Raw genomic sequence first — 243465 nt, forward strand, 5'->3', positions numbered from 1 at the left:
CTCCATGTGATCTACATTTTTCATATGGTTGAAACATGTAAATCTAGAATTAAAATTACATTTTAAAGTATGTATCTATTTTGAAAAACACCCATGGAAACCTGCTTTCTCTTTTTCTCTTGTATACCTTTTCACACATCTTTTTCCTGTGTTGATCTTTCAGGGTCTGAATCTGCATGGCTGAAGTCAGCTGAACTTCTGTTGTTGGCTCCACTGGAGCAGGTTAAGACTCTAAATTCTAGCTGTCTGCAATTGTCCTGACACCTGTACCTCTTCCTTTTGCCAACGATCTGAGCAGAAATAACACCTACACATGAAAGGTGCTTTACTCAGACAGTAAATCTGGGAGAACCACCATCAGCCCTGGGATGAAACAATCCTTTATTCTGACTTTGCTGTTACGCAAATGATTTAACAGATTTCTAACCTTTACAGATAGAATATGTAAACTGCACCTCCTTACAAGCAGGGTTATGTCACCTTCATTCCCTCAATTAAGTTAGAAATGTACACAGTAAGAAATGTAGGGATGTCAGTTTGTTTGTGTATATTTTGGTATCCTCTTTGCAGTACATGCAGCTTGGGTTAACCAGGCAGGTGTTCTCTTCATTAGAGTTTAAATACTTACTTTTTATATCTATAATGCAATGCAAACACAAAGGAAGGCTTTTAATAGCCATTCATCTACCCAGGCCAAAAATGAAGGCTAAGTTAAAGCTGAAAGGCTTTTGCAGGTGCAGAGACTCTGGTATATAGCATGGTAAGAAGTTAGTGCACATGCACTAACAAGCAAATGAATGCTTTTGCCACTACAGTTCATTCTCAGAGTCTCTTGTTTCTGCTGCCACAGATCAAACATATTCAAGTACCTAAGCACAGTTCTGTGGGTGGAACTCCATCAACTCTCAGCAATTTTAACAGCCCGGCTATTCCGGTCACGCACCATGATTCATCACATTCCTCCTGGCAAAAGACCCTACCTCCTGCTAGAGAAATGCTGCCAAGAGTTTATGTTTGACTTGTGACCAAGAGAAAATAAGCCACACAAAAGTCAAAGTAAATTCTCCAGGAAATATTAAAATGAAGGTGAAAAACTCTGAAAGTAGGATGAAATACCCCACCCCTCAATGTACAAAACTGCTGAGCTTCATTACATAGTTCCTGGGGATGCAAGTAAGTTATGCCTTGGTTTGCTCTTGCTCAAAATTCAGCACATCAACGTGATTGAGTTACAGCCAGCATTATCTAAATGTTGAGGTCATTCAAACAATCTCTCCAGGATTTTGTAGGAATTCCTCACCCTTATATCAGCACCAGTTAAACATCAAATCCTATTTATTCCCCAGTCTCTTACTTCAACACAGAAGGATGTAATTCATACTCTATGTGTCTTTGAAAGACCTAGGTATTTCTGCAATCTTAAGGCAGTGAAAATATAATAAACTGAGTTTTACTTGAGTGAAACTGATCAAAAGAGAGGTGATCTTCAAATCATAATAACAAACCTTAACTACATGGAGCCTTGTACCCTCCTACCATTAGACTGTATATACTTCAGGCACTGAAGATAAAAGATTTTACCTTACATATACAAAGGGCAAGGTAAACTACACGTTATCAACTATTAGGTCTTTTAAATAGCAGGGATGAGAGTTCCCAAAGGCACTGCTGACCACATCATGCAAGTCATCTAGTAATCATGATCCAGCTTACAAGACTCACAAAGAAAACTTTTGTGTATGAAACATCATTTCAAAATCTCACAAGACCAGAAAGCTCTCAGTGTTTCAAAAAGAGATTAAATGTTAACTCTGTTGGTCTCTTTTGTCTGAAATTCACTTTCTATGAAATTCAACACCACACAAAAAGCCAGAATCAGGATTAAGGATCTCATAAACCCCATTTAATTCCTTAAAAAGGCTTCTGTGCAGAAATGAATTCCAGTCTCTGAGAAAAGTTGTACTATTCATAAAAGCGGGAGGGACGGGGGTGCTTTAGAATTACTATGAAAACTGTGCTCCAGGAAACTTTTAAAACTTTTTTTGGAAACATACTTCTTCTAAATGGAGATGTATGTTCTTTAAAATAGTATGTTCTTGAAAATTGAATCTTAAAATGTTTTCACTTAAAAAAATGTAATAATTGAAGTCAATTTATCTGTTGCTACTGACTACAGAGTGATAACAAAAAATGACAAGAATCAGGTCAAAGTCAGCCAGCATCTAAAAGGGCTTTTGGGGAGGCCTACCATTTGCAGGGATTCTCCCTAAAATTAGGGAGATGGTCTTCCATTGACAAGAAATAGGAGGCAGAGAAATGCAAGATAGAGAGTCCCCTATAATATGCTCTTCATGTACTCTGCAGGAGGTTGAGTTCAAGGAAGACAGAGAGAAAGAATAAAAGAATTTAAAAAATGAAAAGAAGACAACCTTACATTCAATTTCTACACTTCAGGCATAGTCTTACTTGGAGACCTCCCAATGAGTGCTAGCAGCTCTTTCTGGTGATGAAACTGTTACTGTGTGGTTAATTTATGTCTCTATTTAATGCATTACATAAATGGATTGAACAGTGCATTTGGTGAAGGGACAGGGAGTCCCTGGTGATGTAAGCTGTTGACCAGTAAAAAATCCCTTCTAAGGAACTGCAATGCTGAAAATTTATTTCAAAAGCATTAAAGCTCAGTGTCCTGGGTGCCACTGCCTAAACGTCTTGTCAAACTCAGAGGTGGTTTGCCACTTCTGCTTCAGCACGCTGTTGAGCTATTGCAATCTGTCAGAGAGCAAGAGCAACTTTGGTGCCTGTGCCAGTCCCAGCCAGACTGAACCTCTTCATAAGCTTAAAAGTCAAAAAGAGCTTTTTAAGATGTTTTATTTGTTTTGGTTTTTTTCTTTTTTCCAGTTGGGCATGAGCCAGCCTAATGCTCAGTATGCCTGGGAGTCATGGGGTGTTTGCAAATGCTGCACTGCTGCAGGAAACAGTCCCTGGGAACTGCGGGCTCTGAGCTTCCCATTGCTTACCTTAGGGAAAGGAGAATACCCCAAGCAGGAAGGGTCTGTTCTGTGGGAGGAATGTTCATATAACCCTGGACATCACTGAACTCCAGAAGAGCTAAAGCTCCACAGAAACTGCAGTGTGAACACAGCAACAGCCAGACAACTAACAGACCAGCTGGGAAGCAGCAAAGCAAATACTCAGTGGCTAAAGCAGCCAACAACAGAAGGGGTTACTGGGGGCTGCGACTTAAAATAAAGGTTTCAATATAATAATTTTGCTATTATCTAAAATCATAGGGGACTGGAATACCCTGGTAAAATATAAAACTCTGTACTGGGGAGATGCTGCTGCCATCACATGGCATAGTAACTGCACAAAGTCAGGAAAAATACTATGGTACACAAGAAAATCAACTGCATTTATTTTCTATGAGACAAATGAGTTTGCTTAATGTGTACAGAACATATTAAGATACTTAGAGAGGAGTTTTGATAAAAATTTGTCTGTATGGAAAACTTCTGTCTTTTGACTGAATTCTGCTACTAAAATCTAAGGTCGCACATGACCCCATGCTGTCAACTCCCCTGGGACTGGGACTCACCTAAAAAATCATCAGGATATAAGTATTGTGAATAGTAAAAACTTCTTGCTGTCCTTCAGACGTCCGTATTCATAAGTGAAACTCTTCATGTCACTGAAGTAGGAAAAAACCCCATATTTACTAGATATTTTCTTTAGTTCCATACAATATTTTCATTGGAATTACGTTATTTCTGTCCACTGTACTACAGGAGTAAAACCACCAGGATTCCTTTATGCCTTTTGTCACAAGGTGGCGACGTTGGAAGCAAGAAATATGATGGAGACCAGGGACAGAGCAGCGCCCTAAAATGCTGACTTTCACCACACTTTAGAGAAAATAATAAATCATGGGTAAACTCTGATCCATATATTTATGTGAAAATCCACATACTGGCTTTACATGTAAAGCAATTAAAAGAAATGTCAGCGCAGGCTATAAATCCCCTAATGCAATATAATCCTTGAATTATAACCATTATAATCCTTTCAATATAAACATTTTGGTGGGAATTCAACACACCTGTACACACTTTTCACCATATCAAATTCATTATGTAAATAAGATGAGAAATAACTGTCTTTCCTTTCTAGGATTTTCTCTCCTTATGGTTTTGTTAGCAGCTATTTTTAAATAAATATGTGGAAGCAATTACAAGACCTTGTTAAAAGAGTACCAAAGTATATCAGCAGAATGAGTTCCAAGGTATAAGCAGTTTTCTGCCACAGACCAAGCAAAGCAGAGAAAATTTAAGACATGAATCTTGTTATTAAAATGCATCTCTAAGCTTATTAGCTCTGAACAGCATCCAGCATCCTATTCAAAGATGCTTTATGCAGAAAACCAGCAGAAGCTCATTATTCACAGAGCCATAGAATCGTTAAGGCTGGAAAAGACCTTTAGAATAATCAAGCCTGACCACCAGCCTAGCACTACCACCATGTTCACCATTAAAACCTGTCCTCAAGTGCTGTACCTACACGCCTTTTGAACAGTTCCAGGGATGGCAACTTCACCACTTCCCCGGGCAGCCTGCTCCTTTCAGAGAAGAATTTTTGCTCAATGTACAACCTAAACCTCCCCTGGCCAACTTGAGGCCATTTCCTCTTGTCCCATCCTTGCTACGCCCTCCTTTCAGGCAGTGGTAGAGAACGATAAGACCATCCCGAGCCCACTTTTCTCCAGGTGTGAGATGCAAAGCTGCGTTCCGTGTCAGGTACAAACAGGCGAAGTGTGTACTTGCAAATGCGAAATGTGTGGACATCGATAATGGGATAGTTGTGAATTCTAATAATAACTGCTGAAAATAAAGCATGGAAAAAGGCCTTTGAACCTATCTTTTGTTTGCAATTAACACTGGTTGATTTAAGAGCATTGGAATTAAGGTGTTAAGGATGTTGCTTTTTGCTTGCATTTAATCCATAAAAAAGCTCTGCAATAATAACCTTTGGTAGTATAATTTTAGAATATTACTTGTATCCTTGAAACTATAGCTTTGGAATACATATATATAGGAAATATGCTTATCTCACACTTTATTGAAGCAGAGAAAAACAGTTTGAGAAAGGAAGATGAACATCACCTCAAGGATTTATGGTTTCGACCAAAGGGAAGCTGGACATCACTGTTATGAGATTTATAGTCTCTGCAATTAAAAGGTGGACCCACATCTGGGGAGCTGGACTCCACCAGATGGGATTCGTCTTTCCTCTTTCGGAAACTGGACCATCACCATCTGGGGATACTCCTTTGAAAATACATCCTGAGAAATTAAAATCACAATAGTGTATAGAATTGTGAAGTAATAATTTGGAATAAAAATTGCTGATGAGTAAAAATTGGAAATAGAAACTGTTGAAAAAAACTGATGAGTACCCTATAAATACCTGCAACCATCAATTATCGGTGTGCAGTTGGAGGGAAAACTTCCCCCACTCTACCCAGCGCTGTATTGCTCATACTTTACCATATTAAATAATAAATTGATTGCTGCTTGAATATTGGCCTAGTCAAGCTTCTTATTCATAACACAGGTCAAACACACCCAGCTCCCTCAGGCACCCCTCACAAACCCACCGAGTTTGCTCCCACGGCTGCTGAGGGAAGCTCCTGTGGTGGAGAGGAGGCCTCAGACCAGGCCGGCCCCTGCCAGCCCCGCTGCGGAGCTGCCGTACCCCACAAGCCCACGCAGACTTTTCTCGGGGATGCCCCGAGGACGGGCACAAACAATTAAAGCACCACACGACAGCAATGCCTGAGGCCTCCGGGTGAGGCACAGGGAGGGCGCCGAGGCAGGACTCGAACTCGCTACCTCTACGTCACCAGCCACTGCGCGCGAAAGCAAGCAAACAAACCCGCCTCCCGACCCCCTCCGCGGTGTGACCGCACTTCCGTAAACATCGCGGCCGGATGAGTGACAGGCGCGGCGGCCAATCGCGGTGCGTGAAGCAGTGGAGGGGGCGGGAGCCCGCGCTGGGCGGCTGAGGCGGCGCGCGGCGGGAAACGGCGGCGCGCGAGCCGGGGTGTCCCGAGGCTCGGGAGCGGCTCCGAACGGTCCCGGAGCGGGAGCCGGCCCCGGGAGCGGGAGCGGCTCCCCAGACCCAAATCCTTTCTCCCTGCAGCCACGCCGGCCGCGGGCGCTTCTGCGCATCCTGAGCGAGGTGTAGCCTCTGGAGAAGTTGCTGTGCGCGCTGAGTGCTGTTCGGTGCCGGTTTCCCGGTGAGTCTCATGATGGTGCTGCTAAGTTATGAGCATGCGAAGCAAAATGTAGTCCCTTTTGTATTTCCCTCCCTTTGAATAGCACAGTGTAACAAGTGCTTTGTTCTGCCGGTTTATATTTAGGTGTGTTGCTACAGCTTTCCGATGGGGGTAAAAACAGCTGTCAAAAGGTACGAAACAAGAAATAAGACACAACTGGCATCACCCAGATCCCGAGTCGATTGGAGACGCACTAGAAGGGCGCTCATACTGCTGGACAGCAATGACGAGTCCTCAGCCACCTCTGAGGAGGAGGAGGAGTCTGCCACATCCGAAAGTGAAATAGATGAGAACGGTCCGGCCGCTGTGGAGCGCAGTCCTTCGGATCCGGAGGGGAAAGACCGCTGTGGGGAAGTAGCAGAAGATGGTGACGATGAGTGCGTCGTGCCTGGGAAGCGCAAGAGGTTGAGCACCTCTGTCATGTACGACAGCGATGAAAGCGAGGGCAGTGACATACTTGTTAGAAAGGTTTCTGCCAAACGCCGCTGTATAATGGATGACGATGAGAGTTGTGAAGAACAGCAGCCTGATAAAACATGCCCTACAGAAAATGTTTCTACTAGCAGGAAACAGAATGTCCTTACAAAATTGAAGGAACTTGTAAGAAAAAGCACAGCGCGGAGATCCTGCAGCAGTGCAAATTGTGAGGTCAGGGTTTTATCTTTGAAATTTAATTGGAGGAAATCCCCCCCCCCCCAGAAAAAAAATCTCAGGAAAGGTTAAAGAGGTACAAATCAGTTGGATTTTTTGCGTTTGAATGCATGACAAATTAGTAGTTCTGTAATATTTTAACAGTCACATTAACTGGATAACTATTAACTGCTGATAATCTATCACGTTATTTTTATCAGGAAGCAGAATACTTGCTGAAGTATTAGAGTCTTAGAGTCAGTCTTATAGATCTGTTAGCTTAATTCCTAGAAGTGGACTGAAGGGAGATACATGGAAATGGCTAATTTAAAGCTGAAAGTAATTGTTGTCTAGTACAATGGTGTCTTATGTATTTTTTTGGAAATGTGTGCTTTCTTGTTAATTGAACAAATGGTGTTTTTAGATGGTCAAACATCTTAGCTGGTGTATGTAGCATTTTGTCTGTGCAAATACTGAAAATTCTTGTGTTTGAAGTACTTTTTAAAATTTAATTAGGATTCTAATGGTGAAGCAGCAATAGAAGAGGAACCATTCTGTCAGTTGCCCCTCACACCATCAGAAGGCAGTGAAACTGATAGTGACAGCATGAAAGATTTTATAATAGAGGAAGAGGAAAACGAAGATGGTGATGACTTTGACAACACAGAGCATGTGAAGAATGAAAATCAGCCACATCAAAAGCAACCAAATCCATCAAGCAGCAAGCTGCTGGCACACTACATCCCACAGTGTAAGATCAAAATTAGTGATAATTTTTCATGTATAACTAGCTCATAGTACTGTAATAAAAATTAATGTGCTAAATACAAATGCTAAGGAATAGGATATGACATTTTAAAGCAGATACCTGAAAGCTTTCAATTTATTATGAAAGGATTCTGATTTCCACAGTAAACTTTTGCAGTCTTTAAATATTTAATTAAAGAGAGGGTATAAGTTGGAAGGAAGAAAGTGATACCTTATTGCACAATTTTTTTTTTTCAGTTGGTCTGATTTAGGATGAAGTAGACTGCCTATGATGCATTAATTCCTGTGGAGACCTGAAGGCATCATCCTTCATCCTACAATCTTGTGGTTTATGCTAACAGCAGCTATGTTAATCTGTCCAAATTCTGTTCTTGCTTTGGGTTTGAGGCTTTGGATTTTTTTTTTGTTTTTGTTTCATTGTTTTTCTGTTTTGTTTTGGGGTTTTTAATGTATTTTTATTCTGTGGTGGTAAGACTTGGGACCAGAGCTCTAGAGGGGTTTCTGACTTCACTGGCCAATCTCTGCTGAATTATACAGTGTCGTGAACGGTGGAGGAAATGCAGCACACAATATGCGTGAACAACAAATTTCGAAGTTTATTGATAACTCACACATATTTATATTGGTGTTAATGAAGCTTACACATATTGCAAAAGCTGAGCTCATTATTGGTTAAAACACACTTAAATCAACCACACCTACTTCTATGCTCTAATGATTATTTTGTTTCTATGTTTACATTCTTGTAGCTATTCTACCTAGGCTATCTTCATTTTTCCGGCAAAAGATTTTCTCCCCCATCTTCATGTTGCAGCAAAGGTCACCATGACCCTTTTCAGTGATTGGACACTGATTACTTAATCCCCAGCTTGTTTCCCCTATCCTTATCCAACGGTATCACATCAAAGTGGCCTTTCTCAGCTAGCCAATTATCCAAAAAGCTCTCCACAATACAGAGCAAGAAAACTCTGCAAGTTGTTCTTTTAGGAAAACCAGTTTCTGGATGGAGCAGAGAGATTTGAAGCAAAACCTTATTCAAGTTATTTTCTTCCATATTTTGTTGTTCAGAAGTACGTATGTAGTGACTGGACAGTCAGTGATAGTTGTAGGTAGTCACAAGCATTTGTGGTATTCCTTCCCCAGAGAAGACCTCAGCAGAATTGTATTTGAAAGAAAAAAAATAACACAACAAGCAAAGCGCAAGCAAAAAACCCATGACCACAACATAAGCTTGGTCTTCTCTGACTTATATTATTTTCTGTGATTTGTAGAACAAATTCTTCACTTCTCTTAGTGTTTCTAGGTCTTACTGTGGACTCTTCTTGCTGGAAGAACATGTGACTTTAGAATGCTAAAATTCTGTAGGAACATTGGGATAAGAAACACAATTTTAAGGCAAAATCCTGTGGGTGTGTATGTTGTGCATTGAAATTATTTCTAAATCTATAGTTAAATAATTTTAAAACTATAAACTTACAATACTGGAGAAGAATTCTTCTTACAGGACTTCTAACGTGACCTTTTTTTCCCTTCTTTTGGTAAATTTTGGTTGTATTGCTTTCTTCCCAGTATCTCGCTGTGATCATTATGTACATTTCAAAAGAATAGTAAAGGCTTTCCTCATAAATGCAATTGATGACACTTTTCTGAGCTCATTATATGGTAAGTAAATTTCTTTAAATAATATATTAGTGCATTTGAAGTTATACAAAGCCATTTGTTCTAGGGAAGGGTGTTTTTCCTGATTATAGAACTGAGGGTCCTGAAATCTGTGATTTTCCTGCTATATAACTTTGGTAGGGGAGAGCAGAGGGTCTCTATCTGAAAATGATAAAGTAATCTTGGAAAAATGTGTAGACTTAATTGTTGAGCACAGAAGGCTTGAAATACCTTCTTGAGATGTAGGAATGTGTTTCTGTGTTCCTAATCAGTAGTAGCCTGTCCAGCGTGAAAAGCAAATTAGTTTCAAAGCAGATACCTCAATGAAAACATTGCAAGGACAGCTGGTTTGTCAACATCTCTTGTACTTCACAGCTTTTTTTCTTAGGAATTTGATAGATAATAAAGGCTTTTAGTTATGGAGATGACTCTATATAATTTTTCTCCCTTTTTTTTTTAACACATCAGATAAATAAGCTTCAGCTGCAGTCAGTACTTGTCTTACTCTTTCTGAGGAAGTGCTTCTTGGCATTTGGCCTAGTGGGGCTGAATAACAGCCTCATACATAGTTTCATAAGCCCTACAAAGATGGGATTAAGGAGAGGACTCTCAGTGTCAGATTATGGAAGGAATTAGTAAAATGCCAAGAGTGGAGGTTTTGGTGTCATCAAGAATTTAGAGGGAATGCAGAAACTGAAGTACACCACAGACCTCAGAAGGCTGTATACTCTTGGAGCTAAAAAATGTCTTTCATCTACCACTGCTAGTTCTTTCAGGTGTTTGGTTTGTTTTGTTTCAACGAGTAAAAACAAGCCTTTGAAAAGTAATAAGTAAACACTGCCAGATTAATGTTGTAATAGCTTCCTTCTAATTCAAATGATATCTGCTCAATAAAATGTAACAATTTACTGCCAAGTTGCTGGAAGTAAATGAGCTCTGTGGGTGAGCTGGAGGTTGTACATGAACATTGTATGAACATAGCCTAGCATTACAAAAATATATTTTTGTAATGTAGAATGGATTGTTCTGAGTTAATGGAAGTGAATCTCTTCATTAGTTTTCTCAAGAACAGGTACTATAGTATTGGAGTTCACACTTTTTATTTGGAGCGATTTTGTCTAGCACAGCCTCTTCAAGGTCATACTGCAAATATGTGTGTAAAGTGAATATGGAAAAGCAGTTAATTGCAATTATGGTGGCTATAATGATAATTAACTATGTTTATATAGAAAGCTGGATAGCCAGTGGTCCTTCTCAGGTCTGCCTTTTTTTGGATAACAGTTTTGCTAGAAGGTATGGGAGGGTAGCTGAACTAAGTTTTATGTCTGTACACACTGAGGTTCCAGGGCAGTGTGCATTGGCCTCTATCTAGGGAAGTCCTGTTTAATTCCTGGAGTCCAGCATGTATTTGGGAAACAGTAATAGTGGTAGTTTTACTCACCCTCATGCTTTTTTATTTATTTTGCTTGAATATTTGGAAGTACCTATGCTAACTCAAGGCATCTGACTGTGCTAGTGAAGTGTAAAGGTCAGTTTCTCTGTGATCTTTCTAAGTGACAAAGACAGTTGTCAAAATTTCTGCTCTGAAGTAGCTCAGAGCAGTTTGTTATCATGGATTCCAACCACTTTAATTATACATTTCAAACAACTTAAACAGGTTGGTTGAAAAGCATGACATTCCCCCACATGCTCCCTCCTTTTCTGTTGTTTTAAATAGGACTGAGTGAATGGATCTCCATTTGGGATGAGAGCTTTTGGCTTGATTGTAGAGTTTATTCTTTTACCCCTTTTAAATAATTAAATATTTAGCAAGATGCATGGATTGCATGGATCACTTTTATGGGTAACAGTAGCAAATGTATTCAATGACAGTTTAGTAAAATCATTCATAATTCTTAGTATGCAGAAGCATAATGTCCTTGAAAATTTTATCTAAAGAGCTTGTACAACGTAGGGTGGTCAACATATTAGTGATGATTCTCACTGAACAGATGGAACAAGACAAAAGAAGTATGCACAGGAGATGCTGCTCTCACTTCATTATTTGGATGACCGCTTCATTCAGCCTCGTCTTGAGAACCTAATCTGTAGAAGTCGCTGGAAGGATCGATACAAGGTATGTAGATTCTACTTTGAATGCTGAAATTCTCTGTAAAGGTGCAACAATCACTATATTTCCTTTTTAATGGCAGCTATTGTTCTTTAACTTAAATAATTTGTTTTGGTGCTTATATAAATATCAGAAATATTTTACATGTTGATAACCAGACAAACATTCAGGTAGCAGAACAGAATCTGTTCTCAGCTACCTGAATGTGTCTCTTGCTAACTTCAGCAGCTGTCATTTGAGGATTTTTTTGTCACTTGCTAGATGTTCTAATAAGATTTTTTTCCTCCTCCCACAAAAAGGTAAACAGTATGTTCATCAAGAACTTTCTACTACTACAAAAAATATGTCAGTATAGAGCAATTAGTTGTTGTATGTATATTATCTGAAGAGAATTAGTGTCATGGGTGTGATGATTTAATGATCACTGTAATAATGAAATTTTGTTTCATTTCTCTTGGACTGATTTTGTGTGAGTACAGAGTACTCAGCAGCCTCTTAGAGGCATCGTTCAGTTTACAGAGGTTCTTTAATGTTATTTAGAATCTTTTTTTCAGGAGCGTGTGGATTGTTACCCAGATGTTCGCATAAGCTTGCAAAGTGCAAAAAATATGTCTTGTCAGGCCTGTGAGCTGAAGCGGTGGTGTAAGTTCAATGTGTTGCTCTCTGGAAGGCTTTATAATAGTAAAACTTTGGAAGTGGATGACTTCATGTCAGGTGATAAACAGGTAATTTCAGCACTATATTTTTCAGTTTTATTTTTAAGTTTTTCTTTTATCAGCAAAATAAATCAGATGTTTTTCTATGACCTTTGGTTTTGCCTGCATCACAATGACCCTTGTGCTGTTTCCTCCCCACATCTACCCCTTAATGAAAAAGCCCTTCCTTTACTTTTGTGTGTGCCTGTAATGCCCCTAAGACTTTCCCAGCAGGAATCTTGCATTGATTGGTGGTCAGAAATGCTGTAAAAGTAGCTTTCCGTATGAGAGACAATCATTGCCATTGTATGATTGATTGTGTTTTCTATTTTGGTGCAGGTAAGGTTTGTTCAGCATTGGGTTGCTGGGTTTACTAATTCTGTGCCTGCTCTGCCTCTAGCACTTGGAGGGTCCACGTGCACGCCAGCAGTTCTTGTTTGCTCTAGGTTCAAACACTGAGTGAAACAGTGCAATGGTCATTCTAGCAGTCCAAGTGTGACCTTGTCAAAATTTATTGCTTCATTCTTCAGATGTTTTTCCCACATCTGCTATTTCCCATGTAGCTATTCAGTCAGGACAAATTATCTTGGCATCTCAGATGCATTTACATTTGCTGATCTGCTTTCAAGAAAACTTGTTCCTAGCTACATCAATACATTTTATTAGAGCCTTTTCCCCATTACTGCATTATCAGAATTACTTGCCCAAACTAGAGAACACTTCCATTTAGGTAGTCTTCCATCTATTTTTCCCTCAGTTGTCATTTCTAGAACATATTGGATTAGATTTTTTTTAACTAAAAGGCATCTTTCATGTTGTTACATAATGTTCCATTAGGCAGTCATTTTAGGTGATTTAATAAGTCACCTAAAATAATTTAATAATAGCCTAATACAGTTTTTTTCACAGTTGAGGCTTTTGAAAACTTTGACTCTCAAGAACCTGGGTATTTCTAATATTTAGAGATCTTCCCTTCAAAATTACAGCTACACATAATTGTTATGATTTTTAGGTATGCATATGACCTTCAGTAATGCAATTCATGACCTCTTATGATAAATTCAAAGCATTTGATTTGTCAAGAATAAAATATCACTACAGTTGTTTTACCAAGCTGATATCCAAGTTCTGCCTTTCTTCCCTTTCAGGAGACACAGATGGTATTTTAATTGTGAGTGTAAAAGAATTTTTGAACACAGCTGAAGTTCCTCACAGTATTTGTTGAAAATAAAAAAGTTTCAGAAGCAGGGGTTTTTTAAGTATATTTGGTAATGAGGTATAATAGGATTTCTTAAGTAAAAATAAAGTGAAGCCCCTGCCAAACAGGAAGTATAACTTACTGAAGCTCAAACCTGTATTGTTTGGGTGTTTGCAAATTCTTCAATTTACAGATTGAGAGCTGTCACCATGATTATCATTTTGTCATCATACAGGCTCTACATGTAATGCAGGAGCTTGTAAATATTTGACAGAGTTTTTCTTATATTACAGACCCTTCTGAGCAGCAGTTGCTAGTATTCTGTTTTGAAAAGTATGTATGTGCATGATAGTCAAGAAAGCTAGGCTTTTCTAGCAATGCTTTTCCCCTTTTTAATCCTGTTTATTGGAGGAAAACAGTAAGTCCTTTGCAATCATCTCAGCACTGATACTGCAGTCTGTCATAGGCATTCTTCCTTACATACAGATCACTAATTTAAAAATACTCAGTTTTCATGGGAAGTGTGTGCCTTACCTAACCTAACAGAAATAATTCGTGAACTAGCACAAGAATTTAATCTTTACCTAACTTTCAGCTTAACTGTGGAAATAACAGTAGCAGTTCCCTCACTGCTGACCAAATGTTGTCCTGCATAAAGTGTTGGCTATTTTTCACTTTGGAAAAAACTTGAAATATCCTATGGAATACTGAACTAAATTGCTAGTTCATTTTTGTCCTCTTCGGCTTAGCAGTACAAAATGAGAGCTTTTTACCCTGTGTACACCAGCATCTGCAGACGTCTGCTATGTGCCTGCTCAGTATAGCTCAGTGGCTGTTAAGGAGGCTCAGGAGAGATAGTAATTGAGCACTTTCCAGTCATTTTTTATAGTGTCTTGTAATGCAACATTTGTGTTCTTATGGTGACCTGCAGTTTAGACTGCTAAAAGTACTTTTCTCAAGTTGTCTTTAAAGCTCTGCTGGCAATTCATTGAGCAACTTGTCCTGCCAATTTAGAAAAAAATATAAAAGAAAAAGAGGCTCATGGAGCTGCATAAAACTGCCATTTCACAAGCCTAATTGACTGATAGAGAAGGCAGTTCAGCAGTGACAGATCAGATTGAACAGAAACATGTAGTTGGACTATTTTCTATAGATTTGTTTGAAAATACCTGAGAAAAGTGGATGTGAAGAGAACAAAAACAGACCTCCAACCTCTTTCTTCTGCATAAAACTTTCCTTTTCTCTCATCTCTGAAGTATTCTGCTTTGCCAGTAGACAGAGAAGAGAAACAGCTGTTCCAATTTTGCTTAGGCTTGCAGTGATTGTTCACTGTTTAGGTGCCAATTCTCATTTCCCCCTGATCAGGGAGAGTCACAAGGTTTAGAGATATAAGTGTCCCCCACACTTCCTTGCTCCTTATGTCACCTGGATTATAAACTGTTTTCTACTCTCAGTCTTGGTGTTCTGTTTATAAACAGGCTTTAGAGGACATGGATTCAGTCACTACATGTTGTGCTATTGTCCAGCCATGCTCCTACATTCCATACAAAGTGATTTAACACAACTTTGGCTGATAGGGCCAGCTTGAGTAGATAAGTTAAGCATTAACACAGAGGGACTGAGAACTGTGAGGGGAAAAAATTAGAGTACAGTACTGAGATTCTTTCCAAAGCTGCATTCTGAAATAGCATTGTATTTTTAGACTATCTTTCTTGCTTAAAAACACAATACATAGTTGCATTTATACGATATTTAGCTATTTGCCTTTGGCATTTCTCCAAGTCTCACATAAATAAGCTATGAAACTCACTGCCACAGGATATTTTGGAAGGGAAAAATACTATTGGGTCCCAAAACAATTTAGACAGGTTCTTGGGGAAGGTTCTTTCACACTATGGGACATGGTATTTGGGATGATACAGACGATCTTAACTCTTGACTGCCAGAAAATGTACAGCAGTCTTACGATCATTCTAATGTTTGTGCTGGATCTTGTACTAACTTCCTACATATCTCCTGCTAGCTGTTGTCACAAGGGAGAAAACTGGGCCACCAGTTTGATGTAAGATGGTATCTCCTATTTTATATCACATAATGTTCCAAATGCCACACCTCATTGCTTGGGATACTTGAAAAGTTGTGTAATGCTCTACGAAGCACTGCAGCTCAGTTCTTCATTGCTGCAGTATTTGAAATGGTGCTTCTGGAAATTTGAATTAATCAAGGCTCAGCATTAGTTGGTAGGTCTTGCACTTAAGAAGCACCTGCAGCACCAAACACAAGCCTTAGTTTTTCAGTTTTGGGGATATTAGAAAATGGAGCTCTATATAGGTACAACATTTACGTGATCCGTAGAGACTTAAAATATAGTAATAGGCATTTTTATCTCAAAATGTTTAAAATTTCAGTTAATAACAATTTAGTGTAGGTCAGATCAAATGTGCTTTTAAGTGAGTGTGTCTCTTTTGACTTAACTGATACTATGCCTGATGATATCCACTGAGCTGCTGATTAATATGTTTAAGAAATTAAGATATAATCATATAGTTCGGAGAATCTATAACAAACACATATAAATTCCATTTACATAATCTTTAAAAATGCACTTTTCTGTCACTTTCATTGTTGGCAGATAGAGCTAGTGCTAGGTTGCACAGGTAGGTCAGGTGGTCTGGGGAACTCAGATGCTCACAGATGCAAACATTTGGTCATGCATTCAGAAAAGCTCCCTGAAAATGTGAATTGTAAATATTAAATAAAGCTTAACCTGCTTGTAATTTGAGAGTGTTTGGATTATTAGCAATAAAAGGTGTCGCTTTTGTGACTCAGAAGAAATAGTCTTGCTTAAAATTTAGTTGATTCTTATATATCTATATATATATCTATATATATCTGCATGTGATGTAAAACAACGATGCAATTGTAGGTAGCTTGCATTACTAATGCAGAGAACTTTAACCATTTACATACTTGTTATGGGAAGGTGTCACAAGACATCGGCTCAAAGCAGGCACATTTTACCATTTGGTTACCTATAAATACTGCTGTAAAAAAACTGTGAAATAAGTCAGTTCCATCTTTTCTGCATGAAAATCATAGAGGTAAAACTGGTAATAACTGGGAGATGCAGAGATTTTATTTTCTGCACCATCATAGCTTAGCTATTTCTCCCAGACAGTTGCAGATTAATGTTTGTATTGTATAAAGCTTCAAGTTCAGATTTCATTTTTTTGAAGTTCAGCCTCTCCATTTATTAAGTGCTGTGAGGTGTATGCCTATATATGTTTATATGTATTTCTTGAAGAAATGTTGAATATTATTCAGTCTACAAAACGTTAAAACTGGTATTTCTTCTCCCTAGGAAGTACTTACATATTAAGCAAAAGTAAGCAAATAATTCCTCAGTAAGCAAATAATTCCTCTTCCTCTGCTTTCACAATATGATGGTTGTCTAAAGTGTTGGTGATTTTGTAACAAAGTTCCACCAGGAGATAGGAAAGATACAACCAATTACAAACATGATTGTGTTTGCAAGAAGACAGCACTGATAAGCTGCCATTGCTTGGATTTGCTGGCTGCCTGCTTGCTCAAAAATCTTTCTGCTGTGGCTGTGAAAACTACATGGGTTTGTGCTAATTTTATGCATGTAGTGTCATTCTGTTTATTTCATTATTCCAAACAATTTCCTGGGCTGACTGGTTAAATCTTACTAGATTAGCCCACCAATTCTGAATATTGTAAAGATAAATATGGTTCTATCCAAGGGAATGTTTTGTTTGCTCTGGCCTAGGTTTTGAAGGTTGGTACGGTGTGTGCAAATCGTACAAGAGTTTATCACAACTTGAAACACTTCAAGTACAAGTTATACATGGATTGCAGCTCCGTTGTTGAATTGGATGGTGTTGAGGATGAACCAGTCAAAGACACTGTAGAGCGGCTTTTCAGCCACTTGGAAGAGACTGAGTGGATTCAGAAGGTATGATTGTTATTCCCTGTATTCTTTTCCAAGCAGATGAAAGTAAGTTCAGATAAAATGTCTGATTTAATGGATCAGTTCTGAGTTACTTTTCATCAATAATACAACTCAGTTCAACCATTCCCCCATTTCTCCTGACCCAGTGTTTAAAGCAGTGGTCTGCTGCTGTGCTCACACAGAGTTTGTATCAGCTTTTGACATGAAGCTTTTTGACAGCTGTGTGATCTCTGGGCTGTGGTGGGCTGGCCCCTGTTTCATTTAAGAGCAGCAACGTAACAAACTTGAGCTGTAACTTGGAAAGATGGGAAAGATGTACATGAGGCACAGCAAGAGTATTTTAGAATTCTGTTTACACTGAAGAACTTTTAACTGTTCAGAACCACTTCATGAACTATTTTAAGAAAATTTGTGGTACAAGTGCATTTAGTATGCTTTTAGATATAGCCTCTAAATTGTTATTGGCATGCTTGGTCATGTGTTGAACAAGAAAAGCAGTGTCTACATAATACAGTTATTAAATATGGATAAATTGTACAAATTTTATTTCATTCACAGAGATACAATAATCTTGAAGATTACCTGGAAGATGCAGACAATTTCCAAGAAGAGAAAATTGATTAAGAGGTCACATAGCTCTTTGAAAGACATCTTTAAAAATGTGAATGGCCTACTTCATCTGCATGCACTTTATCTCTGCCTGGACTTCAAGATTTCTATGTAGGCTGTTACACGTAAATTCATATGCCTTTAAATTACTGTTTGATAATGTGCTGTATCTTTTTTTCTCAGCTGTGTCAATACAAATCCAAAGTTTTACCAAATCAGTCCTTCCAGTCTTACTGCATTAATCGCTTTAAGTTTCCTACTGTTAGAAATATCAGTTCAATGTCTATTTACTTGTGGAATAAAACTTCCACCTAGTCAGATTGAGCTGCATTGTAGAGAACACAGGAAATGCTGAGATCTTTTGAAGTGGGTATATTTGGAGAGGTAAGGCTTTGTTGTACCAGAACTTAGGACTTGCATCTTACCTTCCTTATTGCTCATTATGTACAAGTCCAGTCAGTTAGAATGATAGTTACAACAAACAGGACCCAAATGCCAAGATCTATTTCTCCTCTGACGAATCAGTATAGACAGTTGCAAGGCAACAGAGGAAATATTCTGCAGTCCTGACTGCATTTGCAGCACAGTAGTCATTCCTCTCTTGAGAAAGTAGGTGATGAGTCACAGTATGGGCGTCATACAGACTGAGTCTGGCTTAGCCATTTAAATGAGCACATGGGCCCACATTGCTGTCTCTGATAAGTAGCTGGGGCAATTTACTGAGATTTTAAACATCGGGTTACATTGTGCAAACATAATGGCAGCACTTGGAGTAACTGCAGTCCTAAGAGAATGGGTTAATATGCCCAAGGAAGATAAGCAAGAATTCTTCCAGTCTAACTTAAGAGAAAGTAGAAGTTAGTCAGAAACAGGATGCATGGCTTACCAGAATTGCATGATACCCAAATCAGAGTAGATTTTCAAGGATTTTGGAAGGGTTTAAGTATGGTACTGCCCATTCTGAAAAATTGGACAAGAACTGTAAATGTGTACTTACAGCCCAGAAAGCCCACTGGGTCCTGGGTTGCATCCAAAACAGCATGGCCAGCAGGCTGAGGGAGGTGATTCTGCCTCTCTGCTCTTATGAAACCCTACCTGGAATGCTGCATCCAGTTCTAGGGTCCTGGCACAGGAAAGACAGGACATCCTCCTTGCTGGAGCAAGTCCAGAGGAGAGTCACTAAATTGATCAGGGGGCTGGCTGTAGATTGGCTGAGAGAGTTGGAGTTGTTCAGTCTGGAGAAGGGAAGGCTCTGGGGGACCATATTGCAACCTTTAAGTATTTTAGGGGGGGCCTACAAGGAAGATGAAGAAAGACTATTTACCAAGGCCTGTAGTGATAGGACAACAGGTTTTGAACTCAAATAAGGTAGGTTTAGATACATAGGGGAAGAAGTTTTTTACTGTGAAGTTGGTGAGATGTCGCAGACATCTTTTCATGAAAAATCCTTTCCTTAGGATTTTTCCTCCTGAGAAGCTGGGAGGCCTCAGGAGCAAAATGTAAACAGTGGTTATCTGCTGCTGTGGAATGCAACAGGTGGATCTCTGATTGGCTCATGTTGGTTGTTTGTAATTAATGGCCAATCACAGTCAGCTGGCTCGGACTCTCTGTCCGAGACAGAAGCTTTATTATCATTCTTTCCTATTCTATTCTTAGCTGGCCTTCTGATGAGATCCTTTTCTTCTGTTCTTTTAGTATAGTTTTAATGTAATATATATAATGAAATAATAAATCAAACCTTCTGAAACATGGAGTCAGATCCTAGTCTCTTACCTCATCCAAGAACCCCTGTGAACACCGTCACAGTGAGGCACTGGCACAGGTTGCCCAGAGAAGGTGTGGATGCCCCACCCCTGGAAGGCTGTTAAGGTTAGGTCAGGATGGGGCTTTGAGAAACCTGGTATATTGGAAGATATTCCTGGCTATTATGATCCTTAAAGGTCCCTTCCAACCCAAACTATTTAGTGTTTCTGTCTCTGTATTTTGGGCTGTATATAAAAAGAATCAGATGTCGCCTAAGAAAATTAAGGGCACAGTGTTTTGAAACCTACATCTTGCTGTATGCACATAGTCTATTAGTCTTTTGTGGCTGAACAACTTAGTGAAAGATACTGTTAATACTCTGAATCGTTTTAATGTGTTACTCTCTCAGCAGCAAAACTAGTGGAACCTGATTTCTCATAGATTTGTCCATAAGAAGTCACCACATTTATTTTGCCACTTTACTGGGAACAGATATCCAGATTGGGTAGGCAACTGCTGCCAGATGTATTGCTTAACAATGAACATCTGCTGCCTTTTTACATAGAGATTCTACCTTAGATTTATCATTCACTACTCTTTTTCTGGCATTCGTTGTGAGAAATTAACTGCTTTTACTTTTTTAAAGACATGAAATTCAGCAATATTTTAAATGCTATTAGGCTAAGGTGGTAGCATCAGTACTCCTTTGTACCACATACAGATACAAGATATAAAAAACCAAGATGAAAATTCCCAGTAAACAGATTGAGACTTGCCATCAAGTAAACTTATGTTGAAGATATTATTTCCATACCTTATCTGTAAGTTAGACACGTTAAATTCTGAGGTTTGGTATGTCTTATAACTATCTCCCTGGTTACCAAAGCTGAAGGTTTCCTTCTCTATTCCTTCTCCTCCCTCATCTCTATTCTTCTGGGAATATTGGTGGGAACACACCCATCAACTTAAAAGTACTTGGGAATCCATCTTGAATATATCAGTTTTAGTTATTGAAACCTCACTTCTTTCTGTTAACAAAATCTCTGTGAAGTCTGGTTCACTTCTTTAGAACATTACATACATTTGGTGTACCTTAATTTTTGCAACGGAAAACCATTATGAAATGAGTTCTGTACCATGTAATGGAATATATCCTCTTAGAGCCTTCCTGACTGGTCCTAATTTTTGCTACTGTATGAATTTTCTGAAAACTCTCAAGACTATGAATTTGCTTTAAAATTTTGTTGTCTAAATGAATGGTTGATCTCTCATTTTGCTACATTTAAACAATTCACTACTGAAATAAAGAATAAGTTTGTGAAACTCTGGCTTGCTGATTACAGGTAATATTTCAAGAATACATACAGTTTGATTGGAAATTGAATTGGTCCGTTCTGCTTGTTTCTTGATATTCCAGACTTTTTTCTCACCTCCTCTTCATTCCCCTAAAAAGCATGTGCTATCTACAGCATTTTTTTCCAGATCATTGTTTTTTCTGTTGCTAGCAGGTATACAGAAGTATTCTGATGGAACTTCTAGGTAGAAAGTGCTTCCATAGGTTTACTAGTCTTGGCTGTGGTATCACCAGTGGGACTAAAACAATGCTGTAAATTGAAAGCACTCATTTCTGTTTCAGTAAGAAACAGATATTTGATTTGGCAGGAGCTGATGTTTTTGTGTGTTTTGTGTCTCTTAAACTCTGATATTCGCCTCACTGAGATGGGAGGAAGTGATAATACGTTTGTGGCTGTTGTTCTATCTGAAGTGTTTCTAAAAGACAGCAAACATGAAGTGTCATTACATCACTTTTACATTTGTCTTCACCACAGGAAGTTAAAAAATTCTTTAGTAGAGTAAATATGTAAAAATTTAGATCAAATTTTCCAGGTCTCTCTGCAAATGCTAGTACAGCATGAAGCACAAAGACTCTTACCCTTGAGACTTTCTATATATAGAATCAATCAGTAAGAATATTTCTAGCAGAAAAAAAATTGTGTGTATTAGCAAATACCTAATGGTGGGAGAAGTTAGAAATCTGACCAGTCTTTCATGCTTTTTTTTTCCACATCAGAGAAGCTGAATGGAGTTAGGAGGTGAGAGAATAAAATGTTTGTTCCAGTAGGACATTTTAAATTGTTTTTAGTGTTAATTTTTGAAGCAGTAGCTCTAATTAAGATAAAGTACCTGTCTTAATGGAACAATGAAGAGAGCTCAGTATGCAATTAGACTTTGCACGGGTGATTAATGATCATACTTGGAAATTACTTTAGATCCTGTAATGTTTTGATAATCTGCTCCAGTTTAAGTTCTGTAACTAGAGATGGTGATAACGATGAAGTTCACACAAGGTATTTATGCACAGGATCAGGCTGACTAACATGATGTACTTCTGGGACAGGAGGTTCTTTTTGGTCTATATTTTGTCCAGTTCTTGCAGTGAAGTATGAAAAGAAACGATTTTTCTCCCTCTCTGTCCTTCAGTTTTTGGAAAGAAAGTCGTTTGCTAATAGTAGATAGCTGTTACTGCCACTTTTTCGACAGTGAAGGCTTCTCCTGTTTCCAAAAAGCAGCTATTTTTAGCACTTCAGTAGGCAATTACAGGCGATTCCCATGCTTAACTCCTCTAGTTTACATTTATTTGGATAAATAAAGGCTTCTAGTTTTATCCTTTTTTAAGTCTGTCTGGATAAACAGAGTGTGCTAGTGTGCATGTGTGCTACACAAACACTTGTAAATACAATACCATTCCAAGAGAAATATCCAGCACACACAAAGTAGTCTTTAAAAAGTTGCCTTTCTGATTCTGCTTTGAGAAGAAAAATACCAATTTCTAATCTGAATTCAGAGATTAGACAAAAGAATGTAAAAAAGTATGATCTACCAGCCAAAGAGTAATATGAGAAATATGTGAAATTGTATTAAAAGAACCTGATAATAACCCCATCAGTGGCTCCACTTTCCTGAATAGTTGATGTGAATTTTGGTAATTGTCTAGGTAGTAAGTGGTTTCTTCCCCTATTTTTTATTAAATAAGACATAAACACAGTTTCCTTGGATTAATTATTATTAGTTTAAAAAAACCAAAAAACAACTAACAAAAACCCAACAAACAAACATAAATGCTCTGTTCAAGATTTCTTACTTCACAGTTTAAATAAAGCAGCAATTGCAAGCAGCTTGTGCCCAAAATTTAAAGACGAGAAAACTGACTCAGGTGCAGAGTCAGAGTCTGCTTCAAAGTTAAACAATTTGCCAGGTGAGCAGCATCATACATGAGCCTAGCAGGGAATACCCCAGGAAATCAAAATGGCAAAGGGCAAAGAACTCTCACTGAAAAGTAAATAATGGAAACGGCTGAAAATTCAAAGCTCCAAGTTCAGAAAGTCCTCTGCAGGATTGATATTAAGTATATGCCATTCCAGTGGAGTTAATGTAACTGAAGCAATTTGATATGTGACTTCTAAGCACAGACGAACGAGGCATGTGCTGAGACTGAAGCATGCACTCAAGATTTTAGGTGACACGGGTTCAGCAAAATCTTTTTGTTCCATTTTGGAAAGTTATTAGCACGATGGGATGTCTAGGATGAGAATTCCTGGCTGTGAACTCAGCAGAAATAAGTGCTTTTCTCATCTGGACGGGGCTGCTGCTTTGGGAAACTCAGAGCTTCAACAGCAGTAGGGAATTCAAACAGAAAAAAATGCTCAAGCATGACAGTTCAGGTGAGATTACAATGTCAGGTAAAAAGGTCACAAATTACTGTCAACAGAAGGAATAAAGTAATTAATTGTTCAAGGACCTCTTAGGTTGTTTTATCCTGAGTGTGCTTATGAGAATGCCACTAATCGCAATGGATGTTGCAATGTGTTAAGAACCGTTTGCTTTTAAGAAAATTGACAACCGACCAGTCCAAAACTGATGGCAGTATCCAGGGGTAGGTGACATTCGCCAGGGTCTTCTGAACAAAACTTGGAAAGCCGAGGGATGGCTGTGGGGTATTTCCTGCTCGGAACCACCAGGGGCAGCATTTGCTGCGGATTGAGCGAGCGGGGCTCGCAGCGCAGCCCCGCAGCCGCTGCCTCTCGCCTCGGAAGGGAGAGATCACACGCAAACCGAACTCTCGAGATGCTGCTTGGCAAAAAGCGCATCTTGAAAGTCTCAAGTTAAAATTAAAAAAAAAAAAAAATCTTTGCTTGGAAAGATCATTCTCTGAGTTCTACGAAGTCTTGTAAGAGTGAGAGAGAGAATTCTTCCAGCTGTCTTGGTAGCTTCTGGAGCAGCACCATGGATTTCATATTCCCACAGCCACTTTGAAAAACGGCTAAGACATCATTTTAAACACTCCCACTTACTCTCCATGAGATTCATGTGTTACTGTTGCACGTGTGTTCTGTGACTGACCCCCTTAAGCACAGTAATGACATCTGAGCACTACAGAACGAATAAAAGCCCAAGCAAGGCCTGAAGCAAAGGTAACATGTCTACTCTCTTAGAAACATTATCATTTCATTTAATTTTCCAGCTGTGCCAACCCACTGTTCTCAACAGATTCAAGCTACTGTTACATATCAAATAGTAACCCACTCTTCCTCAGTTGTTCAAGGTTAAACAACAACAAAAACCTCTTTTCCTGTTAGCAATAATGCCTCCCTCTGAAGGCAGCACGGCCCCAAACCCTGTCTCACAGACCTTATCCCTCAGCAAAGTCTCAAAGCATTTGCTGAGACAAACATGGGGCTGGAGGTTCTGGCTGGTGCTCACCAAGCCAGAACCTGGAAACTCACATCTTGCAATAAACCCTCGTGTTTGTTGCCGCATGAAGGAGATGGGGGTCATGAAAGTGGGGGGTTTTATATTTCCTGTATGTCTAATGCTGCATATCTTTTATATTCTGGGGGATTTTCCAGGAATGTGTCACTTTATCACTGGCATTCGAAGTATCTATTTGCATGACCTTGGAAGGGGATAAAAACACCTGAGAGGGTCATTGTCAGCTCCTCCTCATCCTCAGCTTAATGGTCTCAGTATGCTGAGATGAAATTTGTGTATTTTTCTGACTGGACCCGTTGCAGAACTGAAAGAGATAATGCACCCATCTACTAAAGACTGTACAGTCCCAACAGACCTTGGAGGTTTTCCATCAGGGATGTGTCTCTGCGTGCTTGGGGGCCATTTTTATTCCCAGAGGTATTTGGGAATTTGGCTAATGCAGCCACGGTAGTATAACAGCATATTGCTTTAATAAAGCCGGCCAGCTCCCAGCTATTTCTGCATCCTCCTTTACAGCTCACCTACACCAACACGCAGAACCTGACGGCTGCCAGTTGCAGCAAGGCCAGTTCCAGAGGCCACATCTCGCAGTCTAAAATTGCCCTGCTCTAAATAGAGGAGCCGAGCGAGAGAAGCACTAAGCCTGCGGCTTTCCCGGGGAGGAACCACAGTGTAGGCGCTACGTGACTTGCCCCGGACACCCAAGAAGCTCCTGTCAGCGCGCGGAGCTCCCACATCCCGAGCCTGACCTCGTGTCGTGCACTCGTCCCGTGCATGCGAGCGCCCTAGAACGCACTGCTTGTTTTTATACCGTCTGTTCCAGAGAAATCCAGCTGGTAGAGGAGCGCAGCGCCGTGATTTATTTGAGAACTCCCTCGTACTCGCCTGAAGGTCTCGCCGCCGGGGGAGGAAGGAGAGCGCGGGAGGCTGCGCTCCTCGGCAGCTGCTCCGCGCCCGGCCCGGCACCCAGGTAGAAGGCGAGGGGAGCGGGGATTTCCTTGGCTTCTTCCCATGCACATACCTCCCGGGGAGCGGCAGCGGCAGCCCGACTCCCCTCGGCGGCCGCTGGGAGGCTCCGCTCCCCTCCCGGGCGCCGCGTCCCCGGCCGCGCTCCGTGTCGGTGACACCCGCCTCCCGCCCCCGCTCCGCGCTGCTCCGCGCCGCGCCGCACGGAGGGGCCGCGGGCAGCTCCGGCACCGGCAGCGCCGACAGCCCACCGGCAAACACCCGCCCGCCGGCGCGGGCATGGAATATACAAAAACACAAAGGAAAAGTGGCTGCTGGACTGTTCTGGGGGCAAAATGCTGGAAGTTTGTAAGTGCAACTCTCCGTTTGTAATTACTGTCTGAAGAGGGGCTGGGTTGCTTGTTTGGGGTTTTTCCCCCCTCTTCCCCTTCTCCCCCCTCCTCCGTGCTTTTCTTGAAACTGTACTTGAAACTGTTCGATATCTGGGAGTAAAAGGGAAAGTACGCGAGAGGAGTTCTTTGCCTGTGTCCGTAGCTTGCTGCTTAATACTAAGCGGGGAGATGAGCACTGAAAGCAATACGGATTTATCCAGTGGCTGAATTAAGTGAAGGCGAATCGTGGTTTGGAAGTCCACTGACTGACATTGTTCCGGACCGGGGGATCTGTCTCTCTGATTTTTAGAGGAACTACAGTTTAGTGGCAGCCAGCCGGACACAGTCACCACGCCGCAGAGTGGCCAGCAACGAGCGGGCGAGAGAAGCGAGAAAGCACAAAGACTGAACTAACCCGACCCTCCTCCTCTTTCTCCTCCTTCCCCGGCTCTTTATTTGCACATTTACTAAAGACTTAAAAGAAAAAAAAAAAAAAAAAAAGAGAGAGAGAGAGAGAGAGACACCCCAACAAACCCACTCCAGCTAACCTACGAGATTTTCGGTCCGCCGGGGGTTTCTCCGCGCCGCCGACCACGGCAATGCCTTAAATTTTCACTTCAAGGAATAACACCCCCCGCTCCCCCGAAATAAAATAAACCCAATAAACCTGCCAAGTCTCACTCATTCCCGACGGAGAGCTCTTTCGTCCAGGGATTCATTTTGAAGGCAGCGGCTCGCTTTATTTGGCTTTTTTTTTTTTTCCCCCGTTCTCCTCCCCCGGCGGAGCCCCGCCGTCCCCCCCTCACCGGGCGCCCCTCGGCCGGGGCTGCCCGGCCCCGACCCCCCCCCCCTCCCGCCGGCCGATGCTGGCGCAGCCCTAGCGACCCCCTCCCGCCCCCCGATCTGTCAACCCCCCGCGGGGCCGTCACCGCCCGGGGGCCGGGCGGGGGTGGGCTGGGGGCGCGGGGCTGACCGCCCTCCGCCCCGCCGCCAGCCCCCGGGCTCGGGCTCCCGCCGCTGCCCCCGCCTCCCCCCCCATCCCCCCCGCCCTCCTCCATGCGGCAGTGAGGACCGACCCATCCGGAGGGCCAGGACCGGCAGCCAACGATGGGCGACACGGCTCCCCCCCAGGCCGCGGGGCTGGGGGCCGGGCTGCTGGGGGGGGGCCCGGCGGCGCCCCGGGTGCACAGCGCCATCGTGGAGCGGCTGCGGGCCCGCATCGCCGTCTGCCGCCAGCACCACCTCAGCTGCGAGGGGCGCTACGAGCGGGGCCGCGCCGAGAGCTCCGACCGCGAGCGGGAGAGCACCTTGCAGCTCCTCCACCTCGTGCAGCAGGGGCAGGGCGCCCGCAAGGCCGGCAAGCACCCCAAGGCGGCCGCCGCCCCCGCCGCCGCCGCTGCCGCCGGCGCGGCGCCCCCGGACTACCACCAGCACCTCCTCGGCAACGGCGGCATCAACGGGGAGCAGCCGGCGGGGGAGCAGCGCGCCTCGGCGCTCCTGGCGGTGAGTCACAGCGCCCGCTGCCGGCGGGGAGGCGCCGCGCCGAGCCCCCGCTCGCCCCGCGGGGCGCCCGCCCTGTCCGCGCCGTCCCGCGGGCCCGGCGGTGTCCGTGGGCTCGGCCCGCTGCGCCGCGGGGCGGGCCCTGCCAGGCGCCGGGCCCCCGACGGCGTCGAGTGTGTGAGGGGCGGTGGGCGGGCGCCGAGCTCGGGGGGCTGAGGGCGTGTGTGTGTGTGCTCTTCGAAGGGATTTTTTTGGGACTGCTTGGGGTGTTGCTTTGGGATGTTTTTACATCATGCTGTGCACCTACAAACGCGTCGCGCGCCTCTGCCGTCGCGCCTTGCCGGGGCGGTGACATCGGCATCCCTGAGGAGGGCACCGGCAGCCGACGTTGTCAGCGCGTCCCCGAGCAAGGGTCAAAAGTAGCGCTCGAGTATCACCCGCCTTCAGGATTGCTCCCCGTGCCCCGTTCCATCCCGTTCACCAGGGCTCCAGGCACCTATTTTAGGTCGTTTCTCAGCCGTGCCCCTGGAACTGGGGCAGTGCCTAAGCCCGGGGCAGCGGGCATTGTCCGGGCACTGCCTGCGCCCGAGGGGCAGCTCCGAGCGCCGGCCTCGGCAGCGATGCCCAGGTTGTTTTTGTCACCCAGAGGGTTTCGCGGAGCAGAGTTACGAGAGTTTTCCAGGCACTGCCGCTCTGTAAATGATACGCTGACCTTTTTCAACTGGAAATTGCTCTGAACATGTCAAGGAGGCGAAGCCTTGTCTCCTGTTACTTTATTACGAGCAGTCAGTGCACCACGCTTTTGAAGGCGTTTGCTCCGCTGTGCTGCCTCCCAACTCTTAATTCTCGGCACACATGCGAAACACTGAGAGGAGTGACTGCATCCTGATAGGCCCGCGGCTGCTATTCGAACAGCTGAAAATAGATCGCTCCCTCTGCTCCAGACATCAAACTTATCTTTCTTAGTGCCTGACGTATGCTAAAACGGGACCTTTGTGGTCGGTTCTCCCTTCTTACCCGTGCGGTGCGTGGATCGACGTTTGGGGCTGCGTTACTCAGCATCATTCGTGAGGGTGATGATGTAAGCGTTAAATGCGATAACATTGTGTCCGAGGGGAGTTTAGGCGCTTCCACCTGACTCAGTGTTCAGATTAAATCTCCCCACATTCCTCGTCACAATCAAGAAAGCCATTATCTTATTTTTCCAGTGTGTATTAATGTAATGCTTTGCACTTGCCTTATGGGAAAAAAAAAAAAAGGGCTTTTACCTAATAGTGTATGTCCCAGAAAAATTCACTTTCAGAAATCAGGCAACAGGCCTATGTGGGGTTTTTTGTTTTGTTTTGCTTGTTTGTTTTGAATTTTTTTTTTTTTTTTGCTAGTTGTTACTATTATTATGAAATAGCTGGAGACAGCTGCTTGGAAATGCTAAATGAAACAACTCCCAAGAAAATACTGAAAGATTTTCATCTTTTAAGTGCAGAGAGGTTGTTCTTGTTTCTGAGATATCACTAATGGCTATTAGCCTGCTGCTTGCTGGGGATTCTATGCACAGCCCTCGCTCTATGTTGCATGTTGCATTACCTCCCAGAAAACTCCACACACACGTGACCTTGAGAAGCAAAAGGTCTGACAAAGTTCCCATCATTTTTGCACACCAGCCTTCGGTAATCATGCTGACAAGGTGTGTGACTTCAGTGAGCATGACGTTTGGGGCCCTGAACCATGTTTTGACACCAAGTAAATGCTGGCTCATGAAACAGCATTGTTGTAAGGTGTCACTGCACATCCTCCCACTCTATGCTTGACACTGACATTCCTCATTTGCTGCTCTGATTAGGAAACAGAGAAAGGCATTGGTTCAAAGTCACACCTCTGCATTGTGGAGGTACACCTTCTCCTTACCAAGAGCTCCTTACAACAGTGTTGCAAATATTAACAAGGAATAGCTAAACACACAGTGTCTGAGCTGTGTGAATTCAAGTGGCTGAGGGTCATGGGGCTTTGAGGTAGTACAGCTTTGTGTTCCTGTTCTTGAAAATTCAGAGGGCAGGGCTGGACCGGGAAAGAACAGAGTCTTGCTTTTCCTTCAGCCATAGCTGGAAGAGAAGTTATCCCTGCCAGTTATTCCAAGGGTACTAGAAGAGAAAGGACGAGGTAGACTAAGCCTGTTGTCCTGTGCATTATAAATGGATGGGAAGAGAACAATCCCTAAGCAGAATTCATCCTCTCTGGAGTGATTCTCAAGAGGAAATCCAGTGCAAGCCTTATATGTGCTATTCCTCTAATTCCAGATTTATTCCTTGCAGCAGACAGGGTGCACAGGGTCCTGGAACAAGGGGCAGCTCTGAGTTTCAGTTGTGGCAGGTACAGCTCTAGCACAGGGAAGTACAAGACAGGAGCACAGCTTCGAGTCTCACTCTGAGCATGTGAGACTGGACACACAGCCGACTCCAAGGGGAATGGAAAGCTCCATATGCCTTGCTGTAGGTCCACCAGTTTAAAAAAACACCCCACAGCTCCACACAGATAAGTGCAAAGGCAGTCATAACTCTCGCTGGGGAGCTCTGGCTACCAGGACACTCTTTTTTCTGAAAAACCCAGCTGGGTTATTTCCTCTGCTTTGCAGGTCCCACTGCTCTTGTTACACATGTGCCTGCAGTGTTTAGTGGCACTGGATGGGTCATTTACACAGTTGGACTCAAAAGTAAATATTTGACACTTGGTAACATTTGAAACAATGTTTCCTTGAATGTATCAAAGAGCTTGAAGTGATTATCTGACATTGTTGGTACTATTATTTGATAATTATCTTTTCCCAGTGGGCAGTTTAAAACTGGCAGAAGAGAGAGTTTTTAGAGGAGTTTGGTTTGGCCTCAATTTAACATTGTTACTTTGATTTTTGAGAAAGTATCTTTAGCAACAGCATTTTCTAATTGCTGAGTGGAGATCAGATTTTTTTTTAGCTGGACCAATGAATGTGGGCGTGTGTGAATGAGAGATTTATTCTTCGGGACGCAGCTAGGGAAGCTTTTGTACTTTCTGCCTTCGTGCATTTCCCAAGAGCTGACATTTGTTTATTTATATGGTGTTGTTACTTTCCGTGGTGCAGAGTGGAACAGATAAAAAAATATTCTGTCTTGCTTTTATACATACATCTATATGTATGTATATGCCCTTCAGCACTTAGCTGTTTATACTATTTATGTTATATGTAAACAGTTAGCTCTGGAGGGCATTCCTCAGTGCCTTAAGCACTGAACTGGTAATACTAAACTTCTTGCATTGCAGTTTCAAGTCTCTGGCAGCCAATTCATTCCATCATCCTTCTGACACAGGCTGAGCACTGCTCATTTTGCTCTATGACAGCTGGGAACTCTGTCTCATAGGCATTAGTGGATTATTCTGGCCAGGTTCTTTCATTGCAGCCATCACCCCGGTGGCTCTGAGTGTGTTAAGCAATGTTTGTCATCAGTCACAGGTGACTTGTTCTACTTTCACCCATCTCATGGTTGTGCTGAATTTATCATTAGAAGAATTCATTTAAAATAGCAATTAAATATATTAATATTTTCTGTACTTGAAAAGTGACTGTAAAAGTGGCCTGCTCCCCAGATATAGTCTGGAAGCAGGTGAAAAAAGAAAAGGGAAAACCATCCCATAAAACTGATATATTCAAGGAAGAGGGGAATGTGTTAATTCCTCGTGCTTCCTAAATTTTCATCAACAGCTGTACAAATCTAGAAGAGTCAGTGCATTTGTCCCAGTTCCCAGAGGACCTCAGTGAAAACCAGGGTTGCCTGACTGGTACCAAGAGCCAAGACCGACTTGTAAAACCTCAATTTAGGCACTTATTTTATGTGGAGATCCTGAATTAATTTCCTTAGTATTTTTTTTTTTTTTTTTAATGATCCACACTGTGTTTGCTGAGGTTTGGCCTCCTCTGTGCTAGTGTTAAAGATCCTTGAGTATTGTAAAAAGGACGATTGTGGTCTGGTATCTTTGCCCAAGCTGACACTTATCCCCATCTCCCAAGTTCTTTGTTTTGTTTGCTGCTTGGCTGCCAGGACACCCTGCAGAAATACCTGCATTTTTTGTGAATGCACATAACATTTGGAAGTGCTCTGAAGCAAGCAGGATAAGGTGACCAGCTGTGGGGTGAAGTGACATTATGGTGTGGTGAAGACAGGTGGATTAAAGCACAAACTATTCTGCAAAGCTAGAGTGCAGTCTTTTCACTGACACAAAGTTTGGTGCCAAAGCAATGGAAATGTTCTGTCTGTGGTATAAAGGACTGCTTTCTGCTCCTTGGGCTTCTGCAGGAGCAAAGCTGTGTTCTGACAATCACAATTTATGTAGCTGAGTCAGGTAAAAGGAGTAAGTCACATTGCTTGTGTGGGTGGAAAACATTGATCTGCTGTAATGGGCCCTCTGGCCTGCTGAGAGCCATTTGCTTTGGATGGACATGGGTGCCATTTTAAAATCTTTTTTCCCCTTAACTGTGAAAATATTTTCCAGACCAAGCTGCATAGAAGCTGTTTTTAATGAGGATTTCAACAAATGAATTTGTTAAATTTATGCTAATTTGTAGGATCCTTTTCAGGCCTACCTCTCCCATCAAATCACTTGCACCCTTTAAAGCTTTTTCAGCTTTGAATACATTTAATGAAAGTCTCCTCCATTCTGAAACTGTTTAAGAGACTGTTTCCACCACCAAAGTTTCTGTAGGCAGTGAGCAGAGGAACAATGTCTCTGCCTGGACTTGATGTGCTCTCCAAGGCCAATCTGTGGGCTTATTAACATCTGTGGCTGTTATGGCTTGTCCTCTGACAGAGTTCTTGCATCCCCTGCAGTACTCAGTTTGAGTCCCTTTTCTGTAGCACCACAACAAAGGAAAGTGATATTCAGCTTCTGTTTGTTCTACTTTGAAAAGTGGGACTCCAGCAAAAATGTGAGCTGTTCTGTGGGGAAATCTGAACGTTAGACAGGTATGTCTGAGTCAGAGAAGCTGTTTTGCTGTAACTTTGACTCACATCACTATTGGTACTTCTCCCCTCGCAAAGAGCACTTCCTGCAGAAGGAGTATGTGGGGTTCAGTTAGGTTGCAGTGACCAAAAAAAAGCCCCAGCAGTTTAGGTTAGTCAGCAGGTTAAGAAAGGCCACAGTGCCTCTCTTCCTCCTCCTAACTGCTGTCAGCAGTCCCTTCTACCAAGATATTGTCTTCTGAGGCCATTTGTGGTCTGCTTTTCTTATTAAGTCTGCTGCCTTATAAAACTGAAACTTCACCACTGTCTCATTAATGGAAAAGAATTTAGGTCCTTTTGACAACTATGGGAAGGGTGGTATCTCCACTGCTTTGTTTATATTGCACTCCCTGTGTGGTGTAGGAGGAGCTGGAAGCTGGCAAGCTGCTCCAGCTAACAAAGCACTGGCATAGAGGTGCCAGCTCTGTCAGAAAGTGTCTCTGTGGTCTTGCAAATGTTTCCTGCTGTGCCACTATTTCCCTTCTATGCTTTAGCTTTTCTGGTGGTGCGGTCTCACCAGCACACGGGACCTTGGGTTTTGCTGAAGGCTCAACTCTACATGTCAATGACCTGACATGAATATATCCTGGAATTCAAGGAGGTGATTAAAGCAACCACTTATGTAACACCTTAGAGGGCATGAAATCAGCTGCATGGTGCCTAGAAGAGCTTTGGCCACCTGGCTGCTCTGAAGAGAAGAAGAATCAGGTCTTTGCTCTTTGACTTCTCTCTGGTGTCTGCATGTCAGTATTCCCCTATATGAATTCCCAGTGGTGGTACTCCCAGCAGGAGTAAGATGAGGCTGATGGGATTCTTGACAGGTCTGTATTTTCCACAAATCTTAATCACAGTCTGTAAACCTGAAAAAAGTCTTACCTATGTCATGCTGCTTCAGTTTATAACAACTTTGAGCAGTGAAAGAGGCAGTAGTCTTGGCTGCAGTAAAGAAGGAGCTGGTGCTGAGTGAGATTTGGATCCAAGTTTCAACTTAGCAGTACTAAGATACAGATTTTTTCTGTGCTTTTTTTTCTTTTAAATAAAGACATAAACTATTTATGCCCTAGGTTACCATTAGAAAGCTTCCTATAGCCACTATAGAGCCAACTTGTAAATTTTGCTACACCTTGTCCGGTTCTTCCAAAGTATTTTTAGATGCAGGTAATCAGTCCATATTTGTACTGTAGTGCCAACACTAATACCTAAACCATAATACCTGCAACTCTCAAGCAACTGCTTTTAGGTGAGCATGCTGTAAACTGAAATCTAAGTGTTTCCACTTTGACTCTAGGATCTATTCAACAGATTACTCCTGTTATTTCACTTCCATAAACCACAGTTTCTTCTATGAAAGATACTATTTATCACTTCTGTAAAGTGAATTGAGATGTGATGGTGAGTTTTATTGCTCAGAAGCCAAATTCATTATGGATGGAGCCTAAAACAGGAATTTTGAATGTTTGCTTTGACAAAGCCTTGGAGAAGCTTCAAATCACCTTTTCAGCCTTTGACCCACAGAACTGAGTATTGGAAATACAAACCTTAATGGGTCTTTTACATAATCACATGACTCCAGACCTAGGTTTTCATGGCACCATGTTGCCAATATTCACAATAAAAGCGCAAGATGTGGCAGTGACCTTTGTTTTTAGCAGAGAAAAGCATCTTTTTACCTTCTTTTCATAATCATGAATGTGTATGCTTTATATTTTCTTGATTTACTTGTTCCTGATTCTGCATCAGTATGTGCTCAAATTAATCTCCAATTAAGTCTTCCATGTCCAAGTTTCATGTACTTGATGCTTCAGCTAACTGGGAGCAGAGTGGGACTGGAACTGAGAGTATATAAGTCATCAGGTCTCTCTGAGCCTGCAGCTGCTCCCCAGTGAAAGCAGGTGAGAGCCACCTTGCCCTGCATGTGTTCTCCCATCTGGTAGTAATGGAGGATGGTTCACATTTAGGGCTCAGGGTGAGAAAAACACTAAGAAATACTGCTTAATTGAATAATTTATGCAAAATTCCAATGCACTTACATAAAAATTATAATTTATTTTAGTTTTAAATCGAAAACACCCTCATGCCTGTGGTTTCACCTACAGGTGTTGGCATTTCCCTAAAGAAATTCCTTGTATTCAGAAATGCCTCCTGTAGCTATTTTTATCTATGTCACTCAGTTATAATTCTGATGTGCTTGCAAACCCAGCTGAATCAAGGTGGAGAGAAATTAGTACCAATTAGGAATCAATGTGAAAGTGCTTCTGAAAAGTGAGGATGTAGATCTTGCAAACCCATTTACCTGCTGCTTGAGCCTGAAGCTGGCTAAAAGACTTGGTAAGATCCTGGACTAGCAGATGAAACCCCAAGAGCATTCATCATGGCCATTCTGTTTTGAAACAAAGCATGCTATTGTGTAAGAGTCATCCTGGTGGTACCCTGGCTTTGTTGTAGATCTCTGCAGCCACCTCCCTAGAGTAGGTGTTATACAAACACCCAGTGAGAACTGTGCCCTTCCCTGCCTAGCTCAGTGCCTCAAGAGACAAGATAGACAAAGAATGGAAGGAGGAACAGAAGCACAGAAAGGTCAAGTGTCTTGCCCAAGGCCAAACAGCAGGTCAGTGGCAGAGCTGGGAACAGAGCCCAGATTTCCTGACTCCTAGTCCAGCGCTCTATTAATCATCTCTTTGCTTTGTGTTCCTGGCCTGTTACTGATCATAGGAAATGTGAGGATGACTTTCCAACAGCTTCAGAATTGCTTCTTACTTTTGGAAACTATTGATCATCACCATGTTATTGAGATAAAGAGGTCGTGTACTGGACTCTTGTACATGTATATGCTCTAGAGGATTCAGAACTGAGTGTTCTGGGTATTGATTTCAATCCAGGACACTGAAAAGCTATATTTCCTAATCCCAAATGTTTCTTCTAAGTCAAAATTTTAAAGTCTTTTTTTTTCCCCTTACATTATGTACAAAGTGGTTTGTTTTTATAGCATTACCCATCACAGTTGAACTCCTATATTGGTGCTTGCCCTATAAATCAGTTGTAACAGTCATTTAATTAGCAGGGCTTTTCTTCTCAATGGAACTTACCCATGAAACAGTCAGAAAACCAGTAAGTCAACAGTCCTGAGACACTGGTGATCCTTACTTATTTTCATTCCTCACTGTAGGATGTATTCAGTTTCCAAAGCCTTTCAATGGTTTATCTTGATCACAAAGTTAATTATACCTGTGAGATTATTTTTTCCTTCTGAAAAATTTTCACTTGAGGCAAAACTCTGGCTACTGTGGTAATGACTTACTGAGAGTCTCTTGTAAACAATAGTATAATCACTTTCTTATAGTCATGGCAACAGTGTTTAAGCAATGAGCTTACTGAACATAATGTGCACTGTCTCCACTGAATAGTATTATTGCAGCACTGAAGTGTATGCTGCTCATTTTCAGAAGACTCAGAGACATAAATTATTCAGCAAAATAACACTGCTTCAGAAAGCATCTCTGAAATCATTGCATTCTGTACTAGCCAAAGAAGGGCGTTCATTGGTGCTGACAGGGCTGTGTTTAGTTACTGCACAACAGTGGAGTCTTTGGTACAGCCTTGCTCCCACGGAGTTTAAGGGTGTCTGTCTCAAACCACTTGAGGACTGTGCTACCTGTTGGCAGGGTTGTGCTTCTCCTGGTAATGTTTGCTGCTGTGGAGGGCAGAATGGATCAGGAGGATGCATCCTGCACATATCCATGGTGTGAGAGGTGGCGACTAGGTGCAGAAGGAAGAATTTGGTTTAACAAACAGGAGGTTTACTCAATCCCTTCCCTGGCTCAGAGGATCACCTGGATGCCTACTCAGTAGAGTAGGGAGGCACTTTGGAGAGTGGGTGACTTCATGGGCAGCTTCAGAGGTGAACCCCAAGACAAGATATCCCTGATTTTTCTGTTTATTTTGTTTTTGTATCTCCCTTATTCAAATATCTAGACTTGAAGGAAAGACCTTGTTGGCAACAGTTGTTGTTCTGGGATGAGTCATTCCACCAGATTTTAGAAATACCGCCTCAGTGACAGTTGGCAAAAATGCTGCATGGGCTGTTCAGTTTATGTTTTTCACTTTGGAAAATCAGACCATTTATTTAGGGTTCTGTTGCTTTAGAAACCGTCTTCAGGTGCCTTGCCTTGCCTTGCCTTGCCTTGCCGTCCCTTCCCTTCCCTTCCCTTCCCTTCCCTTCCCTTCCCTTCCCTTCCCTTCCCTTCCCTTCCCTTCCCTTCCCTTCCCTTCCCTTCCCTTCCCTTCCCTTCCCTTCCCGCTTTTTTCCTTTTTTTCCCTTTTCCTCATTGTTATGGCATCTCAACATCTGCATTTTCAGTCCTGATTATGATCTGATTTGCCCTTCCTGAAACTGCCTATGAGAAATACTGCGGACATGGCACTGTGGAATACCAGCCTAATGTAGGATCAGGCCTTTTATTTCTGATCATTATGCTAGTTTATAGACAATTATTTTGTTTTCCAAAGAAATGCATTCTCTCTGCTTCTCTGAAAGCTTTTGGTTCGCCATCCTTCCAAGCTAGATAGACTTGGTGTTCAACAGGCAGCCGCTTACCTCCATGGCCCGGTTCCCGGAAACACTTATGCGTGTGCTTAATTGTGCACACATGGGAAATCGCACTGAAATCAAGATGTGTCGAATTAAGCAAGTCAAGAAATATTTGCAGGGTTTGGTCTTTGTTCAACAAACAGGCCTCAGCCTGGCTGAAGTCCACGACATGCTACAAAAAGAATCCAAATTCACAAGTAAGTAGTGTATTAATTATCGATTGACTTATTTTCTTAAACCAGTTAATTCTGTACTTTAAAAAACTACTTGCCATTTTTCCTGCAAATCCAACTGCCCTTCCTTTCACACTCATTTTTCCTCCTCACTGCTCAACTCCCAACGGACCTGAGCTGCCAGCCACATGATCCTCTTTTATAACTATTTGAGTTCTGACGTTTCTTTTTTCCTACCAACTTTGTGTATTACCATAATGGTTCCTAGGACATATTTTGGCCAGCTTTTAGGGAGAGAGAGAGTGTCACAGTGTTTCAGGCCTTCATTTCTAAGTGCAATATTAAATATAATCCTTATAATTATAGCACTGCCACTTGGACTACTGTAGTTCAGGCTATGTCAATATGTCGTCAAAAGGTCTCTTTTTCAGGAGCTGGAACTCAGTCATGTTGATTGAATTGAAATTTGATGGCCAGCAGCTGCAAACACACTCTGCCTCCATTCCCCCTCCTCCCCCCACTCCCCAGCTTCCTGCTTTTTTCCCCCTTTACTACAAAATCTTCTTGCTTTCCGTCAAAGTCATAGTTTAGAAAACAGAGCTAATGGCTAATTCCAGGCTCAGTTAATTCTGTCCCTTTGGGTAAGTCAAGACTGTCTTTGAGGGGTGCCCTGAGGCAACCTGAAGGCATAATCTACAGTCTGTGTGTGGATGGTGAATCTGAGAGCACAGCTCAGGTGCAGTGTGAAGGCTATCCTCAAACTAGGCATGAACATCCTTCGTGTAGGAGCTCCTAGAATGACATCAGTGCCACTCTCAGCAGCTAAGGAAGCTATAGATGTGCCTGGGCTGATGTCTGTGAGGCTCCTGTGTAAGCAGGCCTGGGAGCACCACAGCCCTCTCCCCTCTCGTCCCCTTGGTCAATCCCATACAGACCTTGCTATTCATCCAAGCAAGGGCATTGGGATGAGGGCAATTGCCAGCAGCAGTCTATACTGCAAGTTTAACACACAACCTTTTCAGCCCTAGGGGACTGGTGGGAAAAAAAAAGCTTTGAACTGGGGGAAAAAATAACTGTATCCAGTAGTTGTATAGCATGATCCTGTCATTTTTGGTACTTAGAAACCAAAACAAACCCCCAGCATTCATAACACAAGATATCCAGGTTTTAAAAGGTGCCACTTGGAAATACACAGTAACTACTTTTCATAAGGCCCTTTAGTCCATGTGTTTACAGGTGGACCAGAATAGCTCTGCAGAAGTTAATCCAGTCCCTTGAGTAAACAGTATGTACTTCTAAAACTTTCTGTATAAACCAACCATATGTAAGGCCTTTGGCATACATTTGTACCACACACAACAATACATCTGAGGGACCCTGCTAGAGCCAGGATGGCTAGTGAGGTTGACAACCCCCTTGCCAGTGTACTGAATGTGTGTTCATTCTGTCATGCCTCTGAAGGATAACAGCCTTTGGATGACAGCTGTACCAAAAGGGCTATTTACTGCAACACTTTATTATGTGGTTCTTGCAGCCCTCTCCCAGGACGTACTGTCTGTGCTTGGGTCTCCCAGGCTGCCATCAAAGCACAGGCTCTTTGACACGGGTCAGAAGGACTCCTCACCCCAGCCTTGCATTGCCACTTTTGGTCACTGAAGTCACACTCACCCCCTTCCCCTGGTAAAGTTCTTCTCTGCTGTCCCCCTCCTCCACTTCCTTAAGCTATAAGCCATGTCTCCTCCTCCACATACACCCCCTCTCACCTGGGTTATTGCCCTCCCATCTCTCCTTTCATGCTTCTGACACTGCTGCTTCATAATGTTGTTTTTCTAGTTTGGAAAGGCCAGAGGGCCAGGCTGAGAGGGACATGCTGAACACATGTTTTCCACATGTTCTCCTCATCTTCGCTCATACTGCTTCTCTAGCTGTCTTTAGCTTTTTTGCTACAATGGACATCTAATGACCTTGAGTGTATTCTCTTCTCTTACTAGTTTTATAAAGGATGAGCTCAAAGTTCCTGTGTCGCTGTCATATGAAACTTAGAGCAAAAGCTTCTGTGAGTTGACAAGGCACTTGTAGGTTCTTTGACCCTTCACCACAGGCCATGAGCACTCACAGACTGGGCATACAGTTGTGAATGCTTATGCTCCAGTTCAGAAAAATACTAAAAAAGTATGTGTGACAATAAACATATGATTAAATACTTTTCTGTTTGAGTGCTGCTTCATTGTGGAAGTGGACCCCTTTCTGGAGGAGGCATCTTTATTGGTCTGATTCAGAAAATGCTTAAGAGTATACCAAAGTTTTAAGAATAGTAGTTCATCCACTATCTTGTATTTTAGTGACTCTTAAATAGGGCTGTGTGGTGCAGGTAAAGCAGAAAATGTGGAGGATCTCCTGGTCACCTTTTATGTTTTCACTCACTCTGGAATCTGAGTGTCTCTGAACTGTAAACACATTTTGGAAGTGCTACCACCTATTTGCTGTTTGAATGTTCAATAACGTAACTGTGGTGCATACCTAGGTGCAGTACATTTAAAGCAACTGCCATTAAATGAAGGGCAATTATATCTTAGAAAGGTAACTTCATACAGAGTTAGCATTATTTCCATGACTGTGTTTGACAGGGAATTGGACCCTTGGACTCTTGGATTCCTCTCCTGCATCCCAATGACCAGTCTGGTAACACTCAGGAGTCCAAATCTTTTTGACTTAAAACATGTAGGCATCAAATCTTCTCTGTACTGAACTGAAACCAAGGAGAACTGGACATCTAATTGTATTTTTGAATCTTAGCCTAAAATCTCTGGAGACTTTTGGAACATTTATCCCTAGGAGATTTTGCTGGAGTCAAGAATACAGGTTGGAGCCATGGCTGAAAAAAAAACCCAAACCGACATGTGACATCAGTGCATCAGTCAATGAGTCATCCATCAGTGCCAGAGGACAAAGTATTCTTTGTATTTACCTAAGTAGTTACCTATTTACTTTCTGAAATAGTAGTACTAACTTGACATTTTGGTTTGCTGTACAGTGAAAACACTATTTTAAATGCCTTGTATAAAGACAGGCTTTCTTGTTTCTTGAACAGTTAGAAATACTAGAGAACAAATGTAAAAGGCCCATTTCCTTCCTTGCTTGTAAGTGTGGTCTAGGAAAAATCCTGAATTTTGCTAGTAGGAGACAGTCCAGTCTCTTTTCTTGCCAGTGTTGTGAGTGTTGGGCCTTTAGAGAAGGCTGAGTTATTATAATTTCCTTCTGATCTTTCAGTGTTTCTGCTTTCCCTCTGTTTTGGCTTTTCATTCTATAGATATATTACTGAAAATGTATTTTAAAAAATTAAAGGCAATAATTTCTTGAAAAGGGCTTTACCTGTAAAGGACTCTAGGCATACCACACACAGGCAGGTCCCAGCTGGGAAATGCAATATTAAGGCTGAAACTCTGTCTCTCAGTCTCCCTGTTTCTCACGGTCCTTGCAGGGTGGTGGGATGCCTGAACTTCCCAGCACACATGGTAACCATCGATCTCAGAGTGGTGTTAAGAGGCCAGTGCTAGGAGCCCAAGGCGGAAGAAGAGCTGAAGGGCAGAGGAAGAGAGCGAAATTTTGCTGTCAGTGCTCAAGTGTCTAGCACAGTACAATCCTATGACAAGTAAGCAAAGGAAGCTTGAAAAAATTACCCTGGGACTAGGAAAGCAAATTGATGCAGAGCAGGATAGCCATTCTTTCAAGAAGCAGTAGAATTATTTTTTGTCATTTTCCAAGGAAGAAACTGATCCAATTTGACTGACTCCACTCTAGCTGTGCAACAGGAGCCAGTGGCCAGACCTCCTGATTTATCAGGCCTATTATAAGACAATTGCACACCTAAAACTTGTGCTTTTCTGTCTCTTGGTATGCTTTGTATCCTCAGAACAGGTTTTCTCCCTCAGCACTTAATCCCTCTTTAGCCATCACCTTTTTCTGCTTGACAAACCACACTCTGTGTGTGCACTTTGAAGGTTGTGTGGGCGCCAACTTAATGTGAGTGCTTTGCTGGGGAGGCCAGAGCCCTTGCCTCTCACAGGGGTAATGAACTACATATTAGGACCTGGCTTCTTCTGAAATGGTATTTAAAGGTACAATATTACAGGAACAATGGATCTGAAAGCAAAACAAAGCTGCTTAGAGCCAGAGACATTTAAGTCCTGCATGAACAACTCTGCTGGTCTTTTGTAACTATCTCTTATCTAATCTAATCTAACCTAACACATTAGTATCTTTACTGCATTTATTATCCTTTTATCAAGGAATGGCAGGAAGGAGATTGGGGCCTTGGTAAAAGCATGAGGCAGAGAGGCATGAGACATAATGTTGAGCAAAGGTTAAAAGAGCTATACAAGCTCTTCTGTTAGGCAATGAGCATTGCAAACAGCAGACCTTCTTGTCCTTCTCCCAACCCACTGACTTTGAGGTGGTGAGGACCTGATGGCAGATACTTGGTGTTGATAACTGAGATGCTATAGCACAGAAATGGATTGTTCAAAGGTTTCCTTGCCTTAGAGAGTTTCTCCAGCAAAATTCAAATGCAAGGCCATGGATACCTCTGATCACTGCTCAGAAATATTATTAATGAGACCATTTTTCTGAAGAGGTCCTGTAGTTTCTACAGCATGAGATTTCATTTGGTTTCCTTGATGGGAATGAGCTACAGCTACTGTCAGTGTTTATTTTCAGTTAGTTTTATTGGTGGCACTGCTCAGTAACACATGGTTAGGATAGTCCAGTTAATCAATCCTCCTCCTCGCTGCCTCCCCCTTTAATTTTTTTGTCTGCTCTTGCATCACAGAAACATTTCCAGCAATTCACTTTACATAACAGTTACTGAGGCAAAGGGCTGTCTAGTTATGCAGAAACTCAGCATCCCAAAATAGATAAGGTTGAAAGGGGCTACAGTGGGTCATCTGATCCAACCCCCTGTTCAAGCAGGACTGTTCTAGATGCAAGATTGTGTGTCCTATGGTGCAGGATTGCATCCAGATGGTTCTTGAATATCTCCAGTGAGACAGATTCCACAACCTCTCCAGGCTACCTGTTCCAGTGAGGAACTTGACTGATAAGAAAGACTAACCCTTCATACAAGTTATTCCTAAACCAAGCATGACAGGGAGGCACTTATGAGGTGCTTATGAGGGCCCCTTAAGGCCCTTAGTTTTAGCCAGGATGGGCTGCTTAGCAGGAGACACAGGGAGTGCCTTTCCCACTCACAGCAGGCAGAAGAAAGTCTGCTTATTTATGAAAACAGTCCTGAAAAAGAGAAAGCAAAGTTAAGCTGGAGTATTTGGTTCCTAGTGGAACACTTGCAGCTTGCACTGATGATGATGCCCACTGGTGTGTCTGAAGGCTGTCAGCCAGCAAAGATAGCCCACCCATGTGATGGGGGATGCAGGCATGCAAACCACAGCAACTCCTACCTGGGGCTGCTCTGGCTAATGGCAAGGGACACTTCTGACTGGGCAGGGATGAACCATAATGTAGGATGGTGATATGAAGGGCTTCATATTCACTTTCCTGGTGTGATTCCTCTGCTTGCAAAGAACACTAGGCAGATGGTTGGGAACTGCCACCCATCTGTCTATGATGGGAAGGAGTACCTGGCATGGCAGAATGAAAAGGTCTGAGCTACTGACAGACAGTGGCTTTGCAACTGGATACAAAGCAGAAAATGAACATGTAGACCCTTGGCTAGGGCAGGACCATTCAGTTTTATACCCAATCTCATTAATTTCTTCTGATTAACACCAGTGAGAGAAAGAAGAGAATCTGTACCAATAGCAACAAGGCTGTAATTTCACCTCTGGTTAATAAGCCATTTGATCTTTGCTTTACTGGTCCTGCTGGAAACCAATCTGACCTCCTCAAGCTGAGGCTGCCTGCCCCATGGGGCTGACATCCTAACACACATCTGCAGCCATCACCAGTGGCACGTGAGGGAGTGACAGAGGGAACGTCACGTTCATCCTAAGGCTTCCCAGCCTACTGAAAGGAATCTTATCACAGCTGAGACAGAATAGTGCAAAGCTCTAGATTGCTTTTCTGGGTCTGTAGGTTCTGAGACTGCTGTGGCAGTGCATCACAGAGTCCCAGGAGGAAGTTTTATTGTTGTGTCTCAGTAGGAGCCACCGGGATTTTACTAGTGAGCCTGTTCATACAGAAGACAAGTGTTCACGTTGCCACTGAAGAAAAAAGGACTGGCCCCAGCCTTAAAGTGTAATGCTATTTTCTTAAGATAAGGAAAAATCAAATTAGAAATCATTTTCATAGAAGAATTCAGTTTGGGTTGACTGGCTTTGTTCAGGTCATCAGTACATAATCAAAGGGTTGCTTCTGTTTTTGTGTCCTAGTTCATGTTAACACACAGAAACTTGCATGCTAACCACTGTTTTCACCACTACCAAATTCTAGAGGTCAGGGACCTCTAGAATTAAACTTACAAGCTATCATAGTGTGGGTGGACAAACCTCTTTCAGGGTAGTAGCTGAGAGACTCATTTCCTCTGTGGATGAGCCACAGAAATGGATGCATAACACACACTGACCAGTGGGTTACATTTTGGCCTGCACTGCAGATGTAACCCAGCAGCCAGGGTGAAGCAATCCTAAAATGACATGGAACATACCATCATTAGGAGCTCATCACACTGTGGGTATCAAATTAAGTGCTTCTCTTGCCAATGAGAGTTCAGCTCAGTGTTAGGGTGTCAAGATTTACGTTAGTTGCAACAAATCCTGCCTGAGCTATCTGTATGTCTATCATGTAGAAAACTCACCCTCTTTCTTAAGCTATCCACACCAAAATGTCTCTAATGTAAGTTTGAACGAAATATTCTGGCTGGGATTATGGTTCAGAATGGTTCTGCACTAACTTCAACTGAAACACATGTAACTGAAGTGCTGTTAGTCCTCCAGAATCCTTATTTGTACCATTCACCCCAAAAGAAGGATGGATTCTCCCACAGGTTGTACTGGACTAAGACAAACTGCAGGGCTCTGTACAAGGGACTGTGGCCCCACACTGCCTCAGTCACACGTGTGTCAGTGAAGAATGACTAGTGCTGGCAGGATTTTGCAATGGGGACTGACACCCCAAGGTCACTTGTCCTGCAGCAGAGGTTCACGCCTTTCCACAGACTTACTCCAAGGCCAGGTACATTGAAAGCATGGGACTATCTCAGCCTACATTTAAGCTTGAATACTGGGAGTATTATTTCCATTTTGAATTTTTTCCAAATAAATAATTTTTTCAAATGTTACAAAAATAGTTAAGTAATTTTGTAAAGCCTGAAGAACATTCTTTTGTATCAGGATTTGAATTGAAAATGGCTGTTTAGGGCCCAATTTACTTTAAAAACTACTTTGTCCACAAGGAAGTAGTTGGCCTATGGTATTTCCAGCCTACAAATCTTTTTTTACTTTAACGAGGGCCTAAAAGCTCAACAAAAAAATCTCAGTCCAAAGAAATTCCAATATTGCATATGCCAGGAAAACTATATCCATTCTTGAGTTTATACTGCTGAGGTTTAGTGGCAGAGAACTGCCCATATGCTTATCCATGCTGTCACATGTACCCTCAAATTATCCAAAAACAAGGTAGCTTTTCTTGAACAGAGCAGGTTCTTACCATGTCTACAGGGGAGTATAAAGTCTGTGGACATACCTGTCAATCTTTTATAAACTACAAATCCTCTAAAAGTTTTCCAATACATATGAAGGTTCATTTACAACTTATTTAAGCCTCGTGGCAATTGACTTGCTTTTCTTACTTAGCTTTCACAGACCCTTCAGAAGTAATCCTCAGACCCTCATGGGTCTGCAGACCACAGCTTGAAAACCACTAGCTCTTAGTTTAAACAAGATACTTTGGGGCCTTTTGGGCCTAATTTTCTATAGCCTTGCAGCTTGTGAGGTCTTATATACCTATGCAAATTGTGAGTAAAATGCTACCAGATGAGGAGGGTGGTGTTCAGCTCTGGTGTTAGCTTTTATTTGGACAGGTGTGAAGGATGCCATTGCAAAGCAGTGACAGATCAGGGCCCCAGCACTGTAACTTCTGGAGCACTAGTAACTGCTCCCTCCTCCATGAAGATCTTGAGCAGCACTACTCAGAGCAGAGCTGGGGAACAATTCTATTTGCAGAACCATCATTCTGCTGTTACTCCCTGAAAGCCAGGCACTGGCCTGGCACATCAGTAACCATGGCAAGGATCAGGCTATTACACACCTTGGAGTGACAGGTGACAAGGGGCTCTGCTCAGGGTTAGACTCTTGCTTTGTAGTGCTGTTTGCACCCCCATTCAGTCTCAGTGTGCTTACTCTTTTTGGTGTTTCATGTCTTGAGCATGGAGCAGCAATATTTTCATTTAAGCAAATACAGTGAGAAGTGTTAAGTGTTTCAGTGCTTCTTCTTTCCTTTGATCTCACATAAAGCTCCATGTAGAGGGTTACATGATCTCCATCACTATCTCCTTTCATGCCCAGTAATTAGCACAGGTCCATGGGCTGGGTGCAATGCTATCCTTCCCTGTGCTACAAGGGGAGAGGTAAAAGGGGTTGGAGTGATTGTTTGCTGTGTTGATGACTGTGGTGTTGCCATGGAAAAGCTGGAGACTTCAGGGGAGTTTGTGTTTTGTTGGGCAGGGAGCCAGCCTGCTCTGACTTACTACAACTGTGTGAGTGAGTGAGCCATGCAGAACTTTATCCCTCTGTAGCAATTCCAAGGCTGGGAGAAAAAGAAAAGGACAGGACTGCTTTAATAAGGAGGAGTGCAGTTCACTTTTCTAAGGCTGATTGCATGAAATACAGAGATGCAGAAAAAAATCCTTTGCTATTTTCCACTTTTTTTTCCTCTTCTTCTTTTTTTTTTTTTTTGGCAGAATATGTCCACTCTCTTCTAAGGACTGAATTTAGAGCAGTGCAAATAATAAAATCTCAAGTAATCCTCCTGAAAGCGAACAGAGCCATTTAATTGGCTGTATCTGTACTGAAAGAAGCATTTGGAGTTCTGCTGAGTCTGAGTCTATTAAAGTCTTTGATCTATTCCAGAAACAAAAGTGGAAGCAGACTATACTGTTTTCATTATCTATTCTGAATGAAGTGCAAAAAGTAAATACACAATGTAAACAGGGAAAAAAATTATTCAAGGCCTAGGTCCAGCAAAAACCTATCTTCATACTGAGCTTCCCATACTCTGAGTAGCATCATTATTTCCTGGAGGTGGAATTAAAAGCAATGCATGCTTTCTACAAATCACTTTCTATGGGCAGATCTCAAAGCAATTTACAAAACCGGCCAGTTCCATTACTCCCACATTAGAGAGTGAATCACTGGGGCCACAGGACTCATCCAGGAGAGCAGGTCCTGCCTGAATCCCTGGCTAGCCCCTGCCTTCTCACCACGCTCCCTCTGGGTGTACAGAAACTAGCTGTGAGCTGTCAGGATTATTCTAAAACATTAAAACACCACTGCATAGTATAATTTGTTGTAACTGACTATTTTTCTACAACCCTGTCTGCCATGTCATGTTCTTGTATTTTATTTAATTGAAATAGAGGCAACTGTCTCTTCCTGAAATGTATTTGAGAAGGTGGGAAATAACAGGATTTTGTTATGGACTCTTCTTGCTTTCAGGACTTCTGGATGTTTCAAAAAAATCCATTTTTATAGGAAAGAACTGTTGCAGGGGTAATTTTCTGATTTTCTTTTTTTGAATTTGAATTTCCTACCAGACGGTTCAGTGGTAGAATAGATGGACCTAAGTGTCCTATTTTAACATACACTTCTCAGGGAAAGGTGTTATAAATGTTCATCATAAATTGTCATCTAACAAAGCTCTGATTTCTAAAAGAACAGAAGAAAGCAAAATTACTTCCTATAGGGGTTGGCCAGGGAACACACAGGGAAATCTTGACTCTGTATGAGTCAATGACAAACTTCTGGAGCTTGCAGCCCCCTTGTGATCATACTCAGAAGGTGAATCCTGCAAAATCTTTGACCATGTAAGACTTCCATGAACTGCAGCCAACAGCATCACCACCTGTTTACTTCCAAAGGTAAAAAGCTGCCTGGGTACCATCACAGTCTCTGATGTTATGCTGGCTTGCAGCGTTCTGTGATTGAGTTGGGAGCTCCAGCTGAGGAGCTGGGGACAGATCTTGACAACATGAGAGGTGACAGAAACTTCTTTTGGTTTCACTGTGATCTAGGTAAGGTCTAAAGGTTAGGTACTACCACAGGATCCACCTACAGTTTGTCAGTGAAGCCATTGCCTCTTTTATCTATCTCATTGCATTTAACAGGATTTGTCTTTGGAGATGATTGTCTAGTTACTTGGTGACTGTGATATCTCAAGAAGTAGATTAACTTTGTGTTCCTAATACAGCAGGACCCATGAACTAGTGTAAATAATGTGGCTTGATGATGATGTGACAGCTTACACCAGCAGAGGACTTAGCCAGGGAGATGAAAGGTTGCTGCATTAAAGCTAAATGTCTACTCAAAAGAGTTGCTTTTATCCTGCAAATTCTTTTTCTTACTTATTTCTGTGACATTACTGGTTCAGTACAGAAATTTCTGTCCTACCCACAGAATTGTAGTAGCTACATGTTCAGGGACACTCCAGATTAATGAGATCTGCAACATCTTTAATCTTTCCTCGCAGCATGCTGTGCTCGGGATGCAGTGTGTGAGAAAGACCAAAAGTGAGGGATGCAAGAAATGTAGTCACACAGGAAACTGAAACTGCCCTGTCATTCATTCCTGTAGTACAAAAAACCCTTTCTGTAACCTCAGTTTCCTGATTCTCGTGTGGCTGGGGCCAGATTTGCCACTGGTGCAAACTGGTGCAGCACTACTGACATCAGCTGACAACACACCAGTTTACTCCAGGAGATAACTTGTTCCAAGTCTTTTCAGCAACAAAACCAAGAGGACAACAGCTGTGGATGCATCCAAGGCCAGCAAGGTCTTATGAAATGAAGGGATTGTTTTTAATAGTTGGTGTGCATGAAGGCTGGGCTTCTTAATGACACTTGAACCCAGTTCTACCACTGTTTTTCCAAAGGAAAAGCTACTGCTGAATGCACAGCAAAAGTATCCACAAAGTTGTTTATCATTCAGGGAGTCATCCTTAAACTGAACCATGTCTTGAAAATGGATGTTTTTTTGAATGCTGCTCTATCTGAGGAGCTACTGAAGATTCCTTCCTTAAGGATCCTAATATTTCTCAGCTTTTTCTCCACTAGCCAGAGAGGAGCTGGCTGATATAAACTGTAGCAGCAAGTTTCTAGGGTCATGCATGCTGTGGTGTGAGAGAAATCTGGGAAGTCAGCTTCCAGAATTCCTGTTTTATTTTCCTCCCCTGAGGCAAAGATGGTCTTAATAGTATTGAGGGAGACCCAGCTAAGGATGTATCCTACAGCAGGTCTATCCTACAGCTATGTTAGTGTATAATGTTTTCAGGCCCCCAGATATGGGTGTCAATCATGCTTATGTTCTTCTACAAATATCAGGGAAGTTAAACTGGCAGAACTGGGGTGAGGTGGGAAGAAAAGGGAAGGAAACCTCTGCACACTCCTTCCTGTGGCCCCCAGGGGTTTTGCTCTGTTTGCATTTGGCTTGTCTGAACTTCAGGGCAGTGGGCAGAGAGTAAGTTGGAGTGAAGCTGTAAACTCACCTCAAACCTAACTGCATCCTCATCCCGATGCCTCTTTTTTATTAGGCAGTGGTATGCAAAGCTTCCCTGTATACAGTGAAGTACCCTCCACTTGGCTTAGTGGTGTCTTCTTGCTAAAGTCATAACTTTTACCAGCTATCAGCATTTCAGGCTACCCAAATGAGAAGGAAAGGCTATGGTTAGGTAGAGACTAATTAGAGGGACTAATCAAGGGTGCTGGCAATTGTGTGGACAGTCTGGTAAAAAGAGGATGAGGAGGTACATGTGGTTCCCCAGCCTCCCGCTAACAGAGCCGCACTTCTTCATGTGGCTGTGAATTCCTGTGGTGTTTCTTTACCTCTGTCTCAGCCAGGTGGAAGCTATGTAGAGGCAGAATAGCTCATGCTACACATCAATACAGCTGCAAGAGGGCACCTTCCTTCTCCCACGTGTCTCATCAAGCTGACCAAGGCTGATTTTCAGCCTATTGATAATACCTAAATCATTCTAATGGGGAGGAGATAGCAAAGATAAGCTTGTCAAGTGGATATTATAAAGTCTGTGGATGCCTGGGAACTTCATTGTGCTATATGGAAGTGCTATTTCTTAGAGGTTAACTCATCTGTAAACCAAAGCTCTTTGGATCCTGCCAAATTCATCACTCAGGATATTGCAGAGACTGCTGAATTCAGGGATAGCAACAGCAGTCCTGCATTTCTTTATGCCATTTTAAAATAGGACATCAACCCAAAAGCATAATCTTAAATTTAATCTAGAAAGGATTTTGAGCTGTGCTGAAAGGTCAGCTCAGTTAGGATAGCTCACAGCCACACTCATTAACCCCAAATGGGTTACTTTTTGTTAAGGGCTGGGTGCAGCAGCTGGCTGAGGGGGAAGGGGCAAGAGATACTGCGGAGGACTGCAGCCACATGCCACATAGTGCAAGTGTACATGAATGGGAGGAGAGAGGGGAAGGAGAAAAGATCAGACCCCTACTGTACCCTGGGCTTCCTTGGCAAAACTGTAGAGTTCTTATAAGGAGTGAGAGACTAGGTGGAAGCAGCATTAAAAATAATTGCATTCTGCTGCTTTGGTTGTAACGTGTCCCTTGTTCATAACTCCATTCGTGACTCAAGTGCCCTGCAGAAGTCTGGACATGTGACAGCCAATAAATTCATTTATTGCGAGGGCTGTTTGTGTCAAATTCAGAACTGAAAGTTCATCTGCAGGTGCAGCAGAGCTGTGCAGGGAAGCAAACACAGATTTACAGCTGTTGTGGCTTACTCCACTCTGCTACAACAAATCATTTTGTTCAGGAAAGAGGCTCTGCTGTTGGCCAACCAAGACGTGGTCAGAAATTTGAAACACTGCTTTGTTAGTTTAAATGAAAACATTGCTGGACATGTTAGGGTGGGCATTTTTTTTTTACATTTAGTGAAATTTGTCATAAATCAAAGATTGATTGAAACTGAACAGAATGTGTGTTGCTTTCCACTGTCACTTCCTATCTTCTTCCTTTGCCATTGTGAGTGAATCAAGATCAGGATTTTAAAGTGTTCAGCTCTGAAGGCCACTTATTACTTCCTCCTGTGATCCTGTTTGATTTTCTGAAAATGAGTCAGTCATTTTCTGCTAGAATTTGGTGCAGGCTGAGCCTTTGCTCTGAGCTCCGTTCTGCAAGACAAAAAAACATATTGCTTCACAGGCGAAGCAAGTCTGCACAATAGAAGACTTCCTTACAACCGGGCTCTGCCAAGTCTGCTCTTAGCCCTGCAAGGAGTCATGTTACTTCTCAGCAAGGTCATACAGGCCTAAAATAATCACTGATGTTTATCTTTCCCAGAGGATATTAAGCACCCCCAAACACCACCACAAGTACATCTATTAAAAAAAAAATACAGACTGGTGGCTGTCACACCACAGCTCCATCACCTCGCCACTGCCTTGTGTGCTCCCCAGAGATCTGGAGCAGCTCCAGATCAGCAGAAAAGCTGCAGGATGAGCTGGTGATGAAGAAGGGAAGGGTGAGCAGGCCATGCCTTAAGTCAGGCTTCAAGAGAAGAATCAGGGACTGCTAAATACACAGGATTTAAGCCTGTATCCCTGATGCTCCCAAATCACAGGGATTTTATCCCAGTCAAGGGTGTCCAGCGCTGCTGTTAATGATTTGCAGTGCAGGAAAGAAAATATACAAATGCTTTGCAGGCCATACTCCCCTGCCTTTCATGTCTACACCTCTGAGCACCCATTTACTTCAGTCTTCCCTTCCACACTGTGTATTTGGCACATCCTCTCATGCCTACATCCCCAAATTCACAAGCCTCCTCTGGCTGACTGGGGAGCGAGAGACATTTCCTTGCCGCAGTGGTGTTCGTGGGAAGATGTGTGCTCAGGGGGATGCTAAAAGCTTCAGGCAAGTTCTTTGTGTTTTGACAGACTCTGCTGAAGGATTTTGCTCTGACTTGAGCCAGACATGGTACTGGCAGATGCCGTGCAAGCTTCCCACGCAGCACTGGCAGTGCCTCTCGGATCTGACCCGCGACCACCGCCCCTCCCTGACCCCCCTTCCCTCTCCCCTCTCAGCCCAGGCCAGCGTTTATCTTGAGCAGAGAGAGATCTCCCTGCCAGATTGCGTGGTGGTTCTCTGATGTGAACAGATGGGACTAGGGGGGCAGGCTACATCTGTTCCCTGAATTCTTCCACCTTCGCAATTGTTTGCAAATGGGTGAGAGCTCTGGGAGGCTGGGAAACTATGGGTTTCAGCTCAAAATGTTCTTTTCCTGTAACGTGCTCAAAAGTGAACCTGTGCTGTGTAATTAAGTTTGACACTGACGAGGAAAACACCTGCTGGTGCAAGTAGCTTGCGTCTTTACCCACAGAAGCACAGATTCTTTGCAGGACTAGTGCTAAAGCTTTCTTCAGTCCAGTTTGGAAAGGCCCAAGTGAGGAAGCATGCCTCGGGATACCATTCCACAGCTTCACAGCATCAGGGTGTCTTTTTCTGAGATTCATCATGGATTTAATTCCTGTTTCAATTTCTTATTATGTTTGTGTAATAGATTTTCAGAAGGCCTCAGCTCTCATTTCTTTGCAAGTACTAGCCACGGACAGATGTAAATAGCAAAAGTCTGAATCCTTTGTGGAAAATGGACCATAAACTCTTAGCTTTCAAATTTTTGCATCCTTTAAGCATTTTGAGTTTGTTGTCATCTGTGTTTGCTTCTACTGATTATTTCTGGCCAGATTCTCCATACAGTGCATGACTTTTCCTCATAAATCATGCTGTCTTGCCTCCTGGACTCAATTGCTTCTGTCCATCCTGTTCTTGCCAGGGAACAAACCACCCCCATCTCTCTCACCCTGTCTTCTGTCCAAGACAGCATCACCTTATGGGCCACCCAAAGCCCTAAGGGCTAGAGCCACACATGCAGAGCCCTAGCAAACCCAGTGACACCAGCTCTGGGCAGGGCAGCCCTATTGGCTCTCTGTCAGCTGAGAATGCCCTCCGAGACACCTGACATCAGGGGCACTCAGCCACTTGGCCATGACTACTGTGTGTCCATGCTCAGTCCCCTTGTGCCTTCTCCTCCCAGCACAGCAATGCCAGGAGGTGGGAGCCTGTGGTCCGTGTGTTGGGCTTACACGCCTGCAAACTCCCACCCTCTGGCTGGTGATGCTGTGCTGTTGGACTGATTTCTCGGGAGGACAGAGGTACCTGTGAAAGTGTGAAATGAGAGCGTGGATACCAGTGAGGCTCTGGTTATGCCTGTTTATGGCATTCATCTGCTCTTCCTCTGTATTCTCATCTGGACTTGGACTCCACCTTGCTGAATGTGTGTAAGTCAAGTATTTTCCACAGGCAACAAGTTGCCATTTTTGTGCCTGAATTAAACATCAGCTTCTTGCACTTTTTAATTGCAGGTTTCTTTCCATTTGCAATATTCTGCTGTTTCATTGTTTCTTGATCTTTCTCCAGTTCTGTGAGCAGTTGGTGATTTCATTTCTGAACTGTTTATTTCTTCTTTCAGATGATTTGTAAGTACTAAAAAAAATTCCACTTTAATACACTGATTCATGCATTGCCTCACAGGGCAGAACTCATTACATTTACATGCGAATTAGCCTTTGGTTATGAACCTTCCGTCAGTTCTCAAACCACATCACAGTGGCCCTATTCTGGCATACTGAATTATTTCTCTTTTAAGATTTTATCCATTGGTAATAGTGTGTGTTTTAAAATAAAAGGAAACACTAATTTTAAATCTATGCTGCTTATTATTTGGGTTTTCTTTTCCCTCTGGATGTTTAGAAAATTATTACATCTTGATATAGTTTTCATTATTTTACTGTGAAGGGCGGCTTGATGTAAAAGATTACAATTACTACAATCACTCCAGGATCAAAAAGCACTACTATGCTTGCTTTTCTTTGGTCTTTCACTTCCTTCCCACCAAGCAGGGCAGTCGGCTCTGCGGTCGAGCCCAGTGTTAGGGGATTCAGAACAACTGCCTTTCATTCAAAGGCTTAATGCTCCTGGCTTAACATTCTCCATGAGAATTGTGTTAGCTCCCTCTCTCAGGAAAACAGGAGTATCCGTATTTTGATCTTCCTGGTGATACAGATTCCCATTTTGGCCCCATGAGAATAATTACTTACTCTTTGTGTCAGTGTTAATTGTTGTGTTTATTCCTAGACTAGAAGGGGACTGAGGTGCAGAGGAAGGCAAGGTTATATTCTGAGGTGAAATGTGTTCACTAAGTTTCAAGTGCATCTTCAAAAACACTATTCCTAGTGAGTATCAACAACCTTTAACTGAGCTCATTGCTGTTACATGTGACCAAATTGGACAGGAGTTCCTTTTGGGAAGTATAGTGAGAAATGTCCTCCCATGTAAGACACATGTTGTTTATTTCTGTAAGGAAATCCTATAGACCTTTAAAAAGTCTCTACAAAAAGCAGAGGCTATGACCAAACAGGTTTTTGTCTTTTCAGTAGGAAACAAACTATGGACCCATAATTCACACATCTGTGGCCAAATTCTCACTGGCTTTAGTCAAATCTGGCTAAAAGCTGACTGGTGACAGTGGTTTTCGTGTTGTCCAAAGAGTCCAATAAGAAACATATGATGCCATTGACATTTTAGGTATAGTGTTGGGTTTTTGAGCACAGAAACAGTCTATATCTGAGCTGGATGCAAAACATGCTTTATTAGTGGTTACAGGCTTGGTTTTCCCTGTGGTTGGGGGGGACCATAGGGTTCGAATGGTGATCTGGGGAATGGTCATCCCTTCTTGTTTCTTAATAAGGCAGATGCCTGACCTGTCATAAAACCTTGCAGGAGCTGTGGCTTTAGTAAGGAAATCCTGTTTTACATGCACCTATTGAGTTCTCCAGTGCCCTCCTCCAAAACAAATCTTAGACTTCTATAGCAGAACTGATCTTCCTGGATCTTGTTGTGTCCGTGGAGTAAAATAAGAATACTTATTTGATCTATGAATATCAAAATAGTTCAGAAAAATTATACCTTAAAAAGTGCTTACTCTTCTCCATTGAATAAAACCAAAATTGCTAGAATGAATGACTCTTAGAGCTCTACAAATAGATGAAATATGGCCTGCCTGTTAGTGTTTGCCACAGGAGGAGAAAGGTAAACATGACCATTTAAGATAGAGGTGGAGGCTTTCAGAGCACTTCTATAATATAAGTCAAACTGGCCCTGGAGGCAGCCCTTGAGGGCTGACATGTAAGGCCAACTTTCAAAGCTTCTGGGCTGTCCCCTGCCTGTGCTTGCCCTGCGGCTCAGCATGCCACCATGCATGGCCAGACAAAGCTGTGTGCCAGATGAAGGGTCAGGAGGTGGTTGTGGGGCACAGCACAGAGCTCTTGGCACTACAAAGGGTGGTGCCAACCTCTGGGACTGCGTGGAAGCACAGCCTGGAGCTTCCACCAGTCTGAACTGCTGTTGGCCACAGGGAGAGGAGACCATTGTAGGGACCGATTTGCCTGGTGCAAGGATACATATCTGCCTTTTTGCTGTGGCAATGTGGCGTGTCTTGCACTTGGGATTTATCCCAGTGCCTTGGTCTTGGGACTTGAATGCCCTCACATCCCACTGACACCTCTATAAGGACACTGATGATGTCGCAAATAGAGGTCTCCAGTGCAGCTCTTGCTGTAGATGACTATGCTAGTCAGCAGTGATGGCTTGATAAAAATAATTTGATCCCTACTGAATTTAATGCACAGAGCAGAAATTGAAAAAAAAAAAGGTACTTTTTGATATGCGAAAGCAGAGTTTGTTTAGAGCCTTTTGAACATCTCAGTGTTTTTTCCTTCCTTGCCAGGCTTTTAATGATAGGAGAAAAGTATCACACGAGCAACACTGCCAGCTTTATGATTTTGTCATGAGACAGTGTTTTCTATTTTGCTTAAAACCCCAGCTCCTAGAAACAATGGATTATGTGAGAATATGTCAGCTCTGTTTGAAAAGCAAAGAAAATTTCTAGTGCTTTTTTTGTCAGAAAAATGATTGAAACATGACCCCAATTATATACTAAGAAATCCAAAAACATGTTTGGAATTGATTACACTTTTTATGTGCATGGTTTGAAGTCAATTGTATGATTTTTCTTTTGGAGTGAGACATCTGACTCATGATTTCTAAATGCTTGGGGAGTGGTGCTATTACATTGGGGATACCACTGGTGTTTCCAAATCTGTTGAATGATTTCTTACACAAACTGCTTTAGCTCCTTAAAGCAAAGAAATGTTTTTATTTGGTAAGATGTATAGGACAGATCCTGCTTTAAAAATATATGGAACATGCTTTTGTTTTGTTTTTGCTGAGCAGCAGAAACATTGAGCAGATCCCACGCAAATCCCTAAAGATGAATTGTAATGCCTTTTGGTATGCACAGAGAGTATCCGAGTTCACCACAACATAGACTTAACCAAAAGGTCCAGTCCTGTGTATATTCAGTTCCTTTAGGAATACTGAGCTTGTGGGACTTTTCTACTTCCTAAAAAGCCCCTTCTGCCCCTTTCAGAGTTCGAGCACCTCATAAAGACTGTGTAAATGCTCCTTTTGGGCAGCATAATTCACTGCTGTCTTGGTTAGGCAGCAGTGCTGCCTGGGGAAGCAGCTTTGGTGTGAATTGCCATGATAGGATGCACCGGCTCACGTGTCCATAGCTTAGTTCTAACCAAGGCTCTGAGCCAAGCCTTTCCCCTTGGACCCCTGCCTCTAAACGTCTGTGGCCAGCCCAGAGGAGGCTCTGTGAGCACACCCTTTGTGTAGGACCTGGGCAGGGCTGAGCATGTTGTGGTGGGTCGGGTGTTAGAAAGCAAAAGCTGGTGCCTTTGAGGGCAGTAGTAACTATTTTGTTAGGGAATAATTTTTCAGTTTCTGGGTTTAAACAAAGGCAGATGATAGCAATAGGAGACATGGCTAATGAACCTGCTCCCTCTGGGAGCCCTGTAACACACAGTGTCAGCACCTGGTAGATGATGCCATTCACTGTGATGCCAGTGTTTGTCCAGAACACATGGTAGGTCTGGCATTGCTGCCATGCATGCAAGCAGTACTAAAATATCTTCTGGTTTTTATTCATTGTTAGCATATTTTTACTTGAGCAAACTCCCTTCAGAATTACCTGTAAAATGGGATTAAGGAGCATTTTTCTTGCTGAGGCCTCCACAGTCCTTTCAGATTTTTTTGATGAACCATGCATTTGCAAAAACACATCCTGCATGCTTGCCAGTAATAAGGTGAAAAATCACACACAGGCTTTAGCTGTTCCAAAGGCCTAATGTTCTTTCCCCCATGCCTGAGTCCATGAACCAAACTATGTCCCTGACTGCTTATTTGATGGGGTTGTGTATAGGGTCTCATAATTAAATGAAACTGCCAAGACTGGTGTTTGGTATAAAATTCATTGCACTGTTGGAACAAGTATATCTAGGGGGAGTTTGAACTATGTTTTGCAGTCTCACTCCCTTCTTCGTGTACTTTTTTGTTACCCCTTTTTAACTTCATTGTTTTGGATCAAAATTATCAGAAATTAATAAAAGCCACAAATTAGGAGCAAGATTGCATAATCCAAGACTGTGAGATCTGGGATGTTTAAATTTTGCTGTGTTGCTAACAGTAGAGGTGCTGGTTGCTTAGCACACAGCAGAAGCAGATATGCTGAGATCTGCAGGAAATGAGTGCCTGAAGACAGCACGAGATGGATGGGGGTCCCAGCATGGTGTGAGGTACCTTTTCCTCCTCCACAGGAAAATCAGAAGAGAGGTGTGAGAGGGGCCAAGGCAAGAAGCCCCTGCCCTCAATTGATGTAGTAGGCTAACAGGTGTCACTGTGAAGGCAGATTAGGGCCAGATTAACACTGAAACAATAGATGCAGGGGAAGCATCCTCTTGAAACACATCGAGTTGTTCAGTGCAATGGGAACAAGTGAGTCCTGGCTGCCTTGAGTGGATTCACTGATGTCTCATAAGGAGTAAATAATCTCTCACCTTTGCCTCAGTGAGGTCATGAATATACTTCTGTTTTCTGTCTATTGTCAATAGTCATGTAGTTACCTAAAATGTTTTCAAATTCTTTTATATGTTCTTTAATATCTCAATGTTTGGTAGAATTGGCCAGCAAATATAAGAATTAGTGGTTAACACCAGGCAAATGCAAGTATTTTTTACTAATCTGATCTCCTTTTAAGATAAGGAGACCCACTTAGTTGATGAGGGAAATGCTCTGGATGTTATCTACCTGGACTTAGCAAAGCCTTTGACACCATTTCCCACAATATTCTGCTGGAGAAACTGGCTGCTCATACTTGGATGCATGCAGTGTCCACTGCATGAAAAACAGGGTGGATGGCTGGGCCCTGATAGTGGTACTGAATAGAGTGGTGAGCTGGAGTGAACTCCAGCTTGTGGCTAATCATACATGGGACCAGTTGTCTTTAATAACTTTATCCATAATCTGGAAGAGGGGATTGAGTGCAGCCTCCATCAATTTGCAGACAACACCGATTTGGGCAGGAGTGTCAATCTACTGGAGGGTAGAAAGGCTCTGCAGAGGGATTGGACAGACTGGATCAGTGAGCCAAGGCCATTTGTATGAGGTTCAGTGATGCCAGGTGCTGGCTGGGTCCTGCACTTGGGTCACAACAACCCCAGGCAGTGCTACAGGCTGGGGGAAGGGGCTAGAAAACTAAAACTGTCTGGTGGAAAAGGCCCTGGGAGTGCTGGTCTATAGCAGCTGAACATGATCCAGGGTATACCCAGGTGGCCCAGAAGGCCGATGGCATCCTGGCCTGGATCAGCCAGGTGTGGCCAGCAGGAGCAGGGCAGTGACCGTCCCCCTGTACCCAGCACTGCTGAGGCCACAGCTCCAATGCTGTGCTCAGTTCTGGGGCCCCTCACTACAAGACAGTGCTGGAGGTGCTGCAGCGTGTCCAGAGAAGGGCACCAGAGCTGGGGAAGGGTCTGGAGCACAAGTCTGATGAGGAGCATCTTGGAGAGCTGAAGTTGTTTAGCCTCAGAAAAAGAGGCTTTGGGGAAACCTTATCACTCTCTACAACTGCCTGAAAGGGGGGTGTAGCCAGGTGAGTTTTGGTCTCTTCACCCAAAGAACAAGGGTAAAGGACAAGAAGAAACTGCCTCAAAATGCAGCAGGGGAGGCTTAGACCATACATTAGAAAACATTTCTTCCCTGAAAGGATCATCAGGCATTGGAATAGGCTGCCCAGGGAAGTGGTGGAGTCATCGTCCCTGGAGGTATTTAAAAGACATGTAGATGTGGCACTTAATGACATGATTTAAGTAGGTTAATGGTAGGTTGATGATCTTGGAGGATTTTTCCAACCTAAACAGTTCTACAATTCTGTGATTCTGTGATTCAGATATGAGTACACATAGGACCACATGTACTTCTTTTCCTTAGAAAACCAAGCAAGAAAAAACCACCCTAGTAAAAGAGAAGGCCAAGGAAAACTACAATGCCCTGTGTTAAGGAGAGCTTTGTGGTAGGTCCTTCTGGTTCCAGGGTGCATGAGGACCCTGACTTCATCCTGACTTCCTGCACATAACATAATCCCACAGAGGACCAGCAGTGACTAAGCTCCTTTACCACTTGCTGTGGGTACTACCTGTGGTGAATCCTCCCCACCCAGGCTTTTTTAAATTACATTTTTCTTCCTTAGTATTTGGTATAAATACAGCAGGCACTTTGGTATAGTGTCCATTTTGAAACATGCCCAAGACCTCCACCACATTCCCTCACTAATACAGTTTTCATTCATTTAATAACACAAAGTCACATTTTTACCTGATACAGCTTGAATAGTTCTTTAGCAAGCTTTCTGCTTCCATGTTATTGCTGATGGCTGATATTGGTAGTATAACTTCTTTCATTTCAGCACCCAAGAAGGAAATTGTACATGTGTTTGGGAGTGCAGTTAGCCTTTTTTGTAGGTATCAATGCAAAGCCTCTTCTTCAATTTCTGAATCTGAGCCAATATTTAAGAAGACAAGCTACTGTAAAGGACTTAGTGCAGCAATAACTATGGTCTTCAGTTTGCAAGTGAGTGCTAGCTAACTAATGAAAAGACCATGTTATTTGTCTTCACTGATTTCTGTCTTGAGAAAGACAAAAAATATTGAATAGAGATCCTGCAATAGGATCAGGGATAGGTAGAGTAGATTGGCATCCCATCCAAAGCAGAACATCCCTTCTAGTTAACAAAGTTTTTTGTATATATTTAAGTAATTTTTAAAGATTTTGCTGCTTAAGAATGGTTTTTGCTGAATTAGAGACTGGATTCTTTTGCTGTCTTTTGTGTGAGGAGCATATTCAAAACTGTAAATGAGAAAACTCTTTCCCTTGCTACTGGTTTTTTGTCCTATTCTGACATTTTTTGCTAATTAACTGACAATTAGCAGCCCTAGAGTTTATTGTTTATCTTTTTGCCTTATTTTCTCCTTTGTTAAACAAATGATCCAAAGTTTTATGGATCACACCTCTTTGTTTGCCATTGTTGATGGATCATTTTCCACTCAGAATGGAAATGATTAAACCATATAAGAAAGGATCATGCTTGCTGCTTATTCTCTGGCATCATATATGGAAAAATATTGCAGCTGGTTGAATTGTCTAGTTGAAATTAGCCTTTAAAGGAAAACAAAACAGGAGGGAATTGTGCAAGTGAGTTCATTAGGGCTTTATCATAACAAGGAGTGAGTGGTGAAGGGGAGAAAAGATGACGGAGTTCATGTTCCTGCAGATTAATTTATCAGTCTTTATGGGCACATGAAAAGAAAATTATGGCTACCTATAAAGGTCTAATTAGAGCATCTAGTGTAAATTCTCTGCAGCTAATCTGGTACAGTTCATAAAAAGCTAACAATAAAAACATAATGATGTGTTGCATTAAATGGGCAATCTTCAGCAAATGGGGCTAAATTAAAAAAGGTCTATTGGAAAAGTAGGCTCTTTATAGGCCTTAAATTGAGGATAACTCATTAAATACACAGCGTGTTTTGCTGTTTAGTCCAATAGTGACTAATGTACCCTGGATGTGTACTCCTGGGAATGATTCTGGTCTTGAGTGCAAGTCAGAACTTCTGGTAAAATCCTTGTAAGTATCACCTTCAGCATTTGGGGATTACTTGCATTTTTTAATGCTTCTTCACAAGTCTGACCTTCATTATATAGCCTGGTCCTGCTGGTGAGAATTTTTTGGTGCAGGCAATCAAAATAGGAGCAACTTTTCTGACCCAGCCTTCATATCCATGCCTGAAATGTGGACATACCACTTGGCAAAGGTGTGAGTTAAAAATGTGACACACCACTTGGCAAAAGTGTGAGTTAAAAATCTCGTGAAAACCTCAGTTCTGTCTAAAAGGAGTAATTCATAATTACTATAATTTGAGAGTGCTGAGAGTGCACTCTGAAAACTCTTTTCTAGAAAGACTCCAAATGTTAAGGCAGTGAGAATAGTAAGACAAATGAATTTATTCAAAATTGTGTCAAAAGGAGAATTTTCCTAAGGATTTCTTTGACTACACCATTGTCTTTCTGCCTCACGACTGATTTCCCCTTCTCACCTACTCCAGACACAAGCTACCTGCCTTTGCTTTGTGGACTCTCTGGTCACTCCCTATGTGCTCTGGTTCTGCTGCCACTAATTGATTTTTGTAGAGGCCCCTTGGCCACTAGTAGAATTTTTGAGGAAGTCTGTCTGCAGATTTGAGGAGGAATTTTTCAAATGAACCAAACATCAGGCATATTTCCTCTCTTTATGTTCAAGCTCTCTGTAAAACTGTCATGGGGAGATCCTTAAACACAACTCAATAACCATGAAGGAGCCAAGACAGCTTTCCATTTTTCTGGCCATGGTGGTCTCCTTATCTGCTGGTTTCCTCTGCTGTCCATTGTAGACAGTCCACCTTTTACAGACAGGAACAATTTTTGGGAGGCTGCTGCTTTGCCATCATCTTTCTCATATGGTACAGTAATATAAAAAAATAAAAATTACATAAAGAAAGGCAAGAGTTATGAGGGTTGGCCATGTTTGCAGGATGAGTAAGAACTGTGAATTCTGGGGTCTGATCAAAACACTGCAGAAAGTGGAACTCCAGTGACCACTTCCTAGAAGTGCCTTTGAGACAAGCAGCTCCGTTCCCATGTCCCTGAGCTACAGAGAAAGAAAGTAAAAAACTGCAGAGGCCAAACAGACTATATTGATCATAGTTTCCTCCCCAAACCTTTCAAATACAAATACAGTAATCAGATGGCTATGGGCTCTAAAAGTCTGTATGAGCATACTTAAGGGGTAAAAAAGAGAAAGTAGCAGAGTTTTGTCCTTTTCTATGTAAAAGAAACAGACTTAGCCATTATGTTTACCTCCACATCTTTGGAGGCCATTTTAGCAGAGGTCTCTACTTTCCTGGTGTGACTGCCAACTTTGAGAATTTTTAGGTTGTGGATTATTGGTCTAATTGGTTGTAAAATAAACTGTTTCAAAGAACTGGCACTCTTCACATCTGCCACTCTTGGCCTAATGCGTTTGTGATGTATTTGCTGGTAGAGAAAAATGTTGCTGGACGTGTGTGCATGGGAAAGCTGCAAATTGTTTTGCCTTTCTTTTGTTTCTGTTTATCTTGGTTTGCAAATATGAAGCAGACATAGTTTTCAATATGGACAAATGTGCTGCAAAATGCCACTCAGCTGAGGAGACCATAGCTGGTTTTCAATTATTAAAAGCACATACAGAAGAATAAACTCACAGCTAATTTCAGAATGAAGGTTTGCAACAGATGCATAACCCTAGTGAGGAAAGGTTTAGGTAACAGAAATGCTGATGTGTTTTAATTTATGTAGCAAAATCCCCAGAGACAAGGAGGATTGTACATTGGCACAAATACCACATACAGGTTATACCTGCATGTCTGAGAGAGTGCCTGTTAAATGTCACATAGTCCAGTTGTTCCAGTTACACTGGTGACAAGCATTGGAGTTTCTTATGTGTTTAGGTTGGTCTGAAGAGAGAATATGTCTCTACAGGTCACAGATGACCAAAAGATCTGGGCTCTTTGTTAAAAACAGGCTTTGCTCTTTCTCTCTGCATACTCCTGAAAGTGCTAGAGAGTTTTCTTAGATGTTTTTTTTTTGGGCTTTTTTTTTTTTTTTTTTTTTAGTTTTGGGGTTTTTTGGTTTGTTTTCAGGGTTTTTTTGTTTGTTTGTTTTTTGGTTCGGTTTGAGTTTTTTGTTTTGTTTTGGGTTTTTTTTTTAAAGCCACAGGAAATGCAAGCAATTCTGAGAACAAGGTACATCCACCAAAACAAAGTTCTGGAAGAGGGGCTGAGAAAAGGGAGTAAGGAAGAATGAGGAAAGACGTGGCTGCATTATCACTTCCTATCCCTACAACTTCTATTTAACAGCCTTCCTGTGAGAAGGGAATGGGGTAAACTTTGATAAACCATCTGACTCAAAACCCACATATCCAGGAGCCCTTACCAAAGGGATATAGCTTAAGACAGAATTTTAGCCATCAGTTGGGATGATTTTCAGAGCAGCTTACCCTGCTACCTCTGCTCTGTGTGAAAATCCTGGCCTCAAGCCTGGGAGAATCTCACAGGTTCCATTGTGCAGTGAGAGCCCATGCGGCACTTACCCATCCTGCTCCCAAGTCCTGAATGGTAGAAGATGGCCAGGCTATTCTTCCCACCACAAGGAACAGCTGGACCACACACTTGGATGGAAAACCTGCCCCGTCTGTGTACATGCAGGCACTCCATGGTTTACTCATCAGCAGGCACTGGGAGTCTGAGGGCAGGGAGTTTGGGTTGTTTTGTTGTTTTGGGAATCAAAATATGCAAGTGACCTCCTTCAGCTGTGTGTCACAGAGGACATGTTTGGGTTGGCTTTATAGTGCAGCAACATCTATAAATTTTCTTTCTTTTGTCAGTTTGTGTTGTAACTTTCATGTTGTTTGAGTGTTCAGGAGGGACCGTTGGTGTCTACCAGAACCATTTGGAAGCATTTTTTTTCCTCTGCCCTGTCAAAAGTAAAACAGTTTACGTATGGCCAAGTATCCAAAACCCCTGACAGCATGCAATGGATAAAATAAAAATTTCTGTACTTTATGAAATCAAGGGAGCCTCAGATCCTTCATAGCTGACTATCTATTGATATTCCCTTTGTGTGCTTTCTGCTTGTTTGTAAATGAGTCATCTACAGAAAATATTTCTAATACAGATCTCAAGGATTACTGTATGGGCAAAATCCTTCCTTTTGTTTGTATGACTTTGTGTTCTCCTCTTATACAGTGGAAGGGGAGGATGAACAGTCCTCTGCAAGCTGCCCTTGCAGGGTAGCATCCCTTCTTTGAGACCAGACCTCCTGCTTGCTCTGGACTGAGCACATTTGCTCCAGACAGACCTGGGCCAGACTTGCTTTCTGCTTGGTCTTCAACCTTTCCAGAAAGGCTTACAAAGCCCTGTTGTTTCAGGGCTACACCACCCTCAGGGAGCTACACAAACATCATCTCATGGCCTCGAAAAAAAGGTTATTTAGCTGTATTGTTCTAGAAACATTTTGAGTCCCAGCTAGACATTTAGGGCCAAATGCTGCTCAGAAGTTTATGCAGGCATAACTGCAAGTATTCAAGTCAGTGTTTCTCTCAGCAAGTACAAATCTTTTCCCTCTTTATCCATCTTTGAATACAAATTGTACCAGAAATCTGTGGAGGCTTGAAGATCAATTTTGACATGAAAATAATCAGAATCAATAATAAAATGGTCATCTTAAGTCTTTCTGCAACAGGCATCTTTTAGGTGTGTAGAGGATAAGAACTCTCTGACATGTGGACTGATGTTTTTGTTCAGCCCAATGAGAATTTATAGCAAACATTATGCCTGTTTTGGGGTTGTGACAAGGTAGGGTTGACTTTCTCCAGCTCCTTCTACAGTCTGCAGAAAGAGTAGGATAGCAGAAGGCCAGTTGTGGTTTGTGCCTTATTTAAATGTTCCAATGACTTGTGGGCAGCATTAAGCTTTCTCCACTCATATCCTTGGGCAATCCAAACACTACCTGGCCAAATCCTTACCACTCTGCAGGGAGGTTTCTTAGTGCAGACATGATGTCTGTAAGTACCATAGGAACAGATTGTGTGTTGATTTTGCCAAGAGCTAGGCAATGCAAGAAGTAAACAACATAAGCCCCTTTTTTGATCTTAGGTATCAAAGTGGTAGAGTGATACGTTAAATACTTAGAGGCAATATTTTCATAAATATTGAAAAATAAATTTTTTCAATATTTATGAAAAATTAGTAAGTTATTTTTTCATAAATAGTTAGATATTCTGACTATAGTCCAAAATATTTATGAAAAATTAGTAGCCTTTGTAATGGGAATGCCATGTAAAAACACCTGAAGTTGCTTGCCTTTCCCAGAGGAACCACTGGAAGCTCCTTACCGTGCTATTCCATTTCCAGAAGTGAACAGGGTTTGGTCAGCACAGTCCCCAGCAGACACTGGTGTTCCCAAAGCCACCCTGCCCTCACACAGTTCTGCCTCACAGCTGCATTTGTATGGCATGCTCCTTAGCTCTCCTTTATCATTCTGAATCCTCTTCACAAAGACCTTTCTTTCACAGACCAAAGTTATTCCAGTAAATCTGGGTTTTATTGTCTCACTTACAGATTTTGTGGACAATTATTCACAGGGAAAATATTTATCTTGTTTTTCCCAATCTCATTTCTACACCTGCCAAATTGCCTCACCCTTTCCAACTCCTTCTAATGCCCATGAAGATCCCATTGTATCATTTTGGTCCATTTCGTAAGCTAAAGAATGTATTGGATTGGGCAGGTCTGGATTTACTGCCAACTATGACAGCTAATTCAAATGTCTGCTAGTATCTCTGGGACAATATAAAGTTCCAATCTTAACCAAAATGGCATCAGACTTCTTGCATGGTTCCATCACAGTTAGTGTTATTATAAGGAAAAAGATTTACTCCATAATGACCAACTTCATTTGTTTTTTGCAGTGAATTCATACATTTATGATGGCAAGTTCTAATAATACTATTTGTCTGTTAAGCCAGCAGCCCTGAAAGAAAGTGAGAAAGTAGAAATCTCAAGTTTGTTAAAAAATATTTGACCCCATAATATCTGTGGGGAAAAAATATTGTGAGCGTTTAGTCAATGTGTTAGCTTCAGAAATGTGATAGTGAATGAATGTTCAATTCTTTTCATTATTTTCTTTCTTAAATCTCTTGGATTGTTTGGGTTTTTTAACACAGTCTTATGATTTTGTGGTCCAAAACTTGCATTTTAAACTCTGGATATTTATACTAATATATGTAATGAATTTTATGGCTTATTTTAAAACAAGTTTTATAAACTATGGATCTTAGGCTGCCTACCAGAAATTAGGAATATATGGGTCTTCTTGATAATACCTGGCTATCACTGAAAAAGATTTATGGTTGCAACAAGATATGAGCTGATGGGGGTTTAAGTCCAGCCTCTGCAATAAAAGAATTTATGTGCAGTTTCCTCCTCTTTAATCAGTGATTAGAGTTGGAATGTGGTGCATTTGAGCCAGTCGGTGCAAACTGTGCTTGTGGGAGTTACTTATTTGACATGACTAGGACTAGTGATGACCTTCACCTAAAGATTTCAGCTCATTCCCCTGGGAATTGAATGAGGTCTATGGTCTATGGTCTAATTGGTCCCCTTGTTTGGGGTGCTACTGTTTCCCACATGCCTGTCTGTGCTGCCTAGGGATGTTGAATCTCTTGTTACCTACTGACTTTGACATGAGTTTCCAGTGCTCTAAGTCAGGCCCCACAGGGATTTAATACATGAAAGCACCCTAAACTAGAGCATACTTTGATTATCTTAAGGGCACAAAGCAGTTTGGGCCGTTGCCTGTAGTGCTCTGAAGTAGCTGCTGCTCCCAGAACAGCTGGTAGGCTGGGAAGGAAAGGAGCTGAGCCAGCCAGAATGGAAAAGCCAAGAGAGCTCTACAGGGAAGGGTCCAGTTTCCAAGTACTTCCACTGGGACAGTGGTATGAAAAGTCTGGGGCTGATGGCCAGTGAGGTTGGTCTGAAGGAAAGACTGAATGGCATAAATTAAACATGATCCAGCATTGTAATACATGGGGTGAATTCACAGGAGAAGCTCACAAAACAAAAACTGTGAATGGGTAGAAGTGAAGCCTTGCCTTATTTACAGAAAGCAGAGTTGACGAGTATGTTGAAAACACATGAAGATGTGAGTAAAATCAACCAAAAAAGGGGGAGAAGTGTTGGCCCAGTTGCCTGTCCCTGAGTCTATTTGTGCCTTGTGACTTGAACAAAGCAAGGCAGCCGGGGAGAGAGGAAAAGAAAGTTGCAAGAAGGACATTTCTGGAGGGATGTACGAGCAAAAGGAGGTAGTGACCTTTCATCTCAGTTGTCTCACAAACTGTGCTGGTGGGAAGGCAGGGATAGCCATTATTACTCCATATTCTAAATTACAGTTTGGTGTACAGCTATACACCAACTCTGCAAACTAGAGACTTCCCAGGCAGTGTTCAGAAGACCAAATTATCCTTTTACTATCTTTATTTTTTCCCTTCTCTTACACTTGCCTCCTATCCCTCTGTATCCTGGTACTGATTCTGCAAGGAAGAAAGACTCTGAGTGCATTATTCCCAGCTGGGAAAATCTGGTGGCTCCCTGCTCCTGTTATCCCATCCAGATGAGCAAGAAGGATTTTGATGGCAAGGAGAACAAGCGAAAGGGAGGGTGGAACAGAAAACTGCATCTGGAAGGTGGGAAAGATCCAGAAAAGCACAGTCATGTGAAGAGAATATTTTGTCTTTAGCAGAGTATGCATTTGCTCAGAGTATAATGGAAAGGAAATCTCTGAGCAACATTATAAACATATCTTCCAGCTCTGGTTATGCACACACACATAAATGGCTCAAATTTCACTCCTGTGGATTATTATTGTATCAGCACAACCTTGAACTATATTTATAGTCTTGTAAGCTGCCAAGTTGCAACCTGCTTCTTGTTTTTTCCTGGTGGCAGCCAGCATGGCCTAAAGGGGTGATTGCAGCTGAGAGTGTCAGTGGAAGAGACTGGAGTCTGGCCACTCACTATCTGTGTGGCCATGAGCAATTCCCTGCTTCTCTGTACCTCAGTTTCCCCACTGATAATAGCAGGAAGGGTTATTATTCCCAAGGCAACTGTAAGCATTTTATTAGAGCTTCTTGTACCTTTGCTGTTGAACACCTGGTTGAAACCTGGTGGTTACAGTAGCTGACTACGTGTGATAGCAACAGCTTCTTGTGAGACCCCCTTTCAGCCACTGCTGACTGTGAGACAGAGCTGCAGAGGACTCTGGTGTAGGTGCCTGTGTCTCCATGAAACCACCACAGCCCCGTGTTCACTGGGATTTTTGCAGGGCAAACACAAAGGCTTGAAAGGCTCCGCCATTTACAGAATGACAGATGCCATAGGGTGTCATATCTGCATACTTGAGGAAAACTAATTTTCTTTCAGACAGGCTCTAGGGAAGACTAATTACATTCACCTTTTCTTTTCTAACACACTTTATACATAGTTAGGAAAGGCAAGAATGTACTGAAAATGAGAGCAAAGGTCTCTCAGTGCTTGCCAGAGCTGTGGGTACCAATTAACAGGAGTGCAGGTCTAAGGAGGCGATGGCAGATGCCAGAGCTTGCCCTGGGGTAGGAAGCTGTGCTGATGAGGCCAGCTGCAGAGCTCACTGATTCTTATTTGTCCAATACAGAATTTTCTTACATCTCATGTGACATGACCCTGTTGCCATTGTGCCTGGCCCTCTGGACAGAGTCTTGTTTTGCCAGGGTTCACTTGAAGTCTAAGGCTGAAAGGTCACAACGTCGCATAGTTATAACTTCCAGCTCCCAGACTGTCCTTTCTATTGCTAGCTCCTCTCTCTGGTTTCTAGGTTTCCTCTCTCCAAATGTGAAGCCTACAGAAACTCATTCTTCCTATTTTCTGTAACAATTTTTATCATGTTTGTGATGTGCAGTAGTGTCTACTTTGCAACTTCCATCTGATGGCAACAGAAAAGTGTTCACAAAATTAGTTGATTACATGTGGTTATACTCATTTTTTCTTTTATTTTTTTATTTTCGTTCCCCTTAAAGCCTCAGTCACATCTCTAACCTTAGGGGTACTCAGACATAGAGAGGGCTTTCCTTCTTCAGCGCATTTCACTGTGTAAGTCCACAAGCCAAAGGATGATGTGGTCCTGGCAGCCCAGTTTTTGTGTTTAAAGTGTGCTTTGTGCTAACGCTCTTCCTCCAGAGTCTTCTTTGTGCACTTCTCAAAATGATGAAATCAGGGATCATAACTCAGCAGCTAATTAGAATGATGATAACACCTTATCCTTGGCAACTTGCCAGCTCACCTGACTGCAGCAGTGGTATTGCCTTGGAGTTTGGTCTCATTTCAATCTCCAGGTCTTTGAGTGCTGTGATTACTCCACCATGGTCCTTTCCCCCACAGCTGGGGTGCTGTGGCCTCCCTCCCTCTCTGAGATCCTAACATCAAGTCCAGCTCACCACTGTTCCATGGTACTCTCAGGGTTCACAAGCAAGAAGAGAAACTGTGAAGTTGCATTGCTGTAAGAGGGAGTGCTTTAGGAGACACACAGACTGCCCAGCCCTTCCCCATCACTGGAGGTACTGTGGATCCTCCTAGGTCAAATCCTATACCTTACTTCTAGATCTGCATCAAGAGGAAAAAAAATCAGGAACAGAGAAGAGCTGGGAAAGATGATCAATCACTTTAAACCTAGGAGTCCAATAAAATACTTCCCTTCTCCATTACTACTCATAACGAAAAAAAAAAAGGCACTCTTTCACTACTTGAGCCAGTTCCTGATTGTAGTTTTTTGGGGTGGGACAGGAGAGAGGAAAGGCTGAGTCACAATTTCTGAGCACTCAGCTCTTCCACAATGCTTCATCACCAAGGATTTTAAAGTGGTTTTGACATATGAATGAGTTAAATTTCCTAGTCAGGCCAGGAAAACCTTTGCTGAGCTCATTCACAGATGAAATGGAGCAAGTCTTTAGGTCAGAGTTTTCCAACCTGGATACTTCATGTTAGATACCAAAGCTAGAAATAACTTAATAAATGTAGTGGGTTTAAAGTGCATTTATCCATGCTTCTACTGCCACAGTAACAAAGAAGTATCTGGATTTATTTTTGATTTAATCAGACTGTGGGATTCAGTAGCCTACTTCTGATCTGGTAACACCAGGTACCTCCTCTGCCTCCACCAGAATTATCTATGAAAGGCTGAAGAGGAGGCAGATTTGCTATTTTCTGCTGAAGAGAGGATTTCTCACTCTACAAAGTAGTAGCATCCTCCCTTCTTCCCTCTCATCTTCCCTCCATCTGGTTTTCTGTGTCCAGGTTCGTGGTAAAAGCATTAGAGTATTGGAGCCTTTAGCACCTTCAGCTCCAGAGATGCCTCCCATCTTGTTCTCACTCCTCGTGCTTCTCAGAGCTCTTGCATTGAAGAAGCCAGCCCTGTCCAGTCACCATCTGCACACAGAGGACAAGAAGATTGCCATGAATTTGCACAACAAAACAATGGCTTTGGACTCAGTTAAGTCAGGGGAAATCTATGGGAAACCGGCCAAAGTTAAGTGAGTTACCTTGGAACCGTTCTGGGCCTGAGCCCTGAGTGAGACTTCAGGGACCTGGAGCACTCCTTCAGCTGCCTGTGTGGCAAGGCTGGGGTCTGCCAACCAACTGATCTTCACTGAACTGTCTCAGTGGGGCTGCTCACCTGGGCTGGAGTTCTCCAGAGAGCTACCTCCTTTTATCTACCTCCAGCTTCCTTGCCTGGACCTGCCCCAGCTTGTCCTGGCACAAACTAAGGTACGTCCATCGAAATCTGTGCTCAGTAGCTTCTGAGTTGTCACTCTGGGGTACACAGGACCAGGCACAGACCTTTGGCAGAGTACAAGACCTGCTGAGATATCTGGTTTCTCTTCTTCAAGAGTGTGTCTTGCAGGCAGTGCTGCTTTAAGGGGACTTTTGTGACAGTGGAATATTGCAAGGCACTGTCAGTGTCCTCAAGGCTCTGGGCTAAAGTTTATTTTGCCTCTGTATCCTGACTGTCTGAGCAGAAAGGCTGGCTTAGCTTGTAAATGTGACTTCACAGAAACATGGCAAAAGACAGAGATACCTTAAGCCAGTAAATGCTTCCAGATGGGGGCATTTCTGGTGAACTTTTTACTTCTGCCTCTAAATGAGGCACTGTTAGCTTTTACAAAGATCGAAGATTTGAGCCTTAGGTAGAGTTAAGTGTGGTGGAACTTTTTATTTTCTTTTTCTTTTTCTTTTTCTTTTTCTTTTTCTTTTTCTTTTTCTTTTTCTTTTTCTCTTTCTTTCTCTCTTTCTTTCTTTCTTTCTTTCTTTCTTTCTTTCTTTCTTTCTTTCTTTCTTTCTTTCTTTCTTTCTTTCTTTCTTTCTTTCTTTCTTTCTTTCTTCTTCTCTCTCCTTCCATCTTTCTCTCCTTCTCTCTCTTTATTTTTCTTTTCTTTTTTGCTTTCTGAGTATTTTAAGTTTTCCTCCTTTCTCTCTCTTTTTTTTCTTTTGTGCAAAACAAAGCAGGTAAGAAGAGGGAAACACTGCTGTTAAAAAAATGCAGCTTGATATATTCCTAGAAGCCTGTAAATAGAGAAAAAATAGGCAAAAGAGGGAGAGCAAGCAAGCTTTGACAGTAATAGCAGTGAGCCAGTGGAATATCTTGAAAGGAACTAGCCTTGTCTTAGGAAATTAAAAAGACATGTGTGTAGCTGTTAAAAAGCCTGAGAAAAGTGTCTGTGATTCTCAAGCAAGGCAGTCCTGCAGGAGGAAGTTTACAAGATCTAGGAGTAGTAGTATCCGTGACTTTAATCTGGTCTTGGAAATTACTAGTTCTAAGCATGCTGGAAGGAATTAAGACCAAACAAGGGGTTTGAGTTTAGAATCTGAGTCTTTGATGCTTTAGGAAAGTAATTTGATTGCATCAAATGGATCCCAGGGATAGGAACCTTAGTCCATAAATATCACTGATCCACATCATTAAAAAACCTTCAATCTGCACTTTTTTTCCCCTTCTTCTTTTTGCAGTGCTGATATTCTTTGGACATAAGAGGCCCACAGCTGAATCAGCAGGGAGATTGATTTCTCTCTTTCCCTTTAAAAGAGGGAAAGAAGGTCCCTTTGGGTCAGGGTTAAGGGCTTGGAAGGGGCCTAATGGGAAAGTTCATCTCACAGCTGCCAGCAGTATATAGTACCAGGCCCATGGATAACAACAGGATGTGGGTTTTGAGCACTGTCAGCTCCTTCATGATATATTTCTTTTTAATTTTCTCCTTTTAAAATAATACACCAGCTAAGAACATTCTTTATTATCATAACAAAATCTGTGCTCCAGTGACTCTGAGACGTTCCTAATTGTTTTCAATCTGTCAGGAGTGCTTTCTGTTTGCATTTCTGCAACCACTCAAGAGATTGCTGTAAAGAAAACAAACAAAAAAAATTGCCTGGGCTAACTGAGGGGTTGGGTAATGGGTTACAGCACTTTCACCTCGCTCAGCACTGCTGAGCAGGAATCAAAAACTGAATTGGTTGGTAATAACTCGAGTATCAGCTTTGTAACAGCCAATTTTGAGCTGTTGTTTGCACTTCAAGTCACCAAACAGGCACAGTGACAGCCAATGAGTTAAAAATAAACTCTGGTTATGGTGGAAGGCACAGGGAAAACACCCCATTCACCCAAATGGGGATGGAAAGTGAAGGGGAAGAGTGCATGTAGCTCTTTGCACTGTCATCCTGTGAATGACAAATAGCAGTGCATTTCCCACGGTGAAAAACACATTGATCTAACTTTTCATGCTGTTTCCTAAAAAGTGGTCTCATTAACATGAGAGCAGGGTGATTTCTGGGAACAGCCATATTCTGAGTGGCTGCTGCTGATCCTACAGGAGCCAGCGATGCGGGGCAGCCCTGCACCACCACACGTGCATCCTCACCAGCGCACTGCACTGGTCTTGCTGTCTGGTGGAGGGAAGGGTGGGAGCACAGGGGCTGCATGCACAGGCAGGCCAGGGCCCCCCGCAGATATCTGCCGGCAGAGCTGGGACACATGGGCCATGGGAGGAGCGCTGAGGAATTTTCCCAGCGTCGGTCCCTGCGTGTGTGGGTGTTGCCTCCCACCACGGGCAGCGTCCTGTTATGAGTCTCAGCATTACAGCAGGAATGGTGGGCCCCAGGCCACAGGGAGTCCCTGCTGTACCACAGGCTGGAGGGGAGAGGTGCTACCTTGAAGAGCTGCAGAACTAAGATGGAAGGAAGCTGCCCCACTGAGCAAGCGAGCTGAGAACGGAAGGCAGCATTCATGTTGCCTTCTAGCAATGCTCGTGAGATGTCAAACCTGCCCGTCTTCATTAGTGGTGCAGGGACCAGTGGTCTCTCTGCAGACAGCTTGGATCTCTTCTTGGGCTTGGTGAAAGGATGTAATGGTCATGATGACAGAGGCCCACAGCCAGAGAGAAACCTGAATTCGAACCTGGTAGACTTTGAAGGCAAAACCAGAAAACAGAGGAGCTGTGGATTAAGTCCTTTGAGCTTTATTCAGGACAACCCAGAAATGGTCACTGAGCTCCTCAATCACAGCTCGGTGTTGTTACCACACATTCCACCAGAACTGTCCTTCCATAGCTCTCCCTGGCCATCAGGGTTCCATATGTCCCTCAGTGCAGAAGTAGCTGAAGAATAATCAAGGCTGGTTTTGCACACATTAACAAAAAAGCAGAACCACAGGAACTGTCAGTATGTTTAGAAGGAACTCATCACCCTGGCATCTGGTGTACCCTGAGCTGCTCTCAACTACCGGCACTGAGAAGTTCACACCAAAACCCAGGAGCTCTGACCATCCCTGGAGAAGGGCTTGGGTGAAGAGTGGGTCGCTGCAGAGGCCCCAGAGCCATGGGCCTGAGTCAGGCTTTTGTTATGATGTTATGAAGGGTAGAAAGAAGGGCCTGTGTCAGAAAGGACTTATCCTGCTGGTTTGGAAGTCATGACTCCTTCTGCTCTGCCACAGACTTCCCACATGTGCTTTAAGCGCATCCTTTGGCTCTCCTTGGCTGCCTGCGTAAGATGGAAGGTGTTGCCTTACTCTGTCTCACCAGAAAGCTGCAAGGGGCTCTCATAGTCACTTACCCTAGTAACTTTAAAAAGTTCAGTTTAAAGCAAACCATCTTTGGGAGCTCTTCTTGGTCTCAGTACTTGGGAGGACCCACAGTAAGAAAGAGACATGAGGTTCCTGTTCCCTACTGCCGCACAGACATGGCTGAGAAGTCTTTTAGTGGGATATGGTTTCCCACCTGTTTTGCACCAGCATAAAAAGTCCTGCTGAATGCAAGGCAGCAGTTGGGTTCATGCTTTTCCACAGGAAATGCCGGCCACAGAGATAAGCTCATCCAAGTAAACGCTGGGATAACAGCAAATCTTTAGCAAGCAGGAATGTGAAGCATGGCAGCCACCATAGCCATGGGGTATGCGAGGGCTCTGTCACATTTTTTGTGGAGAAGCAAAATTGCTTTTCCTCTCACCTTCCTGGGAAAGAGGAGACAGATGGTTAGCTTGACTTGTCAGGAGTGTTGTTGCTACTACTTCTTGTCCTCCCTGTGCCCTTTGGCTGCTTTTGCTCTCTGCAGCAGCATACAGACATACACGGAGTGGCTGTGGGCAGAGGAGGAGAAAACAAGCTCTAGAACAAAACAGAAAGTGTGTTCTCATGCAAACCTCATTAATAATGGAGAGCTAGTGAAGAGAAATGGTACAAAAAACAAGATATTTCTTGTTGGAAAGAGAGAGAACATGCTGCAAAGAGGGAATGTGAAAGGTGAAGGCTTTCAGAGTTTACATCACTCTCCATAAAACAAACTTCAGGCTATTTCACAGTTAGTGCAACATTTAGCCAGGCAATGGGATGACAAACATCGCTTAAAAATAAACAAAAAAAAAATTTTATATCAAGATTTTTGCTATCTCAGATTCTTTTGTTTTTTGGGTTTTTTTTCTATTTCAGTTCAACATCTCAAATTTTCTTTCTTACTGCTGACTCTCCAGAGAATTCAAATTCATGCTGAAATGACAAGCCCTTTTCTCTGGTAAAGCAAATAAGGCCCAGATAGCACTTCTCAGCAAATGCATGTCTCTTGGAGACATCCTGCCAGCAGGGACTGTGGCTTAGCAAGTCATTCATTATCCAGGGCCATCACGCTACTTTCTGGCACAGTGGTCCAGATAGATGCTTTAAAGATGCAGTACCTGTAACTCTGCCCAAAGGTATCTGCCATAGTATGACATAAAGTCCTCCTAAGATTGTGGTCCATGAGTTCTTTTTCTTTTATGCTGGTCATTACTCTCAGAAATGCATACGAAATTGATTTCCTTTTCATGACATTGTTTTCAAATGACTCTTCTGTTTTCTTCTGCTTGGTTTTTGGCAATCTCAGTGGCTTGGGAACTACACAAAATATAATTCAGAGTGTCTCCAAATGTTTCACAGACAAAGTTGTCAGTGCTTGCTCCCCACTCTGTATTTTATTGGGTTTGGATGTAGCAAGGAAACTGCAAAGAATGGGGGCATCAGAGTGGTAAAATTAAAATGCAAGAATATAGTAATCAGAAGAAATTAGATCCTTTTGAGCTTACAGAAGTAGAACCAAGAGCAGAACTTGGATGCTAAACCTGGTAGTCATTTGGGATGTTGGGTTTTCTAACGACAAAGTTCAGAAAGAGAACACAGAAGAGTCAGTTGCTTTAATATGCGCTGCACTTCTGAACAGCAAAGTTCCCAAATAGTAAAACTCTCCCAACAGCTCTCCCTTTGCCTGCAAACAGCAAGCTTACATGCAGGGAGGGGGAAAAATGCAGTCACATTCCTTTCGCACTCCCACTCGCCTCTGAGGTTCTTCCACTTCCTTCCTTTGGCTTTTTTTAGAACTGTAGTGTTTTTCTCACGTCCGGCAACAAAGGATGTTTTGTGCTGCTCCTGAGGTTGTTGGTTTCTTTTTTTTTTTTTTTTTTTTTTTTTTTTTTTTACTTTAGATACATGTTTGAAAATATCACTCTTGTTTGTGTGGAAGCAAAATATTTTTCCCTCTGGTACTTTACAGATATGGTCAATTGCTGAGGACTTGTTTAGTAGTTAAAATTCTCCCACCAGGATCAACATTTGTGTTTTCCTGCAACCTTATATTTACTTGTAAAAACCACCATGATATTGCAGTGATTTCTCTGCCCTGTTAATGAATAAGAAATGCAATCACTCCAGAATTACCATGGTGCAGATGAGAGAAGAGCATGATGCCTAAATTGATTCAGAAAATGCATAGCTTACAAAATCCATAAAGGTCTTGTTTTGTTGCCAGTAAAAATTCCAGTGAGGAGACAAGGAGGAGCAGGTCAATAATGGAATCACAGTCTCCAGCCTGTAGAGTCAGCTCTCCCATTTTACAATAGTGTAACATCATGAAATAAGAGTTGAGCTATGCATCCAGGATTACATCTTTGGGGTTTGTTACATTCTTGTCCCCAGTCACTACAGCTGGGTCCTTGTCACAGTGATAAATTGACCGTGGTCACACACGTTGACATTATTCACTTTGAGAAGTAAAACTCTAAACATCAGTCATCAGTGTGTCAGGGACCCTGGATATTGGATATTCAGGCATTCAGTCTTTCCAATTTATTATAATTTGTAGGCAAGCAGACAAGGTAGGGAGAAAGCCCATAGACAGCCTAGAATTATATCATAAATCTGCAAAAGCCCTAACATAATCTTTAAGACTACCTTCAGTTCCTCAGACAGGGAGCATGAGTGATACAGTGAACCTGATTTTAACCTTTTCCTCAGCAGTGCTGCACACGTGTTATTACACTCTTGGCTTTGGCTTCTGTGGGACTTGGTGCATAAGTGTCTCAGAAAGGAAGTGTTCAGTGGAAAAACATAAGGACTGCTACCTCAGTGCCTACTTCATCTTGATAGCCAGGGTGAAGGAAAGAGAAAATGAGAGGCTGTGAGTCTCCACTGCCTGGTGTGGGAATTGCTCCTGGGTTGTGCAGATGGGGCTGGAGAGAGGTACCACACACTGCCATTGTGGACATCCTTTGTACTGCACATAAATTAAGAAATGCCCATACCCCTGTTACTTGCTGGATGTTTTCTCCAAATTCCTGAGACATACCAATACCAGCTCTCCAAAACAGTCAGTAAAATGCAGGAACCTGCTGGAGCTCTTACAAAGTGAGCCCCAATTAAGAAAGCTATTTGATTGCTGCTTTTGTGGCATGTCTGGCTTCCTATGCCTGCTGCCAAGTTTTCCAGAGTGGAAGGAAGAATTTTCCCCTGTTATATTGTCAAAGCCTTGCAATAATCTTGGAGCCTGCTTTGATTGGTGTGAACCATTGGGCATGTGCTGGGGAGTCATAATGCCATGTGTACAAGAGGGGGAGAACCTGTGCAGACCATGGATGTCCCTGTGACTTCCTGATAGCTCAGCTATGGCTCTATTCCTTGTCTTCTCCCCTAACACTAGGCTGAATGGAGGGAGAAATGTCAGGTCTGAGTGGTTTGAGTTGCTCCTTGAGTACCACCCTCACTCTGAAAGTCTAGCTCTAGGAACTTGTGCTCTGGTGCCATAAATCCCCACTTTTCTGCTAGATTATTTCTCCCCAGCCTTCCAGAAAGCAGCACATACCTGAGCCACAGGCATCCCAGCGTCCCAAGGCCGAGACAGACACATGGAGGCTGCTTCACACCAGGGAGTGGACTGAGATGCCCGAGGCATGTTTGCTTGTTTTATCCACCCGTTTGGATAAGGGCAGTGATTCTGACAGAGTCCAACACCCAGGGTGGTAAATATCTTAAACAAACACATCTGTTTACCAAAAGTGAGTCTGTCTTCCATTGGGTTTGGCTAACATCAGCTAGCAAACCTGATTTGACCTCAGCCTTTTATTCAGGGTAGACACAGCAACTTGCAGCTGCTTCTGGAGAGGCATTTTCTGTAAATGGCTGGGTAAGGCTATCACTGTGAAAGATTGTGTCATATGGCTGTCCATGGCAAGACCTGGCTGGCACTATGACACCTTGCCAGGAGAAGCTGGTTTTCTCACTGCAGTGGGACATGCCATAACAGCCCTATGAAAAGTCCTGTCTGGCTTTTCTGTGACCCAGACAGATCTCCAAGCTGATGGTTTCTAACCCAGCAAGCACCATGGCTTGTGCCAGCCCCACACTTCAGTGGGAGCAGGTGGTACCCCATGGCTGTAGCCAGTGTGCTTGCGTGCAGCAAAGTCAGTGCTCCTCCAAACAGAGAAACAGCATTGTCAATGTAGCCTGGGTAAACAGCCTGCTAGTCTATGGTCAACTCACTTTGCAAGTCAAGATAAATAAAAAAAAAAAATTAATCAAGTTCAGCGTTTTTGGGTTTTTTTAAATTTATACAGCAGGAATACCCTTAACTACTTGCCCAAGTAACACTTTCAATAAACAGCAACAGGAGGGAAGGTGCTGTGAAGGCTTTATCTTGCTCCTACACTGTCCTACTCATCCCTGTTGCAGCCTCCAGTCAACCCAGGTCACACTGGTCTTGTTTTTTCCTATTACTTTAAAGTTGCTGGCTTACATTTGTTTGGATCCCATTAGAAAAAAATATAAAGCTACAGTTTAAACCACTGTCCCTAGAGGCAACTGTGATCCTGCTTCAGTAAAGACAAGCAGGTGTTGCTGTGACACCAGGTGATGCCTGTGCTGTTTCTCCACAACTGGGACATTTCCAGAGCAGGATGGTGATGCTTCCATGGCCCTCAAGAGTAGTCTGGCACAAAGAGATGAAATACACCTATGTTGCCTTTTCCAGAAAATGTGATTTATGATCAGGAAGGATCCACCTTTCAAGGTGGGCAAGCGCTGCAGGAAAGAGCTCCAGCAAGCTCAGCCAAGACAGCACCAGGAGCTGTGGTGCTCCATCCCAGCCCTATTGCTGCAGAGAAAGGGAGGGTGAAACTGTGTGAGACTTGGCAGATCTTCATGAAGCCATGGAGGAACTGCAGGAGAGAACTGCAGCCCCTAGATCTACTCTACAAATACCAAACAACCTCTGGATAAATTTCAGCTGAAAACTGGCTCTTTCATGCCCGTGATAACTACACTTGACAGCCAAACAGAGACCCTTTCATATTTAAAAATAGAAAAAGCAATTAATTATTGGAGTTAATATAAGCCAGGAGCTGGCAGAGTAGCAGAGCAGTGTCTGCAGTGATCTGACTGTAGCAGAGGCCACAGTGGCTTTAGAGCTCATGCGCCCGTCAGCCCAGGGGGACACGCCAGCATTCGGAATGCAAAGCTGCTCAAACACAGGCACAAAACAGAGCCATGCCCGAAAGCAGGAGGGTTGGTAGGCAGCAAAAACAGAAGGCAGCCTCTGAATCCCCTAAAGAGCTTAATGGAGTCAGTGCTACTTTGTCAAACCCAGCCTGGCTCAGATTTGGGCAACTCGAGCTGAAATGCTTGCCTGTCTAGTTTACTGTTCTCCAGTGGCTGTGCACAGCAAGTGCCAGTGTGTCAGAGGCAAGCCTTGGAGGTTAGTGGGCAAGCCCTGAGAGCCAGAACCACTGATTTCTCTTTCTCATAGCTGGATAGTCTGGTTCAGTGAGGAATGAAGCATTGTGCTCCAAAGCCAGGCTCAGTTTTTTCTGTCTCAGTGTTTACCTGGACTAGACCATAATGTGCAGTGCTGATGGGACTTAGGGACTCCTGGCTTTGTTGCCAGGGACTTGATAGCATTTGACCTTCTGTTGACTCTGAGTCCTTTGGACATTGGAGAATTCCCCAGAAGGGAGCTTTCCTTATCCTCCAGGAAAATCCTATTAGTTTTTTTTTTTACTATAAAGTCCAGTTCTTGACACTTGCTAGCTACAGGCTGTCCTCGTGGATTAGCAACCCAGTGAGGTAATGAAAGTCAGCTGCCTTAGACACTTCATTTTCTGCTGCAAGATACTTGCACATGACTGAGGTCACTGATGTTTGGTGAGCCCAAACCATATGGAGATTTTCAAGGAGAAGCAGGTCCTGAGCTAGAGGAGACTGTGGCTAGGAAACGGAGGTCATGCTGCTGTGATGTGAGTTGAGGAGGGACCTTTGAAGTGCAGTCTTTGGGCAGTTGCCTGGGCCAAAAGCAAACACTGCACAGGAGTTCCACTTTGCTAACAATAATGAAAGCAGTTCCTGGAATGATTTGCTTGTCCTGACAGCAGCACAGTTTGGTTGAAATATGCACAAATTAAAAAAAAAAAAAAAGAATAAAAGAGGAATTTGTAAGAGAGGCCTTTCCTTGGACTGGTTGTTCTCACAGCCTCCTTTCCCTGTTCAAATTGGTAATTCCCAGCAAAGCCGCGATTCAAGTGCACGGTGACTGCTCTTTCAACATGATCAAAGGAATAATTATATGCAGTGGAATTCTCCAAACACAACAATCGCGTGTGATCTGCCCAGCATGAGGAACCGGCTGCGTGTCTGCAGAAAGCTCCCATTTGCTCCGCAGACAGGCAGTCCCAGGTTGCAGCCAGGGACTGTCCCTGCCTGCCACCACAGAGCTCTTCCTCAGCTGCCTTCCACTATGTAAGCTTACTCCCTGCTTTTGGGCTGCCCAAGTCGCAGGGGGATGTGGAGGTCCTTTGTTTCTTTGTGTATTCAGGGGATGAAGGGGATATTTTCCTAAAAATCAACTACTGCTTGCTTAGTTTATCCTGGAATAGAAACTTTATTTATAGAAGCAACAGCAGCAACCAGCACCCTGGGCCCTAGCAACAGCAAAGTGAGCTCTTCAGGTCCTGATGGGAAATACTGCAAGGTGCTGTGCTTCAGCAGCAGATTTTGCTCATGGTCTCCCACTTTTGTACCTGTCCCATCTCTTCTAGGAGCTGCAAATCAGAAATCAGACTTTTCTTCCTCCACTGAACTGTTTTTTCTACCCCTCAGCAGTCAGCATAGTGTAGTGTGTCCAGGAAAGTGAGAGCTTGTGGGGCCACATGGAGGTGGAACCTTCCTTGGAGTGGAAAAGGTTTCTCTGGTGGCCTGAAGTGGGCCAGCACCAGGCCACCGGGGCGTTTGAGCAATACGGGCTGAGCTGAAAGTCATTGAGCCACTTGACTCCAACATTCTTCTGCTACATCCATGGCTGTTGTTCAAGCCCAAAGCTTCCAACTTGAAGGATTTTTGCTGCAGCATCCAGCCACTCCATAGCAGTCTACCTGCGTCTGCTTTACCCAGACCGCACAAGCTCTGTAGGAAATGCCTGCAGCTGCTCATTGATAAAGCTCACCTGAAATCCCTGCTGAAGTGCATGCATGGGAGGCAGCAGTGCAGATGCTGGTCCAGTCTGCATTTCATCGTGCATGTGTGTCCTGTCCCATCCAAACTATTCCTGGCATGGTCTTGTCTCTTTTCAGTTAGGCACTTAGGATGAGCATTTGAAGCCAAGATTGCCCATGTAATTGATGCCTGGACATGGAGTTTTGGAATGGTCTGAAACTCAAACAAATCACCCTATACGCCTTGTGAAATGTGTCTCAGTTTGTCGATGTACATAGTTGGCCTCATCTATTCATTTTATCTCTTCTTCATTCAATTATTCCTTAAATTAGCCACCAGGTCAGATGGGTACGGTTAAGATGCTGTTGACTGCTTGGTGGTCTACACTGTATCACCTTCATCAGTTTTTCATATCTTTTTCCACATGAGACTGTAGATTATCTAGATTGTTTTTGTTAATAAGAGACAGATGGGAATTGGGTGTCAAGTTGCGATTCTGAAGCGTAGGAGCTTTATAGCCTTTTTAAAAATGCATGGTATTAAAGACAATTTAAAACAAAATTAGTTTCTGGCATTTAACAATTAGTGAGGCAAAATAGATGCTTAATAGAGAGGGAGAGTAATTCTTTAGTCTGAATAGTAACCTCTGAACTCCAGGCTGACATACTTACATCTGGTACAAAAAGCCAGACTCTTGCTTGCTCTGAATCTGCCATGTTTGGCACTGCACAGCTCTCATTCCAGTGGATAGCATTGCCTTTTTCAATCACATGATACACAACACAGAACAATATGGGAGGAGAAACACTGGCATCACTTATATATCTAGGACCTTGTGCATTACACAAATCATATTTTGGAGGGCTTGCTTTGCCTGTGTTTGTTAGTCAAACCTTCAACATTAAAAGCAAGAGGCATTCTTTGGAGCACACACAATTGTAAAATGAGCAGCACACACAGCTGTAAAATGAGGACTTTTGCACATGGCTGAAGAACAACTATACTGGATCTGAAATGAGTTTGTCAACTCCAGGATCCTGTCCTAGCTCTGGCCAGGAGTGCATGCTGGAGGAAAAACGTATGAAAACAGGCAAACATAGCACAGTCCTTTTCCTGATGCAGTTGTATGGCTGGGAGTTCCTCAGTCACAGACAGTATCTTTCTGTTTAATAATTCCAATGGACTTTCTTTCCCTCCACAAGTTTGTTTTAACTTCTGGACTCAGCAACAGCTGATGGCAATGAGTCCCACAGTTTAATTTGCATTGGATGGAAACCTGCCTACTTTGGTTTGCTCGATAAACCTGTTGCCTGCTAATTGCATTTAATGCCCTCCTTTGGAAAAAAAAGGAGGGATGGGAGGCTCCAAACTCTCCAGGTGACAGGTGCCCCATCTGGCTCATGCTTTACCTCATGCAGTCACTGCATGGCTCAGCCTCCTGCCCTGGCACTGTCTGGTGAACTGTGATCTTCTCACCAGCAGCTTCCAGCAGGCAAAGCCCTTGTGCAGGCCTGCTTGCTGCAGTTCAGCAGGTGAATGGACAGTGACCTGGGCTCCCCTCTTGCTCCATTATGCCTTTTATCATTTCTAGCTCAAAGTCAAGTTGATATTGCCCAGGATTTCTTCATATGCAAGTTTTGCACTCAGTTAGCTATCCCACACCCCTTGGTTGCCAAATAATGCACAGTGCAGGAAAATGGGATGCTCAAGTGCCCCAGCTTGGGTCAATTGGAACAAAAAGATTATGCAGATCTGAAGTAGGCAGTTTCAGGTGTCATCCAAGTACCATCACAGAAATCTTAGTGTGGCCATGTGGGGATGTGCACCAGAAGCTCTGACACCAACTGTCTGCTTATTTATTTACAGAGAATAATTAATGCTCTAAAGCTCACTGTCAGCTTCATTTTTTTCTTTCTTAATTTATATCTCTGGAGAAGATCTTTTCTCATTGACTAGTAGAAACTGCCATCCTGATTTAAATCCCAAGCCAAGGTCAAATATCATGAGTTATGCTGTACCATGATATCACCCTGTTTAAACTGCCCCCCTCCTTTGGGAGGGATGCACTTCACCCACAAGTTTCATTTACTGTGTCTGAAGGATGCTTGTAAACTATATGAGAGGATTTTTTTTTCTTTTCATTGGTACCAAAATACCATCAGCTTAATCTGGCAAAGTTCTCCTAGTGTGGACACATCTGGCAAAGCTGTACTGGTAGTGGAAAACCTCTTTTCACAAGCAAAACAAGTTCTACAAGTACAAGTGTGGGTTTGTCATTGTAACTGAGATGAGGGGAGAAATGGCTCCAGGCAGGACTGAAGATCTTATCTCCCACGATCGGGAAAAGAGGGTGGATAGTGAGGTGGCAATGTTTGCTATTGATAGTAACTTATTACGGGTAATAAAAATGAAAGTTGACTGCAAAGACTTGGAGAAGGCACTCACTGTAGCGAGGCAATAAAAAAGCAGATAATTTAGATAAACTTAAGCTAAAACTTTTAGATAAATTTAGTGTTGTGCATGGGAAAAACTCCTAACTGTAGATGCCAGTTGTGATAGACTTTGAGTTAGCTGTGTCTGTTCAGGAATGAGATCCCTCAGTTGTAATAGCTCTGTGAAAACAGCCTCTTTTTCCTCGACAGAAGCGCAAAACAAATCAAACATCAGGAGTTATCAGGAAAAAGAGAAAAAACAGAGCTATACAAATTTGCTAGTTCTAACTTTCCATCTCGGAAAGGATGTATTAGAAATAAAAAGGCAGAAAATTTGTGAGGATAACCTGAAGTATAGGACAATTTCTAAGTATCTGGGGCTCCCTTGTCAGAAAAGGGAGTGAAAGAATAGTGTAGAGGTGCTGACAACCGTGAATGCCCTCCAGCGAGTCTGCTGGAAATTATTTGGGCTGTTTCTTTTCACACAAGACCTATGGGACATCCAGTATGGTGATGGTGGTGCCGGGCTTTGGATGAACAGAAGGAACAGTTGCAGTTAAACTGTAGAACTCACTCCCACATGAGTCTGTGTTGCTAACAATTTGCAAGGTAAAAAGCAATTAAACGTATCTCAGGAAGAAGAAAAAAATTGACAGCCATGATGTGTAAACACCCCAGCTCTGTCTCAGGAGATCCCTAAACTAGAAACATCTGGCAATGGATGGAAAATACAAAGGATTTATTCCTATGTGTTTACCTCATTCCCATCCTCTTCCCCATGTACCTTCTGTCAGTCCTAGATGGAGATAGGACATTGAGACAGATTGACCTTTGGGCTGACTCACGACTAAGTTCTTAAGTTTGTCATAACTTATTTACACCAATTTTATTCAGATCATGACATGAGTCGTAAAGAATCAGAGTGAAAGTGGGATTCTCTTGCAAGAAAAGTAACCTATGTTTCAGAAGGATTACATTAAAATATTTTTTTTTGGAAGAAGAATCCAGTGAGAAAATTGAAATTTAAAAAGCAGTCATTTGAGCATTGGAAAAGCTCAAATGCAAGTCTCCCTAATAATTTTCTGCTTCTGTGTGTCGTCAGTTTATTTCACATATGATCTTAGCTTTCAGTCATCTTTCACATTTTGAAAGTTCACATGATGCAAAAAAACAATGAAAATATGTTGGTTTGACTGGCTTGGTTTTTCCAGCTCCTGAGAATGGGGAAGAACACTTTAATTCCACTTCCCATAGACAGCCATCTGTCCCTACTCTCACCACTGCAGTCACTCAGGGCTTCCTTCCTTGGATAGCTTTAGGAAGAGGCACAGGGTTGGCACATAGGCTGAGCCATCTTGCAGGCTGACCCTTGTAGATTCTTTTTTTCTAATAGAGAAAAAAAACTGCTGCCTCTTCTCCAACCCTAAACTTTCTAGCCTGATACCTACACTGACAGGTTTTCTGGCTGCTATTAAGGTTTGTTAGACAACTTTTAGGCTTTACCACACATTTAGCTTCATTTTGGTGCTGGTCAATAGATCATCAAGTTTAGAAGTGAACACCCAGAGTGCTTTCAGAAGAGCTGCAGGAAGTAGGTAAGTAATTATTAAGAAGTAATTAGCACAGAAAGAGGTTTGCATCAAAGTAGGGACTTAAAACTTATCTGTAAGACTAGTGTTCCTCCTTGTAGATGCTTGTAAGGAAATGTGAAGCTGCTGATAGTGCTAAACATGCACATAAACCCCAGTGTGTAGATTATGGATTTTTGAGACACTTAAGGACAGCTGGAGGGAGCTGCACAACTGATACTATCATTTGCACAAATAGCTCACTAAAGAGCCTTGGTCCAAGCCGTCACTGCAATGACTGGAAATGGAAAGTTAAAGGAGGAGCTGCTTTGTGTTTCTCTTCTAGCCTGACCCTCTGGCCAGGAGGAGCTGTGGTACTCAGGTGCTGATGAGAAGGAACTGGTGACACTTTCCACGAGTGTATGCTCCTCCCCACTGCAGCTTCACACGCACGGGACAGCAAGCGCCTTGGAGACACACCTCTCCCTGGGACACTAGATGGCTGCTTGTCCTTCTCAGGGAGGAAGTAGCTTCCATTTAAGGAGCTGGAGAGGTTCTTGGCGCCGATTGCAGCAAAGCATCCCAAACTCTGGATCCCGTTGGCAAAAAGGCCAGGGACAGCTTGAGCTCATGCTTTGGAAGTGCCGTCTTTTGTCAGCTTGAGATTTTCCAGAATTTCCAAGAGAGAGAAAGAGAGGGGTGTGAGGAAGCTATTAAAGGTATATAAAATAAACTTGGAGCGGGGAGGAAAGCGTGTTTCATTGAGGAGCTGTGCACTTTATTCAAGAGAAGGATCGGTAAATGCTTATTATTTTAACAAAGACTTCTTCTGTCGTGAACAAGAGAAGCAGATGTTTAAAAGACGGACAGGAAGTGGCTGTGACAAATGAAAGGATTTTTGATTGAATTCATGAGCTGTGTTTCCTGCCAGTAATTCATTCAGCTGTAGGCTAGATCAAAACATAATATTATGGTTTAATCAGCACGCTTTTTAACATGAAGCCAGGATATACAAGTTCTTGGTGCTACAGGTAAAAAGCCATTAGTACATTTGGCTCAGAAGCTTCTTTCTAAAACATTATTCATTCTTTTTCTTTTAAGCAAGCAAACACCTGAGAGCTCTTAGAGAGCCGTGCTTTGTAGTATGCACGAGCAGGTGTAGAAAGGGTAAAGCACTCTCAGGGCATGGCAGATGAAATAGGCTGCCTGAAAACACAATTCCACTTGCACTGCAGTCAGAGAAAACTCTGTTTCCTACCAATTGCAGGAGCATTAGATCAAGCTGGTGAGTGTGTGTGTGTGTGTATATGCACGCTGCAAGTGTTAATTTTGATGTTTCCTGCTTCTCTCCCATCCTCCTAATGAATTCTATTTGTTTACAGCCTCAAGGAAAGCTTGTCACTAGAAATTTCCTTTTGAGTTTTCAGCTCAAGATTTCACAACAACAGAACCATTGCAACACAGTGATAAACAAGCTGAGGGAGGCAACTCTGGAGAATTGAGGCCTCTCTTTTTCACCATTTAGTTAAGTAAATAGTTACCAAATGTGCTGAGAGATAGAGAACTTTATCCCTAGCCATAATGAGTATTAGCAAAAGTGGATTTTTTTCCTATCCAAAAAATTAGAGTAGGCACAGGAACTGCTTATCCTTACACCACTCCTTGTCAGAAAGGGTCAGATGCTGGGATGTACTTCTGGGACACAGCGCTGGGCTGTAGGAGAGCAAGGAAAATGGAAAAGAGGGGTTGCAAAAGCTGTGTAAGGCTTAGGGTCACAAAATAGATGTACATTTCTCAGGGCAAACACAGGACCCGGCTGAAGCTAAGAAATAATAACTGAGACGTGCCCCATGCACAGATACCAGCTGCCCTCCATCCCCCTTGGCCAGGCTCTCGGAGGAGGGCTGAGGACACAGAGCAGCCTCTGCCAGGCTCCCTCCCCTGCGGGGCTGCAGTCAGCACGGCTTGGCTGCTGGCTGGCTCAGGGCCTCTCCTGCACCCAGCGTGTCCTGTGCCGTGTCCTGTGCCGGCCTTAGTCTTTGGCTGATAAGCACAATATCCATAGATCTGCTGTGATTACCAGGCAGGCTTTCTCTGCCCCATTTAATCCTCTGTAAAGTTACTGCAGATGACTCTCTCATTATACCAATGTATTGGGGGAAGCCCTGAGGTCATGACTTCCAGACTGCTCTAGGACAATGTGGATAAAGGCTGCTTTCTGGACCTTGGGAAGAAATTACACAGCACAGATTTTCTTTGCTGGAAAAAAAAAAGTGCTTTGATGAACCAAAACTTCTTAAAAATACTTGTGAAATTTAGCAAGTGGTTTTAGTGACGGCAGAACAGCATATCTTGACATTTTTGAAATAACTGGTTTTTGTTTGGTTTTTTTTTTTTTCTTCTGGGAAACAAAGTTTTGTTTTGCAGTTTGTCTCAGCTTTGTAATAATAGAGTACGGTAAGAGACAAAAATCTTTCCAGAGAAATTAAATTCAACTTCAAAATTTTAGTTTAAGTTGAATGTATATTTTTCTGTTCAATCCAAGCTGAATAGATCTTTTAATTTCTTTGAATATTAACAAAAGTGGATTTTTCCACTGCCCAAGTAGTGGAAAGTAATAATTATATAACAACAACAACAACAATACTACTACTACTACTACTACTACTAATAATAATAATAATAATAATAATAATTTTAAAAATATTTCCCTATTTCTGTCTAATTCAATGTGCAGCATAATTACAGATAGGAGAAAGCAGATCAGATGGGGAAGACCAGCTCCCTTACTCATGTAGAGAAGACACAACACACATTTCTGGATTTACACACTAAACCAGTTGAGCTAAGGAATAAAGACAGGGAAACTAAATTAACTTTCCCCTCTTCCAGTAGCAGAAAACAGAGGAGCTGCGTTATCTCTCAGGGCACAACCTGATCCCACATCAGAAGAGCTAATGAAGATGTGGTGGGATCTGCTGCCAGCCAGTTTGAAGCCACTCAAATCATAGAAGCATAGAATTATTTTGCTTGGAAGGGACCTTTGAAGGTCATATAGCTCCAAATCAATGGCAAAAAGTGAGGACATCTTTCACTTGACCAGGTTGCTCAGAGCCCTGTCCAACATGGCCTTGAAGGTTTCCAGGGATGGGGCATGCAGAACTCTGGGGAGCCTGCACCAATGTTTCACTACTCTCATCATAAAAAAATTATTCTTTATAGCTAGAGGTTTGAGAATGGTTTGAGTTTTCCAGTCTCCCAGCAGAGGCACAGCATGCACTAATCCTCTCTGTGGTGTAGTTGGGGAGGAGGGTCCCCAGGTCCTTCTGTCCCATAAAACATCTTCGCTGCCAGAATTACGCCCAGTAAGTGGTGACTCCTTGGCAAGCAGTACAATCGTTAAATGTCAGCTACTGCTTACAGTTTAATTGCTTTTGAATTTTAGCAAGCAGCTCCTCATTCATAGCAAATTGGCATTTTGTACATTCAGGATTGTGCTATTAACTGCACAATGGAGAGGCTGGTTTTCTGTAAATATTGAGATTTGGTAATTATAACCCGACAGTTATTAACACTCCATGGCAGATAAATGCTTCAGCTGCTGAATGTGCTGTGAGCAAACCTCCTTCCGGAAGGAGCATCTTATCAGTGAGTGGAGGAAGGCTCTAGCTGCCATATTCCATTAACACCATGTTAATGAGCCAAGAGCCCACGCACCACAATGAAAACATACCCTGAAGTGTAGCAGATGGGCTCAGAAGCCAAAGCCACACAATGGGGAAACCTAGAAAATCATAGCTAAATTCAATAGAAAACAAAAGCTGGGCAGCTTGGCCCTCCTTGTAGTAAATACCCTGGAGTAACAGACATTCCTGGATCCTACTGGGTGAAATTGTAGCTGTGCAGGACCTTCCAATGATTTCAGGAGGACTTGGGTCTCAGCTGGTTACGGGCAGTATGTCAAAACTCATCTAGAAACCACTGCTGATTGCCTGAGCTCTGCACCCACATCTCCAGTGAAATCCTTCAGCGATGCTCACAGAGGACTTGTGATTCAGTCCTTCAGATAACTGTGCTGCTTTGCACATCTTGTTGCTAGAGCTGCTTAAAATAAAATAAACAAAAGCAAGTTGACAAATGTGACTGAATCAGTGTGGGGGGAAGCACTAACACGTTAATCATGTAAATGATTAACAACTGTCTATTAGTCATATGTGATTGACACTTCCCCACATACTAGTAAAAGTGCAACAGCATCATTTGTAATCTTAATGAAGTCATAGCAGAAAAAGCCCTCACTCTTTGCTGGGAGGCAATGGCTGTTGTTTATGGTTCTAAAGAATTTGTTCTTTTACAGACGAGTGTAAGTCTGTTAGCCCCTCCACCAGAGGGCTAACCAGAGCCCCTCCACTACATCACTGTACCTCACTGTGATTAGGGAGGGTGTTATGTATGTGAAACACAAAATTAGAATTAAGTAGCTTTCAGTTGTATATCCCAGAGAGACCAAATGCATCCTTGAAGCCTTTGATGAAGCTGTGTGCAACTACTGTTTTTCCAGTGCTGTGGTTTGTAGGCAGGAGTGCTAGTATCAATACAAGCGTTCTACACACCAGCCTGTGATGGTGTTCACAGGGGTTTTTGGTTGAGGGAAGAGACTAGGATCTGACTCCATGTTTCAGAAGGCTTGATTTATTATTTTATGATATATATTACATTAAAACTATACTAAAAGAATAGAAGAAAGGATTTCATCAGAAGGCCAGCTAAGAATAGAATAGGAAAGAATGATAACAAAAGCTTCTGTCTTGGACAGAGAGTCCGAGCCAGCTGACTGATTGGCCATTAATTACAAACAACCAACATGAGCCAATCACAGATGCACCTGTTGCATTCCACAGCAGCAGATAACCATTGTTTGCATTTTGTTCCTGAGGCCTCTCAGCTTCTCAGGAGGAAAAATCCTAAGGAAAGGATTTTCCATAAAAGTTGTCTGCGACACCAGCCTGGCAAAACTTCCCCTATTGCTGCTTGCAAATGTAGAATGATCCCAAGTGGAGGAAGCCACTGCCTGTTTCCCAGGAGCTTTGATATGTTCTGGAATTTTTGGACAAGATTACTTACCTAGAATGTTGTGATGCAGTGGTTATTAGGAAAGACTTTTTGGTCAAAAATGCCATTTCCAGTCATCCAGAGGGATGCTGTTCGTATCGTACATCCCTGCCCTGGTCTCTGGTGTCAGGTTGCCCAGGGAAGAGGCAACTGAGGCCTGCAGCTTTTACTGCTCGGTGATCTTTGTAAGATCCTCAACTCCATGTGTGCCTGCTCAGAAAAAGAGCAAGAACCAGGGAGCAGTCATAAAAAAAGGTCTTATTAAAAACTGGGTAGGGAAGGGCTAAGGACTCCAATGCACACCTGACCCTCCAAAGGGTCCTCGTGCTCAGGGTCGGTCTGGAAAGTGAGGCGCTTGGTAGAGTAGAACTTGGCCAGAGTTCATGGTTCCAGGTCTGGCAAGATGGGAGCACAGCCTCAAACACATGCTTCCAGTTTCCAGTGGCCAAAAAGAGATTTTGGTTAAGAATGAAGATGCTTGTATTAAAGTGATAGTTAGCTCTGTGATCTTCCATGTCAGATCTACAGAGGGCAAAGACTTCAGGGCAGCTTCACCATCCTCTTCTGATACAGGATTCTTACCAGAGTCATTTTTTCATTAGCAAAAACTTTCTTTCCCTCCCTCTGCTACAAACAGGGCTTGACACCTGTTTCCCATCTATTTTCATTATAGAGGAGCAGTAATTGGTGCATCTGGGCGTTATTGGAGAAACGGCTTGGCTGAAGCCATAATGTGGTAATTACAGACTGAACTGAGCCATGCCAACGCATTGTAAATGCATTTGCCTCTGAGTGTGTCATACTGTCATGTGTCCTTTCACATAGATGGCTTTTTGAGAGAAGAGGGAGAAGAGAAGGGCAGTGTGGAAAGCTGACCACGTCTGATGTATCTTGTGCAAGTGCGGTAAACCTCAAGGATACAAAACCACTGCCGTCACAGCAGAAAAACAACAGTGTGACCACTGTAAAATGGACCTGTGGCTTGTGATCCAAGGGGCTTGTTTTCCTGGGGAATCAATTATCCCGTGCATGACACTTATGGCCTTCTGTAACTGCAAGGAGCCACCAAACCAAAATAGCTTATTTTCACTGTTTTGGGGATGCTTGATGCTTTCTGCTAAATAGCAACACATGACTGCTGCTCCACCACAGAAGCCAGTAATCTAATGCAAAGTGGGACAACAGGCTCTGGCAGCAGCCTGCTCTGCCTGAAGGACAGGGAACCAGAAACATCCAATGGTCCTGTCTGTGTCTGTGCTTTTAGAAGGGATCCTAGACACATCTCCACAAACTCCCAGCACTCCTTCCCACATGTGACCCTTTCAGTGCAGGAGAAAGTGATGGACGTCTCAGTGGTGTTTTACACCATTGGTTCATGGCACACCACAGAGCCATATAATCAGAGTACCTGAGGTCAGCAGGGATCTCTGGAGGTCACCTGGTCCAACCCTCCTGCTCAAGCAGAGCCATCTGGAGCCAGCTGCCCAGGATAATGTCCAGGGGAATGGACCATGTCCCATTGTGCACCAAGCTGGTATCGTCTGCTTTGGGCCTTGGTGTTTGGGTACAGTTCTGCATAGCCCGGGTAGAAGTTAAAGTTCAGAGGGTTTTGCCTTGAGGGAGATACCAGTGTGAGATGCAGCTGCAGTAGCTGAGCTAGCACCATGCAAAACTGGACGGGTAATGATTTGGATCTTTGGCACTCTTGGCATGTCATTGGTATGCTATGGGTTTAGAGAGGTATAGGATTTCAGAATATAGGGAAAGATAAGCCTTATGGAGTCAGGCATATTTCTGCATCACTCTGGCCTCCCACATGTGACATTTCCATAGTTCAGTGTACAGCCTTCACAGGGGCATACCACCATGAAGGGAGTTTTTCCGTAGGGAGGCTCATTCTCTGCACCCCATGGGGTGCTAACACACTGCAATTTCTCCAAATATAAAAAACTTACATGCATATTTTGGGGTAGTGACAGCTTGTGTTTGTAATCTTTCCTGTTTTCATTTCTCACATTAAATTGTCATACCTCTCATCTGTATTGAGCAAAATATTATCAAAAATGTCAAAATGGATGTGGTTAATCTTATCCTGTACATATGGAAAAAATTCAGAATTTCCAGAAAAATCCAGCTCTAGGGTAGAGCCAGGTGTGACCCAGGTGAAAGTGGCATTTGCAGACAACAGAAGACAGCGAAGAGCAGGGTGGCTTTGCTGCTGGACCACTGCAAACTCCGCACCAGTTGGCTATCCAGACAGAGACTGGATAGAACATTTTTATTTCTTTCTCTTATCCTTTTTCTCCAATCAGGGAAAAATCATGTCCTTTTGGGCTAGGCTAAAATGGAGCAATCTGTTCATTTAGCTGCTGAGAAGGGAAATTAACTTCATTCTTATCCGTCTAGCTTATTAGCACAAATATTGCAGCTGCATTATCCTATCCCACATAAAACCCTGTACAGTAGAGCCTTTTAATTGTCTGGCTAATTGTTTGGCCTCAGAGCTGTCTATTTCCGATTGTCTAATTCTCATTAGAATGCCAGCTGACACTGAGTCCTCCAAAGCTGCCTTTAGCTGCTTTTAACCACTTCTGGACTAATTTGGTGGTGTTGAAAGCACTTACAGAAAAGCAACCAACAATAAGAAACACAGTGCAAACGTTTCTCTTCTCTAATGCATTCAACATTTTAAATCCTGCTCATAAAGGAGTTTTGATGCTGGTTTAAATGCGTGTATCCCGACAGAGTCACAGCATTGTTGTTAGCATTCAGAAGTGTGTAAAATACGTGGACTGAAAATCTAGGCACAAATGCTTCAGTCTTTGATCTGAAACATCTTCTGAAACCAATGGTTATTTTTCACCCTATGAATAAGAAATAAATCAGGATGGCAGGGTGCAGGCCCCAGTAAGAGAAAGGATTGGTCTGTATTTTGGTGCTTTTTGTTAACTCTGTGTTATGCATTTCTGAGGACAGTGTACAAAACCGGAATGAGACAAAATCTTGGGTTCACACTCTGAATTTACTGCCATATTTTATTGCTGTGTGGCTCTTTATTCATGTTATGGTATTTCAGCACCCATTTCAGAATCTTAGTCTGTTGCCATAGTTAGAAAATTTTCATGTTGTCTGTTCATTCAGTTGCCTTCTTTGAACAGCTCTCAGCAATCTAGTTAGAGTCATCTGAGACTGGCCAAAGCTTCTTTTATGTTGCCACAAAACTGAACAAATGCAGGCAGGTAGGAAAACTCTGTGAGGCAGGACTCCCTCAGAGTCATGTTCCCTATCACCTCACTGCTCTGAGAGAAGATGGGGAAAAAATATGTTCTTGACAGCTTTCATGTGAAATTTTCTAACCTAAAACCTAGAGGAATTAAAATGTGTCCAGCTACTGAAACTGGAGACGAGAGGTCTCCTCTGGGCTTATTGACAGATTTAGCACTAGATTTCTTGATCAGAAGAAATTCTCATGGGAGAATAGAGCAAAGGTGTCAGTGCTTCACTGGTGACGGATTTGCTGGCTTCCTGCAGATGGGGATGCCTCTTGCCTGACTACAGAGCCTTGGCCACTGGGAGCCACAAGGCTGCCTTTTGCTGCATCCTTCCAGTCTGTTGGGCAGAATGAAAGATTTCAGGGAACATTGAAGCTTGGGAAGCTGTCCACAAGCTTTCCCAGCTTCTCTCTCCAATGCAGTGAGCAGGTGGGCAGAAATGAGGGAAGCCCCAGCAGCCTCCCTGTAACAGCATGCATGACACCTCTCAGCCAGGGCGCCCGGGACACCCATCCCCAGCAGCCACACCGTGTGCTTTGGAGGCATTGCATTTGACAGCTGTCAAAAGGAAATGCTGCAAGATTTATGAAAATGTGTTCTTTGGTGAATTTCCTTCACAATTCTTGTAGAAAAGTGACTGGAAGTTGATTAAACCCCTGCATGTTATTCTAGCCCTCCTAGGACTTGCCTTGTGTTCCTCTCCTGACCCTCTCAGCACTGCCATCCCCCTAGCTGTGTGAACCTGCCTACTGCATCACTATCTGCAGCCAAAGGGGTTAATGATGTTTGCTGCCAGCAAGGGCAGCTGAGCCCTTACATCTGGTGTATGCAACTTCTGTTTGTGTCTTGTTACAAAGATGTAGTAGCAAAATTTTACAACCAATTTCTTCTTATGTGAAAGATAAAAGGGGAAGGAGAGTGAAATTTCTCCCATACTGCAACTTCCTGGTCCTGGAGACGACATCCAGAGTTGTCACAGTTTAAAGAGCAACACAAGGCCATGGATTTAGCCTTGCAGCTCTTCCTCCCTTCCTGAGATGGGGCATTTCCTATATTTTTCAATGAAGTTCCACTACCCTGACAAGCTTCATTTCCCAAGCATCATTTTTTAAAAATACTTGAAATACACTCCTGCCATGTATTTCTCTTCCTCATTTCATTGCTTTCTAGAAAATCACAGTGTTCTATCTCATTGAAGGGGAGTTACTGGTGTCTCCTTCAGCTGTGAACACAGATGGAAGTTATGGCTTTTGGGGCTGTATTTATAACTGTTTTAAAAGCATAGCAAATGCCATCTACAAAGACTCCTGTTAGGCTGTTTCTTCCCCAGGCACCCCGCACTTCACAACTGCTGTGGCACCCAAGGCAGGGATCCTCAAGCTGCTTTTGTAGCTATTTCTGCATGTTGCTCAGAGATTTACCTGCAGGTGATGCTTTCTTGAATTGTACACTTCATGTGAGCCACATGGTTTCCACCTAGAGGAACCACAAAGACCACCACTCTCACTTATCTCACACAGGGACAGGTTAAAATGAAATAAAATGCTACATATTGTCTATTCTATGCATTTTCTTCAGGTTTATGCTTGCATTTAGACTTCTAATTGCCATCAGGTCTCACAGCCTTATAAAATTTTTTAGCTCTGTCTTTTGTAGATTTTGTTTTCTTTTTCTTTTTCTATAACTCATTTTTCCAGCCTGAATTTTTCAGATATCCACAAGTATCTGATTAATTTTTCCTTTTAGTCTGCATTCCTAAGGAAACAAACCAAACAGTCATGTTTCTTGTCTGTAATAAGTTCTGGGTAATTTTTCAACCAAATTTGATAGAAGGTTAAAGGTCTGCAACACATAAGTTCCTGCAGTTTCCATGAAAATTAGTCTGCTTAGAAGAAGGAGGAAGAAATTAAGCTGGCACTGGAGGAGAGGCAGCTGTCACTCAGTTTTCAGTGGCAGCAGCCAACTGCACAGCCAGCCGTCAGGATCTGGCCACGGGAGTTTGTCCCACTAAACAGGCTGGCAGTATTAGAGGGAATTGTGCAGACTGCTTTTTGGTGGTGGGATTTTGAGGACACTGGGCATCATTCCCCAAGAAACTGGAGTTTACCAGAACCATTGCTCATGGAATGGCTTTATTAAATAGGAAGGCTAAACAAACACTTTCCTTCCTCCTGATTGTGTGTCATTTCTTTTCAAGCCAACGCTTTTGAAAACAAGAGTCTAATGTTAGCACAGCTTCCCTAGAAGAGTTTTCCAAGACTCTCTGCTCCCAGCAGCTCTTACTGAAATTAATGGGAGCTGCCGGGGCTCAGTGCTTCCAAAAATAAAAACACTTTGCCAGTGGTACAGATGCAGATGTCTAAATTTAAGCTGTAGTTTTTGAGCATCTGGGGCCTAAATCTATGTCTGAGCACTTCAAAACAAGTGGCCTGATTCTTTTATAGGTACTGAACAGCCTTACTGAAATCAAAACTTATGGGCTATATAGTTCAGCCTATATTTGGAAGTCAAGAAGTAGATATAGGTAGCTGAAGTTTAGGCACACAAATTGGTGCACATGGACCCTGCACCTGAGAGTGGGGGTTTTCAAAGCATTCAGCCTTGGCATGAGTGATCTTATTGAAATCGCTGGAGGCCAGAGGGAAAGAGTTAAATCAACACAGAGCAGTTCTGAAGGCTCCTGGCTCAGCATGCACATCTGTGTTTAAGAAAGATGGTGGAGTAAAAAATACTTTGCAGGTGCAACACAGCCAAATTAGCATGGTAGAAGAAACCATAGGTTTTTAAAATCCTTGGACTGGAGCAGCAGCTCTTGAAGCTTAATGTACACACATACTGGGGGCTTTTTGTATTTATTTTCCCTGTGTGCCTTGTTGTTTTAAGAAAAAGGAACAAACAGGGAGCAGTTGGCTGGCAGAGCCTGCGAACTCGGCGGGAGCTGCCAATGGGGCTTGCTGGGTCTTTGCAGTGAAAAGAAGGAGCTTGTGGAGTTACAACTGCTCTGCACACCCCTCCTGCCCCATCCTGCCCCGGCTCAATGGGGCTTTGTGTAGAGGTAGGGGCTGCCCGGCAGAGCAGCCTCCTTTTTCCCTCTCTGAGATGTAAACAGGCTGCTTTTAACCCTTTCCTAGCTCTGTGGCAGGATTTTAATCCAATAATGCCTTTTAGGATTCTTTTCCTTCTTCGAAGCATATGAAAACAACAAAAACTAGAACAAGAAACCCAACCAAGAACTTCAAAACCACTCAAAAACCCTCACAAAACACCCTCCAAAAACCGCAGAGAAACCAAACAAAGCAAATCTCACTTTCTTCAGGCCCTTATTCAGCACAGATTAAGCAAACAGTGTTTAGATGCTGCTGATGAGAGAGACGATTTTTAAGTTGAAAAGTTCAGTCCATAGCTATCAGAACCCAATCCAACACTCCATCCCCAGTAATGTGGGAGAAGTTTAATGGGTGAATGAAAAGAGTCAGGATTTATTTGATCAGAGGTGGATGATTTATCACCTTCTGTTTGACAGCTGCAGGATTAAATGTACTATTGAGTCAGAGGTGGCTGCCTGTAAGGAGATTTACCTGCAAATGTGCCCCCTGAGTGAAACAGTCTGGATTTACTAAAGATGCCAGATTTACCATAAGCAAATGAGAGGTTATAGAGGCCCACATGATTAAGTGACAAAACAGAGGTGGAAACTCAGAGGACATGAGGTGAAACACAATGGAATGACAGTTCGAAAATATGGACTGAAAAGCAGAAGAGGATAAAGCATTTGGGCAGGAGGCTTGAAAGGCTCTTAGGTGCAAAGAGGCAGAAGAAACACTGTTCAGATACCCTTATATAGCACTGGCCTTGAGTTTGCCTGTCCTCCACTGGAAAAATGTGGCAAAACATTGCCAAAGTTTCCTAGTGCTATTTATGGAAATGAGATAAAATTGAAGCCAGGTTTGGGGTAAGCAAAACCTCCTTATTACAGAGCTGTAAAACAAAAACCCTGGTTTGGATTAAGGACCTGCTGGATCTGCTTCTTCTAAGCTGGTGAGAGGGGAGCTGGTGGGCAAGGAATCCCATGAGTGTGTTGCTCTGCCTCAGAGAGCTGCCGGGAGCTGGCTGCCATGGTAATGCAATACTGCAGAGTTCTGGTGCTCCACGTGTTTGTTTAGAATTGACAAAAACTCAGGACCATAATCTGCAATAGTTTATTTGCACAGGCTGGGAAGACAAGGTCATTGTTGTAGTTTGAAAGCCCTGTAATTTAAAAGTTTGTACTAATGATTTGTGGATGTATGCCCACTGAAATATGTAAGGGTCCATGTGTGGAATATCCAATGTTGGGAAGTAAAAGCTGTGTCCATACAGAGAAGAGATGGTGCCAAAGTCAGAGTTCTGGAGACAGACCCTGAGGAGTCACCTGGAAGGGCTGTAAATGAGCACACCAGACCCAAAGCCCACGGGATATGCCCATCCCTGTGACCTACATGTGTGTGTCCATTTACCCAGGCTCTTTGCAGGTTTGGAGTGATCTGTCCCTTTATTTGAGTTCACGTGCATGCATGCTGAAGGGACACATCTTCGGTGCTGCCTTCTAAAATCTGGCTCTAATTTCAGACCAATTTACTGTTCCGATGAAATGAACCTGCAAAACATATGGCCCAAATAGCATTTGCCTAAGTGGCCTGCACAGTTCAGGTTTGATTTGTGACTTCTCTTTACATTCCCATTCACGTGGGAGTCCATGATCGTTCCTTACACAGAATAAACCAAAATCTGCCCACAGCTGCCTCTCATCAGGGCAAGGGCTGCAGACAGGCTCCAGGGTCCAGCCTTCGTCTGGGGCAATTGCTGCTACTGCTGCAGAGGATGGTGCACACACACCATGGGCCACAGAGGAGGCAGGCGCTTGTTCAGCTTCTGCCTGTTTGTCCTCCAGACAGACATTGCAGCCACTACAGAAATCCAGTCTGAGGGCAGGGGGAAAGAAGGGAGAGAGAGCAGAAAGAAAGAAATCATTAAAAAAACCCCACCATGATGGAGATTTGGTAGTGGTTTTTAAATCACATTTAGACATAAATCCTTGGAGTTCACAATTTCCATAGATTAGTGGCATCTGTGGATCCCAGATAGACTGTAATCACTAAGATTGTTCTAATCTTCCTATGGGAGGTTTTTCAAAGGAAGTATTGAATTACACCAATTCTTAGTAGAGCTGGGTTTTAACTTGCAAGAAAGTGCTTTAAATCCAAATGCATACATTAGTGCCAGACCTATAAAGTCAGGGTATAATGCTTGTGACTTTCATATATCCTGATGTGTAATTTGTTATCTGGACAATAAAACTTCACAAGAGACACACATGTTCAGCTTCACCCACTGATAAGTATATTACAAACCATCAGGCCCATGTTGTCACCTTTGGACTTTCTGTGTGACAGTCTTTTGAAGCACATCTCTGCCCTTTGAAGAGAGCACTGCTCGACTCAGGCACCAAGGTTGCCCTAATTGAATCTTGCTGCAGCATAATATTTCATGTCATTGTCTTTATGCCTACTCCCAACCTTGCTCCCATCACATTCTGAAAGTAAGCAGAGTTGAAAATTGTGTGGTTGAAAAGAGATCTATTTGGTATGGAAAACTGTGTACAGAGACAGCAAAGCTGTGGTCCCTGCTTGTGACCAGAGCATGCAGACTAACATCAGTGAACATCAACAAATTAAACCTAATTCTGCTCACACACATGTAAATGCAAGATGGAATCACTTCTACTGAACACACTAGAGGGATATGGGAAGCTGGTATGAGATGGAAATTCTGATTGCTGAGTCAGATTCATCACTGGTACATGAAAATGAAATGGAATTACACCAGAGATTATATTGTCCCCATATGGGTTTTTATGCCTGGTAAATTCTCAGTTTCAATGGGTATCAAATTTGCGCCTGCTGTACTGGGTTGCACAGCTGAATGCTTTTGCCCCAGTGCTAAGGGATTAAATAGACAATTGAGGTTTCTCAGAAAGGATGTAGAAAATGTAAATCAAAAAGAGTGTCCCTGGAACTGGTTGCAGCGCTGACAGCCCTTACAATGCATGCTGCCTCCCACTGCTCGCAGTGACCGGCTGCAGTGGCACCCGTGCCGATGCAGAGCAGCATCAGGGCCGTATTCGGGGTGATTGGAACATGGCACTGAGAGTCCCCACAAGTCCCCAGCAGCCTGCTCCAAGGGGTGCCATCTGCAAGCTGGAAAGCTGAGTCCAATCTTCCCATGTGGCCAGTGTGGGGAGCTGCCAGGGGATATCCCTTCTCTGGAGGTGGGGCTGTGTTCTGCAGGACTGTGCCCCTCAGCTCAGTTGGCTGCTTTGTTTATCATGCCAGACACCAGTGTGGGGAAGTGTTTGCCTTTGCATTACAGTCAGATAACTGAAATATTAGGGGCCCATCAGGAAAGTCTTGAGGAGTCTAAGGCAATGCTGTTCCTGCCCTGAGCAGAAATATGCTGGAGGGAAGGCTCTGACCTTGAGAACAAGTTCATGCTGTGCTGTATTTCTCTATGATCAAAACGATTTGCTTTACCAGAGGGTAAACATTTTTGTTACCTTCTTGGGAACCAGTCAGCACTTCTCTTATGACAATGCAAGTTTCCAGTTCAGGGTTTATTTAGGGGGAAAAACCATCTTTTTGGTTTCATCTGGTTTGAGGTTTTTGTTTGTTTTGGAAGAACACTGCTTCCTTACAAGGGACCACAGAAATTCATTCTCCACAGCTGTGTGAAAGCCAAGCTGTGCAGGGAAAACCTGTTCCAAGCACTTGTTGATGTTCATGCAGGCTCCACTTTGTGTGTGATGGAACAAGCAGTGACCATGACAGAAGGCTGCAATGACAACTCTTTGCTATCAGTGTGATGTTGTCATCACCATGAGGTAGAGCTGGTTGCCTTAAGTAGATGAAATGAAGATAAGGAGTTGGGAAAGACAATGCCAAGCTTCACCACACTGTGCTTAGTAACCCTTTGCTGTCTACCATGCCATGTTGGTGTGAGGTTAATCGCTAAATACATCTGTGGAGTGGAGAGAATGGATTTAATCCACCCAACCTGCAGTGATGTCAAGGGTGTTAAGGGAAAGATGGTGAAACCATGGTGTGGTTTCATGAGCCAAATCTGCAATTATACAGTTTTGGCAGCCACACTTAGTTATTTTACTTTCCTGTATGAAATTAACATGGTTACAACCCAACTGTGCCCCTATGTTGGATTCCCCACATTACTGCAGAATTTGGTGTGGGCTTTCTGTCCACCCTCCTGCCAAAGGATCTGAGTATTGGTGTGGCAGCTGTTGATTGCATTGTGGACTTTGTGTTTGTCAGTGTGCTGTCCCCTCTGTCTCCCAAGGGAAGCTTGTCCTGATTTTGTGTGCAGAGCTTATCCTGGTTTCAGTGACAGTGAGACATTTCCCAGGGTCCATTAAACTGCTTTGGCTCAGAGGGGGCTTTCTCCAGTGTTCAGCTTCTTGTTCGTCATCGATGTTTGCTTGCACATACATCCTGGCTTAGGCGACCTGCCATGGTATAGCCCTTGCTGCAATGCCCATTTGGAATGGTTATCTGTGCTCCCTCCTAGCTGAAGCAGTGCAGCTTCTGTCCACAGGTCAGCCCTCTTGGGAGCTGCTGAAGTGATTCTTGGAAGTGATGGTGAGCACAGGGCTTTTTAAAAAGCAGTCAAACATTTGAGGAGACATTGCACATCCTGGTTGCCTTCGGGTGGTAGCAGCCTGGAGGGCTGGTGGCGAGCTCCATGCCTCAGATAGTTGGATCTCCATGGCTGTGCTGTGGAAAAGCAGTGTGCTGCTTTTTCTGCACAAACACTTGACGTGTGGCTACTTCACCCTCATCTGTTATCAGCCAATCTGACAGCACTGGACAAACCTGAATGTGTAGGAACAGACAAGCTCTGTCCAGGTATTTTTTGTGGCTTGAGGAGAGGCTCAGTTCTCCATTTGTGTGTAACCAGTCTCAGAGGTTGAAGTCCTTCTCCAAGGCCTTCTTGCTCTGTGGGTCTTCTCTTTGTCACCTCTTGTTTATTTCCTTTTTGCTGTCAGCAGATCAGCAGGACACATTAACTGAAGCATAATTTTGGACTAGAGCTGGCTCCCATCCACTGGGTTGGACTGGCCTCTCTTCACACAGCCATATACACATGTCCAAAAATATTCTTCGACTTCAGCAAAGACATATGGAAGAAGAGCAAAAATATATACATGCAATAAGAGTAGCAATAAGACTGACTGAGTTGTCAGAGTTGTCACAGGCTTTGTACAGACCTCTGTCTCTCAGGAGGAACTACATTCACCACTTACATGGATCCTTTACCTTGATTTACTGGAGGTTCATTTACAAAAACAATATGATTATGAAATACAGGTATCCTCAAGTGGATTATTTTTCACAGAGGGGTTATTTTCTCTGTCTCTTGCCTTTCTGAGACTAATACCAATGAATTAGTAGCTGAGAACTATCAGGGGGAATAGTGCTCCTGATTTTTCTCTGACATATGCTGTGGTGAATTAGAAATAATTCTGTGGAAGGCAATGAAGTGGTAATAAGTACGATAAATCTTGGTGAGTTAAGAAACATATGATTGCAAGGTCCATTTTATATTTCACAGCACTTAGGCAAAAACTTTACTCCTTGCAGTTTCTGCTTGGATCTAGTTCAAAAGATGCTATGGTCAGATGTAGGCCCAAATTAGCATGTTTGAAGCCACAACACCTTAGCTGAGCTGTGGAGTTTTCCATGTGCATACAAGCTCTTAGTCTGGGGCCAGAGTAAAAGACTAATCTCAACCCCATCTAATTACAGGCTAAAATATGACAAATTACTTTGCTTCCATTTTCCAGTAAGTGCAAGGTGAATTACCATGGCTCAACTGACCCATTGGTGTAGGATCCAGCTCCAGATTGTAAATACATTGTTGCAGTGTCTAAACCCTTTTTTTATTTGATGGAGACCTAGGTAATGCAATTAGTAGTCAGGAGCATTTCACCTGATGTGACATTGCCTTTTCCTTAGTATGAACAGGCCTGTGTTCATCCATGTTAGCACATTGTGCATGTTAGAGCCTGTCCAATCTCTGAGATGTCAGTTCATATCACTTAACTGCCATTGGGACCATTTTGGAACAAGGTTCTATAGATCCTGGGTTAGGGTATGAAATGCACTGAAATAGTGAGACGTGAAATACTCTTATAAGGTGCATTCATCTTGGATCTGTTTCCGAAGGGCTGCATTATCAGTGCTTTGCATCACTGGGGACAAAACTACAAGCAGCCTTTGTTGACTCACTGGATAAAATAAATCAGAGGTATATTGGAAAAATACAGCTTTTCATAAGATTATACTCACATTGATCTTTCCTACCTGTGATCATTTCTGTTACTGTGAGATGATGTATTATTGCATCTTAACTCCATGTCATAGGGACAGAACTGATGTGATTGTTCATTGATAGATAGAGTGCAGAGAGCCATAGACCAAGCACCACAAAAAGTGAGGCAAGCTAGTGGGACATGATTGCCTGTACAAATGGGATCACCTGTTTAAATAGCCTCTGGTTGATTTCTTTCTCAAATCAAATTCTCAAATGTTTCACTCACACAGATCACCATCCCCAACAGACAATTTCAACACATATTCAAATCCTACTTTGGAAGTTAGAAGAGTGTAAGGATTTGAATGTAGTTTGTGGTGTGTTGGTGGTGGTGAACAACGGAGGATGACCCTAGTGGTATTCAATTCCCTAGCAGGAACACAAGTATATTGGTGCACATAAAGCTGCACGTGAATAAGCGCAGAGCAAGAAAATGAACTTGGATCTTTTGCCTTCTAAACCCTTGATTTAACAGCGGTTTAACATACTTGGCAACCAGATGAGAAGAAAGCAAAGCATGGCTTGTAAGGAGATGCAAAAAGCTACAGTACTTTCTCCTCTTGGAGAAGATTGCAGTGGTGGTGCCAAGGCTGGTGGTGATCTCTGCTGGTGAGTCTGCACAGCACAGCGTGGAACAATGCTGGGAGCCATCTGGGAGCCATGAGAGTGTCAGGGGAAGCTAGTATGGAAAATGTGGTGGTTGAATCTTTCCATACATTATTTTCTAATTGAACATTATAACTTTTTTGCTGTCATGCAGCCTTGATGGCTACAGACTTTTCCCCTAGAACTCCCTGGAGGATCATTCTCTGAGTTCATTTGTTACCCACAGACAATATAGATCATTTCCCTATTTAACCTGGAGAAATTCAGCTAATATGTAGTATGTACATCACCAAAGAACTGTGTTGCTCCCTCATGTTTGATGACTATGAATAGAGTTCCTTAAACCTTATCCCTTAGTATCAGTTGGCTGTTTGACAACTCCACTCTCTCATGGGATGAGTAAATATCAGTCTGTTCCCAGGAAGATTAACCAGTAAAATGATTGAGGAGAAAGAGAAAAACCAACACAACAAACAACTTTTCAGCATGTTGCACTTTTGATTGCCCTCCAGACTTCCCTTAGACTCGGTAGCCTTTATTTTTAAGGTACTTTAATTTGCCTCCATTCATAAAATCTTGGAGTATCTAAAAAAAGGGGTATTTTTCTCACCAAAACAGTTAATTTGAGGAAGGGTTTAGCACTTTGAGTAAAAATCCTTGGTCTTCTAAGGAAGGAAATGGGTAAAAACACAATCAATCCTTGCCTGCAACAGCATAGAATATATCTGGCTTGATTGAAGTAATGGATTTCTCCATAATCTGCTTTGCAAAAAGAGCTTGGGCAGCACTGGTCCTCAGGCAGGGAGAGACTGTGACAGGTCTCAGGGACCTCTTGCGCACAGAAACATTTCAGTGACTTGGTCAACTTGATGTTGTCTCACCAGCCAGGTTTCTGCTCATATGATCCATCCAAAATCTCCTGTGTGTTTAGAAATGTGAGTCTTGGGCAGTGCTTCACTTGGCTTTAGAACCCAGCTCACTCACTGTTGCTGATACTAAGGAAACATGAAACACTAGCAAAGTGCAGGGCTGCGTTTTACAGGCACTTGGTTTTCCTTTTGCACTTGCAGCAAAGACTCAGGATCCAGCCTTTTAAATTGTGTTTCCTAACTGCATTTCATTCTACATGAATTAAAATACACATCTCAAATAGAGTGAAGTGATCCATGGCTTCTGACTCTACAGGCTTCTGAGAGCCAGTTTATATAAAAATTGCTCTATATACAGCTGCTAATCTCTGCCATTGACACCAGCTGAGGACTCTTTACTTCATTACCTAAACACGATAATGGCATGCTCCCACTTCCCCAGTCATTTTATCCAAGAAATACAATCTACCCACATTCACCCTGTGCAAACTGGGGTTGAACTGGAAATGCCACCTACCTTGTCCCTGGTTGTTAGGAACTGCCTCACCTAAAGTAACACAGCTACGCACAAAAGTATAGCTCTTGGGGGCTTTTTGTTCCTTTGCATTTGTTTCGTTTTTTGGTTTTTGGGGATGTAGTTCATTTTGTTTGTTTGTTTGTTTTTATGGGAGTGCTACTAATGTTTAGAAAAATCGCTTTTCAGCTACTAGGTCTTTTGCAGATGTAGCTAGGAAGGAGTTGGCACACTGGAACACCAAGCTGAGTCATTTCTTCTTAGGTTTCTTCTCAAGATGAGACAAGTAGTTTTGCTCCTGAAATGTGTAAACCAACCTGGGACTCAAGGGAGTGCTGGGTTTTGAAATTAAAAGAAAGGAGGGAGAGGACTTGGGCTTTCCCTTGGGATGTAAGCTTTGTGTCAGTTAGGAAACCATTTGTATGACTTCAGGAAATGCCCCAGTTTAAGAAAGTGAGAAAGTGAGGTTCAGGAGTTAAATCTGTACTTTTTGTTAATTAAATGGAGTGTGCACATTTAGCTTTGTGAGAGGGTCAGGAACATGGATGTTACCTCTCTCGTGCAACTGATGGATAAAACTGTACAGTCTAAACAAAACCACTCATGAGCACAGGTGATTTCCTTCTGGTCACAGCAAGGGTTTCCAACTCAGACTGAGAGAAAGCCCATACAATAGATGTAAACCTCTCTGTTCATTGCCTCTCCTGCAAGGGAAAGCCCTGTCTTTTCTCAAGGCAAGATCATCAACTTCTGTATCAGATACTTGTATAGCCCGCTCCTGCAAACCTCCAACAAGATTCCTAATCTTCTGAAGGCAACCTGTCCTGTGGTACTTGACTGTGTTTCAGTTTCCTCTGGTGCCTTGGGACCAGATTAAAAGAAATTATAGGCTATTACATTACAGAGAGTAGGTTTACATGTGGTTTTACTCATTCACATACTTCACACGAAAACAAGGCTCACTAAAACAAACTGCTAAGGTGTAAGGGTGTTTTTTTCTGGGTGTATGCATTTACCTTTATCAGAACATTAGAAAAACTTGCATTGATATCCAAAGTGATTATGATAAATATAGGTGTAAACTTTGTAATGAGATCTCTCCATGTCTGGTAATTTTCTACCAGCAGCTTCCTTGTCGGTACTGTGGACTTAAGTAAATATGAAGTAATTTAAAAAATGGGTGCATTTAGTAAGTAATTAGTGGCTTTTAATAAGTCTTTCATGCAATATATATATTAATTTTGATATGAAGCAGTTATGTGGAGAAGATAGCAAATGCCATTTAAGGAGAAAGGGGTGTTACTTACTTCAAGTGAAATACTTTTCATGTTATTCTGCTGCATTACACGGTTACTCTTAGGCACCCAAAAAATAGCAAGTATTTGCAAGAAAACATCTTCACACTGAGTTAGATTGTGAGTTAATTATTGATTGGAAATAACAGGAGGAAGACTGTGACCCCTCCAGGCAGATCTGCATCTTCGGATCTGTGTCTGTCACCAGGGATCGTCTCTGGCATGTGATGGTGGAGAACCAAAGCCAAGTCCCTGTCCTGTCTCCTCCCTTCAGTAGGACAGCGAGCCTGAGGAGCATGGATGATCTATGGCTGTGCCATCTAAAAATGCACAAATTCTCATCTGTGAAGATGAGGTGGCAGACCCTTGGTGCCATCACAGGTGATGGGACCAGTGCCTTTTTTATGGGATTTAGCCCGTCCTGAAATGGTTTAGGGTTACATTCCCCCTCTCTCAGGCTGAGCAAGGACATCAAGCAATTGATTTCACTTCAGCTTCAAATCACTTTCTAGCCTGGATGGCTAGGATTTAGCTTTGATTGTAGACTCAAAAGAGGGAAATTTAACCCTTGCACGTTCAAGAATGCAGTGTTTATTGAAATGAAGAGCTGAGCTCTCTTTCCTTAACATTTTGGAGCAAACTTTCTGTTGTGAGGTGATGGATGCCAGTGCAGAAGGACTTGGAAAGGACACTGACAGGGTGGTACCAGGATACTGTCCCACATGTGTGTTGTCTTGCTGGTGAGTGCCACCCCAGTCCTGGTCCTTCTGACCAGAGGAGCAGGTCTGGCATGTGAGGTGTAGCAAGCACAGCTGGCTGGGTTTATTGACTTCATTTAGTCTGTGGTGAGCACAGGAATGCACCACAGGGACCTCCAGACAGCATTGCTCACACAGCTTGCATGCCTTATGAAGCCTTTTCCCATTTCTTGACCCTCCTCTTTATCACTGTTTCTCATCCTTGTTCTTCTCCCAAGTAAATCACCCAGCCCTCGTCATTTTTCCCCTTCTTGGTTGCATCCCACAGGGGCAGATGAGCTTTGCAGGCAGCATAAATCTGGAAATGGTACCAAGCTGCCAGCTGAGGAATAAAGCATCACCATTTTTTGATGCATGAAGCCAGACTTTGCTCACTTTAGTATGTGTCAAAGCATCTAGAAAATGACTCATTTTTTTCCAGCTCTCTACAGAAGCCACTGTTGGACTACATCCCTGTATCAAGTATTGGCCAGATCTTTCACAATATTGTTTACAGCTCATTTTTAGGCTTGTTTCATGCAGTGAATCCTTGTGTTATTTCAGACAGCAGCAGGTGAAGTAGAGAAGAGAGGAAAGGATTAAAACTTCCGGAGAAGCACTCTGCTGCATTGTTGCTCAGCCGTGCATGTGGTACAGCTAAAAATAACAGCTAATGGAAGCCAAGACAATCTGTTGATTTATAATGGGTTTTTTCCTTGGTTTATTGCTTGAGTGCCTTGCCCACTGAAATTTGACATTGCAGCCCAACTGCCATTAGAAAATCAAAGAATAAATAGTCTTCTCTTTCTTGCTATACAGGCCTCTGAATTCTCTTTTCAAGAGACATTATTTTCTAATATCATTCAGGCAAATTAGACAGATGACTTCTAAACTAATCAAAGCATTTAATTATCTTCCAGTGATAGTTACAAGATGATGTATATAGGCTAAGGACCAATGTAAGGGATACACATTCTAATCTGACCTGGACCTAAGAAATTTGCCTTGTCTGGATTTATAGTTCTTTTTTTTTAATTTGAGTTTGCATCATTGGTCTGCATGAAGAAACTTGGATATAATAAATGTAGGTGTTCAGGCTTTCTTTCTTTCTTTACAGATTCAGAATTAATCCTTAAGTCCGCTTTAGAAAAGGATTTGGTACTAGTAAAAGGAAAAAAAAAAGCAAGACTATTGATCTCTTTGCATATTTTTTACTTTTAAAAGCACAGTAGATCGTACACTGAGAAAGTAATATTTTACATGGTTTGTAGAAAATAAATCTGTTTTATCACTACAATAAAAAAGAAGCCAGATGTTTAGAGGAACATGTTCCATATGGAAGAGGCTTAAAATTGTGGAACTTGCTAAAACCATGCAAAGCTGCAATTATGGAGAAAACAGGAAGGCAGCTTCCTCCCTGAATGTACACCATTTCCCAAGGAGGAAGCAAGCCTTTTTTCTCTGCTCTTTGTTGATTTTGAAGCACGGAGACAACTACTAAGTCATGACCATAAAAGGCTTATGCTGGCTGTGACATCAGTGGTAAAACCACCCTTCTTCCCTCCCCACAAGGACTCTAACTACACTTTTGAGAGACTTCTGCTTCCCCTATAAAAGGGTGGAGGATGCATGGATTTCTTTGTTTTGTGGCCAGGACACAATCTAATCTAGGGATATTGGCACTGTCGCTTTTATGAACGTATTTCCAGCTTTGCAGAAAGAAGAGGTGCCTCCTAAACTTCCATGAAACAAAACAAAGAACCTCCTTAATTAGCTAGTTTGATTTCTCTTTATGACCCGAGCCCATTGCGCTGAGGTCTGGCCTGCTACATCTCCAAGCATGCCTTGCTGCCTGCTCATCTAGGTGGAAGTGTGCTGGCTGGCTTTAGCTCAGTGAGCACCACAGGTTTATTGCTTAAAATGTTGTTTAAGAGGAGGAAGAACAACATGGCACTATACTATGGAGAGCCTATGATAGCATTTACTTTTTTAATGGGTGCTGAAAGCAGCCTAAGTGCTGCTAGAGGAGAGCAGTGATGATCCTTTGCTTTCAGAGGATCTGCATACTTCTCTGCTGAACACTCCTGAATGAGGCTGGATGCTGATGTTGTCAGCAGTTAGTATTTATTCCAAAAGCCCACAGCATTTTGCTCCAGTACCCACGCTGATTCCATGAGAAATTGAGGTTTTGAATTCCCAAAGTGCACTGAACTTGTTATCATGCTGTGCTGGTTGCTATAACATGGGCAGTGCTGCATTTTCACCCTACCTGTAAAATCAGGCATAGTCTGCTGTTATCTAATTTGGTAGGTGTGAGGAGAGAAAGAAACCCACAAAATCCTGACTCTGTAAACCAGAGTCAAATCTTGTATTTAAAAGCGTGCCATGAAGCATTTGATTTCTGCCTGTCATTGTAGTTTTATGTTTTGAGCAGAAAAAAAGGAGGCCAAATATGATGCAAAGTTGATCTCTGTGCAAATATATCCCAGGGGGCCAGTAAAAAAAATCCCAAATTGCTTGTACTGCAGCTATCTTTGGTCTTTAGTTTTCTCTGTATCGTTCTAACTTTGGGGACTTAATCCTTTGCCTTGTGAATACTTGCATTACCCCTTCATTTCCTCTATGACATCCTTGCTGGGCAGTTCTGACTACTGTGTTTGGAAGAGAGAATATTTTCCCACTTTTAACCTGTGCAGTGGATATCTTCCCTTATGATGGATTCTCTCATTTTACTTCTAGGCACTGCTTGTTCTTGATTATGTGTTCTATTTCTAACCCTGCGTTTACCTGTCTCCTTGGTGGGCGTGTTCCTGAGTGCTACAGGGACCACCTTGCAAAGTGGTGACCATAAAGTGTATGTGACATTATAGCAGAGATGGGGAGATGAATGAAAGTAAGACTTGATGCTCACACTTGAGGAAGTGTAAGTGGCTTTTTGAATCATGCAGTCATGAGGCAAGGTGTCATTTCATGAGTCACCACCAGCAGCATTCTTCTGTCCTCCACCTGGGGCACCCACTGGTCTCCCCTGAGGACATCCATAAACTGAATCTTTGGGGTCAGTGTAGGAGGATTTGGGCAATGATAAACCAGAAGATCCAATTAGGTGATTCAAGAGTCATCTTTATAATCACTCGTGCTTGCAGGAAAGGGTGGTGTGGTAGTGGGAAGGAGACAATGTGAAGCATCATCAACCTCAGCTCAATTTAACTAAGAGCATTTCTGTTTCCAGTTGTTTTATCACACCAAGCCAGCTACATTCATGGGATTTGGAGAATGTGCTGCTGCACTGCACTGGAAGTTTTGACAGTTCTTTTAGTGCCCATTAACAGGCTTAAGAGATAGGCCAGCAAGGAACCAGGATGACTGCCTCTGGAGCACAAGGCTTCAAAGCAAATGGCTTCCCCCTCCCTCTTCCCCCTCACCCCTTAAAGGGCAGCACCTCAATGATTTTGGAGTTATAGATTTTGCAGCTGCAGTGTAAAAAAAAGTGCTTCTTGTTGTAAGGAAGCACGAAGTATTTGTGAGATCAGAGCAGAGTGATTTATGGAACAGTGAAAGGAAAAGATGTAGCAGCTTGAAATTCTCAGGCATACATTTCTAGATGATAAAGCTTTTTGGTGGAGGAAATAGTTTTTAAAAGCCCTACCTTTTATTCTTCCTTTGTGAGCTGGCTCTGTATACCATGCAAAAGAAGCAAAGGTCATGTAAACCCTTTTTTCTCCTTACCTCATCATCTCTGCCTTTCCCAAATGCATGTGGAAACATTATTTTCCCCTCTTCACCATTTTCATTTTTTAATCTTTAATATAGAATTAACTATAACATTTTTATTCTTCATATATGCTCCAGTGTTAACATAAATTCATTCCTTCAATAATTTCCTTCACAGCCAGTGGTAGAAAGAAAGACACAACAATTTTGAGCTCATGTTATTGGGGTTTTTTATAAATTCTGTCTTATGTATCTGCTGGCTTCCCTAGAAATTTTGCCTCTTTTATAAGCTAAAGGTTTGCCAATATTAATGTATATATTTAAGGCAGAATGAGTTAAAGTACTGGTCACAATTGTTATTGAAATCAACAAGTAAAAACTTTTAATTTTTTTAATTTTTTTTTTAAGTCTTGTTTTGCTTTGTCTAATTTAGATTTTCCAAATGAAAAATTGAAGTTTTTGTTTCACAACAGCTAAAATACATTAAAGCTAAAAATGGGTTTTGCATTAAAACTGAAGGGGTTTTAACAATTTGGAGGATGTATAATGCATACAAATTGAAGCCATAGAATAGTTTACCACATATATATTCAGATTTCAATACTACTACTTAACACTATGAAATAAAACCATTTTTATTATTGATATATTTCTGGTGATTTGTATCAAATGGCACATGCACAGAGTTGGAATACAAAAATACATTTAGAAAGCCATAATAAGTTACCTGTTATTAAGGGAATATGATAGGTAATTAAAAAATAAGTATGTCAAAATTAATCTATTTTTTAAAAACTGCTTAATGTATTAAATGATAGAAAACATTTCTTTAGGGATGGGATTGGACACATTATTTCAGGCTGTCCTATCCTTCAGTTTGGAACTCATGGGTGAAAATATCTTGTATATAGTTTTTATTCCTAGACTAGAGAGAGAAATTTGGTTTGCTGGTTTTTTGTATTTCTCAAGTAGTGTCTTAGCATTGAGTGAAGTAATTACTGAACTGAACTAAGCTAAAGGAACTGAGAGGAAGAAGTGCTTTCTGCACCTGCAGAGCAAGTTGCAGCTGTCAAGTGCTGGTTTATCACTTCAGCAAATTCTTGTTCCAGGTGCTAAGCAAGTGACTTCCCTGAAGCCTGTTGTTGTACTTTCTTAAAACTTCAGTAACAGCATGCACTGCCTGAAAGCTATTTGTGTTTAAATTAAATTATAGAAATAGGTTGGTTCGGTCTCACATAAAAGATTTCAGGATTTCAAGCTTTTAAATTTAACACAAACTTGTTTATTCTTAATGAAAAGCACACTGTATTTAAATTGGATTAAAAAAAACAATGCTATCTGAATAAAGTGAGTGATAAAGGTACCAAAATTCCCAATAACTCACACAGTTCTTTTAAAGAAGAGAATGAAATAACATTTTTCTTGAAAGTATTCTTTAAAATGTAGCTTAAGTCAATGAAAGGAATGTGTGAATTACTGAATAATTTTGTCTCCTTTACTTAGTTTATTAATACAGTATTATAATTTTAAGTCAGTTTTTGAAGTACCCAGAGGCCTCTTGACTATGATTTATATATAAAAAAAATTAAAAATTCAAAATACTCTTATTTTGAGGAAATATATTGAGGGAATTCAGATGATAGTTTTAAAAACATTCCCCTCGCTACATGTGCTGAAAGTAAGCCCTAATTTCAGATTTTTCTTTGAGTCTTTTTTCCTTGTAAGAAGTCATGAACTCATCTGACTACAACAACATCCTGCTTGTTACCATGGGAGGTACAGGCAAAGTGTATCTAACCTGGTCCTTGTGTCGAGTAATGAGCAGGAGTGAATATTTAGAGCAGAGTGCAGGAAATCAGATGATCATTCCCTTGGTGAACACTGCCAGTTTGCAGTAGTCACCAAGGTATCTAGACCATCTGTGGACACCACCAGGTCAGTCCTGTGTGAACCTGTCTGTTTGCTTTTTGAACTCACTTCTTTTGGTGGTAAGTTCCCATCCAGCCTGTGAGCAAGGTGGTTTAAATGGCGTAAAAGAAACACTATACATTTCTGCTTTTCACAATGTCACTGAGAGATTTTTGGATGCCACTGAAAAACTCGCATTAATTTTGATGGAAACCATAATACACAATCTGAGAAGGGCATTTGACTGGGAAGACAAGTATGTAATGACTTCAGTAAGCTTTGGTCACTTTGAGATTGTTGCATAGATGATGCCCTTCTCTGAGTCTGGCTGGCAATTTTCCAGCATTATAGCAGCCTTCAGAAGCACTAATTGGCATGTGGAGCACAGAGTGCGCTTTCAGAAGGACTGAAGGTTGAATTTCCCACTTTGTCATCTATGAAAGAATTATGGTGAACCAACTCTTATTTCCCAGTGCTGTGAAACACACAGACTATAGAGCAGCTAAAAGCACAAAGTTTTGGACGGCAGTCTGTAATTTCCTAAAATCTGAACCTTAACCAGAGCTTTGGTTTAGTTTTACACTCAAAGTGTGGGTCTCTTGCTCCAAGTACTGTCAACACCCAACCCAGTGAGCAAAGGCAGCAAGGAATTAGGAATCACCCAGTGTTTGTAGCACAGTTAATTACTTGTATAACATGTAATGACTTCCTGAGATCTAGTGAGAAGGCCAAGAGCAGTGACGACGGCTAGGCTCCCTGTAAATCCGTCTGAGTGGAGGAATGCATTCGTCTCCCTAGGATTGCTGGAGCAAGCAGAATTTTGTCTGAACTGACGGACAAGATAAAACCAAAGCCACTGGAGGTGCAAAAGTTATATTTGATCACATTTTCTAAAGCACCTGAGGAGGCAACCTGCAGTCCTGGCTCTCCAGCCATCTGATGGGGAACCTCTCTGGGGACAGCCTATGGCCCTTGCAATGAAATCAGGGAATTGGCAGTAGAGTGGGAAGTAGTGTGTGCCTGGGCTTTATCTTTGTGCAGGGTCAGGAGGGGCCGTGATGGTCATTTACGGCTTGGAAGCCTTCCTAGAGCCTCAGCTGTGACCTCTGAGACTCCAGCCTCCCACTAAAGAAATTTTCCAAGTGTTCTAAAACTCCTGGAAGGGATGAGAAGGCAATTTGTCAGGCAGGTGAGCACACAATCATATAAACATCATTGCATTGCACTGGAAGACCAGCTCAAAAAGTGGGTTTTGGATGTCCTTGACTTAGATGCACCAACTACATATGCATGAGGACTAGCAGGAGTAAATTTAAACAAACAAACAAACAATTACCAGCTAATATAAGAGTGAAAAGTGAGACTAATTATCCTTGTACCAAAAAGTCCCAGGTACTCACAGGAAAATACATAGCACAAACAAAGATCAGCCTCAGAAAAAGGGAGTACATTTTGTTAAAATAATAACTGTTCTTTCTGTTGAAAGATAGAACGTATTTTTCCAAAGGGTCCAAAAATTGCTTTTGCTGTTATATAGTAGTGAACATTGGGAATAGCTATGGAATGAGAGTTGGTGTTGGCCAGCTGAAGTCTGAAGGCCACATTTTTTTAGCAGCTAAGGAAAATAAGTTTTATAGTCCAGGAACAGCTCATCAGTTCCTTCTCTGAAGCATAAAACATTCACAGGAATCAGTGGGGGTCCTGGCTGAGAAGGGAGTGGAATTCACGGTTGAGGTTGCAGCCCCATGCAACACTGGCGTGTAACGTGCTGCAGATCTGCAGCTGGGCAGGCAAGGCCATGGATGGACTTCATGGCTAACATACAGATCCTGAACCATGGGATGTGGTGGGCTGTACAGACTAATGCTGTTGCACTTGGTCTGGACACGTGTTCCTACACTGCTGCCCCATAGATCTGACCACTGAAGAGCACTGGCTGATGGAAGAGCTGAGGGGTGGCCTACAGACTCAAAAATTATTTACCATCCATGCCTGCCCATGGAGGGACACACAGATTTCAGGCACAGGTGTTTGCAAACTGACCCTTGCAAAAGAGCCTGAAGAGCAAATTCACCCACTGCCTGCTTGAGGAGGGAATGGAGTCCAACCCACGTGCTGCTCCTGGCATCAAGCCTGCTTATAGGGAGCTATGAGAACTCTCTCCCCCTTTAGCATCAGACAACCAATAAAAGGCTGTGAACATTGATTTGGAAAGAAGGAAGGAAACTAAAGAAAAGACAGACTGACAGTGAACACTGAGGAGGCTCACAGGACTTATGGAGAGGAATTGCCCCAGCTTCTAGAGAGATGGAGGGAATTTCATGGTACCAAAAGGCACCATGGGAACCCCTGCACGGTTCACGCTCTAGGATGAAAGGATGTGTCTGGAGTCCAAAAGGAGTTTTCTTTGCAGCTGTCAATGCAGTCCCTTGATTCACAACTTGGTTTTCTTTCTCTCTTGACTTGTTGTTTGAAACACATGTGCAAACTGGCCAGAGTTTTGCTTTTCATACTGTTCAAGCATGATAGGAACACAAAGTGCTGTCTCATGAGTTTTGTCGACCCGATTCCCTTCCAGAAATTTGCTCACATCTGATTTTGTTTCCTCTGCCCACTCTCTGTAGACGCTGAGTTTCCAGTGTCATTTGCCTCCTACACATGCTCATTAACCCATTTCCCTCCACCTCTGATCCTACAATGCCCATTTTATCCAATTAATGGTAGGAAATAAGTGGGGGTTTTATGACAAGGGTGTGAAGTTCCGTCTGACACTTTGCATCTTTCCAAAGAACAATGCTTTCTCAATAATTATGCTCAGATGACCATTAAGTTGGTGCTGCCACAGTTCTCCCTTCAGTTTTAATGAATATAATAAACAGGAATGAACTTCTGCTATCTGCAGCTGCTGCCATTGTCTGTGAACTGCATGTTGCTTCAGAGAAGTTTATTTTAGCTTTAAACCTCTTTCAAACAATGTGCAAGAGTGAAAAAAAAAGAAAAAAAATGTTGGTGCATTTTTGTCAGCTCTTGCCTTTCACAGATGTTTTTGGCATGAGAAATGCTGTAGGACAATTAAAAAGAAGTTTCATTTTCAGAAGTACTTGGGAAGCAGGACTCCATTGAAGTCCCAGGGTTCTGAGAGCGCTCAGAAATTTGTCAGCTCTGGGGTGCAAAGTCTCTCCCTGGTTGTATGACCATGCAAATCCCAGAGTACAAGAGTATTGAGGTAGTGAGTGCAGGTTTTTTAGTTATATTCAGATAAGGAGAAAATCTTGGCCTGATGATTTCCTTGTTTGGGAAAAATCTCTTAAGCTTTTTTAAAATATCAGTCTACCTTAGTAATGCTTTGCACCTAGGACCCTTCAAGGAGGTGTTTAAAATAATGCTATAATAATTTCCAGCACTAAGAACAGACTTACGTGAGACAAAGACCCCAAGAGTTATGGTACGTGGTCCTTGCTGTGAGCACTAACATTTAACCGACAGCATGGACAAATATTTATTCTCATCTCATCAGAATTGACTCCTTAGTCTGTGTATTTTGACCTTTGGGTTTTTGTGGGTTTTTTTTTGTTTGTTTGGTTTGGTTTGGTTTTTGGGTTTTTTTGTGGTTTTTTTTTTTAATTTAAACGTGTATTTTTTTAATTCAAGCAGATACACAGAACCATTGCTTCATATACTACCTTTAGTTACCACAGTTAAATTGCTCTTCTCTAAATATTTTATTTCAGATACTGGTGTCTGTGGGAGTTCTGAAAAGTTCTGAACACTAGAAACATCATCATCACCATCATCATTATTATTATTGTTGTTGTTGTTCTTGTTATGAGGTACATATGGCCTTTGCAGCATGGTGATTAAGGTTGTGTCAGCAAGTAACATTTAAAAGCCAAGTTTAGGGACTTATAACTCGCTGAAGAAATTCACTTGGGGCTAAAAGTTGGCTTTGCAAGCAGTTCTGTGGGTGTTAGCCAATATCTTTGAATTTTTTGGCTTCTCTTGGCTTTGAGTCACAAAGTGACTGAGACATGAGTTTCTTATTTTCTCTGTTTAAAAATGGATCTGTTGTCTTCCCTAATATAAGGTAGCCCCAAGTGTTAATGCTTGACCTAAAAGTAGTTATATGTTTCTCATTCAGGGGCAGAAAATTGGTGAATTGCAGCCAGATTAACTGAATAACCAAATCCACATTGTGCACTGTTACTTACTATTGTTTTTCACGAAGGTGGCTGACACATCCCTTTGCCTGACAGTTTGTAATACCATTTCTGCAGGACTGTCCATAAACACTGTAAGGTGTTTCGAGATTTAATAATTCCCTGAAGGGGCAGCATGCATGCATAGTGTTATTTGTCTTGCACATGCATGACAGATAAAAATCCAAACAGTTTCACCTCCAAATGAAAATCTTAGGTGGTGACCTGACTATTATTTGGTTGATTTGCACAGTTGGTGGTTTTTGGGCTTTTCCACCACTTTTATGCCAAATAGCTTAAAAGCACTGAAGTCTCTGTCCTCTGAGGCTTTTCAAGGGTTATATTAAGGCTTGCGACTGTCTGGAAGGCAGATTCTCAAGTCATTGATTTTTATGAAACACATGTCGATATTATACCATGGGCAGGTAGCTGTTCACTGTCATGCTACGTACATTAGTGTAGGGCTGTACATGCAGCCAAGTTACCATGGTGGCGTTGTCATCTGGAAACCTCACACCTTTTTTGTTTAGCACTATCATGAAAGCAGGTACTGAGTAGGAATCTATAAAGTTACTTAATTTTGCTTCATGGAGGTATTTGAAATATCTTTGTATTTTGATAAGAAGGTGTACAGAGGTGCTCAGTCTTCTTGTGGTTACAATGAGATTTCAGATTTACCCAAAAACCCTGCAGCATCCTCTGCCAGCTTCTACAGTTCTTTATGTTATAGTTCTCAGACTCACCCCCAGCTCTGCTATGGCAGTAAACTTGGGATTGCAGTCTGCTTTTCCGAAAACCACCAGCTATGTGCTCAGGAAATTGAGGACACATCCTCAGTTGTGGCTGTTCTTCAATAGGATCCCATGAAAATTGGTTTTGGTTTATGTGAGTTCTGTGATAGTTATCTTAAGGCCTCCTACTTATCATGGGAGAAGATTTTAATGATCCAAAGCGTAAGTCTGGCATTGGGAAGAAGGGACAGCTTGAGGGGACAGCTTGTCTTTAGGGAACAACTTGTCATTTGTTTGTGAGAACCAGTAGAGGTGGCTGGAGGAGGGAATTAGGGAGGCTGCACTTCCCAGAGAGGAAGGTGCCAGGGAAGCTCCTGCAGAAGGAGGTGCTCACTTGGTCATTCAGAAATAACTCCAGAAGTTTCAGCCTGTAGTGAGATTGGATGAGGCTTCAGCAGTTGTCAAACTCCAGAAAGAATGCTTTCTGCTGCTTTTAGATTTTACTTAAATGAATATATATCTTAAAGATGTATAGCCTTTATGCTGTAGCACTGATATCCAATCCCAGATAGATGATGGGTTTTTTCTAGACAGATGATTTCTATCATCTGTCTAGAAATGATGACCTGTCCTGCCTTCCCCAGCTCCATTTTTTATCATTGTTGGTAGACAGATCCCCCAGTCCTCTCTTCCCAAGCTGAAGAACACCAGTCTTCTTCCTTTCTATCCACTTCATTGCCCTTTGTATATATCCACGTCTGTTGGTGCAGGGGGTTGAGAGGGGCCAGATGAGGTAGCTTATGAAAACCTAAATTCATCCTGTGCTGTTTTGTGAAACGTTTACCCGTGGCTGTTTCCTGGGCTTTAAGAGAAGGCGGGCAGCAGTATTTGGTACCCACTAATTAAATGCAGTTTGAACTGTGCTGTTTGTGGTAATGTAGTGAAAATACAGCTCCTGCTGTGACATCTGCAGCTAGACAAGTGACACCAGCCAGCCTCTGGTCAAAGCAATGTTTTCAATTCAGCAAATAACAGCTAAAACACTGTAAAGACCTCAGAAAGACAGAGACAAATGAAAGACCAATTCCTATTATTTCCATAAAATGTTAGACAGGGCTGAAAAATGCATTTTTTCTTTTTTCCAGAAAGATGTTTTATGGACATTAAATATTCTTTGGGATTTCTTTACATTATAAAGAAATTTTACATTAATTATAAATTATTATATGTTTCTTTGAGAGAAAGATTTTGCTATTCTGTTGAGTAGTTCCAATGTTTACAAAAGGAGAAGAAGCATCCTTGTGGAAATTAGCAGATCTAAAGATTTGGAAATAATTGGTTTTGTGGTATATGAAGTTGTCTTCCTAGTGTACGTGTTGCTTAATTTAAAAATCCAGCATAAGCTTTGCACATAATTCAGTAAGATGTTAGAAAATGTAATTGTGGCTCACAAGTTAATTTTTAGTTTTTACAAGGGGCAAGGGTGCCACCTCCAAAAGCACAGCGGAGAGGATCTCAGATTCCTACGCTCCCAAAAAGGAGGGCAATGCTGAAAAGAATACAGAATTCATGAATGTTGCAAAAATATCAGATGAAGTGGAATGACCTTCCCCACTGTTCAAGCTTAGATGAGTTTCTCCATGAGGGTTTAGAACTATAAAACAGCTGTATATGTCTGGCTGAGAATGGTAATGCAACCAAATGGAAGCCATGCCATTTAATGAAATCATACATTTGGTAAATGGGAGATCTATAAATAGTTTTTTAAGGCCTAAGAATTATTAAATGAGAATTTATACCTGGATATGTGCTCCTTCAAGAGCTCCAGCTGCTCAATAGCTTGTTTTGGACTACAGCACAGAACCAAAGGCAGTGCATTTTACAGATGTGCTTTCACCCTTTGCAAACACACTACTAGAGGTCATTGAAGAATGTTGCCAGCATACTGCCAGTATCCTGTGTGTTGTAGGTTTCCATGAGAGGCTGCTGCCAAGACAAGACACTCAGTCTGCTGTCTTACAGCATAACTACCTCCCAAGTTCATCCACGGAGGTCTGTGCTCCTCAGTGTGCTGGCAAGGTGGCAGCTGCCACAGAAACGCCTGTCACCCAGTCAGGTAACAGGCTGACCACTTTTCCTAACATTAATGTTCATGTGCCTCTCTCCCACCCAGAGCATGCTGTGGGGCAGAGCAGTGGTGCTGTCCCACAGCCGCTACCGTGGAGCGCGTTCCAGCATTGTTCAGTGCTGAAAGCTGCCTCCAATTAGCCCAGCTGCACCTCCTTATTAGGAGCAAAGAGCCAGCTGCCAGTCAACGTGATGCTAACCGCAGCATCCCGCCTGCCACCAGCCAGGGAATTTGGTGTGTCCTGGCCACATCAGCTCCACAGCCAATTGGAGCCCCCTTCTACAAGATTTAACCTCCTCCAGTCTGCATCTGCAATGAGCTTTAATTTCCTAAAGGTGTAGAGAGCTGCTAAGATTTAAGAGGTCTTTAGTCAAGTGTTGTTGATGCCAAGGGGTTCTAGGTGCCAGCTGGCACAGAGCTTTTGTCAAGACCCAGTCTGAAGGAGCTAGTGCACTCCAGACTAGAAGTGTAAAGCACCTCTTAGGCTGCAGTTGCCTATTTACATTGCAGATTCCCAGAACTTTTGGAAGGCTGACCCTATGTACCTGAGGGATATCATTCATGGCACTGACCTACCAGAAATGGTTGGAGAGCAGCAAAGCTGGGCATGGTCACCTGTTGAGCCATTCAGGTTAAACCCAGCCTGGACTGTGCACCAGCACCACCAGCTCCCTGCCCTTACATTAAGCGCCAAATGAAGTCCAGGTAGCTGAACACCCTGTGCTGAGCAGGGAGCAGGGTCTGGTTGTAGGGCAGGCACACCAGTGCTGCTCCAGTGCCACAGCCCTTGACTCTGGGGCTCTGCACACACATGAATCTATTGAATCTCTTACCCCTGTACAAATTATCAGAGTTATCAGTCAAAGCTGAAAGGTCCTCTTGCAAACAGAACCCCAGCTCCTACAGCACTCAGTAGCTTTCGTAATGTCAAACTCAGGCTGCTTGGCTGGGTCTCACAAAAGGGGCCTTGCTCCCCTTGCACATGAGCTGGCTTCCTCCTGGAGCACAGTGATCAGGGATGCTCCCATCACAGCAAGCACCGACAGCTCCCTCACTGGAAAACTCATCTGAAAGCAAAAGCAAAATGCTGCTGGCAGGCACTGCTGGAGAAACGGCTCAACTGTGCACCTCTACTGGGCATTAGCTGGACCCTTTCAAGGAAATAAATGTTAGCAGCAGCATTCAACTTATGGGTTCCTTACCTAGAAAAAGGTTCTGCCACAAGACTATCCCATAGCCTGGCTTTATCTTCTGCAAGAGCCATGCATACCTCTGAAGAGGTACTTGGGAGTTCAGCACTCAGCCAGGGCTCAGCATCCAAATCTACAGCAAGCTGGAAAGCACATGAAACCAAATTACTCAGATTTTCCCATCTGTGCACATGTGCTTAGCTGGTTTTAAATTATCAGTGTAAAGACCTAGTAGCTTCGTAATGTACACACAGAAAGATTCCCACAGATTTTTCCTTTCTTTTTCCTTTTTTTTTTTTTTTTATTGAAGCCAGATGAGTAAATTCATAGGAAGTTGTAACAGGACAAGTGAAATGTATACCCACATTCCCTGGGAATCCAAATGCCTTTAACACATACTGTATTTCATGTGAAATTTATTTTAGAAGACACCAGAACAGTGTAACTTTTTCATCATGGTGTTTTAAAGCTATCACTTTTGAATGAAATAAGGTGACAAGAAAAAAGAAGAATATGTGAAAATCCCAGAACTTGATACCCCTTTCCCACATTCTAAGAGAAGAGATAAATTTCTTCATTTTTCCAGGTCACTTTCAAATTTATAACTAATTACAGAATAGCTTTAAAATGCAGCCCTAATTTAAACAACCATGAGTGAGAAGCAGCTGGAATGACACTTAACTGTGGAGTTGAGTGTCTTGTGCTTTTTCTCTATTTTGTCTCAGAAGTTTTTGCAATCCCATATCAGTTAAATGAAAACTATTTCTGCTGTGGCAGGAAAGTGATATCTGGGCAACAGATGAGCAGGGACCATGCAGGTGTCTGGGGAAGCCCTCTGATAGCCTGTGGGGTGATGAAGCCACTGAAGAACAACGTCCATGCTGATTCCTTGGGCTGAGCAGACCTGCTGTTGGTCCCAGCAGACATGTCCACCTGCATGGTCACACTGGTGAGCAGCCTGGTGGTCAGCAGCAGCTTGCCAGTCCCAGCATTGGAGAGGCAATGGTACCAGGGCATCCTTCACCCAATTCCTGTCCTGGCTCCACTGCCTTTTATATTTAGCCTTATAAAAATCTGGGAGCCAGACCTCCAGCTTGAGTCAGGGGTTAATTTATGCTATCTGAGAGATCTGAACATCTCCACAGCCATTTCTTTGTTTGTAAAATAAACTGAGCTGAGCTTAATGAGATTTTGTGTGATGACTTTGGTGAGCTCTGCATTGGATGCAGTAACATTTAGACCACAGCAGGGAGGGCTGATGCAACTGGGCAGGCAACCCCTACATGTAGAGATGGGGCAGTTGTCCCTGATGGGAGAAAAAACCAGAAAAAACAGCATGTCCTTGGGGCTGGCCCTGCCTGCTCACACAGTTTGTGATGGGGGATAAATGATCAAAAAGGCATGATCCTTCTCCTCTTGAAGACAGTGTGATATCCTCCACCTGCATATGAGTCTGGGTTCTCCAGGAGCAAATAGTTTTTGCATCCATTCTGAAATTAAATGATTTGTTACTCAGCTACATGATAGCTGTGTAAATGTAGATGCCACTTAATACTGCATGAGGTGCTTCTGCAATGTTTTGCCCATGAATTTGCTGGCTGCTGAGCTGTGAGAAATTCTGTGTCTGAGTAAAGTATGCAGGGCTGGGCTTCAGGTGTTTTTTTGGTGGGATGGCACATTCCCAAAAGTGCATGTACAACAGAGGGACTTGTCCCACTTGGTGTAGGCAGCTAGATCTGCTTTTGCTGGGCTCTCAACCCCTTCCTCTACTTACTGAAGCAGGAATGAACTTTAGCAGAGCTGAGTTCAGGCTTTGAGCCCTGGATCTCTTCCTTAAACATAGCTTTATTTGGCATGTTCAGCAAACACAGATCTGACCCCTTCTCCCACACCTTGTCCTTCATCAATGCTATTGCATATTGCGAAGCCTGATTTTGAAATGAGCCCTGACTTCCAAATGAGCTCAGTCCCAGCATGCTGACCATCACACACATCCAGCAAGGATTCCCTGCTGCCTTCTGAAAATAAATGCACTTAAATGAAGAGGAGACAAGGCAATGACACAAAGGCTTTAACTTACAAAACTATTTCTTTGCAGTAGTTGAGGATCATTTCTGAAAACTGTGATTGCAGTTAAGGCCCAAGTTGTGAGTATCTGCCCCACAGATATGTGCTCTGGTGTTGTATGGCTCTGAGTTTCCTCAGAGGCTGGGGGAATTGGTCCTTCTGCTTCCACAGAGGTTCCCATGCTTGTTCAGCACAATGTGGGGTCTCTCTGCATGGCCACACTCATGGCTGTGCATGGAATAACACTTTGCTGTTTGTTTAATTATGTTTTGCTCACTTGGGCAACTTGTGGTGGTCATTGGCATCAGTTGTGTTCCATGTGCAGGGAAAGGATGAAGAAATGAAGCAGGAGCAATGCTACAGTAATCTGATTTTTCAGCAGTATCACTCATCTGTTCTCTTTAGCTTTACTCCCATGACAACTCTTTGCACAATGCCCATGCCCTCTTCTTTTCACACTCACTACTGGTTGGGTTTGCTGTACTACATTCCTGGCTCTAAGATCCATGTGGGACTTTCATCTCGGGTGAGGGAGCTCAGCACCAGGCCGGGTCAGAAGAAAACACAGGAAATGGTGCTTTTCTGTTGGAATTTGCTGACTCAGCAAAGCTGAGCAGCCTAAAGGAGAAGCTTTGATTTCGACATGGTTCTGCTGGAATTTGGTGGACTCACTGCCTTCTCCTGTTTCATTCCCCTACTTCACCAGCAGGACTGAAAGAACCAGCTCTCCTGGGCTATCTGAGGCCATGAATCCCAGCTGGACCCACAGCCCAGCTTCACCTCCTGGAGCATTTTGAAAAGTGTAGACTTTCCTTCTAAATCCCTTATGAAAGTCCGAAGAGCAAAATCGTGCCTGAGGCTGCCCAGCTCCTCTCCATGCTGTGCAGAATGGGGCCTTTCCCCTCTACATGTGGGCTCTGGGCTCAGCCCAGCTTTCAGGGGCTTTGTGCCCTGGGGAGGCCGAGGTTTGGCAGGACTCGCCCGCTGCTCGCTCGGTGCCTGCGGCTCTCACACAGCCCATGTGACAGCCGGAATCACACTGAGAGCCTGACAGGGGCCCATCCCTCCCCTGAGGGGGGCAGCTCTAGGTACAGCCAGGGGATGCTGGCTCCTCCCTTCCCCAACCTCTTCTCTTGCTGATTCCTCAGCTACCTTTGCAAACACTGCTCCAGAGGTCTTTTTCCTCTCCTTATGAAAATTACGGTGGCTGCAGTCTCTCCCTGTTGGAAATAAGAAAAGTTTGGGGTTGAAAGCATGTGCCCTTCCTGTCCTCTGCAAGGGAGCCCTGAATCTTGGAAGTTCCTCTCCCCACTGTCTCCCTAAGCAAGGGGAGACATTCATTATATTTCAGGAGCAGTAAAGTGACCTAAATGACCTCGGTTTCATGGCTATTGCCCCCCCCCTTTTTTTTCTTTTAAGGAGATCACCCATCACCCCAGTGTCTGTGCATCCTTGAGAGAAACCATCTGGGGTGCCTGCTATCCCACCAAACAGAAGTACCTGGTCATGTGCACCCCGGGAAGAAAGTACTGGATTTTGCTTTTAGAGATTTGCTTTTCATGCAGTACTTTCATCCCCTTGTCAAATGCTCAGAGCTGAGAAGGTCACAGGGCTTATTATATTGGCTATATGCAGGCAGCATGCAGGCTTCCCAGCAGAGCTCTGTCAGTGCAGTTCAGGCCTGACCATAGCTCCCCTGAGCTAAATCTGTCATTTACGCTTAGTTTTCTATCCATGAAAAATATTTATTGGGGCTTGAGTTAAAGTTGCCAGATGAAGCCTTTGTCTGGTAGTTAAGGGAGCTTTCTAGGATGCAAACAATGGTATTCATCCTAATACACTCATGGCATTCAATAAAATAAAATCTCTCCTAATACTGCAGAGGAGCTGAAATCCTCAGGTGCTCCCTGTCTAGCTTAATAACATCATCACTGAGTTTTCTTGGCTTGTCTTCTTGAAGTGAAACATGCCAAAATGCTAATGACAAGGGATTTTTAAAGAGTCAGTGATTTGTTATGCTGGAAAATGCATGAGTGTGGAAAACAACAGTTTTGGAAAGCTCACACAGATTGCCAACCTCCCTCAAAGTTTTAGCTGAGACCTTGTAAAAATGGACTGTCAAGGTTATCTGCTCACCGACAATAAACAGTTGAGGAATGCAAGGTTTTGTTGGGAAGATACAGCTCTAAAATATTTGCTGGAAAGACACTGGAGGAGGTTAGCTTTGGAACCTTCCAAAGATAAGAAGCCATAGCAATATTTATTGTTTACATGTAACTACCATCATTCTGTCTTTTACAAGGGAGGAATCATTTTGCAAGAATTTGAAATAAAAAGCTCATGCATAGATGGTTCTGATTAGGGACTTACAGAAAGTGCTGCACATTTAAGGTTACAGCCAAAATCTGGTCCAAACCGAGACAGTCCAGTGTGTTTGTTTCTCTGAGGGTACTGATCTTCAGTGAACCTTGTTGGGCTGCCTCGGCCCTCTACCCCACTGCCCTAGGGAGATTGCCCTTCCTGGGAGATGAGTTTGCAGAAAGGAGGGTCTTCTCCCACTCCTGCCCTCAACAGCCTGATGAAGGTGAGCTCAGCCCACAACTGCAGACAGTGAGGTAGCTGGCCAAGGCACTGACCCACACTCCCCTCCATCAGCTGCTAGAGGGAAAGGATGGGGTGCCGGCAAGATGCTTCTCTTGCACCACCCCAGCAAGATTCTCCAGAGCCCATCTGCCAAAGTCCTTGGTGCCTGAGGTTTACTGTATAAAAAGGATTAGAGATTTCTACCTTAAAACAATTTCATTTCAACCCTTGTAAACCTACACTTTGTATATCAATACCCCTTTAAGAACATGCAGAGATTTGGGGGTGTTTTTTCTCCTTTCTGTCTTTTGCTTTGTGGCATGTTTGTTCTGAGATCACCTTCTAGGCATCTTCTATTAAAATATATGTGACAAGCACCAGATCCACTTTCATGCAGCTGTGCAGTATGTTATTTTTCATGTTAATGCACTGTTACAATTCTACTGAGTGCAGTAATCTACAGATCAAATTTGCCACATGTGCTCTGTGTTTTTTGGCTACCAGGTCAAGAGCAACAGGGACAAGGAAACGATGCTTGTGTGTTAACTGTTCATGTAGCCTTCATGAAACACAGGCTGTCAGAAGAACTCATGCTTTGCCCCACCTGCCCTCTTGGTTTTTTGTTTTTTCTGTCAGCACAGCTGACTGCTTCATTGAGATTTAAGACCAAACAGACTGTTATTACATGAGACAGAGTCACTGTCTGCCACCAGGAGATGATTTAATGTTATGTGATACACAACCTTACTCTATGCCCCCCTACTGTTTTCCACACAAAAATCATTCTCCAACTTGCTTTGCTGTCAGGTTTCACCTAGGAGAAAATTTGAGTCACTGACTACAGCAATGACAGCAACCAGAAGTAATGATTAAAGACCTCCTTGTCATCATTGTGCCAGATAGTTGTGGGTGAAAGGGGCTTATGAAGACACATTCAAACCTTATTTACCCCAAGCCTAGCAGCTGAATTCTGCCTTAGATAAGATGCATGCAGTATGCAGCAGGACTGCACACAGAAGTTGCTAACATAGCCTGAATCTCAAACTACGCTATTAAAACAAGGAGGAAATACTAGCTCTGGTGAAATGCTAGATATCAGCATGGTTGGGGTTTTGCTTCCAGATTGTTCCTAGAAATGCAGAGGGAGCTTTTAGGGTTCCAAAAAGGCCTCAAAGCAGCAACATATAAGCAATGCAGCCTATCTCATATCAAATCTCTCTAACATCCACTGCTTTTTTTGTTGCTGTCTGAGCTAAGACCTACCACCATGTCTGATGTCCTTGCTTCATTGCAGACTTCTTGAGCTCACCTAATTATGAACCAAAGTTGCACTTCCTTTGGGTGAGAGGTTTGAAGTGTTCTTCATCAGTTTTGGCCTTTAAAGTGGAATAATTTCTTCCCAGAGCCTGTTACATTTCCCTTTTCAAGGAAAAGGGCATCTGCAAGCTATCTCCATCTTCTGGAGATAGATTTCTCTTTTGCAGCTATCATTGCTCTGTTATTTCTTCAGGTACCAGGAGAGATCTTATCTTTTTCTGTTTCCTCATTTTCTCATGGTCTTGGATTGACACACCAAAGCAGCGGAAACCATTTCCCACACTTTTCTATGACTGTGGATTGCTGAGTGTACAAGAAGATGCTTTTTCAGTTTACACTTGATTAAAAAAATCATGTCTCATCCATAAGTTAATTATTTGAGAATGTCACAATAATAAACTTTGACTTCTTAACCTTTTCCAGAAATGATGCCAAGACAAAATCCTGAGGCTGCTTTCTAGCTACTGATTAGTAGCTAGAAATCTGACCTTTTCTGTCTGTGCAGAAAACAGAGGCAGTGATGCAGCTCTCCATGCTGCTAAAGTCAGCTTGATTACAGCTCCATCTTTCTTTCCAAGCACCATGAGCCCTTGGGTGTTTTGGTCTGTCTCCCTTTTTCTTTTGAAGAAAGACTCAGACCTGAGCTAGACTTGGAAAAACTTCAGAACATCACTACTGCTCACAAATTAGTTAAGCTTCATCTTTGCCTCTGCTCACTTCTTACCAGTTGCCTGCTCACTGCTGTTACATCTAACCACCTTTGAGTATGTGTTGTCATCAGGGATCGCTCCTTGGACACATGCTGTTTGTTCTGTCAGCCTCTTCCAGGAGAGAAACATCAGTTATAGAGAGCTTAGAAGGGAGTTTAATTACATGTTTGTTAAATGAACATGCCAACACGTACCTTAAACATCCTTTCAAGATAGGGTTGAGGAGTGGCATTCTGCCTGTGGAGCAGACAGTGATGAGGTCTTTGATATTCAGTGATTGTTGGGGAGGTTTGTACCACCCTATGGACTGGACCTGGAGTACATGCTGTCTCCTGCTTTCATGTCTAAGGAGCCACATCTTGCAGACAAATAAAGTGATCAGAAGGACTCAGTTTCACCCCAAGACACACACTCTGTGTAAAACTGCTCTGCAGTGCAGAGCTGGCAGCAGCAACTGCACTGAAGAGCTTTGTTTATCACATTGTTGTGCTCTTATTGATTACTCAGCCTCAAAATTATGTGTTCTTCAGGAGTGATGGGGTTTGGGACTGTCAGTCAAAATTTATAATAAGTGATGTTGTTTTTATCTTGCTTCAGATAATGCTAGGGAGGATGTTCCAAAAATTGTTGTTTGTCATCTATGTTTTACAGTTTAAAGGTGATCTCTTTAAGCTATTATCCCCCTGCCACTGTTGCAGAAATAGTGTCTTCTTTTTAAGGAGTTCAGAGTCATCTGCTTAGCACTGAGCTGATGACAGCCTTGTATTAGTCTCTGGAGGTTGCCTGGAAATTAACCCCTCCCTGTTTAGCTTGTCGTGGGCCTTGTCAGAGCCTCCTGGGGAGGTGGTCAGGTGATGGAGTGGTGCTTGGTGGGCCTCTGCTGGGGAGGATGAAACATCAGGGCTGTCTTGCCCAACATCAGCTTTTTCTGTGGGCTGACATTTGCAAAAATCAAGGTGCTGACAGAAAAAGTCCTGACAAAATTCACTGCAAAAATGAAAGCATCTCCCTCTTGCAGCTCTCTGCTGACTCCTGTCTCAGGATTACCAACCAGCCTTGGCTCAGCACTGACAGGAGCCAGCTCTGGAGCCTCTGGCTCAGCTTTTGCCATGCACTGTTCAGCAGCTGCTTAAGACCAGCTTTGCTCTGTCCTTTAGGCTGAACACTCCTCCTGTGGTTCTTTCTGCAGCTTTGGGCCAGAGACAGGGGTTTATTGCTGAGGAATAAGAAAAGCTAGTGGCAATATCTTGATACTCCTGCCACTGTGTGCTCAGTGACTGTGACTCAAAGACTGTTGGCTCTAGAATTGCTCTTAACTGCAACTTGGGAAGCAGCATGATCTCTCAGAGTGCTGAGCAGCAACCCCTGACATCGGTGGAAACTTGTGGGGTTAGCATTTATCTGCACTAAAGCAAAAGGGAACAGAGGCCAGTCTCCGAGTGCCACAAATGTGAAATTACTCACCAGTTTCAGAATGCAATTACTTCTCAGCTAATCAAGGCCCTTGAAAAGGCTCTGGACGCTTTTTACAGGCAAAGCTAGTTAAGTGATTTTTGTGTTAACAACATTTATTTTGGTCTTTAACATGTTTAGATTGTGAGTAAACCCTTAGATGCTATGCAAAATGACAGCAATTTATGGAAAACCTTTGGAATTAAGACCCAAACCAGTTTTGCACTGCAGGCATGATGGATTAATCACCATTTGGTTCTGCATATAAGCAAAAAGTCTTTTAAGTCAGTTCTGTGCTGCAGAGGAAGTCGGTGGAGCCTTTGCCTGTAACGTGAGTAATGAATCTTGGCTGGGATGAGCATTTTGGAGCCACAGTTCTGCAAAAATTCAAATCCCCAAAGGAAGTACGGTAGCATGAAGACCTTCAAATAATGGATTACAGTAATCCCACCAGGAAGTGATAATGGCATGTATAAATATTTGCCTTAGTTGATTGCAAATTATATCCTCCTAAAAGATGTTTGTCACTGTCGTTAGTCATTAGCATTTTCTAAATGCTTTACCAGCTGTTGGGTCCTGCATAATGAGGACTCCATCTCTACCAAGCATGACCAAAGTGTCTGGATGGGATGAGATTAGTTTTTCTATGTGTTTTTATTTTTTTGATTATCTTTTAATCATATAATAGTTTGGGTTAGAAAGGTCCTTAAAGATCATCTAGATCAATCCCACTGCTATGGGCAGCAACACCTTCCACTAGTCCCATCAAACCAGAAGCCTATGGTGTCAATCTGGAGTATTTTGCACATTTTGCAGTTGCAATTTTGGTATTTTGTGACCGTGGAATGATATTGTGGCCATATAGAAGTCTGCATCTAACCAGAAGATGAAATTAGACTGTATTCATATGCAAAATAGGGGGATTCTTTTGCCCCATGCACTACCACCCGATTTTTAGAGGCCTCAGCTCTGCAGAGTCCTGGCTGAAGATGGGGATGGCTCTGATGAATGGGAACAACCTGTAACAGCAAAAAGCACTGGCAATTTCCCAGTCAAAGTCCTACCAAGCCTGGCTAACTCACAGCCTTTTACATCTTGCAGATTCCAAGAGGGATTAAGTCTTCATTGTCAGTCTAGTGAAGTAAGTTGAAACTCAGCTGAAGTTTTAAATCAAAAAAGAAAGATCCTAGAGTCTTCAACAGAGGCAGCAGACTAGGAGAGAATGGGATTTAGAACAGAAGCACAGCCAGAATTCAATGAAGCTTTTATGCCATCCCTCCTCATTTATAGATAAATCCCATTCTTTCAGCCATTTAGATTTTATCTGAATTAGGTTTATTTTGTAAACTAGTTTAGGAAAACTAGTGTAAACCCCTGTAGAGATACCCACTTTTTGGTTTAAGACTGGCTACAGAGGGTAAGCTGGCACCTGAGACCTCAGTTGAAGTGGTACTTCTTTGGCTTATCTGCATGGAAGATAGAGTGAAATAACTAAAAGGTGAATTTAAAGTGTTTGAAGTAAAACCTATTAATTCCATGGGTACATGCTTTTGTTCATACATAAAGGAGCTTTCAGTTTGCTTAATTCAGTGTTAAAACAAGTTACAGTTACTTTATTTCAGAATTAAACCTTCCATATTAGTATTTAATGTCCTTTAACTGATCTACTTGAAATCCATGTCTGTAATTTGGCTTTGTTTCCAGTGTATGCAAACCCTTTGTGTGTCATCCAGTTCAGGTTTCTTGGAAGAGGTATGCAGAAAAATATTCTCACTAAGCTATGTGAAAATTACTTATGAATTTTTCAGTAAAAGGAAGTATAAGCCGCAGGTAGCCTCAAAGCATCAGACAGCTGGGTTCTCTCAACCCTATCAATTTATACCACTTGCAGATCAATCCCTTTGCCTGTGGTTTATAGTGCTGGTTTTGCATTATTCCCTCCTGGGGATGGGTTCCAAGCATCAGAAAAGCATTTCTGTTGTGCTAAGTATGAAGCATTTCTTGTCTTCTCCCACATTCAAGGGAAGTTGAGGGCAGATTTGCTGTCAAGGTAGAAACTTGTAACCTGCCTCATGCTCCTGAGAGGACTGTATTTTTTCCTGCTGCCTCTCAGGCAGGAGCTGGGTCAGATTCCTGCTCAGAGCTGTTAATGGGTGCACTGGGGCTCTTCTGCTCAGCAAACTTTCGCTTTCACCAGGTTCTCAATGACAGGATGTGGTTTGCTGTGTAAATGTAAAGGAGAGAGGAGGATCTGGCCCTGTAGACTTTCAACTCACTTCTAAAATACTCCAGGGTCTTTGGCCATGCAGTTGACCTGGCTTTTTTTGCTACTGTCATTTGTTAGTGTGGTGATGACTGAATGCTCATCAGAACATTTCCTACTGCCTAGAAATTAACTTGCTAATTCAGGGGAACACACATTTACCAAAACATCCTCTCCATGACAGTGACTATTGGAGGTATTACAGGAAAAGGTGCAAACAAACAAACTGAATAACCTTCAGGGAAGACAGTTATGAGTGAGCCTGCGAAACATCCTTGTGTTGAATGCTTAAACACATACCCACATTTATTCACATTGTAGTGCCACAGCAGAATTAAATCACTGAATCAGTAGCTATAGAAGATGCCACATTCAGAGATACAAGACTCTGATTCTCTTCTTCTTTAGAATTCAGAGGAGGAAGAATTAAAAGATAAAAAATAAAAGCTGGTGGAGAGGGGATTCAGGTCAGCATTTGGTGTTCTTGTTCTTGTGACAGGCATCAGACTTGATTGAAGACCACAAATGAAAACTGATGCTGATATTACTGATTTCTTTTCCCTCTTGTGGGCTGCAATTGCATGCCTGTATTCGTTTCAAGATTATCAGCACAAAAATGGGTATAATTTTAAAATCTCCAAAGTATATAAAAATAGCCAAGTTTTGGCATTTCTTACCTCTCTCCTTCAGTCTTTCCTTTCTCCATCTCAGGTTTTTATGCTCTACTGTCTTTGTGGTACTCTGAGCACCATAAGCCATGGCATTATCCCGTGGCAGAGGTGCCTGTTTTCCTCCTTGAGCAATTAGTTATTCCAGCTGTTCTGCATTTTTGGAGGTATGGTTTCGCAGCTTGTGTTGCACCCTTATTGTGTGAAAGAGTAATATGACAAAGCCTTGGACTCCAGAGCCATTCCAGAGAGCCAACCCTATAGACATGGTCTGTCTCACATCATGTCCTGCACCTGATCTGGCTTAGACAGGCCTTACCTTTGCCATGGGCACCTGTTGAGACTGTGTGAGACTGTGGTGTTGACTTGCTTGTCTCTAAAAGCTTGAAATGTTCCTTCCTTCCTTCCTTCCTTCCTTCCTTCCTTCCTTCCTTCCTTCCTTCCTTCCTTCCTTCCTTCCTTCCTTCCTTCCTTCCTTCCTTCCTTCCTTCCTTCCTTCCTTCCTTCCTTCCTTCCTTCCTTCCTTCCTCTTTCTTTCTATTTCTTTCTCATTCCTGACTCCCCCGTGTGTGCTCACATGACATCTCTGACAACTTGTTGCTGCACCAAATGTAGTCAGTCCTCTAAATTTTTTCAGATAGCGTAAAGGTCATCTGAATCTGACTGCCAGTGCAGCGTAGATGAGTACTGCATCTACAAAGAAAGTGTGAGCCTGATCCCTGTAGTGATTTGCACAAGTCTGACCTGGGAGAATGGATCTGGGCTCTTTCAAAGACTGAGGTAAAGTTGTCATACAACATTGCCAGATGCTTTCCTGGCAAATGCTGCTGTTTGTATATGAACGCATCAGGAGAATCCATCAGGAGTTTATGCCCAAACCTTTGACATGTGGGTATTGTCTCAGGGAAGAGCAGTGATGAAAGGTGTATCTGCTCTTCCACAGTGGGAACACGCCGATTTGTCACTGTCTGTCCTGGTCTGTGCTGCACAGGTAATCTAGACCTGTCCTTCCCACTGCCTGTCCATGGTGCATCACTCTTCAGGCATTTGGACAGATGCCCTGTTTCACCTCTGGAAAAATGGGTGGAACTCTTGCTCTCCACTCTCCAGTTCACTCGTGTGGAGAGGAGGGGCTGCGCTACACGATCTGCAAAGTGGACTTCATTTTCAGAGAGAGCTTTCCCAGTTTCCCCAGTCCACCTGGACCAGGGAGGGGGGAACTCCCATTGAGATCTGGGGAGGGATCAAAGAGCAGGGGTTTTGCCTGAGGGGAGCCATAGGGCAGCACTGCCGTGGGTGATCCAACACCTGCACATTCCCAGAGCTGGCAATCAAAGGCTGCATGGCCTCGAGCTGAGAGTGTCTACTTTTTGTTGTCAGACTTACAAGTTCAATTAGAACTGAGGAGTTTTGGTTTTTCTCAGACTTTTCTATTGATAACTTTTCCATTCATCTCAGTCTCAAGACTGACTTAGTCAGATCATGGCTTTTTCATCCACTAATAAAATTCAAATGAGGCAATGTTTATTGGGCAGGATTTGCAGGTGGTCTGCATCAGGATAAACCCATAGAGACAAGGAACAGATCAGTCCCATCATATTTCTAAAAAGTCAGGAAGTAAAACCTAAAATAAAACCTTATTTCCCATTCCCCTAGCTTTAAACCAGTAATTACACTGGAATCACTTGTAACTAAATTACTACACTGTCATGCAATTAGTAACATGGATGTAAAGCAATTTTCTTCCCCGTTGTTTAAAGTTTAATGATATCTTGGGCATTGTGGTTTGAGCCAAATAAAGCACTCTTGTCATATATTCTTTAGTCAATGCAAGTTTTCAACATCCTAGTCTTTATATTGCAATATTTTAATTATTGTTTACTTTATTTAATTGCTCTTTTCCTAAATATACATCCTTTCTCTTCATTTCAAGGCTTTTGGAATTTTTCCAATCAGTCCAGTATCAAAGAACACTTACAGTCTTGTATTTAAACTTCTCATGCTTGTAAACTAAAACCTGTACAAGCCCCAAGGCCAAGGCTTTGGGTGAATGTTGTTCATAGCTGATTTTTTTTTAATGTATATGCTAATTTTTTAGGGAAAAGGGTCTCTTGCAAACGTAAGAATCTTATCAGAAAGTTATGTTTACATTTTCAGATTGGGATGAAAAGAAAAAAGTGAAAAATCTGAAGCTGATAAATGAAATTTCTTCGTCTTTTATTTTTCCCCCTTCCCCCCCTTTGTTCTTTTTTTTCCTCATGTCATCTCAATGAAAACGATGTGAGAAAAATACTGTGAAGACCAAAAGCCTTTCTATTTCATGTTGAACAAAAAAAGAGCTTTGTTATTTTACTGAACATAAGAATATTTGGGAGATCACAGTTTCCTTTTGAAATTATATATATATAAGACAAGGCCCAAGCACTGAGGCACTTTAGTACTGATTGAAGCCTTTCTGTAATATTTTGCAGGATGTCTTTTGTTTGAAGAACTCAAGGCACTTTCCAGGGAGGTGATCTTTAAGACTCTGTCTGGTGGGCACCACACTCAGTGAAGTCCATGAAGTAAGGCAGAGAGGAGTGGCATTAGCAAGATGCTTGCACAAGTAGAAATGCAAGTGATCATGTTCTTAGCAAGGATTAGCAAGAGATGTGGTGGGACAGAGGCTTCTGTGAGTGCAAAGGACCCCAGCCTTCACCTGTATGTGTTATGTGTGGTTTTACTTTGGACCTTGCTATTCTTGCAACTGCTCAGTCCTGTGCCATGCACTCTGGTATGACCCTGCTTGGAGCAGGGAGGTTGGACCAGATGACCCTCAGGGATCCCCTCTAACCTGACCGGTCCTGTGATGCTGTGAAATCTTGTGCAATTGTATGGGTTAAACCATGGCCTTCCATGCTGGGAAGGCAGACCAGGACTGAGGGGGCTTCCAACCCACCTGTTCCCTGCACTGAGCTCCCCACTGCCTTCCAGGGAAGAGCTCCTGCATCTCATACCCACACTGACACTGCCCATCAGCCTCAATTCTTGCAGTTACACCAAATTGCAATATATCTACCTGTGTTCTTGGTAGTTATACCTAAAATTGCAGTGGTTACTGACAGCTTTCAGGAGAAGCAAGCCTTAGAGTCAGTTTTGGCAGCAGTGTAGCATTGAGCAGAACATTGAAAGATGAGGTTGGAAATATCTTGATAATAAACTTTCTCATGAGATTTTTAGAAACCTTTGTGTCTTGTCCCAGCTGGAAATGCTATGAGAACATTTTTTCTTGGGGTATTTTGTCACTCAATTTCAGATAGCAAGTGGGAAAACATTTATTCTAACATCAGAGAGGTTGAAAAAATGGTCTGGTAAACTGAATCCTGGAACAAAAGGGAAGTTGAGGGGCTTTGATTCTATTTAGACTCTTTCCCTCAGTACTCCACAGAAAGAAATCTGACAGTTGCAGAAATAAAAGGTGAAGAAAGCTGCCCAGACTTTGGGACATCTAACTATTCTTCTTGCTGGTTCAGTTATTGTACACTTGTAGTACACTGCCTTTTATTTTGTCAGTCTACTTTTAGGCAACCCAAGTAATAAGTCTTCCCCTTTTTCCTGAAGACACAACAATAAAGTCAGTAGATTAAGTCAGAGTTAAGGATTTTTTTTCCTGATATCCAGAATATTTATTTTTTCTTTTTTCCTTAGCACTTGGCCTCATGAACGAGTTATCCCAGCTGAGATCAGCTCTGGTGGTAGCTTTGTTCTCCCTTGCAGCACTCAAAAATTTCAGCCTGCTCTAACCTATTTCAGGGCAGTTTAGTGAAAATGAGCTTTTGGGCTAAAAGTGTGCAGGTAAAGAGTTACCATGGCTCTGCTTACACACAGTAACTTGTCAAGTTGATGTATGCCTTACATGTGTCCAAGTTTTTAAATCCATTCCTGATGTTCCCTGGTTTAACTGGTTGGCCCAGTTCTCTTCAACATCTTCATTAAGGACTTGATGTAGAACTCAAGGGAACACTTAAGTTTGCTGGCAATAATAAATTGGGAGGAACTATTGACTCCCTTGAGGGCAGAGAGACCCTGCTGAGAGGACCTCAAAATATCAGAGGCCTGGGCAATCACTAACCATATTAAGTTTAACAAGGGCAGGTGCTGGAGTCTGCACCCAGGACAGGGCAATCCTAGTTGGGTGCACAGACTGGGGAATGAAATCCTGCAAACCAGTGCCACAGAAAGAGACTTTGGGGTCCTGCTTGATGGCAAGTTGAACATGAGCCAGCAGTGCCCTGGCAGCCAGGAGGGCCAATCCTGAGCTGGGGGGCATCAGGCACAGCATGGCCAGCTGGGCAAGGGAGGGGATTGTCCTGCTCTGCTCTGCTCTGCTCTGCTCTGGGGCAGCCTCACCTCCAGTGCTGGGGGCAGTTCTGGGTGCCACAACATAAAAAAGACATTAAACTATGGGAAAGGGTCCAAAGGAGGGCAATGAGGATGGTGAAGGGCCTTGAAGGGAAGCCTTATGAGGAGTGGCTGAGGTCACTTGCTCTTTTCAGCCTGGAAGAGACTGAGGGGAGACCTCACTGTAGTTACAGCTTCCTTATGAGGGTAAGAGGAGGGGCAGGCACTGATCTCTGCTCTGTGGTGACCAGTGACAGATCTTGAGGAAACAGCATGAAGTTGAGTCAGGGGAGGTTTAGGTTGGATAGTAGGAAAAGTTTTTTCACTCAGAGGATGGTCAGGTACTGGAACAGGCTCCCCAGGGAAGTGGCCACAGCACCAGCCTGACAGAGTTCAAGGAGCAGTTGGACAATGCTCTCAGGCACATGGTGTGATTCTTGGGGATGGTTTCCTGCAGGCCTTTTGCAAGACTTGATGATCCTTTTTGGTCCTTTGTAACTCATCATTTTCTGTCATATTATGATTAAAACACCCCTGTAAATAATAACTCTGTTCCCAAGGCATTTATATTAGCTGAGCACTTTACTTCAGTGCTCAGGCAGGCTATGTGCAGTTAACTCTTAATCTTTTCTCATACCTTGGTCCTTGTGTCTTCCTCATCTCATTTGCGGCTGTCTTCTGAATTCCCTGCAGTTTCCCTGCTCCTGTGGCTCTGGGGAGCACAGCACGTTGCTTCACATGCTCACATCACAGCCCTTTCTGAGCACATCAAGAACAGCAGTTTAGTTTTAGGTATGAGCACACCTTTGTTCACAACATTAGGTATGTTCACAACCTGAACAGTGCATTTTCCGTAGGCCTCATACCAGTTCTGCTACGGTCAGTTGTTAATTTCTAGACCAATGTATTGTGTATTGCTCTCCTAAGGTTTCCTCTTATCCTTTTAACAACTGTCCTTTTCAGAAAGATACACATCTAAAGCTCTGTTGTTGTGTCTCAGTTATCTACAGATCACATATGATCAATGAAAGGCTCTTCTCTTTGCCCTGCCTGCTCTGCAAGCCTAACCTGGGATCTCACAATGAAACTAGGATCTTTCTTTGGTTATACGTGATTCCCAGGAATCCTGTTTCAGCCTGAGCCTGAGCTCTATTATCAATACAATTAAGGTGAATTTGAGCTGCCGTGTAAAGTTTTCAAAAGGGCTTACATGACCTTAGAGGCTGGGGCTTATTTTCAAAAGTGACTTGGTGCACTCAGAAGCCTAAGTGAATTAGTTCTCTATTAAACTGGTCCTCTCTTATAATTTAAATGCTTTTGAAAAGGGAATTTAGAGTTCCTTTGGCATTTCAGGCATTTCTGACAAGATTCCTAATGTTATTTAGGTGCAAGTGTATCAGACCTTAGCTAGCACAGAAAAGCTGGGAAGTATCAAGTTTAATTTTCAAACTAAAATTCGAGTTTAGGGCTCTAATGGCCAGAAAATATACGCTGGAAACTAAGACAATTCAATCCTGAAAGTAGTGAGAATAAACATAAAACCCTTCAGTCCTGGCTTAAATGTAGTCACAGACTAAGCAACTAGACACACTAGTGGCTGCTGTAAATCCCCATTCTGGGACACTCAGTGCAGCTGAAGGAAGTGACAAGACACAGCAACAAATAAGACACTCCATTATATTAAAGAACATTTTATTTGAGGCTCTGGCATTTTTACTCTGCACTTGCCTTTGCTGTAATGAGCTACTTCTCTTTGTGTTTCTTAATGTTTTATAACTATTTCTGGTAAATATGAAACATTTAAAATAGGCACATATTTAAAAATATTAAAAATATGCAAGAAAATGCACCATAGACACGAAACAGCAATATTACTTATGATTGTACCAATTTACTCCTGTTTGTCTGAGTTTTGCCTGGAAATATTATTAATGTCCTGAAATTGAGGTCAAGAGAATTTTTCTGCTCAAAAGTTTTATAGTATGTCAATTAAATTGACTATATCCCTCAATCCAAATGCAATTTTTAAATAATTTTCTGCTTCTCTGTCTTGCTCACTGTGGTTCTTCATTGCTTATATTCTCTTGTCAGACAATGTTGCTCACAAATAGCTACTGAAATGCTGATAGATGAAAGGTGCATTAGAAACAACCTTTAGCCCAAGTAGGCAATTAATCTCCCTCAGAACAGTACTAATTCCATTACAGAGTTCATCAGTGCTACCGATGCCTACTTATAGTTGTCATGGAATGAGATTCACATCTGAACTCGAAGTGCATACTATCCTACACTCTTAGAGAAAAGAAACAAGTCTGTTAGTGATCCAGTCTTACACTGGAGAAAGATATAAACAGCTACTTCACTTTAAACAGATTTATCTTTTCATTTAGTTTCATGGTTTTTATTGCACCCTCAGCTCTGCATCAATTCACACCAATGGAGAAAAAGTAGCAGAGATACTGAAGAAAAAGCACTGTCATACTTTTGTAGGCAAACAATCAGTTCACTGAATTTGTGGTTCAAGATGAGAAATTTATTTTCCGATTTCTTCCTCTGTGTGCTTAAACCTGCTTCTGATCTTACAGGATGCTCATCTTGGCATGGTTAGATTGCTTCTAGGGGCCAGTGTGACTGCAGGAGCAGGACCAGGCTGTCTTATGGCAGTGGATCTCTGCACTCTCAGGAAGGGCTTGATGGGTTCTTTTGGGTGTGGTGGGATGGCATAAGGAATAAACCAGGTAGGATCTTGGCTCTAGGTCTTTCGTGTTGATATATTTTTATTCCATGAGATTAGATGGCATTGGGATGCCAGCCCCTCATTTGTGATGTAGAGATAATTTGATTTTTTAGCAATGTGCATACTTCACAGTGGTTCTCGGTGTGTTTTTGTAATTAGGCATATTTAACTGTGCCTTGTTTTACTGCTGGAGGAAGAATCTCATTTGTCAGCAGTTTTAAGCTTTGCCAAATAAAGGCTTATTGGCAAACTGCGTTGAGCGCTCTGATAATAACCCAACTTTAGAAAACACACACCCTGCTGTGTTGTATTCAAGCCATGGTGCTGTTGAAATTAAAAGGGGAGACAATGCCTGCTTTCAAAAACTGGAGGTTCTTTGTATTCTAATAAAAGCCTAAATTAATGTTTTAAAAGGTTATTGCTATTTTTTACCAGCTAGCTGGCACTGTGTATAAATCTTATTTAGGCAAGGTCCTACATTATTTCACTGTTTTTAACACGTCAGCCAGTATCATACTGCCATGGATAATCAGTTCCTGAAATTCATTAGTCCAACCAGTTAAATCCCTTTTGTTTAGCTTTAATAGCAGGGTATTTCTGTGTATTTGGGAATCTAATATATGATGTACATTCTGACAACACCAGCAGGGACCACAAATATTTCTTACATAATCTAAAGGACATATGTTTGGCTTATGGCAAAAATAACCTCATCATTCCTGTGTTTTAGGTTGAGGTGTCCATGTGAGGTCCTTTTATAAGAGCAAAGTAATAGGAACTATGTATAATTTAATCTTGTTGGCTTTTAATACATTTCCTTCAGCTTTTAAAGAGTGCTCTAGGAAATGGAAAAACACACAGTCAGCTATGAAATTCTATGACACTGATGCAGTCAGGCTATAAAATATTCTTTGCATCTTAATTGCATTTTATATAGCAGTATAACCTTGTGTAATTCTTAACTCTATAAATCCTAGCTCTGCATCCCGCTCTGGCATCTCGAGGAGAGCAGCAGAGGAATGTTTCCCACAGTTCATTGTTCACTTTGGCTGTGTGGGCAGCACACAAACGTCAGGACTAAGCAGGAAACTTGCACTGAACTTTGCAAGCTGCTTTTTGCAGACAAAGGATTCTCCTCATCCCTGTGTGATCTCGCATGATGAGATCCATATCTGAGCTCTTTCCAAAACCAGCCATGATTTGACAGCCAGGTGAATGACAGAGCCTGTTTTCTGTAGCTGGTTTACTTAAAGGTTTGGAGGGCAGTTTAGAGGAGAAGAGAAGGTGTTTTATTGGTGTATAACAATAAACAGGGAGAACAAAGCAGGGCAGGACAGAAGCTAAATACCTATCAGGTGAGAGATCAAGCCAGAGCCAGAATAATCTTTCAGGCACCACCAACCATGTGAAACACTGACATAATGCAAGTGTGCCCGCAGTGATGCTGGACACAGCAACACAGCAGATGCACTTACCAGTATTTTCTACCCTCTGATTGTCCTCTTCCAGTATGAGCTGCATCCACAGCCTGTGCCATGCTCACAGCCTTGCACTTACTTCCCCACTGTAAAACAGAGGCTGAAAAAAGAACACCCCTATGCAGAGACAGGAGACTGTGGTTTAAAAGTGAGGAAAACAGTGGGAGGATCACAAAGCAATGATGGATGTGATCTGTTCAACTCTGTAGCATATTTCTATTAATAGAAGGTTTTTAGAATGGATAGACAGAGGCATAACAGGATCCAGTGGCTGAAAATTGAAGCTGGATAAATTTAGATGAGAAATAATGCTCTGTCTACACTGCAGATTACAGTGCAGTGTTGAGATACATAACATTAAGTGAGCTAATTCAGAGAGCAAAAGCCATCCAACAGCAGTGGCAGGGAGATCCCAGATTGATATTGCTCAAGGGAATAAAAGGGCCTGCTCAGAGGTCTGTGCTACTGCAGCCCAGCCATTCCCAGCTATCCAGTGAGCATTTAGCCTCACCAAGTACCCCAGACCTTGGCCCGTGATCTGTACTGGAGGTGCAGCCTATGTCACAGAATCACAGAAAGGTTTGGGTTGAAAAGGACCTCAAAGATCATCTAGTTCCAATCTCCCTGTCATGGGTGGGGACACTGTCCCCTAGTCCAGGTTGCTCAGACCTCTGTCCAACCTGGCCTTGTCAAGAGCAAGGGTAGCAAATATTGCAACATCTTATCAAGGAATGCTGAAATTAGTGAGTGGCATGCTGTGTCTTGCTTTGGACATAAGATGTAGACAGATTTTACATGAAGAGCCCTTTCTGGTTTTGGGAATTCTGCATGGTTGCATAGAATGGATGTTGTTGAGCACCTGTGGAGAAGGTACTCAACAGCTGGAGGTCATGCTATTTGCATTGTTGAAAATTTCTGCCACACCAGCTGAAAATTGGAATTTCCATGTCATGGTAAATTTTTATATTTTGTCATTTGGTTTCATTTTACTTTGGAATATTTTTTTGGTTTCTTATAGTTCTGAAATTCTGTAATTGTTTTTTCTTTTATGTTCCACAAAATATATTGCTTTTAACAAACCATTTCTACAATGGAAAATCCTTTCTGACTGAAAAATTTAAAACTCCCCACCACACTGGAGTTGAAACTCATGGGTTAATCTCCATGAAGTTCCAGAGGACCACCGTCTGCAGGAGGGACTTTTACAGCCTCTTTTAGAGAACAAAAATAAAGGGGAACTGACTTTAGCCCAAAGGGATTAATTGGTGCCCTTATTTCATTAGGTTATTTAAAGCAAAGATCTTATTAAACTTTCATTGGAATAACATTAGAAGAAGTCTGTAAGCTGCAGCTGTTGGGAAGAATTGAGAGGTCAGCAAATTACCAGTTGATAACAAAAAATAGTATTACAGTCGGAGAGAAGGAGAATAAAGGTGCAGAGTGGAGACTTGGGACCTTTTAATTCTCTGGTTTTATATTTGTTGGCTATGTAGACACTGATGTGCTGCTTGCTCCATGTAAAGTCTGTTGAGCTAAGAAAGCTCAACAGAAGCTGAGGAGACCTCACAAGCTTGGAGTGTCACAATAAGACAAAGTTTTTTATGTGGTTCTTCACTGAGGTTGTTTGGCTCTCTCTGGCCTAATTAGCTGCTGTGTTAGGGATGATTTATGTTGTCTTAGTTTGCCCTGTTGAAACCACTCTACATGCACCAGGCGGCACTAATGGAATAGTCTTGGCACCCCCAAAGTGACTGTGTGCACGTTGGGGTGAGACCAGGGCAGTGTGGTAGAGTGGGGAAGAGAGCAGCATTAAACCTCAGCTCCAGATGCCTTACATCACTTACAGCCTCTGTGTTTCTGAAGCTGGAGTTTTGTATTTATTTTGCATTAGACATATGGAAATTCAATTAGAAAGCCTTTCCATTGTGTTAGATTGAGGAAGGGGTGAATGATGGTTACGGCATGGTTGGGTTTGGTTAATTTTGGCCCACTTTCTCTGCTGTTTGGACCTGTGTAAAGCAGTATTTGAACCGAGGGGGGCAAGCCCCATACAAACAGCTTTCAGAGGTCACTGTGGCCATGAGATGACAGGTCCACAGCACAGATCCTCTGCAGTCAAGGAAATGCACAGTGTGTGCTGAAGCCATTGGACACCTTGGCCAGGCCATGTTGCCTGCAGTCAGGATGCCTGAGTTCCCATCTCAGCCCTGTGACCTCATGCTTCCCCTTCCCTGTGTCCTTCCTCCCTTCCTTGTCCTTCTCTGTAGTGGTGTGGGCTCTGCTGATTATCTCAGAGGGTCAACAAAGCCTGGGCCCACCTGCCCAGGACCAAGGCACCCACATGGATCCACATGTGCATCCATGGCTGGTCTCTTCCCTATAACACTGTTCCCAGAGAGCTTGCACAAATACAACGAGGAACAGTTTGCATTTGTGAGGATTTGGGGAAAAGAAAGGTTTAAAATGCTGTCCTATTGCAGCATCATTTGCCAGCTCTACTTGCAGTAAGAAATGGGAAGTAGCTTACAATCGAACAAACTATTTGCTAGAAAAATCAGATTTGAAGCCCTAAGAAGTGCAGTTGCATTGATTGTTCTTCCTTTATGGGACAGGAATGCTAATGGTGTCATACTTAGATGCCAGTAAATGGACTTAGTGCTCAACTGCTGCACCCAAGGAGGGCTCTGCTTCTCTCCCTTCCCCTGTCTGTCCCCCCACCACTCCCCTTCTGCTGGCACTGAGTGTTCTGCCCCCAGCAGCAAGTGTGTTCAGAAAGCTCGATCAGCAGAAAAGTAGCCCTACAGAAAGGAGCCAAGAGCTGTCAGCTGGCTCAGATTTCCAACCCAGCTCATCTGAGGCCAGAAAAATGCCAGTGCACAAGGAAAAGTGGGAGGAGAGGAGCAGGGACCATTTTCAGTGGTGGTTATTGTTTAAATCAGAATAGTTTCCCTACAGAACCACAGCCCAAGATTTGAAAATGCCAGAATGGGTACCCCGACTCTATTAAGTCTCCCAGGCTGTCTGTCTCTTCCTGCTCCAGGAGTTCAGGCATCCTACATGCTCTTTTGCAGGCCCCTTGCCTGCAAGCCTCTGCAGCTGCTGGCACATCAGCAGATCCAGTCTAGAAGAATTCTTGGCTGTGGGAATATTCCTATTTCTACTTGATTTTTTGTATACTTACATTGCATTGCAAATGCTGATTGTGTTTTACTCTGGGGATTATAAATCCTAACAAAGTACACTGAAATCATTGAGCTATTTCAGTTAGCAGTTCCTGGCCAAAAGAATTCTGGTAGTTTTTTTTTTCTGTAAGTGAGGATACAATCAGTGCTTGAAATTTGGCAACTGCTGAAGACCTGTGTAGTATCATCACAAAAAGAATAAAGTAGTTATCAAGACAGGGAAATTTGACTTATATCACCAAACACTTTTTCTGTGGCCTGTACCTATTGAGAATTTAGGCTCTCAAGCAGCACAACTTCAGTAATTGTGCTCTTCTGGTTGCCAATGGTAACAGTCCATGTGCACACACTCCCAGCTCCTGACAGATACATGGAAATGTGACTTAGCATAACCCACTGGCACTGAAGTATAAGTTAGTGTATGGTGACTTGAGTTATACCCCTTTTGTGAGGGACTGTGAACACGTGCACACATGCAAACACACACGTGCGGAGTGGCCGTGACTGAGGCAACACATGCCAACCTGTCATGCTGCAAGAGCTGTTATATGAACTCCTATGGATATGTTCTACTGGATATCCTATGGATATGTTCTCACCAGTATATCCATGCTGGGTCTGAGAAAACTGAACTGCTCCTGAATTGAATTTTGGTGTCTCATTCTGTCTCTCTTATAACAGAGATGGGTGAGCACTGGCTTTGCTAGTCCTGTGTGTTGCTGCATGAGGTACCACAGATGGGTAGAAAGCTCTGCAGCCACAGAGACAGAATTAGAATGGTCTGTAAAGGATGGAAGCTGTATTGAGACAGATCCATGTCCAGGCTGAGTGTGATGTATATGTACGTATATATTGATCTTTATGAATCTACCATTGAACTTGTATTGACAGAGAGTCAAATTCTTAGTTGATTTATAGTGAAGTGTGATTCCATTAATTTCAGCTACTCCCTGGCATATCTGCATTTCTCTCACAGTTGTTAATGTCTTGGTCCTTCAGGAACAGACTTGCTTACTCTATTGGCATTAAAAAACAATCCTTGTCCTTTATGTTAGCTCTATTTCACCTAGTCTGAAGCCATGGGATTTCCTGGCTAGTATACAGTGTGTTCCCAGAAATGCATGTGCACAGTGAATATGTGTGTTTAAGGCTCACACAGCTCTCTCAAAAAACTTCTACCACTGAATCTCACATGATCAATACATGCCTCTCCTCTAGGTTTTCACATTATGCAGAGTGGTAGTAAGAGATATTTTTAGCATGTTTGAATAACTGGAGCTTGTTTCTGTTTTCATGGTTTGGGTTTTATCTCGGAAGACTTGTGCATGAGACTTGAGATTGCCCAGCAGATAAGTGAGAATTCCTTTCTCCAGAGTTCCTCCTAGTTTGCTCCTCCAGTGGTTGTACAGCTGGAGTTGTCATCTGGTCGAGGCACGTGCACAAACTTCGTTTTCCACCCAGGCAGTGAATTGGCCGTTCTTTAAGGCCACGTGTGCGCTATGGCACCGGCGACCTCCCAGGGCTGCTCACTCCTGCTCCCCTATACACCACACAGCAGGGTGGCAGGGGGCTCTGCCCACTGTGGGGAAGACAGCCAAAGGGCAGCTCTGACATTTCCCTCTGCCTCTTTTTTCCTTGATGGAGAAAGCAGAGCATTCATGAGTCAGTTCCCTAGTGTTGCCAACCTCCATCACTCATAAATCGTTAATTGGGCATGCAAAATCATGCCATTTGGGGCTTTTAAGGCTCTTGTGTTTTTTAACTCTGTGTCTTTTACCTCCTAGGTTGCAGGAGCTTAGGGTGTCTTCTTTTAAAACCTTCCTTTGTAGTTCCCAGTTTAAGCAGGTAGCAGCTCCATGTCCAGCAGCAGTCTCAGCCAAACTGCATCTTCAAATATAAGGCAACAAATTGCGGTAGGCTGGACTATGAGGTTTCCTCAGCCACTGTTTGATCTCTTGACTATATTTCAGCTCCCAAGTCTGGCCTTTGAAATGTTTGTGTTTATAAGAAACCTATAAACATTATAGAAAGACATCCTGAGGAGAGTTTATGTGGTCCCTTGTATATTACAGTAAGCCAGAATTTCAAATACACCAGAAAATCCTATTCACTGTGGTCTGAAATAGCATTAGAATTGCCATTTTGCCATTCTACTACTATGAATCATTAGGCTGCAGCAATGTAATGCCCATTAGATCATCCAGTTCAGCTCCCAATCCCTGTCAGATTGTTCACTACAAATATTTTCCTCATAGATCTTGCATTCAGTTTACTACACTGTAGACTTTCCACTGCTTCCCTTGGAAAAAAGTGGATCAAGAATACTAGGAAACATCAAATCACATTGAATATGTCATTTCAGATTGTAAACAAACAAAGCTAAAAATAATTTCAGGACCATGTACAGTGGAAAACTTCCACTTTCAAAAAAACTACCAAAAGGCTACTCTGAGGAAGCCCTTTCAAATCTTTGTATAGTCGTAGGTTTTCCTTTGTCAGATATTTTTGTTTAAAATATAAGATAAGAAAGAATATGCTAGAAGCTCAGAACAGTGGTTTCTCTTGGAGAGATATAGAAAATGAAGCAGACTTCTGGTTCTGGTGCTTGTTTATGTGTCACCTCCCTTAATGGTAAATAATTATAAGCAGAATCAAATGATAGGTATCTGCTGTGCTGAATTCCACTGTTTTGATTTAGTTACAGTAAGCATGGAGGTTTTGAGTCTGATTTTTAGAACTCTCAGGCGCCAAATGGCATGATTCACATTAGCCTGCAGTTCTGTACCTAATTTGCATTCAGTTATGCAAATTAAACATTTGACTTGAGTAATCACACACAAATCAGCATGTCTGATCATTTGCACACAAGCTTATTCACTTCATTTGCTCAAATAAAATATGTACTCCAACTAAGTAGACAGCTTAGTCTGTAACTGTTTTAGTAACTGGCTTCAGAATTTCTGAGGCTGATAATGTTGTTTCTTAATAGGGCAGCTGCAAGCAGTTAATAGTATAGGCATCTTTTAATAAAACTTCCCTTGTGCAGTTTTGCATGCCTTTAGAATCTGCACATAGGGTTGCCTGAATATAAGGAAAGTCAAATGCATGGAAGTCTGTTAAAGCTGACCTTCAGTTGTATTTTTGTCTGTTGGTATGCTAAAAGCAAGTAGAAGAAAAGAACCCTGAGGAGTAGTTAGGACATAACCTGGTTTGGGCAGCTTAAGCAAGAAGTACATATCTACACATATGCTAGTTAGAAATGTGCAAATTTAGCCTTTTACTGCAGTGAAAGAAGCAAAAAATAAAATTACTTCTGTACCCAAATATTCATTCTGTCAGTAGCATTCCACTGTTCCAGGAAGTTGCAATAATATGGATTGCTATCTGATGAAAGAATATCAGCTTTTGGAAAAAATGTGAAATTATTTAGCAAATGAAGCAGAAAGTGGGGGTTCAAAACATTTCAAATACATTCAGTTCTTGAGGGAGAAGTGGTTGTTGGCACAGGCACAGAAAACTGTCTGATACACTAATGCTCAACAAATCTATGAAAAATGCATTTGATAAGCAAGGTCTTTTGAAATTAAGATGGTTTTATTATTTCTTTGTGTACAAAATTGGAATACAACCAGTTCTTGTAAATTAGATAAATAAGCAGTTTAGGAATTAATCATTAAAAAAGATTCAAAGAAAACAATATTATTTCTCTGAGATTGCTGTAGGACTCCCTGCAGGGTGGTGCAGTACCAAAGCTGCCTGCCTGCATGGTGAACTCTGAAGGCTGTTTGCTATGTCTTCTATTGCATTCAGAACTGACCAGGTAGGTGAGGTAGGCCAGGACACATGAACTGAAGAGAACTCTGTAGTGAATTACAGAAAGCTGAACTCTCTCTGAAATCATAATGGTGCTGAGATCTCTGCTTTTGTGTGTGCACTAGGATTCTTTGAGGCATATTCATTGAGCCTTTGGTACACAAGAAAATGCATTCTCAGAAGCTTCAGCTCTTAGGCATCATCACGAGTCAGATGTCACTTGAGTTAACCCATCTGCATCCCTCTTTGTCAGGTACATTAAGCCCATGGTGGTCAAGGTGACCTGATTCCTGCCAAAGTAACTCATAGTCAGGGGAGGAGTTGCTGATGTCTATGTAAGGCATCTTTGCTTAAAAATGGACTCTTGCCCAAGAGGTCCGAGGTGGTCATGGTAGGGACAGACAGCCCAAGAAGCAGTGCTGTCTCCCCAGCATCCACCCATGCCCTGCCACACACCTGCACAAACAGCTGCAGGGAGTATCTGGAAGACTTCAAGTGATAAAATAAAAAAATAATTGTAGTGTATAAAGTAAAGCTGTAAGGCAGTTTTGGTTGGCAGTCATGCAGGGCCTGAGCATGGCTTGACTTTGGGGGAGGCTGGGAAGGTGCCTGGCCAGAGGCAGGCCCCGTGACCTCAGACTAAACAGCCCCTTTACAAACAATGGGGGGGGTGAGAGATAAGTTTTGCTTTGTTTTGGTCTCCATATTAATTGTGATTAAAAATAGAGCCCTCAGCAGTGGCAGAGAGCAAAACAAGTGTTTGGCATTGTTAGCTTTATCAGGAGAAACAGGGAGCATGAAGGATGAAAACATGAGGCAAGAGGAGAGACCAAGGACTGTGTTAGTCTGGACCACCCTCTCCCCCAGCTCAATCTACCTGCTCATTTTTAGTGCAGAACAATAATACTTTTTTCTCCATACTTTGTGCTAAAGGAAAGTTTTAACCTGACAGTAGTTAGTGCCTGGAGATGACAATCCCGTTCTTAGTTCATCCATTCCCTGCCTCCAGTTCAGAATTGCACAACTACAACTAAGTAATTTGGTGTTCTCAAGACTTTAGCACTGGAAGTAAAATCTCAGCCCCACTGGGTTTCCATAAGAACATATCCATCAGTTTCAACAGATTTCACCCAAGGGAAATAACATTCCAGCTTATTCTAAAAGTCTTGGCTGAGTTGATCTCTGGAAGGTGAAGACTGCAACACTGTAGACTCAGCCTCAGAACTGTGTAGGGGAATGCTTCTGACAGATGAGTGCTTACATTTTCTAGTGGTTTGTTTCCTGTGTGGATTAATTTGGGATAATGATGAGAGAGGAGTTTGGAAGCTTCATTTGAAACAGTATGGGACAGAAATACCCAGAAACAGATCCCATCAGCATTCATTAGTGTTTGTTTTATTACACCAGCAGCCGATGATACCTACCACATGAAAGCTCCATTTTCGTGGCTGTTATATGAACATAACTATAACAAATGGCATTTGCAGACCAGAAGACATGAGATCTTAAAAAACTTTTTGTATTCCTGCCCAATGTATTTCTTAAGTGCTCACCCCCAAACAAAGAGCAGCTTGAGATGAACAGAGGGAGTGAAAAAAAAGCACAATTTTTCATTTAATTACATAAACAACACAGATTTCAAGTCTGGACTGGCTGAGATCAAAAGTTTGTCTGATTCTGTATGTGATCACTCCTAGTGGTCATTATTATGAGCAAATAAGCAAACACTAGCCTTCTCCACAATGCTGTCCCAGCCTCCAACCATCTGGGGCTAAGCATAAATAAATGGAGTATTTGCATTCAATAACTTGAGTGAATTTTTTGTCAATTATTTCATCCAGTTGCTTTCTGAACCCATTTAAACTTACAGCATGAATGACATCCTGCTAAAAATAGTTCTGTAGCTGTGTCTCACATCAGGACCTCCTTTGTCTGCTTTTACCTTGCTATGTGCCCATTTCACATGATGTCCTCCAACTCCTGAACTGGAAGATTCATCGATTTCTGTTCATATTTCTCTCTCAAATTTTCCTTTCCTGGCGAGCAAAAATCTTAGTCTATTTAACTTGTTCCTCTATGGAGGGTGGGTTTTGGGTTTTTTTCCTTTGAGAGTTCTTTTTTGCCCTTCTCTGTATATTTTTCTTTCTAGTATTATTTTTTTTTCTGTGATGGGGGTGGTTTTAGACACTGCCAGCATGACGTGTCTTTGCTTTGCTCTCTGTTCCTTTGCTGGCATTCAGCTTGCTGTCTGAGCACTTGCATTTCTGAGCACAGAGATGCTGTTATAGCGCAGTCTTTTCTGACCTTGGGATCTCATTCCCAAGGACTGAGTTTAGGTCTCATCACTGTAGATAGTGTAAGGACTGTTTTGTATATGCTGGATTTTATATTTGTCTATATTGAGTTTCATCTGCTCTTCTATCACCTAGATGCTGGCAATCTTCTTTTCTTGTGAGTTTTCACTCATAATTTGCTCTTACCTTTCTGTTCTGCCTTTTAAGCAATGTGAAGAGCTTCCCTCTTACCCACAACAGCCTAATTTCTTTAAGCATCTCTAGCAAGTGATCTTGTTGAGTGCCTTTGGGCACAAGCTTTCCAGTTAAGCTATGTCAAATGGATACCTCTTGTTCACATGCTTGTTATCTATTTCAAAATTCTTACTAGAGTTGTGAAGTACAATTTTCCTTTGCAAAAGCTGAGTTGGACCTCTCCAGTATATCCTACTTATCCCAGTGTCACCTAAAGCTATTCTTTAAAATAATTGTTATATATATGTTTTGCCTGGTATAAGCATTTTCCCTTGAATCTTTTTTAAAATGATGCCATATTTGCCACTTTCCAGTGTTCTGATGCCAAGATCATTTTCAGCCAACAGCTGCACATTAAAGTTAGCAGTTCAGCTAAAGAAAGATGGAAGCAGAAAAAATAGTGATTTTTTTAAAATTTATTTTTAGTTTCTTGGAAAAGGGTTTAGTTTTGCAAGTTTCTGAATGACCTGGCATTTTAGTTTGCTGCTAATGTCAACCCGTAACATTTAGTGATTATCTGCTAGTTTATCTTTTCCCTATTTGACAAATATTGTGATAAAGAACACTTGGCCAGTCACAGAGGAGAGTAGCTGACCTGTGCTGCAAGCACTGGGAAACCAAAAATGAAATGACAAAGACAAAAAACTAACAGTAATCTGGAAACAAAGCGAAATAAAACTCACATACAATAGAAAACTTGAAAAGAGGCAAAATAGTCAATTTTATTTTGAGTTGTTCTCAATATTTTTCCATTTCAAAGTGGTTGCTATTCTCAGTGAAAAACCAACTTTGCTGTAAATGTTTCTACCCCTGTTAGAACTGAGCTTGGAGGAAAGCAGCTTGTTCAGCAGTATCTGTTACTCATCAGGGATGTTGTATATTTAAACTGACGTAGGACTGTGCTACAGAGGCTGGAAACATTAAATAACGTGCAAGTTTGTGTTTCCTTGTGAACATAATTGCCTGACCTCTACAGCAGATGCAATTTGCCAAGATTTTCTTAACAAAGGCAGTGACCTTAGTTTACTACATAGTATGAATGTGTTCGAGCTTTGGCACTGGTGTATACCACATTCTCTTTCTTTCTTTTGCAGTTTTCCCTATTGTTCAGCTCACTCTATTTACTTGGGGCCCAAAAGAACCGGCACAAACTACCTGCTCCACCACACCTATTGATCAGGCTGATATTGAATTACAGTTCCTTATTTTAAGAAGTTTTGTCAATGTGCAGTCCCGCGGAGCGTTGCTTATGAAATAAGGCCGTTACAAGGTCAGAGGACTAGCAACCCCATGGGATGGTAAATGGCATTGCAAACTATATACTGTTAATTATTTAGCATGTCTTCAGATGAGTGATTTGAACTGAACTGTCTCATCTTTCACAGCTAAATACTGAAGATGACTCAAAAGCTTTTATGGCCTAAATCATCCAGGGTAATTTACCTCTGAAAATTGAGATGGTAAAGAAACAGAAAAAAAAAAGATTTTACAGATTTGAATTATTGTCCCTTTGCATTCCTTCTTTTTACCAAACACAACACACCCAGAACCTTCTCCTGTGTTCTAAAACACCCCCACCAGGCAAAAGACATTAGATGCCAGCTGGGTCACTTTGTACCTGTGCCAGCCTCTGGTGAACAAAAATGTGTGGGTTCAACCAGCACCTCCCTTATCTACTGCATGTTCTCTTCCCAGCCACTAATTTTCATGAAAACTGTAAGAGTTTTGCTTTGCTGAGACTCCTGCCAGTCTGTCAAATCTGGCTGGAATGCACTCAGTGTTGGCAGGGAGAGGAGGAAAATGCAAAGACCTTCAGTGACCAAAATTCCAATGGCATGGTGCTCTTTTATGTTTATTGTCTCTGGAAATCAAATGTCCCCTGTGTCAATCACCCAGCCAAGAACATGGTATTTGAATATAACCTTCTATTTAAAAGTAGATTGTAATATGGGTGCATCCTGCAAGAGTTCACTAATGACAAGCAACTTCACATATAAGCTGCCCCTTAAAGCTCCACAATAGAGAGAAAAAATATCCTTACTCCTTTGCTTCATTTTCTCTTTATTCTTTAGTTCACCAGCATCTTGCTGATGAATGACAGCTTGAGTTAAGTCCTCCATTATTCTTCAGACTAAATCATAGACTGTCGATCTTCCCTCCTCATTTTCTGAGATGGGTCATTCCCTCTTTTCCTTCCATGTCCAACTTGGCCATCATCTCCTCTTTTCTCTCTGCTCTTCTACCCCTGTCACATTTCCTTCTCATCCTTATCTCCCTGCCTCATAATTTACTCTTTTATTCTCTGTCCCCTGATCCTCTTTGCTATCTTCTACTTGAATTGCACTATGCCTGCATGAACTCCTCATGCCTTCTAAGATGCATTTCATCCATTTTGGTCAGAAAGGGGAGTTGAGGCCAGCAGGACTGCTTGAGTGGGCACCATATTAACTCAGGCTCAAGTTTTCCAGTGGAGTTTAAACAGCTGCTCAGCTTTGACACTTAATCCCCATTAATTTTGAGTAGGATTAAGGGGTCTAAATCCCTCTGAGCCTCTGGTCCCAGGTCAGCAACATTATCCATCCCCTCATTGCAGCACCTTAGCAAGACCCTCACAAAACTTTTGCTCTAAGTGACAGAAGTGGCCAATATATGTGACCACTTTTTGCTGTGCTTACACCATCTCACCTGCTTCCTAATTAAATTGCAGTTGTGCTGATTGGTGGGGATGTACTTGTGCCTGAAACCATGAAAAAAGCTGCTGGGGGAAGAAGCTGAGAGGGGAAAAGGTCAGAGAAATATGGAAACCTGGGCACTGTGGGGATGTAAGACTGCCAGTTTGTGGATTGCCTGATTTTCATCCAGGTTCTCAGGACAATTCTGTCTCTATGCACATTCTTCTCCCTTTTGCTTTCTCCAGCACTACAACAAGGAGAACTGAAGGAAACTGTGAGTAGGCAGGCAGATTTTCCAGTTCCCTTTGTAGGAATGACCCACTTAAGAGATACAATCAGGCTATTTGCTCTTTTTTGCTGCTTCCAGTAAGGGATGTTCAAAAGCAAAATGCCCATTCATTGGGATGCCCAGTGTCCAAATTGGCTTGCACAAAGGAGCTAATCTTGTCCTCAGCAATCCTATTTGTTCAGGTGCAAAACAAGTATCTGCAGTAGCTACCAATCTAAATACAGATACTGGGGCCTTAAAAAAATAAGGAAATAAAAGAAAAAAAATGAAAAAGAAAGAAAGAAAGAAAGAAAGAAAGAAAGAAAGAAAGAAAGAAAGAAAGAAAGAAAGAAAGAAAGAAAGAAAGAAAGAAAGAAAAGAAAGAGAAAGAAAGAAAGAAAGAAAGAAAGAAAGAAAGAAAAGAAAGAGAAAGAAAGAAAGAAAGAAAGAAAGAAAGAAAAGAAAGAGAAAGAAAGAAAGAAAGAAAGAAAGAAAGAAAGAAAGAAAGAAAAGAAAGAGAAAGAAAGAAAGAAAGAAAGAAAGAAAGAAAGAAAGAAAGAAAGAAAGAAAGAAAGAAAGAAAAAGAAAAAGAAAAAGAAAAAGAAAAAGAAAAAGAAAAAAGACCATTTCAGACAAGCCATAGTGAACTCATGCAAATTTCAAGTAAATTAATTGTGGAACAACACAATGTATGATTTTGGCATCCTAAAATGGAACATATTCCCTATAAAATGGGCACACTGTGCAGCTCTCTGACATTTCCAAATGAAACAATAGGACCACTAGAATGGAAAGTCTGCAGGAACAGCAGACAAGGAAAGGAAGTTTAGGTTGAACAAAGGTTTTGTTCATTTTTACAGCCCCTAGAGGAGAGTAGTGCTGTACAGAAGCTGTTAATGATGGGCTGGATTGGATGGCTGAAACCAGTGCCAAGATCTAAATGTGTTTTTACTCCAAACTCCTCCCCAGCTGTCCAGATACCCTGCAGAATTTCCAGCCGGTGTGAACCCCATGGGCTTCTGGATCAGCACAGAAAGAAAGGGTGGGGGGGCAATCCTATCCGTGGTTTGCACGTTACCTTCTTGCTTGATAAATGCAATTCACTTGCATGAAATAGCAAACCATTAAGCTTTGTCTGACAACTTGCAAGTTGACCTAAAGTCTTGGGTTGTAGGAAGGAACTGTGCTGTGCTGAGGGCTTGCTCAGGTAACTATGGCAACTCTGCTTCTCTGTTAGGCTTTGAAAGAATTGTCCTTAAGTGAAAACAGCTCCAACCTACCATTGCTGTTTAATAAATAATCTGCCAGTGGAGGAGGATTCAGGTTCAGAGAAGCTGTGCTTCCTTTCAACTAGGCTGGAAAATAGAAAAGTAAAATTCAGCAAAGCCTTTTTCAGAATTTCCATGACATGACTTTGTTCCCTGGGCATGTAAACAAATTCCTCATGCACTCCCAGGGTTTGTTGGAGAGGTACAGGCTTTGGGACCTGCTTCTCACAGCAGGTAAATGCAGAATTAGAGCTTGTGAACTGCTTTTGCTTGTAATCTCCCTGCTGTACTTGAAGTAATTTCTAAGCTATATGTCATCATTTTAGATCTACATGAGCAAAATGAGATGGTTTTTTGTATTAGGCAGTGAGGGAAAGAAAAGGAGAGGAATCTTTTGAAATTTTTTCATTCAAGACCATCGGGGGAGATTCAACCTGTGTAGTTCTGCGATATAGCAAAGTGCATCAGGGTCAGAAAATAACACTGCACAGTTCCTGAGTGGGAATGATGTTTACAGGCTTTTCTTTTACAAGTTTGGATTCTGCCAGGCACATTACATGAGAACTTACAATTTGTTCTTTATAACTAAGAGCCGTTTTGAATAGCAGCCAGGCAGTCCAGGCCAGGTTCTTCTTTTAGGCTCTGATGCAGCAAGGACAGGCCTTAGGGCCTGTTACAAGTTTTCTGTTGGCTTCAGTCAGGGCTGGGTCACTTGGGCATCTCAGGGGCGTAAAGGTGGGACACCTTGGTGAGCAGCAGGCTCGCTTCTCCTGCTTCTCCCTGCAGCAGAGGGAAGGAGGAATGGCCAAAGCAGGCCAGCTTTGCCCTGCTGCTCAGGCATGTCCATGTATTTTGAAGCCTGAGGTGTCTCTGTTCCAGCACACATTTTGTACTTGGCTGTATGACCTCTTCTTCATGAGATGGGGTGGGCAGCACGATGTATTCAGAAGTGTTGTCAGATAAATAGACGAAAGCTTCTGGGGCCAGCTGAGTGACTTCCACAGAGAGGGTTTTACAGGCCTTACAGATACCTGACAGGATCTAAGGTACCTTTCAGATCTAAGCATTTTAAAACCTGTCCAGTCTCCTGAGCAGCTAGGAGAGCTCTCACCCCAGCTGGTGACCTCCCTTCCCTCTGTCCATGGGCATGCTCTCTGCAAGGAAAGCAAAGGCACTGAGGGCCATAGTGTGCCCTTTCCTCTCTCCCTGCCCTCTCACTGTGTGAATCCCATCCAAGTTTGCCTGCCAATTCTACTAGTCTCTGCCAGCATAAACAGTGGCAGAGGGCCACAGGGGCTGCAATTCCACTTATGAGGAGAGAAACAATAAGAGATCAGTTTGGTCCAGAAAACATATGGAAGTGGACAAAATGGAGGCATGACAAAAGCAAAGAGAAGATCTACAAAAATGGTACCTGTATGACCTCTCCAAAATACTGCAGAACCATGGTAGGGTCACCTCTGTCTTCCCCAGCTGCATAGCCTGGTGGGAGGACAGCAGTTCAGACCCTTTGAATGTGGTCCCACAAGGATGCAGGGTCCAGTGTCATCGAGGAGAGGCATGTGCCTCAGCTTTGTCCATTGGGTGCCAAGATAATGAAGCCATTAGCAGCAACAGGCAGGAACCAGGACCTCGTCACCACCCCAGGACAAGGCAGGGGAAATGCCATGGACAATGCCAGGATGAGTGGGATGACTGAGGAAATGAAAGGAAATGTGTTCCCTGCTGAAACCTCCAAATTTGGAAGATGCCTTCTGCCCTGTCATATTGCTGTTTTCCCGGGATTTGTTGGTTCCTGAGCTGAAGATTAAGACTTGCAGGCTCATAGACACGCTCTGGTTATTGTCTATGAGACCAAGACATGAAGTCATTAAAAATAACTCCTCTTGCCACTACCCAAATAACTCAATATGCAATAAGTAGGGTTGAGTGACTGTAACCCAGTTTGACCTTTTGTCATTCCAAGTACTGCTATTGTGAGGCTGCAGTTTCATGATTTGTGGGGAGCAAATTCCCCTCCAAACAAAGGCAAAGCCAGAGCCAGGGTGTTGAACACATCTCTGGGAGAGCAGAGTGGAATGGCCATGCCCAAGTTCTCTCTGAGCTGAGGCAGCCTCAAAATCACCACATTTCTGGGGAGGGCCTGTCACAGGGTATGGCTGAGAACCTTCCATACTCCTCTGGAGTGAAGGTTTATCACTGCATTCTATCAAAATTTGCACAAAGTGTGCCTTTGTAGGTGAGATAAAGTTTCCACTCCTGACTGAAAAAAGGGAGGAAAGGGAGAGAGGCTCAGAGCCTAAGAATCCCAACACTTAGATGTCTTAATTAAAAGTAAACTTTTCCTTTAGGGCGGCTGTGGTTAGAGCAGCAGGCAGAGAGACCTGACAGCACAGGCTAAATAGAGAGAAAAAAAGACTCTTTCTTTTTTTCTTATTTTTTCTTTTTTTCCCAAACATTCACTTTGGCCTCAGTCTGAAATGGCTTTGAAACTGCAGACACCTTCATGTAAATGTTCTTAATAAAGAAAAAAAAGTCTGCTGCAGGACATTTGTAATCCTTCTGATTTAGATATTTTAATAATGTGCGAGTTTATCTTGGAGGATGGTGGCTGACCTGGAATTAATGTCTCTGCCAATGTAAGGCTAAAAGCTCAGACAGAAGACTTAAATATAATAATATAATATGTGTCTGTATGTGTGTATGTATATATATATACACACACACACACATATATAGACATATATATGCATGTGCTATATAAACACATCTTTAAGTAATCATAAACGCCCTTTAAAAATTATTTCAGCACAAATTAAGGTATAGACAGCACCTGATTGGCTCAGTCACTACAGAGTGGTGCCTCATGATATATTCATTTCCTATTCTGGTGTGGTTAATTAGGTATTTCAATTTAATTACTGCAGTCAATAGCACTTTCAGTTGAGTGTCTTAAGTGTTCATTTAATTTACTGTCGATTTAATAAGGCAGTGGTTGTATGTAAAGCTGTTAACCATCTGGATGGGCTGCAAAGCCCATCTTTTCTCTTGGGTAGCTGGAGCCTGATCCAAGACACACTGATGTCTACAGCAGTCTTTCTGTTAAATTCAGAAGCTCAAAGCCTAGGCTCCTTGGGGAGCGAGGAGGTGGGCAAATGCCTCTGGCTGTGGACTTCCTGGCTGGCCTGTGTGAGGGAGGGGTTTTAAGGTGTCATTTCTCTTCTGTAGGCAATTTCATATAGCAGTAAAGGCAGGAAGAGCAACCCATTACTCAGGGTTTGATAATTGTGAGCTATGAGACTGTGCCTTAGAGTTTTAAGCAAAATTTCAAGTGGTTTCTCACAAGCTTGGGTAAGGAGGTGATGAGTTGGGTCACACCTAGGAAAATTTAAAATAAACACACCAATTTGACAAACATCGTGCAACTGAATGATCTATTTTACCCCTGTCTCAAGGTCTGGCAGAGCTGTTCATCCTCTCTCCACCTCCTATGAGTGAGTCACTAAGCTCATACTGTGGGTCAGGAAATATGCAGGTCTGCAGATTTTCAGATCACTAACCTTCTGGGAGAAAAAAGAGGCAACCACTAGATACAAGCATTGCCTCTCATGATTTCAGGGCCTCTCTTTAATAGGAACATGATTTGTTTAGGCAAAAGATGATATAGCATAGGGCTGTGATTATAGGGTCTGGCCATCCTGTCTTCCTGCACAGCTCTACTTAAAAATCAGGTCCTGGTGAAATTGTAAAATACCACAGTAGCAGAGATATACTGGTGCCTAATGATGCTGGCAGGTACCTGAGGGAATTTCCAGGAACACCTGGATCAGGAGCAGCCAGACATTACATGTACAATATTCCTTCCACACAGACCTCATAATTTGGATAGATGAGAAGAGGAAAGAAGAAGGGGTTCTAGGCAGAGGATAAGTAGCCAGATTCCACATCTCTGCCATGGCACAAGGAGAAGGAGGGTGTTTTGGTGTATCCTAGAGGAGGCCATGGTGACCCCATTGGTTGCTTCTCCCTTGAGCCAATGAGAGAGGCAAATGACTGGGATTAGCCAGCAAGCCCCACTCACACAAGGCCAGTTTTATGATGTTGCCCTGGCCCAGAGCCATAGCTGGCTGGCTGGCAAGCTGCACGTGACACAGGAGCCCCAGGTTCTTCAGGGCTGCGGGCTCCCATGCTCCCGAGGCTTGTAGCCAGCCTGGGTTTAAAAACAAGCAGCAGGAACGTCGGCAGGAACAGGACTCCAGCACATGAAATCCAGTGAAGAGAAATTCTTCTGCTGCAGAAAGTAGGCAAAAGGCAACTGGAGATGAATAGGCTGCCTGACAGCTGGCAGACATGCAGCCTGTCTGCCATAGATGGTAATATAGACACTACAACTATTGCAGCATCTAAAGGCAAAAAAAGCAATAAAAAACTTTAACCTCTGCTAACCAGGAAAACTAGCAGTGGTTTCAGATGCTGTGGGTGGAGAGGAGCCTTTGTGATGCTTGTGACAGGCAAATGGTCTAGAAATCTCTACTGAGCTGTGTTTGGGACTGAGGGCCAGGAGCTCCCGGGTTCATGCTCTATTTGTACTAGTTACACAGCCAGTTTTAAAAATTGTGTTACTGCTGTTATTATAATGATATTGCTATCACTACTGTTATTTTCTTTACACATCAATGGAGCCTGGACAGCCAGTCTTAATTTCTTACGTGAATGCAAACGGCATTTAGATTTTTGTGGAGATCAGACACCAGACACATTCCTACATTCTTGTCCAATGTTCAATATTTTTCCATGAGTCAAAGAGAACAAGAATGGGCATATTGTGTAAATGCAAAACTCTGCCTTTTTAAACTGACACGATGAATTTCAGCCCAGCCTCTTTGTCTCTCTCCTCTGAGCAGGGGCTTTTCAGCCTGCCAGATTTTGTTACTTACTATCCTTGAAAACAGAGGGAGGGAAAAGTCAGTCCTTGTTAATTCATTGTCCCAGTTACCTAGCAGTGCTTTATCCTTAAGGACCGCTGCACTTTTTTTTTTTTCCTTTTTTTTTTCCCTTTTTTTCCCCCCTTTTTTTTTTTTTTTCCCTTTTCTGAGATGCTGAAGAGCTATGGCTTTCCTGCCAGCTCCATTGTATTGCCTCAGTAAAAGCCTGCAACACTAGAGGCACTTTAAAAAGGAGTGAGGAATCTGTTGCAATAGGCATCCAACAAAAGTTCCTGCTGCAATCCGTGCTTCCAGTAAATGCTGGTTCGTAATCCAGATTTCAGGCTTCAGGGCTGGCTTTTAATAGAACACTGGTACAGGTCAGTGTAGCTGCATCTGTTTGCAGCAACAGAAGATTTGGCTCACTGTTGTATTGGGCTTCAGCACAGATTCACAAACAAGGCCATATATGCAGGCAAATATCAGCATTGAGGGGGTCCCTCGAGTTTGAATTTTGCTTGGGGAATGTATCTCTATATTTTACAGTGTGTGTGTGAAATGTACCTGATGGATGACTTAAAGACTGAATTCATCTGTGCCTGCCAGAGCAAGAGCTGCCCTGGAGGCTGCTCTGATTTGGTCCATATCCCAAGAAAGCCTTCCCAAAGACTTCTCCCAGGTACAGACCACCATAGAAAGAAGAGTCTGTGAGAACAAAGACTTTATTTCTACACAGAAATAACTTTGATTTGTTTTAGATATTTTAATAGGCTATAAAATGCTTATTTCCACACCATAAATGAGAATAAATATGCATCTACCAAAGCCAGCCTAGTCTAAGTAATATGCAAGAAAAGTTTCACTGAAGTGCTTTGACAGCCCTGAGCTTTTCATTGCTCTTTCTGACAGTGGAAAGTTGGTGAGTGCCCTCTGACCACATTTGACCCAGAGCTTCCTAGCTAAGGATTATGCAGGAAAGAAAAGCATACAAAGAGCAAAAGAAATTAATTAGCTTTAAGATTGATATGGCCATTTGTCCACTAGGAACCAGTCTGCTACCTCCAGAATTTCAAATATAGTAGCTTGCTGTACAGCCTTTCATCTGTAATGATTTCTAGTCCCCATTAAATGGTGCCATAAAGGTGAAAGGTTTCACATTAGTTATAAAATAGAAAATTATATTTATCCTGGCTAGTATTTTCAAAAGTATGCTGGGATCCATATTTTGACACCTAAAGAGATGCCTGCTCTTCAGAGGTGCTGAATGTGCATCGGTGTCTTTTGAAATTTAGCTGGAAAATAGGGCTCGTTATTAATGTGTTTGACAGTGTCTAAATGCATGAAGAGTATTTTTCAAAAAAATATATAAAGTCCTTGTCATGGAATCTTATAATCATGAACAGAGAAACAAAGTCCAGCAAAGTCCATTTAAAGACCTGTATATCTCAATGAACTTTGGATCAGGCTTTAAGCAAAAGCATTATTTAGCAACTCAGATTCATCTGATGGAGCATCACTTTGCTCAGTCAACCCTTTGATTGTTTATGTCATTTAAAAACTACTGATCTGATGCCTTCCCTGAAGGAATCTCTGCAGAAACAGAGACTGACATTTCTCATGTACATTGTCATTTATTGCTTTCATCTCCTCCTCCTCCTCCCTCATCGTATATGTCATTAACTTGGAGACAAGTCAAATTTATACATTCCCTCCATGTGCTCTACATTCAAAATTTTCCAGTTACATACCAGATCTATCCTAGAAGTGAACGACAAAAGGATGAGAAGGAAGGAACACAAATTGCTGACTAGAGGTAAAGAAAAACAGGGGAGCTGGAAGGGGGCCCAGGTAGGTTGTGCAGTCTTCATCCTTGGAAGCAGTCAACACTTGCCTGGACAATGTCCCGAGCAACCTGATGTAACTTTGTTGGTAGCTCTGCTGAAAGCAGAGCATGCAGTGACAGGACAAGGGGGAATGGCTTCAAGTTGAAAAAGAGTGGATTCACATTAGAAATTAGGAAAAAATTCCTTACTGCGAGGGTGGTGAGGCTCTGGAACAGGTTGCTGAGAGAAGCTGTGGGTGCCCCATTCCTGAAAGTTTTTAAGGCCAGGTTGGGTAGAGCTCTGAACAATATGATCTAGTGAAAGGTGTCCCTGGCCATGGCAGGGGAGTTGAAATTAGATGATCTCTAAGGTCCCTTCCAACCCAAGCCATTCTATGATTCTCTGGTTCTATGTCCAGAGGTCCCTTCGCAGCTCCATCATTTTATGGTGGATCCCAAAGGTCCACCATAAGGATCCCAAAGGTCTTCTAGGAAACTCTCCACTAAGGCCTCTGCCACAATACTTCTGTTTTCTTTCTGTGAGTAACATGGTAAATGAAACAGTAGCTAGTGAACTCTTTCTTGTGTTAGTGGCCTGCAGAAATGAAGTTTAAGGGACACAGCATTGGAGCTGTACAACTGCAGAGGGTTTCTACTGCCTGACTCTCGGTGGGGACTTACTCCAGGTGCCAGGAGTCCCTTATCCAAGCCAGCAGAGCAGTGCACACCTGATGTGTAGGCTTCAAAAGTGATGCAACTCTGATGCAACAAATCTTGGTTGTACTTTAGAGAGTCCTTAGCTGAGAGATTTTTACTGTGTAGCCAAAGGAATGCTGTTTCTTGGGATGATTGTGGTACCTGTGTCCATTCTTGTAGGTATGGGTGCCCTTGTCACAGTGTGTTGTGTCAGGAAGGAGATGCTATTCCACTCAGTCATTTCCAAACAAGGAATTATTCTCATTTTGAATTTTCAAAGTCAACAACAACAATTGATGCTAGAAAAAGATTCAAGGCTGCTGTGGAGGAAAATATGACTTTGAGATAGGCTGTTTTATTTGAGAGGCCTTGAACTACTAACTTTTCAATGCTGTTTCTGTTTGCATGAGTTCACTCAAAGAGTGATCAGTGCACGTAGGAAAATAAGCCATATAGAAAGCATCAGTTATAATGAATCCACTCATGCCTCTTTCACAAAAAACTACCATAGCAGCCAAAAATACCCGAATGTGTGGTGACCCTTTGTCACTTACTGCCACAGCTGGTGGGGATGGGCTGCTGACTGCAGCTATCCCGAGCACCGATGGTCACTGGCGTTGCTGCTCCAAGCACAAACCACAGTGGATGCTCAGCAGCTGGGCTTTGCCTCAGGGGGCAGGACAAAGGACCTGAGGGCTTCAGTGTGCAAACAGCATTTCCCCATCCCTGAGAAGGTTTGAAAGTCGTGCCTAGATGCAAACTCCTTGAATCCCTTTTGCCAAAGCAAATATTTTTGCAAAAGCCAGACTTTTGCTAGATGATCTGTACTACAAAATATTCTCATTGTTAACCAGAGAGAAAACTAGAAAACTTATTTTCACTTTCTTCAGAGATGTCTCCATGCATTTGACTTGTGTACTTGTGCAACCATCCTCTCATCCTCCTGTGCAAATTCACCCTCTCCGCTCTGCTTGTCATTTCTCACATTCCTTTTAAGCATGATCTTGTAAGCTTTTCAGTACCTGAAATGCTGGGGTTTCCTTTTACCTTATGGGTGTCTTTTTCTTACCCTGGACTGCTCTGGTCCCCTCTATTCACACTGACCTTTTCCAGCTCCTGAAGCATTCCTTCCTGAGTGATTCCTTGGTTCCAAACCTTTCCATTCAGTCTCTCTGGCCATTTTCATGGGTTTGGACCCTTTCAACCTTCTCATCAAGATGATACTTAAAGAAAGACCAAATAACAAAAACTCACCTGAATACATGCCAGTCCAAGACAACAAATTATTTGGGCATCCTGTAACCTGCTAATGACCTTCCACAATGATCACAATTCCATATTGATCTTTATATTCCAGAATGACGTAGATACTGGTCAAATTAATCTCTTTTTTTTTATATATATTTCAAAAAAATATATAAAGTTCTTGTCATGGAATCTTATAATCAAGAACAGAAAAACAAAGTCCAGCAAAGTCCATTTAAATACCTGTATATCTAAATGAAATTTGGATCAGGCTTGAGCTAAAGCATTATTTAGCAACTCAGATTCATCTGATGGAGCATCACTTTGCTCAGTCAACCTTTTGATTGTTTAGGTCATTTAAAAACTACTGATTTTAGTTTTCCTCCAGACTCCTAAAGTGTTAGAAATAAAAGAGCTGTGAACTTGTATTCTTACTAAACCTGGAGGCATCTCATCCATATCAATGACAAATATATTGGGGGAAGACACACAATCACCTTGACATGCCTACAAAAATCACCACTCCACCCCATTACCTCTTTTTCCCCTGCACCACCAATCCTCAGCGACCACAGACTAGTTTTAGCCTTGATGTTTAATATTTTTCATCCCCTTCTAAATATGTCATCGTCACCTTTTATAATTTAGCATCTTCCCATTTCCTAAAAAATTATCAGTCCCTCTTTAGACCTTGATGAGCTCTCTCGTGAAGTTCCTCAGACTCTATCCACTTTGGATGAGAAAGTGTATCATTTCACTGGGATTGAATTTATTGCTCCTCAAATTTGCTAAATAATCTCTTGATCTGCAGTTAATCAGTTAGAGTCTTAATATGTAAACTTTCAATTTCTCTTTTATTTGTCCTTTCCATTATCCGTTCTCTTCGGATAGGAGTATCTCTAAAACTCTTTAATTGTTGTTTCAAAACCCTCCAAAGCCCTCGAAATTTTTGCCTGTTTTGCTCAAATAGGTCCAAATCTCAGTGGGGTGCACTTGGCCTGTCCTGACACTGCACATTTAAGCTGAAGATTTTGAAAAAGGCTCTTAAGTACTGATCTTACTTCACGTCCTTGATGGGGTGACTGTGCATGACGGGTGAGAGCCAGGGGGAAGAGGCTAATACAGGCCAAACCCAACCATCAAGTAAATGCAACAATCTTGTAGGAGACCTCTTACTGCAGGCCTGGATTTGATCCTAAACATCACTTCTCCAATAAAGTTTTGGCAAAGGGTCAGGACTCCTTCCTTCTAACAAGAAGCCATTTTGCCAGTTGCTCGTTAAGTGTATTAGTTGATGCATGATGGAAGGCAGCTCTCATTGACATGGGCCCTCCTTGTCATGGCTGATGGAGTCTGATGCCGGAAGCATGACTGGGTAATAAGCTGAAGGGATCTTTCTTTTCCAATTGACAAGTGGTGACTGTATCTCCTGTGAACTGTAAGGTACCCTGAAGAAGACCTCAAGGCCAAACAGTTGACTTGAGTGTCCTGTGTGACGCATTGATTTGCGGGAAGAGAGAAACAGTCTAGCTATTTCCTTATCTTCCAAGTCTGGATGGAGGGCTACTGTCTTCCTCCAACGACTGAACTTTTGATAACAGTGTTGCAGAGGGGATGGGTGCTTAGACAGGTAATAAAAGCCCACATGTGGACATGGATATGTGCTTTAATGAGCCCACAGAGTGACAATTTGGAAGCAGCGCTGAGCAGAATACCAGGACCAAATAGCTCTCAGCTTCTTTCTTTAGGTGAAATCTGCTGTGCTATTGATCTCCAAGAGGCAAATCAAATAACAGCAGCCACATTTTTAAGGATTAGGAGCTTCCTGTGCAAGACACTATGTGTTTTTAATACCTTAAGCTGACTTATGAAACTGGTAAACAGTGTGGAGGGTGGTATTGGATGACCTCTTTTACATGCCTGATCATCCTGTCAGCATTTATAATGCATTTGATATTTCCTTCTCATCAGGATAGGATCAGTTAAGCAGTCCTATTTCCCAAAGCTCAGGTTGCATTATGCTTTGTTCCACATTTCATGGTAATAAATGTTGACATAAATTTCTGTAGATTTCACACAAAGTGATTGTTAATTTATTCATGGTTGAAAAGGAAAAGAAAGAAAGAAAGAAAGAGCAAGCAGAAAAGACTCCTCCAGAAGACAGATACACAGCTTGCAAGATAAAAAAATACAGATCTTTTATGCCTATTTGTTTTGCACACAGTAATGACTGCTACACTCTGATTAGCAATCTTGACCTAGTTAAAATGCTATTGTTTTTCTGTGTTCCTATTTTTCTAAAAGACTGTGACTAGACATGATATTTTATAATCCATCAGATGTAAAATCTGCATAAAAAATATAATTATTGTGCTTCAGCAACCTGGACCAAAGCCCTGACATTATGTTTCTAGGCAGTACACTGTGAGTAATATAGATGCATTTTTAGGTTTGTATGTTCAGTTGGCAAGAGACATAATTTTTCCATAAGCAAAGGTAAATTGTGGGATTTCTAACATACTGATTGCTATTCCAGCCTTGTCTCAGCTAATGAAAATTAAGTGGATACTTGTCAGCCAAGAAACATCCTTATTTGTTACTATAAATTCGGTTTTAGTGGCACTAAACATTACAGTAATCAGGGAGGAAAATTGTGTTGCCTCTCAGTCAGCTTTATTATTGCCCGTGGTGCTTACATTGAAGGGCCAGGCAGAGTCAGGAGACCACTGCAAGAGGTCTGTATGGACACCTGGATCAGGAGGACAGGCTTGGGCAGTGGGGAGCTCTGGGATGGGTAGAGCAAACTTGTCACGGCAGTAAACCCTGCTCATCCAAGTGGTCCCTGGAGCTGGTTAGCTAAATAGGAGGGGAGTGAGGCAGAGTGCAGGAGTGCTGTCTCACACTGCTGTGCTCACCAGCAGTGTGAGGCTGAAGGCACCTGTGCCTCCTCCTCCTCAGGCTCAGAGAGAGCAGTTGATCCCCTCCTTATGAACACAGGGTGGGTGGCAGAGGACACCTGGAGCTGAGCATCTGCAACCTGACTGGAGCAAGAAACAGCTTCTGCTACCCCTGCACAGCTCTTTGCACCCATGGAGGAGCCACCTTGTCCTAGCCAGGGTGCTCTGAGGACACGCCAGCTCCCAGGTCTGCTCTCCATTGTGCACAGTGTCCAGGCCTCCACTCTGTCACTCAGTGCTGCATGAAAAATTAATGGTGCTTACCAGATCAGCATCATCAGCAGATTGGACTTTGTCAGCTCAGAGTGCTAAAATCTCTCTGAAGACGACTGTCATGCATGCATCCTCAGCCATGTCAGGTAGATACTGCAGTGAAGACAAAAGATTAAAAATAAATGTACTTGAGCAGTGCAGAGAAAGTGAGGAGCAGAAGGGCTGGGGGAGGTCCTCAGAAGAGGATCACACTACTGAGATTTTCAGGAGAGACATCAGGGTGAACCTGATTCTCCTGGGTGTGGGAAGGAAGGGGAACAATCAGTGCCAAAGGATTTCAGATGTGTAGAAATAGTGGTGATGGGAACCTTCAAAACTGAGTCTGTAGTCAGAAATGGGCCTTGAGGGTGCCTGTGTGATTGTGGCATTAGTTGCTGTGGTGGCCCCAGAGATGGCCCCTCGTCATCCCTGTGTCAGCCCCAGGGTGCCTCTGTGGCTTCGGAGCTGGCCATGGTGTGAGTCACCACCACCACCCTGCCTGGCTGAAGGGGTAAGAAGGAAAGGAGAGGGGCATCTGGTCCTCCTGCATGCTGGGAGATTCCTGCAACAGGGAGGCTCTGCACTGGTGTGCCCTGGTCCCTGCCTGGAAAGGTGCTCCCCAGCTTGGCACAGCTCTGAACACCACAGCAGGTGATACTGCTGGCAGCAAACACTATCAACCACTATTTTTAAATTGAGAGCTGCTGTCATTCAGAATCAGGCTCTAAGCCTCAAGGGTGGCTTGCTAGGTCCAGCCCTGCAATGTAAAGGTGCTTTCACAGCATAAATAAGTATCATTCAGCATCTTTTCCTCCTTTGAAAGGATTTTTTTTCCAATTTTCACTGTTTGAATATTTTTCATATTTTCCCTGTAATTCTTTACCCTTTTGCTTCCCCAGCTACATGGAGTATTTTGTTTACAGTGTAGCCATTGTTTCCAGTGCAGTCAACACATATTGTGAGAAAACCTAGGTAATCCAAAATGGACCTTTTAAAGTGGATCTGTTTGTGCTTTTTCTATCATCAGAGCTCCCGTTCCACAGGAACTGCTGACACTGCCACACTGCCTGCTTCACAGTGTGAGGTTTCATCAGTAGCACCTTGGGAGTTCCATCCCTGTTGTTCCACCACACAATGAAAGAACACTGCAAACCTTTGTAGGAAATTGTGGGAGTTGGGAGAACAAAGGTGGGAGGATTCTTCCTTTTATGTCTTCCACTAAAAGGCTTAGTGGGGACTTAAGACTATCAAACTGTGGTATTTTCTCTGTAGTTTCCTTGGGGTATTTTTGGTGTTTTGGCGCAGTCTTAAGTGTCCAGCTATAAACATTTCAAAATGAGTCTGATACAGTACTAAAATCTCTGTACAAAGGCTTGATCTGCAGGCACTATGGAGCTACTCAGGCAAGTTGGAGGGACAGCTTGTGTTTTACTTGTCCTGAGAGCTGTGAAACTCAAGGTGCTGGATGGTTAGTCTAGGAGCTCTGTCGAGCACTGTGCTCCTTCCTACAAAGTGTTAAATGACATAAAGAGCAATTTCTAAAGGAAGTCCAACTGCTGAAGCTGTATGAAATGCACAAAAAATAAGATTTTTATTGAAAGAGAAACCTGATAGACTATTATTTCCCGCTGACACAGACAATTCTTTTCTTGACTATATCGGATAGACCCTGTGGAAAGAAATACAAGGTGAATACACATGAGTAATATCAGAAATGCATCAATAATGTGATAAAAATATTGTTTGATATGGATATTTTGGAGAAAACAATCTCTAAAATTTCTCATTGACAAGCTGTACTTTTGCACCAAAACATTTTTTTGTTTCCATTTTCTGGAAAAATAAAATGAGCCAGAAAAAAAAAATCAGCAAAAACCTCTAGTTTTATATTTAGTAAAAAAATTCAACCAAAAGAAAAGGTGAAGCAAAAACCTTTCTGTTTTTGCAAAAGAGAAGTTATTTGGTACCAGGATTTGATGAGCCCTCATTATTAGTTCAGTGGATTTCCTGCTGATTTGGCCTGGTGTCAGAGAGCATTAGAGAAAAAGCTGCCTCTCTTAAATTCCTTTAGGACTCTGAATAAGTTTTAAATATAAAACTTATAAATATTATATATGTCCCTCTGCACAGGACATGGTATCACACTGGGTCGTTTAGATCAAGTCATCTCTAGAGTTTGCCCTCTGCTGTCCCCAAGCATTTTGTCCAGGAACAGCACTGGGCTGTCTCATAGAAATGATCTCCAGAGGCTCAGTTCTGACTTCAGAAGATCAATCATCCAGCACTGCCTTGCTGTAAGTGCATGACCTCACACTGACTCACCAGAGCCTGCTCAGCAAAAGGTCTCACAGTAACACATGCTGCCAGGAAATGCCTGTGCTCTGTGATGGTTCATCCAGTGCTGCCCACCTGCCTGCGGGATGGAGCTGGGCATGGAGGGCTTCCTCCTCTCCCACTTACTGTCATGTCACTCGTTTCCCATCACAGGGCCTTTCAATATTACACAGTTCAAGCAGTTTGAGATGTGTAACCACAAGCCTCTTTGATCTGAGGTATGTGCCTGTGTATGTTATAGGAACTTTTGCTTTATGTTTACTGACCCAAATCAATCCTAGCTTGCAAATTGAAAGAGATGGAGCCTGAAATCTGGCAAGTTGGTTGCTTTTTATTTCCTTCTGAAGAGTCTGTGCTTTGCTTGGGTAAAAAGGGCTTGAGTACTGACTTTTAGTCAGTAATCGAAAAATGTGATTGCTAGAAAAATGCAAAGATTTCAGTGATGGAACCCTGATCTTTTCCCTTTTGAAAACAAAACAGGCATAATGCTGGGGCAGCAGTGCCCTACAAAAGGCAGCGTTCAGAGAGGCTTGTGATGGATGCTGCTCATCTTCCTGAACAAACACAGACCAGTCCCCTGAAGCTCCCCCCGACATATAACTGGTAACAGCTCAGTGCAAGGAGGTAGAGGGGACTTCATCCCTGTGGGCTGCTCACTCCTGTGCCCTCTCCCTCCATATCCTGAACTCATGGGGGATGTGAAATCAGGGCATTTGTAGCGGCCTTAGTGAAGTCCCCTGAGTTCCCTGCACCTTTGCAGCCTCACTTGCTCTCATTTCTGCTTTAAGGTGTGGACATCTATTGACTGATGGTGTTGTCAGCATTCCAAGGGTTATGTGTGCAAGGTTTTGGGGAGGTGTAGTAAGTTACTACTTGTTATTCTTTAGAAATATACAGTCCCCTTTTTGGTGGGAAGGTGTCATGAAACCAGGAGTCCTCCAGGCCATGCTAAGGGGGGTGCTTGGTTAAGGGATGTGTCTGGAGATCATGGTGCTCTGCCTGGCTCTGCTGCTGACTTGTGTGTGACAAACCACTTCCCAGCTCACCCACCTCACCCTGCTATCTGCTAGAAGCTACTTCAAATGCAGGTGAAAAGCAGATACTACACAGAGCACAATGTAACACCTGCATTTTTACGTGTCAGAAAGCTTGGTGCAGGTGCCCTGAAAATGTGGAGTTTTTTAAACAGCTCCCTCTGCTTCAAAATGTCAAGCAAACCCAAATTAACTCAGAAAGTCATATTAACCACATAAAACATATACATATGCAGGGGATGTACTCTGTTCAGCCTTTCTGTCAGCAACACATCTGAAAGCAAAATGTGCTGCCAAGTCATGTATTCTAATGACCTGTGGACTTCCCCATTTCCCAGGAAGATGAATTTGAGTGTACGAGCATGGTTTCTAATAAACACACTGACAGCAAAGATGATGGTAAAAGGAAGTGCAACTTACCTTTTTTTTGTTCCAGAGGAAAGTACAGTGACTCATGTGTCAGAAGGAACATACTAATCCAAGACAGTCTGTGCTTTTTGCAGTGACCACCAAAACCTCTCCCCAGTGAGGGACACCTAGTGACAATTAATTACTCTTGCATGCACGCAGTCTGTAGACTTATACAAGAGGGATCAACATGTTCGTCCTTATGAAAACATGAATCTGTGATTTAAAAGCTATGCTGGAAAGTTAACTTGAAATATGAAATTGGTCAGAGAGAGAAATTACAAACTTTATTTTTAAGGGCTAAACTCAGTGACCTGATGATGCAATGGAAGCATATGTGGGTTTGGAGGAAATATGTATTTCTCAGTTAAACTCTTTTCAAGCAATTAAATTATATTCAGAATAAAATTTTTCACATCTGGAGTTAACTGGGAAGAGCTTTTACCTATAGATAAGCCTGAAACTGAAGGGCATAGAGGCCACAATAGAGTATTACGTACCCATGGGCTTCTGTACATGAAACAGCATGATGCAAATAATGTGACTGGAAGATCTCATAAATCATTCTTCCTCACTTAACTGGAGAATTAGAGTTCCCAGTTCTCTCTGCCCTTCGCAGCTTCCTAAGGTATCACAGTGTGTACAGGCATTATTAATTATTTTCTCACTGGCACACACATGTATTTCTCAGATGGTGTTGTCTTGATGCCTCTGGGGCCATTGTACTTCTGCCCAAGTGCAGAAAGGCAGAAGGTGAGCTGTGTTTCACTGCTTATTTTCCTGGCTGAAACAGGGACCATGTGTGCTGGGTCTGCAAGGGCTGCACGTGCACGCTTCTCACTGGGTGCCCCTTTGGACCTCTAAGATGAAATGTACAGGGCTAAATATAGGACAGCTGCCCTTGTTTTAAAGTGATCTGTTATTTTATGAACTGTGTTCAAAGCAACTCTTCTTGAGGGCATCTGCATCTTACTTGAGGGCATATGTACCAAGTCCAGGCTTTTCAGCTCATGGGACTGACATCTCTGTTTTCTGTGCATGGGGTGGGAATTTGTGTGCACAGCCACAGCAGATGAGTATATCAGGCAGACAGAGCCATGAACCTCTTTTCCTTCAGTAGGCCTACAGGGCTGGCAAGCAAATGGAAGTATCACTGTAAATAGTCAAGGGAAAGAAAACAGAGTTACAATCCTCAGAGCAGTGTTGAGTGGACTGTATGTTTTACAAGAGATGTTTCAGGACATAAACAACAAGGGCTTAATGTATTAATGTACGTCTTTGGGAAATAATCTGGCATTAAGTACATCATGGGCCAGACCCTTGGCTGACATAACCGGACATGGCTCCAGTGAACTCATTCTCAGTTTTCAACAGGTTAATATCTAACATTTTTAATCATACACATCTCTGGCCAGTATAAACCTACATAAGCTAAGTATGCCTTGATCTTGTGTGTGCCATTATAATGTTTTCAAGGATTTTTGGACTCTACAAGTGTCAAAAAAGTTTTTTTGGATCATATACCAAAACTGGGAAAATGAAAACTGCACCACCAGGTAGGCACAAGGGCAGATTTCATGACTGCATTTGTCTCTGCTGTCTAAAATACTTTAGATCTGTCTGGCACAGCTGGATTGGAGTAGATCTGGAGCAAAGGGGCTTTACCAACTACAGCTCTGGCTACCTCCCTCCCTCATCACACCTCTGAGGGGGAAGGGGGTCTGTGATGAACAGGAGGCAGCAGTGCTCGAAAAATGCTGATGGCAAGGGTGATGGTGGCAGGGAGAGTCACCACTTAAAGCCTATTTGCCTACAGTTCTGCACAGCTTCACTGACCAAAAAAAGCCCAGAGGAGCTTTCTGAACTAAGCAATGCTTACTTGCCTGTTGCCTTTCAAGCAATTAAATTATTTCTTTGGTATCATCTAATTGGTTTTTTTTTGTCTCTGTTTCTTTCAGCTTCAAGGCTCCTTGAAGAGAAAGTTGGTGGTAAATCTGTCACCTGTCAACAAAAGGCCCAATGGTGTTTCAGAGAACTCTTTCCTTGACATTAAGAGGATAAGAGTGGGTGACAATATCCCAGTGGGACAAGGTGGACAACATGTTAACAATTGCCAAAGCCAGTCAATGTCAGGAACTATGACTGTGGGGCAAGGATCACAAAGAAAGGCCAGCAGCCTAGCAAACAATACCCATGCTAGTGGGAATGACATGTTTAATATGACTTTGAAAGAGGTAAAGAAAGAACCAGGAGAAACAATGTCCTGCAGCAAACACTTAGATGGCCAGACATCCCATGAGAACGTGTTCCCTAACAGATATGGGGAAGACTCATGGGACCAAATGATGGATCTTGAGCTTCAGGAACTGTTTAATGAACTGACTAACATATCGGTGCCACCAATGAGTGATGTTGAGCTAGAGAATATGATAAATGCCACGATAAAACAAGATGAGCCATTCAACATTGACCTTGGGCAGCAGAGCCAGAGGGGCCCTGTGAGATCTCTGCAGATGGATAAGATGGTGATAAAAAGTGAGTATGCAGCAGGCATGAATCAGGCTCCTGTGGGCTCCCCACAGATGAGGCCTTCTTCTACAGGTCCAGCCTTCACGATGGCTTCCCCTGCCATGTCTGCCTCTTCACCCATCCCCTCGGTGCCTCAAACACAGGTGTCACAGGTTTCTTCTGCGTCCACTCGGCCTTTGCCTAACTGGCAGGAGGTGTCTCATGCACAGCAGCTCAAACAGATCGCAGCCAACCGGCAGCAGCATGCCTTGATTCAGCAGCAACAGCAGCAGCAGAACCAGACAGCCAACTGGTCCACTCTGTCTCCATCAGGACCTTCCCCTGGACCCTTTGTGCAAGAGAAAATCCCCAGTCCCTCTTTTCGCCAGCAGCAGTTCAGCCCACAAAGCTCAGCAATGCTCGGGGTGCCAGTGAATGGAAACCAGACAAAAGGGATGAACAACTATGTTTATAAACCAACCACTCCCCAGAGCAATCCCATGGACATAATCATGCAACAGAAGCCTCAGGACCTCAACAGAAACTTTATCAACAGTGCTCAGCCACCTCTAGAGCAGCATCATGGCAACACAAAGCCTTTGTTTCACTTTAACTCAGAGCAAACAAACCAGCAGATGCCTTCGGTTTTGGGTTCCCAAAACAAGCCTGCCCTTCTGCACTACACCCAGCAGGCACAGGGTTCAGCTCCCGTGCAGCAGCAGCCACAGCAACAGCAGCAACAACAGCCACAGCCACAAACTGCTCAGCCTCTCCCAAACCAGTCTCTTCAGAGGCCACCTAATGTAACCCTAGCAATGCAGCAAAAAATGATGCTTCAGAAAATGCAGCAAAGCCAGCAAATCTCAGGTTTGCAGTATCCAGTCTCTCAGCAGCACAGACCGGTAAGACAAATTCCTCCTTATTTGCTACAGAATTGTTCTGGTCCAAGTAATAAAAAGGCTTTTCCAAGCCTGGCCTCATTCCTGCAGGAGATGTGTCCTAGTGGCACTTAATGATCCTCTCAGCATGCACTTCTGCAGAGCTGGTGATGGCACATTTAGAACCTATTCAGGTGTATCATGGATGCACATTTAGAAGAATTTCAAGAAGCACATGCTCATAACACTTTTCTCTTCATTCAATGGAATGAATATGTCACTGCTATATATTATGTAGATACTTGTCAGAAAGGTGAGATAGTAGGGCAGATGCAAGCGTATTTTGGACTCCCATCTAAGTTTTCTAGCTTACAAAAATTTAGGCTCTTTTGAAATTCAGAATTTTAATGAATTTCTATGTTATCTTAGATAATGTGTTTTACAATGTTAATTTTTATGCCATCATTTTTCTCAGGGAGGCAGGGTTAGGAAATTCTGTTTTTAGATATCTTTTGACTGATATGACAAAAAATACTGTTTGCACATTTGCTATTGCTTTGGCAAAGAAAAACTAAGATTTATCTGTGAGCTTTCTAAACACCCATCACACTTCTGGGAATATTCTGTGGATAAAATACATGCTGAGAGATGAAGGAGAAGGTTGCCACAGATATGTCTACAACTATATTCCATGTAGCCAGCTCCCACTGTGTTATCATGAGACAGTACCCTTACAATATCTGCTGTTTTAGCTTAGTTGTGCTATGCCAAGTCCCTGTGCACTCAGATCTCAGATCCCAAGTTTCAGACCTGCCAATCAAAGTGAGAATGTGCAAACTTGGTGTACCCCAGAGTCTGGAAACCAGGTGCAAAACAAGTAAAACATATTTGACCTTGGAATGTTTAGGCAACTCTGAGTAGTTTAGGTGGGATTTCATCTCAGCATATTTGAAGATATGGAATTGCAGTATAGGTGTGGAGATGGGAAAAAAGCTATAAGAAGCTGCTTAAAAATGAAAGCCTGTTTTCCATGGACTCCCAGAAGGCAGCACTGTGAACGAATCCTTCTAAGCTGGAGTTTCTTCACCAAACTGGATGAATAGGCTGATGCTTTAAAAAGAGTAAATACAGTTGTATGCCTGCACACCTTTCTCCTTTTAAATTTCCTGAACAACTAACCATGACTTACTCCAACAAGTCCCTTAGCAAGAGGTACCAGGTGAAACCTATGGGTAGGTGTGAGAAATTGCTTTGTGGAAAGATGCTGTAGAATGAGCATTTGCAGGATGCAAGCACAGTTTTGCTGTTTTATGGGAGGTGTCTGTAAGCTGTTCTTCTTCTTGAGCCACTGTGTGCTCTCTTCTAAGGTGCATTTCCCCATTCTCTTAATAGACTGGCAGACAGATGAATTTTAATTGTTTCTTCATTCAGCCATCATGAACCTTCCAGCAATCTGTCATCACAGGGGAGACAGGCAAGACTTCTGCAAACACTACTGTTTTTCTGAAAAAATTTGCAAGGTCACATTCTGGTGAGGCATAAAAACATGAGAGCAGCTCTGCTTGAAGTAATGTTAACTACTTGCTCTGTGCCCTCTTGGGCTGCTGCTTAGGGGGGTCAGCCAACAAGATGGGACTGGGCACCTCGGCCCCAGTAGTACTTGCAAGATTTACCGTGAGTGTAGAAGGATTTCTCACCTGTGTGGCCTCAAGATCTTTGCTTTAGGAAACTTGTCCTAAGTGATAGTGTAACTTGAGATATTACACCAAGGAAGGGGTTTTGCCTATCATCACAGATTTCTTTCTGCCAACTAATTTTCCAATATTTCTTGTCATCTGACCGCTTCCCACAGTTGTTTCTGCAAGATGTGGCTACCTGACCCACAGCACAGCTGAGAAGCTTGGAAGCTTTTTAGACACAGATTACAGGGCTTTTGCAGTAAAGATGCTGTTTTTTCCATGCTCTAGAGAGATAACTGGCTTTTTTTTAAAGATCCCTAGCAGTTGTTCCAAAGTGCTGATGAAGTTCAGGATATCAATTATGTCTCTCTCAATTAGAGTATTTTGTAGTTGCTGGAACAATACTTAGAAATATAATTGGTCCATGAATTACAGAGTTTTTAAAAGGTTTGAATATAACCATTTACCTGGCAGTATTTATGAGTCCTGTGGACCCTTTAGCACCTTCCTGCACTGCTGCAAGAGCCCACCAACCCCTTGGACAGGGCCTGCTTGCCACATAAATTTAGATATTAAATCGAGGGGGAGGAGATGCTGCTAGTATTATCTTCCAGTAAAGACAACAAAGGTCAAAACGACCTTGTGGATCGACTGCTGCTGATTTTAGCAATGGGGACATTACCTCATTTAGGCTGCACAGCCTGCTTTCCTGAAGGATCGTCTCCCACCTCTGAGTATTTCTACCCATCATTAAAAGTAATGCATGATTAATTACCAGCATTTACTAATTAACTTCGTGATTAATATTTATTTTACTCATGCTCTATTTCTGCTTGAGGAATCAAGATTTGATTCTGCTTGGTATCATTCAGCTCCTCCCCAGATCATTATAGGACCATGTCACAACTCACTGCAATGCTTTGTAGCTGGTGATGTGAGGGCACATTCACAAAGGACTGCTGTGACACTGCCGTCAGAAATCACTGACTGCAACACCATAAGTTCACATTTTTAGCAGAACTAACTCACCCTCTGGATTATTTGCTCCCCAAGCTTAAGATCCCCAAAACCCATCTGAGCTTGGTTTTATCAGTTCAAACTGGTTAACTGGAAATATAAGGCTTATAATTTCTCTGCTTGTCACATTCCCTTTGTGTCAATTGAAACAAACTTACAGAGGGATTTGCTAATTAGATGTCTTTTGCCTCTAGGGAAAAGTCATAAAAATGATGGAAATCATCTTGGTTTCCTGGAAGGTTGATCTGAATGAAGGGTTTGTTTGCCTCTCTCTTTTATTCTCCATTGTTCTGGGAAAGATTCCTTTCTATTGTCTATCTGAATGCAACATACACATAGTAATGAAAAAACTCATAGAAATTCAACACTCTCTTTGCTTAGGAAGTATTAGAAGCTCCAAATTCTATACAAGTTTAATCAGGTTTGTGATACTTCTACAGAGCCTCAGCTGAAAATCTGTAACTGGGCCTGGGTAAAAGCCTAACTTTACCCTTTTGAAGGAATGTAGTCCAGTCAATGAGAGATGCTTCTGAAGTAAGACTTAAGATTTTTGAACTGAGGACTTGATGTTTTTAACTAGTCCAAGAAATTCCTCACACATTTTCCAAGTTTTTGATCAGCCATTTTATTTGTTGAATAAGATCTATTACTTTTCCGTGAAGAAGTAAAAAAATAAAAACAAAACAAAAAAACCCAACAAAAAAAACCCCCACAACAACAACAAAAAAAGCTTGTATCTACTAAATAAAATATTATTCATCCCCTTCTGGTTTTGACCTAAAGCCAAATTAAACTCAAGGATTTCAAGCTGAATTTTTCTCCAATTGTTTTCATTCAACTTCATTTGCTCAAGGGAGGGGAGAATAGAAGGCTGAGCTCATGAGAACAGGAGCCCTAAGAGAGCAAGGCCACTTCATCTGCTGCATGTGGGCATGTGTCCTATTTAGTCTTGGCTTTGGAGGCAAGGATAACACAAGGGATCGTGAGAGCTTCACCCTCCACTTTACATGAACAACCAGTAGTCCATATTTTTAAGGCTCTGGGTACATCAGTGTAGATACAACCCACAACAGTGTTTGCTTGTGGAAAACTCAGGGCCTTGTTAGTCCTTGTTCTTTAAGAATTGCTTTGAGGATGGGATCACCTTCTCCTTTTTCCCATCTCTACACTCTTTTTCAATAACCCAAGAATTGTGATTAGTCACAGTTTAAGGGGTGGTGGTGGTATTTGCCCTTACTTGTCCGAATTGGAACACACCTTAGATCATTTTCTTTACTGGAACTTAACAGGCTCCTTTTACATCCAACCAGTCTTCCTCCCTACTGAATACTGAGCAGTCCCTTCTTCAGTACCTGCTCCCAGCATGTTTTCCTTGTAGGATTACTGTTCAGCACTGCACTAAGGGATGTGCACCACAGAGGAGCTCCAGGTGCTGATGTGACTGCCCCCTTGCAAACCATTCCATTACACCAGCCCTTCCACTGCCCAGAGCTTAATATGCATTCATCATCTGAAATACCTCCAAGGGACAGAGGTGGTATTTCAACTAACCTGCATGCAGAGATCCTGAAACAGATTCTCCTCTCATTTTCTCCAGTGTAGGCCCAGAGAAATTTCATTTATTTTCAGGAGAGTATAACTGAACTCACAGCAGCATAGTTAGAAGCAGGATATGACCTTCTACCTTTTTTTTTTTTTTTTTTTAAAGCATGGACACCATGTGGATTCAATAAAAAGTATGTGTTAAACTTTCAGATAGAGTGCTATGTGAAGAAGAAGCACCGGGACCAAAAAGACATTTTATAACTAATGTCTTTTTTGACATTAGTTATAAAAAACTCTTATTACCATTCACTGCTGAGTAGTAACTCACATATCTAATTTAGTCCCTGAAATTTCTCAAAGAAAATGTGTCTTCTTTATTAAAAGAGTATTTTCCTAAACCTCTGTGTTTACCGCTATGGAAGAAAACAAGTACACGTTTTGGTGAGGCAACTTCTCTCTTTTCAAGTGTGAAGGAAGTATTTTACAAATGTTTGTGAAATGAAGAGAGAAAACCTAGAGAAGCTTTTAGTAATGGGTACAAACCAGGACTTGAATTTTACTTAGATCATAAATGACAACGATTCCAGGCTTTTGGAATCTGTAATAATAGAAACTGTTCCATAGTGTAAGAAAATAACAATGTGACCTTTCTCTCAAAGCTCTCTATAAAAATAATATTTGGATGACAGCTTTTCTTGATATCTCCATTTTGGTCACATTCCCTCATACAAGGACTTCTGAATTAAATATTCTGGACAAAAACTTGAGTATGTCCCAATAACCACCATCAATTGCAGGGTCATAACTGATTTATGAGCATGAAACCAGAGAGAAATGTTGTAAGTTCCTGTATTGTCATTATGGACAGTTTTCTTGGTGGTGCCTTATATCATTCATGCTCAGTTTGCTGAACAAAATACATACACAGTCCCACTGTGGGCAGTCACTCCCTGAGGATATGGTAATTCAAAGTCTCAGAGACACCCCAAGTTCCATAAGGTTTCTTGAACTCTTTGCATAAAGCATTTACACTGGAAGAATAGTAGGTTATTATCCATGGTCAAAGGCTTCTTGGTTGGGGGATTTGGGAGGTAGATGAGACAGTTCCTGATGTCTCTGTTGAGCTGCTTTTTGAAGGTACTTCCATGAAGGTACCAATGAAAAACATCATTGAGCTTCCCTGGATGAGTTCTTTGCTAATGTCAGCACACTTGAAGTCTCATTCATTATCTATTAACATTGTGAAAGTGCCTGGGAGGTCCACTGAGAGGGCAAAATGAAATTCTGTGAAGAACTGTATAAACTCAGACTAAAAATGTCACCTGTTTCAAAGGGATAGCATTGACCTGACTTCTATAAGATCAAAGATAAGATGGGTATTATGGAAAGAACTTGATAGGTATGAACTTTTCCCTACCTGCGGGTCTTAAGGTATTGGTTTGAGAACTGCAGTGATCCAAGAGACCCTTCATAACTCAGTCAGTTGTCTTGGATGAAGGAGGGAAAAACCTGCTGTTAGAGACAGAGGGTACAATAAGGTGGTTAGCGTTTCAGCCCTCTGATTGTACTCCACCACCACCTGGGAGGCATGGGCTAGAGAAGGAAAGCAAAGGCACAGCCAAGGTACTGAGTGTGTACTCAGAAGATGAGGATGCTGGTGGCTGAGATTATAGTTTACAGGCCTGGGGTGGTAGTGTAAAGTGAGGAATCATCATCAAAAACAGGACGTGAATTTGTGCTTATTAGATTAACTGGAAAGGAAGTGTAACAGGACAAGTCTTAGATAAGGAACTGTGAAGATGGCATGCTGACCAGAAGAAAAGGGGCCGAGGATGCTTCAGGTCTGATTCTCTGCTAGGGACCTAGTTAGCCTATCTTGATCTGTGAACTTGTCCATAAAGTTATGGTGTCCACCAGGGCTTCTTACCTGTTTGAAGTGAGGATTCCTGCTGTTGCTGTGCATGCATCTGAGGCCAGAGTCAAGCCCTGAGTCAACTTCCTGCAGGGATTTTGGAAAGGCAGCCTGGAAAAACAATATAATTCCACAACCATTTGGAGCTGGCATGGTGAAAAACCCTTTCCTGTAAGTTTTTACTTGTTTGCAGACAATTTAGGAATACCTCAAGAAGTCAAGGAACAAAAAAAAAATTAACAAGCCCCAGTTCTCCCTAGAGTCTTCCTATTATTTTAATTCCCTGAAGTGCTCAAGAGTGCTTAGTCCCAGTAATTTCTCTCTCCCGGGGTTCAAAATGAAGGAATATTTTAATGGCAAATATTTATTCCTCCACTCAGCCACTTTTACTGCTGGTGTTTTTATGGTGGAGACCTGCCCCAGGCCACAGATGACTGTTGTTAAGACAGCAACAGACCTAGTAATGTTCCTTTAATGTGAGTTTTCACGGGTGAGTTTACCATTTGAATGTGATGCTGTTCCAGAAAATCAGCCAGATGCTCCAACAGAACTATTCCAGAACCATCTGCCTGCTTCATTTGCTGCATGCCTGTTTCTGGTAATGTACACACACAGTGTAAGAGACAGGTTTTGCCCTGAAGAATTTATAATCTAAATAAGCAAGCCAGCCAAACCTTGAGATGAAGGAAATCTTACAGTATATTTTATATATTCTTGTGTATTTGGGGAAAGAAATAAAGAAGGAAGATGTCATTCAAAGCCGTTACAATCAATCCACTGGAGTTGTTGAATACGCTTACCATTGCAGAAAAATCCTCTAACAGAGTCTGGAGTTGAACCAGACCTAGTGAATCAATAGAAAGCACAGGAATTGAGTAAAAGGAGGGATATTTATCCCTCTCTTTCATACCAGATATCTGTATTTCATGTGAATCCCCTAAGCCTCCTATGTAACCAGTGAGGAGGGTGCTCTCAGAGTACCCAGGCGAGGCATGTGGTGGGGAACAACCTCTCTGCAGAAAACTCTCAACACCCGTGAGCCCAGCTCTGCTGCTCTGCCTGAAAGACATGTGCAGACTGAAACTTGCTTTCTGACATTGAGTGATGTGGCAATATGTCAAAAGAAGGGAAGCACAGGGGCTTTGGACTCTCTTATGTGAGGTTTCACGGGGTGGAAGAGCTGATCTAAAGATTAGAAGCTTCAGAAAGGGTCAAGAAATCCTTCCCCACCCTAGCCGTGTGAGTACTTCTTCCTCTGGCACTTGTCCAAGCTCTCACAAGGCCAGCAGAGAGCTATCCTTTTTCTCTCTATGTAGGTTTTCTTCAGCTTGTCGGGTCAGGCAAAGCCAACACCTGCACAAGGGAAGAGGCAGGAGCACCCAGGTGGAGGCCAGGAGCAGAGATGGGATTGCTTCTGCCAGTGAGCTGCTAAACTCACTTCAGGTGGCTGGTGATGGGGAACCTCACCTAAGGAGGTGTCTGGAGAAGGAGTGGAAGGTGAACAGCTGACTGCAAGAGGGAGACTGGGTGTGAAGGGACAGGACAGAGAGAGTCACAGAGCAGAAAGTTCAGTGCAAGGGAAAGAAACAGCCAGATGGGACTGAATCCAGAGTAGGGCAATTGGATGGGATGGACAGAGCTGTAAGAGCAGCTGGTAAAGGAGTGAAGCCCAGAAAGAGTGAGGGTCTGAGGATAGGAAGAAGCCTGGAAGGCAGTAATACAGAGTGCAAATTGGGCTTGGGTGAGAGGGAATGAGTGAGAAGGATTGGGAGCTCAGGAGGAGAAGGCTGAGAGTGAGTCTGGGTGCAGGTGGAGGAAGACAGGACATCCAAGGGAAATAGTGTGGGAGAAAATGGAGCAGATTAGGAGCTACTGATACACATGGGACAAGAACCTACAGTCTTTGCAATGGGGAAGTGGAAGATTGGTAACACTTAAGAACTGTTTCTGTATCCTATGCCAGGAATAAGTGAAGGAGCGTAAGGCCTTCGTGTCCAGTAGTTCCCAAAGGGTTTGCAGGGAGTCTTCAGAACAGGGCAGGAAATCCAGCCCTGAGCCTTTCAAATTGCCAAATTGAAAGGACACAGTACACATTTCAGGCCTTGCTGTTTGTCCTGTCAGTCAGGGAGACAGAATAAGCAGTGTATTTGCCCCACTGGGAAGCAACTAATACAACTCTTTCTCTGATTTTCTTCCTTCAGGGGACCCTACAGCTCCTCCACCATGTTCAGCTGCAAGTGTAGCCATTGCATAACCAACTTATGGAACAGAACAGAATAAAATATATAGAACAGTTCAGTTGGAAGGGAGCTACAATGATCATGTAGTCCAATTGCCTCAGCAAACCAGGGCTGACCAACATTTTTATAAGGTTTAAATACCTCTTAAACACTGACAGGCTTGGGCCATCAACCACCTCTCTGAGAAGGCTGTTTCAGGGTTTGAAGTTTCTTCCTACCTTGCCAAAGATATACACAAGGAAGAATGAGGGAGATTGGCCTTCTCAGGCCTTCATAAGAAGCGGTGTAATCCACCTTGGTTGAAAAGTTCCCTGTGATTGACTGATGCCAAAATATTTGCAATAACTAAGGTGTGAAAATGAGGAAAGATGGTATTTTTATGGATCCAATTTGTTATGTAACTTGTATGAGGGAGAGGGACTGTGAGGGCTTTCTGTAATTCTGTGAAGATGGTTTAGATGTACTCTCACAGACTTTTCTTTTTCCAGTCTTTTCTATAATTTGCAGTGGTTGCAAGCCGGGCCACAGCCCGGCTCCAACTGAGTGATGAATTACTAAAGGATTTAGTGCTTTGGTTCTAGTTAGAAAAGCATCCAACTTTATCCATTGCAGAACTAGATTTCTCCGAAGGACTGTTAACTGCAATCCCAGCTAAAGCAGGTTTTGCTGGGGTGACTCCAGTCTTGTCTGGTTTCAGCTAGAATGGGGAAAAAAAAAAGAATTACTTTTTTCTTTCCTACTGGAACTGGTAAAAGACATGGAAAGACAGAGGGATTAGAAGAAGTATTGGGAGCTTCACAGCCTAAGTGCAAAACAGAGTGGGAGGAGGGAGGGTGGGAGCAAATTCTGGCTATCCATCCTTAATCCAAAGCCGCCTGCTCCTTCCCAGGCTGTACTTCACTGTCATACACTTGCAAATTCACTCCAGGAATGAAAACAGACTAACTTTAAGCTTGTTCCCAAAGCTGCAAATTTGTCCCTGCTGGGTGTTAATTTAACTGCTTCCAGGGCACCAGGATGTCTACTGGTGCTCACTGGGCTTGCTTTCTTTTTTTTTTCACACATCTGGTGTTGTGAAAACTTCCAAGGCACCACACAGGAGAGTGATGAACTGACCACTTTTAACCCTTTCTGCAGCATGCTAAGCATGCTACCTGTCTCTCTTCATTGTTTTCTCCCTACAACAGACTCCATGGGCCTCATTATGCATGGGATCCATGAACACTAAAGTGGATCTTATGAGTATTTCACAGGCTGAGAATTGAGACTTTCTTCAGCTCCATCATTCTCTGTTTTTCCTGTGAACAAACTCAGCTTAACAGTAATAACTGGACTTCAAAAATTTCCAGCAGGAAGAAATTTATTTGGGGCAGGGAGAGGTTTTTTCCAAAATATTTCTTTTTCCGTTTGCTTTTATCTAATGTTGCCACCTCCCAGCAGGGAGGGCGTTCAGCGCAGTCATTTCGCTCGCATTATGGCAAGTGGTGGCCTTTTCCTGTTGGTTTTTGATCGCTGCCATTTGTTCACTAATGGCATTAACTGTTTATCTGCTGCATCAACTGAACCAGAGCAAATCCAGAACAATCTGGGTGTCTCATTTCCAGGCTTAGCTGTTGAACTCTGCCTGGCTTTTGACACTTGGTTTGCTTTCTGTCAAACAAGTTGTTTGCATGACCAGCTCACTTGTTTCACTAACATATTCCTAGCAAAGGCGTGCAAACTGGCTTTTTTTATCTTTGGCAAGGGCTTCCTAAAAAAAAAAGCCAAAGGTACTCTTCCGTTTTGGCCTGTTGTGCCATGCCAGCCTCATGGCACAAGGAGTGTGCAAAGTCCTCTTTTGCTGTCTTCCTCTCAGCCCTATCATTACTGTGAATCCTGCAGCTCTCATCCTGTTTTTCCAGCCCACTGACTGTCCCTTTTCAGCCCTTCTTCCTCTTCAGCACCCAGCTCTTGGGAGCTGAAACAGCATCGAGAAATATCTCACAGCCATGTGGGCTGCTGAGCACAGTGAGAAAGCAGCAGCACTATCCTACAGGTCTATGCAGGAGACCCAAGTGTGCCACAGTCCTTGATTTTGGCATCTTCTCTTCTTCATGTAGGGCTTGGACTGCTGAGTTTATTTTTAAGAGAAGTAAATAACTCTTGGTCCACAAATTACAGGCTTCCTTGGTAAACGTGAAAGCTAGTTCATGGGCTAAGTACAGCTGTGTTGTCAAAATCTTGTTTCGTATTTGAAATTCTATCAAGGCCACCCATCCTTTTCAGAAGCACTTCTTGGTGGGCCAAACTCTAGGGCCCCAGGCTTTTAATCCTCCAGAAATGCTACCTGGAGTGCTGGACTCACCATCTGAAAATACTAAGGAAACTGGGTTTTTGGAGGTACAAACATTCATCTCTCTATTAAAGCCTGATATTTTTAAAGCTGCAAAGTAGGACTTATGTGTCCATAGCCAAATTATTTATGCAGATCTAGAGAATGTTCATCCAAAAACCATATAGCTTTAACATATCCACCTCTGTTTTTCTTCTGACAAGTTTTCCAACCAGTGCACCTAGTAACCATTTTTGATATTGGCCATAAGTAAACTCAGGCTGGAAATTAACAGCACATTCCCAATTGTTTGGCTTTCCTGAGGAGAGTGCTGGTGGCCAAAAATCTTACTGCTTTTAAGATAAAATTTAAAATAAATGTTAGATATGTCATAGCCAGGCACTCAGTTTAATAATGGGATTCTTTTCTACTCCTCCGCTTTTACAGCAAAATACAGACTAGTCCTCTGACTGGCACCTCATGTGTCCCTTTCTTTGTTGGAACCAAGTGGGGATCTGTGGAGACCACCTCCAAGTGAAGAGGAGTAGATGTCCCATGGGACACCATATAGACTTACAGGCATTTATTATTCATTTAAATATACGGTCTGTTGTGACGATATCTTCCCTCTCCTCTTCCAAAAGAATCCAAATAAAATCAAAAGCGAGTCAGTTGATACAGTAACTGTATATAAATTTGCACATGAAACATTAATTAAAGTCAAGCTGTGGAAAAATTTAAAAAGCTAAAAGAGCTTCGGATATTTGTGTGAAGATCACTGTGCTTGATACCAGGGAATATAGAAATGTTTGGACTGTTTGCTCAAATGGGCACAATGTTAATAAATCATTTTAATCACCTTCATTATGTTCTTTCAAACAGAGGAGACTACTATACAAAACCAACCCTGACAAAAGCAACATAAAACCCAGAGGCAGTTGTGAGGCTGCTAATTAGATAACTTTGTCTTGATATTTGCATTTGAGCCTATGGATCTGGACAACATAGTGTATTACTCTCAGGGCAACAAGCAAACAAAGGGCTGCTGCCCCATATCCTCTCGAATGACGTTTCCAAGGTGCCTTTTGCTCTCTCTGTCCCCCAGGGTAAATATTTGGAATAGTCATTACTGTGCTTTTCTCAAATTTTTCTTACATCTCTGGTATTTTTGTGGCAACAAAACAATGCAGAAGCTGGAATTATGCTATAAATTTACTTAACCAAAAAAAAAGAAAAAAAAAGAAAAAAAAAGAGAGAATGCCCAGATTTTGTGTTATTTTAGCCATGCAAATGCTACAAGCAAAAACTAAACCAAATTGAGTTCATGCACAAATATCAGTAGGAGCAGAGATAGTAGTGATAGCAGAAGTAATGAAATTATGTAATATATTCTAATTGTTTTCTACACACTAATTCATCCATAAAGCTTCTGTGAAGTGAATAACTATTAACTGTTCTTTAAAGGTTAAAAATTGAGATGGTGAGATCAACACTTTTTTTCTAACACAGCTGGTGAAGTGAAAGCATTTACTAGACGTGTGGTGCTTCTAAAATGGTGTCTTCATACAAGGTGGCTGAGTTGGGGAGAAATGAAGTAGATCAGTATTTGTGAAAACAGGTCGTCAATTTAAATGCATAAGTATGGCTTTAATTTTAGTCTTCAAAATAGGGTTGGATTCAGAATTAGCATAAACTTTGCAGGTTTTGTAAAAATTTTTCAAATTAAAATGTTTTGACCAAGTGCTCCCCTGTTAAAACTTCAGACAGGCAAAGATTTCTACAAATGTCAAAATATTTTGAGGAAACTTCCTTTTAAAGATATAGAGGTTTCAGCAGCCAAAGTGGTCAGAATTTAATTTCATTAATATTTAAATATGTATGGCTTAAACCATTTAAAAAATTCATAGGTTTGCATTCTATGCTGAGGGAGGCTGTATCTGTTGATATTCGTCTATGATGGAAATGAGCTCATGCACACTACAGTAGAACCTTAGCACTTCACAAATGACAAATAGATGCAAGGTAAGAGCTACACTTCAAATGTAGAGCACAGCAAAAATTGATTTCACACCAAGGCTTCTGAATTTACATCTCAACTACTTCATATATGTCTGTTTACACAAAAGTAAATATATTTTCATGTGTGATGGTGAAGAGGGCAACTCTGTCTTTATTGAAATATTAGTAAAAATATTATTCATAATTGCTATATTCCATAAGCAACAGTTTAAAATAAAAGGTACATTTAAATATTTTGATTACCTAGCCAATGCTTTCAAATAGTGGGAGGAAATCTGGTTTTTATTCCTTGTTCAGACTCAGGTCTGCCTTTTTTTTTTGCCATCGGTTTAGGGTGTTACTGAGTTCCTGTGAGAAATGTCCTGCAGTGAATGAGAAGGAAACAAAGCCTGTACTCACCTCAAATTCCCTCCCCAGTTTTGTTCAATACAGTGCTGTAAAGGGCAGGAGTCAGTGTGGTAGAAGTGGGAAGTGTGCACACAAACACACATGTACATAGACATCCTGCACCTCTAGGTGTTTGCATCCCAAACAACCTGTGGGTCCATCTCAGGTAACATTGGCAGGGAAGAAACATCTTCCTGCAATTAATCTGAGACTTTTCAGATAATGATTATGAAAGGGGACATGTGGCCAAAGATCATGAGTGACTTGGGGAAGACAAAATGGGAAGAAATAATCACTGTGTCCCAGCAGGAAAGTTGTAAGCACCTATTGAAATCATCAGGCAGCAAAACAAGCAGGAGGCAGGCATCTTATCCCTGATATCAGGGACCACTTCCTGTAGGAATCTTTGCTACACAACATTGTGGATACCAAAAGTCAGCATGGATTAAAACATGGAGTTGGGCAAATTCAGAAGAAATATTTGTAGAGGGCAGTCAGACAGTATGATGCAGAGGCAAAGCCACACTCAAAATGCCTACATGGCAGAATCTGGAAGATATATTGGATACAGTCCCAGCATATAGTGGCTCTGTTCCTATAGTCCCTCTTTGAACATCTCTTGATGACTCTGAGGGTGATCACTATAACACAGAGTTCTGTTTGGAGCCACAGAAGTAAGGCTGCTTGATCACAGCAGAAGATTACTGATAAAAGTGTACCAGAAATGCTGCCTGGTTTGGGGGAAATCCCTCTTAGCCGTGTCTCCCCCAAAGAAGTTTACAATCACCTAACCTATAGACCCTCACTGTGGCAGTATTTTTTTTTTTCACTTGATTGGTCTCAAATTGACCTGGCCCATTTTGGCCCAGCAGCCCCAGACCCTGTGAAAGTGGATGTACTGTTTGCTTTTCAGCTGTGGAGCAGGCACAGCGATGTGATCGGGAGCTGCACGTCTTGGAAAGTTTTTCCAAAGATGGCAGCTCTAGGAGAGCTCAGCAGTCCCAGAGGTATGTGCACACTGCCATATGTGCTCTTTCTGCTGCTGTCTTCAGGGCAGGTTTAATGACTGCTTTCACAGGGTGACACAAATATCCTAAGGAGCACAAGGAACAGAAGGGAAATGGTGATTTTCAGCCATTTATACCTTATCCAAACTGCAATGGCATTTCATGGAGAAGCCAAAAGCAATAGTGTCAAGGCCTTGCTTGCTTCCATATGTTTCTTGCAAGAAATGAAGGAAATTAGATTTATAAATGAATTATTGCAGGATCCTCTTCAAGGAGAGTATGTAAAGCCACCATAGTACTAATGTCTGCTTTTTGCATTATGTTCAAAAGATTTCTGTTGGTCACTAGGGTGGTCTGTAGAAATAGTGACAACAAAGCTATTTACTCTTCCCTGCCATCTCAAGTTTTTAAGCAAAACTTTTGTCTCTGATTCTGATTCAGGTGGAGATCTCCTTTATATCATTATGACCATAGGAAAGAATTTTTAATAGAAGAAAGCTTTAATTACATCTTCAGACCACTTCGGTGTAACAAGGACTTAGTGTTAATAAGAATCAGGCTTTAGGTGTTCCGAATGCTCTTTAAAAATAACATAACAATGTGCAAAGTAAACTCCAAGTTATTAATTCAAGAGTAGTATGAGCAGCAGCAGCAGTAAAGAAACCCAATATATCCATCAATCAACACTGTGGAAGCCTGTTTGTTTGCACTAGTTAGAGAGTGATGAATAGGTCCTCTGTGTAAAACATTCAGCTACAGTGTGAGAGGGCAATAAATTATGTTTGTTAATTTTATACTCCATACATATAAAAATCACTAAAAATTGTCACTACACTGTGATGGTGACTGAAAGGTTTGGTGCTGTAGAACCTTTATGCAGTGCTTTTTCATCTGCACAAATGAAGGTCTCTGGTATTTCCTGCATTTCAGGAATATGATATAAAAGGCCTGGAGGAAGAATTTTACCTACTAATCACTCAGGTTCCCAGCAGCCTCACTGAACTATACTTACCTAAATATGATGCTTCTCACTTACGCTTATAATCCCCATTGCCTCAGCAGTCATAGGAGAGACAGGGATCTCCAGGGAATGAGCGACTCTGTCCCGCAGGAGGTGCCAAGAGGCTTACCCTGCTCTGGAGATCTGAGGAAGGTGAGGTGGATGGCCCATCTGGGAGGTGAACAGAGAGGCATGAGCTCAGCCATGGGGCCAGCCTGTGAGCACAGTCCTGGCCTCTGAGCAACCAGAAAGGAGCATTGCGAGTTTGGTCCCTAGCTAAGGTGGAGAAGAAATTTAGACCTGGGCAGCCAGCATAGGCTGTGCAACCACATCTGCCTGGTATTTCACAGGCTGCTTTTCAAACTGCTTTCAAACCTGGGGTCAGTGGGCACAGTCTTTTAAGCCCAAGTTAGATTCCTGCAGTTTGTCTTTATCTGTGTGAGTTCTTTCCACTTCTGGCTGTATGCTTTGGCCAGGACAAAACTTTGCACACACACACTTCTGCTTCTCAGAAATTTTTCCCCTCTAGCTAAGCTGATTGACATTGTGTAGTGTATATTGAAGAAAGGTGCAAAGTCTGCAATAGCACTAAATAGTGCAGGCAGATGTATGTTTGAGTATTTTTTAAACCATTGCCACAGAGGAGAAGGCAAGTTTGACAAACCACTTTTTGGAAGCTTGCTTTGCAGCAGTGTATATTTCCCAAGTCATGGCAGCAAGAAAATGAGTCTAATGCATGAGATTGTTGCCATGTTATTAAACGGCAGTGTAAAAACTGTGCTTACTTTCATGGGAATGAGGTTCTTTGCCAAAAATGAGATGCCTCAGCTCCCCATGGGACTTCATCCTAGTATGGAAGGAATGGAGGGAGCTGCTGTGAGCGGTCAGAGCAGATAGCAGGAATGATCGTGTGCGTTTGTGCAGCCTGTTTGTAAGGATGGAGGAGCAGCTCCACCCTTGGCAGCAGATGCAGCAAGCCTGGCACAAGGTGAGGCTGACAGATCTGCCTGGCGTTCCTGCCCTCACATGCCAGCAAATATTCCCCAAACCACTGCTTGCTCTTTCCACAGCTTGGGTTTTGCTCCCACTTATACCTGGGTGCGGATCCAAAGTAATCCCACTGAAACTCACTCTCACTTGCACTTTGCAGGCTGCTGTGACACGGTACAGTTCAACCTGCACACAAAGGCAGCCCAGCACAGCTGGCACACTGGACAGTCCCTACAGGGGAAAACCAGGAAGGCTTCACTGTTGGCAGCACTGAGCTTCATCCCCCAAGCTACACAGTAAAAGTGAATGTAAAAACAAAACTAGTTTTGTTCGATTTGTTAAACACAATTCATTTCAACCCCCCTGTCAGCAAAAAGTAATTTTTTCCCTAGCTATTTTTATTTTATCAGAAATGGGGAAAACTCATTAACACTAGTGTTTTGAACTGTAGTTTAATAGAAGGCAGACTAACACAGTTCATTAAAATATGCATGTTTGATGTTTGAGGCAATGTTTGCAGAAATCCTTGGGGAAAGGATACTGTGGAGCTAAAATGATGTTTTTCACAGCCAAATGGCATAATCTCATTACCAAAGTTTTGTGATGAAGATGAAAGCTACACTTAGTAATTGCAAGGGATAAACAGTTTTCTCTCCATAACTGCCCTTATTACTCATGGATAATAGATCCAGTGTGGACTGTTACATTCTCTTCTCTTCTCTTCTCTTCTCTTCTCTTCTCTTCTCTTCTCTTCTCTTCTCTTCTCTTCTCTTCTCTCTGTCTTCTTTCCTTTACCACCCACTTTGCTTATGATTCACCAGCAGTTTCTATGGACTGGATGTAAGGAATGAGGGAAATTTCTGTTCTCCTATTTCATGGCAGAGGAACATCCTGAAGAGATATATTTGCAAACATTTAGCCTGGTGATGCAGATGTTGCCTGGGGGGATAAAATTTTAAAAACTGAAATACTTTTCTCTTATAGCTTTCTGTCAGGCTGCTCAGCACACTGCTCTGAAACCTCTTCCAGCTGGGGAGCCCACATTATTTCAAGGAAATCCACTTTCCACTTGACCCAGTACAGCAAATAGAAATCTTGTTTTCCTTAGTTACCTTTCGACCCTCAGAAGTAATCTGTGGGCTCTTGGGCATCTGATCTTATGCTGAAAACAGGAGATCTGAAGGAGAAAGGGTACATCTGCCAGTAAAGTACAGCTCTTGTAACAATTTCTCTGACCACATTGTCTTTGGAGAGGGAAAAAAGGGTCCTTACCTTACTTACAGGATATGGGAAAAATCCTTTTTTGCCTTTAGTTTAGTTGCTGCTGTAGCAGCCGTTGGAGTGGGCTTTGGGCTGTGTTCTTACATAGAACTGAAATGAAACTGCACAAGTCAAAGCACTGGACCCGAGTGTGATCTGGAAGACATGAATTTTACATGTCCTGTTGGACATTTTTTTGGGTACCTACTGGCAGCTTTGGTTCAGAAAGAAAGATTGATTGCACTGTGGGCTTTTTTCCTGCTACTTTACAGCTAGCTTGTCATATCTGTAACTGAGGCCCTTAAATCAGGAACTGACACCATTCCCATGTCCTAAATGATTATATGACCCTGTAGGATTGAGTGATGTGTTAATCTTTCCTAATTATACTATAGTGTATCTCTTGTGTTCAAACACGGTCATGAACAGGGCTGGTTCTGGTCCCATGGATGTGGATGGCAGGAAGCCAGCTGGAGCTGCACCAGGTCCCATTTGCAGCCCAGTGACCATGTGTTCGGGGGGAAATCAAAGAGCTTAGGTTCATGGAAGATGCAAGAAAAAAGATGCTAGAGCAGGATAAGATCTAAAATGATGTTTTGAATGTTCTGTCTCTTTTGCAACATGATTCCTCATTCATCATGCAAATTTATAATTTTCATGCAATTAAAAAATAATTTCTGTTATGAAAGTGTGTTTGATTAGCTTGTACAGTTGACAGCTAATAAAGCTGTGTGGAATACTCATACACAAAACCTCTCCTCCTAGTGGGAAATTTCACTTTCTACTGAAGAAAAGGCATATTTCCTTTATTATAACCAGAGAGGGAGGATGAGAATTTGTTCTTGTTCATCTTGTTAGTGGCTGTAACCCAAGAACTCTACATAGGTGATCCAAATGTGTTGTGTCATGACATAAAGCCATGACTCAGAAATGTACCCAGCTGTATCCTCACTGATGCTGCTACAGTGACCATGTACAAGGGCATTAAATTTGTTGTAGAAATCACAGACACTCCTCCCTTTGAAGCTTGTGATGCTCCCAAAATGATATGAGAGTGCCACAGGGTCAATAAAGAACTCAGACCCATGAAATGCAGATACACAGTGGCCTGCTCCACAGTTCCACATGGGCCAGCACAGCAGTCCCAGCTGCAGGAGTGGGTGGTTGCTGCCATTCCCTCTCCTTCTTGCTGGTCACAGAGCTGGCTAAAGCCCTGGGGTGGACACACCTCTGCTGTCAGACAAGCACTATTATCAGCTTAGTTTCTGTCATTCAACAGCAGCAATGCTGCCATCAGAGTGACTCCTGTCAGCATACAGCGGGTCTCCACTGGACACAACGCTGGGGTGTCTGCTGCAAGAGAAACATCCTGCTGTGGGCAAACCTGGGAGTCCTTCTGCCATCCTGAAGGACCTTTGGGGCATTCCCTGGTTGTATCACCCTCTCCTTTACAACAGAGGGATTTAAAGGCATCTTAACATGTGTCCAAGTCAGCAAAAGTGCAAGTAGTCTTCCCAAGCCCTCAGCATGCATGGTGGTAGCCAGATCTCCAGAAGTGATTAGCAGCTTCTGAGGCTGTGCAGTGGAACTGACAAATGCCTGTCTAGGACCTAATCCTGCTCAGATCCACAGGATTCCTCACTGGAACAATGCAGGCCACTGGGTCCCAGCACCTACAGCATCTCATCAGTGTCACAGAGATGCCCAGATGTAGCCCTCACCAGTCTCATGAGCTTCTGTGCCATGCCTTCCTGGACACAGACCTCCATTTCAGGGACTGAGGTGCCTCTGCCGTATCTCAGAAGAGCCCATGCTTGGCAGAGTTTCTTGGATGGATTTGTAATCCCTCAGGGCCTGTCTGCACAGTGGGCCAGAGGGTCTGGGACAGAAAACAAGCCCCAGGGAAGCTGTGCTAATAGGGATGCACCACCCTGTGTGCTTGCCTCCTCCAGCAGCCTGGGCAGAGGCCATGTCATGGCCTGAGTTGGTGCTGGGAGCCATCTCTGTGACCTGGGTCACTGCTTTCAGCCTCCTCCCTCCATGTGACTCAGGCACATGACCAATACACTGGATGAGTCCTGCATGATTCAGCTCAGCAGAGCTGCTAATGATGGAAGGGGCACCACATGAGAGCTGTTGTGTGTTAAAAGGTTGCAAAAATGATAATTCAGACAGTACATTTTTTTCATGAAATTGCTTAGGCAAGCTGGAGGTCAGGTATTCTAGAGCTCTTCACTTGACAGCTGTCTGTCAGATGCATGTAAATTGATTTTAGCAGTCAGCATGCACCTGCCATCTCCACCTTTTCCAAAGACTTCAGTGCCAAATGTCAAAAATGGGGGATTTTGAGAATCTGCTCCAGAGCTGCTGGTGGTTGTCATCCTGGGTTTGATGTTCAGTAGCTACAGTTTGAAGGGGTGGATGAATGATTGGTTCATGTAACTGAGAACTGCCACAGAGGCGTTAGCTACAGACTGCTTGCTGCTGCCTAAGCACCCAGTTTGGACTGCACTGAAGTCCCTTCAGAGAAAAGTTTGGACTATTGACTGATTCCTTCAGCTAGAAAAGTCCTGTGATCCAAGCTGACAGGAATCTTGAAGTTGAAACATAAATCAATCCTAGCCCTTGGCATCAGGCCTCTATCAAAACATGATACAGTCACCTCTGGAAGGAGTGACTCTATCCCTTCTAGTTAGACTGAGATCTGTCAGAAGCATAGGAGGAGAAAAGTAGGTAAAATAATGGAGCAGGAAAATAAAATGAATGTCTCTTTTGTCTGAATTTCCATTTCTTTTCCAACTTCTAAAGTTTTTGGGGAACACCATCAAAGATAAGCCTTTGGCTCTATATAACATTATTGTGATACTCATTTTGAGGCCAAGTGTCACTGGTTATGGAGAGAAAAGAAGGGAATGAAAAAGATACCTTCTTACTCAACTGATCAGTCCCTGGTGTGCATTGAGTCATAGCTGCTTATTTCACTGACAGAAACAAGTTTTTACTCTTTTTTTCCCCCTTCCTATTAGCAACACATACCACTGAAAGCTAAGGGAGGACTGGATGGCTCACACTCTGGCTCTCAGGTCACTAACAACAGAGTTAACTACGTTTTTATTGCTGCAATGATGCACAGACTAGAAGAACACTTTCAGACCACAGGTAGTGTTCACATTCCTGGCAGCTGGAAGAAACAAATGAGGGATCTTGCAATGGAAAGAAAATGTGAGCCCAGCCCTCTGAGTGTCCATGTTCACAGCAAATGCTATACAAAAGCATGGCTCTGAAAAACCCCATGGACAGATCAACAGACTATTTGGAAAAAGAAAACTGTGGAACAAGTCTGACCCTTCATAAACCCTAAACCAGCCCAAGCCCTTTTTGAGAACAGAGATGTGGTCCTGGGGAACAGAAATAAAGCTGGAAGGGAAGGCAGTGGGACACACCAAGAGGCCATATAGAAAGCAGGGAGTTTTACTGCCCCAAGGCCAGGTGTTCATTCACCACACCAGGCATCACTAGCTGGGACATGCTGTGGGAGGGTACCCTATGCTCCCTTCCCAAGAAAATCTCCCTGGCTGAATTTGGGCTGTGTAAATGATTTTGTTAATGATAAAATAACTGGTTGGTTGATTTGTCAGTTGAGGAAGTTCATGCCAAGGAAATCCTGTTCAGTCTCCTACATGTGCCATGACTCTGCATTAAAAGCCTAAGGGCCAAATACTCCAGTCTGTCTCCAGTGTCAGAAAACAAGATTTAACCCAACAGGCTTGCTAAACTGCGATTATGGCAATGCATTTCACAGTATTGTATCTGTCTCTAGTATTTGTTGCTAACCAAAACAGATTTCATTTAACCAGGGAATTAAGCTGGAATAGTAGGTGCCAATTTTGCATGAACCTTTTATACTCCTATACTCATTTTCCTACTTCTATCATTTCAGATTTCTGTAAGTTTATTACATGTAGATGGATACTGGTGCCAGCAGTCTTTTTTCCCTCCAGTTTCTGCAGAGCTTTTCACGTGCATGCTATGTACACTTACTCACACACACAAGGAAGCACTCCCAGTGGAGCCGCTCTGAGCATGCTGCCAGCACATAGCAGAGGTGAAACCACCAGGCTGCAATAAAAAGTTTTGCCCTTGAGGCAAAAACAGGGATGGAGACAAAAAGCATTTATCATTTCCTGTCACTGTTATTGTCTCATGGTTCCTCCTCAGCTAATGCCAGACCTCTGGCAGTGGAGCGGGGAGGGATGGGAGAGCTCATGCTGTGCATCCATTGAATTAACAGTTTGAAGGAAGGGGCTTCCTGTAGCTCCTTAAAGAATCAGTTAGAAGTGAAGCTCAGGCAAATCTACTCTTTAGGTAGGTCCCCTTGCAAGATAGGATTTGACTTGTGAGTTATTCAATTTAGTTTAACAAAAAGGTTTTAATTCGTTCAATTAAATGTGTTTAAATCTGCATTATAATCCTGCAGACCCATTGGAGTCAATTGGAACCCTTACAGTGACTTCAATTATTTTGGTTCTATAAAACACCTTTTCTAATTATATTTATTTAATTTATTTATTTGTAGTAAAGATTTCTGGCACAGGAAAAAAAAAATCTCATAATTTCTGAATTTAAATCTAATGCTCACTCTACTCCTAAAAACTATATTTCAATGAAAGACTTCATTCTATCAACAAACCAAATAAAGCATCCATGATGTCTGAACTCTTCTAATACTTATCAAATGTAGGTGCAATTTGAATAAACAATAGAAATGGAATAAAAATTCCTTTCTATCAGGACTAGAATTTTAAGTCTTCTTCTGCATTTTTTCTGCATTTAAATAACAAGCATTTAATCTAGTCCTGCCAAAACCACTAAAGAAAAACCCCCAACAAAAAAAAACATTTTGAAATATCAGTGTCACCACAAAACACTGATAATTTGAAAACAATATGCTTGACCCTCTCTAAATGTGCAACCTCACTCCTACGCTTTTATTTTTGTAGCATCCCAAAATCTGGCAAGACACTTATCTCTCCCATTGACATCACTGAATCATGGATCAGTGCGCATAGGCTGGAATCTTGTGATTAATATCTTCATGCTAGTATTTGTACACAGAGCTAACTTTCCCCTAAGAATAATCTAACTACTATCAGAATCTTTTGGTTCACAATATAACTTGAAGTAATTATTGCAAGTTATTTCACACTTCCATTGTAAAAGCAGATAAAGGCAAGCCAGATCGCAGATGTGCTGTCCTCAGTGCACTCAATGACAAAGTGAATGGCAGTCTGTGCCTAAAAATGGTACATGTTCTTTTCTCATTTGTAAACTGTGACATGCTATTGTGATATTTCATATGTATGTAATAACTAGAACTATTCATGCATATATTTCTTTAGTGGAAAGTGCCTAAAAAAACACTTGTTTGGGGCAAAAAAAATTGATGTTACTTTTTATCTATAGAAATCTGCAAGACAAGTCAGAACAGTTCCAAAGATTGCTCTTCATCAACTTTAACTTATTTGTTCTTCAACCAGATTTCAAGGCTTTTCCATTTTGAAATAGCACTTTTACATCTTCAGCCTGACCTCTTGGCTTGTATTTAGTAACCACAGGAGTCCAGGATCTCTGCTTGGAATGGCAAATAGAATCACTTTATTAAAACTAACATTGAGGTGACATCAAGTTGAGGGGACAATAATTTCTTAAATAGCAGCAAGTTGATCTCTTGCTATCTGTTGTCTGCCTGTGGCCTGACCAGATGCTCTTGTTGGGCACTGCTCTGCTATTGCCATGCCCTCTCTGGTATCTGTGCGTTTCCCAAGCTATGGGAAATAGCTTAAACTACTTGATTTTTCTTACCCTCGTTTTGCACTCCTGCTTTTAGTAGCAGAATTGGTCCCAGGCACTCTGCAGTTCTCAGTGTTTTGCTTTTTTTTTACTTCTGTTCTTTCATATTCTTGCTGTGATGAGGGAGCAGGGTCTACCTGCCAGCCATGTATGCCTAAGCAAAACTATTTTGGGCTTTGAAGGTTGAGCCAAAGACAAAGCATTCCCAGTAAGATCTGTTTCATATATATCATGTCTTAAGTATCCTTTAAATGCTTCATTAATTCTGAGGCATTAGTACAGCAAGGAATAACTTTTCACTTAATCATTCATGACCAAGAGGTTTCTTATAAACTGGATTCACCCTCTCATCTCCAGACTTTTTATTCTTCTATCTCACTCCTCATTTGAAGTAGCAATCAGCTACTTATCCTGAAAGCAGTTCTTTCCAGGCCAAAGGAAATGGTATGAAGCTGCCTTTTCCTTCTCCCCAGCCTGCAGCCAGGACAAGCAAGTCCAGAAACTCACTGCTGAGTGTCAGACACAGAGTCCCAACAGGGACAGATGTGTTCAAGCCCATGACAAGAACTGAGGAGATGAAATCTTTCCCAGGCTGCAAATGTCTTGTTGCTTAAGGAGAAGAAGAACTGATCTCCCCTTTTACTGTCAAAACAGAAGAGAAATCTGGTGAATTATTTTCCATAAAGTTTGTTTTATTACTTAGTTTGCTGGCTGGGTAAGAAAATTCTTATGAAGCTCACAACTTTTTTTTTTCAGTTGCTTTTTGGGGTGATGTGACCCTATTGAGTCAGTAGATCTCCTTCATCACCCTTGAGCTAGAAATGCAAGGAAGAAAAGAAAGAATTAAAATTCTGTACAAAGGTCAGAGAAAGCTTAAAGCCTGCAACTTGAAACCACTGGCACGAAGCTGCGGCACTTCATATTTCTGCTGGGAAGGAATCCTGCTTGTGGAATCAGAATAAAAGAAGTTCTTGTGAATCTCACCAGTGAATGTAGTGATATATACAGGCAAAAGTATATGTGTATGTGTACGCATTATTCGTACATATTTGTTACATATATGTACATGAATATAAAGAGAGAAATCCATAGGTGCAGTTTTCATTTGAAATCCTTGCTTACTCCTGGATGATTAGAAAGGATAATAATAACAATAAAAAAACCCTCAAATGGGGATTAAATCCACAAGAGAAGAAGTGTTCCATTTATTGGAGCCTTGCTTATCTTGCACAGAGTAAGGGGATTATGCGATTGCTTTTGTGTTCTGAACGATTGTGGCTAGACAGTTTCTGACATAATAGACTTGCCTACTGAAATAGAAACATTACTGTGAGATGGATTTGCAGCTGGCTGCAGAAACGTGTTTGTCTGAACAGAAATGTCCCTTGTAACTCACTGAAACCCTTGCTCTGAGCGTGGAAGTCGGGCCTTTTGGGGAGGATATACAGTGACACGCTTGTGTTAGGATCACAAGACGCCTCTGGAGACACTGGGGTGGTGCGCTTGGAGAAGGGACCTGTGTTCATGAGCCCTTTTCAATTGACAATGCAGTGCCACTCTCCCGGAGCGGAGGCAGGCTGTATGAGGAAAGCTGGCTCTTGGGATGTTGCTAACTGAGGTAACGGGCACTGAGCAAGGAGCTGGATTTGCAGGAGCACAGTGGAGTTGTGTGGTCAGCTGTCCCCAGGAGCAGGCTTTGGAAATATTTCTATGCCGGGGTTCCATCTCTGTGGACAAACAGAGTACAGATTCCTTTCTGATAACCATCATTAGCTTCAAATACTGCTTGGAAGGCTTAGGGCTACAGAGCTCCCTGAAGACCCTACAGCTTTGCTCTGCATATTCAGACTGACTGGTGTGCTGTCCTCCAGGGCTGCTGTCAGCGTTTTTGGGATTGGTAACGTGTTCCTTGTAAGTCTTCAGTCCTGCTTTGCTCTGGTGTTATGATCACAAAGGGCCTTTGGGTGTTAGACACAATTTTTAGCACAGCAGAGGTGAGCCTGTGAATTCTTTTTCAACCAAGGACACAATTTCCTAGGTGATACTGCAGAAAGCAGAGCAGGGGCCAGTTCCTCTTCCTCTATGGCCCTGCTTTTCCTGGGGTCTCCTCTTTCCCCACCTTAGTAGCTCAGCAAATCCCATGTGACAGAGGAGGTGCTCCCATCCAGCATGGCTGGGCAACAAGAGAACCAAAAGCCCAAGCTGGGGCTTTTGAAGCTCTCAGTGTGGGGTGGGGGCAGTTGGCTCCAGAGGAGCAGTGCAAAGCCAGTACAGAGCACATGGGAAAAATCCTCCCCTCTAAATCTGAAACACTGCACCCAGGCACAGTGCCAAGTCAGATCTTTGGGCTGTGCTTTGCTATCCCTCCCACCAAATCTTGCTATGTCCTTTCTAAATGTTTCATCAAAATAAAGCACGATTCCAGGGCCTCCCCTGTGTTCATGACTGGCAGTCCCCAAGAAAGGGACAGCCTTGGAGGGATCTGCTCCAGGATGTACCTCCTGGGGGGGTGATTGAGCCTGTCCATCCTTCTCATGGATGGGGTGCACTCATGGGTCAGACCATTTTGTTAGGCAAGGCAGCCCAAGCCACAGGAGTGTCAGAAAGGGACAACAAAGGGTTAAGGTGTTCAGGCCATCACAGCCACATCAGCGTTTACTCTCCTTTCCTGTTTTCATTAATCTCTGGCCACTTCCACCAACCCATCCACTCCCACCCCTTCCCATAACCTGGCCACTTTGTTTGGGGAAGAAATTAACTTTCTGCAGTGTTGATCTTAGTGTGGTGTGGGGCTTTTTTCCCCTTTAAGATTATGTCACTTTAAAATCATTTCACTTCTAAAAATGACAATAAACTTTACACTTTCCTGCTGTAAACAGGCCAGTGCTGTCACTAGTTTGCCCGTTCTGGGGGATTTATGGCCCCAAGTCTGATGTGATGCAATCCTCTCAAATGAAAAATCATCACGACTGAGCCTGTAGCACAAAGAGACGATTTAAGAGGAACGGGAATAATTAAGGCTGCCCCTTAAAAGCCCAGCACAAAGGCATTTCTCAGAGCAGCCTGTACTCTTAGTGAATAGGCAGAAGGGGATCTTAGTTGTCCAAGACTGAAATCCCCCATGGTCTCCACCACATCTGCGAATGAAGGCAAACCTGTGTCTTTGGATTTTAGCCAATGCCTGGGGGAAAAAGAGACTGAGATTCTGGAGGTTTTCTTCCTTCCTGAGCCCTCCAGACCTTGCCAACAGTCTTGGTGAGGGCTGGGTGCTGAACCTGTGCCGGTAGCAGCACACACACCCCCACACATGCACAGCCCACATAGCTCTGGATTACCCTGCTCTCATTTGTTTCCTCAGTTAGGAACTGAGAGCCCCACATATTTGCATAAATAGCAGATAGAACTTCACTGTGGCCAGGGCTGTCATCTCTTGCTCAGCAACTGCTCTCATGTGAGCCCCTGGCTTGAGCTTGGCATCCCTTGGATTTAGGGTCTCCTGCTACCACATCTCCTGCATGAACCGCTCACCTTGTGCCAGTCTAAGGCAGGAGTCTTCTCAATGTCACAGAAAAGCCCAAACCAAGGGCTGTTGAAAACCTGTGGTTTCCCAGCATTCAGGGGACTGAAGCCTTCTGTGTTAAACCTCCCAGACATGTGTGTCTTCCCGAAGGTCCCTGCTGCAGCCTGCCTTTCTCTCAGAGACCCAGGCACCAGGTCACCACCTCCTGCTGTTCTGCTGGGGGATGAAAAAGGGTCCTGTGGTGCTCTAATCTTCCCCTCTGTCTTTTGCCTAAGGCACAAAACTGCCTATGGAGGGGAAAATTGCCCAGCAAATGAATGTCCTGCCTACTTACTGTTGGCCTGAAATTTGAAATTTGAGACCAATTAGAATTCAAACTGGGCATTTAAGAAAGAGAAAAAGCCACGTTTTAGCTAAAATAATAATTTAAGTTATGTTTTGAAATACCCCACTGAGACCGTTTCCCCAGAAATGCAGGGGATTTTAGAGTACTTAAAATGAGGGTGCTTTGAAACTGGCACGTGTTGCATTAGCAGCCCTTGCCGCTGGGCTGCTCTCTCTTTGAGAATGAAATTCATGTCCAAAATGTTAAAGGAAATTGCCACTCCAGCTAAATGACAAGGTGGTAGTGTCAAAAATACCAAACTTCAGTTTATCTGCCCCCCTTCAACTAAAAAAATGATCAGTGATTGCAACAGGAACAGGTTCTGGCTGTTTCAAGCTTTTACTAAATCTCACTTTTTACCTAAGTGACTGAACAGAAAACCAACAAGCGTGCTATAGAGACCCAGCTTTTATTTTTGCAGGATTTTGAACTAAATGATACAGTTTTCATCTTCAATTTCTGTCTTGGCTGTCTTTCCATGAAGGAGACTTCTGATTATAAAAGCCTTAGGTCAACTTGCAGCTGAAAGCACTCTAAGATCACCATCTCTGCAGCATTGTGAACACAAGTGGTGTAGTTTACTAACAATAACAAATATAAAAATACGATAACATTTCATATGAGCAGGCTTCTTAAGCCTTAATGCAGGGGAAAAAATTGTCTTTGATTCAGCTCCTCATTTACTATAATTTCTGTATTTGTTGTTTTATCTGCTTCTTAAATCCATTTCTGAATGTGACTCACTGGTATTCTCAGCAGACTGCATTCAGGGGGACCATCTTGTCAAAAGTTAGATCTGAGAAAGTGGCTCATTTGCTCTACATGCTTATCTCATTTTCTGTTTGCAGGGCATCGATGCAAATCCCGATAACAGATAATTGCCTTGCTTTATTTTACCTGGAGGCATGTTTTTGAACTTTGGACTATTAATGTAGAATTCTTATCAGTTCACAGCTAAGTTGGGAGAGTTAATTCATGTGTGGACACATGAGCCCAGTAATATAATTTCTGTTTGTCCATTTGGTAGCCATTTCAGGTTTTCACTGGTCAGCAAAGCAATGCCAAGAGATAGAATAGAGCTGGACTTAGCATGGTGTCCCAAGAAGAGGTATTGTCCTACATTCTTCTTGCAGCGTATTGCATCAGTACATCCTTCACATTTTTCCTGAAACCTCTCCCATCATCCTCATCCAAACCTCTCCTCCTCAGCTTTCTGTCACCTGTCCCTCCCTGTTTATTTCACAGCCTACAAAGGAATTGGGCTCTGAGGAGCATTTGGAGCTGGACCTGCAGATGTGCAGAGGTGACCGTGCTGCTATGGCTGTACCAGTCAAAGCTTTATCCAAATCCTGCCTATCTAAAATTACCAAACCAATAGGACAAAGGTCTTGGTGTCACTGAGTCATGCTCACATTGTCCTCAGAGGTGAAATGGAAATGCACTATGCTGCTGTATAGGGAAGGACAAGGAAGTGTTCTTCTACTGCATGTGTTCATGCAGTGTCTGGCTGAGGATTGAGGGTTGCAACCATTCCAGTTTTCCAGCATCTGCTTAAAAAGGGAAGGTCTTGTAAATCAGCCTCATTGGCCTTGTAATTGTAGCTTCCATTTGGCTTTGCCAAGTAAAAGATCATACTCCATTTTAGAGTTCCTGTTGTAATAGATGCAAATTATTTGCACTCTGGTTGCTTTTCAGAGCTGGCCTACAAATAAACATTGGGTCTTCTCCAGTGGTGAAAAATCCATAATTGTCTGAACATTGAGAGAAACATAAGTAGCTTGAGCTGCAAAACAAATGTGTAATGATGCAGATTAATTTCTGTTTGCACTTCCCTTGGTCGTGTTTCCTGCACAGATAGAATGTAAAACTGATCATTCCAAAAGAAAGCGGGTGCAGGCTGTGTCTTTGGGCACATGGTGAGCTCAGGTAGAAGTTGGGAGGAGATGCCATCTGCTGGGAAGTGCGGACATTGTCAAAAGGAAAAGCCTCGTTGGAAGCAGCTGTGAGCAAATGATATGGAAGATTAAATTAATGCTCTGTGTCTAGCCACTAGCTAGGGGTGAATCCCACCTCCCACTTTCTCCGCAGCTTGGAGTGCTGAGGCGGCTGCTTTCCTCCCAGTGGGATGGTTGTCCAGCCCTTGTTGGCCAAGCAGCTGCTGAATCACAGCCTCCACTGCTGTGCGTGGCTCTGTGAGGCTGGGAAGGAGCATGTGGGGGGGAAGAGAGAAAGAGGTCAAACAGCAAGTTTTAAGGCAATCAGTAGGAGTTGGTGTAAAGGAAAAGAGAAGGTTAAAAATCTAGAAATTTAAGTGGAAAGATAAATAAGTCTGAAGAAGCTCTGGAAGGGAAAGCTTTTAATAGCAGGAACCACAATAACAATAATTGTCATCATTGGGGACTGAAAAATGCATGTCTCTAATCCAGCTAAATGTTGAACTTCCTTGAGTGATGCTACTAACACCTTAGTTAAGCAGTTATGCAAATGCTTGAATGATAAAGATAAATTTAAACCAAAAGCAGGAAACAGCATGTCAAGAATAAAACTGTTAATTGTTTTTTGATTTAATCCTCTCATTCTCATTACTGTTTCACTCTACAACCCACTGGGTTTTCACTGCAACTTTCAAACTTTCAAGGTGGTTGTAGAGAGGAAGGTAGAGTTTAGCGCGTTTTTCATTTCTCCCCAGTGCGTGATTGCACTAAATGTGTTTTTAATATTGCTTTTTACCACTTTGATTTTTTATTTTGTTATTGTTGTTGTTCACATCAGAAAACCACAAGACAGACATTAGATATGATTTATCAGGAAGTATCTGGGGCTATGCCAGATGATTAAAAAAGAAAAAGAAAACAAGCAGAACACACATGGGGGCCCATCTAAATAAGAGTCATTGAGCTGCAGTCATTAAAAAGAAGTTCTCTGTAAACTGGTTTTGGATGAGCTGACAGTAACAAAGATATCTGTATCATTTTGTCGTAGGAAAGGAAGAATGCACATATTGATGGGGATTCCTTCCAGTATTTGAAGGGGACCTACATGAAAGTCAGTCAGGGACATAGTAATCCCTTGCAAGAATCATTAGAGACTCGTATGGTTCAAGTTCTTCAAAGATCATTTCTCAAAGATCTAGGGGAGATAAGGTGATGAAAAATAATAGGCAGTCACAGAGTGGCTGGGTAGAGGGGTGCATATGTGGCTAACCAGGCAGCCAGTTGACCAGGGATTTAAGAATATGACCTCTGGATGACCTATGTTTAATTTGCTTGAAAGTTCAAATCTATTCTCTCTTACCTGGGTCCTGAAACTGGCCACTGAAGGATTTGCATCTTGCTGGGGCTTTTATGCTGCTGTCCATCAGGGGTCCCTCCATGAAGCACCTCACCTTTGGGCAAGGGCACACCTACTCCCCTGCTTGAGGTGAGGGGGTGCACCTGCTCCTGCAGAGGAAATCTCTGCTATCAGAAGCATCATTGCCAGCTCCTCTCAAAAACAAGGAAACATTGTTTGGATGATTTATTCCAAAAATATGAAGATGGTAAAGTAAGATCATTTTTAGTGTCCTTGCCACCATAAATTTCACAGGAGCTCCAGATAGCAGAACTCTGGGAAACTAAGGGATCGTTGCACTTCAGAGAAAGGAAGCGGATTTCTGGGAAGAAGAGGGAGGACAAATTTGTGTCTCTTGAGATTTAACTACTACTGAAATTCAAAGCTCTCCAAGCTTCCTGCATTTAGTTTTCATATTTGTAACATTTTCTTTGTGCTTGTCCCCACACTTTAACACCATAGAAGACGAAAACACCCAAGGACTTCTTTGTCAGAATGTAATAATACAGCTAATGTAATTAAATTAAACTATTACAATACTAATTACAGCTCAAATAATAATAGTAGCCAGAAGAAGAAGTAAGGCTGTAAATGCTACTTTTTGAAGAATTCTGTGGGTACTCAGAGTCCATGATCAATATTGCTGTTTTCAGTGCTGCAACACTTCATCACCCTCCTAGTGAAAAAAAAGGTACCCTCTACAAAATGTGCTAAGTGACATGTGAGTCAGTCCAAGAGCCCAGAAATCCTGTCTGGAATGCCAGGGGAGTAGTTAAGCAGCTGCCTTCTTGTTGTCATAAAACTTGATAGCTTTTTGCAAATATGTACAAATAATGTTCTGTTTACTTTCACTGTGAGCAAGCATACTGCCAAAATGCTCCAACAAAGTTTGGTGCTAATTCTTCCCCATCTTCATTTCATTGCTTGTCAATTTTGCAGGAGATGGAATAGACAGCATTTGGGACAAAACAAAGTAATCACAATCACATTGTCAAACTTGATAGTTTTTAAAAATAACAAAGAGTCAACATCTGAAAGTAAAAAAAAAGGGATTTTGTGGGACTGGAATAAAAAAGGGGGAAGGGTACTGAAATACCTTCATTCACTATTTAAAACAATTGCTCTAAGCAGGAAACTTGGCACTAGAACCTTTTATTAAATCAGTTCAGAGGGATCTGTTTTCAACAAATGAGATAAATGTCAAGTCGAAGTCTTTAGGCACTCAAAGTGCATCACATTTTCCTTCCCCAAGAAAGCAGAACAAAAATGTGCACAAATGAAATTACTTACATATGTAAAAATCACATTCAGTTTAAATAATCTTTTCTTCCTGCCTGAATGTATTAACAATGTATCAGAGCTTAATGTAATCTTTTAAGAGTGTGATTATTTGAGAATGTTTTGATCCCCTCTACTTGTTATTGTTAACCTACATCACAACAAACATGTACACATGTATTTATCTGTATAGCATCTTTATTTTGGTCACTGTAGTTCTGGGTGCTTCCCATGTGTATGTGGAGAGGGACATTAGGGAAATCAATAGTAATTCTTTACAATTTTTTTTTGTGTTGGTCCATTTAGCAACCTCTCTCTTTTTGCTAAGTCTCTCATCTCCCATTATGTGCTTTTCCACCTCCTGGATATCTGCTTTTCTGCTGCCTACTCTCTGTTAGTGCAGCCTAATGCTGCCATGTGTATTCATTGCGGTGGGCAGGAGGGAGGACCTGGCATGGACACAAGGGCAAGCTGCTCTCGTCTGCAGCTTTCAAACTTCCATTGCTGGTTAGTCCAGGGCTTTTCTGGCACTTCAGTTCTTTGCATTTTAGTAGAAGTATGGCAACAATTTTAGGAGCATATATTCTCTTTTCTTGGAGAGAACAGACTGAGGAGTTGCAGTTTTAGAAAATGCTAAAACACTTTTAAGTTTTGTGAGGTCAGAAACTGTGGGATAACATCAATGTCTTCATGCTAATTTAGTTCCCTGAAGATCCCAAAGTGATACCTAGGCAGCCACAGGAAATTAGAAAGTTTTTATTTCCACTGTTTTTATTGGTGTACTACCTGATTATGGCTTTGCAAGACAAGGAGGGAGGGTACAAACAACTTAAAGAGGCGTAAGGGTGCTGAGGGAATCTTTCAATCCCAAAGCACTGAGATTTGTAATCCTTACTCAAGCTAGGGAAGGCTATTGTCAATAGTCCCTTGATATTTAAGCTCTCCAAGCCACTGAGTCACTGGGCCTACTCGTCTGAGTCATTACAGAAAGGGGGAGTGCTGCTGTTACACAGAGGACTTTAGCAAAGGCCAGTTTTCAGGGAATATCCCACTGAACAAATCCTCTCCCATCTAAATGTGGAGAATGTTCAAAACTCAACAGGGTCGAGCAAGAGAGAATTGGGGAGGGGATAGCAGGGGGGTGATGGAAAGCAAGGGTGAGCACAGTGGATCAGATGACTTCTGTCTTCTCCAGGGGATGCTCAGCCAGTTTTCCATTCTTGCTTCATATGATTCACACTTTGCTCTCCCAGCATTACTGATGGGAATCTCAAAATATCAGAGAAATGATGAAAAGAAAGCTTTTTCCTTGCCAGGTCAAAACATCAGCTACGGACAGCACAACTCCAGGAAAAGCCACAGAAAAGTATAGTCCTGGTGCCTTGCATTCCTGATTACAGAATTTGATAGGGCCATTTAGTAAATCTTCCTAAATGAGCTGTCTGGCAACCAGTAAAAAGGTCCTGCACTCTTCCATGCTGGGAATGTCTGGTACAGGTGTTTGTTAGGTTGACCTTGCCCTCTGGTACAACAATGCTGGGTCTTGTGATGGCCTTGAAATACGGAACTCTGTCTTTTGAGGAGAAGCTCATGGAGGTTTTAGCAAATCAAGTTTTCCTTTCTGTTACTATCACTGAATGGTTTCTTTGAAAGATTATTTCTCCAAGAGGCAGAAGCTTGCTTTCCAAATCTTTCAATTTCTTCTATAAATCTGTAATCTCTTTTTTCACCTCTTCCTCTGAATGTAATGGTGCTCCAGCCTGATATATCCGCAGAGGGAAAAAAGCCTATGTCAGTCTTTACCTGTTCAGAGATTATGAAAGTGACCCTGCTTCAGTCTCCAGTCCATGTCTTCCATGCACAGATACCAGCTGTATGCTTGGTTTGGTCCTCAGAAGATTACAGGAAAGGTCATGATGACAGGAATTTGTCTATTATCCTTTTCTTTTCCTCTCTTCCTAAAACATGCCTGTGATTGTGACTGTGGTCACAAGGGTTTTCAGGATGAAGAAGAGACGAGAATGTTGACTCCATGATCAGAAGGCTTGATTTATTATTTTATGATATATGTTACATTAAGACTATACTAAAAAGCAATAGAAAGGAAAAGGTTTCTTCAGAAGCTAGCTAAGCTAAGAATAGAAAAGAATGAATAACAAAGATCTGTGTCTCAGACAGAGCAAGAGCCAGCTCTGCCATGAGTGGTCAGGAAATCCCAACATCCACAGGAGACCAATCACGGGTCTACCTGTTGCATTCCACAGCAGCAGATAACCATTGTTTACTTTTGGTTGCTGAAACTGCAGCTTCTCACAAGGAAAAATCCTAAGAAAGGATTTTTCATGAAAGATGTCTGTGACATGTGATAATAAGGAACCTTAAGGTAATAATTCAAGGGTGATAGCTTTGTTTTTCCCCAGGATATGAACGTTAGGATTGTGGTGTCCATTGTGTCAGCACCTCACATGTTGGCTTCCAAGTACAAGATGAGGAGAGAGAGTATTAAATGTCTTGCTCCAGTTATACAAAAGCTATGGGCATTTGTCCTCAAAGGGCAACTGAGAATTTTCAAGCCCAGGCATCCCCAAGTAGGCAGAAAGCCAGCATCACCAGGTTTATGGTGATGTGTACACACAGGGCTGGTTCGGGGAAAGGGTCACTCAAGGAGGGGCTTGGACAGAGCCAGTAGGTCCCTGCAGGACCATTCCTGATGGTGTAGGATTGTTTTGGCATTTCTAAGTAACAGAACATAGGATGTTGGGATCCTTGGGTCTTTTCCCTGTGTTTTGGATGTGGTCTGCTGGTTGGTTAGAGAATGTACAGCAGGAATGTTAGTTGGAAGAGTCAGTGTGGGTGGATTTTGGGTCTGTTTTAGCATACACCTGTTTTCTTCTCCCCATCTTGCTTAAAAAAGAACTTCCATTTCCTTTTGGCTGCTATGTAAATACGGAAATGTGGAGACTCTTATCTAAAAAAGTTCAGACTATCAATGGGCTAAGACACAGTCAAATCAAGTTAGGAAAAAAACTGAGTGAATAAATGGTCAGGTTCTTAATAAAAGTGTTTTATCATTTAGATTAAAGCCAAGATCTTTGATGACAGACAAATACATCTATTAAAAGTGGTAACAGAGTGAAAAATTTGCTCATAGGAGAAATTACTCAGTGTAAAACTAAGAGCCAGCTGTAAAAAAAAAAAAAAAGGTTCCTGTCAAATAAATTACTATAAAATGCCTAATGTCTAGAAATACAGAGTAACAGATATGGTTAAAAGAAACTATCCTCTGTCAATGTACACAATCCTGAGCTCTGACTTAACTGCCACTGCTCAGAGATATATTGGGTTGTTATGGGTAATTCTCTGAAAATATCAGGTCAACAGTTAGTGGAAAGGCAAATAGCAGGTACAAAATATTGGCAAGGGACTAGAAAGCAGACTACAAAACATTATTACCCCAATGTTTCAACCCGTGATTCACGATTCACTCCCATTTTAACTGCTGCAGTGCTCAGAGAAAGGCAGCAAAGGTGATCAAGAGAAATCTGGGAGGGCCTGATAAAGGCATGCATGTATGATTGACATGAAGAAGTTATATGAGGGGGAGAAGCACTCTATTTGCCCTCTGTTTCCAGCTATTTATTACCAGCTGCTGTTGGAAACAGGATACTCAGGTAACTGGACCTGTTTGCTAGCCCTTATGCTCATTTATATAGAATAGAATAGAATAGAATGGAATAGAATAGAATAGAATAGAATAGAATAGAATAGAATAGAATAGAATAGAATAGAATCTGGGATAGGAGAAAGCAGTTGCAACCCACTATTACTCATATGGGGAAACTTGTACTAGATCTTGATGTGTTGTGGATGGATCACTGATTTTTGCACAGAATTAAGGGCAGCAGAGTAGGTCAGACCACAGTTTCTGCTGAGGCACCAGTTACAATGAAGAGAAACAAGATGAAGTTTGGCTTGTGGGCAGAAATTTCCCAGAATACATTGGCAACTGGGCAGAATCAGTGCTTTGGCTTGGCTCTCAAGCATACTGGCTCTCCATTCCAGCAAAGGAACAAACCTAGACTGTGTTTCGTAAGATGGGTCAAATTCCTCAAAATGGACCTGGTTCTAAAGTATCTGCTAGTCCACGACTGTGCCACATCTAAGGATTGTAGCACCTCTCCTAGACAGGAGGACAGGGAATCACATTCTGATGCTTAGTGAAGGCAATTCAGTTTTGTAAAATTGCCAGCTACCTATCAGTAAATCGGAGAAATGCAGAATTTACAGCATTTTGGTACGCCTTATTTGTCACTGTCAGTGATAACACTCAGGCAGAGCTAAGGAGCATCATGAATAACTGCTTTGTCACACTGATATTACTAATAAATGCTAACAAATTTTGGATGATCACAAGCACTGTTGAACCATGTCCTCAGCTGAGTATTTCAGGTGTCTGAATTGCAGCTGCTGTGATCACCAATGATAGGTGATCCGGAGGGACATCAGCGGAGGCGAGGCTCCCACTGTTTTTTCCCAGTACCATAACACTGAGAGGCCTCACTGTCCTGGGGCATCATGGTTGCCATGTAAGGGCAAGTGGTAGGATGAGACACAGTATGCACAGCAAGGCTTTCATTGGTGTTGGTCTCGGATTTGGGGTAGATGTGCTCACTCACAGCGCAGTAACACTGCAAGAGTGGCTCTGATTCTGGTGGCTGTGGTTTGCTAAGCAGGGAGGTTCACCTCCAGGCACCTTAGGGTTAACTTGTGGCACCACTTGAGGCTGGCAGCAAAGAAACTCAGGCAGAAGCTGAGAAGCTAATCTACATGCTGGAAACTGTGTTCTGGGAACATTATCTCTACCCAAACTAATTTTCCTTGTTTCTGAGCCTGCTCAGAGGTACCACAGCATCTCTCCAAGGCATAACATTGTGTAGCTCTCTGATAGTACCTCGAGAAATCACATGGATGTTCTCTGTAAAAAATGGGAAGGAACTAAGGGTCCTTGCCAACACACTTTAGAACTGACTATGTCTTAATTTATCCATGACAGAGTGTCTTACTCAGTAGGTGAGAATTTAGCTATGAGTATATTGAGTGGCAGCCAGCTTGGAGCATGAGTCTAATTTACTGTAACTCTTGCTACATTCTGTCTGATCATTATCGTGCTGAACAAAATGTTTTTAAAGTGCTTTTATAGGGTTGAGTGACTTGTTCAATAATTTATACCATTTTGGAGGGATTAGAGGATGAATTTAAGTCATCAAATAATGCCATTATGGCTCAATGACTACATTCTTTATCAGGGAAAAAAAAATCAGTTGTAATTATGCTCAAAAAGACAGAGACCCTTTATTCAGCAGTTCCCCCAAGAACAATGATATCAAAGATGCTGATAGGTCTCTCAGCTGTAAAGAGGGCTGTCCTTCTTTGTTAGGAAGGAATAGATCAGCTGCTGTCTGCTTATCTGTGTATCCATTGTGCCATTTATGCCACAGATTTTCAGTGTGCTGTGCCTTTAAACATCTGCTCCTTGCAGAAGCCAGATATCCTTCTGTATGCAGAGCTGTGCAAACTCTTGGGGAGCCCATGGCCCCACTTAAGCTGCTGGGAGTTTTGCCCCTAATTTCAGCAGAGAATTTCTGTCCGAGTTCATGGAGCAAAGAAAAAGCAAAGTCCTTTTGGTGGCTATCTGGGACCTTTACTTACACTAGATTGCAAGGTGTCTGCCTGACCCTTATGATTAATTTAATGTTTCTTTTCCATGTTGTTTGTTTTCATTTATTTAAACTGGTAGCTGCCCTGGCTAGGGAACTACTGGTATTTCAAGAAGTTGTGTTTTCCACCAGTGGAGTGAGCACTGCAAGATTTCTTTGGACCCAGATTATGTCTAATGCTGTCAGACTAGCAGTGTAACACAAAGTTTTCATTTTTTTCCTTTAAGATATCCAGTGAAATGATGAAATCCTGCTCACTTGACCTCTGAGCTGGCTTTTCAGACAAGCTTTTAGCAGCTTAGGAAGACTTATCTCAGAGAGGAAAATCAGGTCATGCAGTGTGTGTGGACAAAGACTAGATAACTGATTTGAGCAAGGGAGAATACATTAAATCATCCCTTATCCTTGCAAAAGGACTGTGTGTACAAGGTGAGCACTGGCTGCAGTCACTCCCCCAGAGGATTGAGAGGTGCAGGCCAGAAATAAATATGTCTAACCATGAGGGTGTTTGGATTTGTAGTTCTCTGCACGTTGCCCTCCATGTCCCACACTTATTAACTTGTCTGTGTGACAGAGCCTGGTCCAAAGCCCAGTGGGATCTTTCCAATGCATTTGCATTTGGCTCCTAACTCTGTTACTACAGACTTGGTGCCCGTGTGCTTTCTTAGTCAGATTTCTTACCATCAGATGAGAATTGTCTCATTTCAGTGTATGCCCAAAATTAGCCCCCCACACTCCTCCAGTCAGCAGGAGAAGAGAGGCACCTCCAGACTCATCCCGTTCATTTCAGAGGCCAGACATGGCCAGTAACCCTCTGGAGACAACAATTTGCCTTCACTCTGAGAACAGCCAGGAGAGCTCTGCTGACTGGATTCGGTACCAAACTTTCTGATGGAAACAAGCCTTTTTCTGGCTCCTAGATGGGATAACAGAGTAAGTCCTGTCCACTGCAGGTCTGGGAAAGCAAGGACTGGTGGGCCCACTGTAAAGATGGCTGTCGGAATCACTCAGCACTCTCCTGAATTCAGATGCCATAGTAGTTGCGACACCTAATTATCCATGTATAGTAGGTGGTCCAAACGGGAGCACACAGCAGAGCAGCAGATGGGGGTTGCTGCTGTCAGATTAGATTGAGGTTAGATAAAGCTTAATTAACACTTTATTTTTGTAAGATTCAACTCTGATTAGTCACACAAAAATATTACAGAGAAGCAGGGCAGAAATCAAGAGGCATAACTAACATTATTAAAAATCAAGGAAGCATTTTTATAGAGCAAGGCCTTGCTAGCAAGGGGTTATTCCCTGAATTTGACGCCTCTTTTGTCTGGAGAACAAGATGTACATGGAAAGGGTTCTTTAACACACCAACCAACTACTGTGCAACCCTGCCCTTTCTAGCTCAAGCAATCTAATTTACATAATCATACATATTTCAACACTCATTTGAGGTATTTTATGTCATTGGTTAAAATTCTCATTATTTTCCATCACTTCTAGATTTGTAATAACAAGAGGGACACAGTATTTTAGAGGTGTTTTATCAAGACCCCTACTAACCTCCGTACAATTTATCAAGAGTTTTGGTGTCAAGCCCCACAAATGTCATCTCCCAACTCCTTGCTATCCAGTATGAAACTTCTGTCATGATATTTTGAATATTCTGAACCCATGGCTTGACCCATCAAAAGATTTTTGACCTTCCCCTAATTAACAAAGGTATGTGAAGTCTTCTGTGTCAGAGTCTCCTTCTATTGTTGGAATCCACATAGTGTCCTGGTAGGCTTCTCCTGCCTGTGAGTTCTAAAAACTTACCAGAAACTTTTGTGTGGCCCAGAGGGAAGGTTGCTTGCAGGAATAGCCTGCAAAGCAGTCATTGGACAAAATGTTTTTCTGTGCCAGATAGTACAAACCAGTGAGCCAAGTAAATCCCATTTAAACCTTATTTTTAAGTTAAAGGAGACATGTGCTGTCTATGGTCCAAGAATGAATCCAACTTTTGCTTTTTAGGATGGGAAAAGGATGTCACAGATTAAGATAGTTTTGCTGTAGAGCAAATATGCAGGTTTAGAATATCTAAAATCCAAAATAATCCAAGCTTACAATAAATGAGCGCTTCTCCCTTGCCCTCTATTGTTGTCCAACTGCCAGGACTGCAAAGGGATGACCTCTACAGGGAATTCAAATCAAACCAAGCCAATTGCTTTTTTTTTTTTTTTTTTTTTTACCTCTGTGGTGTCTAACCAACTATTTGCAGAATGTAGTACAACTTATGTAGCTCATTTAGTTCAGCTGGTTTCTCCTTTTGCTTTCTCTCCTTGTAAGCACAATTAAGTGGTCAGCTGGGTGCTTCTGTTGCACTGTTTTGTCTGAGCTGTCTGGTCCAACACAGCTCAATGGGCATTGCAGATGGCAGTGAAAGCTCCTTACTGTACTTTTTATCACCTCAGCTCTGCCATGAGACAGTGAGAAGGATACACCCTGGCCCCTAAAAAGCCTGATACCAACAAACAGGGTCTTTTCTTAGTTTATGCATTTATTTAACTGTGTAGCTGTGACCAACCATGTGAAGATGAGGGCAGAACTTACATCTCCCCAATGTCTCTTCAAAGCATTGCCAGAAGACAGCACGGTGTCCCCCCTCAGCAAAGCCCAGGGCTTGTCTGGCAGGGCAGACAGTGTGAGTATAAAAGGCTATCCAGAGCCCACTACCCCTTGCTCTGTGGCGTGTTTACCTTTGCTATATCTCAAATGTGGGAAATACCACAGCAAAATATGAGAGTGATTTAGCAAAGGCAATTTCATTTGTGCTTTCCCTTGCTCAGAGAAAGAAAACAGGACAGTGATACCCTGTCCACCTGTTCTTTTTCATAAGAGAGTAATCTATTTAAAAACAGGGATGCAAAACAGGTTTTTACTGCTCTTGCACAAGAATAATACAAAATGAGCAGAAGTCGTCCAAGAAAGTTTTTGTTGGCACCAACCTTCCCATTCTCCGGAGTCGCGCGTTATCTGATAGCTGGCATACGGCAGGCTCTGGATAGTCTGTTATTCTTTCCCACGCTGCAAGATTTGGGCAGTAAATAGCTTAAATAAATGCCAGAAGTATAATTCACTTTCTACTTCATCTGATTTAAGGAAGACTTTCCTCAGATAATTCCTCCCAGGCATGCTGTCCAAGGCAGGACTGGTCCCTGGTGGATCGAGCTACCTTGACCTCTCTAGCTGGCTCCATTTCAGCTTTTTAAAGGTTGGAGATAAAGAACAGAAGGAACAACTTGCTACATCCAAGCACTGTTGCACTTTTCTGTGAGCTCATTGAGATGCCAGGTGCTCCTTGAAGGGCCTGTGCCATTATACAGCATTAGTGGCCCTATGTCACCTTTGAAATAACCTTTTACTCCTGCAGCAGGTAACCACCATGCCTGGTAATTCTACCAGAGGAGCAAAGAGGCAGCAGATCAATTGTCATGATGGGGATCCTGGCCAGGCAAAGGGCTAAACTCTGCAGGACTGAAAGCAGAAGTGGATGAGCTCTGTCTGTCTCTGCTACCCCTCCAAGAAAAAGAGTCTTAGTACCATAAAATTGTTTGAGTTGGAAGGTACCTTTAAAGATCATCTAGTGCAACTCCCCTGCAATGGGCAGGGACACTTTCCACTAGATCTCGTTGCTCAGAGCCCCACCCAACCTGACAGTTAACATTTCCAGGCCCGGGGCATTCACAGCTTCCCGGGGGAGCCTGTTCCAGTAATTCACCAATTTCATAAAAAAATCTCTTCATTATATCTAGACTGAATCTGCACTCTTTTAGTTTAAAACTAGAAGTGGGTTAAAACTAGAAGTGGGAATGGAGATTGCCAGTGAAGACTGAGGCAAAAGGTTGTTGAGTATCTCATAATCCATTCTTAGCAGTTTGCTGGTCATGTTCATTGAGGGGGTAAAGATTTCCTTATCTTTCCTTTCCTGGCTGACATAGCTGCACAAGCCCTTCTTGTTACTCTTTACATCCCTTGCCAAGTTCAGCTCCAGCCACATTGGCCTTCCTCATCCCATCCCTGCACAGCTGGGAACCATTCCTGTACTTTTCCTGGGATCCCTGTTCTTGCTTCCACTACCTGTGCAATTCTATCCTGCCCTTTAATTTGACCAGCAGATCCTGATTCATCCATGTTGGTCTCCTGCCTCCCTTTCCTGATTTCTTACATCTGGGGATTGAGAGCTCTTGTACTCTATGGAAAGCCTTCTTAAAGATCTGCCAGCTCTGTTGTGCTCCCTTGTCCCTCAGGGCAGATTATCATGGGGTCCTATTGACCAACCCTTTGAATGACTGGAATTTTGCTTTCCTAAAATTCAGGATCCTAACTTTACTCTTTGCCTGACCCAGAGAAGTATTTGGAACCGCTGGGATTCCTGGGAAAATGACACTGCTTCCTACATCTTGAGATCATAATGAAAAATTAGTCAAATCCCAGGAGTGCTTTTTAGGAAACCTAGTATTTTCAGATTTTAATGAAACTGCTGTTGGCACAGAGAGATGAGGGATAGGTAGATTAGTCAAACCCTCAGGGTGCTGCAGCCACTGGCACTATTTTATCACACTCATCAAGACAGTGTGAGGGGATGGCAGGAGCTTAGGTTTATGTCAATTCCTGCAAATTAACTCCCATCAAATTAAGTTGTTTTATAACAAAGACAGTGGTTGTTATAAAGGAAGGAGAGGGAAGACCACAGTTGACATTGTGTGATAAGGACTCATTTAAAACTGCATAGATGGGCAGGCAAAGCTGCTCTGTTGAACCGTGTATTGTGCACTTGCACCAGTGCCATGGGCTGTCCCAGTTGGAAACCATTTGGTTTTGTCCCACTCCCTGCTTCTGTGCCCAGTGACACTTGGCTACCAGCCCCAGATGCTGATTTTGGTTAGCACCAGTCATTGTCCTGGGAAGGGTAACGGGGTACAAAGAGATCCAGTCCCACCTGAGGCACCTCCCTTCTGCAGCTGCACTCAGTGCAGGGAGATGCAGGTCAGAGCCATTTTTCACACATTGCTTTTCAGTGTTGGCCATTGTTTGCCATCAGAGTTCAGAGCTGTTGGTGTTAGAAGGCTGATCCCAGGAGGCTTCAGTTTAAGGATGCTCATGTTCTTGCTGTGTTTTCTCAGCAGGAGAGCTTTGATCTTAGTATGTGTCTGACAGTCATGTCACCCATGTTGTGCTCATTTGAATTAAGTGTTTAGCTCCAGTGATGTGGTTTTTCTGTTGTTATTATTGTTTGGTGTGTTTAATTATTTTTTCTTTCTTCATTAAATATTTTGTTCAGGTTGCCTGCTCCCTTCTCCTGCAGAAAAATTGGCATTTATGGTATTTGTTTTGCTTTTTTTATTGCTTGAGGAAAATTTCCATAATAGATCATCATTTTTTTCTCTCTTTTTATTTTTTTTGTGCTTGTTAATTAGAAGTGACACAAATTTGTTTAAACTACAGACAATTAATAGGGAGGGTGAATCATATATGATATACCTTATTCACTTGGCTCCATGGAATCCCAGCAGTCCAGGTCTCCACAGCAACCTCTGGAGCACGCCTCCCTGTACGGTGCCCACATACCCTTTGGTTTACTGTGGCTGTCACAGTCACTGCCAGGAGGACACATGAGGATAAGGCAAGATGCCAGAAGAGATACATTGTACCTAAGCTTGCTACCAGTGTCCTCCTTAGGGCTGCTTTGTAAACTGAACGTTGAAATATAAACATGTATTTATGAGAGGGTCACCTGTTATGAATTACCCAGCACTTCCCCTTGCAAGACTCTCGTTTCCATTGATAATGGCTTTTCTAAGTGGGCTGAGATTTTCTGTATCGACCTCAGGCTAGATGATTTTTGAAAAAGATAATAAATATATGGCAGTGAGACAAGAACATTTATTAGGTGAATTAAGTATACATATACACAGATAACATATAGTAAAGATAGAGACAGATAATCACAAGTGTCTAATTCTACCAGTTCAGGAAGTTTTCACTGCCTCAGCTGGAAATTGCCACTCTTTAGTGGAAGCACAGAGCCTGCAAGTATGCACGTACCTTGTCTTGTAGTACTAGGCAAAACAGGTCCCTTCACACACCAGCTCTTGTTCCAGCTGGAGGAGGGGCAGTTCTTAAACCTCCCTCATTTGGTTTCCTGCAATTGTGTGATGATAAACTAAAGGGCTTGGCTTGTTGTAGTGTAGATATTGCATATTGCAGCCATTGCAAGTTGTAATGCTGAAGTAGAACAAATCATTATGTGTTTGGTTTTGTCCAAAACCAGATAGGACTCTTCATCATTCATGCTCATTGGCAAACTTATTTCAGAATAAGAACTCATGAAGCATTAAAAAACAGAGCTCCATACAGAGCGTGGGATAGTCTTTGCACAAGTCCATCAATGGAGGCTCTCTAGTGGTCTCTCTGAACCAGGTATTTTGTCCAAAAAGTGTAAGATGAGGTCACTGCAAGCCAGGAGTGCCACTGTGCCCCTGTGGCTGGATGGAGATCTGGGAGGAAATTGTAGCCCCGTTGAAGTCAGCTGGAGTTTTGCCATTGGCTTTGATGGAGCCAACATTCCTCTTCTGATGCAGACATTTCACAATAACCTCCTCTGTTGAACTTTCAACACATGCATGTTATTTTCATTACAAATAAACAAAATATTTCTAAAATGGACACCTTCATATATACAGTATGCCAGAAGATTACATTAAAAGTTCATCATGGTGCACATGGTAAAACACTAATAATCCATCTTTGATGTCTCTGGGAAAAATTCTGACATGAACAAATCTCCTTTAGGTCATTTTGCCTGAATATACAGCAACCAAATTTACAGCTGAGGGTTTATTATTTTTGCAGAATGCACATGCATTCCGAATTTGCCGTGCTCAGAAATGGAGACAAGACATTCATCTGTGTGCTTGGCTTTGGGAAAAGACATCCCTGTGTGTCCGGCCATGGGCCCTGGTATAGAGCAGACAGGAAATCTGCCAGACTGCCTCGGCAGGAGGCTGCCTTCAACACGTGCAGCAAGGAACAAGAAATGTCTTAATGATTAATCACTGTCAACCTTTGTTCTCATTAAAGACTTGATTGTCAGATAAGGCTGGTAATGAGGCGCTGTTCTTGGGCCTGTTGCTATGTGATTGTGCAAGGGCTGAATCTAAGCCTTACACCCTGCAAGATGAAGCTCCCACTTTGCCCAAGTTTAAGTAGTTGGGGTTGGGAACATTGTTCCAAGAGTGCCTGCTAGTGGCTATGGGGCTGTGCAGCTCTCTGGCAAGGGATTATGGCAGGGCTGCAAATAAATCTGAAAATATGTTTGCAAGGATCTTGGGTAAAAGCAGCTTCCCTGTTGGTGTTGAACAGGCAAAGTGCTCTAACAGGTTTCTATTAAGAATTGTACAAATAATTAACTATCTGCCAAAGTGAGGATTTGTTCACTCATTTTTATGTTTGAGATTGTGCACAATTCTACCTATTTCTGAAATGGTTCTGGGGTGCACTGAAATTTCAGTGTGCAAAAAACTGTATTTTTGAAAAGCCTGAACTCCCTGGATCTTCCAGTGAGAGCTGCAGCAGTTGGGTTTGCTGAAATGCTTATCCCTCAGCATGCTGAATACCTGCTGCACCACTTGATGTCCAAACATACCACTCCAATGGGTGACTTACACCATGAGGATGCAGAAATTAGGTGTGTGCTCCCTACAGTCAGGAGCAGTTCCAGTTTGTGTCTGAAGGGATTACTCCACATTTCCTGTTTGGGCTCCACAATTCAGTCTGTTGAAGGAGTGACACAGCATTTGCTTCTTTTCCCTGGCTGGATGAAGGCACAAGTATTTCTGGCAGACAGCCTGGGCTTGTGAAATTGCAATGCTAGTGTCCATGTTTCCTTGTGTATGTGCCTTGGAAACATGGTTGGCCCTGAAATTTTTGTCCTGAGAGCTCAGATGTTCTCAGGAGAAAAACATAGGAGATAGTCCCATGAGGCTGAGCCAACTTCTTATAAACACTCCACAAAATTACTGAAAGGAGCTATTTTGCAGCCTTCACACAGCTGTATCTTTGGATATTAGACACAGAAAAACCAGCTCTTAGGATCTTGCAATGTTCAGGTTTTTCAAATGTTGTTTGTACATATAAAAGCAATCTTCCTGGAATGCATAAAAATATTCTCTGACAGATATTAGGGGAAATTCAGCCTATGATAGTATCTTCCACCTGGTTAATTTGGGAGGCTTTTAGATCACTCTATGCAACACCCTTAGAAAGTCATCCACTTTTGCTTGACAAATCATAGGGTGTTCACACTCACTCTTCCAGGCATCTTACTCCAGTGTGACTAGAAGCATCCAAGATGAGGAGTGTAAGGGAATGTTCTTATCATCTAATCTGGGTTCCTAATTCAGTTGTCTAAATTAAACATCTGAAGCCTAATTATACAGCCCCATCTCCCTGTATAGTGAAGGGAGAGCTGCAGCAGGCAGTTTGGAGAGAATCTGCTCTAAGGTTTTTGTTAGAGACCTATACTTCAAGGAGACTCACTTTTATGCTGTGTATTCCAGATATGAAAAAAGGTTGAATGAGTTTGAGTTGCTCAGGAAGATACTGTTTTCCACTCCCATCAAGCTGAACAAGCAGTAAGGCAAGGGAGAATCTGCTTGGCTGTGTTTCTCCCCAGTCTGTCTTATTTCCTTATACACAGATCATATCCTCAGCTGCTGCAGATGAGTTTAACCTCAGGAAATTCTTGGTGCTCTCACAGTATACAGTGGCATAGAAAGCAGCCCTCTGCACTCCAGTCAAGAGTGGGAGTTATTCCTAAAAGTATGAAAACTCTAGCTTTTTCACTAGAGCTGAAAGAGTTCTTATTTGACAGGCACTCTGCTGTGGTCCTGCTGAAGTTTTGTTTTCTTGTCTGAGGCAAGGACATAAGCAGGCAGTGCTTGGAGTTCAGACGACCATGAAAAGGCCAGTATTTAGCAGAAAGGGGTGTATCTGCTTCAGCAAAAAAGAGGGGGCTCAGAAGAGGGCTGGCAGGTACTGTGATTGGCTGTTCAGCAAAGCACCCTGTGCTCGGCTTCCTAAAGTTGCATGAGTCAGGCCAGCTCTTCTCAATAAGCCAAAGAGCTTGGCCCAGCAGCTGCAGGAGAGCCTCAGTTTGTGCCTGTGGAAAGGAGCATGCCAGCTGGGGCTGTGGAGGCTCACAGCAGGGGCTCACAGGGCTTTTCTGAAACACTGCAAAACTTGGTTGAACCATTCCCCTTTGCCTCCTCCTCCTCATCCTTCTCTTGTCCCTCTTCCTCCTTCTCCTTTTCCAAGCGCTCAGTTGTTCAGGATGGTTTGCAGTCAAACCAGAAAGCCCCTGAGAAGCTCACACTGTGGGGACAGCCACTGGTGCCTTGAAGAAATCCACAGAGGAGCCTTTTCCTTCACCATCCTCACTCTAAGCCTGCAGTGAAGAGCTGCACAAGCCCATGATGCCAATTAACACAAACTGCTTATGAGTGAGGACATCATGCATAGGTTCAGTCACCAGATGAACATGACTTTGCACATCCTTTCCCCTGGAAGCAGCTTTTTGTAAGGCAGGCATCTGTCACTGAGCAGACTTGCATAAATGGATCTGAAGACTTTTCCTTTCTTCTTTTAATTCTTTGTTTCTTTAAGCCATAATTGATGCAAGAGAAGAGCAAAAGTCAGACCTGTCACTCCCAATCTGATGCAGGGCACAGAATGAGTTGCCCCACAGAGGAACAGAAAGGTGGAAAAATTCCCCATCTCCTTTTGAGGGAAAAATCTGCAAGAAGCAGAAGCTCATCTTGTGGCACAGATGTCAGGGCTCCTGGCTGGGAAGCAAACAGTCTCTGTGGGCATTGTGGTTTCGTACAAAATTGACCATTGTTTCCCTTCTGTCCCATCAAAATTATTCATCAATTCAAAGCATTTCCAGGAGAAAGAGGGGAAAGGTTTGCACATCCTTTTCCAGCCAACTGTCCTTAGACCACTTCTGAACTAAGAATGTAGAGACGTAAGCTTGCAAAAGGCTTTCAGAGCTCCTGACAAGCTCTGTAGGGAAAGGAGAGGAGAGGAGAGGAGAGGAGAGGAGAGGAGAGGAGAGGAGAGGAGAGGAGAGGAGAGGAGAGGAGAGGAGAGGAGAGGAGAGGAGAGGAGAGGAGAGGAGAGGAGAGGAGAGGAAGAGAAAAAAGGGTAAAAAAGAAAAGTCTATTTTTAAAAGTTCATATATATGTGTTAGAAGCCAAGACATCTCTTCATTTGTAAGAACACAAATCAGCTGCAGCAGGGATAGTGAAAGGCAAATTTGGTCTTAAATGCTTTGTTTTACTGCTAATTTAAACATTTGAACGTAATGTTCTTTATGATGCTTAAGAACAAAACCGCAGTTGTGCTCCCAGCTCTGATGAACTCTCACTGTCTGCCTTTCTGCATCTCAGAGGTTTTATTGGCACTGTAACATCAGACAATGTGGTGCAACACATCTGCTTTGTATGTCGAGCATCACCATGCTGAAGCTTCAGCTCTGGCAGGGCAGATGGAGTTTTGTGGTGGTTGGTGAACACTAATCCAGCCCCAGCTGGCACCAGGGATCGCCCTAAAAGGGCTGTAGGTCATTTGCAGGGCTGGAGGAACGTGGAACATGCACGAGCAGCGCCAACAAGTAGGGCAGAAACTGGGGGTAAGCCCAGGTGGACATTTGTACCTGCTGGGGTGTGATGCTTCCAGCCTGTCCCTGACACCTGGCTGGCTGGCTGCAGGGATGCGCTCCCCATCAGGTCACCTCCTTGGGGGCAAAGGGGACAGGTTACTTTCCTCATGCAGATGGTGACACCATGCAGGCAAGCACTCGGGGCTCCCCAGCTCGAGGGATGCTGGGCTGCCTCTGCAGCCTGCTCGGTAGAGGTGCCCCTGGGCAAGGGGACAGGTATGACCCACTCCAGATTTTCTCTGGTCAGGGCTTTCTAAAGTTAAACCACATGAACTGCAGCATTGGAACCCAGGAATGACATTAAAAACCAGTTGCTCTAGATGTGTGGAGTTGTAGTAGAGCTGCTGCAGTAAAGCTGGGCTTAGAGCAGGATGAAACAGTTTTACAGAAGCAGGGTAACTCCAGCCAAACCTGCCCTTCCTCTCAGGGATGTCAGAAGGCACACTTTGTCCTGTGCAGGGGCAGAGCCCCATGTCCATGACAGCAGTGTAGCCCTTCAGCTGTCTGATTTGCAGGATGGAAGCGCAGGGTGAGAGCAGGGCCCGATAGCACTGGTTCATGAAGGGTCAAACTGCTGTGCAGCTAGTCTCCTGATTTATTAGGAAACTGTTCTTCCTTCTCCTATTGCAAGGGGAAGATCAGCAGGCAGGAGAAGTAACACATCGTAGATTCATAGGCTCGCACTGACATTTCATGAACGGCAGAGAAAGGACCAAATGCAAAAAAACCCCCAACCTGGCTCCAAGTTGATGATTTACACTGTTTTCTCAGGGTCTGTTTGCCAAGCAGCTGGTGCTTTGTGCCAATGGCTATTACAGAAGAGCTTTCTTTGATAGATACTGTGAATGAACACTACACAGTTTATCTTAAGACAAAATCCCCCCCACTGCTTATATGGGTTGGTAGGGAATGAGGGAAAGAAAAACTTAGGCTTTGTTGGTTTTTTTACGTAGGACTGAAAGCACATTCGGGGGAGCCTGCACTATCTGTGCAAAAACACAACAGATGAATTCTATTAATGGATGGAACATGTGGCTGGGTTCAAGCTAGAGTTGTCATTTGAATATAGAAGTCAAAGCCAATTTATTGTAACATATTTTTCTTTTCAAAATATTTTAGGAAAGACAAAAAAGTTTGCGCAACAACTTGGCAAGCGGGTCTGTTGAGAGGAGGTATTTTCTATCTTGCAGCTAACATAAGGGCTGAAAAATGTGGCAGTGCCGAGCAATCCTAGATTCCTTCTGGAACTGAAAGAAAGTGTGCAGGATATAATTGTGTAAGAGCCCAATAAATTTGAAGGGTGGGTTTGTAACACTGCCTTGGGGGCTGCAGGTGGCTCCAGAAGTAAGTCAAGGTTTTTATTTCAGTAACAGTCTTCAAATACTTTATCTAACTAGCTACACACTCATGTAGCCCCATCTAGAAGCCAGGGAGTTATTTTAAAATAGAAATACCCATACAATCATTGTGCTTCTTCCATGCCAGATGGTAGAAAGATAAGTGGGATCAGTCTGTATGGAGTGTGTTACTGGGGAGGGGAGGGATGCAAAAGCTAAGGCACAAGAATGAGCTTTCCTGGAGGTTGCAAAGTGCTAAACATCGGTGCTCCGTGGTCGTCAGGGCATGGGTAGGCTACATATGACCAATCTTTGTTTCGATGTCAGCCCATGCTTGCCCAAATGCCCCAGGGGACAGTGGCCATGGAGCAGAGCTTTACGAGGATAGCAGCCCAGATCCTGGCCACTCGAGAGAGTGTACGCCTCCCTGCACAACAGGGAGCATCAGACTCCTGCTGTGAGGTCTTGTGTTGCAAGGCAAAAGTGCTGCTGCCTCTTGGGTTATACAGAGTTATGTGGTTGGTTCTTATGGTGAATTGCAGCCAAGTGGGGTCAGAGAATGGATGTGTCTCCTGACTATTGTGACCTCTTCAGTGTATCCCATTTTCTTTGTAGCTGTATGGCTAAGAAATACGTGGGTATTGAGTGATCCAACATAGGCTGAGTATTTTTGTGTGTGTACTGAGAAAGCTACATTTGGTAAAGGCCCAAGTACCAAACACTGCTGGAGCAAGTAGGCAGAAAACACATTAGTGCCAAAGGAAATAATGGCCAAGAGAAAAGGAGCAGCATACTGTCATCCCATGTACATTCTCTTCTTGTATGAGCATGGTTTGAGTCCTCATGTTCCTTCCCCACTGCGCTCTAAGATGACTTTTTGCCATCCCTTCATTATGGAGCTGCACACTGGGAACAGGAAGCAGATCTAGGTCCCTCACAAAGACCAGAGAGACGCTTCAAGGTCCTTGCCAGTAACACATTTATTTTACTGAGGAAGTTGATACACTCTAAGCCTATTTAATCGTGGTGCTAATGGGATTCAATTAGCAGTCTCTCAGAGACTGCTCTTGTCAGGGAGATGACGGGACAAATGAAAGCAGCACCATTCACCCCACTGTGAAGTATTAACTTCCCACCTCTGTATTTTCTAAGAATAGATGCCACTTCTACCAATAAGTCTGCAGCTTCTCACTGCTGTTCACCAGATGGTAGGAACCAGCAGACACTGAGTTAGTTCCCTTGTGGTCAAACAAACTGCTGTACAGCCCAATGCACGTTTCCTGAAAGATCCCCAGGACAGCTCTGTTACTTCTGTTAATATTTCCCAAGCTCCTGGTACAATATTGAGGCTTTCCACTGGAGCCACCTGGCACATTTTCAGTCTTTCCTGAGGGATGAAGTTACTCAATCCTCTTCTTACTTTGTCATAGCCTTTGTATTGGTCACTTGTCCTGAGAGTCTGTGGGCTGTGTCCTGAGCTTCAGCTAATTACATAAAAAGGATTATTTCCTTTGCTTGACGCTTGTTATTATTTTCATCCTTCATGAACCTTCTCTTCTGTTTCAGGAACAACACTCTGTGGTAGGCCAGGGAGCTGGCCCCACTCCAAGCTCCAGTTCTTGCTCAAATCCAAACACTGGAAGTGGTTACATGAACTCATCCCAGCAATCATTGTTGAATCAGCAGCTGATGGAAAAGAAACAGGCTCTGCAACGGCAAATGATGGAGCAAAAACAACTCCTTCTACAGCAGCAGATGTTGGCAGAAGCTGTAAGTTTACTAATTTCTTATTTTACATGGAAAATATTGTCATAAAAACAATAGAAAAGAAAGCCCCCTAAAACTTCAAGGCTGTTTTGGTAATGCCTAGAACGTCAAGAGTGCGCCTTGTATTTTTCAGCACTTTTCTAAGCCTTTTTGAAACCTTCTTCAATCTGTACTAAACAAGTTTTCAAGCTACTGCAGTTTCATTACAAGAACAATCCAAGCATATGCTTGGTTTTGAGACATAAGAATATTGTCAGTGGTTTTCTTTGCAAAATAAACCAAGGTGCACTGCTATGCTACTTCCACCTCAGGGGAAAGTTTACTTCCAGGAGCTGTCACCCAGGCAGCATAGTGTAAAATGCCTGTGTGTGAACAAGGATCAGGTACCTTGATTTTGGGGTTCAACACAAGTTTGTGGGCTTGGCTGGGATTGTGTATGAGTCCTATTTTCTTTGGTTTTATTTTTGCATTTCTAGGTATCTGTAGCCAGTTCTTTGTCCTTTGGTATCTGAGAGACTACTTGGGATTTTCTGGTCATTTTAGGAGACATGGGGGATTCTAGAAAGGAAATATTTATTGACTTTTTGATTCATGCAGAAGAAAAAAGAAGTTCAAAGTCAGCTCTCTGTGCTGCAGTTTTCTGTCAGAATTTTTAGCAGAGCAAAAACTTAACTGCTCTAATAGCTTATCTTAAATAAAATTGAAATTTAATCAGCTTGGCTTTGCTTTTGTATTGTGTACATAGAAATGCACATAAAGCTTGCCCACAGTTTTTACATGAATTGCAGGGATTTCATGGGAGTCTGTCTTCTTCACAAGGATTCAGGTTGAGCAGGATATAAAAACAAACCTTACAAATCTTAATCAGACCCCTCCCTCCCATCATGAATTGTGGAAATGCCCTAAATAACACAAGATTGGCTCTTCTCCCAGTGGTTTCAAGTGTTTCTGGGAGAAGAAAATACAAATTTTTCACTAGAAGGTTCATATACATGCTGTTTTCAGGCAGATTATCCCCAAATTACTCTGATGGACTTACATCATCAGCCAAGGCCTGACTCTTTCACACTGACAAGCTGATTTGCCGTTCTGGCAGCTGAGGACAAAACCTGTGCACATTGCACAAGAGGTGTGATGTGATGCTGTCCCAGCAGCTGTCCAGTAAAGGCACATGTGCACCAAACTCACAATTTCCTGCCATGGGGGCACATATCCCAAGGAACCACGTCTCATGGGCGAGCAGGAGCACTCTGGAGGCAGCAAATCACACTGATGCTGATGAGACATTTAGCATTGACTCTGGTGCCTGCTCTTTCGAGATCTTTATGAGCACAGGCCAGTTAGCCAGATTTCAGTTCAAGGACTTGGCTCTCTCACCAGAGACATGTCCCTGTGAGCTCAAAAAAAAAAAATCTCCCCAGCTAATATTTTTCCTGCAATCTTTCCTTGCTGTCCTTGCCCCAGTTCTTGTACTCCCAATGTAAGAGGAAAGACCAGCAACTCATACAAGGAAGCACAGGGTAATGCTGAGTGGCATGAAAACAGCCAGCCCAGCACCATCCTTGTCCTTGTCCTAAACCAGGTGTATATCCCTGCTGCTGGTATCCCTAGTAAGGAGAGCTGGGGGGAGCAAAAAGCAAGGATTTTACTGAGTTTTGTGGTCACCCCTACAGTGTAGGATGACAGAGTGAGGGAGGGCATGGCTGTGGATGGGTTTGACAAGCTGAAATAGAAATACACTTTGTACTGCAGTGCAGACATGGACATTGTTCTCAGAGGCTGAGAGGAAAGTTGAACCAGACTCAAACACAATGCAGAGATATTTCCATATAGACTTCAGTAGGTGATGGCACAGTTTCACATGTGACTGTCCTGTGGACCAGACGGGGTGAAAGGAAGGAATACTTCACCTTTTACATAACTGAGAAAAGAAAGAAATTGGCAAAACACAGAGACAGGAAAGCAAAAAGAAAAGCAAATTAATGTACTTCTACTCTAATCCTCTAGGAGAAAATAACTCCACAAGACCAGCTGAACAGACACTTGACAAGACCACCACCAGATTATAAAGACCAAAGAAGGAATGTGGTCAACATGCAACAAGCAAACCAATATCCTGGTAAGTACCCATGGCCTCAAAGCAACTCCTTCCTTTCTTCCTTCCTTCCAGCTAGAAGAGCACCCATAAGAGGCAGGCATGCATGGGATGACTGGGGCATGATTTTCTGGATATCTGCTTCAATCACTGCAGAGGCAGTGGGTGGTGGCTGTGCCCTCCTGTGCTGTTTACCTCACTGTCCTGCACCACTGAGAAGTGCTGGTGTATGATCTGGTGCTTCATCCAGGCTGATACTGTCTCTCTCAGACATGGGGAAGGAGGAGTTGGTGCCCTTCCCATTAGCACTATCTGGGGCAGATGTGCACCCACATACCTGATGCAGAGAGGTCCTCTTGACTATGCAACCTCACTGTGTTCAGATGCTTTTCTCACATATGTGGTGCAACTTGGTTCAGGGACTGAGATGAGAACCATTTCTCCCTTCAAACAGCAGTTCATGTACAGTGTGAGGACCCTCACACAGGTTTTTAAGTACCCCACACAGCACCATCATGAGTGGTACTTTTGGTGTGTTTAACAGGCTGTGGTCATGGCCTTAGAGCTGCTCTACATGCAGCATTTCAACAGATCAGTCAAACAGTAGAGTAAAAGCCCTTGCTTTCTGCCAGAGCTGCCCAAGGCAGGAAATGCCCAACACTTCAGGACTAGTCCTTTGTTTCAACTCTTGTGCCCTGACCTCCTAGGAGAATCTAGTTGTTGGAGCACAGGATTGTTTGTTTGGCTTTTCATACTGTTCACCTTGCTGATTGGCTGAGGGCGACTCAGAGAGCAAAGGCAGAGTAAGGAAAAAATGCTGAGGGGAGAGGAGGTGGGGGAAATGCAGCAGATGGGACCAAAGGATGTTTTCTATACTGCAAAAGTGTCTGTGCATATAAGTATAAAAAGAATTCTTTGCCTTCTAGTATATTTTTGTATGCAACATGCTAAAGAAAAAGAAGAGAGGTTTTTTTTTGCTGTTTTTCCATAATTATTGGCTCTGCAGATTCAGCCAGTGATCTGAGTCTTTCCTTCTTACCTGTCCTTCGTAGCACAACATTTTCTGCTTCTATTACAATTTTAATGAGCTCTGAAGTGCAGCTTACTCACATGCCACCCCTCTGCCCAATCTGCTGGCTATGTAGGGATGGGCCAGGTTGGGCCACTCAAGCAGCATTCATGCACTCCTTTGCTCTGCTTACAAGTTCTAGCAGTGATAACCTTGCTGCAGCCTGGAAACTGCTGCTTTCTAATGGACCTGGGCATTAATCTTCTCCAGTAAAGTGGCTCAAGCATCCCAGTGTAATATCCCATGGTAAGGGCCCTGCTCGCTGGCTTGGTATCTCCTGTATTCCCAAAATAAATGCTTTGGCAAGCCCAGCATTTTGCTGAGGAATCTTGTGATTTGGTGTGTTGTTTAAAGGTTTGTTCCTGGAACCAAATGATTAACTGAGACTCTTGGCTTTTACTTAAAAACAATCCATTTCTAGCCTGAGACAGAAAATGGAAGCCAGTGCAGCCACATGTGTGAAAGGCTCCAAAGTGAGTAGATCACCATTGTTATGTGGCAGCTCTTGTTGCTGTTAATCTGATGGACTTTCTGCCAGTCTTGTGATATTTGGAGTCGCATCTCCTCGGTTTGAAACATGTGGGGATGGCAGCACTTGTCCATTCAAATCTCAAGTCCCTGCTGAGTGAGCCCCGGGAGGACAGCAGCCTTTCATGAGAGCCTGGGAGAAAGGGCTGTGCTGGGAGCTTCCAGCAAAGCTACCAGAGGGAGTGATTAGGAAACTCTTGCATAAGGGAGTAACAGTAGGGAAACTGTTTCCTTTTTCTGGGAATAGCTTTGCTCAGATCAGGGAAGAAGAAACAAAAAGCTAAATAAAATCGCACAGGCTGGAGAAACTTGGTTGAGTATTTTATTTCCCTATACTTTTCGCCACAGTGCCATGCCATGGCAAGAGACCCCCAAGAAAGGAGCAGGTGAATTGGGTAGAAAAGCTGTTTCTCCAGATTGCTGTAGCCTGGGGTGCCCAGCTGCTGCACAGAGTGCTTCTGGGGAAGGCATTTCTTCCCATCTGGAAGAAATAAGAATGGAAAATACTTGCGTTAAAAATAAAAGCATAAAAATAGCAAAACAAAGAAAGAGGAAGCTTCGTCTTTTGGCAAAAAGTACAACCCCTTCCCAAACACTTGTGTTCTTCAAAAAGTGTAGCATTTGCAGTGTGATGGTAGCCCTGAGGTCTGCTCAACAGCTGGCAGGGTCACCCCATGAGGGGCTTCATCCCAGTGGCAATGAAGTGACTCTACAAACTTGCAGTTCAGCTGGAGGGAGAGAACCATCTCTTGAAATGCCACTGAATTCTCTCTTTATTATGGGCTCACAGGAGCAAAAAATCAGGGACCCATCCCTATCATCCCTGAAAAAAAAAAAAAAAGAAATCACAGAATCACAGAAAGGTTCGGGTTGGAAGAGACTTTAAAGATCATCTAGTTCCAAACTTTCACTAGACCAGGGTAGTCAGAGCTCCATCCAGCCTGGCCTTGCATACTTTCAGGGATGGGACATCCACAACCCTTTCACTAGTCCAGTGTTTCACCACCCCTGAGTAAATTTCTTCCCTATGTCTAAGCTAAACCTCAATTTAAAGTCATTCCCCCTTGTCCTGTCACTGCATATCCTCGTAAAAAGTCCCCATCTCTCTCTCTCTCTCATAGCCACCTTTAGGTACTAGAAATTACTAGATCACCTCAGAACCTACTCCCATCTTAACAACCCCACCTGTCTCAGCCTGTCTTCATAGGAGATGTTACAGTAGTTCCAAAAATTCACAACCCACCAGCAAAGCCAAAGATGGGGCTAATCACGTGGTTGCCAGCTGAGCACTGATTGTGGGAATGTGATCGTCCCTGTTGGGCTAAAAACAGGTGGACTCCCCATAGCGTACCCTGTCCCAGGGGCTGCCCAGCTCAGGGACTGAATTTAGGTGCTTAAGTTAAGACAACACAGTTGTTAGGATAATTAGATCCTCTACAGTCCCACTTGCAGCCTGTTTGTGGAACAGGCTGCCTTCCAATTTAGGTATCTATGTCTATATTGATTTGAAACAAGCACTCTGGTTGTGGAGTCACACTCAGTGTTAATAATGATTTGGGAAGAGTTATTTTTTAAGTCCTTAAGGAAAAAAATGAATCCTTTACATCAATTACTAAATGGAAATAGCATATGTATAAAAATAATGCAGAAAAAGCAGAAATATACAATTTTTTCTTTGGTTCCAGACTGTGGGAGCTGAACATCATTACGGTGAAATTTCAACAGGAACAGTATATTAAATAGCTGTTCCTAAACATAGACTTTTTAAATATGTATGCCCATGATTTGTCTAAAAGAGTTTTAAAAGAGCTGGCTGACAGGTTCTCCAAATTTTCAGTGTCACCTTTTATGTAGTCTTGAAACACCAAGGGAGACTGCTAATGCCATGATAAAAATTAAAAGACTAAGTAGGTAATTGCAGCCCTAGTAGCCTAATGCAGAGTTCAGTAAAACTACTGGGGAGCAGGTACAGCCCAAATAATAAAGAATTAAGGAAGGGGAAGATTTAATTAATTTCAAGCAACATGGACTAATGTTAGAAGAATCTTTTTAAACTTGCATGGTATCTCTTTCAATGAATCCACAACTTAAAGGCAATAGTTGTTCAGGTTATGTCCCTTAAAGCATCTGACTTCTTACTGCCTATTTTGGTTAAGAAACCTGAGTGGCACAGAATTAACATAGCTCAAAAGGAAATGGCTGACAGGTCTTCAGATATCACCGTGGGCAGGCTGTGTGATTGAAATTGGATAGGCAAACATTGTCCCAGATGATGCTGAACTGGAAAAATAGAGCTTACTTTACATCCACAATGGAGATGTGCAAAAGTTATTGCTGTGACCAGCTATGATGTACAGCTCTGAAATCAACATCAAAAACTGCCACATTCTGAAGGGACTTCCAAAGGATCGAGGGACTGGAAAACATGCCACACACTGAGACTGAAGTATCTGGAGAATGCTGCAGGCATGACACAGTCTCGAAGCACTGTGTAGTAGGAAGGAATTTATGATGGACCAACTAATAAAATTAGTCACGCAGACCAATATATAATAAGATTTTGTGATGAAGCTGAAGTTAGTCAAATTCCATCTGGTTTTGCCATATGTACAAAGGATCTAACCAAGGCAATGTCTCATGCCCAAAAATTGCTATTAGTTGCACCCTATGAAACAGCAAATCTCCTCATTCCTCCTCTGGGAAAGGCTCAGAGAATTCCTGAAATGCAGTGGTACCTTGGTAGCAAGCTCATTTGACAGCTTTTCTCACACTTTGAGGGCCACCCAAAGATGTGTGAGAATTTAGCTTGTACTGTGCCATGTGGCACAGATTTCCTCGGCTGACCCATACATTCTGTGAAGAAACATCTCCTTTCATTTGCCTTGAACCTGACTTTTTTGAGCTGTGCTTCTTGTAGGGTTTGTACTGGAAGCAACAGTAGCAAAGGGAATTACAATGTGGAGCAGCTGGTTGTGTGCAGAAAGGATTCTTCACAGTGCCATCTACACTGGCTGAGTTTAAAAAGTGGTTGGTCTTTTTCAACCAGTCTCTCAGGGATTAATTCAGTCCTGCACTGCATAAGCACTCAGCTTTCATGGTATAAGTGACCTACTGTGGCCTCAAACTATGGCAATGTAGCCAAAGAAGTGAGCTTGTGTTGAGGTTTGGCAGCTGAAGGCAAGAAAATTCTCTCTTCTTGTCATCCATTGGCAGTTGTTAAGTACAGGAAAATCCTTCATTGGGCAGAATCAGCCAGGAGTGATCAATTCCTGCCAACTCATAACTTGTAGTTTTCTGATGCACAAAAGGTTCAGGTGCAGCAAGCGCTGGCACATCATGTGTGGCTCCCTCACTGGCAAGTCTGTTTCTGCAGGGGCAAATAGCCATAAGCCCAGCTGGGAAGAGAGTTTAGAAAGGGCACATGTGGGGCTCACCAGGCACAGCACTGGGTCATGTCCCCATGCCTGCTCAGCCACCACGTGGAAGGACAGGCACGTCACAGACTGGACTGAGCTCCTGCCCCAGCATACGGCTGCAAATGTGTGAGAGGCACTCTTGGCTCCTGCTGTCATCTGGGACAGACATTCCCAAACAAAGGATGGATACTGCTGCTGTAGGTGTTTAAGAAAGGTGGAAAAGAAGTCTGATTAAAGTGCCTCTCACTCCCCATTGTCTCTAGAGGAAGCCAGGATGAGCCATGCCCTGTAAGGAAAAGTTATTGATCTCTGATCAGTTAGAGAGGCTTTGTCCTGACGTGTCTAGTGCTTCTGTAAAGGAAGGCAGGAAAGTCTTCTCTTCTGCCCAGTGGTTCTGTCTGTCCTTCCCTGCTCCAATATTTCTCTTACAATGAGCATCAGTTTTGGCTCATGTGCTCTCCTCTGAAGGTATGGAAAAACCACAGTGGCTTAGTATAGACCAAACCAGCCTTTGGATGATAGGCATCTTCAAGGCCTTGAGCAAGTTCATGTAAGTCCTCTTAAGAGCAAGTGTCTTCTTCAAGAAACTCTGCTCATAGAAAACTGGATTTTTGAGCTGTTGGTATTTGAATGACACCACATATTGATGCACCCACGCTTGTTGTAACGCTTTGTTTTCTTCTTTCCAGGTGGTTCACCAGCTGTGAGCATGAGCTCCAACAACATGTCCTTATCCAACCCAATTTCAACTCACAGCATCATGCCCCAGAGCTCCAGCCTCATGTCCACCCCTGCTGGAACCCGAATGCCTTCTGTTCCTGCTGCTCGGAGTTTGGGCTGCTACGGGAACCTTCCTTGCAACCAACCAAGCACATACAATGTGACTTCAGGAATGAACCAAATGCAGCCACACAGAAACCAAAATCAAGTTCTGCCCAGTCAGAATAACCCCATGGTGTCCCGACAGCAAACCATGACCCAGGGGAACAACGGGGCAGCTTTTGGGACGGGGTCAGTGGTCAACACTCAGCAAATAAGGCCAGGCTTGACCCATGGAGCGACAGCTATCCCTGCTCAACGGCCAGCCAATGTGATGATCACGGCCACTGCCAATGCCCAGAACTGGGCCCCGCAAGAGGCTGCAGTGAAGCAGCAGGATGCACTGAAACCTGCAGGGGTGCGTTTCCCCACGGGCACTCCATATCCTAACCAGTCTTTGCAGCGCAGTGTAGGCAACCAGCATTTTCCTCAGCGTGCATTGGCACCTCCTAACCAGTTACCGGCGGGAGTCCAAATGAGGCCCCCTCTAAACCAAATGCACCAGACTCTAAATGGACAATCTGCTGGCTCACTACGAGGGCTCAGCATAAGACCCAATCAGCTGAGAGGACAGACTGTGCCTGCCTTGAATCAGCCAGGAACAAGTATGACACCGCCATCATCTCTGCCATCAACTGGTTTCACAACCACCAACCAAACCTCCCGGGCGTACCAAGGAAGTGAGCATGGCAGTGACCTAGCATTTGACTTTCTGAACCAGCAAGGGGACAGTATAGGACCTGCGCTCAACAGTGACACGGATTTTATAGATTCTTTACTGAAAACAGAACCAGGTAATGATGACTGGATGAAAGACATCAACCTCGATGAAATTTTAGGGAACCACTCGTAAGTGACAGTACCAAGAGGGAACCAGAGGAAGAGGCAGCAAGGACATTAGCTTTCTCTTTAGATACCAACAACCTGCTTCATTAATTTACACTCCAGTAACTGGGCTGTCCTTTAAAATACAACATAGAGCAACTGCCCTGTTTGAAGAGTAGCTCTAGGAACAAAACTGAAGTGACAGTCTAAGTGATATTCCTGCCTGCCACAAAGGAGTGAAAACATGTGAAGGGTCTGTTCTCCAGACCTGTGCCCAGCCCATTGCAAACTCATTGGTTCTTCTCAGAGGAGCTCCGGGGAAAAAATGGTTCAGCTTCCCACACATGGAAGCACCAGACAGTGGTATGAGCTGTGGAACATCAGTTCTCTGAGTGCAAGTAAGGCCCCAAGTGCTCCACAGCTCTTCAGTCATCTTGTTCACAGCCCTTTACTTCCTTGGGACTTCTCAGCCCTGACAGCATCAAGCCCTGTGTAAATCTCATGGCATTACAAAAACTGTTTACTTCTGCACAGTACAAACTTACATTTGCCTTCCCAAATGATTTTGTTATAAACCTTTTGTAGCACACAGCAGGATAAGTGGTCTCATCCAAGGGAGGAAGGAAACAGATCATCCAGCGTGTTATTTGGTGTGCTCTAGCATTTGCGTTCTCCCTTTCACCAGTGTTTGCAGTGAGTATTAGAGGATGCTGCTGTTCTGCCAGCAGCACAGTCATTCTGGGCATTGAGGGAAACATAAGATGAACTACTTCCAAAGCTCAGGATCCTCACTTTGCCACCTTGCCCTTCCCCAAGGACTCCAGTGACTTAATAGAAACTTGAGTGAGAAGGGTGCTCACGATTTGTCCCTGACTACTCTCCCAGTCCAGCTTAGAGAAGGGCAGATACCTAAAGTGGCTCAGCTAAGCCACTGTCCTTGTTTTCATCTCAAATCACGGCGAGTATCAATCAGGTATCAATCAGCCTGATCTTCTTCTCTCAAACAGTTTTAGCCCAGATGAAATGCCATCATCTACCTGCCTGGGGGAAGCTGCCATTTTGATTGCACAGCATTTTGGTTCCATCCTGTTTTCTCCTTTGCCATATGGGGAGAGTTGAAAGAGTCCTGCTGATGGCCCAGGTCCCCACAGCCTCTCTCTGGAGTACAAGAGGCTCTGCCCCTGAAACTAGCATGCACATCAATTATAACTCACAGCAAGAGGCTCCATCAGCCACATCTGTGCTTGTACATGAAACAGTTCTGGGGATTAATTCTGGGCACTGGACTCAATCATCTGTTCTGGGTTTGGGGATGGACCAGCTAATTTTGTCCTGAGCAGTTTCTGTGCATAGAAAGAAGATATACTGGGGCAAGGACCATTCCCATGAGCAGTTTGCAGCCACCTTGCCTTGAAGGCTAACAGAGCAGAGCAGTAAGGATGCAGGCTGTTCCACACCTGCCAGGGAATAGTCTTGACTATATTAAATTCTTTGCTATAGGCTTGGTCAGTAATGGCATCAGAAGGATATGCTATGTCACTACAAAGCAGCTGCACAGTGATTCAGACAGGATTCATGGATGGGAACAGATCTCACAATTCAAATGAAAGTGCTGTTCTTTCAAATGATGGGGTGCAATGTGTTTCACAGCCTCCTCTGAATTAGCTAAAACTAGATGTGGCAAAGGAATACAATGCCTACGTTCCCATGCCTTGGTGCCAAGAGGCATTGCTCAGCCCGTGCAAGTGCTTTATTCATCCTTGTTAGTGGCAGTGGGATGAGTAGACTATTTGACAATAGCCTCTGCACTTATCTGACCTACTTCTTGTGAGAGGTTTTAATAAGGCTTTTCCAGTTATTTCACCCTGTCATTTCAAATGGGCACAATTTTTCAGGATGTTTCAAGAAGCATCGTCAGACAAATGAGCACCAGCACCTCCACAATAGGTGTAACATGGGCATTTAGTTAGATATGCCAGTAGAGGCTGTTCATTCCCAGAGAAATAAGAGGGACAAGAGAGCCTGCTGAAGAGTCCCTTCTGCCAGCCCAGCCAGTGATCATTGCACACCTCTGCATTGTGTAACATGGTGACTCAGCTGCCCAGAAAGCTCCCTCTTCTCCCCAGGTTTGGTCAGGGTGCATGTGATCCCTCTGATATATCAGTACAAGTTTTTTCAAGCCTTTGAAAAGCTTTTCAGCTCAGGCCACTGGGGTCCCACCTAAGCTTGGAGAGATACAGATGCGATATAACAAACATGTCCCATATAAATCGTGCAAAACTAGACTGAAGCAGCAGCTCCATGAGTTTGAAGTGAAAGGAAGATTGGCTTCTCTGCCTCACACACTGCCTGCCCACGAGCAGGTCAGCAGTGACTGCCAGCACACTGGTAGGGACAGACAGCTGCCATGGATGCCACTGAGGCCAAGGCTGAGTTAGCATCACCATCAGCAGTGGGCACTGCAGTCTGGTAACTTCAACTACCCTCACATGCCATTGAAAAAGCCACCACTGGTTTCTGTATTAGGGCCAGACTGATTTCAAGGTCCTCGAATAATGCAAAAAAAAATTGTTCAGCTGAGGAGCTGGTCCCAAGGAGGCAGGAGTTGGACTCAATGATTCTCGTGGGTCCCTTCCAACTCAGGATATTCTATGATTCCAAGGTTCTATGGTATCATGCAGTGGTGGACTCAATGCTGAGTGTTGTCCTGTTGGCCTCAGCCTGAGTGCAAAAGACACTGGGCTGTGAGTGCCATCCCTGGGAGCAAAATTACATCCTGTCTTAAGTAAATTCAAAAAAGGTAGAGGCCATTTCCAGTCCTGTATATATATGCCTGATGCATTTGAAATGAGAGCTCGTGAAAGACTCTAGCAACCAAAACTTGAATCTAGTATCATTTCTTCAGAACACTTGCATCTGAATGGAGCTAGTGTCTTTTTTTTTCTTTCTTTGCAATGGCTAAGTGCACTACCCTTAAAATCTATTTTTCATCATTGACTGGGCACTCTTCACAGTATTGGGTTGTAAATATAAAGAATTATTTGTTTTGTAAACTTTTGTAAAAACAACAACAAAAAGTAATAATATTTTGGTAGGAATAATAAAAATCATATTATTTGGGTTATATTTATACATATGTGAAATAAATATACTATCAAAAAGTTGTATTTTATACAAAAACTCAACTGTTACCTTTTGTATTCTATATACAAAGTTTTGTATGATATGATTGTTTATTTTTATCTGCAGATTTCAACTTTGGGTTTTGGGGGAGGGCAGAATGGGATCTTGGTTAAATAGCTGGGTCTGACCCCAAGCTCACTGAAACCAATGGAGTTTTTCCATTGCCTTCACAGGGCTTTGAATCAAGCCTTTAAATCACCTTCAGATATGTTTCACATCTGAAGCTCTCTGGAAACCTCAACATGAAAACATTCCAGGTTTCAAATTTTTTCCCCAAAAAAGGCTTTTATTATTATAATTATTGTTATTATTGTTATTTCAGCTGTTGGGAGGCAGGTGGGACCTATGTAACTGTCATGTCCTTGTTGCATGTATGTCTGCTTTATATTTTCCCCATATTATAAACCAGTGTTTCTCTATACAGACTGAAAAGAAAAGTTGCTGTACAGAAATGTTTGTGTTTATGCATTTTTACATGTGGCTGTATATACCTCCTAGTACTATGCAGTGACACTTATTTGACTCCATTTATTTTTCACCTAAACATGAATAGTATGTTTTTCAGTAGCTATCAAAACTCTGCCAAGTAAATCAATCAAAATTATCCCAAGTGTCTCTTCTCTTACTATGAATTTTATATTGAATGTCTGTTTAGTCAACTGCTCATTCATCTGAGTAAATTAAAATTTTGATATTTTAGGAGGGGGGAGAGAAAAATGAACATCTGGCAGCTTCCAGGAGCTCAGCCTGCCTCTTTGCCAGAGAGCTGTGATATTTTCCTACTGGCTAAAGATGTGGTTTCACTACCAGAAAAGGTTAACAAATAATGGTTAATAAAAATGCTATCTGTTGAATGGGTTGGTAGAATCTTGCAACAGAGCAATTTGCCTTGGGATTCTGCAAAAATTGAAGCTGAGAACTGTGTACCCCCAAGAGTCAGTTACCCCAAGAGGGCCAGCTAGGTTCCCAAGCCCATGCCCTGCCCTGGATCATACCCTGGAGATATTTGCCCCACTCCCCTCACTATCAGAGACCCCTAATGAGAAGCAGAAATCAGACAACTGGCTTCTCCTTTCCTCCTTGCCTCCTTCACATTACACCTCGTTCTAGCCTAAAGAGATTCCAGCCTATAGAGATTCCAGCATGTACAACATCACATTGGGTTGCAGGCTGTTTCACACAAGCATTCATCCCTACCAGGCTATTTTTAGAAGGTCAGCCCTGAGGAAGTGTCCTGTTCCTCGAGAGGCTTTCCGGGCTCCATCTCCAAGTGGGCGGCTCTTCCTGCCCCATGAACTGAGCAGAAGGGGTGGTGGAGGGGATGTTTCCAAGGGACAAATGTCAGCACATCACTGCCCATGCTCAAAGGCTGCCTTGTGCTATTTTGAGATGTAGGGGAAAAAAAAAGAGGGCTCCCCACATCTTAACTGCTTCACTGCTGGTGGTGATGATGAGGGACTGCCATGCAGCACATCCACCCTTTTAGTCCCTGTCTGCTCACCTTCCCCTACAGGATAAGTGGGAAGGCACCTCCCTTGGCTGCCCCTCACCACACCAGCTCTACTGGCTGCTGCCCTCAGGTTTTTTGCTTATGTTGCTGGGTCCCTCCATTGTATCTGACTCCATTGTATCTGACTCCTACCCACAAATGGCTCCTTTGTCCTGCCCTGGAACCTGGTGCTTTCACAGGAGGGATGGGGGAGGATGCTGGCAGATGCTCAGTGTCCCACTGTAGAGGCTGTGCCCATAGTCCTGATCCTGGGTGGACATGCTGAAGTGAGGAGGTGCCCAGGAGGTGTGTGGCTCTCTCCTCACTTCAGCATTTCCAGCATGGGTGATAGAAAGTGCTTCCCTTGGGGAAAATAAGGCACAGTCCCACTCATCCAAAGGTAAATCTGAAACAAATCAAGAAACACATGTCCTAAAAGTGTGTCTTTTCTATCTCAGCTGTAAAGGTAAAAGGCAAGGCAGGCAGAATGTGGGAGCATCAGGTAGGGCTGTCATCCACCAGCAGAAGGTTCATCTTTGCCAGTGAGCTGAAAAACAGCCTGGGACCCCTGCCTGTCTCTGGAGCATGGTTGTCTGTGCCACCAGGCTCTGAGTCCCTGGCAGTGCTTGATGGCCACGACCACGCAGGTCTCACAATCAAAAGCCATTCCCACTGTGGGTGCAGGACTAGAGGGATAAGACAATATAAAATACAAGTCACCCAGTGCCACACAGTTTCCTTGCCAGAAAATGTCCTCAGGCCTGTCTCCTGTGCCCAGGGAGATGTAGCCAGTGAGGCCACATGGAGGAGGTGTGAGACATGAGTGGCAGTGAATATTTTCCCTGCCTGGCCAGATGCAGCACAGCAGGAATTGCACCAGGCCCAGGCAAGGGCTGACCTTTCCCACTGCATCCAGATCACTTGGTGGGAACCACTACCCGCTCGGGCAGCACAGCCAAGAGCGCTGCTCCCTCCCACGGCAGCAGGGAGGTCTGGCAGCTGCAGGGACAGGGATGACATGGACAGGATTCCTCCTGCCACAATAAAAGTTTCAACCATGGTAAAACCTTACTTCATTCTAATTTTTAAATTAGGCATTCTGGGTGCAGAAAAGGTCAGGCAAGCTGAAAAAAGCAGGTTGATTAAGACTTAGAAATTTCATCTTTAAAAAACCAAAAACAAAGCCAAACAAAATAGAACAAAAAACAAATAAACAAACACAACAAACACAAAAACCTACCAAAACAAAAGAAAGCAAAACAAAACAAAACCAAGTCAAAACCAAAACAAACAAAAGAAACTCAACATGAAACAGCATTTGGCAAACTGGCATTTTCATTACAAGAAGCTCCTTTAAAAGAGCCGAAGCTTAGATGATTGTTTTCCCTGTAGTGACCCAGCCTCCTGTGTGCTGAGGAGTGAGCACCCAGCAAGCGATGGCCCTTGTGGGTGGACACACGTGTGTTGCTGGTGGGCTGTGTGCCTGGGTACCAAGGCTGCATGAGCTGCTCCAGCAGCCTCAGGACAAGCAGTGGCAGAGGCAGCCTGAGGCTCCCAGGGCAGAAGGGATGACTTCTCCTGCATTCCTGTATATGGCTTCAGACAACAAAGATGCTCTATCTACATTTATTTTGGAGGGCTGCCTGACATGTTTTCACTCTGGTTGACTGGTCTGCCTTGTTTGACAGGACACAGTTGCTTTGTTTTATCCTTCTTGTCCGGGAACATGGGGAAAACCCTGTGGTGCTATTCAGTGTTTGGGTGAAATGCTGAGTATAGGTGCATCTATGCACTCCTGTCGAAGTTAACAGTTCTGATGGCAAAACCTATCCCTCAATATCAATTTGAGATGAAAGGTAAAGTTCCTGGTTGTTGTGAAGTTCTATGAACATCCTGTAAGGGCAGGGTTTATCCTTGATACCATTATATTGGAGTGTCATGGTGAAATTAAACCAGGCAATGTATTCAAATCACCTTTTGTGCTTACCTGGCCTCTAAGTACAACAGGTAAGTTCCAATCTAGAGGCCTACATTTTTTTTTTAATTAGTTTCTGAAGAGGTCCTAGCATACCAGCTGCTGAGAAATATTTATTATAAATTATTGTAGTATTGTTTAAGGATCTGATATGGAAAGCTCCTCTTGTAGATGTGGCCTATGGGGTTAGTTCCATAAGCTGATTTCATGAACAAGTGGACACAAATAACAGTCAGGTTAATATATGAGTATAATTCGTACACCAATGAAATTTCCATCAGTGAAAGACATCTAACTTTTTCAAGGAAAAATGTATGGTAGACTCTGTAATTTGGCTGCATCTCTTCAAATTTATTTGAGAAGGAAGCTGATGAGTTTTCCCAAATTGCAGTTTTTAAAAAGAGAAATGTGTCAGAACCCACATGACATATCATTTGATTCCTCAAATGTAGCATTGTCTTTACTATTCAGTAAGCATACTGAATGTCTAAAAATGCATGTGCTGGGCAATATAATCCTTTGTGAATCTACACAACAGCTTTGTCGATGAATGTTTATTCTGTTTTTGAGTTTCTTCTTCTCTTAAGGATTTCTTCTTCTCTTAAGGATTGTGCTTTTTTTCCATGTTACTTGTCCTTCAGCAAGACTTCTAGCTAGCATAATGTTATCCATGTATCTCTATGAATAACCTAACTCTACAGCAAATTAAAATCGGTGTAAAGAAACCCGTTGTACTCTCACTGATTTCCTTAGTGTGAAGATGTTAGCCTTGGCCTGTAGGATAACCAGGCTCACAGGATGTGTACAGCAGAGGCAGGAACCCCATGTGTGTTTCCAAAAGGCTGATTAAAGCTTCAGGGCCATGTGGTGTGCCCACTCACATGTGAGCCACAGGTTAACTGCATTAGTACAGCTAAAATCAGGATTTCATGCATAACATGCCCTGAAAGGCAACTTTTCCCTTCATTTAAGTAGCAAATGCACTAACCAAAGATTTTGCCCATAGTTACATGGCATCTTTGTGTTATTATAGCCACAATGGTCTTGATTAATTGTGTGGATCTTACTAGAGTAAAGCCGTCACATGATAATCTTACTCATTAACTTTTCCTCCAATGCCAAAGACTTAATCTAGTGTGTTTTACCATATAAACTGCTGACATACAAATACCAATAGACCATCTGTTTATACTGGGGGGTTTAAAATCTTCTCACAGATAATATATGGAGTGCTTTAGAAGGTTGCAAAGAGAAGCTTTCAACAGATAACAAGATAGTGCTGTTTAAAGAAGTAAACTATTAAAAATGTAATTAAAAAAACCCTTCATGAAGAACATTTCATTAGTTTCTCAACATTGAATATAGTCTTTTATAAGTGACTCAAGAGCACAAATCAGCACAAAATCTCAGAAATATTCTTTTGTTACATCTGTCTTTTTTACCCTCAGTAGTGGCCTATTTTGGCTTCCCCTTTTGGTTTTCTTTTATAAAAAAATTTAGAATTGAGTCTTTTTTATACACTTTACTGTGCCTCCAAAGCCTCCTGCTATTAGATTGGTTTTAGCTTTCAGCAAGTGAGAGTGTGCAATAAAGAAAAATTTCCCAATGGCCACCAACACCGCAGCACAGTGTAGCTGTGCACTTGGATGACAGATTAGCTCGAGAAATGCTACTTCTTATTAAATTATCTAAGCTTTCATCAGAGAATGCTTTCACCAGGCTTTTACAGCCTTTGATAAAAGGCAAGATTTTCGATAAGAAGCCCAAAGCCCAGCTCTCATGCCTATATTGATCTAAATGATGATGTCTGGCCCTCAGCTTTTAGCTTGTAGAATAGTGCCACCCTGGGAACATGATGTAGTCCAGGCAGAAATGCAAATGAACAGAAATCTAGAAAATATAAAGAAAAGAATGAAGGTTCTTTAGCCTGAAGAAGAGGAGATTTGAGTGGGAGTAGGAAAAAGAGTCTTTGAATGGATAGATCATTGCTGCCAGGATAAAAGATTGGTTATTTTCCATAATGATCTCTACAGGCCAAGAAACCATGGTTTCAGGTTAGATGACAGGTGGAATTTTGTAACAGGAAGGATAAAATGAGGATGGACTGTCTGAGGAGGGTGTGGGGTCTGAAGCTCCTCAGGACCTGCTTTAGGCAGCTGTCAGAAATTATACTGGTGTGGTTATCTGTCTTCAGCCAGCGGAACAGACTAAATGTCTTTGTGGGTCCTCACAGAAAGGCAGCAAAAACATTGAAAACAAGTGAAAAGTTTTCCTGTTGAGGAAAGAAAGGAGAAAAAAATTGTTTTGTGGGGCTTAAGTCAATGAATACTTACCAATTCATATGAACAGCAATGCATCCCAGCCCACTTCCCATCCTGTAAGGCAACTATTCAAATCCCACTCTGCTTCTACACCACAAAAAACCAGCAGGAGGCTTGAGAGAGATGGGTTTGTCCCAGCTGTCATGTCTGCTCCTTCAGATGTTTTCCAGGGGAATGAAGTTAAAGAAATTTTCTATTTCAGCTCCCTTTCCTGAAGAAAAAGATTTTGATCCTGTGCTTGCACTTTTGTATAAAAGTTACCAGATCAGGCTGGCTAATCACAGGAATGATCAGAAGCTCTCAGAGATACCCGAACCCAGCCCGGAGCATGTCTAAGTTGATGTCTTTGTTCACTTCACAAAACTAAACAGGAGTACCTTGTGAGAGGATTAGGTATCTGCAATTCAATCCAGATGATTGTTTTATTATGGAAAACCATCCCTCTGCATACCACCCAGAAGGACAGCCACCACAGGATGAGGGGTACCATGGGCTCCTGTTCCACCCCAGCTGAAGCTGCAGGCTTTAGAGGCAGAGTTAAAAGAAGATGTACTGCTGCTGCAGGAGAGGGGCTTAACAGCGTGTGAACGCCATGTGCTTGTGGAGGCATTTAAAGGATTAGGGGAGAATTAAATGTTTGCCTGTCTTTGTTGTTCAGCACAGCTTCAAAGCTGGAAGATGATAGATATTAAAGAAGATATTTCCCTGTCTTTGAATACGGGAAGGAGACTCCTAAAACAATAGCAGGGAAATGCAGACATGACCTAACAGATTTATACACAAAGATGCTGCACGATTCTTATTGGATGGGTGAAGAGCATGCTATTTTGCAGTATAAAACAGTGATATGAAGTTCACTATTTTGAACAATGGAGAGTCTTTCTCAGAGAGGTTATGACATTAAATCAGATTTTTACTGAACTGAGAAACTTGCAGCTTCACAAATAGGGCTAAAGGGGTCTTAAGATACCTTGGCATGCCCCTGCTACTGAGCTATTCTGCACAGCTTAGCCAGCTTGGGGACATGGGCTGAGCTGTGGCTCACAGCCTGCAGTCACTGCCCTCAGGCACCAGAGCTCTGCCCAGGGCAGCCACTCTGCTCCGCACTGTGGCTGCAGCTGCACTCTGGCTCCAGGCCCTTCTGTCTCCAGCATCATCCTCTCAAAATACCAGGTCCAGTGCTTCTGAAAGCATCTTTAGAAGGCAGACCCATGGCTGTTTTCTGCATGAGGGAACTTCTCTTCCAACTGTGTTTGGGAGTTTTATGGATTATTCTTCTTCACTACTCATTTGATTCATCATAGAAAGGGCAGAGCAAAGGCGAAAACCTCACTCATTATATATTTCTCCTCTCCCGTTCCAGCCTATTTCTCTGAAAGATGTCATCACTGAAACAGTTAATTTGGACTAGTAGCAATTTATATCATCCTTAGAGAATAAAGGAAAATTCTTTCTAACAGCAAACCTCATTCTGAGCAAACACAGCCCTGACTTCCTAGGCTGCCCATCACCTAAAACAGCTGCATTATTTGTGACTTCAGAGGCCCCACAGTGAAGAAAATA

At 42.7% G+C, this 243465-nt stretch overlaps 2 protein-coding genes across 3 annotated transcripts; both read left to right on the forward strand.

Annotated features, from left to right (window-relative positions):
* The first annotated feature begins 6041 nt into the window (after positions 1-6041).
* CCDC82 (coiled-coil domain containing 82) lies at positions 6042-21388 on the forward strand. The gene is made up of 8 exons (XM_071432731.1): positions 6042-6295; positions 6419-6982; positions 7481-7715; positions 9302-9394; positions 11383-11507; positions 12056-12226; positions 17185-17370; positions 17926-21388. Exons 2-8 carry the CDS (start codon positions 6440-6442, stop codon positions 17989-17991), a joined length of 1419 nt encoding a protein of 472 aa, XP_071288832.1. The 5' UTR covers positions 6042-6295; positions 6419-6439; the 3' UTR covers positions 17992-21388.
* Positions 21389-24982: 3594 nt separating this feature from the next.
* Positions 24983-236721, forward strand: MAML2 (mastermind like transcriptional coactivator 2). 2 transcript variants are annotated; one of them, XM_071432733.1, is made up of 6 exons: positions 24983-25803; positions 26137-27329; positions 171448-172899; positions 223982-224185; positions 226190-226301; positions 231980-236721. In XM_071432733.1, exons 2-6 carry the CDS (start codon positions 26934-26936, stop codon positions 232960-232962), a joined length of 3147 nt encoding a protein of 1048 aa, XP_071288834.1. In that variant the 5' UTR covers positions 24983-25803; positions 26137-26933; the 3' UTR covers positions 232963-236721. The 2 variants fall into 2 exon arrangements, with proteins under 2 accessions (XP_071288834.1, XP_071288833.1); XM_071432732.1 differs by having other exon boundaries at positions 24984-25803; positions 25990-27329.
* Positions 236722-243465: the final 6744 nt, after the last annotated feature.

This window comes from Agelaius tricolor, unplaced genomic scaffold (genome assembly GCF_023055355.1).
Source record: "Agelaius tricolor isolate 1412-34295 unplaced genomic scaffold, bAgeTri1.0.p SCAF_9, whole genome shotgun sequence".
NCBI classification, from domain to species: domain Eukaryota; kingdom Metazoa; phylum Chordata; class Aves; order Passeriformes; family Icteridae; genus Agelaius; species Agelaius tricolor.

What these genes read in the sequence shown, in the direction of transcription:
- MAML2 (XM_071432733.1), top strand. Translation starts at nt 26,934, where the DNA reads ATGGGCGACACGGCTCCCCCCCAGGCCGCGGGGCTGGGGGCCGGGCTG. An exon ending in TCTCTCAGCAGCACAGACCG is followed by an intron (nt 172,900 to 223,981) that starts GTAAGACAAATT and finishes CTTCTGTTTCAG; the next exon opens with GAACAACACTCTGTGGTAGG. An exon ending in AGCAGATGTTGGCAGAAGCT is followed by an intron (nt 224,186 to 226,189) that starts GTAAGTTTACTA and finishes CTAATCCTCTAG; the next exon opens with GAGAAAATAACTCCACAAGA.
- CCDC82 (XM_071432731.1), top strand. Translation starts at nt 6,440, where the DNA reads ATGGGGGTAAAAACAGCTGTCAAAAGGTACGAAACAAGAAATAAGACA. An exon ending in GCAGCAGTGCAAATTGTGAG is followed by an intron (nt 6,983 to 7,480) that starts GTCAGGGTTTTA and finishes AAATTTAATTAG; the next exon opens with GATTCTAATGGTGAAGCAGC. An exon ending in GCTGGAAGGATCGATACAAG is followed by an intron (nt 11,508 to 12,055) that starts GTATGTAGATTC and finishes TCTTTTTTTCAG; the next exon opens with GAGCGTGTGGATTGTTACCC.